Here is a 288,358-nt window from a genome sequence, read left to right as displayed (position 1 = left end):
TGGGAATGGAGTGGAAACGCGCTCCAGGAGTGACTGGTGCAAAGCCACACGGCCCCCATGTGGCAGAACCAAGAGTCTAACCACGTGGTCTGACTCCTATGGCATAGTTCCATCAGCTGCACGGTGGCCCCTCTTAGTTGACAGGGGACGGGAGATCTGGGTGTCAAGCCATCACTTCCTGTTAGCTCCTTTGCAGCACCTTTCTGTTTTCTGCAAATAGCATGTAGAATCCCCATTTAAATAAATAATGGTAAAGGAGTAGATGCATGCCATACTAACGCGGATGTTCTTCATCCACAAGGGAGAGAGTTACCGGCCACAGCACACCGAAACCCTAGTCTCTGAAATCCCTGTGAGGCCCCTGACCAGCAGCGCCCGTGCGTATATGTGAAAATAAAAGAAACTGAACTTGGTTCGCAAAGATGGAGATACGGTTAGGGCCAGAAGCACAGCGCCGGGCTTGCTGCCATGGAAAGGGATTTCAAGGCCGCAGGTGGCCTCTTCAGGGAGAGTGAGTCACAGAAGTGTGGATGGTCTGACCATGTTCTTCTCCGACAACCTCACGCACTGAGAAGCCGCGGGCGTTGTCATCAGGATGTTGACTCTTCCTTCTTCGTGGAGGTAATGACCGGAGGGTCAAATGGTGGCCTGCCTGTCTCCATGCTCCCGGACAGACCGCGGAGATAGACATGAAATGTTGATGCCTAGGGACTTGGGAAAGGAAAGGGGAAAGATGGAGACAAGGGTCTGCCTTCTTCATGCCTTGCCCGCTAAATAATCAAACTGGCTGTGAGAGCCAGATGTCAAAACATTTCCAAGGACAAGAAGACACCGTTCAAGGAGACAAACAGAACCATCTCGTGAGAGCTACCGACCTTTACCCCAACTATCAGCTCACACCCACTCTGCAGGTTCTGAGAAATCTTGCAACTCAGAGCCGTCCGACCAGTTATCCTGGCTAACTGTGACATCCTTGGCAAAAGCTGTACAGATGTCTGCTAAAGAGAAGAAAATGATAAAGGTCACTATGCTCACTTAGAACCGAGTTTTCCAGTTCGGATTCCTGTGTTCTCCTCCTAGTGGAAAATTAAAAAAAAAAATCATTTCAGTCTCCAAAAGATCATTTTTTAAAGAAATTAAGTTGACATGATTTATTTAGAATGCCAGTGTGGTTTGTAAAGTTGGTTTCATTAAGAACAGAGTTCATCTCCCTCCACCACAAGGTCACCCAGACACCCCGAGAGCTAGAAATCAGCTATGAATCCAGCATCAACACGCTTGGTGGGAGCAATTAACACTGAATCAGATCCAAATACATGTTGGGAGCTGATAGGACTTTAATCGTTGCATCCCACTGTGTGAAGAAACATGCCCTTATATTAGCTCTAGGTCAGTGATTGTAGCCCCCACACTTATGAGCCTGGAGTCTTGCGGGCTGAACAAATGAAATCATATTTGTGGCCCCTCTGGTCCCACTATCTTCCCTGATGTTGACCATTCTTCCCCCTGACATGTCTGCTCTCATCAGGAGAACAAAGGAAGCCGGACTATTGACTTGAGGAGGGCTAAGACACCATCTGGTGGCCATTCACTATAAATCTGCCTCAGATGCAAATTCCTTGCACAAAGGAGCGTGAGCTTTTGATTCGGAGGCTGCGGGGAGTCTGTATTACCTGGGAAGGCCTGGGAGTACCCAAACGTCCACATCACGGGCAGGCCTCTTTTCAATATTTCCCCCCAATTTAAAGTTCCCAGGCCCAAGTTTTCTAAGGATATTCTAACCATGCAGCACAGGGGGGAACGTTTCTCTTTGAGGTCTTTCACAGCATGAGGAAAAGTCATTTCAATTGTGACGTTTAACCTTCTAGTTGTGACGGTTCTAGAAAGGACAAAATGCCTGAGAAATCCTGATCTTTTTTTTCTATGAATGTTCTGCAGTAAATAGAAACAAAATAAAAACAGCCTATCAGGTTCCCCTTCTCATTTCAAGCTTCCTTCACTGACTAAAGACCATTTTTACAAGACTAATGCATTACAAACTTAACCTTCCTCACATCCAACCATCCTGCCTTGGGCTCCCTAACCACAAACTGGCCTTTGTCGTCTTTTGTAGATGGCAATGACTGAAGTGACCCCAACTTGACATTTTCTGATTCGTAACCACAGAAGAAGGCTACCCGTGAGCCAAATCCTCAAGCAAAATTCTTCTCCAGGTCCCTTACTCCCACTTAGCTGGGGGGTGGGGAGGGGGTAAGGCCGAGCTTTTCCCTGACCGCTTCTCTCCCTAACTCCACAATAGACCATCCTGACACCAACATGGCAACTTTGGGTCCCAATTTTGAAGTGTTGCTTGCTAAGGTAAAATACTCTCTGAGGTTATCTTCATTTTCAAAGGAGCTCCACATGGGGCACCTGGGTGGCTCAGTCAGTTAAGCATCTGCCTTCTGCTCAGGTCGTGATCTTCAGGTCCTGGGATTGAGCCCCATGTCGGGCTTCCTGCTCAGTGGGGAGGCTGCTTCTCCCTCTCCCTCTGCCCCTCCACCCTGCTCACGCTTGCTCACTCTCTCTCTCTGTCAAATAAATAAATAAAACCTTAAAAAGAAATTAAAAAATAAATAAAAGGAGTGCCACAAAACCTACATGAGCCAAAGAATAGAATTTCTAATAACGGAATTGGACGGGGGCATGTGGGTGGCGGTTGAATTTGTTGTGAAAAGTGGCTATGGACACTAGACCCTGCCTGAAGCCCCTCCACCTAGAGCAAGCCCCTCCTTTCCATACCGGTAAGGCTGACCTTCCAGAAAAGCTCTCGAAGAACTTTATGTCCTAAAAATGAACCCCCTTCTCCCTGTCGCCAGCGCCCCAGTGCCCATGGCTGTCCTCTAGACGAGCCAAGTACCTTTACCTCTTCTTTCTCCTACTGTGGTTGGTAGAGCTGTGCTCGGACTTGCCTGTTCTGAAATAAATAGTTGGGCACTTCTCAGAAACGGGTACTTCACGTTAATTAACAGGAAGAAGATGAAACAGGAACCCAGCTCAGAAGGAGCCATTCACCTCACGGATCAGGAGAAACAAGTTGGGGGAGGGGGCAGGAGGCCTGAGTGTGGGGGAAGGAATGGGGTGCAATTGAGCAGGTAGCAGTTTTCTCAGGCACAAATTCATTTGCTTTTCCTTGTCTGGGACTAGAAAAGGTTGGAAATGAGGGTGACTCTTGTATCAAAGACTTTCCTGGACAATTTTCCCGGGCACTCTCCCAGTCACCAAAGCTTCCCCAATGGCAAAGGCCAAAGGCCAGAACAGTCCGTTCACTTGTTTCAAGAGGCCTGAAGCGCCTGGACATCAGGTAACTGGGGTGAAGAGTAACAGAGTGCCACGAATTATTTTGCTCCTCTTAACGGGCATAACTACTAAGTACCCAAGTACAGACGTCTTCAGGGCCACTTGCTATTCTCCGGATCCGGCTGGAATACAGAGACCCAGCCACAGAGCAGCTCAGAGTTGCAAGGAGGGGAACCGGAAGGGGAAGACCATTCCCGGGGGGCCATTCACAACCCCGCCTAGCCTTCAGCAGCCAATGCCCCCTGAGATCCTGGGGGAAAGAAAGCCCTTCTGATCTCATGACTTCTCAGATTTTAGCAACTCCTGTGAGTGATAGATGTGAGAGTTTGTCAAAAGTACTTAGCCAGTGAAAAGGTTTGACAGAAAAATCATGAGGTGTTAGTGCCAAAGCACCGCCTTAAGAGCAAAGACACAACTGGACGAGAGGTCAAGAGAACCACAGTGTTATGGATTGAATTATGTCCTCCCATACATATAGGTATGTATGTATGTGTGTCTATAGGCTTCCTAATCCCCGTGGTACCTCAGAGTATGACCGTGTTTGGAAACAGGGTCTTTACAGAGGTAATCAAGTTAAAATGAGGCCAGTAGGGTGGGCCCTCATCCTAAATGACTGATGGCCTTCTACCAAGGGGGAAGTTGAACACAGAGATACACACAGGGAAAACACCATGCCAAGAAGAGAGGCCTGGAACAGAGTCTCCCTCACAGCCCTGAGAAGGAATCAACCCTGCTGACACCCTGATCTTGGACTTCCAGCCTCCAGAACTGGGAGACAGTGAACTTCTGTTGTGTAAGCCATGCAATCTGTGGTCCTTTGTTACTGCAGCCCTAGGAAATGAATGCACAAGGTCTACCCCTGTGTACGCTCTGGATGTCTGTGTCTTTGAGTAGGTCCTTCCACTGCTCGGGGTAATTAGAAGTTTGGCTGGACACATTCCAGAATCCCTTCCAGCCCAACACTCTGCTTCCCTGGCCTCTGGGCTTATAAGAGCAAAGGGAACATCTGTCCCATTCAGCACCTAAAAAAGACTGAGACCCTGATTTCCTGCATCACATGCAATCACCGAGTTCCAAAGAGCAGCGGTGCCCAGAGATGGGGGGGAAGGCAGGAAGTGGCTTCTGGGTTCTAAAACATTATCTTAAATACTATATGCGTACTTGGGAATTTGAAGCACATTTGGGAAGTTAATCGGTATATAGGTTCAGGAGTATTTCTCCCTGCCCCATAAGCCTTGATCTTCCTCTGGCCATGCTTCAAGCTCAGAGCACATTATCCTTATATGTTCTTATTAGATGGTAGTAATGAAGAAGCCCACGCCTTTGAACCTACCTCGCTAACCACCTTCTCCATTCCCATCTCTTTCCCACAGCTTCCACCAGCGGTGTGGCTGGGTTTCGCATGCGGGTAGGTATGTGTTGGGTGAGCTCTGAGTGTGTTCAGATCACAGGTACAGGCTTGTTGGATGAGAAGGTGCGGGAGGGGTGGGTGTGGTGAGGGTGGAGACCGAGGCTGGCACATGTGAGCAAGCTGGGGAATATTTTGGTGGGTCTACGGGTTCTCGAAGGTGCCTCCTTCTCCGAATACTTGTCTTTTCTTTTGTAAGATGTGTATTAAGCCAGCAGCAGCTGTGGGAACCAGACCCGAAATTTAATAGGTCAATTAAAAAGCTTGTTTTGACATTTTGATACCAAAGGCAGCGGTGGGACCATTCTAGGAATGAGGTTAATTGTAAGGCACCCCAAGCCCTTCTCCGGAGATGTGTAACCCTGCTCATACTGGAGCAGTGAACTCAGCAAAGACATCCCGGGCCACAGCAAGGAGCATGCCTGGGGCTGACCTAATGGAACTTCTCGCTTGTGGCCAGTGGGTGGGGGAAGGCAGAGGCCTCTAATGTGCCAAGAAAAGGAGGGGGGGAAGGAGAAAGGGGGAAGCGGTGAGGGCAGCTCCTTTGAGGTTCGGTCTGTGCTGAGTGACTAAACTGAGGGTGATGTAATGAATAATCTGCAGACTTCCAACTGCTGTAATTCCGTGTGAGTAATTCTGATAATGACCCTTTACTCAGCAAGGGTGGCATCCAGATAAGCAGATTGCCGGAGCTTTCCTGTCAGCTTCTGTTCACAGAGCCTTCGATTGCCATCTGACATGACGTAACACTGCACTGTGACTGACATGTCCCTGTCGGGCCGGCCTGGGCTGTGGGAGGAATGATAGAAACAAGACCCATCCCGGTGGAGAGGGACCACTCTATGGAGTCCTCGGAGCTTGTCCACTTCCTCTCCTCCCTGAGGGTGGGCGCCAGGGGCCCCCAGCACTGCCCAGGCCAGAAGCAAGGCCAGGTGGACAGAGCTTCCCCTTGAGGGAAGAAGGTTAAAGATTTTCTCTCCTGTCAGGAGCCTTGGGGGAAGGGGAGAATGATGGGCATGACAAAGAGGCTGGGCTGTGGGTTTTCTGTGCATCTGAAAGTCAAAATTCTGGTACCATTACGTGCCCCGTGTGCCATCCGCTGTGAAGCTTCATGTTAGCTTTCCCAACATCCCTTCTCTCCCTTTGGTAAGTATGCTCCCAAGGTCTCTTTGGGGAGCTGCCCCTCCCTACATTCTCAACCCATGTGGTCCAGGGGGATGCTACCCCTCCTTCCAGCCCAGGAAGGGTGCACACAGCCTGAGACTGGCCGGTGAGGGGACCACCCCTCCCAGTGACTGGCGGGTCAGGGACACACCTGAGATTTTTGTCACAGCCATTGGGAAACAGAGGCTCTATTTCTGCGGGAGTTGCTAAACTGATAGGATTATTCTAGGATGGCCAGGGGGCACCTCTGCCGACTTGGGAGGAGAGACTGACCGAGAATAAAGGCAACTAAAGGCAACGTAGAATAAAGCCAAGCAGAACTGAGAGTAGAGGGTGGAGGAGATACCAATTGATGTCTGGGATCCACTCACGCGTTTAGACCCAGCTTTGTTTGAAACTGACTCCATGATTTTCAGATATATGAACCAATAAACTCTCAACCTCTCTCTCTTCTCATTTTGGGTAGGGTTTCCATCATTTGCAGTGGACAGAGTCATGAAGAGTACACAACGCCTGTCACCTCCAAAGGCCTAGATACAGAGTCCACTGTGGGCTGTCTCAGGCACAGCTCCGCTCTCCAGGATGGTGGGGGAATGGGCCACCTCTCCCAGAGGGACCAGGGGATCCGAGCCTGTGCCGACAATCTCCCCACAATGCCCCTACTCATTTCTCTTTCTCTCTTCCTTTTTTATCCTATTACACTTTATCTCTCTTCTTTCCTTTGCTCTGCTCTCTCTCTTGATTTTACCTAGGATTTTTAAAAAAGCCAAAGATTTGGTGTTGCCAGAAAGCAAGTACTCAGAAAATGATGGGGCACAAGGACACGGGAGCAGCTGGAAAAGGCTCTTACAACAATTTGAGCACTAAAATAATGGAGGGCAGTAATGAATTAAAAGCCATTAAAAGAATAGAAGTCTACGAGTCCACACCAATAATAAATATGTAAATGATGAAATGAATAAACACACAAATAAGTAAACAAGTAAGTAGAGGAGAAGGAAAAGCTTTTGCTTACAGCAGGATATCCAGTGCCCGCTAATAAATCACTGGCCGTGGAGATCATTGTTGCAAAGGCTTGAAAATTTTCATGTTGAAAAATCATTTTGAAGCCATCAGAGGAAAGATTTATATAGACAAGAGTGGATCAATGGATTCTCACTTTAGGGGAAATTTTGATAAGGAGCAGGATATTTTCATTGTCCCAAAGTGTCTCCCCACAGATAGCTCATCAGTTGCAAGGGCAAGAAGAGTGGAGACATAAGACCATGTCTAGACCAAAATTAACTTCAGCACTGAGGAACAGGTGGACACCACGTGCCTCCAGATAGGATATCCTGAGAAGAACACACGTTAGTGATACTCCTGCATAACCAGAATCTAACCAGGAGAAACCACTCAACAAACCCCAAATGGTAAACAACTTATTCTCTCTCTCTGTTTGATTTGACTGTGTAAAATTATGTGTAAAAAACACATAAGCTCTACTGTCTTCACCATGTTTAAGGGTACCCTACAGTAGTGGTAACTACATGCACATTGCTGTGTGACAGACCTCTAAAACTTTTTCGTCTTGCAAAACTAAAATTCATTTTTTAAAAAGATTTTATTTATTTATCAGGGAGAGAGAGCACGCGCGCACATGGCAGGCAGAGGGAGAAGCGGGCTCCCCACGGAACAAGGATCCCAACGTGGGACTTGATCTCAGGACCCTGGGATCATGACCTGAGCTGAAACCAGACGTTTAACCAACTGAGCCACCCAGGTGCCCCTGAAATTCTATATCCATTGAACAACTCCCCTTTTCCCACCTCCCCCAGAGTCCTTGGCCACCACCATTCTACTGGTTTTCTAAGAGTTTGACAATTTTGCATACTTCATAGAAGTAGAATAAGGCAGTATTAGTCTTCTTACGACTGACTTATTTCAGCTAGCATAATGTCCTCAAAGTTCATCCATTTGTAGCATATGTCAGAATTTCCTTCCTTTTTAAGGCTGAGTAATATTCCATTGTACGTATATGTAAAACCACATTTTCTTTATCCATTCATCTGGACATTTAGGTAGCTTCAACCTCTTGGTTATTGTGAATAATGCTACTATGAACACTGGTGTGCAAATATTTCTTCAAGATCTTGCCTTCTAGTCTGGGGCACCTGGGTGGCTCCGTTGGTTAAATGTCTGCCTTCAGCTCAGGTCATGATCTCAGAGTCCTGGGATCGAGCCCCATGTTGGACTCTCTGCTCAGCAGGGAGTCTGCTTCTCCCTCTCACTCTGACACTCCCCCTGCTTATGCTCTCTCTCTCTGTCAAATAAATAAATAAAATCTTTAAAAAAAATCTTGCCTTCTATTCTTCTACATACCCAGAAGTGGGAATGCTGGATCATATTTAATTCTATTTTTAATATTTTGAGGAAGGACCATACTGGTTTCCACGGTGGCTGCACCATTTTACATTCCCACCAATAGTGCATGAGAGATCTCTTCTCCACATTTTTGCCAAAATTTGTTATTTTCTATTTTTTGATAGTGGCCATTCTGGTGGTATGAGGTGGTTTTAATTTGTATCTCCCTAATGATTAGTGCTGTTGAGCATTTTTTCATAAGCTTGTTGGCCATTTGTGTATCTTGGAGAAATGTCTATTCAAGCCCTTTGTTTTTTAACTAGATTGTTTATTGTTGTTGTTGTTCACTTATTAGTTCTAAGTTGTTTTGTGTGTGTTTGTAATCTTTAGGGTTTTCAGTCAATGAACTTTTTATTTTTAAAGGAACCTTATTCTTTAGAAATGTTGCTATAGAAGAGAAAAAAAATGTGAAAGTATTTCAGAATAAGGGAGATTAAAGGAACATGACAACTAAATGAAATCCCTGACCCTAAACTGCATTCTATATTGGGGTGAGGGGGATGCTATAAATAACATTATTGGGCCAATTAACAAAATGAAAGAACAGATGGTAGAATAGGTAAAAGAACAGTATCTATGTTTAATTTTTTCAAAAGACTTTATTTATTTGTCAGAGAGAGAGAGAGAGAGACAGGACAAGCAGAGGGAGCAGCAGGCAGAGGGAGAAGCAGGCTCCCTGCTGAGCAAGATGCCCGACACAGGACTCGATCCCAGAACCCTGGGATCACGACCCAAGGCAAAGGCAGACGCTTAACCGACTGAGACACCCAGGTGTCCCTCAGTGTTCAATTTACTGAAGTGGGTAACTTTACTGCAGTTGCACAAGAAAATAGCATGATTCTTAGGAAATATAAGTTGAGGTATTTAGGGGCAAGGGGATTTGATATATGTCACTTAGTCTCAAATGGCTCAGCAAAATAAAAATAAAAAAAATAGAGAGCCAGAGCAAGAACAAGGGGAAGGGGCAAGCAGCACAAGTAATAAAATGGGTAATCCGAATGAAGGGTGTGTCAGGTGTACTACATACCATTCTTATTCCTATAACTTCTCTGTAGGGTTTAAAGATCATAATTTATTTATTTATTCATTGGAGAGAGAGAGAGAGCATGCAGCAGGGGAACCACAGGCAGAAGGAGAAGCAGACTCCACGTGGAGCAGAGAGCCCGATGAGGAACTTGATCCCGAGCGTAAGGTAGATAGATGCTTAACCGACTGAGCCACCCAGGCGCCCCTCTGTAGGTTTTTAATTATTTCCGAATTGATGTTGTTGGTTTTAAGATGCTAATGCCTAATGTGTAAGATTTAAGAGAACAGGCAAAATCAACCTTGGTGAGCACAGCTGTTCTGATCTATGTGAATGGTGGTAGAAATGGAGTATGTCTGGGGAAAAAAGAGGCATGAATAGAGATGCCGGGCTATTTGCACTTGCCTGGGGACAGTGGCTCCCACCAGCTGTGCACTTCAGTAGATGACCCCTCCTGTCCCAATGGGCCCTGCTGTAACTACAAGAGCAGCACATGAGACATCTTTCCACATGGATTGGTAGTTTTATCAAGTGGAATTTAATCCTCCCAAATCAAGAGGATTATTTTGGTTAAGTCATGAAAATTATTAATTAAAATGTTAGTGTCGGATTGCCTTTGTTCTTGTTTACAAGAATTCTCTCAGAGCCTGAGTGTGTTGCACCTCCCTCTCCCGTCTCCCCTGTTGAATCCGTGCTAAATCCAGGGCTGTGATATCACCCTCCATTTCTGCCTGTGCCTGAAGAACCCTCTAAACGTGGGCACGATGTTGAAGGAGAAGAGGTATTTTAAGACCTCCTCTATATTAAGAGAAGACCGATATCTTGGACTGAATATTTTTGGAGCCTCTGGTATACGGAAGGCAGTTGGGGTAAGGTATGGTCATTGCCCTCAAGTAGTTTACGATCTAAAATGAGAAAGCAAACACACAAAAAGCTAGATAATCATAGAGGGTGTATTTTAATAGTTCTCCACATGAGAAATAGAGTCAATCAATAGAAATGGACTCATTAGTGGAAGACTATAAGGACTCCAAATATTCAGGAAAGAAAAGGACCCCGGTAGGTAGAGAGGGTTAAGGAGACTTTATAGAATGAAGAGATAAAGCTGAGGTGGAAGGATGGGTAGGATTTGTGTACACAGAGAGAGAGGTTTCCAAGAGGGAGAATCCCAGGAACCAGGGTGGGGATGAGAAGGCTCAGGTGTGTTCGAAGTACAGGGAATAAACCAGTTTGTCGGAAGTTGAGAACTGGGGAAGGACAATGAGAGGTAAGTGTCCTTGAGTAGACTGGTAATGAATATCCAGAGCTCTGAAGACCAGCAGCTCAGGCTTTGTGGGTGATGGAGAATCAAAGAAAAGGCTTTGAAGCAAAGCCTGGGGTAGCAGAGCCTCTCAGAAACTATTGACTATTAGAGCTCATATATGCTGAGCCCCCGCTCTGATTCTGGGGCTTTATATACTTATCTCTGATCCTCACAAAAGCGTGCAAGGCAGATAAAATCACCTTGGCAAGGACAACTACAATCCCTGGGAAGGGCAAGTACTTTCCCCAGGGCCACACAGCTGCGGTGGCGTGTGTGGGGGGGGTGGTTGGTGCAGAGTCAGGGTCCCACAAAGGCCTGTCAGACTGCAGGCTGGGGCTCTGTCCTCGACACCACTCTTCTCTCTCTATTGTTGTCGTAGGGGCACGGAGACACAATGGCTGAACCAAGGCAGTGACAGTGAACATGGAAGGAAAAGAAAGATGTGGGGAAAACATGAAAGAAAAACTGACAAGTCTGGGTGAACAATGAAGCGTAGAAGTAACTGAAATGGGAGTTAAATAAAGGTTCATTTTGTTCTTCAAGCAAGAACTTCCTGTTACTACTGTCCTGTTTGGAGAACAACAACAAAAAACAAACAAACAAACAAAAAATCACATTATTGCCCCTACACAGAGGACACTATTGTCCTAAAATATTATAGCTTCGTATAAGATATTATAAATATACAGAAACATGTATAACACAGGAAAGACTCCGACAAATGCTAGAAGAGTGAAATATACAAAGTGCAATAGAATTTGTCCCACAGGAGAGAGAAAATCTAAGTGATAAAAGCAAGCATTCATTGAAGGGACTAGATTTGATCTGGACTTTAAGAAATGAATACTGCTTTGAACGGCAGAAGGAAGAAGTGAGGGGAGGAGAGTCCAGATCTGGGTTTCTCAACCTTGGCACTACTGACATTTTGAGCCGGGGTGAGTCTTTGCGGCGGGGGGCTGTCCTCTGTGTTGTAGGATGTGTAACAGCAGCTCTGCCTTCTACCCATCAGATACCCCTCCCCTCTGACAACCAGAATGTCTCTAGACATTGCTAAATTTCCCCTGGAGGGCAAAATCAACCTCGGTGAGAACTACTGTTCTAATCTAAGAGCGTGATGTTAGAAATGGAGTCTGTGTGGGGAATAAAGAAGCATCTGTATCAGCCTGTTTCAAGATGTGTTCCTGGGAACATTAGTGTCTAGTGAGATAAGTAGCAGTCCCTTAAATAGGGTCCATGGTCAAATAGCATTGAGAAATACCACGTGCTTTCCCCCGCAGCTGGAAATTCACAGTATATATTAGAATAGTAAAGCTCTGAGAGATTGTAGGAAAGCTGTTTGACGTTAATTAAATTTAATTCTCGAAGAACTTTTTTTTTCTTTTTTTTGGTCGAGGAACAGATATTAACCTTTTGAAGGGCACTATTGTATTGTGGAACACAGCCACTATATTTGATTGAAAGACAGGGTATAGGAAAGATTTAAAGCTGGAAAAATACAGGGGTGCCTGGGTGGCTCAGTGATTGAGTGTCTGACTCTTGATTTTGGCTCAGGTCATGATCTCAGGGTCATGGGATCGAGCCCTGCATCGGGCTCCATGCTGGGTATGGATTCTCTCTCTCTCTCCCACTCCCTCTGCCTCTCCCTCTAACTCTCTCTCTCTCTCTCAAAAATAAATAAATAAATAAATAAATAAATAAATAAATAAATAAATACAATACAATACAATACAATACAATACAATACGATACAGCTGGAAAAATACAGATAGAGGCTAGAACTAGATTCAGAGGGCTTGGAACTCGGGCTAAGAAGTCTGAATTATATTTAATGAACAATAGGGAGGTAACTAGCAGGTAGTGTAATTAAAATTGTGCCTCAGTTATTCATTTATTCATTCAACATATATTAAGCAACATTAGTCTAGTGGCAGCAAGCCAGACAGATAGATTAGAAGATATAGAAACAGGAACCAAAGTACATTAAGTTATTGCAAAAGTAATAACTTAGACTGATAACGATGGAAGGAAGGGGCACATGCAAAAAGTATTTTAGTGGAGCGCCTGGGTGACTCAGTTGGTTAAGCATCCGACTCTTGGTTTCAGCTCAGGTCATGATCTCAGGGTCGTGGGATCAAGCCTCGGTGGGGATTCTGCCTGAGATTCTCTCCCTCTGCTCCTCCCCCTGCTTGCACCCTCACACACATGCTCTCTCTCTAAAATAAGTAAATCAAATCTTTTTAAAAAAGTATTTGGGGATTGACAGAACATGGTGTCTGATTTGTTGGAGGGTAGAACAAGAAAATGAAGGGGTCAATCATGACTACAAATTTTTAGGTGTGCGTTACTGGAAGCTTTTTAACAGAAAGGATAGTCAGAAAAAGAAGCAGATTTGGGGAGAAATCATCTCATTTTGGACATGCTGAATTTGGGGGGTTAGTAGGACATCCATGGACAGATGGTCAGTAGGTAGCTGGTATTATAAGACAAGTGAGTGAAAATGGAACTGGAAATAAATTTGGGGGAATCATCTTCCTTAAGGCAATAAAAGAAGTGAATGTGAATGTGGCAGCAAAAACGGGAAAGAGTAGGGACAGAAGGAAAGGAGATGGCTAAGAACAGATGTGAAGAGTGTCTACAATGAGAGAGCGGAAAAAGGATGATGATGTCGTGAGGGAGACAGAAAGATCTGTTCAAGGCGTAGAAAAGCCAAGAAAAAATGTCAAAGAGGCCCAAGGGGGAGGGAGTGTCAAGAAGCAACTGAGCATGTCACAAAGAAGTCAAAGAAGATGAAAACTGAAAGGAGGCCACTGGACTTAGGATATAGGTCAAAAGAGGCTATTGAAAAGAGTATCTGTAGAGTGGTGGGGATAGAAACTAAATTGCAAGGAGTGACTTGGTGGTAGGAAGTTGAGGTAATGAATATAACTTACTTTTTTGAAAAGTTTGCTACCATGACTGCTTAGAAGTGGTAGCTGCTGAAGGCAGCAGGATTGTCTGTCTGTCTGTCTGTCTGGGTATGGGGAGTTTTGAGCATGTTTACTGACAAAAAATAAGGAATCAGAGGGCATTCAGAGATTCAAGACAGAGGAGTAAGAATTGATAGGGCAAAGCTTAGGAGGAGTTAATTAAGATGAGATCAAGGTCAGAGATTCTTCAACAATAGAGGAGAGACCTGTCTTCCTGAGTCAGGAGCAAAGGAGGAGGAGACAGATAAGAACATAGAGAAATCTTGAGGTGGAGACCTCAATAAATTCAAACCTTAATAAATTCAGAGATCTAGGTCATCAGCTGACAATGAGAGAAGTAGGAATGGGATTGAACACTTGAGTTATAGAAAATAGTTAGTAGTTATGAAGAATATGAAAGAGTTAAAAAGAGATGGCTAAAAGGTTGTCCAAATTGGAATGAGAACTAAAATTTGCTACGTGAACTTGTAGCTGACCCAATTAATTTAATTTGGTGACCAGCTTCAAAAATGCTCAGAAATAAAGTGAAAAATGGACAGTAGAAACAGATCTACAAGTGGTCCAAACACTGGTATTAATCAGAGAGGAGCATTAAAATAACTGATTGATATAATCAAGAAAATAGATGAAAAGGGACACCTGGGTGGCTCAGTCAGTTAAGCATCTGACTTTGGTTCAGGTCATGATCTCAAGGTCCTGGGATCGAGTCCCGCATTGGGCTCTCTGCTCAGTGGGGAGTCTGCTTCTCTCTCTCCCTCTGCCTCTCCTCCTGCTTGTGCTCTCTCTCTGTCTCTCTCTGTCAAATAAATAAAAGAATCTTTAAAAAAAAAAAAAGATTTTTTCTCTCCCTCTGCCCCTCCCTCCTACTCCCTCTCTCTCTATCTCTCTCTCAAAAAAAAAAAAAAAAAAGATGACAAAATGGAAATTTTTACTAAAGAATTAGAATCTCAAAAAAGTAACTAGGATGTCAACAAAACTTACTGCAGTAATCATTGTGATATGTACATATATAAAATCGTTATGTTACCTTAAACAACTACAATGTTACATATCAATTATATCTCAATTAAAAGAAAGTAAGCAAGTAGAATGATTAAACTGAAATATAATAATTGAAATTAAGAACTTAATGAATTGAAAATCAAATTAGATACACTCAAGGGGGAGAATTAGTGATCCAAAAGAAAGTTCAGAAGAAAATATTAAAAATAAAGAAAAGAGATAAAAAAAAGTTGGGAAAATATAGGGAGGAATGTAAGAAACAGATGGAACACAATGTAAAAAGATTGAGTGATCATATAACTGGAGTCCCAGAAAGGTAGGAAAGAGAGAATGGAATAGAAGTGATGTTCAGAGATAACAGCTGAGAACTTCCCAAAACCAACAAATTACATCCAGCTACAGATCCAAGTTCTACAAACCCTAAGAAGAATAAATTCAAAAGAAAAACAGACCTAAGCACAACATAGTAAAACAGCTAAAAACAAAATACAAAGAAAAATCCTAAAAGTTACACATTATCCTCAAAGAAGCTACGAAGTGAGTGACAGTTAACACTTTATCAGACACAGAAGCAGGAGACAATCCAATAACATCTTTGGTATGCTGGGAAAAAAAATGTCATCCTAGAATTCTATGCCCAGCTAAAGTATCCTTCAAAATTTAAAGGAAACGAAAGACACTAGACACAGAAAATGAGAGAATGTATTGCCAACAGAAATGCACTACAAGAAGTACAGGAGAGACTAGTGTTTGAGACAAAGAAAATGATTCCAGGTGGAAGCATGGTAAGCTGGAAAAGAATGGAGGGCAATGAAAAGGGTAAATATTCTGTTAAAATTAAATGAGTATTAAATGCTTAAAACAATAATAAAGTCTTGTGGGTTTAAAATATAAGTAGAAATATGGGGCACCTGGGTGGCTCAGTTGGTTAAGCATCTGTCTTTGGCTCAGGTCATGATCCTGGGGGTCCTGGGATTGAGCCCCACATCGGGCCCCTTGCTCAGTGGGGAGACTGCTTCTCCCTTTGCCTCTACCCCTCCCCACACTCATGCACTCTCTCTCTCACTCACTCTCTCTCTCAAATAAATAAATTCTTTCAAAAGATATATATATATATATGTATATATATATATATGCCTGACAGCTCAGTTGGTTAGGCCTCTGACTCTTGGTTTCAGCTCAGGTCATGATCTCATGGGTCATGAGATAGAACCCCCAACTCAGGCTCCATGTTCCACAGGAAGTCCGCTTGAAGATTCTCTCCCTCTCCCTCTGCCCCCCATAAAATAAATAAGTAAATATTTTAAAAAATATATAAGTAGAAATTAAAATATTGGGGCACTTGGCTGTCTCAGTTGGTAGAGCATGTGACTCTTGACCTTGGGGTTGTGAGTTTGAGCCCACATTGACCTTGGGGTTGTGAGTTTGAGCCCAAGTATAGAGATTACTTTTAAAAATTAAATGTAAAAAAGAAATAAAAATATCACATAGTAATAGAAGGGACTAGAATGGAGAAATGAAGTTAAAAGAATTGTAAAATCTTCACATGGTATGGGAAGTGGAAAAGTACTACTTTACAATAAACTTTAATAAAATAAACCTATTTTATTCTGATAAATCCAAAACTAGACAAAAAAGAAAAAGAAATAAAGAATAGGAAGAACAAAAAACTTAGCAGGATGGTAGATTTAAATCAAGATATATATGCAATTGCATTAAATATAAATGGATTAAAAGAGATATACCAGTAAAAGGATGGAAAAAGAAATACCACACAAACACTAAAATAGCTGGTGAAGCAGTACTGATAACACACAAAGTAAGATTTAGTATAAGAAGTGTTACTAGAGATAAAGAAAGGATGTTTTATAATGGCAATTGGGTCAACCCACCAGGCAGATATAACAATTCTAAATTTGTATGTCCCTAGTAATATAGGTTTAAAAATATATAACACACAAAAATTGGCATATCCAAAAAAAGAAATAGACTCAATCAGAGTGGAAGAATTTAACACACTTCTCTCAGAAATTGATAGAATTGACAAAGCAAACAGAAAACACACCAGCAAGAATATGGAAGACTTGAAACACACAACTCACTAATTTGACTTAAATGTTTTAAATACTGCACCCAACAACTGTAGAATACTTTTTATGCTCACATAGGTATTTTACTAAAATTACCCTCATGCTGGGCCATAAACGTACTCAACAGCTTCAAAGGATTGCTATCATACAGATTATGTCTACTACTGACATGGAATTAACAAGAAATGAATAACAAAATACAAGCAGAAAATTTCTCAATATTAGTATATTAGACAATGCATTACTAGATAACCTATGGCTCAAAGAGGTAATCTCAATGGAATTGGAAAATATTTTAATCAAATGGTAATGAAAACATTACATAACAAAATACGTGGGATGCAGCTAACATCACTCGTAGAAGAAAACGTATTACCTCAAAATAAATAATTTAGAAGAAAATATTTGAATAGTAAAGAAGAAAGACTAGAAATTAGTGATCCATTATCTTAAAAATTAGGGGGAAAAGTCAAATTAACCCAAAGAAAGTATAAGAAAAGAAGTAATAAAAGAGCAGATATAATGAATTAGGAAGTAAGTATGCAATAGAAAAAAATCAACAAACAATGACTGATCAAGAAAAAAAGAGAGAGGACATATATAACCAGTATCAGGAATCAAAAAGGGATTCACCATAGATTTTGCAGACATTATAAGCTAATAAGAGAATATAATAAACTTTAATTATAGGATTATAAAATGTGGATTAAATAAACATATTCCTTAGAAAAACACACCTGAACAAAACCAACAAAATAAGTTTAATAATCTGAATAGTCCAGGGGCGCCTGGGTGGCACAGCGGTTAAGCGTCTGCCTTCGGCTCAGGGCGTGATCCCGGCGTTCTGGGATCGAGCCCCACATCAGGCTCCTCCGCTATGAGCCTGCTTCTTCCTCTCCCACTCCCCCTGCTTGTGTTTCCTCTCTCGCTGGCTGTCTCTCTCTGTCAAATAAATAAATAAAATCTTAAAAAAAAAATAATCTGAATAGTCCATTTTCTATTTAAAAGACTGCCCCTGTTAAAAACCTTCTCATTTCTGTTCTAGTTGGCTTTGTGACTAAATTCTTCCAAATAATTTAGGGGAAATAACCCCTATCATAATACATAAAATTTTCTGGAGAATTGAAAAAAAGCGAAAACTTCCCAAACCATTTCATGAAGCTAATATGACCTTGATAACAAAATCAGACAAGATGGTAAAAGAAAGTAAAATCATAGGCTGATTTCTCTTATGAACATATGTGTAAAAGTCCTAAACAAAATATTAGCAAATTGAATTCAGGAAACTATATTACAACTAAATTGATTTTATCTCAGAAATTCAAAGTTTGCATAACATTAAAAAATCAATCAATATGAAGCACCATATTAATAGAATAAAAGAGAAATATAGTCATCTCATTAGATATAGGAAAAGATAAAGAATTTGATAAAATCCAATACAGATCAATGATAAAATGGAAGAAAACTTCCTTAATCTGATGAGAGGTATATACAAAAAAACTACAGTAACATTACATTTACTCATGCAACATTGAAATCCCCTGAGATTGGTAATGAGACAAGAACACTCTCCTTACCACTTTTATTTAACATCATATTGGAGGCCTTAGCCAGTGTAATAAGGCAAGAAAAAATAGACCAGGTAGATTGATAGATCAAATAGAATTCATGAATAAACTATTAGAATTAATAAGTAGATTAAGCAAGTCTACCAGAACAAGACCACTACACAAAAATCAATTGTATTTCTAAATATCCACAACAAATAATTAGAAAATTAAATCTAAAACTTGATACCATTTACAATAGCATAAAAAATTAAATAGGAATAATTCTAACAAAAGACTTGAAAGATGTCTACACAGAAACTACAAACATTATTTGGAAACACTACAGAAAATCTAGCTAAATGGATGTATATACTATGTTTGTGATTTGAAGCATGTAATATTATAAAGATATCAATTTACCAAAATTGATCCAGGTTTTCAATGTAAACCTCAAAAATATCCTGGCAGAATTTTTTTTTCTTTTTAATATAGATCTTGACATTTAAATTGTGGTGTTTAAATTATATATGGAAATGCAAAGGGCCAAGAATAGCCAGGACAATCTTGAAGAAGAACAGAGCTGAAAAACTTACATTAGATATCACAAGTTATTATAATGCTAGGTAATTAAGACAGTGTGACATTGGCCCAAGAGGAAAATAGATCAATGGAACAAAAAAAGAGAAAGCAGAAACAAAGACGATACTGTAGTACAGTGGGGAAAAGGACAGTCTTCTTAACAAGAGATTCTGTGTCAATGGAGAGCCATATGGAGAAAATCGCATCTTAATCTCTACCTCACATGATTCAACAAAAACAAAACCACCAACAACAAAAAAAAAAAAACCAAAACAAACAAACAAAAAACACAGCTGGATTATAGATCTAAATATGAAAAGTAAAACAATTATACTTCTAGAAGATAGCACTGAAGAATATTTTTAAGCTATTAAAATGTGCAAAGATTTCTTAAACAGGACATGAAAGTCACCAGCCATAAGAGAAAACATTGAAAATAAAGAACTTCTGTTCATCAAAAGATACCATTTTAAGAGAGTGAAAAGGCAAGCCACAGACTGAAAAAAGAGATATGCAATATACATTTCTAACAAAGGACTCATTCAGAATGAATAAAGAAGTCCTTTAAGTTACTAAGAAAAAAAAACAGGAAAAAAAAAACTACAGAAAAATGGGCAAGGGACTTAGCATGCACATTAGAAGAGAATATCCAAATAGCCCATACGTGTCTGAAAAGGTGCTTAATCTCGTTCTTCATCAGAGAAATGCAAATTAAACCACAATTAGATACCACTTTTACCACCAGGATGGCTAATAGCGAAACAACTAAGTACTGGCGAGGACGTGGAGGAACTAGAACTCTCATCTATTATTCGTGGGTGTGCGAGTTGGGCCAACTTTGGAAAAATGAGAGTACATACCAACGCTGAATATATGAATACATTATGACCCAGTGGTTCCACTCGTCAGCATACATTCAACTGATGTGTATACATGTGTGAGCAAAGAGACATAATTGTTCATAGGAGTACTAGCCATAATAATCAAAAACTGGAAACAACCCAAAGTCCCTCAACATTAGAGTGACAAATACGTTATAGTAAAATCACCTAATGGAATGTTAGAAAGCATTGAAAATTAGTTAAATATTGTTCTCTTTTTAAAAGATTTTATTTATTTATTTATTTATTTATTTATTTATTTATTTATGACAGAGAGAGAGAGAGAGAGAGAGAGTGTGCAGGCACGTGCGCGAGCAGGTGCATGGGGGGTGACGGGGGGGGGGGGGAGGCAGAAGCAGACTCCCCGCTGAGCAGGGAGCTTGCCTCGGGGCTCCATCCCAGGACCCTGGGATCATAACCTGAGCCTAAAGCAGATGTTTAACCAACGGAACCACCCAGGCGCCTCCTTAATTAAATATTGTTCTATGCAACAACGTAGATGATTCTCACAGAAATACTTTTAAAAGGGTCTGACACAAAATAATACGTATGGAGTGGTTTCATTTATATAAAGTTCAAAAACAGGGGCGCCTGGCTGGCTCAGTCGGTTAAGTATCCGACTCTTGATCTCAGCTCAGATCTTGATCTCCGTGTGGTGAGTAGACCCCACGTTAAAAAAAAAAAAAAAAAAAAAAACTTAAAAAAAAAACAACTTAAAAACCCTACTTTAAAACAACAACAACGAAGGCAACCACCTTACACGTATTAGGATGGCCACTACAACAAAAAACCAACAGAAACAAACAGAAAATAGTAAGTGTTGGTGAGGATGTAGAAAAAAATTACAACTCTTTTGTGTGCTGTTGATGGAAATGAAACATGATGCAGCCTCTATGGGAATACAGGTGCCTCAAAAAATTAAAAATAGAATTGCTAGGAGGCAGCAAGACCACTTCTGGGTATACATATGCCCCAAAGAATTTTAAGCAGGGCATCAGAGAGATGGTTGTGCACCCGTGTCCATGGCGGCATTAGTCACAACAGCCAAATGGTGGAAGGAACCCAACTGCCCATCAACAGATGAGTGACTAAACAAAGTGTGTCTACACACACAATGCAGTATTATTCAGCAGTGTAAAGGCAAAGAATTCTGAGGCGTGCTACAGACCTTGAGGACCTTGAGGACATTACGCTAAGTGAGATAAGCCAGTCACGAAAGGACAAATATTGTAGGATTCCACTTCCCTGAGGTACCTAGAGGAGTCAACTTACAGAGACAGGAAGTAGGAGCCTGGAGGGAAGGGAAGAACAGAGGTACAGTTTAATGGGTATGGAGTTTTAATTTTGCAAGATGAAAAGAGTTCTGGAGATGGGGTGTGCAATGACGTGAATGTACTTAACGTTGCTGAACTGTGAAAATGACTAAGGTGGTCCATTTCACGTTATATGTGTTTTAGCATAATTTAAACATTTTTTTAAATAATGAAGGTGAAATGAACATGGTGATTGACATAATGCAGGGTTTTGGTGAGGGTTGAGAGACTGGGAGTCATCAGGGAAGTTTGGGGGGTTCTAGGGATGCTCTGCCCCTTGATCTGGATAGTAAGAACATGAATGTTTTCACTCTTAAAAATTGACCAAATCATATACTTTGACTTGTACACTTTTCTATAGGCTTCAATCAAACCAACAACACTTAAAAAATAAGTTGAAGTAGGGGCGCCTGGGTGGCTCAGTCAGTTTAGCGTCCAACTCTTGATTTCGGCTCAGGTCATGATCTCAGGGTCGTGAGATCAAGGGGACCAAAGGGAAACTTACTTTAAATTTTGATACAGATTATCATTCTGCCCTGCAGTTGATAATCCCAACACCAGAGTGTGAGAGTACCCGTTTCTTCGTACACTTGCCAACACCAGGCTCTGAGATTCTTTTTAAACTTTGCCTATTTGATGAATCCATATATATAATAGTTTTAATTTGTATTTCTTTGAGTACTTGTGATATAGAATTTATTTTTATGTTTACTAGCCACTTGCTTTTTTCTTTTTTTTAATTCTTAGCAATTTACTTTTATGTAAATAATCACCCAAATATGCAAAAGATGTCCATTGTAGTGTAGTTTATAAGAGTGAAATATTAGAAAAAACTGAAATGTGTCTCAAGTCAGAGTTGGCTAATAAATTATGATACATACGATGGAATACCACGTCGTCACCAGAAATGGCTCTATTTATTGCCATATGTTGATGAATTAAAAAAGGTAATTACATAAAAACAATCCTTGATATAAATTTACTTATAGGTACACACACACACACCCCTATCTGGAAAAATGTCCACCAAATTTTAATAGTTGTTATCTCGGGGTCATGGAGTTCAGCTTTCTTTTTACTACTTTTCTTAATGTTTGAGTTTGTTCAGTGAGCAATACATCACTTTCATGACAAGAAAAAACAATGGTATTCTCTTTTTAAAAACAAAATTCTCGGGACAATAATCTGGCCTATTACAATGCGGTAATACTCTCGCATTCCTATGTGGCTTGCCATTTTCCCCACTTGGCCTACTAACCGCCATGAAGACAGTAGATCAGACTGAGAACTGAAAGATGGGAGAAGCTCTGGGCTTTATTAAACTCTCTGCTTCATTTACAGCGAGTGGTACCACCATAGCCACCAGAATGTTGCCTCCCCTACCACCAGCAGCTGACTTCCGTGCCTAGTCCTGTAGCCTCTGGAGCAGGAAATCAATGACTGGGGGTTCCCAAGCCCCCCCCCCCACTTGTTTTTTTCTGTGTTTTGAGTTCAGGGATGTCTGGTGATTTGCATTTCTATAGGCCTTTCACTAGGGATGTAAGAGCTGGGGGCCATTAATTCTTGTGCAAATTCTGGAGGCCCAAGGGGGACCAAGAAAGGACTAGTTGGTTTGGGTTTTAGGGGAGACCTAATGCTCTCTACCCATGACAGAGCGTCCTACCAAAAGAAGTTTGAAATGTTCAGCCCTACCCATAATCTCTCTTCCACCATGTATGTAAATCCTACATACATAGTTACAATTTTCATTTTAATTAGCAGCTAGGTGCTGGTAACAGTTAACGGAAGGAAGCATGAGAAAAAAGGGAACGTTTAGGATCTGCGTCCCACGTGACACTTCCAAGAATCACCCTGTTCTGATCCAGGGTTAACACACCACCGAAATGAGAACTTGAATAATTGCAAGTTTTGACTTTCTCGCAATTGGCTCCTGCCAGTGTAGACATTTTAGTGTACTGGACCTTCTTTTCAAGGGGCCGAGGGTGGTAGATCCCCTACCTTTAATGGTTACGGTTTTGAGAACTGGAGATGCTCAGAACACGGACCCAAAAGTCTCGAAAATGGGCATCGGGACCTGTGTGCACCCAGCTCTCCTCCCTGACCCGCAGGCCGACACCCGTACTTTAGAGAGCGGCCTGACCACGTGCTTCACCCTCGTGCCAACTCCCCGCTCGTGCAGGGCACCTCCAGCTAATCTTCAAGTTTGATTAGAAGCCAAGGGGAGCGGTTATATAACTCTGAAAGTTTAAACTTGGGAACACACACGTATCTAAACAAGAGCACAAGTAAAAGGAGAAAAACCATAGCCCTGGATCCCGTTTCCCTATGTTATTGCCCTGTAAAGCGGTAAAAGATGTTTTAATTGTTACGTGGATGGCCATGTCATCCAACTAATTAAAAAGTACCACCATCTCCCAGGGACCTTCAAATGTTATCCTCTGTGTGCAAATAAAAGGGAAAAGTATTGTAAATGTCCATTGGACTCATCCTCGCATTTCTTTCTTATGATCAGTACTGAGAGCTGCATCTCTCTGCCCAAGACAGTGAAGACGGCTCCCTCCTTCCCTGGAGCCTGCGAATCTTGCTGGTCAGCCGGACTCACCCCCTTCCCACCGCTGCACGGGAGCCTGAGCGCAGGAACAGCCGCAGAGCATCTGGGGACCGCCCGAAATGGGAACAAACTGAGGGGGAAGGACCAAGGTCCGAGCGGCATGGCCCAGCTCCCAGAACCCAGCTTTGGGCTCTGTGCTTCTGTTTTCCGTCACCTCTTTGCTGCCAGAAAGTTCCGTGGAGAGCTGCAGGGCCAGAAGTTTTAAGGAGGCAGTCAGGCAGCTGCAAGGTAGACAGCTTTTCCAGGTGGGTGCGGAGAGAAGGAAAGGAAATGCATGTTTGATGCGGAGAGAAAAGAAGACTGGGCCTCAGGCTAATCCCTGTGAGAACCGTTCTCCTGGGGAGACATGGGCAGGAGTCCAGAAGCCAGGGCCCTGGGTGCTGTCCCATGAGAGAGCTAATTCCCCACCCCATCCTGCCCAGCTCTGTGGGACAGGGTCGTGGGCCGGTCGGGAGACAGCTTGGAACCAGGAGGGGCACCGTCCCTGGAAGCAACCGTCCCCCAACCCCACCCCCACCACCCCCCATACTCCAGAAATGGGCAGCAACTCTCCCCAGTCTGGCTCTTCCGGCTGACGCCAGGCCCTACTGCCCGGGGGTTCTGTCTATGAGACTTCTGAAGGGGAAGACAGGCGGTTTAGCTCAGGGCCAATTAGCGCATTTTGCTTTGACAACAGGAGAAAAATAAGGACAAGGAAGTGAGATTTTCAAAGAGCTGAATGTATTCCATTTAAAGACTGCTCTTATGTTAATGCCAGGTCCAGTCTAATGTTTTGATTTACTTTCTTGAGGTGGCCTCGGACGTGATCATCGTTGCTAAGGCCCTTACTGGCCAGCTTGTCCTTTTTTTTTCTTTTGATTTTACTGGCCCATGAAAATCCAAACTTAAGAGGAGAAGAGCATCCCAGGGCATGTCTTTTGGCCTTTTCTTTGGGGATGAATCCACCTGTATCTTCTTGCAAACTCCGGGCACCTGACATTCATTTCATGAAGTCATTCAACGGACATCAAATAAGCTGCCATGGAGTGTGGGATAAAAACTTGGTCGAAATGGAATGTTTCCTTGTAGGTGATAAAAGATTCTGAACGTTTCCGAAACGAACAACATAAAACAAAAGTATTCAGTGGCTATCCAATTATCCCTGACACACTGACGGTGACACACTCACCGCAGGTTAGCCACTTACATCTTGCCAGCCCGCTACCACCAGGAAACTTCCTCTTTGATCATGAAGCCTAGTTATTTTTTCTTAGCAACACGACTACTTAAAACATCACGAATCTAAATCCTCCTGTCAGTTGGAAGGGACCACAGCTGCTCTCTAGATGGGTCGCCCTGCTTGCTTTACCAGTGAATGTGTGTGGTGGAGACTTCAGAGGCTTTCCGGGCTTGTTTGGGACGGCAGCGTGACCTAGTCCATCCGGACCCATACAGGGACTTACTGGTTTACCCTTCTTTCCCTTGGACGGCTGGGTAGGGCTAACCCACCATCTGGATGAAGAGAACTGTTACTTCTCAAGTGCAATTTGAAGGTTTCTCACCCCAAAGCACTGCTCTCTTTGTCTGTTTCTACCTATAGTGATTTGACATTTTTAAAATTATGTACTGCCTCTTGTTTTAGTCCTTTTTTTTTTTTTTAAAGATTTTATTTACTTATTTGAGATAGAGAGCAAGAGAAGCAAGAGAGAGCATGAGAAGTGCAGGGGTAGAGGGAGAGGGAGAAGCAGACTCTGCTGAGCAGGGAGCCCAGCGACACGGGGCTCGATCTCAGGACCCTGGGATCATGACCTGGGCAGAAGGCAGATGCTTAACCAACTGAGCCCCCCAGATGCCCCCGTTTTAGTCGTCTTTTGAACCAGAAAGCCTCCTAAGGCTTCGTAGTGTCTGCTCTGTGGCCCCCGCGATCACCTCTGCCCCTGTATGAACTTGACCTGCCGCGGCTGTCTCTGCGTGCTGCTCAGTGCCAAGTGTGGGCCGGGCGGCAGGATGATGGGGAGCCCAGGCTTTGATCTAGATGCCTCTGGGGTCGAGCCTTGGCTGTGCAACCTCAGGCCTCTCCAAGCTCCCCTACCCTCCATTGTGATGTGAGATAATTATACTCCCTTCCTCCTAGGACTGCAGTAAAAAAATAAGTGATACACTTTGTGCAAATCACGTAGTACGGTGCCCACCACATAGTCATAATTCAGTGGTGATTATTATTGTTATTATGTGTAGGAGTCTGCTAGAGCTGCTGTCCCAGAGCACCACCAATCGGGTAGCTGAAACAACAGAATCGGACTGTCACGCGGTGCTGGAGGCCAGAAGTCTGGAAGGAAGGTGTCGGCGGGGGTGATTCCTTCCAAAGACTGCAGGGGAGAATCCGTTCTCCAGCAGATTCTAGCAGCTGCTGCTTTGCTCCAGTCTTTGGTGTTCCGGCTACATCACTTCTACCTCTGCCTTGCCATCACATGGCCTTCTCCTTGCGTGTCTCTGCTGTCCCATGTCCGGCTTCTTAGAGGACACCAGTCATATTGGGTTATGGGCCCACCCTACTTAGTAAGACTTCATCTTAATTCAATATATCTGCAAGGACACTTTTTAAAAATTTTTTTTATTTATTTACTTATTTGAGACACAGAGAGAGAGCGGGTAGGCACAAGTGGGGAGGAGGGGCAGAGGGAGAGGGAGAAGCAGGATTCCTGCTGAGCAGGGAGCCCAGTGCAGGGCTCGATCCCAGGACCCTGAGATCATGACCTGAGCCAAAAGCAGACGCTTAACTGACTGAGCCACCCAGGGGCCTCAAAGACACTCTTTTTAAATGAGGTCACATTCCGAGGTATGGGGTGTTAGGATTTCAATGAGTCCTTTTTAAAGGATCCCAATTCAACCTCTGACACGAGGTGGGTATAGGATTTTGCCTATTGTTGCCATCATTACTATTGTCATCATTTTCTAATGCTGGCTCACTTGGCACTGCGCATACGTGGGGCAGAGAGTCACCAAGTGCTGGCTGCCTGGCAGTTTCTTAAAGCAATCTCCGCCCAGCCTTCTGTTGGTGGCTCCCCTCCACTGTCTGGGGCTCCCCTGGACCAGAGCAAGTTCTCCCCTTCTCTCCACCACTTCCACCCCATGAGCACCCCTCCTGCTTCCCGCTCCCCACTGCCTCCAGCAAATTTCCACCTTCTGCCTAGAACATCACATTGGGTGAGTGGGGAGGGCACATGTGAGAGCCAGCAGCAGCCTGAGCTCACACACGTGCGGTGTGCCTGTAAGACAAAGAGACCGGCTCTGTGACCCTGCCCACAAAGTCCTCCTGACATATAGCCACCCTTCATCCCACTAACCTGCACCATGCACGTGGTGCTCCTGGCTACCTGGAGCTGACGGCCAGTGGCCCGGCCCTCCTCAGGCATAACTTGTTTTTGCAATTCCTGGCCTTCCTCAGGGTGGTGTGCCCATCTTCCTCTCCTTCCTACGATTTCCCATTTTAAATGCATGAGGGAAATTTCATCCCAGAGTCCTGGGATCAAGCCTCACATTGTGTTCCCTGCTCAGTGGTGAGTCTGCTTTTCCCTCTGCCCCGCCCCTTCTCGTGTTTTTTTTCTCTCTCTCTCAAATAAATAAATAAAATCTTAAAAAAAAGAAAAGGAATCACTCACTACTGTATTTTTTGGCAAATCTAGATCTTTAGATGTGGGACTGAGTTTGCTGAAAGTGGGAGTGCACCTAGGCATGGCCCTGAGCTTAAAGGCTGGGGTGTGACTGTCAGTGCAAGAGGAAGCAATGACAGACATATTCGGGCCATTGATTTCTGACTTCTGTCAGGGCCTGTGGATCTGGATCTTTCACTACCTGAGATGCAGCCTCTTCCCTCCCTGGAGGGCGGCTTCACCGGCCTGTGACACCAGGGATCACTCTGTTGCAGCCCTATCAGCCCCTCCCAGAGTCCACGGGAAGGAGGGCAGCTCTGGATCTGGAACCACATCTTCCATCTGGAACCCCACCTCAGGGGCTGCCAGTCCCAGGAGATGAATTGCTGAGCCCGGAAGAACCTTTCTGATGACCTTCATGACCCTGGTTTAAAGTGAGGGGGAATGGGAAGGCAAGTTCTTTGCTTCTGTTTTACGGTTGCCAGATTTAGCAAATAAAATCATATAAGACACCCAGTTAAATTAGACTATCGGATAACACCAAATAACTTTTTTGTCACCCTCACCATTTTTAAGTATATGGTTCAGTAGTGTTAAGTATTCACATGACAACAAATAATTTTTTTATGTAAGTATATCCCACTTAGTATTTGGGACATACTTATACTAAAAAATAATTCAGTGTTTATCTGAAATTCAAACTTAACTGGGCGTCCTGTATTTTATCTGACAACTCTATCCCATTTACCTGGGCTTAATTTCATTTGTTTGTATTACTGGTTCCTTGTCTCTATGCAGAGAAAGTATCCCCAGGGATTCGAGGCTGCCCTGCTCCCTGACCTCATAGGTGAGAGGCTGGCAGCCTAGAACACATATGCTGACACCTTATTTTGAGTCATCAAGATCCTGAACAAAGTCATGAGGCAGGAACAATGTATCTTTGGCACTTCCCACTTTTCTGCAGCACCCACTTGTCATCCTGCCCCTCCCTGGGCAGCCCCCTTCCAGGTCACTAACTCATCCTAGTCAAGCACTAACTGATAAGGGTAAGGTGTTAGCTGCCCGTATGATGAAAATATGACCTCCTCTCAGCCACGCTTCCTCCCCACCCCCCACCACAATGGACTTAAATGATCAAGAAAGAAGGGTGGTGACCAGACAGAGTGGCAGCTCTGTGGTTGCTTGTGGGGAGTGAGCCTGCCCAGTCCCTAGGGCTGTGGAGCCCAAGACCCCTTTCCTTGCAGATCTTCTGGGAGGAAGGAGTTATTTGCAAGAAACTCTACAAGGACCCCTCACTTAATGGCAAATTCAAATCACCATTGGTATTCTATCCTCGAGTCTCAGAATGGAGGCAGGAGAAGAAAAGCAAACCCCAAATGAGAAATCTTTAGAGAATGAGTAGCTCTAGTCTAACTTCAGGCAAACCACTTATGGCCCCAAGGCACAGAGACAGACACACTAACGCTTTCTCCTCCTCGCTGTGCCAGGCGTCCTGGTTAGCTTTGGAAATACCTGCCCAACTTGTGTGGTTCCAGCGTACTCAGACAGATACACATCAAGGTGGTGATGGACAGTGTGTGAGGCACAACTAAAACACACACAGCGAGCCACATACACAACCTGCTCTTCCTTTCAGGACTTTTCTCGCAACCAATTATAGTAATAATGAAATAAGCCATGTACACATCTCAGTAGGTTTCTAATAGCAATTCAGTTCAAAACACAAGAAGCGCTGCCACGCCCCGGGCCACGTGACAGAAGCAGAGGTATAAGGACATCTAAGACACGCCTCCTCATGGGGATGCTTACGGGCAAAAGGCGAAGATTGACAACCAGCATCACCAATCACAGCACAGAGTGGTTGGGGCGGTGATAGAGGTGGGCACAGACTGTGTAGGAACACAGAGGACACTGATCACCCAGCTCAGGCATGGGGAGACTGGGGGAGGTAGGCAAAGAGGGCTTCCTGAAGGAGGCAATTCCTGGCAAGGTCGGAAAGAGCAAGCGGCAAGTTAAATAAAAGCATCCCTTCTTTGGCAGAGAGGCTCTAAAGTAATAGCCAACCCAAATCAAGGTTAACATTGGGCAGTGGAGACTTGGCCCGCCCTTGTCTCTGGCTTAGCTCTATTAATTCCACTATTCTGGCCCAAGAGTTTCTTTTGAGTCTCCCTCAAGTGAGCCCTACCAGCCATGAGTAGACAGAGAAGTGGAATCCCCTTTCTTAAGCTTTCTATTTATTCATTTCAGCCAAGCAGTTAATTAATTTTGGGAGAATCCCAGAGTGATTCTAGCACTTCCATCCAAACTTCAGTTAATGAAAAGCTTTACTGAGGTTGTTCTCCAGAGCGTTCAGATTTATTCTTTCTTGTTTTAATACTGAATAGGCTGCCTTTGAGGCTGACGCAGCTTAGGGGGCTGCTCAGTTGTTTGCTGGTTTCCATTTTCTGCAGCTCAGCTGTAACTAAGGATTTTGACCACCAACTGGGCTTTCAACACCACTTCTGCTCAAGAGCCTGGTCATAAAGGCTATTCTTGGCTCAAAGAGGCCTTGTCCCACCCCTGGCTCTGTAGCCATCTCTTACAACAGCCATGTTAACATTCATCCTGTTTGCACACTCAATTCACACATGGAGAACATTACAACCCAACTAAAATATCTGAAATTGAGTTAATGATAAGATTCTTGGAAGAGGTTTATATAATAAACCCTCAAGAGTGAACCCACCAAGTATCAACGTCAGGGAGGAGATGTGAACCCAGGGCCACCTCAGTCCAACGAAGAGCAGATGGAGGGCAATTACTACGTGTGGGCCTTGAGGATCCCTTTTGGATGAGGGGACTCGGCAGGCATTATACTGCCCTGAACCACAATAACTAGATACCTCAACACTTAAGGAGTATGACCAGGAATAGCCTGAAGTGGGCAGAGACGATCTTTAGACTGAGGAGATCTGCTGAGGCCTGTGGCATTACGGTATCAGTAGCCCTCAGAGGTTCAAGTGTGATGGGTTCTGCAGCTGCCTTCTTCGTTAGTCAATCAACATAGGCGTACCCCCCTCTCTTCCCTTCTCTCTCTCTTCTTCTCTTCCCTCTTCCTCCCTCCTCTCTCTTTACTTCCCTCCATCACTTACCATAGTACCTCCTCTCTCCACTCCGACTCCCACTCATTATGGGTCACATTTGACTATGGCACCTGCTGGGCTTAGATATGACTGAAGGCACCTTTACATCTCAATCACATCCTTATCTACTTCACTAAGCCGGCAAGGCCCAGACTCGGAACCATAACACAGGTTAATAAGGTCAATTCAAACCTAGAGGCTCAAAGAGATCTTAGAAAAGAGAGTTTGTGAAGGTCACATGGGCTGGAAGAACTTACCAAATAAAATAGCAATGGTACTTTTCCGTAGAGGAAGCAAACAAAATTCACATCACTAGAAGGACAGGAGCCCCACCAGATGGAAAGGTGAATTATTGGCACTCATTTGTGTGTCTTGCTCTGAAAAACAAATCTTCACACAATCCAATGTCCCTTTCAGCGACCTTCGTGGTTCTTTCCTTCCTGTGACTGTCAAACTTCCCAACCAGGCGGGAGGGACACCACCGTTTCCATTTTCCTACCCCCACTCCTCCTCCTCCTGAAACCCAGTGGAGCAACAGCTGCAGGAGTCACTCACTTTTGGACCCTATGTTCACATCCAGTCCTCATCTCTTTTTCTTTTTTCTCTCCTTGATAGTAACCAATGACCATCAACTTCTTTTTGAAGCTATTTCCTCTCTTGGCTTCTGTGTCAAAACCATTCTCCCGAAACACCTGGGTGGCTCAGTCGGTTAAGCGTCTGCCTTCAGCTCAGGTTATGATCCCGGGGTCCTGGGATCGAGCCCTGCATCGGGCTCCCTGCTCAGCGGGGCGTCTGCTTCTCCCTCTGCCTGCCACTCCCCCTGCTTGTACTCGCTTGGCTCTCTCTCACTCTCTGGCAAATAAATAAATAAAAATCTTAAAAACAAAACAAAACATTCTTTGGTTCTTCCACTACCTCCCCGGCGTGTCGCCTGTACACACACAGACATGCCCTTAGGTAACATGGTCAATTAGACTGACAGAGAAATATTCACTCTCTCATTTCAAATATAGACAAATACTGAACTGTTACAAGCTTAAATACTTATCCAATACATATTAATACGTTGAAGCTTTCAGAAACAAAATGAGGTTTCAAAGCCAAACAGTGAGCAGGAGCTGGAACATAAGTAGCTAACAGAAATAACAGGACTGAATTTAGGCCTTAGCCACTGGAAGCTGAGGTTTCAACTCTTGCGTGGGGAGGAGGGTGCAAGCCATATGTGCAACGTGCAAGGGGGGATTGGAACCGAGCTACCTGAATAAAATGAAGATTCAGCAATGGCTGCCCACAGAAAACAGGCTAGAAAAACTCCACCTGCCAGGGCAGTGGAAAGAAATTTGCTAGCCATCCGGCCTGTGGATAGAAAAGAAATCATTCACAAAATCTAGAACCCAGACCAGTGCAAAATAGGCTGTGGTATGGGGAGCATGAACCAAGGAACATTAAAACACAGTGCTCCTGTATCCATGAATCACATAGGATCCCAGGAGAGGCAAAGATAGACAAGCTTCGAAAAATGTTTCTGTCATTCGGGTATGTCACCTACAAAAACCATATTCTGGAAGATTGCTTCATAATCGATAGTTAGAAATCACACAAGGAAACAAACCACCATGGGGAGCACTAAGAATTATAAATAATAGAAACGAATCTGAAAAGGTCTTTAAAATAAATGTCTAAAATTTTGAAAAAAACATTGAATGTCATAAGGCAAGAGTATAAAAACTACTAGTTTATTTCAAAAAAATCCTTTTATTAAATTATAATTATTTATATACAAACATCAATGAACAGGTGGAACCATGGGCTGGATAAGGTCAAAGAGAGAATTAGTCACTTTGAAGATAAATCTGATGATATCATCAGAATAAAGCACAGAGAGGGAGGAATGAAAAATCTAAAAGAAATTTAGAAACCAGGACCTATAATGAAAAGTTATAACATGTTACAAAAGGAAAGAATAGGAGAGAGATAATATTCAAATAGATGAGAGTATTCTAAAATTGAAGAATGACAGGTAACTCAAGTTGAAAGAATGTCTGTATTATGAGCTGAATACATTTGCTTTTAATTCGTCATTTAGAGAATATTTAAACTTTAAAACAAACATGAACAAAAGTTAGAAAAGCTACCAAAGAGTTAAGACAGAGTATTTTTTAAAAGACAATTAAAATGACAGTTGACATTTTTTATCAGTGATAATAGATTTCACAAAATGTAGAATTTTTTCTTCAAAAAGCACGTGAGGGGTGCCTGGGTGGCTCAGTCCATTAAGCATCTGCCTTCGGCTCAGGTCACGATCCCAGGGTCCTGGGATCGAGCCCCAAGTCAAGCTCCCTGCTCAGCGGGGAGCCTGCTTCTTCCTCTGCTCCTCCCCCCTGCTTGTGCTTTCTGTCTTTAATAAATAAATAAAATCTTTTTTAAAAAAGCAGGTGGAAACTACTTTTTTTAAAAGTCTCTACTTATTTGAAAGAGAGTGAGCAAGAGAAAGAGAGCACACTCTCTCTCTAAAAAAAATGAATAAAGTCTTTTAAAAAAATACTGATGCAGGTGCTACAATTGCATTTCACCAATTAGAAATTCTACTTTTATAATTAGGGATGGGGACCCAGCAACAGCATTTATTTAAAGCGTCTAGTGATTCTAATATTTTTTAAAACCCCAATAAATCAAGCATACAGAAAATAAATAAGGACAGAGAAGACGTGACTAGCACACTATTATCAAGTATAATCTAACAATCGATTGAGCAGACGGCTTGATTGGAAAAAAGAGCAAGATATTTAAACGGGCCCTTCCCCAAAAGAGGGTAATGGTCAATAAACATTAGAAAAGCCCAACCATTTTTTGTCATCAGCTAAATGCAAATTAAAAACACTAGGAGAGGCCACTACACCCCTACCAGAATGGCTAAAAGGGAAAAGATAATATGAAGTGTTAGGGAAGATATGGAGCGACCGAAACTCCAGGCACTGCCAGAGGGAGTGTGAATTGGAGCACCTGCTTTGGGAAACGGCTTGACAGTATCTACTAAGGCTCCTTACATGCGTGCCCTATGACCCAGCACTCCGACTCCTAGGTATACACCCAGTAGAAAAGCATACAGTGCTCACCAAAACTCCTACACGACACTTCTGGTAGTAACACTATTCATTGTAGCCAAAAATTTAGAAAAAAAACCCTAACTCTTCAACAGTAGAGTGGATTTAAAATTGTGGCAAATTCGTACCAGGGAATACCTTATATCAATGATAATAAATCAGCTACAACCACACCCAATATAAATGACACTCACAAATACAGTGTTGAATAAAAGACATCAGACACACAAGAATAAGTTTTGCATGATTCCATTCGTATAAAGCCCAAAGCCCAGCAAAATCAATCAGTAGCATCAGCAGGCAGGACAGTGGTGGGTGGATGAGGACATGAATCACTAAAAACACATGATTTTTCTGGGAAAAATAGATATGGAGGGGAAACTCTCATTCAGGAAATAGAAGCCATATTTTTTTTTCACTCATTAATGAAATATTTATAAAATTGACCAGAAAAGATGTCCCAACAAATTCCACAGAATAAATAAATATGGTTCTCTGACTACAGTGCAATTTAACAATATATGCTCATTGTGGAAGATTTGGAAAACACAAGAAATAAGAACATTAAAATTGAAGTTGCCTATACTCTCATAATCCAGACATTTCCACTCAGTATTTTAGAGCATATGCCTTTTATTTTTACTTATGTATATTTTAATGTGATTGGAATCATTCTGTATAAATTGTTACCTTCCCCCTCCTCTTCAAGATTATTGATGGTTGCTATGGATTATCATAGAGGTTACCCAGAAGGAACAAGGGAGTGAGGTATCATTTTCCGCTTTATAATGAGGAGTAAGGAATTCCTACAGAGGATTAGTCCTTTGAGCAGATTCTGAACTGTGTTTATTGCTGTAAACAGCAATCACAATATTATTGGTCACAATTTATAGTCAGGGTCCTGTGACTGCCCTCGAGTCGCTCACCATCTAGTTAGGATACACAGAGTCATTTTTCAGCCTCCAGCCTTCAACCATCCCTCTCCCCTCTGCGTAACAGCTCCTTGCTCACCCTTTTGGTGAGTCCTCATTCTGTATCATTTGGATGACAGGTAATCCTCCTCTCTCACCTCAATCTCCCACTGCAAAAACCAAAGCACCCAGACCCTCACGCAATTTAAACTTGGCTCAGAAGATCCTCTTTCCTGAAACTTTCATTCTTGAGCAAGTAGCCCGAGGACAGAGAGAGGCCCGGTCGGTGGTTCCTCATCTCATGGAGCCAGACCGGCAAGCGGACCAAGTGCCCACTGCGAGACCGCGGCCGGGCTTCTCAGGGTCCAGCTTTCCAAGGCAGGTGGTTTCTGTCCATTTTAACACCCAGCCTTCGGGGCCCCCATGGATCCTGTGAGGGCCCCTGAATCCTTCTGGTAAAGTCTCTTTTTACTGAAGCTAGCTTGCAAACAAACAGCCAGTCTGAAATATGGCTGTAGGAACATAAAAATGAAGTAAGTCCCAAGGGAGGAGAAGGCGGAGCAGTCAGACTAGGATATTTTGCATTTAGAGTGGAGAGATGTGGGGAGGCCCAAAAGAGTCTGTGGAAACTTGGGGCATAGCAGGCATTGCCAAGCACTATGGTAGCCAGACCAAAGCCACTGGGCAGCCTCTAGACATCTTTGAGGTCTATTATTAATAGTCTAGAAATGGAATTTGATTTTTTTTTTTTAAGATTTTATTTATTTATTTGACAAAGATAGAGACAGCCAGCGAGAGAGGGAACACAAGCAGGGGGAGCGGGAGAGGAAGAAGCAGGCTCACAGCTGAAGAGCCTGATGTGGGGCTCGATCCCACAACGCCAGGATCACGCCCTGAGCCGAAGGCAGACGCTTAACCGCTGTGCCACCCAGGCGCCCCTGGAATTTGATTTTTAATAGTGTTTATATTAGAAAGGAAATTAGAAAGGAAAGAATTATGCCAAGTAAAAGATACATTTTATTAAAACTTTTTTCTACACTGAAAATGACAAAACCTTGAGAAATCGTGACAAACCATGAGAAAGCCCAAAGACCTAACAGTGGGGACATGTATCAAGCCTCAATGTTGTTAATATGTCAGTTTATCCCTAAATAATCTATGAATTTAATGAAATGCCAATCAAATGCCAGGAGGGAGAGAGAGAGAGAGAGGGAATTGGTAAGCTGAATCTAAAATTAATAGGACAGTGGAAAAGACCTAAAATAGCCGGGATAATCTTGAAGGACAACACTGAAAGATTAACCGTAGCAGATCTCGAGATGTATTAAAAAGCTACAGTCATCAAGACACTATGGTATTGGCACCAAGTTATTCAAATAGATCCATGGAACAGACTGGAGAGCCCAGAAACAGGCCTACACATATTCAACTACTTTATAACAAAGGCATTTCTGCAATTCGGTGAGGGAAAGAATAGTCCTTTCAATAAGTAGTCCTGGATCAATTTTATATCTATGTGAGAAAAATGAGCTTTGACCTCCCTTAACACTACACACAAAAATTAATTCAAAATGGATTATAGATCTTACCATGAAAGGTAAAACAAAGTTTTAGAAGAAAACAAAGGAGAATATTCCCATAACTTTAGGAATAGTCAAAGATTTCTTAAGTAGGGTACAAAAAGCACAAACCATTAAAAACAAGGCTGATTCATCGGACCACATTAAAGTTAAGAGCACTGTCTTCACCAAAAAATACCATTAAGAGAGCAAAGAAAGGGGCACACTGCAGACTGACAGATGTTCTCAATATATATAGCTGACACAGTATTAGTGTCCAGAATATGCAGAGACCTCCTATGAATTAAAAAAAGAAAGATAATCCAACTTTTTAAATGAGCGAAAGACTTAACCAGGCATTTTGCAATAGAGGCTATCCAAATGGCCAATAAGCATATAAAAGTTACTTAACATCAATACCGCGTCAGGAGACGCCAATTAAAATCACAACGAAATGCTATTTACACCCACCAGAATGACTAAAACTAGAAGGCCAACAAGGCAAAGAATTGACAAGGATATTGAGCAACCAGGACACTCACACTTCACTGGTGGGACTGTAAATTAGTACAACTCTTTTGGAAAGCTATTTGGCAATGTCGACTACAGCTAAGCTAGGACTACCGTAGGACCCAACAATCCTGCTGCTAGATATATAGTCAAAAGAATCGAGCTTGCCCACCAAGAGACCTGTGCGAGACGGTCCACGGCAGCTTAATTCAAAATAGCCAAAACATCGGAAACAACTCAAATGTCCATCAACAGTGGAATAAACTAGGGAATACTCACGTACTAGAAAGACACACAGCGATAAAGAGTAACTACTGCTCCACACGCATGAAAGAATCTCACAGACATGCGAGATAAGCAAAAAAGGCCAAACATTAAAGAGTACATCTTGTGGGATTCCATTCATGTGAATTTCAAGAACAGGCAAAACTAATGCATGGTGAGAAGGGTCACTGAGGTCACCTTGCCTGCGGCGGCACTTGGCATTAACAGGGAAGGGACATTAGGAAGCATTAGAGAGCTTTGGGGATATTGAAGTTATTTTACATCTTGAACTGGGAGGCCAGATGTGTAAATACTCGCGTGTGTGAGCGTGCGCGCGTGCCCGCACCTGCGCATGCGTGCGCAGAGATGCAAAAATTCCCTGGGTTATACACTTGAGATCTGTGCTCCTGGTTGTGTATGTGTGTGTGTGTGTGCATATGTGTGCATGTGTGTGTTTATATAAAATTAAATATTTCAACAAGAAATTTAAAATTTGAAGTCAGGAGTCTGTTGTACCCCGGTTGACACATAGAAGGAAAGAGAAATTCTACTCTGGATCTGGATGAATGGGAAGAAAAAAATAGAAACATTTGCTGGGAAAAAAAATGTAACGGACTCAGGAATTGCGGAAAGTTTATTTTTAACTTGATTTGTGAAACTTGCCACTGGCAAACTTCCCGCACAAGCACAGCTCCAGAATTTGCAGAGAACTCTTCTAATCTACCCACTGGTAGGCACAACACAGTTCAACAGTGAAACTCCACTTCAGTGGGAGCAAACCGTTTCAGAGGAAAATGAGCCTCTGCAGAGAGAAATTTGTAGGGAAATAGGGAATTGGCTGGACTCCAGTGGATGGGCATTCCACGCAAGTCAGGTGGAAGAGTCCCACTGTCCCTTGCAGTGAAGATGCTCTGGAGGTACAGAAGTAAGGGAAACAAATGGCAAGAAAATAAAAGTCAAGGTGTTGAGTTCTGTGACTCAGCGGGAGAAACTGCTTACTGCTCTCTGCAATATGCATGTCACCTGGGATGCCAGGATATGATCATGGAGTATGAACCCAGCATGGATAACGATCCCAAGAGAGGAAAGAAGAGGAGGATCCAGTCTAGGGCCAAGACAGCGCTGTCCCCTGGTCACCAGTGGCTGAAGTTTTAAAAAGATCCTGGCGGAGTGGGACTGGGAGTTATCATTACAATCATCACCGTCATCATCACCGTCAGTAACTGTGCTGTTTTTACCTACATTTCCCATTTAATCTGCAATAGTCCTACACATATGAAGTAGTACTATTATTATCCTTATTTTACATATCAGGAAAATGAGGCTTAGAAAAGTGAAGTAACTTGCTTAAGGTCAACACAGCTAGTCAAACACCAGAACCATCTCCTAGTTACACCTGACTCATCTGTGGCCACACCCCACTTGCAGGAGCCCGTCCAGCCCATTGGAGGTGTGGACCTTGAGCTGTCACAGGGCCAGGATCCTGGAAGTGGGGCAGAAAGATAACAGGATCTGAGGGTGAGGGCAAGATCGTGTCTAAGGCTTTAAAGGTCTGTAATCGTGGCTATGCAAGTGGCTGGAGAGCGGGAACGCGGCTCAGAACTTCATTGCTGTGCCCCAGGCTTTAACGGCAGAATGAAAGTAAGAGGGGGCTTGGCATTGTAAAGATGAGGTTTGGGGACTGATTGCCTCTGCAGTGGCTAAGCAGAGGGAGGTCTGGACAGAGGGCACCTGGGGGATGTGGGAAGAAGGGGTTAGGGGTGGGGAATGACCCTGCCAGGAGAGGAAACTTTGCAGCCGGGGCTCCCTCAAGTTAGCTGATTACACTTAAAACATCGAACAAGCCTGATGAGATGTGTTAGTGCTTATGATAAAAGGGAGACAGGGCTCAGAATCAAATACTGCGGTTCCAGAAGAAAATGCACTGTTACGTGAGAGAAAGGTTAGAGAGGGAGAGGGAAGACGAGACCTCATTTGTGGCCTCCCCAGCTCTCTGCTGTTATCCTGGGAAACCAGGGACCCCGCCTTGTGACGTTCTGGAGCAGGCCCCAAACCCCCTTTCCAAACTCTGGATGTCGAACGTAGCCTAGGAGAGTGACACAGAGAAGATCAAAATACGGATTTATGGTGGTTATCAAGTCACTCAAAACAGTTTTCCTGGGCATTTGCCAGTCGCCAGCTGTCAATCACTGAGCGCCTAAAGCAGAACTCTGTCTTCCTTGTCTGGAAGGGAAAGATTCTAATACAGAAACAGTTTCATTTTTTAACATGTGTATCTTGTAGCAAAACTCATCCCTAAACTTATGCTGAGGTGTAGGTAAGAAGAAGGCATGACTGTTAACTGATATAATTTTTAAAAATTACGTACAATCTATTCATTACGACAGTTCAGGAACTATCCAGCCGCTCCCATCTGAAGCCCTTCCTGTGGGATTAGAGACAGCCTGGACTGGACTGGACATTCCTGCCTTCGCCTCCCACCCACTCCGCCCCCCCTCTCTATAGCCCACCCCTCCTCAAGGCCCCTTTCCACCCCCGCCTCCCCAGGGGGGCTTCCCCAAGGATGGAAATTCAACGTGACTGCCCCTGGCAGTGAGGCCACAGGTCTGGAAATGAATCACAGGAGACAAGGTTGACCAGAAGCCACCTGATAGGTTTGGTAAAGGGCATGCTCCTCTGTATGATTAAAAAAAAAAAGCAAAACAAAGCAAAACATTAACCACAACTGCTTTAACTGATTGCTTGGGATGCTGTGATTTGCAAGTATAAAAGCAGACACAGGCGCTGGAATCTCATGACGTTTCTGTTCTGAACGGCTATCAGCTGGTCCAGAACTTTCAGAGTCCTCCTAAAATGTACAGATCCCTAAAAATTTATTTGCAGACTTCTAGGGGTCTATTGCTTACGATTTGAAACATGCTGCTGTGGATCACATTGTTTAATCCCATTGGGATTAAGATTATGGTCGAACTCAAGAATGTTTTGGCTGCGGTTAGGTTTACCTAGAAGACAGTGTGACTGGTGGCCCAGCCCCTTGCAGTGCAGGGTCTCCCCATTCCTTGTAACTCTGCTCCACGGGGCTGCATGGCAGGGTCAACTGTCTTCCTGTGGTGGCACACCCAGGACACAGACACGTCCTCTATTCCCTCCCCTTTCTGCAGTTCTCACAGGGCTCAGACTAGAACCAAAGCTTCCATCTAATTCCACAGAAGGAGTAAAAACACACCAAGGCCACACCGTTAAGTGGGCCTATTAGAGGTAAGCTTGTCTCCCCTTCAAGCTTGAGTCTTACTTGTGGTCATGAAAGCGATTTTATCTCCTCCAAAGTATTGCTTTTTTCAACAATTTTACGCTTCCCTAGGGGAAAACCAACCAAAAGAAAAAGCACTTCTTCCAATAATTACACACGCCTTCTATGCCCAGGGTTAGCATTTTCAGCATCCGGCTTTAACTGTCCTCCCAGTAGAAGGATCATGGAACCAGAAGCCTGGCAGGAGACCAGAGAGAACCGGCCTTCACTCCCCGCAGCCAAGAGTGAACACTTGTAGGAATTTACAGTTCCACCGGTCAGTGCATTCCATAGTTGGAGAAGGGAGAAGCAGGTTTGCTCGTCAACACAACGGTAACTCCAGAAAAGCCTTGGTCAGACCCTGTAACCATGGCTGCCCATTCTGTTAGCATCATCAGTGGAAGCATCTTCACTCTGCTGTGGGCCCGTGTGGGCTTGGGCACGAGCGTGGGCATGCACGCGCACACACACTCACACACAGGCTAAGTCAGAGTTCTTAAGATAAGATGCACTCTGTTCGAGATCTTTTTTCAATGACCTAGATGATTGAGGTACTTGAGAGAATTATTACAGTAAAACTAAATAGTGTTTTGGGTACTGTGAGCTAAGTCTTTGATCTTCTGTGATGTAATGAGAGAGACTTTGGTAGGCTTTCCTTAAAAGTTGCCCTAGGCACTTGTGTACTTAATGAGAAACAGCAGGCCAACTCCTTGGGACATCCTGATTCTCCAAAATAAACATCCAAGCTCACCACGATGGTGGGTGTGGGGGTTTGTGTCTTGGGTAACAATCTCGGAGCCAAAGAGGTGAGAATGTGATGAGCAAACCAACTCCCTGGCCGCCCAGCTGGCTCAGTTGGTAGAAGCATGTGACTCTTGATCTCAGGGTTGCAAATTCTCAAGCCCCACATTAGGTGTAGAGATTACTTAAAAATAAAAACCTTAAAAAAAATCTTAAAAAAAAGAAAAGAAAAGAAAAGAAAAGAAAAAAGAAAAGAAAAGAAAAAAGAAAAAAAACCAACTCCTTGGCAGGAAGGGAGCAGTTCCATCGTATAGGTGCCTTCATATCATGTTCCAGAAGCATCTCTGTGCCACAAAGTCAGGAAATGGGAACTGGCTTGAGCTAAAAAGGCAACAGCACAGGGACCACGGGAAGGAAATGACTGTGTGGGAAACGGCCTGGCTGCCCTGCAGTTGTCCCAGAGAAAACCTGTCAAGCGTTAGGTTTCCATCATTATCTTAAATTCTAGTGATGGGAAGTAGAGAAAACTGTCACTGTTTAGAAAGTGCTTATAGGGGCGCCTAGGTGGCTCAGTCGTTGAGTGTCTGCCTTTGGCTCAGGGCCTGATCCCAAGGTCCTGGGATCGATCCCCACATCGGGCTCCTCCCCTGGGAGCCTGCTTCTTCCTCTCCCACTCCCCTTGCTTGTGTTCCCTCTCTCACTGGCTGTCTCTATCTCTGTCAAATAAATAAATAAAATCTTTGAAAAAAAAAAAAAAGGAAGTGCTTATAGGAGTAGAGAATCTGGGCTCAAAAAGAAGAAAATCAATTTTCCTACTGTTTATCTGCCCCAAATTGAATGTAAATTAGGCGACCAAATGGTCTACATGCTAATAAATAACCCTAGGCTGTGTGGTTGTGATTTTTGAACCAGACTCTATATGTAGTAAGCACCATTGGAGACGTTGTTAATTCAAGAGCGACAGATTGTAGAATTAATGCTCCCATGAGAGTTAATATTTTCAGTGTTTATTTTTCTTATCATAAAACTAACACACACAAAAATGGGTAGTAAGAAAACTGAAAATCCCATTACCAGTTCTTTTGCCTTCTCCCATCTCTCTGGCTGACCTGGCTGTGCCCTGCGAAATTGCACCAGAATCTCTGGGATCTGGGGGGGCCCATCGTGCCCATCCCAGGGGCCCAAACCATGGGGTCTGGTGGACCCTGCGGGCTCGAGAGCGCCCTTGTCTCTGTCATCAAAGCTGAGTCAGAGCCCTGCCCAGGCCTGCCCCTCCCCACAGCAGGCTGGGCCCCCAGAGTGTGCAGATGACTGTGGTTCCTCGGGACTGCCCAAAGAAAGACTTCATTGTAGCAGGGGTTTTGATCCCAAATTCAAATTGGGCAACTCCCTTCTCTTGCCTCACTCCCTCGCATTCTTCTGTCTCTCCCTCATTCACATTTTAAATCATGCTAACTTGCGCCTGTGAATGAAGGGGCTGTCATTCTCCAAACAGTCCCTGATGTGCCCCCAGCGGAGAGGTTCCCCGGGGGCCGCATGGCAAAGGGGCTAGGGCTAGTGGGGAAGTCAGGGCAGAATTTAAATCCGAACTTTGCTGTGTAAATGTGGGCAAATCCCTTCACCTCTCTGAGCCATTGTTTACTTACCATTAACCCAGGTCAGCTAACGTTGTGAGCTAGTGTGTGTTCAGAGCTTAGCACCTTGTCCGGCACATAATGGGCTTTAATAAATAGTAGTTACTAAAGCAAAACAGAAAACAACAGATGGTTCCTTCATACCCCAGAAAGTTTAGCTTTCAACGAGGGCGGGATTCCTCAGCTTTGGCCGCACACCGGAATCATCTGGAAAGCACTGACCAGTCCTGATGCCCAGGCCTCACCCCGGGCCTCATTACATGGGAATCTCTGAGGGTGGGACCCAGGTATTGGGCTTTTAAAAAACTGCCCAGGTGATTCCACGGTGTGGGCAAAGTTCTGTGATAAACCAGCAGGGGCAATTGGTCTCTTTGCTGCAGTACGGATACCACCTGGAGAGAGGCCCCCTCACTCCAGGACTCCCCTGGAGGCTAATTACCAAGGTGCGTCATGCAGTCCAGGGGCAAGTTGCCCCAACACCAGGCGGCTGGGAGCCAACCGAAGCACTTGCAGGCCTAATGCGGCCCCAGCCCTTGCTGGAGGCCCTGGGGCCTCTGCATCCCTCCTGACTCTCTGTGGACAAGTGGAAGTGGCTGACTTTCCCTCTGCCCCAGCAAGGAACCAGGCTCTGGTCTGCTCTCTCTGTCAAGGCCCTACCTGCCTGTTTCTAGCAAAGAGCAAGCAGGCCCTGCTCCACCCGCCTTGGGGCACCTCACCCTGCAATGTTTCTATTTTCAGACTGTCCCGCTGCATTCATAAATAAGCCCTGGGAAATACTGAGTAGGTCCCAGCGCTGTTTACCTTTCCGCTCAGGAAACAGACAGGGAGTTCAGCAGACCCAATATCTGCCAGTCCCCAGAGGCTCATTATACTGATGACACATATTGAAAGAAAAACCCAAGCTGCACTCAGGTCACGGGGAGCCCAAGGGTGGGATTTTCCAGAGGCTACCTGTGCCCTGCCCTCTCCTGCTTTTCTGACGGTGAGAATTTTGCTCCAGCCCATGGATCCACAGGGAACTTCAGGATATGGAATTTGGATGGCCCTTCCTCAAGTGTCTGTGACAGAGAACAGGGTGGGGGAACATGAATAAGAAGAAGAGGAAAAGGGAACAGGGCTTAAAACTATAAAGCAGAGCACTTTGGCATTTTGAACGAATCTGTGAAAGGAAAAAGAAATGGGGAACTCGAAGGGGGAGAGAAGGTAGAATGGAGAAGTTAAAGCAAGTGAAGAAAGGATGCTGAAAATCATTTTTTTCCATCGGTGAGTATTAGGATGATGGGTAAGTGTTTTTCTATTGAAAAACTATTTAAGGAATATAGGTTTCTCTACAACAAAATAAACATTTTCAACTTAAAGAAAGGACGGTGACTCCACAGGGGATTACAAATCAGCACAAAGCCTTTGGAAAAGAGCGCGGCTGCCCACTCAGTACAAGTCAGCAATTCCAGTGGTAGGTACACCCCTAGGCGCAGGTGCTCACCAAATACACAGACAAGAATGAGCTGTAGGTACAAGAGTCCACAAGGATGAAACTCACAAGCACAATATTGAAACACAACATTAACACCAAGGCTGCACAAAAAAAGGGCGGTATTATAGCACTTACACAAACACCCCCAAAAAGCCATATATTGTTTAGTGATAATCATGTGTGACCAAAGTATATAAAACCCACAAAATTTAGGATCATGGTGATTACCTCCAGGAGGAAGAAGAGGAGAACCAATCTTTGAGCCTTAGACTCCTGTGATTGACTTGTTCGTGTTCCCCTGAAATTCATACGTTGAAACCTAACCTCTCGTGCAATGGTATTAGGAGGTGGGGTTGTTGGGAGGTGAGTAGGTCATGAGGGGGGAGCCGTCATGATTGAGGTTAGTGCCCTTTTAAAGGAGGCCCGAGAGAGCCCCAGAGCCTCTGCCTCCCTGCGAGGGCACAGTGAGAAGACCGTCTCCTATGTACCGGAGGCGGGCTCTCCCCAGGCACAGTACCCGCCATGCTTTGATCTTGGACTTCCCAGCCTCCAGAACTGGGAAAAATGAACGTTTGCTGTTTGCAGCATCCTGTCTGCGGTATTTTTGCTCTTCCTGTCTGAATGGGCTGTGACAGCACCTACCTCTACCTGCCTCTTGGACATCTCTACTTGGCTACCCCCACACACACCCAGACTCTGCAGGCCTGGAGATGAGCATTAGCTCCCCGCCCATGTTGCTCTTTCTTCTGTGATCTCCTCCCACCTCAAACGGTACCACCACCCACCCAGTGGTTAGAAGCATAGGTGTTATCTTTGTCTACTTCCCCATCCTCTTGCTCCGTATGATATAAACTCTTGAACTTTTTCAATACTTCTTTCTATGTCTTAAGTCTCTTGTGTATTTTCCCCCATCTCCACTGTTCGAGGCTCTCTACATCTTTCCTAGATATCTACAACAGCTTTTTAAGTAGACTCCCAGACTTTAGGTTGGGTGCCCTTGACTTCCCCTGCCACTTGCCACCAGAATGATCTGTCTGGAACAGAAATCGGACCACACGAATCCCCGGCTTAAAATCTGAATGTCTGCTCACCAGCTACAGGATCAAGTCCAAGTCACTTAGCATGCAGACCTGCCAGAATCCGGCCCATTTTGACCTTCTCACCTCATCTTTACTCTTCCTGACTCTGAAATTGTACACTACTATCTCATGGAACCAGTTTTAGCTCACCACACACATACAAGCCCTCTGCTTCTAGTGTCTACTCCTAACCCCAGCTGCTCATCCTTTTAAGACCAACACATCATATCCCGAGAACACAGTTGCTTCTTAGGGCCTGCAGATTGTTGCCCAAGCCAAAATATTGCCCCAATTTTATCAAAATGCTGTTTCTTCCTAAGAGAAATTAGAAATCTCAGTTTCGGGGCACCTGGGTGGCTCCATCAGTTAAGCATCTGCCTTCAGCTCAGGTCATGATCCCAGGGTCCTGGGATGGAGCCCGCCTAAGTCTTCCTGCTCAGCGGGGAGTCTGCTTCTCCCTCTCCCTCTGCCACTCCCCTTCACTCTTTCTCTCTCTCTCTCTCAAATAAATAAATACAATCTTTAAAAAAAAATCTCAGTTTCAATGAGGAATCCATCAGTTTTTATGTGAAATTTCCTAACGTTTCAACATTGCCTCAAGTTTTTTGCAAACATTGTAGAGTCAAACAAGACTCATCTGGATTTTGAATTCAGGCTAAGCACCATTTTGCAAATTTTTGAGGTGTCCTATCCTAAGTTTTCTTAATTGGCTTTTTAATAATTCACCTAATCATCACATATTCTTATTTCTCAGAGAGTAAAGCTCATGGCTCTCCATACCAATTTAAATAGGAGATTGCTCAAAATAGCAGAAACCAGGTTCAGTCCACGTTTTCAGAAGAAAATAGATATATTTTAAAGCTTAATACATTAATATTTAAAAATATACTGAAAATAGTGGTATATGTTAGATATCTTTTATAAAATATTAAATAATATTATCAAGCCATAAAAGTTTTAGTAACTGTACATGAAAGAAGAAATAATGCCTTAGCTCAGGTATTCTTTACCTTCCCCTCAGCCCCAGCATTATGGGAAATTGAGTCATCCGGGTCTCTCTTGTGTCGCTGTAACTCTCTAGGAGCAGCTCCACCACGACACCCACCAAATCGTTCTACACTTATCTAAGTATTTGCCTTTCTCAAAAGGCTATACACTCTTTTTTTTTTTTAAGATTTTTTTTTTTATTTATTTATGTGACAGAGAGACAGCCAGCGAGAGAGGGAACACAGCAGGGGAGAGAGAGAGAAAGAAGCAGGCTCCCAGCCGAGGAGCCCGATGTGGGACTCGATCCCGGAACGCCAGGATCACGCCCTGAGCCGAAGGCAGACGCCTAACAACTACGCTACCCAGGCGCCCCAAGACTATACACTCTTGACAGGGACAAATAAAATACCTACAGTATAAGGTTGTTAGGATACTCCATGACACACTGTAACAAGGTGTCTAGAACAGCTCCTGACATAGAGATTGTACAAGTGCTTGTTTAAAAACTCATTTCTTGTAGCCTAGCATAGTATCTATTTTATAGTCATCGTAACTATTTAAGGAGTGAAAAAAAAATGAATGAAGTCAACTTGAATTAAAAATCTAGTTGCTATGAATAGACATCCGTCCTGGAAACAGCCGCAAACTGTAGTGAAATCCTCTATTCATACATCCCTTGGGGATTCCAAACGTGAATCAAATCTCATTATAACAAACCTGAGGACTGGCTAATTGCTATTGTAAGTAGGCCACCAACTGGGGCTTGGAAATGTTTTATTATATAGAGTTTTTATTGTTGTTCTACTTAGGTGGGCTGGAGGTGAATTTAAGAGCTCTTCTAAAGCATGCATATACTCACAAAATCCATGAAGACTTGAAGAAAATGCACAGGACAGAAAGTCATGTCCTTATTTCTCTGTCAGTAGAACTACAATGTATGCAATGATTTCCAAGATGCTTTGAGGGACTGGAACCTTTGGCTTCTGACCTGGCATGACGCCAAGAAGACAATTTCTGGTTTTAAACAGTGTCCTTCCAAATTATTTGAAACAGTGTCCTCCTGACTCTGTGGCATACCAGGCTATGCCTTGTGCCTGAAGTGAGGTCCTTTAAAACATGATTTTGATGCCAGAAATCCTTTCCCCTAACAAATCAAACTGAATTCAATTAACTAAAAATAATTTAGGAAATTCAAAAAAGCAACATCACACACACCTGAATTTCCCCCTGAATGGAATCCCAGGACATTTTCATAGAATTCTAGAAGAGCCTGAACTGACAAGCTCCTAGCTAACGACTTTGCCACCGGTTCAACATCTAGCTGGCTAGATATGACCTGTTAGTTCAACAAATAACTGAGCACTAACTCTGTGACTCACTGTGCTGGCAGGAGGGGTGACACAGTGACGAAGGCACAGTCCCTACCTACCAGGACTTTTCTGAGAGAGAAATTCACAGGGAAACAGACCGTCACGTCACCCTGCAACCGTGCCCCTCAGGGACACACTGGAGGGTACAAAGGGGGTCCTGTTGTCTGTAGCTAAAAGTAAAAACCTATCAGGGCCTTCGTAAGAGTTTTGTGGCTAATCTCTTCTCAGATTTTCCCAGAGTGTTTCAGAATAAGATGCAAACCTTTCCCTCCAAGAACAAAACAAGACAAAAACACACCTAATCATCTCTCACTGAGATGTCTTCCCAGATTTGAGTTGGGGCCATTTACTGCTTCAAAGCAAATGGCTTTAAAAGCTTGCCATGGTTTTCCCCATTCGGACAAGTGTCTGATCTTGTTTTTATCTTTGCTTAGTTATTTGCTGTCATAATAACTTGTGGCAGTGAGTTCTCCTGGGTTACTATTCACCGTGAAAGGGAAAGAACTCTTTGTTTCATTGGTTTGGATTCATGGCGGACCATTATGCTCTGCTAAGAGAAAAGCTAAGTACACAGAAGCTGGTTCTCAGCCACTAAAAGGGGCCATTCATTGCTCTGCTGGGGATATGGACGGGGACGAGGGTCAGGAGTTCTAGCACCTGGTCTCCATTCTGCTTCCCTGGACAAACCATTTCAATCATTCAATATCTTCATCCATAAAGAGAGAATAAAAATGTCTTTTAAAGGTGTTTGAAGTGTTACCAAATAGGCTGGTGTATTGCAGAGGAGCTCCTTGCTCTCCGACGGTGCACTCCAGCCGCATGGCACACACATCAACATACGGGCACCTGGACAAGCGTCAAAGAGGCAAGGGCCATGTATTCTACACTATATGTATTTGCTGTCTTCTCCTGGGAAAGTCCTTCTCTACCTCCAGCCATTTTATTTGCCCAGTCTCTGGGCAGTCGTTTGAACCAAGGTTTTCAATACTCCATTATCAAATTAATGCATATATTGGGCACCTAAATAAGGCCTTAGACTAAGAACTCTAGGGCAGTGGCTCTCAGGTATGGTCCAGAAACCCATGGTGCTTTCAGATACCTTCTGGGGGCTCCACAAGGCCAAAAATCAAGCATGGATCCTTTTAAAGTGCAAGGTAAAATAATGCATTTTTTATTTTTACATATTTTTATATTTAAATTCAATTTAATTAACATATAGTGTATTATTAGTTTCAGAGGTAGAATTTAGTGATTCATCAGTTGCGTAGAACACCCAGTGCTCATTAGATCAACTGCCCTCCTTATGCCCATCACCCAGTTACCCCCTCTCCCCCCGCCCACAACACTGTTTGTTTCCTGGAGTTAAGAGTCTCTTATGGTTTCCCTCTCTGTTTTCATCTTATTTTTCCTTCCCTTCTCCTATGTTCATCTGTTTTGTTTTTTAAATTCCACATATGAGTGAAATCATATGATAATTGTCTTTCTCTGATTGACTTATTTCGCTTAGCAAAATACCCTCTAGTTCCATCCATGTCATTGTAAATGGCAAGATTCATTCTTTCTGATGGCTGAGTAATATTCCATTGTATATATACACTACATCTTCTTTATCCATTCATCTGCCAGTGGACATCTGGGCTCTTTCCATATTTTGGCTTTCAAAGTGCAAAGCAGCTTAATGCATTTTAATGTGACAAAGTATGAAAAGCTCATTGATACAGTTTCAGATTCCACATTGCAACTAATCTTTAAAAAACTATCACTTGTCAAGTTTTTATGTAGAATAAAAAGAATATCTACAATTATTTGAAAAGGCTATTAAAATATTCTTCTTCTCTTCTCCAATAACATATCAAAGCAAGGCTGGATTGTCTTCAAATCCTTCAACTAAAGTAACATATTGCAAGAGATAGAATGCAAAAGCACATCTAAGAATCTAGCTGTCTTCTATTAAGCCAAACGCTACAGAGGTCTGAAAAATGTACAACAAGCCCACTTTTCTCACTAACTTTCCTTTGTTTTGGAATATATATTGATTTAACATAAACTATGTTATTTGCATTAATATGTATTAGGTATGCTATCGTTATTTTCAATGAGTTAAGTAAATTATTTAAATGTCTGTTTTCATTTTTAATATGGAAAATATCAATAGGTATAACCAACATAAGCTCTTTGTTGTCTTTAATAATTTTTTAAATTAACTTGTTTGTACTTATACATTGTCATATGGGTTTTTGTGTGAACAGAAGTCTTCGTTGCTCTGGGATAAATGTCCAGGAGAGTAACTGCTAGACCATATGGCAGTTGAATGTTTAGTTTTTAAAGAAACTGCCAAACTGTTTTCCAGAGTGGCGGTACCATTTTATGTTCCCACCAGCTAAGTATGAATGATCCAGTATCTTTGATTGTATCTCTACCAGCATGGGCTGTTGTTACTATTTCTTATTTAGGCATCCTGATATGTTTGTAGTGGATGTCTCAACAGAGTTTGGGTGTGCATTCCCTTAGTGGCTAGTGCAGTCAGACATTTTTTTGATGTGATCATTTGCTATGTGTATTTCTTCTTTGATGAAATGTCTCCTCATATCTTTCATCCACATGTTAGATTGTTGAGTTGTAAGAGTTCTTTACATATTCTAGATAATATCTAGAATATCTGTTGGATACGTGGTTTGCAAATATTTTCTCCCATTCTGTAGCTGGTCTTTTTTCCTCTCAACAGGGTCTTTTGCAGGCCAATCTGTATGCCATTTATTTCCCTTTCTTGCCTTATCACACTGGCTGGAACTTCCAGCCGGTTGAGTAAGAGTGGTGTGAGTACACATCTTTGCCTTGTTCCTGATCTTAGGGGAAAGCATTCAGTCTCTTGCCATTAGGTATAATGTGAGCTATAGGTTTTTTGTACGTGCTCTTTATCAAGTTGAGGGAATTCATTTGTGTTTTTATATTCCCAAGAGTTTTTATCATGACTGAGTGTTGAATTTTGTCAAATGCTTTTGCTGCATTGATTGATATGATCATGTGATTTTTCTTCTTTAGCCTAATATGATGGATTACACTGACTGATTTTCAAATATTGAACCAGGTTTGTCTCCTTGGAATAAATCCCACTTGGTCATTGTATAGAATTCTTTTTATATATTGCAAATTCTATTTGATAATATTTTGTAAAGTATTTTTGCATCTATATTCATGAAGGATATCGATGTGAATTTTTTTATACTGTCTTTCTGGTTTTGGTATCTGGGTAATATTCGTTTCATAAAATGAATTAGGAAATGCTCTCTCTTGCTATTTTCTGGAAGAAATTGTATATAATTTCTATTAATTTTTTAAGTGAGTAGAATTCTCCAGGGAGACCATCTGGACCTAGAGATTTCCTTTATGAGTTAGTTAGTTACAAATTCAATTTCCTTAATAGTTATAAGCCTATTCTAATGATCTATTTCATATCAAGTGAGTTATGGTTGTTTGTGTTTTTTGAGGAAGCGGTCAATTTCATCAACTCAAGGGGAGAAGGAAAGCCCATTATAGTTACCCATATTTTGTTCATTATAGGTGGCAGGGATGAGAGTTCTGGCTCCCTACTTGGCCTTCTTGGACACCACCCTGGAGGGAGTTTTGGGGTGCTTCATTACAGCCTCCCGAGGGTAGAAGTCTGGACTCCACAACTGGCCTATGCTAGATGGATTTTGGTAGGGCTATGGTTTTTGGCTGGAGTGGAGTGGTTATTATCTAGAAGTTTCTAGCTAAGGTGCCCCTCTCCTGGTCCATTAGCTAGGGGATGGAGAATTCTGTTGGAGTTTCTCTTATCTGCACACATTGGTGTTTCTGGGTTGCCAGCTTCTTCAACTCCAAGTCGGGGATGATAGGAGGCAAAAGGTCAAGCCAGAGACCCACCACTGCATCATTGTGTGGGTTCCTAGGTCCCTAGCCAGACTACCAACCTCTCTCTATTTTCTTTAGGTATCATGTCTTTCTTGCATTTGCTTTATGTATAATACCTAAGGGTTTTTAGTTGTACTTAGTGAAAGGAATATGGAAAAGTTTGTCTAACTCATATTCCAGAAGCAAAAGTGTCTTCAGTAATTCAAGAGTGTGAAGGGTCTCAAGTTTGAGAACCAGTGGTCTAGAGGATGCAAACTGTGTAAATCATAGATCCTTGCTGTTGTGTTTATCATCTTACTGTGAATGGGACGTGTCAGGAATTTAAAATATTTAGCTCTTTATGTTAAACTATATATTTTTTAATAAAATAAGCTATCACCAGTTACACATGGTAAAAAAAAATTCCTTTCTGGTTTTTCTATTATTGTAGAGGCTTGCTTTTCTGCTCTGCACCCCAGCATACCACACCGCACCACATCACACTATAATGACAGGGATAGCAACGATTTACATTTGCATAGCCCGTGACTGTTTACAAAGTGCTCTCATGTACATTATGACACTTGATCCACACAACAGCCATATGAGGTCAGTCGAACTAGCATTATCACATCAGGGCTGACATCTGGCTGGCACACACCAGCACAGTTGTACTGGCTCTAGAATAACAACCTATTTCCATAAAAGCTGCTTCCTTGAGCCCCCAAGTATCCCCTTGCCACCTGTCCCACCACCTCCTAATGATCCTGCAGTTAAAAGGTTAATGCTAGGCTAAGATGGAATCTTGCCAGGGTCAAATCTGATTGGGTGGTTCCCGAGCCACTCCTGTTTGTCCGATGCTTGGACTGTCACCTTTTAGTCTCCTACTCATGAGACGTGGAAGCTCTGAGAACAAGTGACCTGCTCATGTCTCTAAGCAGGGTTTTCAAGACCCAAAGACCCAGATCCCTCCTGAGCCAAAGAATGGATAGAGAGGTCCAAGTAGTAGGGTCCTGACAGGTAGCCCCTCTGAGCCCACACCTCCCCACACACACACCCTGCTTGTTTCTCCTACCTCTCTGTGCCTTGGCACGTGCTGTTTCCCAAACAACTGAGGGACCCTGTCCCTGGAGCCTTCTCCAGGATCCTCAGCCCCCACCACCCTCCCCTTCTAAACTGCCCTGAGCCCACACATACCAGCTTTTTTTTGGGGGGGGTGGAGGAGGAAAGGCAATTCTATAATGAATCATGCATGTGTATTTTATATTCTCCCCGAAGATCATACAGTCCTTAAGGAGAAGGACGATGTCTTACAATTCCAAGTCATCCAGAGCACAGCGTTAGGCACATAATGGCTCCTCTCGAGCCCGTAAGAAATACTGGCTGACTGGCAGGCTGTCAGAGGCAGAGCACAGACGGTGTGGACAGGAAATGCAGTCACACAACAGTCTGCTGTCCCCTTTCTCTTGTTGCTTTTCCACCCACTTACAGTTTCATACACATGAACACACCCAGGAAACGAGACACGCAGCACTCCAAATGTGTTCTTCTTGTGCCCTGGCGCACGGGAGGACAGGTTTGCACTTGACTGTTATATGACCAGTGTGCGCTCCCTCCCCACAGAGTTTCTTCAGGTTATACATTTAACAGCAACGACGACAAGGAACGACATAAACTCTGATGAATAAATGGGGAATTGGAACGAGGCAGAACTCCTCGGCTCTGACCATCTGGGGATGCCCGGGCCGGCAAGTGCTGGCAGAATAACCAGGCCAGCGGCATAGGGTGGAAGATTCCATCTGGGCTGCCACCTGTCCCTCGGGTGGCCCTCCGGGGACACCACAATCATTTTCAGAAAACACAGCATGAAACCCTGTCAGTCTTATGGCGGCCGACGTGGTGTGGGATGACCCTGATAGAAGGAGAAGGTTCGTGATTTCCCAGGCCTGATAGGCTGAGGTAACAGTGACGGACGGTGGCAGCTGTCAGGTCTGGGAGGGGACAGCCTCTTGACCTGAGGTCGTTGAGTGCCCTGCTTGGGACGCTCAGACAGCGCGCCCAGGCCCCTGCCCTTCCCGAGCCCCTCCGGCTCTGCCCCAGCGGCTGCTCTTGTCAGGAGCTTTGAGGTAAGACTGTTCCCAACATGCTGCAGAGTCAGAAAATTCCTGAGAGCGGCCAGCTATGTACCTCGGCCTGCCGTTTGCTTCTCTCTCTTGAGAAAGACACCGGGAGAAGGTGAAGAGGAAAGTGAGAGATTTAAAAATGACAAGGAAGGAGAAAGGGGGAAGAGAGCCCCCCCCCGCCCCCCGCGGCCTGCCAGCACTACCGTCAGTCAGTGAGCGCAGGGCCAGCCCGGGCCCTGAGGGGGCGCCACGCGGGGACGTGCAGACACTCGCCTGCGGACAGGACGGTTCTGGGGCCCCAGCACCTCCGTGTTTGTTTTTCTAGGACTTCCGCAAGAAAACAAAGCATACAACTTGCTGTCTCTGCTGCCTACAGAGTGGAAACGCTGAGGTGACCCAAGAAAGTACGTGTGGCCAGGCTCAGACAGCAAGCGCGGCTGACAGGCCAGCTTGGCCCACCAGGTGGTGCCCCCCGAGCCCACTGCCGGGTCACCAGCCCATCCCTCGTAAACGAACACACGCAGACACACGCTGCCCTCACCTCTAAACTAACGTGCCCTTCCCAGGTTAGACGCTCAACTAAATTTAGAAACTCACCTCAAATCCCTTTGCCCGGGTAATCTGTGTTTTAACAGGCCTTTTTTTTTCCTTAAATAGGACTTTTGAAGACAAGGCCACACCCCCAGGCAACACTGGGCCCCGGTGCAGCTGTGTTGCCAACAGGCTGGGTGCCGTGCCCCTCGATCCCACCCCACAGGCCTGGGCCTGACCCTACCACGCTCGGGACCCTCACCTTTGCTTTCTTCGCGCGGGCTACAGTTACGAGAATTTCCTTTGACATCACTGTGATTGTGGGAGGCTAAAGTACCTGAAGAAAAACACAACAGGACAAAATCTCTTTACGTTTTTTCCTGTTGTCAACATTCTATCCCCCAAGGGTTGGCGAAGTCGAAGGAGAGCGGTTTTCCCAACGATAATTACCTCTTTCAGAAAACTGCAGGCCTGGGTCTGAATCTGCAATGCCCAGGGAGTTGTTTATCTGATAGGAGCCACACCCACTGTTTAGTTCTCGAAAGCCTGAGCACTGGTGTGGGGGGGGGCCACTCCCGGCCAGCGCCTCGGCGGCTCCCAGCAAGAGGCACGACGGGCCCGAGTGGGCGCCCGCCACTCTACCCACCCAGCTGTGGGCGGCCCAGGTGGAAAACAATACCCTCTTTCACGGGAGGCAGGTGCTTCCATTGCAACACAGACTGAGAAGAATCTAACTGAGCGAGGCTGTTTTGGAAATGGAATGAAATATGTTTCCAAAGGGAAGGGGCCAATCAAGGGCTGTTGATGTGCCCAACCCTCATGCCACTTCAGGGCGCAGAGCCAGCTGGTAAACTCAGGCACAGCTGAACCGGTTGTTAAAATATTGAAATACTTTGGTTCTGAGTGGTAAATAACGGCTCTCCCAAGCCCCAGAGGGTCCCTTGCACCCTGGGCCTACCTTTGCAAGGTGCCTGGCCTTTCTCACAGCCCATCCTCTGAGGACTCATACCAGGCCCCTCCAGGAACTTGCTTTTCTCCCGCTTGTCTGTGTTGTCAGTTCTGTTAATTTTTTTTTAATTGAGGTATAATTGACATATAACATTATATTAGTTTCAGGTGCACAACGTAATGATTGGACATTTGTATACACTGTGAAACAATCCCCACAATAAGTCTAGTTACCAATTGTCACCATACAAAGGACAACAAAAGGTGTGCCTGGGTGGTTCAGTCGGTTAAGCATCCGACTCTTGATTTCGGCTTAGGGCTTGATCTCAGGATCATGAGATCAAGCCCTGCATCTGGCTCCGCACTCAGCACAGAGTCTGCTTCGGATTCTTTCTCTCTCCCTCTGCCCCTACCACCACTCCTTCTCTCACTCCTTCTCTAATAAATACATGTTTAAAAATCTAAAAAAAACAAAGGACAACAAATTTTTTTTTCTTGTGATGAGAACTTTTAGGATCTAATCTCTTGGCAACTTTCAAGTATGCACTACAATATTGACTATAGTCACCATGATGTATATTATACCCCCATGACTTATTTATTTTATAACTGGAAGTTTGTAGCTCTTGACCCCTTCACCTGTTTCTCTCATCCCTCAACCCCCCACCCCGCTCTAGCAACCACCATTCTGTTCTCCATATCTATGAGTTTTTCTTGGTCTTTTTAGATTCTACATATAAGTGAAATCATATGGTGTTTGTCTTTCTCCGTCTGACTTCTCTCACTCAGCATAACGCCCTCCAGCTCCATCCATGTTGTCACAAATGGCAAGGTTTTATTCTCTTTGGTGGCTGAGTGGTATTCCATTTCATATATATACCACAGCTTTATTTTTTTTTTTTAAAGATTTTATTTATTTATGTGACAGAGAGACAGCCAGCGAGAGAGGGAACATAGCAGAGGGAGTGGGAGAGGAAGAAGCAGGCTCCCAACGGAGGAGCCCGATGTGGGACTCGATCCCGGAACGCCAGGATCACGCCCTGAGCCGAAGGCAGACGCTTTAACGACTGCGCTACCCAGGCGCCCCCTATACCACAGCTTTATTGATCCATCAGTGGACACTTAGGTGTTTCCATATCTCGGCTATTGGAAATGATGCTACAATCAACACAAGGGCATATATATCTTTTGGAATTAGTGATTTTGTTTTCTTCAGACGAATACCTAATCTTGGAATTGCTAGAGTGTATTGTAGTTCTATTTTTACTTTTTTGAGGAAGCTCCACACTGTTTTCCACAGTGGCTGCACCAGTTTGCATTCCCACCAACAGTGCACGAGGGTTCCTTTTTCTCCACATCCTCGCCAACACTTGTTATTTCTGATGATATCTCACTGTGGTTTTAATTCACATTTCCCTGACGACGAGTGATGTTGAGCATCTTTTCATGTGTCTATTGGCCATCTGTATGTCTTCTTTGGAAAAATGTCTACTGAGATCCTCTGCCCATTTTTTAATTTTGCACTATTGAATTGCATAAGTTCTTTATGTATTTTGGATATTAGCCTCTTCTTGGACATATGTGCAAATATTTTCTTCCATTCAGTAGGTTGCCTTTTCATTTCATTGATGGTTTTCTTTGCTGTGCAGAAGCTTTTTAGTTTGATGTAGTCCCATTTCTTTATTTTTGCTGTTGTTGCCTTTGCTTTTGGAATCAGATCCAAAAAATCTTTGCCAAGACATCAAAGAACTTATTTCCTATGTTTTCTTCTAGGAGTTTTATGGTCTTAGATCTTACATTCAAGATTCTAATCCATTTTGAGCTCATTTTTTTGCGTGTGGGTATGATGGTCCTCTAGGTTCCTTTGGTTGCGTGTGGCTGTCCAGTTTCCCAACACCACTTACTGAAGAGACTGTTCTTTCCCCATTGTATATTCTTGCCTTCTTTGTCATAAAATAATTGATCATATATGCATGGGTTTATTTCTGGCATCTCTATTCTGTTCCACTGATCTATGTGTCTGTTTTTAAGCCAATATCATACTGTTTATATTATTGTAGCTTTGTAATATAATTTGAAATCAGAGAGCATGATGCTTCAGGGTTTGTTTTTCTTTCTCAAGATTACTTTGGCTCTTCAGGGTCTGTTGTGGTTCTATACAAATTTTAGAATTGTTTGTTCTATTTCTGAGTTAAATGCCATTGGAATTATGATCAGGATTGCACTGAATCTGTGGATTGCTTTGGGGGTACGGACATTTTAACAATATTCATTCTCCCGATCCATGAGCACAGTATGTCTTTCATTTATTTGTGTCATCCTAGACTTCTTTCATCAATGTCTTATAGTTTTCAGCAACCAGGTCTTTCACCTTCTCAATGAAATTTATTCCTAAGTATTTTTCTTTTTGATGTAATTATACATAGGATTGTTTTCCTAATTTCTCTTTCTGAGAATTATAGTTCATTGTTAGTGTATACAAGTGCAACAGATTTTTGTATGTTGACTTTGTATCCTGCAACTTTACTGAGTTTGTTTATTAGTTCTAACAGGTTTTTGGTGGTTTTCACAGTTTTCTGTGTATAAAATTATGCCGTTTGCAAATAGTGGCAATTCTACCTTTTCCTTTCCAGTGTGAATGCCTTAATGTCTTTTTCTTGCCTCAATGCTCTGGTTAGGACTTCCAATCCTGTGTTGAATAAAAATGGTGAGGGTGGACACCCTTGTCTATTCCTAATCTTAGAGGAAACGCTCTCAGCTTTTCACTGTTGAGTACGATGTAAGCTGTGGTCTTGTCATTATGGCCTTTGTTATCTGGAGTTACATTCCCTCTCCAGAGTTTTTATCATAAAGGGATGTTGAATTTTGTCAAATGCTTTTTCTGCATCTATTGAGGTCATCATAAGATTTTTATCCTTTGTTTTGTTAACGTGGTGCAGCACATTGATTTATGGAGAACTATGCCCGTAGGTTCGGTGTGTCCATGGGAGGAGGTGAGGTCAGGATCCTCCTACGCCACCATCTTGGGCAATGTTAAATATTCTTCATCACAACCTTTAGCACTTCCTCTGTAAAACTTCACCACCCCCCATCAGAATTAATTGCCTTTTGAGAAATCAGAAGGCACGTTGCTTACACTTTGGGCCTTTACCACAGTCTTTAATGTTATTTCTGTTATGTGGTCATTTATGTTCAGGTCTCCCCCTTCCCAGGGCCTGTGTACCATTTATCCCGGGTTCCCCGGAGCCTCATACAGACTAAATGCCACCTACATGTTTGTGACATTGGTTTGAATTTGGGTTGGCTTAGAGGTGGGGAAACAGGATGAGAAAGAAGTCCTGTTGAGACAAGGGACGTTTGCCTGTGCACACGTGTGCAGAGGGCCTGAGGGGCCATTTCTGCCATCTCTGCTGATCTGAATGTAGAGAATGAAGATGGGTTTGGGTGGAGGTGGAGACGCCACACAGCAGAACAGCCTGGAAGAGGAGCAGCCAGACTGGAATGGTGACAGGCCTTTCCCAGGGCTTGACTCGCCCACCAGGCTTTGTGGCTCGGCTCAAACTAAGACAGCCTGTTGCAAATGCTAGCTTCTGCTCACTGAGACTCCAAAGGAAAGTAGTTCTATGCAGTTACCCAGGAGGCGCTTGGCCAGAGAGACCCCGAGAAGGCCTCTCCTTCAGCCCTTTGCCCCACAAACGGATAAAGCAACCTAACATTGGCCTCTCTTTCCAAGGCCTTCCAGACTGGCAATGCTGCCTGGGGAACCAGGGACGGCAGAATGGGAACCGGAAACCCAGGAGGGACTGCGGTGCTGCCCCTCTGAGGCTGCTCCTGGCATAGAGTGCCAACAGGGGGTGGCTGTGGGGCGGCAGCAGGGCTAGAGCTCACGGAGGCCGAATCCTCTACAACTTGGGGGACACTCTTTGAGAGAACTAATCCCAGATTACAAAGACAAAATGAGATACGGGGTCTTGGAAGGAGCTCACACAATAAGGGGCCTGAGTCTTGTGCTTCATTAGCTATACAATCAATTCACCTCTGGTGCAACCTTTAAAGAGGCAGGGGGTGGCTAGTCGTTTCCTAGGGCTGCTATAAGCAGACGGGGCGGTTCAAACACCAGAAACACCTTGTGTCACAGGTCCAGAGGCTAGATGTCTGACAGCCAGGTGTGGGCAGGGCCACGCTCCTTCTGAGACCTGTCAGGGAATCCCTCCTTGCTTCCTCCCAGATTCTGCTGGTTCGCAGGCAGCCCTGGGCATTCCTTGGCTCGCAGCTGCCTCACTCCGCTCCCTGCCTGGATCCTTCGGCCCTTCCCCAGTGTGTCACTGTCTTCACATGGCCTTCTAAGGACACCAGTTATTGGGTTAGAGAATCCACAGGCTGGCAAAACACTACGGGCACAGATTTGCCCCTAGAAAACACCGTGTGGATGTACCCACAGCCCAAGGATCCTGCAGGCCAGCTCCCAGTGCTCGCGGAGCTAAGCCACAGGGGCGAATGGTTAAAGCAGCAGGTAACGTGGGCCGGAATGCATCACTGATTATAGTTTTCCTTCCACTAAAAGGTTTGTCCTCTTAATTATGCTTTGCTAGATCTCCAAAGTGAATTGAAGTTTGTTGCAAGGGGTAGGATCAGGCTGAAGAACTCTGGGTGGCAGGAGGAAGGCAGGCTGGGATTAAAAAACAGACAGATCATCACAAGAAGGGTGCTCCGCGTACATTCAGTAACCCTGGGCCTGCCCAGCAGGACCGACCATGGGCTGGCCTGGTTGCTTCAACATTCTCATTAGCCAAATGCCAAAGAGGCCGTGCCATTTTCAGAGTCATGATTCAATTAAATACACTCAACATTCAAATGCTACCCCACGTGGCTCACCCATGCTGATTCAATCACCCTCTCAGAACCCCGCAGCGCCCCAAGGACGTCATTCTGAGTGTGAATTATCCGTGGATATAGAACTGCACTTGGCGGGAGGAGGGGCCCGGCTCTATCTTGCAGACCCTGTGATATAATGCAGAAGTGGCTTTCCTGGTCCCACAAGTCAAGGATAGAAAAGAATGGTCGTGTGAACCTGTAGTGTTTGGAGTCTAGATTAAGCAGCAACATGATAATGGACATTCGATTGCATTTGTATGTGAGGGCAAAGGACAAGTTCATGGATTGACCAGTTGCGGTGTGAACATGTTTGACCGTATGGGGCAAGGAAAGGCGGGATCTGTGCTGACACAGCCCCCACCCACCCACCCACAGGAGAGGGACAGCCACTCCGGTCCTTGGAGAGTGCCACTAAGACCCTGTGGGACTCTTGGACTGGACTTTGGACCACCCTGCTGTGGGCTCAGGGGCGTTCACTGAAAGAACCAAAACTTCCACCCCTTCTGCCCGGTAGGTGCCTGGACCTTGTCCTGCCTTTCGGTGGGTAGTCAAGTTTCTCCTTTCCCTGTGCTTGCACTCTGAAGTTACTCTCAGAAAGCAAGGCAGCCCTTCAGAGCCCGGCGCCAACGGCCAGCGCCTGCTAGTCCCACCGGCATTGCCAGCCCCAGGGAGGACCCACGAAACAGCAGACCAGGGCTGGGGAGGCCCGCACCTGGCGTCCTCAAGGAGCTCGGCAGGTGTGCCCCACAGGAAGCCTCTGTGAGCGTCACCTCGCTTGGGGGCTTTTATTTTTCCTGTTTGGTGATGGCCAAGGCACTGGAAGCTGGAAACATCGGTCCAATGGTTAATTCATGAATCAACCAAGACCAAGTTTATTTTTGCTCTCAGTGTAACCCAGGAACCAGCAGAGTACCCCACGCAGGAGAAACCCTAAATAGGAGGTTTAAGGATAACGAACAAATGAGTAAATACGTGAATGAATGACGAGAGTCATGGCAATGGGAACAGGAAGGACCCAGGTGAACCAAAGCAACGGGGGAAGTTTCCACAGAGGAGTAAGAACTGAGCTGGGTGCTGACACTGAGCCGGGTTGAGCCAAGGAGGGAGAAGGAGAAGCCAGGACTATTTCTGTTGAAGATCTTCTCGGGAGGAAAAGGCCTGTGGCTGAGAGGGACGCTGGGGCTCAGTCAATGAACAGCCATCATCCTGGAGGCTCAAGGTGATGATTTTCCCATGGGACCAAGCTAGAACCTGGCATGGAAGGTCCAGGAATTTGAGCTCACGCAGGTCAGTCCAGCGGGTAGAGGCCGTCCCACCGTGGGTCTGGGCATTGAATGTGAACTCAGGTTCTGCTCGGGCAAAGGGGCCCCGAGGGAGTGTGTTTTATGCTCTGAAGGAGAAGGAAGAGGGAGAGTCAACATCTCCCTCCCCCTCAGGACTCCAGACTCCTTACCACTTGCACCAACAGGTTTTCTACTCGAGCTTCTTGGATTTCCCCTAAGGAAGCTTTTCTTTTTTCTTTTTTTTTTTTTAAGATTTTATTTATTTATTCGACAGAGAAAGAGACAGCCAGCAAGAGAGGGAACACAAGCAGGGGGAGTGGGAGAGGAAGAAGCAGGTTCCCAGCGGAGGAGCCTGATGTGGGGCTCGATCCCATAACGCTGGAATCACGCCCTGAGCAGAAGGCAGACGCTTAACCGCTGTGCCACCCAGGCGCCCCATCCTCTAAGGAAGCTTTTCAACAGCACCACCTACTCCCGTGTCTCATCTTCGTTCCCACACAGACTCATCCCATTCCACACATACTTGTCGAGCACCCACCATGTGCCAAGAATTCTCCCAGTGGCAGCAGAGAGCAAGACAGGCATGGTCCCTGCTATCACGCAGCTTACCTTCTCCAGCAAAAAAGAAGGACAACACATAAGTAAGGAAGAGAAAAAGAAGGTAATGCCTGGTGTAAAGGGCACAATAAGGAACATCAACCAGGGCAACATGATAGAGAGTGACGAGACGAGGGGTAGCAGCTTTAGATATGGTGGCTGGTCAGAGAAGGTAGCTTTGAAGAAGTGACATTTGAGCTGAAAGCGACAGGTAAAATAAACTCATGCCAAAAGTCAATAAAGAAAGAGGAGGGAATACAGTTTTGATATTGTATCAATTAGAAACTGAGGTTAACTGCTATTAACAAGAAATAACCAAAGCGGCTCAAGTTAAGTCACAGGTTTATTTTCCCCACGCAAAATAAGTACAAAGGTAGGCAGCCCCCAGCTAGATCGGTAGTGCCTCAGGGGCCTAGCTCTTTCTATTTTTGTGTTCCACCGCTTCTAGGGCCTGACTTCTAGTTCTGTGGTCACATTGTGGTTCAAGACAGCTGCTGGAGCTCCAGCCATCGCATCTGTATTCCAGGCAGGAAGAAAAGAAAGGGAGAGGGGCAAAGTGGGGGCAGGGTGCTCTACCTAGCTATCTGTCTCCCTCTGAAGGAACTTCCTCAAAAATCCCACCCAGTGAGTTCTCACCTGCAGCTGTTTGACCAGAACTTAGTCTGGGGGCCACAGAACACAAGGAAAGCAGAGAGGCTTTCAGCTGGGGACTGTCAGTGACGTATTGGGTAGCTAACTCTCATCTCTACTCCCAGAGGCCAGAAGATACTTCTGCTCCAGACCCCGAGAGCATGAGCCTCTGTTGACCACACCGATGGTACAGAATTTAAGATGGGGCTACTTTCCCACAGGTGGCACTGGTGATCTAAATTAGAACTCAGAGGCTGGCTGCCCACCCCCCACCCTCACAGATCCCACTCAATTGTCCCTACTTCTTTTTTTTTTTTAGCGTAAATTATTTTCTTAACTTAATTTTATTTAAATTCAATTTAGTTAATATATAGTACATCATTAGTTTCAAATGTAGAGTTCAGTGATTCATCCATTGCATATAACACCCAGTGCTCATTCCATCCTGTGGAACACTAGGGGGTTAAAGAATCACAATTTAAAAAAAAAATTAGATTGTTGAAACTACTGTTGAAACAGCAGTAGAAAACGGGAAGTAAGTCACATTTGTGAGAGTATAATGATGTTCTTAGCCGAAGAATTGTAAAAAAGTCTCAGGGGGAAATATCTACAAATGTAGACATATAAAATTGTAAAGCTTCTGCCGTAAAAATGACAAAACTGAAATATTTAAAACTTACATGACAAAAGACTATAAAGCTAAAAAAATATATGAAAAATTCAAATTTATTAGAAAAACAGCTAGACCCTAACATAAATGGAGGAAATATATGAATGGTTCGAACAATGGAAAATTCAAAGAATGAGCACGTGACATCATGATAGAATCACTGTTTTTCTCGCATCAGGCTCTATGTTAGACCCTTCAGAAACATTGTCTCATATCCTTATACAGGTTCTACAAGGTAAATGTTATCATTGCCCATTTTGTAGATGAGTAAGCTGAGGCCTAGGGATGATGGACAGAGCTTAGGGAGATGGAATTTGAACCCCCAAGTCTGAGAAAATAATTATTGCAGGTAATCATGCATTCACTTATTTAATTAGTATTTTACGTCTACTCTATAGGACTAGGTGCTGTGCTAGATAGAATTGGGGGTATAAAGGTGGACAGAGGCTTTCCTTTTTCTTAGGGACCTGGAAACTAGAGGAGCAGGTGGACAGCCTTCAATCAAAGACTGTGATTAAAGCACATGGGGGTGGGACGCCTGGGTGGCTCAGTTAAGTGTCTGCCTTCATGATCTCAGGGTCCTGGGATCAAGTCCCACGTGGGGCTCCTTGCTCAGCGGGGAGTCTGCTTCTCCTTCTCCCTCTCCCTCTGCCTGCCACTCCCCCTGCTTGTGCTCTCTCTCTCTCTCTGACAAATAAATAAATAAAGTCTTAAAAAAAAAAAAAAGCACACGGAGGAGAACCAAAGAAGCACCTGTTGGATATTCCCGTTCGCATCTGGGCTGATTTTCCACATTAAACATCCAACGGTAGCGCCAGAATCTAGGGCCAGCTTTCGAAAGCAGTTTTTTAAGTCCTGCTTAGCAGGAGCCAAAAAGATAGTGATGCCTTTTGACCTAGTCATTCACTCCTGGGAATCTGTGTTCATAAAATCATTCAAAAGAAGAAAAAAGAACTATGATACCATAGGTTTAGTGTAACATTTACAAAATAACAAAAGGAAGCTTGAGAGGAAGCAAGAGCAGTTTTGAGACATCCTTGGGCAAAACTTGGGCGTGAGTGACGGACTGATAAGCAGGAGCCGGGGTTCAAAGTTGAGCAGGACTGACGGAACCACTCTGAGACTGAACCCCTGGAGACCTTGTCCACCCCTACCCCCCGCCCACCCACCCTCTGACACACCCTTCGCCTCTGCCTCTGAGTCACAGATTGAGTCTGTCCTGGTCCCAGCATGCGTCCCTCTGAGCAGCTCCGCTCAGACGCAGTGTGCACGCAGCGCCAAGTGGCCGCCGTGAGAGGAGCGTGTGTTTCTAGAATACGGTAGATAAACACGATGAAATATCATTTAGCTGCTGAAAAAAAACCCCAGGAAGGCTGTGTGGAAAAATGTTGCACTGTAGAAACAGCCTAGATGACCATGAGAGGAAAGATTTAATGGGCTGTGACAGATCAACACAATGGAACATTACGGCAGCTATTCAAAAAAGGGGGCTTATGAACACCATGTAAGGACATGAAAAAATGTCAGATATTGTGATAAGTCAAAATAGCTGAATACAGGATTATATACGTGAACAGACTATATAAAAGTTTTCCCTAGTTGTCATTTCTACGATGTTGTCTAACTTGTAAAAAAGTGATGTGTACAAATAGAAAGTCATACGCAAAATTTTCGAGTTATGGTGGAATGAGTGATTAAAACTATTATTTCTCGGGACCCCTGGGTGGCTCAGTCAGTTAAGTGCCTGCCTTTGGCTCGGACCATGATCCCAGAGTCCTGGGATCAAGTCCCCCATCGGGCTCCCTGTTTGGTGGGGAGCCTTCTCCCTCTGCCTGCCGCTCCCCCTGCTTGTGCTCTCTCTCTCTCTCTCTCTGACAAATAAATAAATCAAGTCTTTACAAAAAAACACTATTATTTCTCACTAGCATTATCTCAGTGGTTTTTCAGTAAGATGGATACAGCTTTTAAAAGATAATGAATTTTGGGCCCCAGGCTGGCTCAGTTGGTGAAGCATGTGACTCTTGATCTTGGGGTCTGGAGTTCGGGCCCCACATTGGGCATAGAGCTCACTAAAAAAAAAAAAAAAAAAGACAATAAATTTCAAAATGAAGAGAACTCTTCCAAACCAGCAGAGAAGTAAATATTTCTGAAGGGTCTTCAAAAACATGTAGGTTCTGGCGCTAACGGGTGAAGAAGCCAGACTGGGTGTGGGCTCTGGAGTTGTGCACGCTAGCTGTCCCTGTCTTTGTGGCAGATCGCCTGCATAAATGAGCCACCCACACGTTCCTCCATTCCTAGCATGTCCCCCCATCAAGATATGGGAACTATTTCACCTCCTCTTAAATCTGGGCTGGCCCTACGACTTGCCTTTTTTTTTTTTTTTTAAGATTTTATGTATTTATTTGACACGGAGAGAGCTCAAGCAGGGGGAGCGGCAGGCAGAGGGAGAGGGAGAAACAGACTCCCTGCTGAGCAAGGAGCAGGAATTGGGGCTTGATTCCAGGACCCTGGGATCATGACCTGAGCCAAAGGCAGACGTTTCACAGACTGAGCCACCCAGGCGCCCCCCATGACTTTCTTTGGCAACAAAATGTGGTGGAGGTCCCACTGTATGACTTTGGGGCCTGGGCCTTATCCTCACAAAAGCCCCCTCCGACTGCCACTGTCCTGCTAGACAGAGCCTGCGCCGCCGAGAGGTGCGGGGGGAGGGGCAGCTCGGCCAGCTCCTGCTAAGGGGCCAGACATGTCGGCAAAGCCACCTTGTGCCTTCCAGCTGCCGGGGAGCTACCCAGCCAACACTGCGCCCCGCAGACACGAGCCTTGTGCACTGAGCCCTGCCCAGGTCTCGGAAGTGTCAGCAAATACGGGTTTGTGGCGGTTTTCAGTCACTAAGAGTTGGCTGTTTTGTTATGTAGCAGCAACTAACCGAAACAACTCCGATCTCTCCGGGCTTTGCATCCCCGTCCCCGGGGCAGGGCAGGGCCCACGTGATGAGTGGGTTCGGGTGAGAGAAGGGAGAGACGCAAAATAGGCACATTAATAGCTAAAACGTCTTGAGCCCGTGTTAAATCTTTTCTTCATGCTGCCTCTGTTGCTGCGCGCCAGGTCCAGCTGAGGAAATGTCACCAGAGAAGACAACTGATTCCGCCCAGGTCGTCCACAGTGACAGAGCTGGGTTTCACACCCGGGCAGCCCAGCGCCCTGGCACTCGACTCTCTTGTTATACAACCTCTTAGAATAACCTGATGATGAGATTAAGAAGGAGTCTGAGTGCTGGCTCTTGACAAGCCCCTTCCTGAGTAAGTATAGAGAGAACCAGGACAGGATAATTACCGGGGGAGGGCCTGTGGCTGAGGGGGGTTCCTGGCGCAGGGGGGCGGGGGGAGCCTGGGACCTGGTATCAGCGAGCCCTGCTTCCAAGGCAGCTCTGGGCACACGGCCCCCAGAGCAGGCCAGCTCCCCTGCACCGGCGGCCTCCTGGACACCCACAGAGATTTCTGGAACTCAGGGCTTCTCATAGGCTTACTCATGGAGGTGGGATATAGAGGAAGGTAAATAGGGAAACCAGCTTCCCATTGGTTTCAATTCTACATAAACACTATGCTGGGGATGTGGTGAATCTCAGAGGCCTGAGCTATCTGGCCCAGAGGCTGGCAAAGCAAGGTCCGCGGGCCGAACCCGGCCTGCCGTGTGTTTGTATGACTTGCAAGCTAAGGATGTTTTTCAATGAAGGAATTTTTTTTTTAATGAGTGTTTTTCGTTTTTTAATGGCTGAAAAAATTGGTGTTTTTTTCAGTGAATGTTTTTCAATTTTTAAAGGCTAAAAATATCAAAAGAATAATTCTGTTTGGCGGCACGTGAAAATCACACGAAATTCACATTGTAGTGCCCATAAATACAATTTTATTGGAAGACAGCCACACTCATGCCCTCATGCTGCAATGACAGAGCTATAGAGGCTTTATGCCCCACAGACCAAAAAATATTTACAAAGTGGCCTTTTGGGGCGCCTGGGTGCCCAGTGGGTTTAGCATCCGACTCTTGATTTTGGATCAGGTCATGATCTCAGGGTTCTGGGATAGAGCAGGGCTAGAATTCAGCTGTCTGCCCAGGTGAAAGCCAAATAAGTTGTTAAAAACAGAGACGCTGTATCAGGGGGTGAAGAACTGAGTCCCCAGGAGGTTCCTCTGCCCCCTGGCCCTTCCCCCACATCCACCACCAACTCCCTAAGATTCAGCAACTAAAGGGTTGACATCTGGTGCTGCAGACAGAGCTCTCCAAGCTCTCGTGCACTCCATCTGGTTGTTCGGGGCCTGTGCCTTATGGGTCCTTAAGTATTTTAAGTATCATCCCCATAGTGCATAGTCTACCAGTAGGATGCATCTATTCTGTTCTAAAACACATTTTCGATCCCTGGGCTTAAAATCTGTCTTCTGAAATAGTCATAATCTTAAAGCTCTGTTCTTTGGTCAGAACTCAGTCCCCAGGTGAGCAATTAAAACGGAAAAAAAAAAAAAATCTTCCCAAAGATGGGAAGGAAGGCAAGCGTGTGACAGTTCATGGCCTCCGCCCCTTGGGTTTTGTGCCTCTCAAGGCACCGAGGCTAAGAGAAAGAGCTGACAAAGCCCACTGCCCAGAATCCTCTCAGCTTGTTCCTCCAGACGACTCCAAGTTGATGCATCTTTTAGAATACGCTTGGCTCTACCATAAGGATTCCCATAGGCACAGAAGTAGAAGAGAAAAAAGTGGTCTTCACCAACACGGAGCAGGGCCAGCGGCTGCCTGCCAGAGCTGGGCACATTCCCATCCCACCGCCATATTGGACAAAGGCAAACTGGATCCAAGCAGCCACCTCCCCCTCTGCAATCCCAGCCTGCTCAGGGACATCAGCAACCTGGTGACTGCTGCTCTCAGGAACTCAATTCCCGTTGTTTGCATGCAAACGAGCCCCTTGCGTCTGACAGAGGTCTTCGAAACTCCATGTTTTCAAGAACGGAGATGAACCACTACCACTGCTGTTGTAACTCTCTTGGGTAGAAGGGACCCCTCTGGAGCCAAGAGACCTGGGTTCAAATCCAGATTCTGACACTTCAGCCAGGGAATTCACCCAGCTGCGGGATAGGGTCAATGCTTGTCCTCCAGCCATATAAGCCTGTGTCAAGGCTTAAAAGAGATAAAACAGGTAAAAGATCCACAAACACAGAGCCTTTGTGTTCCTGTTTGTCTTTCACGTGCTCTCTCACAGGTTGTCATTTGGCTCCTTGGGAAGCAAGTGAGAGATGGTTAGGCCCTTTACTGGAAACGCAGAAAGGGAAGGAAGGGGCTACTCATCTCCCGCTCCCTTCTAAACGATGCAAACTCAGAGCTCTGGTGACCATCCAGCTGGAGGACAAGGCTGCAGCTAACAGCTCAGAGGAACCAGTATTTTTTTAATCTATTTTTTAATTTGGGAAACATTTAATCATATTCCAAGGAATACAAATTTAAACCTAGAAGAAGATACAATCTTCCTCCTTCGCTCATTCCTTCTCTGAAGCTCCTCCTTTCTTTATGTAGATCCAGGGTTTTCATTTCTATCAATCACCTTCTTTCTAAAGAACTTCTTTTAACATTTCTTAGGAGACAAGTCTAATGGCAACAAATTCCCCCGGTTTTTGTGTGTCCAAGAAAGTCTTTGTTTCTCCTTACTTTTGAAGGCTCATTCCACAGAGTACATAATTCTAGGTTGGTGGTTTATCTCTCTCAACACTTTATTTCTGGATGCTTGAGTGTCCCACTTGGGGATTTGGCTCAGGTCATGATCTCAGGGTCCTAGGATCAAGTCCCTCATTGGGCTCCCTGCTCAGCAGGTAGTCTGCTTCTCACTCTTCCTCTGTGCTCTCTCTCTCTCAAATAAATAAATAAAATCTTTAAAAAAAAACACATACACTTCATTTCATCCTATTCTCTTCTTGCATGGTATCTGGGGAGAAGTCGGATATAACTTAATTTTGTTCTTCTGTAAGTAAGGTGTTTTGTTCTCTGGCTTCTTTCAGGATTTTTATCTTTGATTTTCTGTAATTTGAAAATGATATGCCTAAGAGTAGTTTTTTGGTCATTTTTCCTGCTTGGTGTTCTCTGAGCTTCCTGAATCTGACATTAATTTGGGGAAATTCTCAGTCATTATTGTTTCAAATATTTCTTTTGTTCCTTTCTTTCTTGCTTCTCCTTCTGGAATTCCCATTACACATGTTAACACATTTTACAGTTGTCCCACAGTTGTTGGATATTTTGTTCTTTTTTTTTTTTCCCTAGTTTTTTTTTTTTCTCTTCGCTTTTCAGTTTTGGAAGTTTCTATTATGATATCTTCAAGTTCAGTGGTTCTTTCCTCAGCCATGTCCAGTCTACTAAAAAGCCCATCAAAGTCATCCTTCATTTCTTTTAGAGTGGTTTTTATCTCTAGCATTTCTTTCTGGTTCTTTCTCAGGATTCGCATCTCTCCGTCATATTGCCCATCTGTCTACTTTATTATTACAGCTGTTGGTTTCTTAATTATAGTTGCTTTCAATTCCTGGTCTGAGAGTTCCAACACCCCTGCCATGTCTGAGTCTCCTTCTGATGCTTGCTCTGTCTCTTCCGATTAGGTTTCTACTATATCTTCGAGGTTTTTCCTGATGGCTGGGCATGATGCGCTGGGTGAAAGGAGCTACTTTAACTAGTCCTTTATTGTGCGCAGTGGTGTGGTGAGGAGGCGTGAGGTAGGACAAGTGCTCCACGCTCCTCACACTTCTAGTGAGCTCATGGCTCTGGATTCTGCTTCTCTCTTGGCCTCCCTTAGGCAGCACGGGATGGCTACAGATGGCGGGAGTTTGGCTATTTCCCTTCCCCTAGGTCAGTTAGGCTCTGATAAAACTCTTATCGGGTTAGGATCCGGTTAGCTAGTTTTCCCTGAGGACAGGCCTTGTTAGGAGCAGAGCTTTGGCATATTTCAAAACAGTTCCTTTTCCTCTTCCCCACACCTAGGAGCACAAGGGGATAGATAGATAGGTAGATAGATAGATAGATAGATAGATAGATAGATAGATAGATAGAGATATATAGATATTTTTAATATTCACTGTGAGAAGCTGGCAGAGCTCCAGGAGGTAAAACTCACCACACTAAAGGGCTCACCATAACTGAGCCCCCTTGGGGTTTTTAACTCTCAGAGTTGTCCACACTGAGCCTCCAATTCATCAGTTGTAGCTCAGATTCCCTCCCCCAGCATTCTGAAGACGTTCCCACCCGTGGGGCTCTGCTCTGGTAACTGGTGCCTCTCCGTCTTTCCAATTTAAGGGGCAGTAGTTGGTCCTGTACCCTCACTTCCCTTACGGACCTGAGATGCGCTGTTGCTTTTTAAGTTTATTCAGATTTGTACTTGTTAGGACAGAGGGGCAATTCTAAGCTTCTGACATGCCAACTCGCACTGGAAGTTGAACCTTGCTGAATTTTTTAACTAGCTTTGCTTTGTTGAGAAGAGTGACTGTCAGGCTTCATGCCCTGTGCTAGACCCTGGACGGACCCTCTGTTCTGGTTGGTCAGATGTGGAGACTGAGGTATGGAGAAGTTAAGTGATTGGGTGCCCGCACCCATGACCTAAGTCTCAGGTGGCAGGTTTTTTTTTTTTTTTTAAGATTTTTTTTTTTTTAAAGATTTTATTTATTTATTAGAGACAGCCAGCGAGAGAGGGAACACAAGCAGGGGGAGTGGGAGAGGAAGAAGCAGGCTCATAGCTGAGGAGCCTGATGTGGGGCTCGATCCCACAACGCCAGGATCACACCCTGAGCCGAAGGCAGACGCCCAACCGCTGTGCCACCCAGGCGCCCCTTTTTTTAAAGATTTTTTATTTATTTATTTGACAGAGATAGAGACAGCCAGCGAGAGAGGGAACACAAGCAGGGGGAGTGGGAGAGGAAGAAGCAGGCTCATAGCGGAGGAGCCTGACGTGGGGCTCGATTCCATAACGCCGGGATCGCCCTGAGCCGAAGGCAGACGCTTAACCGCTGTGCCACCCAGGCGCCCCCATCAGGTGGCGGTTTTGAAACAGCATCTTCTCTCTCTGATCGGTGAGTTTGATGCACCTAGAGCGGACTCACGAGGAGTCTGAGCAGAGGTTCCCAGGGGATATTCCTACGAATGCTATCCCTACGAATGCTATTCCTGCCAGATGCTGAATATATATATATATATATTTTTAAAAAGTCCTCAATGGTTCTATAGTACGACCATAGAATTAAAATATGGAAGAACTCCATCATCCCACTGAGTTCCCTCCTGTCCTTTTCCGATTAATACCCCCCCCCCGCCCCGCCAGAGACAATCCCTGCTCTGATTTCTACCACACTGGATTGGTTTCACCTGTTCTTGAACGTCATGTAAGCAGCCTTACACAGCGAGGACTTGCCTACATCCAGCCTTGTTCTCACATCCGTGACCTTCTCCCATGCTGTTGGGCACGTCTGTTACTAGTTCCTTTTTATTTCTAAGTACTATTCCATTATCTGACTGTACCCAATGTGTTTATCCGTTCTCCTATTGGTGGAGACTCTGAGTAGTGTTTTTTGGGGTTTTTTTTTTTAAGGTTTTATTTATTTATTTCACAGAGAGAGAGAGCACAAGCAGGGGGAGAAGAAGATGCAGACTCCCCACTGAGCAGGGAGCCCCTTGCGGGTCTCGATCCCAGGACCCCGGGATCATGACCTGAGCTGAAAGCAGCTGTTTAACCGACTGAGCCACCCGGGCGCCCGAGACGTTGAGCGTTGTGAATAAAGGTACTATGAGCATTTTCATGTACGTCTTTTTGAGGATATACACTTGTTTTTCCTGGTAAATACCTAGAAGCAGCAATTCTAAATCACAGGGTTATAGGCTAAACTTTATTTTAAAAATTGTCAACTTGTTTTCCAAAGCAGTTTTACAACCACTCAGCGTCACAGTTTGGCAGTTTCTTGACTTCAGAAAGACCTTGATCAGAGTTTTGCACCTGCCCCTTTCAGAAGCACGCAGGAGGCCGACTGCCCCTTCCCCGTGTCCTCTGTCAGTAAGGAGCCTCTCCCCACTGTGTGGGAGTCTCAGTCACTCTGCGTTCTCAACGACACTTGGGATCTTTAGTCCCTTAAGTAAAGCCCTCCCAGCAGATGCAAGGAGGGACGAGGATCGTTTCCCCCACCTGCTAGCCTCTTAGGCTTTGGGCTCTTCTAGTGATTTCTGTGGCACCCACCCACTTTTCAGGGGGGTGTCTCACAGCCTCCCATCTTGGTCACCTGCTGGGTCCTTACCTCCAACCTCAGCTCCTCCGAGCCATCGGAAGCCTTGCTCTGATATGGCACTCATTCGTGCAAAGAGCCTCACTTCCCCACAGCCCGAGGAAGATGACCTGAAATCCTTTGCCGATAAATCAATTGGCGCTTTGCAGACCCCGAAAGTCTGGCCTTCGCCTGCCCTTCCAGCCTCATTTTCCTCAGCCTCCTCATGCACTATGCCCCCTCCAGACACGCTGCTTCCTCTGCTGCCCCTGCTGGGCCTGGGGGGAGGGGGGAGTGATAGACCTGAGGTCACTGCTCTTATTTCATGGGATTCGTTGCTGCCAACCCCTGCTACCCACCCTCTCCTCCTCCACTGGGTGTGAACGGTTACAACTTGGTTACACAACTATTGTGAGCTGAACTCAGGGGCCCCGAGTGCTGTTGGGTGCTTTTGGAGGCGGGGTATTTGCGGCCTAACAATTAGTGTCCCTCACCCCTTTGCCCTCACATCTCCTGCTCCTCCCACTTATCTGCCAGATCCATCCTGAGGTAGGAATTAGGAAGTGACACTCCCTGGCTGTGTGTGTGTGTATTTTCAGCTCACGGCCACCATTGTCCATGCTGCCCGCCCTGCCCCTTCCTATAGCTCCGGCTGGCCCAGGCTTCTGTCTGGAAGCTGTGGACGCAGCGAGAGTGGGCAGCCCTGGGGGCTGTGTGAGCAGCTTGCCTTGCTGGAAAGCCACAGGGCGGTGACCTCTGCTGGCTAGCCCTCGCCACCATGGGAATCCACCTTGTGGAAACCCCTGTCTCGGGCTGTCCCCCAGGCCTCTCGGGAAGGGGTCTGGCTCCAGCTGCTCTGATTGGCTTCAAGCCAGATGCAAGGGCTGCTTCTCCCCGCGCAGCAGTCCCTGGGGCCTCCGTTCCAGGCTCCACAGCGGAACTGCTGGGAGACCCCCGCTGCACCGCCCCCCACGCCCCAGCATCATTTGTGGCGCCCTTGCTGGAAGCAGCTCTAGAAGTGCCCCCCACCCCCGACACCCGCAGAGCCCTGGGCCGGGCTTCCAGTGGACCACCCAAGCGGGGTGCACGGAGGAGGAAAAGGAGCCACAGAGAAGTTTAGCGTCTGGGGTGCCGAGACCTATGACCCAGGTCTCAGAGGGTGGCTTTGAAATGTCATCTCTTTCTAACAGGTAGGTTTGATGAACCCAGCCCAGACTCATAAGACACAGTCAGCACAGTGGTTCCCAGAGTGTGGTCCTATAAACACTGTCCATCGCAGAGGCCCAGTGGGGAAAAAAGTGTCCTAAAGTCAAATTTTGAAATCATTGCCCACAAATTTCATTTATGTGAGAGGCTCTGAGAAGCTCTGAGGTCCAGCCGGGGCGGTGGTAACGAAGCGGCACAGACTGGGTGGCCTGAGGCATGTGCTGTCTCCTGCTCCTGGAGGCCGGCAGTCGAGGATCAAAGGGTCAGCGGGGTCCGTTCCTTCTGAGGCCTGAGAGGCGGAATCCATTCCAGGCCTCCCCCCAGCTTGGGGGGCTTGCTGGCAATCCTCAGCATTCCTCGGTGTGAAGAAGCCTCATCCCAATCCCTGACTCTATTGTCACATGGTGCTCTCCCTGTGTCCAAATCTCCCCTTTTCATAAGGATGCCACTCACGTTGACGTAGGGGCCTAAGACTCCACCCAGAATGGCCTCATCTTAACCTAACTAATTATCCCTGCAACACACCTAGGTCCCTATAAAGTCACATTCCGAGGTTCGGAGGGTTAGGACTTCAACATGTGCATTCTGGGGGGCACAAGTCAACCCACAACACCAGGATTTCCCACACACTCCCAGGCTGGGAAAACCAGCCCCCACAGCCCCCTCTGAAACTTCCCTAAACTTGGGTGTCACCAGAGGCTCTGCCACCCCTTTGAAATGCCCACTCTAAGCATCGGGGCAGCCTGAAGAGGAGCTCAGAGGAGAGGAAGCTTCAAGAAGTCAATGAGGGGGCAGCCCAAGGCCCAACCCAAAGGAGAAACAGAATCGCTTGCTTGTTCCTCATCCCGGGCTGGCGCTGGCAGGAGGCACTACACCACAGTACCTGCCCTCCAGGTTGAAGAAGCAAAGATCAATTCTCTCTTGATCCTCAGCAGCCCTTGGGCCTTCATGGTGTCCCACATTCAAAGGCTACCGAAGCTCTGAGACACGTAGAAACGTGTCATTTGCATGGAGCATGAATTTGACACTGTCTGGAGGGGTGACACCTAGAAGTCACTGAGCACTGAGCAGGCCTAGCCAAGCGCTTGGCATGAGTATTTTGGTGGCCTTCCTCCCTCTTGCCCACGCACTCTGGGGAAGTGATCAAGGCTTTCTTGGGGAAGAACGGCCCTGTTGGAGCTCTGTCTTCTGATTATCCCAAAGAGCAGAGGAGAAATAGAAGGCTTCTTATTAAAACCGTACGCCCAGCTGGCCCTCAACAAATCAGCCAAGCTGACGTGAGCGTCTCGTTAACCAGAGGCTCACTCCCATGCCACAGTAGGGAGTCTGTCCCGAGATATTATTGGCACAAAAAGTTACATTGAAGTGGACTAGAAGGGTGGCATTTAGATGAGCCCAGAGAATCAGCTAGGCCAGACAAGGAGGAGGGAACTTCCGGTTTGAGAGACGAAAGTCTGAGAAAGAATATGCTTGAAATTCAAAAGACCATAGCCATCTCAGAGCAAGAGAACATTCTGGAATACTTGAACGAGCAAGTATTTCTTCCAAGCTTAGAATAAGCAGTTGTAGGACAAATTAAAGCAAGTACTACTTTTAGAGTAGGTGGTAAACAAAGAATTCATTAGCTCAGAATGCAATACAAGCTGATATTATAAATACGTTTGAAGAGTGTAAATCATAGACTCAGTCCTGGAAATACATGTAGCTAAGTGAGGGATAGTTGGGATACAAACTGTTCAATGGGAATTGGCTTAAAATTGCACAAGCCAGCTTTGAGCCCAAAGCCCAGTGCAAATGCCTCATATTTGCCAACATGGTTCTAGCTTTAAAAGATCCGTCCCCTTTCCTGAGCTGACTCTTTCATCTTCTTTATGCTGGTAACCACTGTAGCATAATAGAAAGGAAAGAGGGTCACAGGCTTAAGAACCAGAAGGTCAGCTAATTTCTGGTTCTACCTCTCTTAGGGGTAGATTGGGTGAGTTATTAGGTTTTATTTTTTATTTATTGAGGTAATTTCTACACCCAACATGGGGCTCAAACGCACCACCCCAAGATCACGCTCCTCTGACTGAGCCAGTCAGGCACCCCTAGGTGAATTACTGAACTTCGTTCTGTCCAAAAAGGATAATGTCATCAAACTAGATTTTTATGAATTGTCAATGATCAGTGTGATGATTTATGTAAAGTGCTTGGCCCGTGGCAGATGCTCAGTAAAATCAGCTCCTTCCTCCTCGTCGCCTCCTCAGGATTCTAGAGTAGAAATTAGCTTTTCCCGAGGCAGGACGGACAAAGCACAGATGCAGGCTAGATGGAGTGATAGAGAAAGTTCATCTAAACTTACACCTTCGTCCCACTTTCTCGCTTCTCATCTCCCTGATCTTGCTCCCTGCGTGAATGGGACTTTCTGAGGAGCTGGAGGCGAGGAGCCCCTCCTTGCAACTCCCACCCCTCGAGGTGACCTGGACGACGGAGCTGAGGCGACGTTCCACTTGACCAAAGGGCCTGCCCATGCTCACAACGTTTTATTAAGAGAAGGAACTTGTAAATAAACCAGCAATTTGAACAACTTCTCCTTCTACCTCTCCTCATGGGTCATCACGTGCTGCCCTTGTTAAAAACAATCTTCTTTTGTGTTTGTCTATTCTTTGAACACATATTTATGTTCCCCCCCTCAGGAGACCACAGGCCACCAGGAAGACCCGGCGCCCACCCTTGTGGGACTCGAGGCCCGGCGAAAAGGAACAAAAGGTAACATCTCCTATGTGAGAGGCTGTCTGCCCTAAACATTTAAGAGTTTCTGAGGCAGGGAAATAAAATCTTTAAAAAGTGGGGGTGGGGGGACCTGGGTGACTCAGTCCGTTAAGCAGCTGCCTTCAGCTCAGGTCATGATCCCAGGGTTCCAGGATTGAGTCCCACGTCAGGTTCTCTTGCTCAGCGGGGAGCCTGCTTCTCCCTCTCCCTCTGCCTGCTGCTCCCCCTGCTTGTGCTCTCTGTCAAATAAATAGATAAAATCTTTAAAAAGAGGGGCGCCTGGGTGGCACAGCGGTTAAGCGTCTGCCTTCAGCTCAGGGCGTGATCCCGGCGTTCTGGGATCGAGCCCCACATCAGGCTCCTCCGCTGGGAGCCTGCTTCTTCCTCTCCCACTCCCCCTGCTTGTGTTCCCGCTCTCGCTGGCTGTCTCTGTCTCTGTCAAATAAATAAATAAAATCTTTTAAAAAGAAGAAGAAGAAGAAGGAGAAGGAGGAGGAGAAGGAGGAGGAGGAGGAGAAGAAGAAGAATTATTTCTGTGGCAGAGAACAGGCCTAGGGCAAGGGACCTGCCAAGATCTTACTTTACTTATCAGGACACAGTGATGGAGGAAAACAGGAAGTGGAAAAAGAAAGAAATGAGAGTGGGATGGAGAGTCAGGCAGAAAGGGACTGCTTTATCAGGAGGTGAAGAGGTGAGGGAGAGGAGCCTAAGCCCAGGGAGGGAGCTGCCGCTCTGAGGGGCAGGGGCCTCGGTCCTGCCCACAGGCCTGCTGGACCCCACTCCTCAGGCTAACCATCTGGCTGTAGACAACTGGGGTTTAGGCAGGAAAAGCCCAGGACAAATGGGGCCTTCGTGTGGTCCTGGCCGGGAGGAGGGCTGTTTGTCCCCACCCTTGTGTGCAGCCCCCAGAGGAAGCTGTGTGGGGTCCGTCCCTCTCCCCTCCCCCATGGGGGTGGTGGCACTTCTACTTTTCTCTTTCCCTTCCCCAGCAGACACCTGTCCCACAGCGGCCTCCAAGGTGGTGATTTAAATGAAAAAAGGAGGAAAAGAAAGAAAAGAAATACCCCAGAGCTGGCCAACTAACTCCCTTCCCAGGCCCCAGTGCCCCCCTTGAGCAGGCCAGCAGCCGGCCCCCATCCACCCATTTTGGGGCCCTGCCTGGGACTGTCCTGTTTTGAGCAGTGGAAGTCACACATCCCAGGAACCTCTTCGGTCCTGGGTCACCCTAAAGCTTCCTCAGGGCCACACCAGCTTTGGGGGTTTTCTGTGGGCTCCCCTAGGCACCCATGGGGACCCCGCCTCACACCGGATTCACGTCTGGGGACTTGCCCAGCGCTCAGTCCGCACTGCAGCAAGGCCCAGGGGCCTGGGCTCCCTTCCAGAGGGTTCTCCGCCATCCTGGCCGGGTGCCTTCACTGGGGACTGCTCCACAGCTGACCCCCAAGGTACCTCACAGCGTCCTCCCCACCAGCCTGCACAGCTGAGAAGATGAGGAGTGGGAGCCGCAAGTAAGTGGTGGATGTGGATTAAAACCCAGTTCTGGCAAACTCCAGACCCCATTCTCTGAGAAATAAGACATAAATGTGGGGGAGGGGGGTTCGGGGATGGTGGGAAGTCATGAGACAGTTGGAGAGTGAGTCCCTCCTGGGTCAATCCCTCCACTCTTCCACCTGCAGAGGTTTAGAACGGGGTGGGGAGGAGGCGAATACATTCTTAGGAAGCTCTCCAGGAGGTTCTGACACAGCCCCACCCCCACCACCCTGAGGACCACCGGGAAAGGCGAGCTCCTCACACGGAAGGAGGGGACGAAAGCATCTTAAGCTTTTGCAAACGCACGGAGTCTTTGAGGCCCGCAGATCTCTCAGGAGCACTGGTCCAGCTTCCGTAGGACCAGGACTCCCCATTTCATAACCCTCTTCGCTGGGAGGGATCAGGCTGGGAAGGCAGCGTGTCTCCGATGTGGCTGTTGGGGACATTTTCAGAAACACGAGGACTTGCAACTTGAGCTTCCTCTGGGCACAGCTACAAGGGGTCGCCCTCAAACCCTGAGGCCAGTAAGAAATCCCTGTGAGCCTTTCAAGGCCAGAGGAAAAGCTTTAGTACCACCAGGGAGGTAATATTTTTCCCATTCTCCTTGTGAATCTATCAGTGCTTGACTGATGTAGAAATTATTTTATTTTGTTTTATTTTACTTTATTTTATTTTAGTACGTGTTTAATTTGCCACTATGAAAGGCTTCGAGCATTGCTAGGTGGTTCAGAACCTCAGAGCAAAATTTCCCAGGAATTTCTACCTCTCTCTCTCTCTCTTTAAGATTTTATTTATTTATTTGAGCGAGACGAGGAGCAGAGGGAGAGAGACAAGCAGACTCCATGCTGAGCACAGAGCCTGATGTGGGGCTCGATCCCAGGACCCTGAGATCACGACCTGAGCTGAAATCAAGAGTTGGACATTCAGCCAACTGAGCCACCCAGGCGCCCCTTCCAGGAATACCTGTTTTTTAGCTGCAAGATGAACATATCTCTAGTCCTTTTTAGAAGTCCAGGGAAGTATTTCTTTAATATCGTATAATTTCTTTTATTTGTAAAATGGAAAAGTCTCCAGTGCTTTCTCTAATTCTAAGGAAGTGCTCTCTTGGGCTGTTGGGCGGAGAAAAAGAGGCACCTCTTGCTGGCTTGCTATTGTCCTTCGGACTTTCCGCCACGAGCCCTCCCCAGCCACCAGTTCTCATCGGTCTCCTGGGTCAGCTTCGGCCTCCCCGGACCCCAGCCTTTCACTGGCATGTCCCGACCACCAGCGGGGACCCTCCCAGGCAGGTGTGTTCCTTGAGGTCTCCCCATGCCAGCCTCTTGCTTGACATCCGATTTCCCGGGGGGGTCACAGTGCCCCTCACGGGGCTGGCGCTCGACCACAGTGTTGTGTTGTTGTATACTTCACGTTATGCTACTTTCTCTCATCATCATCCTGAGATGGGCACCTCTGCACTTACCAGCTGAGGCTCCGAAAGCTTCTCTGACCCTCCCAGAGTCACGCAACCGGGAGAGTGACACCGCGGGGCCTCCGGCTCTAGGCGGGTGCTCCTTCCCCCTGACTCCTGTTTGCAGATCTCCTCACACACAAAGCCTGCACTGAGCTAAGTGCCAGGGACACAAAGAAGTACAAGACACCAGCGGAGTCCAAGAGGGACATACAAAGGGATTGTGTAATGTGAGCGACAGCGAGCGTGGAGGTGTGTTCTGCTGCGGGGGAAACAGCTCGGAGAGGGCTGGGTCATCCCCGCCTCGACACAGGTCAGGTCGGCTTTGCCAGAGCCAGTGACCCTTGAAACGGGTCCTCAAGCCTGACCGGGGTCTCCAGGCCGCTGGGGGTGTGGGGAGGCAGCCGGCCCGCTCCAGGCCCAGGGCGGTTTGCTGGACACAGGGCTGCTGGGGCGCGGGGGTGCGGTTAATGAAGGAAACGGAAGGGTCCTTCTTGCCCTTCGCCAGCCCCCCCCCCATCCGCCCTCACACAGGTATCTCCCTGGCCTCAGCTGCAGGAAGGGGTTTTGCTAAAGTAGCCCTGGGGGCGTAACTGCGAGGATGAGGCAGGGGAGGATGAGGCAGGGGAGCGGAGGGTTAGGGGAGAATCGGGAAGGGCTGATATGGCAGCTTTTCACCCCGGGAACCCTCTCTCTGCAGGCGCTTAGCTCCAGGCCGAATGCAAGCGCTGCACATCCCAGGGCCCCGAGAGCGCTCCCACCTCTGGCCACAGCGGGAGTCTGCAGGCCCGAGATGTCCCTGGCGCCCCAGCCCTGAACAGCGTGCACCCTTGGTCGTCCCACAGTAAGCGACAGCGGTCTGACAGACGGCAGGGAGGGGAGGGAGTGTGCAGGGGCCTCTCTGGCCGGCTCTGGAAACCTGGTCAACTCCCAGAGCGTGACCGCATCTGTTGGTGCCACGGCACCTCCCCACCCCCTGCGGCTTTGTCATCAGAACGAGAATGACTCTGGCAGAAATGCAGAGGCAAGAACTCTGTGCAGCTTACACTTGGGAAGCCACTGGAGCTGTGACACCGCAGCTTTGACATCGGTGGTGTCAGGCGAATTCCCAAGAGTCCTGGCCTGGGGGGAAATGACAGATGTTTGGAGGTCACTGCTGTGCCTTCTTCCCCTTTGCCCCCACCCCCTTCCACTTTCCCCACCTGCCCCTCCTTAAGAAAGTACAAAATGGGGAATGTTCACCCATAGCCTCTGAGCAAGTGCCCCGCTCTCTGTATGTAGAGCCGTCTGATCCAGAATGTTCCTGCCATGGCAAGTCCCAGGTTCAGAGACTGCAGGTGGTGAGGTTCGGTGCTGTCAACCTTTTCATTTGTTTCAACCCCCCACGCCCCAAGCAGCCTCTGTCTGTGGCCGTCCTGGTTCCCTGAGAAGAGTCACAAGCCTCAATAGCGTGAATAATTGGGTGTCACAGGAGCAGTGATGTATGAGTCTCTTTGACCGGCTTGCTTTCTTGCACTAATATGTCATTCACGGTTCCTAAGCCTGCTGCACTGTGGATGAGCATGAATCAGACAGGAGAGGAAGTTTCCGGGGAGTCCCCCTTCCCCCTAAAATAGAGGCACTGCCACTTCTGTGTTTTCAGGTGCAGGCCATTTCTGTCCGGCCAAGACAGGAAAACCTCAACCATGGGTTGAATTTCACGATGCTACGCCTGCTGAGGTCCCCCAGAGCCCAGGGTCCCGGGCCCTCAGGCACTATGGCCACTTTCTAAGTGCCATGTGAACCTATAAATTAAGAAAAGGAAGAAACTGTATGAGTCACTGCCCTTGGAGGGAGGGGAAGGAAAAGCTCCTCTCCACTCCTTCTTCCCACCTCTGGTTCTCAAGGGCTAAACTGGTCCTCTCTGCAGAGCAGGATTTTCTCGGTGGAACTTGAACTCGGTTCCCCTTTCGGGCTGGCCCTGAGAGCACTCGGGAAACCAGATGTGCTGGTCCTGTTTGCAGCAGAGCTGGGCCAAGGGGATTTACTAGGTGTAGCTGGGATGCGACAAGGGGACTCATCAGCCAGCGGGTGTGCTGCAGCTGGGGGCTCTGGGCCCCCAGGGCCACCAGGCTTCTGCCACCCTCTGTTTCAGAGCCGCCCTCCTCCACCTCCCTCCCCAGGTGTCTGGGCTCTGCCCTGCCCCATGGTTTACGGGGCTGCGTGAGCCCAGCTGTCCAGGGCTCTCCCCAGCTGTCCAGGGCTCTCGAATTCTAAAGAACCCTCTGCCCTTCCTCCCACCTGGACTCTCAGCAAAAGCCCAGAGGGCACAAAGCCAATTTGCACTTACATAGAATGCATTCGTTTCCAGGCTGGGTTCCTCTTCCTGCTGTTCTGTGTCCTCTAGACCTTTGACCACTGTTTGATGAAGGATTTTAACAAAGATCCGCCTTCCTAGAGGCTGCAACCACAGGAGAGGGATTCTGGGAAGAACCAGTCATACAAATCGTGCTTGAACTTCCCGTGTGCTCTCTCTATGGAGAGGAGACATGAGGTGACCTGACCCGACACGTTCACTGTGCAGGTAACACGGTGTTTCTCAGGGAGACTAGAGCTGCCCCCAGTCTGCTGATCCTCAGCCCCCCTTTCTGGAACTGTCCGCACACCCTGTCCTATTTTCTGTCTGGCTGTGAGCGTATTTCCAGAATCACTGCCTGTCTTTCCTCCACCCACTCGTCCACCAGCACACCAGCTCCTTGGACTTCGTTTCTCTCATGCCTGTTACATCCCTCTGTCTGAACAGTGACACACAGTAGGACCTCAAGAAGTAGCCGTTCACTGATTGGGGGCCTCGGAGGCCAGTGCCCTCTCCATGGCTCTGATCTGCCTTTTGGAGCCCCAAGAACCAAGTGCTTGAGAAGAAACCAGTGCAAAGACTCACTCAGGTAAATAATATGGCTCATCCTTTCTAGACCCTTCACTGCTGCGAACTGGGCTAGCTGCCCGCTGGATCAATAAGGAGAACGGCGCGGTGACTCACTCTCTGCCCTCCTGCCCTGTCATCAGAGAGGTGACCTCACCCACCGCAAGGCAGGAAAAACCGCTGGATTACTCACCTGCCAGAGAGCCGAGCCTGGCTGCGAGCGCTCCCTGGATGCGTACGAGGCCGCGCGGGGAAGGCCGAGGTGGCGGCGGGCCAGGCCCCAAGAGCGCCATGGCTCCCCGCGCCGGGTGCGGACAAGCCCGGGGAGACGCCCCGAGCACACGCGGCTTCCAGGGCCCCCCCGTAACGGCGGACGCCCCAGGAGAGGATTGGCTTCGTGGCTGGTAGACTGGGAGGGCGGCTCTTACTCTGCCCTGTAGAAATTTGTCTAGCGTGAGTGTTGGAAGCAAAAACAAAACAAAACTACCGCAAATAAGAAAAGTAAATCAATTCTCCCCAACAATCCCAAATAGCTGTGCGGTGCCCTCCTCCTTCTCTCTTCCTCGTCTACACAGGCTGCAGGCAGACCCAGGAAATCAAAACCCTGGCCTCAACCGTAGCAAAAGAGTTGAATTTAAAGGCAGAGAAGGTCTAGGCTTCAGATGTTTCGGGCCCTGAGCAATGAGGTCAAAGGTTCCAGTGACCAACGGGCCAAATAGCTCACTGGGTTCCATGGACACAGATTGCCCCTCCAACCCCGAGCAACCACCTCCTTTTTTTCTGATCCACTTTCCCAGGCCTTCACTCCCTGGAGACGAAGGCCTGGATTTTGCATCTCAATGACCTGGCCCACTCCTAGAGCAAACAGTGCCTCACAAGTGACAGGGTGGCTCTTTGCAGAACTCCAGCCGCCCCCAGACCCCCCTGGAGAACCTCTGCGGGGATTGGCACCCTACTGAGCCTTCCTGAGGCCCACCTGCAGCCAGGTAGAGTAGGAAGTGAGGGAGAAGTGGGGGAGGGAGAAAAGGACTGGGATCAGCATAGGTGTCACAGCCGGACTTTCAGTAAAACAAAACGAAACTGAGGGGCACCTGGCTGGCTCAGTCAGCAGAGCGTGTGACACTTGATCCCGGGGTCATGAGTTCAAGCCCCACGTTGGGTGTACAACCTCCTTGAACAAAAACAAAACTGAATTTATGATTGTTTTATTGTCAAAAACCAGCTCCCAGTGATTCTGATAGCTCCCTAAGAGGAGAGCCACCGTTATGTGTCCCTGTAACCAAGCTGGGCTGAAACACGTCCCCGAGTTCTGTGTGCATTATGAGACCGAGGAAACTCGGCCTTCCTTCAGGACAGGCCCAAAGGTACTAGAGGGCTGCAAGAGGGAAGTGAGTGTCACCAGTGTTGAAAGGACATTACAGACCAATCTTTGGCACAGTTTCTAAGTATGGGGAGCTTGCTTCTGCCAGGAAGCTGGCTGTAGCCTGGGGTTTTCCTGGTCCGACAGATTTTACCGCCCTTAGAGGGGATCCAGCAGGGCACTGCCTGCTGCTGCTGCTGCTGCTTCTAGAAGCTGGAGGGCAGCGGGGAAGGAGGATGCCAGAGGCTGCACCAGCTTTCAACTTGGCCACCTGGCAAGGGATCTGAGGTCAGGGGACAAAGAAGAGATTCAAAGGCAACAAATAAACCAACAGGAGCCATTGGTGGGTGAGGGGTAGGAAGGCTGTGAGAAGAGGAGAATAAAGACCTCAAGGCAAGGACACCCCCCAGAAACTTTCCCAGAGAGCAGCCGAGCCTGAAAGTCCAGTTTGGGAAATGGGTGGAGAGGAGACAAGAATTTCTCTTCAGCAAAGTGAACGTTGAAGCAAGCAGAAAGATAATTATTTCTCCGTCAGGGAATGAGGCTTCCTCAGTATGGCAGTGTCGGGATGTCCTACGGATTTAAAAGGCTGCTTTGTAGGATTCAGTTTCAGCAGGGAGGAAAGAAACAGCCTTCCATCATGGCCTGTGAGTCCAGGGGTAACGAGAAAGCGCCCTGCCAGCAGCAGGGACCTAGCTGCCCCTGCCTGGGGCCGTGTGGGGAGAGGTGTCAGCCACGTCCCCTCCCTGCTCAGAACAGGGACGACCAGGAAGACTGGATGGCCTTTCCTAGGGTCTAGGTGGGGCAGGGACATGTCCTGCATCTTCTGGGCAAGGCTGAAGTTTGCCCAGTGACCTTTCTGGTTTCCAGAAAACAGCTTTGCTGACGTGGTTTGCCTTACGGGGCTGGGGACCCCTATTCCATAAGGGAGGCATTTCCCTGGCTCTTTCTGTTTCCCCCACTGGCTCCCCAGATGCCTCAGCTCTTCTCTGGACCCGCAGGGACACGTTTAGTGGTGCAAACGTGTAGTCCCCTAAAGTGCAGATTTAGGCCTGCCTCTCTCCTGCTTCCAATTCTTTGATAAATTGTTGTCCCCCAGGATACACGCCATGTGGCCCCCCTGAGCTATCCCCTGCTTCATACCTCCTTGGTCTCCCTCACATTTCCCTTTTTCCTGCAGCCTCCCCTCCCGGCTCCCCAGACTCACCACCTGGCCTCCACGCCTTGAGCCCTGACCGCCTTGAACGTAGTGCTCTGGAAACAGACCCTCACAAGCCCCTGACCACACTGCATTGTTCCGACTCAGGCATTTGCATATGGGGCCCCTGCCCAGACACCCTTCCCCTCCCGCCTTCCTGACAAAATTCTACCGCACCGGTCAACTCTTCCAGGCAGCTAGAGTTAACACCCATACTTCCCTGCCTCCAGCGTCCTAGGTGGGGACTTGTTCTTTCTTTCAAACTAGTCTCTCTGCATTATGATGATTATTTTCATGTCCCCTCCCCTACTGGGCAGTGACCTTCACAATTTCTCTAGGCTAGATCCTAGCACTGGGTCAGGCACACAGGGAAAGGAAAGACAGTAGGGGGAGAAGAAGGTACTATATCAGAAGCTAAGTTTGAGGCCAAAAGCTTTTCTAAGGCAAAAATATCTGAGGTCAGGGCGCCTGGGTGGCTTAGTCGGTCGAGCGTCCGACTCTTGATTTTGGCTCAGGTCGTGGGATCAAGCCCCACACTGAGCTTTGCACTCAGCCGGGAGTCTGCTTCAGATTCTCTCTCTCCACCTGCCCCTTCCCTGGCCCCCGCTCGTGCTTTCTCGCTCTCAAATAAATAAAATCATTTTTTAAAAGATTTTATGTATTTATTTGTCAGAGAGAGAGAGAGGGAGCACAAATAGGGGGAGGGGCAGAGGGAGAAGCAGGCTCGCTCCCTGTCGAGCAAGGAGCTTGATGTGGGACTTAATTCCAGGACCCTGGGATCATGACCTGAGCCAAACGCGAGTGCTTAACCAACTGAGCCACCCAGGCGCCCCTAAATAAAATCTTTAAAAAAAATCTGAGGTCAGAGTGGGCTCTAGAATAAGGCAAGGGAGACCCTTAATCTCCGGTCGTGTGCATGCGGGTCGGCATCTGAGGACGAGGCCTTCTTAAATTTTTTTATTTTAATTTAATTTTTTCGAAGATTTTCTTTTTAAGTCATTTCTACACCCAATGTGGGGCTCAAACTTACCACCCTGAGATCAAGAGTCGCCTGTTCTACTGACTGAGCCAGCCAGGCGCCCCTAATTTTAATTTAATTCTAATTTTTTTTGTTTGAGTAGAATTGACACATGGTCTTTTTAAATTTTGTGCCTCAGTCCCAGCCTTGCCAAGGCTTCATTCATATTCCTTCCAGCCCAAGTTCCCTCACTGCTCTATAAATCTGACAGCTGTCCGCTGGGCAGCGACTGTGTCCGCTTGGTCGTAGGCACGGGGCAGAGGACAACCATGGTGAGAAAAGCACCGGGCCTGCCCTTGGAGAACTTGCAGTCTAGGACAAGAGAAGCCACTGTGCAGGCTGTGAAGGAAGAGGACACATGGCTTTCAAGACGAGCCAACCAATGAAAGATGTGCCTTCCCCAGAAAGCGGAATCTAGAGCCCACGCCAGACAAGACAGCCAAGCCACGCTCCTGGGCTCTGCCTCTCCAGCGCCATGCCGCTTTCTGCTCTGTCCCCACCCCTAGGGACAGCCACTGTTACATAGACTGGATGAGGCAGCCGTGCCTGAGAAACTCTCTGGGCTCCTTAAGCAGACGTGTGTGAAAGTGTTCCCTGTGGTGCCGTGTGTGGTAACAGGACGCGTGAGTAACATCGGTGTCCATCAACAGGGGAAAGGAAAAGAACACAGAAGTCTATGCATCAGTCAGAATTAACAAGCTACATGTACACACAGCAACATGGAGTGGTCATATAAAACAGGGTGCAGAGTGAAGACAGAAAGGGATTCATAGTAATGCTATAAATCACGTCCGTTAAAAATACACATCCCAAACAATGCCACATGCTTTACAAGGATAGACACAGAGACACACACACACACACACACACACATCTAAGAACAGATATCAAGTGCATGAGGGCAGGTGCCCACTGAGGAGAGCGGGACCGAAAGTAGAGATGAGGGGAAATACAATAACCTCCAGCGCGAAAGATTCGCACAGACGGATGATAATTGTGGGCCAAGACCTGAGTATGGTTAGCTTTTTTCTCTGCTCCTGTGGCCCAACACAGAACAAGGTACTACAAAACCAACCAACCAACCAACCAACCAGTAAAACCATTCATTCCATTTTTTTCAGGGGTGATAGGAATTATTCCAACCAAACTCGCACTCGAAGGTGAAGGAACCCAAGGCCCAGAGAGGGCATGTTAGTCGTGCTAGCTGCACAGCTCCCAGGTGGCAAGACAGACGCAGATTGAAGCCCCTGCCCGGTGCTCTGCGTCCGCTCTCCGCCTCCGCTCAAGCCAGCCTCCCCACAGTGTTTGTGTAAAGGGCTGGGCCGTCTTTATCTTAGCGCCCGGGCGCCCAGTCTGAAGTCAGGCACTGGCGTTAGCCCGCCCTTCCTGAGTAGAGTTCAAGGTGAAAACCTCGCTGGGAGCTGGGAGGCTCACGTTCTATTTTACTTTGTTGTTTAGTGGTTTTTCTCTTTCCAGGACAGCTGCCTCAACGCACAGATGAGCTCATCGCCTCACCTGAGCAGGTAAGTGCAGCACCTGGCCAGCGCTTTGATGGCCGCGCCTTGTGCTTGCCGGAAATGACGTCACCGCCGTGCGGAGGGCGGGCGCGTCTGTAAAGGGCTCGTCTTTCCCACCAGCCGCTCTGCGTTCGCTCCGCCCGTGGCGTGTGCAGGCGCCCCTGCACGATGTGGGCACAGGGTGTTGGTGTCGACAGTTTTGCTGGAACACACAGACCCATAAAACTGCTGACGAGAGGACTGAACAAGGTGTAAACGTGGGCGGTTGGTGGAGGGTTATGACAGTAACTTTCCTGAGAGGGGGGCGTGAACAGAAGTCTCAGAGGGCCTCTGGAAGGAGCAGCCTTGGAGATGGGCTTCTATGGCGCATACCCCCAAAACCTGCCTGGCCTAGTTTTTTAATTATTAAAGCATAATATATATCTACACACAGGGAAAACTGCATCTATTGTAAGGATGAATTTTCAGAAATTCCACATACCCATGTAATCAATACCTTGATCGGATTACAGAATAATCCCAGACCGCAGAAGCCCTGCATGTCCCTTTTGGGTCATGGCCCAGTCTCCTGAGGGTTGCCACTGTGCTGACTAATAACAGCATAGATGCGTCGTGCGTTCTCTGTTTTAACCCCGTCAGCTTCAGGGGCGGTGGGTGTCAGCAGATGAGAAGTCATGTGGTGCTTGATTCAAGTCCTTTTCAAGTATTAATTCCCTTGACTCCATTGTTCTCTCGTGAGATAGGCAGGTGACAGGCAATGTTCCCATCTGTGGTGGCTGAGGGACAGCTGACTTGCTTAGTCACTGAGTCCTACAATAAGTCAGCAGAAACCCGACCTCTCAGCCAGAGCCCCTGGCTGGCTCCCAGCTTCCCCGCACCATCTGACCTCAGTGGGCATCATGCCACCAGCTGCAACTCTTTGCCGAGCCACCTGGGCCCTCCTGGGAGGGAACACAGGTTTGAGATGTGATGTAGGTGCCTGCGACAAGCTGCTGGCACTGTCCTCCAAGAGGCCTCTATGGTGACAAACCTCAGAGCCTCAGAGATGCATTTGATTGTCCGAAACAGCCAAACACTGAGGTGTGTGTGGAAAGCGATGGTCTGGTAGGCTCAAGTCACTCTTAGAATTTCTGTTTTAGAAATTCCTTTGAAAATGATAAGCCACAGGTCTCTTATCTCGTGGTTGTGTCAGCTTTATGATGAAAGATAAGCATGTTTGACGACCCACCGTTTTGCACACGTGTGCCCACCAGAGAACAGAGGCCCAGCCAACTGTCACTAAGCATACAGGACATAGCCATAAAACAGACTTCTCTAGTAATCCCACTCACCACTTATTGAGTACCTTCTGTGCACCAGGATATACTTCCCATGTGAATGACAACCCTAAAAGATCATTTTTCCCATGTCTCCCATTTTACAGAGGAGAAACTGAGCCTCAGATGGCAAGTGGCTTGGCCAAGGTAACCCAGCTGGGAATAGCAGAGTTGGGATTTGAATCAGGTCCATCCAGAGCCAAAGCCCACGCTCCCTGTCAGCCTTCACAGGTCGCTAGGAAGGCCCTGACGGGGGCAAGCACAAAGACCAGCAATGGGTAGGCTCTTTGGGCCCCTTCTGAGGAGAGGGTGAGGCCACTGGTGGAAGATGTGAGCAAATGGAGAAGAGAGGTGAACTACAATGCGGCCCCAACGTCGCGCACACTCTCGCAAGAATCATACTATTAAAATCAAGGAATGTGAGCCCTGATGGGAACTTAGAGGGCATGGAGCCCCGCCTTGTCTAGAGGAATGAGGAGACAGACATGTAGAGAGGATACATGACTGGTCTGGGGTCACCCACAGCAGGATGAGGAGGTCTCACGAATTCCAGGCCTCTGCTCTTTCCCCAGCGTCTGGTGGTCTCCTTTTTGCCAGTGTCTGCTAACGCTAGAGCTTGGACGTCTTTCTCCTTTCTGTCCTGCCTTCTTGGCAGTCAAGGTGGCAGATTTTATGTGGGGGAGGACACACCCGCCTGGTGGCCACAGGGCAGCGGGTGACCCCACAGCAGTCAGGAAGGAGTGTGCTGGGCTGTGGAGAGAGGGCCTCTCATTCCTCATGCTTCCGCTGGCCTTTGTGGACTTGAAGAAGACTCCAGACACAGTGTGTCCCCTTGGCCTTTCCCTGAACCAACACCTGCCGGCTGCGATGTGGAGAGCACCTCGCCTCCATGTGATCATTGGGCAAACGTTTTCCCAGAGAAGGGACACCAGGAGTCCCAGGTGGGAGGGAATCCCCTGAAGACTTTGGCCTCAAGGATGAAGTCATGGGCCTTGGGAGCTAATGCATTTTATAGATCCAATAAATTACATACAACCTGGCTATTGAGGTTCTGTCAGGTGTCCTGGAGCCCTGCCTTGCTCACTCTGCTGGAAGAGGAAGCAGAAAGAGAGGCAAACCTGGGTTTAGGGACCTGCCCAAGGTCGCTCAGCCAGATGGGGACAGAGTCCAGGTAAGGACCCAGTGCCCCCAGTCAGCAGGCTGCTGTGGAATGTGCTGGCCTCCCTGCCTGACTCACTTGGGTCTCTAACACCTTCTTGTTGGGCCAGCCCACATCACTGGAGGCCCTGCGTGGTTGCCAGGTGTGGGCTCTGACCTAGAACAGTGATAATGGCGAACACTTGGACTGCCTTAACATATTGAGCTGTTTAACCCTCTTGGCTGCTCTGAAGCGACACTAGGCTATGATTCTCAAGCACAGACATTAAGCGATTGGCCCAAGGTCATGCAGCCATTAAACAGCAGAGCAGGCAGTGACCTAGCTGCCAGTGGAGGGCAGGCACCCCACCACGTCCGTCTCCCTAGCATCCCCAGAAATGAGCAAGGGCCCTTCACAAATCAAAGATGGGGGGTCATGTTCGAAATGCCTGGGGGCTGCTTCTGTCTGCTCTCCGTGCCCAAGGGTGTGGTTTGGGGGCGTCCAGGGCAGAAGCAGGCAGCCCTGTAGTGCGGCTTTGGTCCCCTCAGGGGGAGCTGCCTTCCAACAGGCCTATGCAGGGTGGCCATGAGGTTCCCATTCCTCTCGATGTCAAACACAGACCTAGTGCCTGGGGCACTCGACACTGTCTTTATCTTTGTTTTTGTCCCTTTGTCAGCCTCTAAGACCCTCTTCTCCCAGAAGTTCACTGCACCCTCCGTAGGGCCTTCAGCTGGGAGTCCCTGAGGACCACACCTTTACCTCTCCAACCCAAGCGTGGGCAAGTGCAGAGACCTGCCAGTGAGGGAGGGGCACTGGGCAGTGGTACCCCTAGATGCCTCGAGGGCGCAGGTCCCTGAATCTTCCTCTCCCCCTTTCAATTCCGGCCCACACATGCTGAGCACATATTTCAGTGCCAGCCCTTGCTGGATCTTGGAGGTCTCCACAGATGAAGAAACACCTTCACCCTACCCCCTACATACACACACGCCCCACGGAGGTCACAGCCTCATTCAGGAGTCAAACAAACACGACCAACTGTTTTACAAGACAGGTAGGGATTGCTGTCATAACCCCAAGTGCTCCAAGAAATCAGGGGAGGGGAAGGATCAATTCCCCAAGTGGGGGGTCAGAGGAGACTTGATGGAGGGAAGACATACTCCATCTGGACTTGGAAGAGGTTGGGTTTCTGAGGGGCCACTGAACAACACGGTCCTGGGCACTGTGGTTTTGGAACCCTTCGAGACGCAGAGCTTTCCAGAATCACAAACTTTTCTTTAACTCCCACTGAGAATCTGTCATAAGGTGACTGCCCTTGTCCCCCAGAGCCCCGCCATATGGACAAATTCAAGAGGAATAAACAGATGCTGCCCAGCGGGCCCAACACCCAAGAGACATTCGATGCATTCTTTTTGGCAACGAGGAGGATGACTGTCATGAAGCTTCTCCTCACGACATAGTAAGGTGCAGCTGGCCTCCCAGGAGGTGACCCTTGCAAGGGGAAGGTACTTTTAGGTGCCCCTGGATCCACTCAGCAACTGAGTCTAGGGCAGCCATTTCACAGATTTGAAGTCTTCCAGGTAGAAGGGACGTGGACGGCCTCCAGCCAAGGGAAGTAGACATGTGGCTTTGGCTGGACCCCTCCTATTCCTGGAGATTAATCTCCATTTTGTTTTGGAAAAACACAGAATAAGATTAATCCCACTACCAGATTCGTATTATCCCTTTTCAGTTTAAACAGTCTCGCTGGCTCATCCACAAGCATGGTGCCCAACCCTTGGCTGTCCCAGTCATTCTCTGTCACACTCCAGCTCATCAAGGTTCCTCCTGAAAGGTGTCCCGGAGCTGGGGACAGGGTCCAAATGTGGACCGACCAGCTGGACCTCATGCTGGGCGCTATCATTCTATGAATGTGGCCAAAGATGGGGCTTCGGGTAGCCTTGTGAGACCACTGACTCGCACACTCCCCTATAATCTCTCCCAGAATGAATTCCTCCACCAAAACGTGGGAATGAAAGTTTCACCTCCCACTGGGTCACAGGGACAGTGGGTGTGTGGTGAGTAACTGCTGTGAGCTTCTGGGGAGAAAAGTACTAGCCAGACTGCAGTCCATTATGAGCTGGTTGAGGAAAACAGGGGCTTGGGAAAGGGCTGAGAGCATCAGGCAACTTAGCCAGGTGCTTATCTAGTGACTTCTTTCTATTGTACTGGAGTCAAATCTGAGCTTGGGAGTAGGAGGCCCTGTGGGGGTGGGGAGGCCGTTTTGCTGTCTCTCAGCAGTGGCTAGAAGCCTGCCCTGCAGGCAGCCCACCTCTTCTCTCTCCTCCCTGGGGATGAATCAGCAGGTGGGAAGTACTGATGCCCTGGGAAAGAAGAAAATACAGCTGACCAGCGAAGCTGACGTCTCTCGGCTCAGCCACAGCTGAATGGAGGTACTGTTCTCTCTGCTGGGGCAACTTCCAGTGTTGAACCATCGTTTTAATCCAAATATAGCTCAAATTCCTCTATCGCATCTGCCCAAACTGGCACAGTGGCTGTCCCTGGAAGTGGCCGGACTGTCCAGGTTCTCCCAGCAAATGTCTCAGTCTGTTGGGGAGCCATTAATAGCAAGAAGTGGCGACAGGTAACTTATTCTGGACTGACTGCTTTGGGAAGGAACCAGGGCCCAGTCCTCCTTCCAGGAAGAACTTCCACACTCTAAAACAGGGTGGGGGGCTATTTTCCCACGCCCCTTCTTCTGCTTGCACTCTGAACACGGCACGTGTGCACCAGGCTCCCATCCAGCACTGAGTCAGCACCCTGGAGAGCTGCCCCACCCCCTTCCTGACCAATGAGGTCAGCACAGATGCTGGCCTGCCCGGCCCCAGCGCACAGCGAGAAGCAACGGCAGCCGCTGGGCAAAGTCCCAAGAGCTGAGTTGAAGTGATGCTCATGAAGGCTGTGGAAAGCTCCAGAACCCAAGAAGAACAGGATTCCCAAAGAGCATGTTTGCTGACAAAATCTCACTGTGGGCACTCATATGGGTGGCATTGTTCAGCGTATATTAGCAAATTGCTTCACAGACACTGAATTATAATTTTTCTAAAGGAAGACTGCAAGGCTGGAGTGAAGTGTCACTTCCTATGTTCCTCTGGAGCCATTGTTCCAGAAGCTCTGATATTGCATCACTGAGAGCTCCAAATTCAAAGGAATGGCTAAGGGTATGATTGAAGGTGCTTCTCTGTCTTAAGATCTGAATAGACCAAGCCCTCAGGATCCTATAAGGCTCTCCTCCTAACCAGGCACTGAGATCAGAATAAATTTTCTGCATCACTTGCCCAGGAGAAAAGCACCTGCACTGCCAGACACAGGCTCGGAGAGGGACCCAGCCCAGAGAACAGCTCATCGGCCCCTAAGCAGGACCTAGTCTCTGGCCTCCCTCCAGCCCACTGGTTCTCAACAGCAGGGTAAAAATTGGATCCCTGGAGAGTTAAAATGCAAATTTGGGGGCCCCGCCAGAAAGATTATGACTTGGTTTAAGTCTGGGGGGGGGGGACAGGAATCACCCACCAGCCCCAGGTAGTTCTGTTGCACCCTGGAGCACTCCACACTGTGGGAGGCTGTGTGCCACTGGCCTCTCAGATACCGTCAGGGGTCGGGAGACACCGCAGAGATCACCACCCACAGCAAACATCTGGCCCTCCCTGAATGACCCACTTGCCCAGCTACTCATTGTCCTTAACCACACAGGCGACCTCCCCACAAGCCCTGCCATCTTCCCATTGGTTATCAGAAGGCAAAGGTGTGTGGTTGAATCCAGCCTCCCTCCTGGAAAATTGAAAGTAGAAGGTGAACACATTTCTGTTGGGCTCGTGTGCTATTAGGAAGAACAAACAAAAGGTAGTCTCCAATTCGGAAATGGCTCACATTTACTGGAGTCAGCCTGGGAGATGGTAGCCTCTGTGTCTGACCTCCGGCGTGGCAAGAACTTTTCTTCTGTGGCAGTGGAAAGTGAACATTACTGGTGCCCTCGGGTTGCTGTGCCTTAATTTCTGCTTGCTGCCGCAAGGCTGGGGAGGAATGTTCCTGGCACCCTGGCATGTCATTTTCCTGGAGGAACTCCACTACAAATGAGGTTGCTTGTATAGAAACGTCAATGCCATGGTCCAACCGTGGATGAGTTAGGTAGGTTTTTCATGAGTTGGCCTAGAAACGTACCTATAGTGTGGGACACAGTTGCTCTGGGAAAGTGCATTCTCAACTCATCATCTAATTGGCAAGCCGACTCGGGCAATATCATCGGCTTACGACTCAGCCTTTGAGTGTTTCCAAGGAGGCTGGGGGCAAACTCCACACATGAATGTATCAATAGGGACCTCAAGCAGATCCTCATTGAAAGACCCAGGCACCTTTGTACCACAGGCTGATGGTCAGGTTGTGTCAGGCTCCTGGTGGGCCCTGGGTCAAGGGCCTGTGAATGACTGGCTTGTGAGTACTGCCTGTGGCTGTGACCTCTCCTGCAGTGGGGTCCAACTGTCCTACCTACCAACCAGGAAGCCAAAAGCTTCATTGCAGAGCTGTGGCCTGGAAGACAGAAAAGCCATTTTCTTCCACTATAAGAATGTTACTTTCATCTTCACTGAGGTGATCCAGTGAGCGATAAGGCACTTTACCGGAAGATATTTGCAGATGAAAAACCCCCTAGGGAGAGCCTGCTCTGGGTTATTTTCAACCCTGCCACAGATTCAGTCCAAGCTATGCAAGGTTACTCCATAGATGCTGAGTACAATGAACCCACCAACCCACCGTCCTCCATTTTCGTGTGTGCTCACAGCCCAAATAATTTTGAGAAGTACTTAGTGAGTAGGGTCCCTGGGTGGCTCAGTGGGTAAAGCGTCCAACTGTTGGTTTCGGCTCAGGTCATGATCTCAGGCTTGTGAGATCGAGCCTGGCGTTGGGCTCCACGCTCAACTAGTGGAGCGTGCTTGAGATTCTTTACCCCCCTTCTCCTCCCCTTGCTCTCTCACTCTCTCTCTCTCAAATAAATAAATAAATAAAATCTTTTAAAAAAAAGTACCTAGTGAGTAACTAGATGCAAAGTCCCTTACTCTAACTTGGTTTATATGTTTGATGCTTCTATGTGTTGGAAGATACACACCAAAAAACCAAAACAAAATAACTCTTCACTTTTTCATTGGGAGCAGGACAGGAATGTGAATCAAAAGTATAAGAATAGAGGGGCACCTGGCTGGCTTAGTCTGGTAGAGCATGAGGTTATGAGTTCGAGCCCCACATTGGGCATAGAGCTTACTTTAAAAAAGAAAGTGTAAGGATTGACAATAAAGTTTAAGTTTCAATAGAAAATTCTGCGAAATTGCAAAATATCATCATCGCCAGATGGGAGGAGGTAGGATATTGTCCCCTTAGAGGCAAAAGTTGGTGAATTTGTGCACCTTAGAGGGCTGAATTAATAGTTCCACCAAACTACTCTGGGGTTTCCCACCATAATACATAAAAAAGAATTTTGAATGAACAATTACTAACAACTGTGGCCCCTTCAAACCCGACATGTATCTTCAGGAGGACTGGAACACAGGTTCCTTGTGAAAGCCATAAAATAAAAGGGTAAAAAGAAAACTACTTGAGACCCACTGTGAAAACAGTCATCTTTTTGGTCGATGTCAGTAACCCCTGGTGTAACAGGTTGAAGGTATGGGAAGGGGTCCAGTGGTCCAACCTGCTTATGACAGACAAAACCAGGCTCTCAGTGTTGGCGGGGCAGACAGCAACACACAAGGACATCATCTACTCTTCTTTTTTAAGATTTATTTCAGAGAGGCCGAGGATGGGGGGGGAAGGGGAGGGGTTGAGGGAGAGAGAGAATCTCAAGCAGACTTCCTGCTGAGCGCAGAGCCCCATGAGGGACTTGGGCTCACAACCCGGAGATCACGACCTGAGCCAAAAGCACGAGTTGGGTGCGCCATCCAGGCACCCCTCACCTACTCTGTTGGTGCCTGACCCAGGGATCATCGTCTAAACTACTTCAGATCAAGCACGATAGCAGCTAGGACTAACACTTGACATGGAGCCCGAGGTGTGAGGTGCATCTCCCGAACAATTCCCCTTTCTTCTCATAGAAGCACCAGCACTGCGTTTCAAATAAAACCACTCCTCCCTCCCTCTCTGCTCATTCCTGAGGCCGCCGCAGAAGTGAGCTGCGATTTCCCAATAGTGTCCTGAGCCAAAATGCATGAGGACACATAGGAGCAGATCCAGACTTGCTGGCCCCACAGAGATTACACAAAGCTTGGCCCAAAACATGGAATAATGCACGCATGAACGAGGTGCTGAACATTCCATCGATGGCCTGTGTGTCAGACGCATGCTTGCATTCCCACAGCTCTGACTCAAGGCCCGCTCTCCAGGCCTTCAGTCACACACAGGTTCCGGGCTACCGAGAAGACACACACCAACAGCCTCATCTGGCTCTTGAGCCTTCTGAGGACGAGACTGCCGTCTCTCAAACCTGTTGCACCTCCCACATCTGGGCCTTTCTGTGTATATATTCTTCCACCAGGATCGGTCACACACACACACACACACACACACACACACACACACACCCAGAGTAAATTGAAGATAAAACACAACTCCCATAAACAGGAACTTTATTAAACTAGATGTTACATAAAAGAACATATAAATGGACCTTTAAATACATTCAGTTCATCTTAAACAAATTTATATAGAAACTTATTTACATTTCTCCATTATATACTTAAATTATTTTTCCAAGCTTACTACCGATAAAAGGTAATAGAATGATCACCTGCTCATACAGATGCATACACATAGGGTCCACAGGGCTGAGAACACCGCTTCTCAAGACACTCAGCTTATTAGATTTCAAAGCAACAGCACGTTCTGAAGTGCTTTCTTTTGAGGACTTTTGACGTAAGGCCTCTGCTATGGAGGTGCTGGGGGTTGGTTCGGAGAAGCTCGTCCTGGGGTAGATGGGTCCTTGGTTGTTTATAACTCGGACTTTTGGAGCTGCGGGGACCCTTAGAAACCATCACTGAGGCCATGCCCCCACTTCTGCAGATTGGGGAACAGAGACTTAGGGAGACGGAGTGATTGGCCAAAGTCACATAGCATCAGCGACAGAGCAGGGACTGGGACCCTGGTTGCTAGGATCCCACCTGGAGGTCCTGACCCCATCACTATCCACAGACTTTAAGACTGATTTACTTGGGGCGGGGGAGGAGTGCACACGAATGGGGCGAGGGGCAGAGGAAGAGGGAGAGAGAGAATCCCAAGCAGACTCCGTGCTGAGTGTGGAGCTCAATGCAGGGCTCTATCCCATGACCCTGAGATCACGACCTGAGCCAAAATCACGAGTCGGATGCTTAACCAACTGAGCCACCTAGGCGCCCCACTATCCACCAACTTTTGACCTCTTTCATCCATTTCCACCCACCCACGGGCCCTATGTTTTGAACATTGCTGTCTGAACGGTTAAACATATGATTTCTTAGGCTTTTTGAGATGGTGAAAAACAGTGCAGGATTCCCATAACCATCTTTGTGGGGCCCAGGAAGTATCTCCCCAAGGCCATTTTATAAGAGGTTTTGTGGTCAAGTGCCTTACTTCTTTAACCATAAAGTTTACCGTTTCAATTTAGCTGACTTATGGAAGCTCACACTTCCAATTAATTTGGATGGAAGGCAACATTATACACGAGGAAGATTGTAACATCAACCACATGGATTCGCTGAAATCCAACTACCACTGTTGGATCTAAAATAAGGTTTCAGTAAGTGACAGGCAGGGAGCAACTTCAACGAGAGTTTCAAGAATCCCCCATTTCCTAGTCTCAAAAGGAAGTCATGAAATGGGCAGTGAGTAGAAACAGTACATGTTTTCTCCTTCCTTTTGAATAAAGCCTGACTTTTACTTTTTCAAAATTTTCCTGATGATACAAATTCTTCTGAAAGCAGGGGTTTGGGTTTTTTTTTTTTTTTTTTTGTCTGTTTTTAAAAACTTGATTTGGTTTTTCAGGATTTAAAAACCACTGTACCAAAGGAGACATGTCAACATTAAGAAGTATCACCAGTGACATAGATTACAGACTCTCCAGGTTCCAAGTCGAGTTAGCATGAGAAGGGCTGGCTGCAGGCAGAAAGAGGGAGGGAGGGAGAAGACTGGGAGACAGAAGGGTTTATTCTTCCCTGTAACTAGAGCGAACCCAAGTCATAGCAGCCTTCACTCAGTTTCACAACAGATACACAAATGGGAAAACACAGAAGGGGAAGATGTGCTCAGCTGAAGAGCCCAATGCCTTTCCACGAAGACACGGCACTTCTAAGTTCGGGAAGATGCGGCACTCTGCGAGGGGCTGCTCACGGTGCCTGCCCTGAACATACAGGAGCGTCCAATTTACAACCACCAGTCTCACCTTCCCTCCTGCCCACACACAAACCCTCACCCAAAGTCACACACAGAGAGATGAGCGAGGCAGAGAGCCTTCGAGGAGACGGTGCCAATCACAGAACACCCAGGGCTCGTGGAGAAGTCCAGTTGCCAGCAATGGACAGTGTGTGGGCAGGTGGAACCCTGAGGCCAGGGAACACAGGAAAATAAAAATGTCTTCATGTGAAGGGTTTTGTCTTTTTTTCCTAGGAGTCATTTCATTCTGCGAAAGGAACTAAAACACTTAATTTTTATAATATTAAAAAATAAGTTTGATACATAAAAACTGGCCAAAATTCTTTAACTCCGTGGGTAAGACTGTCATCTTACACATCTGCGTTGTCGTGGGGTCTCGGCTTTGGGAGGGGGTTCGTCCAGGGTGTGTGAGGGGGTGCCAGCCGTGACAGCAGCGAGTGGCCGTCCAGACTTGGCACTTTCCAGTAGGAGCGCGTGTGGCAGCGGCAGTCCGCAAGCGTCCGGACTGCACTGCCCGCGGATCACCTGACGTGGAACAGACATTCGGCGTCGGGCCTTCACAGGGGTCAGTCCTCACGTCCGACTTCACTTCCGTAAGGGACCGAGGATTTTCCCTAGCGTGGACCGATCCGAGTTTTTCAGTCTGAGGGAGGCCGTCTCCCCAGCCCCTCGGCCCTTCACGGCGGCCTCTGGGTTGGCACTGGGAGCCCCAGCAGCCTCTGGACACTTTTTGGGGGTGCGGGCGCTACTGGCCCGCCGCAGGGTGCTGCTGTCCTTGGGGGCGGCATCCTCAGGGCCACCCTTCAGCCTCAGCTGACGCTGGGACACAGTCCGAGTGATGCCGGGGGCTTTGGCCACAGGAGAGGAATCTGTTCTCACGGACCGAGACGAGGAGGCAACTGTGTTTCGGGCAAAGCTCGGCACGGGCGGCGGGACACGGGGGACGCTGGGGGGCGGCGGGGACTTGGGCTCCTCTTTGGGACTCTCGGGGCCCTGGGAGTTGGAGCAGCAGATCTTGTTTTCATCGGGCTTCTGTCTGGGGACGTTCCTGAGGGGCTTGGCGCTGGGCTTCTTGAGAGAGCCCCTCTGCTGCAGGGGGGGCTCCTTCCCCGATCTGGCGCTGCTGGAGCCCACGCTTGCTCTGGCCAGCCTCTGCTCGTCAGCCACCGTGGCCCCCGCCCCCGTCGAGGACCGCCTGGGCGACACGTCCGAGGTCCCCCGCACGGAGCTCCGGTGCGACCAGGGCGCGTCTGTGCCGCTGGGGGTGTCCCGAGGGGGCCGCTTCCAGCCCCCCACACCGCGGCTTGACCTGGAGATGGGCACGACTTTGCGCATGCTCTCATTCTCGGAGGCGGTCAAAGTCCGCACCTGCTTGGGCGCCGCCCCCTGGGCCCCCTGGCTCCTCCGCACACTGGCGGGCTTGGAGGCCCCCTGCGACGCCTCTTTGAGGGAACTTCTCTTCGGTGCTGTCACATCCTTCCCTTTGGCGGGTCTGTCCCTGGGAAAGCTGTCCTTGCAGGAGGGCTGGCTCTTCCCAGAGACTAGAGCAGAAGTCTCCCCAAGGGGGCTGGCAGTGGGGTGAGAGGAGACCTGGCTGCCTGTCTCCCCAGCCCCAGAGGACAGGGAGCCATCCCCCCCGCCCCCCTCCCCCGGCTCGGAGCAGTCCAGGGTCAGCGAGCAGTCGGTGGCGTCGGAGACGTATAACAGAGGCCCGGGGTCTTTGCTCTCAGGGTCACTGCTGCCCACAGATACTAGAGCCTTGCCACTAGGTTTCTCAGGGGCAGCCCCGTCCCCCTCCAGGGCTGGGCTGGGCCCGTCTGCGGCATCTGTGCCCACAGGCATCAGGGCACCACGGCTGGTACCGAGGGACTGCACGTTCCTATCCCCCCCAGACACCGGCTCCGCGGGGCTGAGGTCATTCAGGGTCAACCGCGGCACCTCCTCTGGGCCCTTGGATCCCTGGAGGTCGAACTGAGCCAGCCCTGTCACCAACTCGTGCTCCTTAATCCCCAGAGCTAATGGCGAGAGCGGAGGGGACCGGGCCGGGCCCAGGCCCAGCGGCTCACTATTCCTCTTTCGGAGGATGCCCACCCCACTGCGCCGAACTCGGAGCAAGGGGGACGCAGCATCCTCAGGCCTGGGGGCCGGGGGCTGCTGGCTCGGCCAAGATGAGGGTGGCTCAGGGGCCCCCTCCTGGCCCTCTGAGGCCTCGGAGGCCTGAGGTCTATGTGCTCCGCTGGGGTCCTGGGCTCTCGGGTCCCCAGGCTCCATCCAGGCCAGCGTGGGCCGGGCCTGCCGGGGGCTGCTCCGGGGCAAGCTGTTGAATTTGCTGGGCTCCTCGGGGCCACCAGTGGAACTCTCCAGGAAGGTCAGCAGCTCCCGGTCAGCAAAAGCGCCCAGGGAAAGACGGGAGCGGCGGGTGTTAGGAGGTCGGTAGGAGGGGCTCACGGGCCTGGCCTGCAGGAAGGTGGGCAGGTCCTCCGTGCCCTTCTTGGTCAGCTGCTCCACGTCGTTCTCACTGCTGCTCCGGCAGAATCCCCCAAGCTCCCCTGCTGCCCAGGAGCGACGCTTCTGCTCCAGCTCCTTCAGCCGCTGCAGCCGCCTCAGCTCCTGCACCGCCCGGTCGTGGTTGTCCTGAGGGAGGGGTGCAGAGAAGCCCCAAGATGCATTACACCCGTGGGACCTGCTCCCATTCCACAGCCCGCTAAGACCCCAAGATACAGGTATGGAGGACAGCCTGGGTCCTAAGCTTCACCAGGAGAGACACTGCGTGTTTGTAAGCCGGTGGGCGTGGAGACGGCTAGTTCTCCCAAAGCTGCCTGCAGAAGGCCCCAGCAGTCTAAGGTTATCACTGGATCCCGGGGCCCAGCTTCCAGCTTTCTGGTCAAGGCACTGCGCCCTAAGTGTGGCCTGTGATCCCACACATGCCTGCCACCTCAACTCCGAGGGAACGCAGCTTGGCTTCTAAGCAGTGCAAGACAGAACTGACTTCCGGGGAAAGTCAGTCAATGGCAGGGGAAAAAAGGGGGGGAGCCCGAGATCGTAGCTCCCTGTTGCACCTGTGTTGAATACATTTGCACACGCGCACGCACGTGCTGCACATTCTACGTGACGATTTGGATGCATTAATATGTACCCAAGGTATTAAGAGATGCCAGTCCAATCTCTGTTCTCTGAACGCTCCCTGTACGGAAACACCAGAGAGGCCACGGTGGCTCTGCCCCTCATACCTCACTCCCTCCCCACAACCAGCCAAGAGGATTTGCTTTACAAATCCTTCCACCACCCTTCCCGCTCCAAGTACCCAGCCCTCCCCCAACAAAACCAAACCAGAACAAATGCACACACTAAAGCACATTTACCACCTGGCTGTGCACTTAAAATACAAACATACTTGTGGGGCGCCTGAGTGGCTCAGTCAGTTAAGCGTCTGCTCAGGTCGTGATCTCAGGGTCCTGGGTGGAGCCCCACATCAGGCTCCCTGCTCAGCTCAGCAGTAGTCAGCTTCTCCCTCTGCCTCTGCCCCTCCCCCCACTTGTGTGCATGCTCTCTCTCAAATAAAAAAATCTTTTACAAATATATAAACATAAATGTGTCACCATTTATGGTGGATCTCACAACCCAAATCTGTTACCGATAGCACTTTTTATTTGGAAATCAATTTCCTCAAATGGTGGATTTCCCTTCCAAGTTTCTGTGAGGCTCTCTGGCTCTGGCTGGGGACATGTGGCCCCTCCTGCAGCTCTGGCCTGGCCTCTCCAGTGTCCCAGGTCCCCCAGAGCCCCTCCTCCAAGGCTACCTGGGGTGGGGGGTGGGGCCAGCTCCTGGGGCGCTCAGGACAGCTGGGCCGGCTGGGCCGAGAGCATCACACAGATGGCCTCTCGGGCCTGCGAAATCCTGACAGGGAGTGAGAGCCTCAGAAAGAGCCAATTTGGCCTCTACCACCCACTACCACCTCCCACTGCTGAGCTCACTGCTTGGACAAGGGAGAGGAAATGTGGCCACAGACTTACTTAGCCTCCTTCTCTTAGCTGGAGAGAGAAGAGGGGTTGAGAACTCAAGTCACTCTGGCCTACTCAGGGCCAGAGGGAAACTTGTTGAGTCCCTCAAAGATTCAGCTATGGGCAAACCTGCAGGGAGAGGGATAACTCCCACTATTTAGTTCCTCATTACCACCTGAAGTGAAGGGATGTTGTTTTGTTTTTAATTGACAGATGAAAGTTGTTTCTGCAAAGCCAAGCAACCCAGAGTTCTCTGGCTCCTACACTGAACTCAAGAGATTACTGGAACTGGAGGTTGAAGGGGCCGAAATGCTGCTGTATCACTCAGACAGCAGCAGACTTCTAACTACTTGAGAATTTCGAAGCCGGCTCTGGTGGAGGATAACATGGTCTGCATGGTGCCAACCACCTGGCAATGACCATGGTGCTTGGAACAGGTGAGAGAAGGCCTTCCCATTGTCCCACCGCAACAAAGGGTTCCCTGAAAGAGGAAATTCTTTCCTGGGGAGGGGGCTGGTGAGGAAGACATTCAGGACCTTCAGAGAGATTTGCTAGTATCCTGGCTGCCATCATAAATAAAGCTAACACAATGCATTCAGGGCAGCAAAGCAAGTGTTGGTACGAGCAGCACAGCGGAGGCCGCCAGAGCTAGACTTCCGGTGATGGGGAGGCAGAAACTCGGCCCGGGGAATCCCAACCGAGAGCCCGGCGGTGCTGCCTGCGCCAGACTTTCCTGACACCGTGGAAATGCTGAACCATCTTTCTGCCAAGGGCAGAGGGCCAGGTCTGGAAGAGGAAAAATAAAAATCCACACCGCTCAGAAAACACGGAGATGCCATGAGCCATACCTGAACAGCTTTGTTGAATTTGACACAAAAGTCTCTGAATATCTGAAGGCACTCGTCCAGTTTCATGGTTTCTTTGTCTTCGCAGAAAAAATCTATGAGGGTGTGGGCCTCGTCCTGGAGCTCTTGTTTCCAGCGCTCCAGTTCCGTCAGCTTTTCCACGGCAAACTGCGGGAAAACACACAAGCACACGCTGGAGGAGACAGGCAGCCAAGGAGGCGCCCCGCGCGCCGTCTGTGCTCCCGGGTTCAACTTCAGGTCTCGGAAAAGGGAAGGCTGACAGCAAGTCCAACATACTCAGAGCCAAAAGAAAAATATTTCAACCCAAACAAAGCCCTGGGGAAAGCAAGATGAACTTCTGTGTGAGGCCTGGAGGCCACCAAAGAGACTAGAGAGCTTTAATCTACAGAAGGCCACGGACAAAATGGTCAGCTTTAATGTCCCTGAAAAACGACACAGGTGTAAAGCTGGTTTTATTAAGGGAAACTCATCCTACATCTGTTCTTCCTTCTCTTAAAAGCGAGTCTTACACTGGCCAAGGGTCCAATTCAGGATGTCAGGAGTCCCTCGTACTGACGAGCCATCTCTTGAGAGGGAGTTTAAACCTCATCTCAAAATGATCTGTCTCAGGGTCAGTGTCACCCCCACAGGACGGAAGCCCCCGTGCATGGACAAATGCCCCAGCCAAGGCTTCTTAACCAGGGTGCTTACCCAAGTCAGCCTGGAAGCACCGTCTACAGTCCAGGCTTGGACATCACCCATGCAATTCATCATGGCTGAGGTGTAACGACCACTAATGCTGTGTTACAACTCCCAGAAGATTCTGAGGAGTCCCCATGGTTCCTAACTACTGTCCTCTACAAACCTTCTTCTTCATGTCTTTACTTTTCTCGTAATCCTTCCAGGACAAAGTCTCTGGTGCCTCTATAGATTCAGGCATCGGTTAAGTGCCTGCCTTCGGCTCAGGGCATGATCTCGGGGTCCTGGGATTGAGCCCCGTATCACGCTCCCTGCTCAGAGGGGAGTCTGCTTCTCCCTCTCCCTCTGCTCCTTCCCTGCTCATGCTCTCTCTCCTCTCAAATAAATTCTTAAAAAAAAAAACAGAGAGAGTCAGGTACCACAACAAAGTAGAAAAAATGAAAGACGACTGCTTTCCTCTGGTGAGCTCCCCAACCCAGGCTGGGATCTACGAGGCACACAAGCACCCTGCCCTGACAGCAGTGTGTGGCATTTCCTGCTGAGCTGAAAAGAGGTAGCAGCAGCTTAGAGAAGCCACAGCCCCGTGAGGACTGAGCATTTGGGATCACACTCAGGTCTCACGTTACTTTCTGTTGCACTGGGGAGTAAGGCTTACGTGAAGAAGGAATGTATGAAGTACATTACTTTGTAAATCACACATATCATGTTTTTAAAAAGGCTTATATTTGAGAAACTTCCTTGGAGCGGAGGGACAGGCCTTGGAAAGGTGACGTTAGGGCCTGCCCACCCTCGAGGAGTGGAACTGCTGCTAAGACGTACTTGGGGAGCGAAGAGCGATTCTGAGGAGACTCATCACCTCCCACCCACACCACACTCTCTCCCCCTTGAAGGTCCTTTTCTTACACCAAACACATTCAGGAGGTAGCAAGAAACCAAAACCATTTAGGAAACCGAATACCAGAGAAAGTAACCATCTGAGTCAGTAGCCCAAGGCAGCGTGTGCGTTCACGTTCTCTTATTCTTCACGGGGAGAAGGGTATTAATGAAAGGATAAATCTTTGCCTGTCATTCTTCCACAGGGAAAAAGATGGATTCCAGCCAAAAATAACTCAACTGCGGAAAAAGAGCACTCCTGACAAGAACCTACATGGGAGCTTAGCTCCACCTCCCGTGTCTCATCACCAGATCCCGTGGGGATGGAGAGAGAACCAGGAAGGAAAAACTTACAAGCCCCGCAGTCATCCTCAGACTCGGGAAAGTAAAACATTCTGAATATGAGTGTGGAAAATCACCAGGCTCACAGGCTTTCTGCCCAGAGTTAGTTTCTGCACAGTTAGGACCCCAAATGACAAAGTCCAAAGCTACACTGGCCAAGTGTAATGGACGAGAGATGGGCAGCCATGCTAGCAAATTCAACTTCTCACATCTAACTTGCCTGCTCCAGACCCAAGTTCCAAACCAATTTATTCGTTATTTCTTGCCCAGAGGGTCAGAATCCTGAAACAGATTTCCAAAGCCGTGTTCTTGTCTTTTTTCTCCTCAAAAAACGTCACTGCTTCCCCATGGCTAAGAGCACAGTCCCAAGTTTTCAGAGTGGCATTCAGAGTCCTTTGTGGCCTGACCCTACCCTCCCTCACAGAATTACACCCCCTCCCCTATATAAGAAGAAATTGAATATAAAAAAGAAAAATAAATAGCTGTGTGCGGACATTTTATTTACACAGATAAAAATGACCAGGAGAAAGCAGCATCCAGAGGTAAAACACGGTTGCCTGGAAAGCGCAGTCCAGGGGTGCGGCTGGGACAGAGCTGTTTTTCATCCTGAGCCTTTCTGTACGGCTGTGTAGCATGAAGTATTAATGTTTAATTTAAGAGCCAGGGAAGGAGACATCCAGAATTCTCATCTCACTGTGGGACGGGCCTTCTCCCTCAGTTTCTGGCTTTCCCTCATCTGTCTGCATGTGCTTACTGCAGAGTACTTTGTGCCCTACTGCCAGGTGACTGTGTGGTGGTGTCTGCTTTGCTGTTTCACTTCGAGAAAAATCTGTGCATGTTAAAGAGAGTATCTGTTTGGTTATAGTTGAAAGAAAATACAGAACACGTGTTTAAGAATAAGAATAAACTCCCACCAGAGCCAAACAAAACGTTTGCCGATGGAGCTGAAACGTGTAATATGTGCTTACGAGTCGACAAGTAAAAGCTTAGGTTGGTACAACCTTCGGGGCACACCGTTCCTGGCATCACGGGCAGCCCCGCCACGCACACCCCACCTCGCAAGGCTTGAAGCACCGAGACTTAAGGTAGCCGGCCACTTCCCCTGACAACTGAAAGTGTGAAAAGCTGCCACAGTTTTTTTTTTCAAATAAGGAAGATAAAAGAAGTATGTCAGACTCTGTGATTAGTGAGTCACAATGAGCTGTCACAAACATGTCCACTCTGCTGTTTTCTTGTTGATGTTATTCAGAGCAGCTCCTGACACACCCTGTGGGGCCGATGTATTTGGGGTGTTGATAGGCACAGCTCTCGTGTGTGCTCCCGCTCCCATTATAAAACCTGCCAAAACGCAGGTTGTTTCTTCAATAAAAACAAGCGAAGGAACAACAGCCCGAGTTCTCAGTGTCTACGATTTCTGGGGAACTACGTCCTGTCGCCCGAAAGTGTGCTTAGGAGGCCGGAACGCCTACACCGTGGTGAGAAGCACAACCTGAGCTCAGGCACCTGCTGCCAAGTGTTAGCTCCCTAGGCCAATACCGGTTCGCTGCAGCCTGGTGTGATGTCGTCGGCCGCGCGGTGACACGGAGGCCAGCCCTCCACAACCAGCTCACGTTCGGACCACACTCGACAGCCCCCGCTAGAAAACCAACCCCGTAAAGAAAGGGCACTGAAATCCACAGTTCCTTTTACTACTGACCCAGAGGAAAAAACATGAATGGGAAATAGCTGCCTCCCCAAAGCCGTGCGGACTGAACCAGCCCCGGCAGGTGCTGCTGAAGCCGAGATGAGAGAGACGGATGCCCATCACCCACAAACCTGAAGGAAATCTTCCATCTGCAGACCAAGTTCACCATCCCGCTGGATGTTCTCCCTCAGAGATCTCGTCCTGGTAACGAGCGAGTGCAGCTCTGCCTCCGTGTTATCCAGGGATAATCTACGAGAGGAAAGGGGACAGTGGGCAGGTGGCACGGGGAAGCCATGTCTCCTGCGGGGACATCAAACAAGACCAACTGCTGGTCAGACCTGGAAATGGAGGGCAGAGCTACTGTGATGGCATTTACCACATTGAGGGTTTCTGCCCGTTTTTTACAGAGTCCGTTTCTTCCTAGAGACACACTGGTTCAGAGAGAGAAGGCTGTACCCTTGTCCTTGTTGGGGAGCCTTGTAAAGCTGTCCATAAAGGGTCTGAACACCTCTGGGCAGGAAGCATTGCAAAATAAAAGCCAGCAGGACTCAGATACTCCCCCTCTCCTCTGGCACGAATACAAAAGCTCTAACTCACGCAAAGCCAGGCGGTGTAGACATTCAGGGCAATGAGGAGATACTAAGCAGACCTCGTGTTGCCACGGCCCCCAGAGTAGGCCCTCGGTCTTGTAGAGAGAACTAACACACAGCTAACAATTCTGCGAAGAACTGGAGGGACTGATGGCAAGGCTTTTGTTACATAAGTCAAATCAAGATTAGGAGAGCAAGAGTGATACTTCTGTCACTAGGTAAACTGAATAGGTGAAGCCTAAAATCCAAGGGGAATTCACTTAGCGAACTCCTAAGCTAGAATGCTTTCATGCTTCCATTGTGAATTCTGACATTTCTTCACGCAGTGACGTTTGCCACCTCCACTGGTCACTGGCACCCTCCTGTGATGTTTGTACTTCACCAGGACACTTCACCTTCCATTTCATATAAACAAACTTTACCGAACAGGTTTTTTTTCTAAGACAGTATCTCGCTAAACTTCCCCAGATACCTCTGACCAGAAATGTCAGCTCAAAAACTAACGGTTATTTCTCTCCATAGATATCTCTTAGTAACACCTCTCTACTGGTATAGATACTTCTTAGTAACATTTCTATACTAGTCAGAGGAAAAAATATTCCCACACGAATTTTAGAAATTCAAAACCAGGGGTGCCTGGGTGGCTCAGATGGTTAAGCGTCTGTCTTCGGCTCAGGTCATGATCCTGGGGTCCTGGGATTGAGCCCCACATCTGGCTCCTTGCTCAACAGGGAGCCTGCTTCTCTCTCTCTCTCTCTCTCTCTGGCAAATAAATAAATAAAATCTTAAAAAAAAGAAAGAAATTCTAAACCAGAACAGTTTATATCTTGTAAGATGCTCGTTCTTTGGGGGGAATAACCTGAAAATCTGTAAATGGCAACTATGAACTGTTCACAACTTTGGCCTCATAAATTCACTTTGGGACAGACATGTGATCTGTGGTTAGATGTTCAAAGTCAATAATACTGAGACACTGGCCAATGACAGGGCTTGGCTTGAAAAGCTATGGTTCGTGTATTTATGCATGGGGTTCACAGCTATCCTTATCGGGTATCATCACTTAGACAGCAAGTGTAGGACTTGACGTGGTTCGCTGGAGCCAGCTCGCAAGAGGCCCCTGTGGGTGTGGGCACCCCCCCCCCCACAACTTGCCACTCAGTGAGGCCACATTGGTGGCTTGAAATCTGCCACGATAGCAGTATTTACACCATGGAAATCAGCAAATGCTACAAATCAGGACTTCTTTCCGGGAAAGCTGGTTACCGAACATATACCACTGGATACATGGATACATACTGTAAATTTAAAAACATGGAACTCAAAATAGCTCGCGCACACAGATTATAGCCGCATTAAAACGCACATGTATACTGTGATCAGAAGCAAATTAAGTGATGTAAACACAGCTTTATGTTTGGTAGATACTTTCTCTGTAAGGCTGAGTGACTAATTTAAAACAAAATCCTTTCACAACCCTTGGTCCGGTTCCAACTTCTTCTAATGCAATAGAAAATAAATGTACCATGTTAGATTCTACAAGGAAATGGCCCTGGAAATTTGACTGATATATACCAACTCTCAAGGTAAAAGGCTGTGTTGTTTGAGCTCTATCTTTTGGGTGTGGAGGGATTTCAAGTTCTTAATCTGTATTGTTTTTACACTGATGATATTCATTAGAAAAGACTGCAACAGTGTTTTTTAGATTAAAAATAAAGATTAATTTTTCAAAACTCCCAAATTCCAAAGGTGCACACACACCTCTATGAGCAAATAAAAGGTTTGAAAATTCAACAAGACAAAACTTCTTAAAGTTATAAAATATTATAAAGTTATAAAATATTCAATAGTTTTCATTAAAAAGTAGTTTAGGGGCACCTGGGTGGCTCAGTCTGTGAAGCGTCTGCCTCCGGCTCAGGTCATGATCCCAGGGTCCTGGGATGGAGTCCCACATTGGGCTCCCCACTCAGCGGGGAGTCTGCTTCTCCCTCTGCCCCCTCCCCTGCTCATGGTCTTTCAAATAAATAGATCTAAAGAGTAGCCTAAAAAAAACCAAAACCCTGAATTCTCAGAATTCACTTTCAGTCTTTTTTGCTTACTTAGCAGCCTCTTGAACATGATGCAATTTTTCAGAAAAGTTTAGAAGAACGGCATCTTTCTTTTGGGCTTCCTAGAACAAAAACAGAATTTTCTCTCACTATATGTATAAAACTGGAAGGAAACAATTATCTCAAGGCTGAAAGGAACCTTAAAGTTCTTGGTTTTAGGCTTGATACATTCGAAGTGATTCGCTGAAACATGAACTCTGATATTCTCAGTAAGATTTACCAGAACTGCTCTACTCTCAAGATGTATTTAACTTCTCAGAGCGACCGATCCTGACGTGAAATACAATTCATGGGCACACACACTCAATGGAAGTGGGTGGTGGCTTAGCAGGGCCCATTGTTCCCGAGAGAATCCAATAAATCCTGCTTAAATACCACCCATACCTATGAGTACGCCTTTAAATGACCGAGATGCCTGTAGCTGTTACACCAGTTTGCAAACTGAGTTTAATCAGAAGCTGCAGAAGCCATGGAAGCGTTTGGATTCTTCCCCTGTTCAGGGGCTACAAGGAGGGTGGATAGGAAGGGAGCAATTACCAACTCTGGAAATGCACACCCCCCTCTCTGGGTAGGGACTGAGTTACACAGAGCACCCGGCTACTTGGCTCCAAAGGGACTGCCAGAAGACCAGCTGTAAGGCACACGGGATAAGAACACAATTTCTGGTTTCAATGCCCTGAAAATGAACGTTCAAATGAGCCCTGAGTTCAGCAGGTCCTTTGTCTTCTGAAGAACGCAGTAATAATTGTGTTACTCACGGAGAGCTTGCTATGGGCCAAACACTGAAGGAAGCACTTTATGCAATGATCCCCTCCAGCCCTCTTGGTAACCTGTTTTGAACTATCCCTAGCCCCGTGATTAGAGGCAGAAACTGAAGGTCTTAATGTTTAAGTAACTTGTCTGCGGAAGTACAGGTGATAAAGGACGTGTCAGAACCCCAGTTGTCCTGTTCTGAAGCTCACACTGGAAACCAGCCCGGCTCCCTCCCCAGCTCAGAGCTGCATCTGTGTGACCGCTGTCAAAACAACAAAGGTGATCCAACGAAGGAAAAACAAAGCAGTATAATTCGTCATTTGAGATAATTGAACGACGACAATGGTCGTTGGCTGTTCTTTTCCTTTGTAACTGGTTGTTTTGGTAACCCAAAGCCCCAGTCAGAAACGGAGTGACAGGATGCAGACCCCAAGCCCTGTGCTTGTGGCAAGGCACCCCGACACAGAGTTCACAAAAGGAAACAAATGGAATGCCCTGGCCCTCTCTCTACACATCACCAGTCACAAATCTAGTCAACCCAACGCTGGGAAGGTCTCGGCACCCAGGCCTCTGCTTCCCACCCCTGTGGCCATGACTCTGACTCTGAGCTCTTGCCAAACAGAGCCAACTTCTGTCAAGAGCTGCCCCATTTCTAGTTCTCTCTCCTCTCCAGCCCATCCTCCATATTGCCTTATTTTCCTAAAAACAAAGCCAACCCGGTCAGGCCATTATGCTTTGCAAAAACTTCCGTAGGCTCCCCATTGCTAAAGCATGAATCCAAATTCCTCAGTGTTTAGTTCCTTCCTAATCGGGCTTCCCCAACCCTGACCCCTGCCTCCCCCAAACCCTCCACTTCCCTCCTATCCTACAACCCTAGGCGCAGCTCAGCTCAGCTCAGCTCGGGAATCTGCACAGTGCTTCTGCAAACAGAGCCTTCTCGGAGTCCACCACGTCCTTTCCTATCTCTGTGTGATGCTACCTAATACTGGGGAAAAACCTCCCCACCTCCAGGGAGGATTCACACTCATCCTCTCTGAGTTCACCACTTCCACATACCTGTGCAACAAAGTGCAGAAGATTCATCCCAGGTTTGTTTGCTTTTGTGTCTGCCAATTTGAGCAAAGAAGACAGTTTAAATCCTACTGCATTGCCAGCATACCCTCCCTAAAGAAAACAAATCAAAAGAAAAAATATATACATATACCTCTGGACGGACAAATCAACGTAGAAACACAGTATTTTAATTTTTTTGAATTTTACTTACTGCATTCATGATATTCCCTGCCTGCAGCACCAAGTGTAATATTGAATGTAGCTCCTCACACAACATCAGCTCTGCCAAAAAAGAATACACCACGGTATCTTCAGCTTAAATGCACACACCAGCCACCACATCCAAGTTCAAGGGGGCCCGAAGCGAGCTCTGACCCTAAACCGCGTATCAAGACTGGAAAACACAAACCGAGCGGCGCGTTCTGTGGTGTATCTAATGAGCCATTTGCGACTGGCAATCCGTGTCCTGGTGTTTAACTGGGAACCAAATACGTACGATGCTTCAGTGTCACAAAACACTTCAATAAGGAAAAGTTTCCAGGAGTGGAAAATGCAAAGGCCTTATGAAAAGCAGCACTGTGTTCCGGTAACTGTGTTATAGGAACAAACTTTTTCTCAGCAATTCTTTATTTTTTTTCCCTTTACATCCACTAGTTTTTGAGATTATATTTATAGAATATGAAAACTAACAGAGAGCAACATTTTGCTCAGTCCACGAGCTATGAGGAGATAAAAAATAAACAGGCTGGGATGACATGTAAATAATTTGCAAAGCACTAACCCTTAGGGGCCAGGCACCCAGAGACTCTGTCCCATTTTATTCAAAACTACACATTTCATTTGGATTGGCTTAAAGGTTACAAAGCAGCTTATCATTGTAATATACCTTTAAACTAGTTCTTTAAACAAGAAGCTTCTGTACACATCTATGCAAATTAACAACGTTAAAAACTGTTCATGTATTTCAAAAGCTAAGAGCAAAGTTTGATGATGATTCAACTGACAGTATGTATAGATCACAAGAAGCTACCTATGATTTTTTAAGTTCCTATTCTCCAGTAAGTGTGGTATTACTCTCAAAAAGTTACATTTGGATCCCTGCCTGCGTTATGTTATCTAAGGCGGCCAGTATTTGAAGGTTAACCAGATAAGAAACGTTTCCACCGTGCCCACGAATTTGCACGGCTCAACACGCGATGCGAACAGGCGGCACGGCCCTTCCAAAGTTGTTCCAATAGCCCTGGTGTGTGTAGGAAGAAATTTTAGAAGGCCTCCTTATTGAAAGAAGAAGAATTGCCCTTAATTCTTAGTCTCCTCTCTAAACTGAAGAAAACACGATGGGTTGCAGAGCAAAACTTTATCTCAACACAGGCCAGAGCAACTACACAGGAAAATCAAATAGGAATCAACAGCTCTATAATAACTAGAAATCCACCAAACCACCCAGAGGAAATCCGGCTGGTGCTGAAAACCCTGGAGAATGTGAGGGTCAGGGAGCGCCAGAGACTCTGCTTTGGAGACCAGGAGTGCCCGCACATGTGCTAGGCCTGCTGGCTCAGCGCCGTAAATGCCTGAGGGTGAAACCCCATCACGATGCAGGGAGACAGGAGAGCAGCTCCCAAGAGTCTACCCAAGCTGGGCAAGCAAGTCATTCAAAGAAATGGAAATGACAGACTTGCCCCTCTCAAATGTAAACAGTCCACCAGGAGATAGAGACTTGAGGGGAAGCAGGTGGGAGAAGACAGCAGAACCATCAGGAACCCGCAGAAGGGTCACACGACAGATGCTCAGGAGTCCAGAGGAAAGGAGTGATGCTTCTGGAAAAGCAGGTCCTGGGCACCGGAGTCCAGAGGGTGGGAGGAAGGATGCAGCTGGCCTAAGGACTCAGGCTTCGAGCACACACGCGCGTGCACACACACACACGCATGTTCACAGACACACGCACGCACGTTCACAGACACTACACACACTGCATGTACACGGAAAGCTGAACAAGAGTGAGCTGCAACCAGCAAGATTAACTCTGTAGCTTGGGGTAACAGAAATCTTCTTTTATGGGAGGATAATATGCTAATTAATTAATTGGTCAATTAATCAATTGATTAATTATGAGGAAAGTAAATGGAAATAAGCCTTAATTGTCATCCCAGGTAATATCTCATTTCCCTTTTTAGGGTGTATCAGAATTAGGACTTTGCATTTCTCGTTTTAACTGAATAATTTGTTTTAAAAGAAACTCCCACCAAACTGGCACAGCCATTATGGAAAATAGTATGGTGGTTCCTCAAAAAATTAAAAATAGAATTACCATATGACCCAGTCATTCCACTACTAGGTATTTATCCCAAAAATATGAAAACACTAACTCAAAGGGATACATGCACCCCTATGTTTATTGGGGCATTATTCACAATAGCCAAAATATGGAAGCAACCCAAGTGCCCATCGATGGATGGATGGATGGATGGATGGATGGATGGATGAAGAAGATGTGGTGTATACATGCAATGGAATACGACTCAGCCATAAAAAAGAATGAGATCTTGCCATTTGCAGCAATATGGATGAACCCAGAGGGTATAATGCTAAGTGAAATAAGCCCGTCAGAGAAAGACAAATTCTATATGATTTCACTCACGTGTGGAATTTAAGAAACAAAAACAAAGAAAAAAAGAGACAGACAAAAAAACAGACTTAACTCTAGAGAACAAACTGGTGGGGGGGCTACAGGTGACGGGATGAAGGGCGCATTTACCGCGATGGGCACCGAGTGCTGCGTGGAACTGCTGAGTCGCTGTATTGTACATCTGAGACTAAGATAATACTGTGTATTAACTACACTGGTATTAAAAATTAAATTAATTTTAAAAATGAAGAGAAGAATGCTTACTAAAAAGAATAAAAACTAAAATCAAGTACTAGCACAAAATTAATAAAAACAAATCACATGAAGCATCACGTATCCACTTACCTTTTGTAGCAGTTCTGAGAATTGTAATGTCTGTGTACAGAGAAGAACAAGAAGGTAAAAATTCCTTCTTTAGCACCATGGCTTCAATCCGAAGTGAATAGCTGAAAAATCGAAAGTAAAACTGTAGCATTTGATGTCACGGATTTTAAAACCTTCCTCTGTAAAGAACAGTGATGTCATCTTACTTTGGCACTTGAATCAAGCAATGCAGAAAGGAGTCTGCCAGGGACAGCTTGGACACATCTCCACTGAATGTTCTCAATTTCTTTATCTAAGAGACAAACAGAAAAGAGGATAGAGGAAAAAAGAAACTGTGATTAAAATGTAGCATTATTTTAAATTTCCTCTTAGAATCCCTGTAAGAAAGTAAGATTTCAGTGCTAAACTCAAATTAATAAAAATGTAGACCCCATAAAAGAGAGAGAAGGAAATCATCACATCTGTTTTTTGAAAGAAGAAAAACCAAACAAATGAGGAGAAGAGCTGCGTATGCGTGTGGGTATAAACAACCTCAATCAAACCGGAGGATCGGAGCCACAGGAATCTTCAGGGAGGTTCCTGAAGGGTCAGTTCTAAAGATTAAATTTTCTGTAAGTTAGAATCTGGAAGGGAGATCACTGGGACAAGCAAGAGGACACTGGGTTGTCATTGTAACACAGTCTTCTAGGTCCCTAATGAAAAAAATCTTAACATTTTGGGCATCTTGGATATAAAATACTCAGACTGGGGGAGGGTTAACAGACATTTCTGTGGCCAAATCCCCCTCCACACAGAACAGCCTCACAGCAAGGGGCTCCTGTGTCCTGAGGCAGGACTCACAGGCTCTCCAGTGGGAAGAGAAAAAGGAAAATGGCTTAAGCAGCTGAGGGGTCAATGTCAAGACCTCTCCCTATGAAAAAGATCAGGTAATAAAACAGGATATACGTCAGATCGCATTTCGAGAACTTTTAGAAGCGTCCACTACGACCCCCACCCTCCATGCATACACCACAGGTGTGGGGAAAAGACTAGAAGGCCCCACCTACAAAAGGTAATAGGATTACTATTTTCTTCTGCTGTTCATTTTTATTTCCTTAAATGTTTACAATGAACATGGATTGCTCTTGTAAAAAATTAAACTCACTAAAAGTTATTCTTTCAACCGTAGCAAAGAAAAACGGGAAAGTTCTGACACAGAAATCCAACAGCAGGGGTGGGGGAATGGGATAGGCTGGTGATGGGTAGTAAGGAGGGCACGTATTGCATGGTGCACTGGGTGTTATACGCAACTAATGAATCATCGAGCCTTACTTCGGAAACCGGGGATGTACTGTATGGTGACTAACATAATATAATAAAAAAATCATTAAAAAAAAAAGAAAAAAAAAAAGAAATCCAACAGCTAGCAGGTGGGTTTGGAAGCAAAGAGAAAGTTCTCAAACTTCATGAGAGCCAATCAGTGCCTCCCTCATGCCGAGACCAGGACTGGCCCAATGGCAGAAACTTTTCTACACCCACCGTCATGGAGCATCTTCCAACAAGAACACGTTACGGTGCATCAGCCTACCTCTGCAGCTAACTGCTGCCAACGAGCACCTTCCGTCTTTCAGTACTCTTTACAAAGCTTACTCTCTTCCGTCCCCGGGATTATGGCAGGTGCCCGTAAGAACGACATGACTTTTCAGTGTCTTGAAAAATAGAAAATGCTACTTCAAAAACCCAGAGGAGGGAACATTTGCAAAGATCCAGAAACAAGTATCTCTATTAACTACCTGAAGATACAAAACGTCACAGCACAGCTACACATCCCAGACTTAAGGCTGATGCTTAAGGCTACATTTTTTTTTTTAATGGGCAGAAAATAGCCATTTATAGAATTGCATTACTTCCCCTACCTTTAGGGCCCCACACCGAACGTACCATTTTTAGTCATACTCAATTTAAGGGCAGATGGAATTTCTGCTTTAGCTAAACCCGAATCAGCGCCTAGCTGCTGAATGGAGAAAACCACAGGATGGGTCCTGATCCCTCCTGAACTGGAGTGTAGCAACTCACTATATATGGAAAGGGCAGAGTGAGGCTGTACCTTTTATAAGACCATCTATGCAGCATGTGCAAAGCTTCTGAAAATAACAGCACAACTTTCTGTCGAAAGCGTAAGGATAGGTCGTGCTAAATAAACTTGGTAGGTATTTCTATTAAACGTGCTCGACTGTAACGGAAAATGATTAATCTCCTTCACTTACATAAAGAACTAAAAATGTTTATGGATTTCAGGAGAACGGTGATGGAAAGATAGTATTTAATTTAAATGCCATGTCTACAGTTCTTAATTCCATTTCAAAACGAGACTTATGTTCATTAAGAGGGATTACTGTACCTTCACAGTGGTAGGGAGGTAAAAAAGGGAGGTGAGCAAACCCTGTAATTATTGTGCATTCTCATCATCATCAAAAAGCATTTATCACACATTGTTAGGCATAATTTTGTTGGCTGAGCCAAGTGACTCTCATTATGACCTGGTTGTGCCTGGTTTCTGTCCTAATAGCAAACAGCATGCTCCTTAAGCCTTGCACATTCCAAAGGGCAGACCTCCTTCATCCCATCTAATTCCACTCACATGGCCTCGAAGTAGCAAGATTTCCCACCAACAGACTCACCCAAAGGAAGACCCTGGGGCTTCCTCCCTGTCATCCCCCACCCCCAAGGGGCAGAGTTGGCATAGAAGGTTGGGATGACGTGATAAAAATGTCAGAGGAGGCAACCAACCTGCTGCCAGAAAGAACAGAATTTCTACCACCTTCCAGCCCTCTAACCCTGACAGGGACGCAGGGATGGGGCACCAGTCCCGAGAGAGGGAAGGGCTCGCTGGGAGCATCTGGGCTCCCTTCCACCATCCACCTGGCTCCTACTCCAGCCTCTCCCTTGTCCCCTCTCTGGCCACAGGAATACTTTTCAGGACAAAGAACCCCCTCCCAGTGCTTTTATTTCTGGGTCTGCCTTCTTCCTCTGCAAGTTTTAACCACGAGTTTAAAGCAAGATGAACAAACACGCCAGATAAAAGATTTGTGGGGAAGGGCAGAGAAATCCTGGAAACAAATTAACCTTCTGCTGGCTTGTCAGCTGAGAACGCATGACCGAAAAGGGCCGTTTCCGCTCCTACTTTTCAACATGCTGATAAGATTACCGTATCACTCCAGTGACACACCGGAGCTCGGCTCTGGAGCAGGGGCGATGAAAAGGCTGGGAGGCGGCGCGGTGCGAGGCGGGGTTTTGAGAACCTTTGCCCTTCCTTCCTCAAAGGGATGCAATGGAGTGCAGCAGAAGGAACTGTTCTGGGCTCAGACGAGTCACGTGCAATCCACCTTCCTCTCTGGCCTACCAACTGCGCGACACACCAGTGGAGTTCGAGCGAAGCTGCGTGAGCCTCAGTTTCCCATCTGTACCCTGAGGAGTATCTGACAACGTGGCTGGGAGGAGTCGACGCAAAAGGCACACAAAATCACCAGAGCTATGACTGAGTGGCTTTCTACGTGCCAGGCACTGGGCTACACACTTGAACACGTGATCTCGCTCGACTGGATTCTGCCCTGCCCAGTGCCTGAGCACGGGGACACACACAGTAAATGTGGAGTCCCTCCTTGTGCTAAAAATGAGCACAGAACATTACCCCACAGGCTTTAGCAACACGCAGTTACGCAGATACATGGGCATTTATTAACATCCCTCTGCCACATTCCTAAACCTCTCTCACGTGGCCCTGGCTCTGCCTTGGCCTCACCCCCATCCTCCACCCTCTACCCAAGACTCCAGCGCCCGGCCTCGGTCTGGGTGGTGCCAGGGGCCACGCAGCACTCGGGGCGAGGCCAGTGGGTCCCGGCAGCAGGCATCCATCCTGAGGTGGCATCGGCCCTCACCGAGATGCCCTCTGCCAGCACAGATCCCCGCGGTGGTTTAGGGAGGGGCGCCAAGAAGCCCTGGGGGACTGTCAGGGTGTTCCTACGGAAGGAAGCTCCCAGTTGAGTGTGGAGGGTGTGGTGAACTGAAGCCAAGAGTCGGTAATGTAAACAAGAAGTGTGACCAAGCTTGTCGGATATTCAGGCTGCGGATGACCCCGCAGCAGAGGGTGACAGCAGCAGCCGCGGCCCGGTTCAGGGGCTGGGACACCGTGCAGGATTCCAGCGCACTGTCTTATCCCAGCAGGACACTGTCTCCGGGCTGAGCTAACTGTCGGGGGGGGGGGGGGGGGGGCGGTGAGCGAAGGCCTCAGGGCAGCGCTCGGGTGGGTTTTAGTCCTCTTGCCCTTAACCTCCCCCCTTTGGGTTATACCCCCTCACAACTCTGCAACCTGGGAGGTATGACAGCTAAGTGGCTTCTTTGAAACATCGCCAATTCTTCCGTAGCCTTTGCGTCCTCTAACCACCTCTGAATTTAAAATCAGAAATGAAGACATGAGGAAAACCGGTACTTCATCTCCCACCTCTTCCCCACAGTACGAAGCTGGCAGCCTCCCTCACGCCTAACCTCCCTCTAGTTAGAGATTTAGGGCTTCCAGAGCACGTTCACACGCACTCTCCAGCGTGATCCTCACGTAAGTAAGCGATGAGGCCCGTTAGGAGTGGGCAGCAGAGCCAGTCCTGAGGAGGAGGCATGAAAAAAGCCCAAACAAGGGTAAGACTTCAAGAACGACGCAATCTTTTTAAAATCCAAATTAATTAAATCCTATCCATCCTAATTGAAGATTTTTGAAACTCTCATCCTCTACGTTAAAAAAAGACTAAGGACTGTTCATATATATATATATAAGATCCAGGGTAAATTATGATTTAACGTACCTTTCCCTCAAGACTTTAAGACCCTTTGCCGTCATTAATAAATGCTGGTAATTAATCTTGGCTTAGGTAAATTACACTTAATTTGCAAACAGAACACCTGACATAGAGAGGTGCAGATTATCAAATACACCTAAGATACTCAGTTACCTAGTAAGACCCTCGAGTGGTATTGCCAGTTTATCACTGATTGACATAAAAGAAAAAGTACAGGTATATATTCCTCTTGTTATTTATGGAATTGAAGTCAAATTCCATAAATTTAGTGTGGGAAGAGGAGCTGGATGGGGAAGAGAGGAACCAACAGTATGGATAAAAGGGTAACTTACTTTTTACTTTCTAAGATTCTACATTATTCAAATGTTTGCAAGCACATATATTCGTGTAATTTCTTACTGAATTTTTTCAGGGTCCCCTTTTTCAGAAATAAAAGGCAATATTACAATTTTATAAGACTTTATAAAGTCTTATTGTCCAGGTTTTTATTCCCTATCAAGCTCCCAACCATTCAATGGTTCAGTTAATTCAGTTCAAAAAAAAAAAAAAATCAGTAACTTTATATTGCAGTACCTACATTGCTATCACAGCAATTTTCACCTTTAAATACAGAGACAACATTTCTTAACAGTTTATCTCTCTCTCCAAAATTTTACAGCATCTTTAATCAAAAGTGGTTTCCTTTTGTGTGTGTAAAAAGTATACATATTTATAAAATAACCTGGGTACAGCCTCAACAAAAACTGTCATTGGTGATGAAAAGGAAACCAAATTTACTGAGGTCCCGTGTGCCAAGTACCACGCTCAATGCGTAACTAGGTTTCAGCACCCTGGCAATCCAGGGAGGCAGCCACCGGCACCCTCACTGTACAGGTGTGGACACTACGTTCACTGCAGTTAGGAAATTTGCCGAAGCAAGAGGACAGCTCCAAGTCAAACCTAGGTTCCCTAACTCCATAATGCATGCTCTCTCTACTAGGTCACTTTTTACTTGTATGTGAGAAGACTCTGGCTCTGGGTAGCAGAGTGCCCTCCCCATGTGAGTTCTGACACTGTGAAAAATATTGAGCTTTGATCATCACTGCGAACATCTAAAACTCATGTGCCAAATTCCTTACCTCCTCTGACTCCGGCAAAAGCTTAAGAAATTCTCGCAAGGTCTCTGATCCATAATGCTCATTCTTTCCTTGATGAATATCTTCTACAATGGACTGAGGAGACCTTGAAAAGACAATCAAGATTCCACTTCACGTTTGCTGGCGTGCCAAAGACACACAAGTCAGCAGACACTAAAACAAACCACCTCTACCCTTTTTCCATCCCGCCTTCTTCCCAGTCTGAGGGACGGATGCGCTTTGTCAATGATCACAGGAGCCCCACTGCCAGGGAAAGCGGGGATCCCGACACACCACCCGGAAGCCCCTTCACCCAGAAGCCCATCCTTGGGAATCCCAGAAAAGCTGAAAATGGCAGCAACCATGGGCGTCTTCTCCGGGAGGAGAAAAGCAATCCCCTTTGGTCGCATGAACTCTGGCGAGCCTCTCTGTTCCATGTTAGAATACTGCCATTTAACCACTGTCTTCTTTTTTTTTAAGATTTTATTTATTTATTTGACAGAGAGAGACAGCCAGTGAGAGAGGGAACACAAGCAGGGAGAGTGGGAGAGGAAGAAGCAGGCTCCTAGCAGAGGAGCCTGACATGGGGCTTGATCCCAGAACGCTGGGATCATGGCCTGAGCCGAAGGCAGACGCTTAACCGCTGTGCCACCCAGGCGCCCCTAACCACTGTCTTCTGACCAGTTCAACCTCCACTGAGGGGCAAAAGTATAAATGAATTGATACATTCCCTGGCATGACAGGCTTGAACAGACACCTCAGGGAACTTTGCCCATAATCCAAGCCATTAGGTTATGCTTTCATGCAGGAAAACAGCAGAGAGTGACAGGCACTTGCACACTCATCACGCCGTGTGTCCAAGGAGGATAGGCAGGTATGAGGAATGACTTTCGCTCATATTAGAAGCTGACTTTTCAGCTCAGCCACACCCGCAGACTGATGCTGACAGCGTGGGTATGCCTAAAGTTGCAAATGTGTGCAAAAACCTTACTTCTTAAATTGCTTAAGAAATATTCCAATGTTCATGCTCCGTTTTGCATCCAAGACAGTAATCTGGAAAAAAACAGACACATGTAAGACCATTACATATTAGAAGACTTGGAGGAAAGAAGAGAATTAAAACCTATCAAAATACAACACTAAGAATAACTTCCAATATGTAAATCTGGTTATTAATCGGTATACCTAATGCAGTTTTGCAAATATTAAAATATTATCATCTCCCCAAACTTCCTGCAATGATCTATTTCCTTAACTATAATAACTATACATTATCTACTTTAATCTTATAGAACTTTTTTTTTTTTTGAGAGAGAGAACGTGAGTGTGCACACCTGGGAGGGGGGACAGAGAGAGAGAGGGAGAGAATCCCAAACAACCTCCATGTTCAGTGTAGAGCCCGATGCAGGGCTCCATCTCAGGACCCTGAGATCATGACCGGAGCTGAAACCAAGAGTCAGACACTTAACCGACTGAGCCGCCCAGGTGCCCCGAATCATATGTAACTTTTAATGAACAATGTGTATTAAAATTTTTTTTAATTTAGCTAGTTCCTCTTAGAATAATATAGCCTTCATTTAAAAGCCCAAATTTGAAAAAAAGGTGTGTTAGCTTAGCCACATCATATGAGATTTGAACTAAGAAAGTAAAACGTAACTCAAGATATTGCAGAATCCCAAACCCCGCTTTAGAAATGTAGAAGGACCAGTACTGTTATTTTCAGAAGCGTAATAAAATTAATTTTTTTCCAAAAGAGAAATTTCTGTTCATTGAAAAAGAATATATATGTCCTTCAGGGGGAGGTAAGAAGTCTCTGATGTTTTATTTACTCGGAATTTAAAAAGGAAAAACTGGGGCGTCTGGGTGGCTCAGTTGTTAAACGTCTGCCTTCGGCTCAGGGCATGATCCCGGCGTTCTGGGATCGAGCCCCACATCAGGTTCCTCCGCTGGGAGCCTGCTTCTTCCTCTCCCACTCCCCCTGCTTGTGTTCCCTCTCTTGTTGGCTGTCTCTATCTATCTCTGTCCAATAAATAAATAAAATCTTTAAAAAAAATAAATAAAAATAAAAAGGAAAACTGTGTGCCATACTGCACCAAGTCAGAGATGCACGTTACCATCTCTGCCATCAGACGCAGCGTCTTCGATGTAATGACACACGGTGCCGTTCTCCCGGACTGTCAAAACCCAGATTTGGGTTGCAAAAGGTTTTAGCTCTCCAAAATTAATAATGGGGCAGGGTGTTATCAGACTAGAAATCAGAACCTTTTTTGGGCAGGAGGTGGGGAGGACGTTGTTATTAAATACAGAAGCCACTTCTTTCCCTGGAAGGGAATATTCAAGACGCATGGAGGAAAGATCACCTTCAAACTGCCGCAGGTTTTTTTTCATCCGTGTTTTGGTAAAGGGAGACTAGCTAAAACAGGAATGTTGTTATGATTCTCTTCCTTTACAAATGTATGTGATTCATTTGTGAACAAAAGCGAATCAGGTTTCAGATTAAATTCCTGTTCTCTAGGCCTGCCTGTAAGTTTATAAGCAGCAACGAGAACTGTTAACCAAATTTAATGGCATTTCCTGGCTATAAGGTTAAATTTTTACAAGAGGATGGCTGCCTTCTTTTGAAGACTAATCTTAAACAATCACATTATTTACTATCCTAGGGGTTTGTATCATGTTCGCGCAATCACCTACCCGCCATAAAATAAACTCCCAAGCGGAAAGGGTAGGCTCCTTATTGGAATCCTACCCAGGGACTGTAGTTCCAGTTCAGTGTGAAGGGAGGGGAGAAGATGGGGAGAGAATAAAACCTGTCAAACCTAACACCCTTTAACAAGGAAAGCCCATACGAAACAGAGGAATCTACAGTTAGTATGACAGAAAACAAGTGTATACTGTAATTCATCAATTAAAAAGCCACAAGAACGAACATGTGCATTGATATAGACATACACATACCCGAAGAACTTCCTCAGCGCTCACCTCTACCCACAACGAGGAAAACTTTTCTATTTCTCTCATTAAATCACCTCTTGCTCTGTTTAACCCTGGGTGGCAGCACCCTCCCCTGCCCCAGCCCCAGCCCTAACCCCCGACCCTCCCTCCGACCCGACCCTCTGTGCCCCTGACCCAGAATCACAGCTACTGCTGCCGGAAAAGAGATGGACAAATCCCTCGTACTATTCCTATTTGACAGGTAAGGCAACCGAGCCTCCGACAGGTCATGTTATCCCTTCCCCCAAAGCAACTCGAGAACTGACATGCTAGCCTGGGTCTCTCTGGTTCCTTCTCACTCTGGTTTCTCTGAGCTTTAATGGCGCTACGATACAGGAATACGGAGAAGTGGCAGTGCTCCCCCACCAGCCTTGGGCTGGTGTCCACTCCAGGAACGGGGCAGACCTAGAGAAAGCCATCCACACGGCCCGGCCAAGTCCCCCGGCGCCTCCAGGGCTGTCTGTGTGGGATGATGGATAGAAATCACGTCCTCACAGTGAAGACAGCCTCCGGCGGCCGTCATGCTTGACCCAGGGGAGCAGCCACAGCCTGGGGCAGCGGGGGCCTCCACCGCTTGAAGCAGAGCTTCAGCAACTGGCCACCAATTTAAGAGAGGGGCGCCTGGGTGGCTCAGTCGATTAAGCAGCTGCCTTCGGCTCAGGTCACGAGACCAGGGTTCTGGGATCGAGGGAGCCCGCTTCTGCCTCTGCCTTCTGCCCCCCACTGCCTGTGCTCTCTGACAAATAAATAAATAATCTTTTTTTAAAAAACTTAAGAGAATTCAGCAATACTCCTAAGGAAAAACCTGGGCTGGCCACCCCTGAGCACCTTACAGGGCAAACAAAGCCCAGAGCCTCATCCAGAGGAAACGAGACAGCTGAGAGCGTTCCAGGGACAGGGCCACTCTCTCCTGACATCCTCAGATCCGCCTAGCGCACCCGCCAGCTCCTCCTCACAGGCTGCCACACTCGACCCTTCCAAAGCAGTGTTATAAAACTGTTGGTTAAAGTCTTTTAAAGCGGGTTACCATTTCACGTGTAACTCAGCTTATCTCACTCCCCAAATGCCCACCATCTCAGAGGTCTCTGAAACCCTGTGTGTGGGACTGGGTGGTGTTCTGGAATCATCCTGAGCAGTGGGCCCTGCATGTGCTGCGACAGACGACCTCAGGGACGAGGATGAACCTCCCTGCCCACCAGTTCTAATGGACAACAGTCTACTTTTCTGGGCACCTCAGGACAGGGAGGCAGGACCCCCGGTGAAATCGGGCCTGTCGGAGCAGGGACAGCCTGAGTACTAGAGAGCCCTCGGGCTTTCCCATCAAGGGCCCACTGCAGAGTTCCGCCAGGCCCGGAGGAGGGAACCAGATACAAGGTCCAATGCTCAACGCAGGCCGTCCTGAGGACTTCCCACGAGGATGTGAGGTGGCCCTGCTAGAGCAGCCGTGTCCCCCCAGACTGCCGGGCTGGCCAGGGTCGTTCTGCCTCCCTGTGAGGCACTGAGACCGCAGCACTCAGGAAAGGCTGAGACGGGCTCCACCCCAACTCTTTAAGCGCTCCTCGCTTCTCCTGCAATTCCTCTCCGTTCATCTACCAGCAACGCCTACACAGTCTGCCTCCCTATTCTTTCAAGCAAGAAACAGCTTCTGTATCTTAGTTGTGGTAAAACACACGTAACATTCACCAACTTGACCATTTTTATTTTAAGTCTCTCTACACCCAACGTAGGGCTCGAACTCACGACCCCGAGATCAAGAGTCGCATACACTACCGACTGAGCCAGCCAGGAGCCTGCTCCTGAACCATTTTTAAATGGTCAGTGTCAGGAAGGGCATTCACATGGTGGTACAACCATCACCACCACACATCCACAGCACTCTTGCCGTCTTGCAAAACTGCAACTCTGTACCCATTACGTCGTAACTCCCCATTCCCTCCTTCCTTCAGCCCCTGCCAACCACCCTTCTGCTTCCTGTCTCTATGAATTTGACTATTCTAGGGAACTTCACACCAGTGCAATCATAGTGTTTGTCCTGAGACTGGTTTTTTTCACTTAGCATGATGTCCTCAAGGTAGAAGAAGAAATGTTTAAACCACCTTTGCTTCCATGTGTCAAAGAGGGCTTCCTTGACTACTTAAGTACCACTAACTAGTGGTTATTTCAATGCTACGTTACATTCGGAAAAGCAAAATTAAAAAAAACACAAAACTTCGCATAACCTCCTATATAGACATAGCTTTTGGTTTTTGATTTTTTTTTTTCATTTTATTTTTCTTTTTGGTTGGCTGCCAATTGGGACATTTTCCAACCTGGGTTTGGAGGGAAAAAAAGAAAAACCTAGTTGAAGCTTTTGTTTTTCTTTCAAATATATTTCAAATACTCATCTAGCTCTGTAGTTCTGGATTGAGCATGTCCCAGAATTCTAGAACATACTGAGAACATAACGAAAGTTGAGGAAGAAAACCGATAACTTCAATTAGCGTGGGAGAATAAGATACTACTTCTCAGAAATTTAGAGAAAGCAATCTTCCTTCCATCCTTCCTTCCTTTCTCTTTTCCTAGTAATTATAGTTATTTCTTACATGGTATTATTAATTAATGTTAACTGTAAAGATTACTACAGACATCATATTGAATGATCTCATGTGTTCCAACATTTGTGTTTTCTTTTTCCTTTATTTCACTTTTACTGAGGTATAATTAACAAATAAAACTGTGAGGTATTTAAGGTGTGCATCAGGCTTATTTGCTATACACAAACATGGTGGAAGGATCCCCCCTTACCTCCTGGTTATCTTTGTTTCCTCCTTTTCAGTGAGAGCATTTACGTTCTACTCTCTTGGCAAATTTCAATTATCCAACGCAGTGTTACCAACTGTAGTCTCCATGTTTTGTCTTACATCCTCAGGCCTCAGTCATCCTGTGTCTTGTCAATCCTAATTCTGATCACACTCATCTATCATACTGATAAATACTCCCTTTGCCCCCTTGGTTCAGTTGTCAGCTCGGTTACCTTTAATTTCCTTTGGAGGATACCAACTCGCTAAGACTGTCCCTTCCTTTCAGAGCATTTTAGATTCTAGAGGGAGACATGCACAGACCCAGCTAATCCGTGGGCACGATGCTCTGACGGGGCTGGGGAGCAGTGGTGACAGACAGACAGGGAACTTCTCAGGGATGAGGTCAGTGAACTCCACAAAGAAGGTGGAGTTTGAGCTGACTCTTTTTATTATTATCCCCAGTAATATATTTTTGTTATTTCTAATTACTTTATTACAGTTTAATTATTATTGTACCATTTGTAGCCTCAAGTTAATTTTTAGGTAACAAAGACACAAGGATGGTAGTATTTCATAACCTTTCCTCCCTTCCCCCTTACTAAATGTTCTAATTTACTCTTTTGAGTGTTGTTCTTCCTCAATTCAGCCATTCCTGAGCTCTTCCTTATCTTCCAGCAACTTCTTTGTCTGGAATATAATGAAACTTATTTGTAATGCTTTATAAGCCCTTTAAAGTAGGCACTAACCACATAATGGCAGGCCATTTCTGCAGGAGGTTATTATATTTCAAGGGGACATTATCTGATCCCTGACATGTTTGAACCTCCAGAATTATGGCCCGTGTAGTGGCGGATTGGGATGCCATGTTTCCAGGCTCAGGATGGGTCCCTCTGCCAAACATGCTGTTTAGGGTATTCTCCACTCCACGCAGACAGGTGGTAAGCACTAGTACTTTCAACCCTGGATTCCATTTACTCCTTCTGAGTAAACTGGAAGACTTATTACCGGACCTTGTGAAACTATTACTCTGCTGAATTGCAATTTCCTTAGAAGAAAGTCTAATGAGGGAAGAAAATAGCATGTACCATATTCTTTTACTGAAGGAAAAAAAATTTGTATATACATATATATAAAATACTTCTAGCCATGATGGAGATAGCATGAAAAATGAAAATAATTCTGGATAACCCTCTGTTATGTGACAATATTGCCTAATACACACTTAAATCCACCCACCTGAACTACTTATCCTACCTGAGTACTAAAGAGTTGAAAAGTTAGATTATCTTATGACACACAGTCATGGTGACTTAATTTTTCTTTCTAGCAGCTTCTCTCAGATTAGGAGCTACAAGTGTTAAAAATATTCACACACCCATATTCATTGCAGCATATTCACAATAGCCAAAAGGTGGAGGCAGCCCAAATATCCATTGATGGATGACTAGATCAACAAAATGTGGTATATTTATATACAATGGAATAGCATTCAGCCTTAAAGTTCTGACACACACTACAGGGTGAACCTTAACGACATTATGCAAACTGAAACGCTCCAGTCACAAGAAGACAAATACTATGTGATTCCACTTACATAAGGCACGTAGAGTGGTTAAATTCTAGAGCTGAAAAGTAGAAGGGTGGTTGGCAGGGGCTGAAGGAAGGAGGGAATGGGGAGTTATGACATAATGGGTACAGAGTTGCAATTTTGCAAGATGGCAAGAGTTCAGTGGATGCGTGGTGGTGATAGCTGTACAACGTGACCATTCTTCATGACACTGACCGGTACATTTATAAATGGTTAAGATGCTAAATGTAATGTGTATTTTATCACAACTGAAAATAATAATTATTTGGTTTCAGGTATTTTTTAAGTGAAAGAAAAAAAAAAGTAAAGCTGTATCTAGGGTGAGGGGATAGAGAGAGATGAGGCGAAGACTCTTTTTATTCCTGAAATTCAGATGTGGCCTAGAAATGGACATTCCTGCCTCAGCTGTAGCTGGGGCAAGATGCCACACTCCCTGCTACTTCCCTCCCTCTCTGAGTGCTTCTTACCCGCTCTTGAATCAGCAGACATAAAGCTTCAAGTTCCTGTAGCCCCTGGAACTATCATTTGCCAAAATAAATGTCTCCAATCTATAAGGGAGGCCACGCATTCTAACCTGGTAGCTGCCTCCCCGGCCGCATGGTGAGCTAGACCCCCTTCTGGTTGTTACGGGTGGTTTCCTGAGAGGTGCACTCCACTTCCCACTGTAGCCCTCCCCTCTTTCCTTCAAATTCTTGAAATTCAATGAGGAGAACTAGGAAACAATGGTGAGAAATGCCCTACTGTACAGCAAGGAGTCTCCGCTGGAAGCTGGGGCAAAGGCCAGGGTACTAAGGAAGTGACTTCTTGCTCCTTCCAATATTGAAAGGATCCGCTAAGAAATGAACGGGCTCTGCAGAAAGGGAAGAACAGGGCAAGTCCGAGTCCAGCAAGGGAGGGCACGAGGGGCTGTCCTGAAGACTTCCTCTCAGATTTATTTCACAGTTCACACTTAATTCTAATCCCAGAATTCTCCACATTTTATAGTTCTCAGACTCTTGGCTATTTCAACAGGGGACCATACCACCAATTTCAAGGACCCCTAAGTGAATCTGTGGAGGGAAGAAGTTAACCTGTTCCTGAGCCAGACAGAGAAAAGAGGTCAATACTGTTGGCTTGAGAATTCAATTACGTAGAGAGGTGCTACTTCCTCCCGGAGCCCTGCCCGCTCTCTTACCTGAGTCACTCCATCTTTGACCTATATTCTCTGCTCCTGTAGAACAGATTTTTTAAATGACACATTTGTTACCCGCCCCCCCCCCAGTTTTTCTTCTTGGTGGGCAACATTCTTTTCTTTCAATATCTACTTTCCTAAGTACTTCTGTCAGCAAGCAGAGGTTTCTCAATTTACTTTGTTTCTAAACAGAGTACTTTCAAATGCAATTTTTTGACTCAGTTTCTATAATATATGGTAATTGGTGGCTCTGAAGCCATGCTTTGGTGAACTTATAACCTGCCAGCTTTACTTTGTTCTCAGCTTAAGACATTTATTGCTAACTGGCAATATGCTTCCTAGAAAATCCATCTAAAACTAGCTTTACGCTTTGAACTCTGGAAATCTCTATTCTACAATGGCCACAGTTTAATCCAGAGCTCTGAGGAATGAAGGCTCTCTCTTAACACTTAGGAAAGGAAAGCTAGAGGGGAAAAATAGGGATAAAATCTTCAGGATGTGTATTAGTTAAGGATGTCTTTAACAAAGGGCAATTTTGTCTCAGAAAGTTCCAGTTAACCTCAGTTAGCTGAGCTCAGGAACTTAGGTTTTTGTTTCGACAGAGACAAATAATGTGGACTTCGGCAGAACTGCTCCACCAGGGGAAACCACAGCAGATGTGCTGGAGACAGGGCAGTGCTGAGAGGCCAAAGAACGATGGCCCCACATAGCATGTTCTCAGCGTGAGGTCATAATCCACTGGGATGTCTGGGAGGATGTGGCATGCATGTTTCTTACACTTTTCTGCTAGTCAGCTCAAGCTCATCATATAAGGCCCTTTCTATCATTTCCAGAGCACACTCACTCGCATTATCTTATTTCTCAGTGATTTAGCAAGTTTTGAAATGTACACACCCTTCCAAACACAAAGCAATGCAGTGTGTGGAGGATAACCCTCCCGCATCTGTTCTTACCTCTTCCCTAGCATCCCTGAAGGATGAATTTAAGGTTCCTCCTCTCCTAGAAAGGGAAGGCTTGGTAGTAGTATCTTCTTGCTGCCCAAAGAGTTCCTCGATGGTCTTTGCATCAATTTGGTAGTGATGTTGCTGCCTGGCGGCCAAAGTCCAGATGTTGGTTTTGCCACGAACTTGCTCCTCCGGAATGGTCTTCCAAAAAAAGCTTCTCATCCGCTTTTTCTTACCAAGGTGGCTGTAGCCATTCAAGTGAGAAGCCGGGGGTAGTCCTGGAGGGGGAGGTGGGAGCGGAGGCCCCCCGGGGAGCGGAGGGGGAGGAGGAGGAGGAGGGGAGGGAGGAAACCCCTCCCCTGAATATGGACATTGTGGGGGTGGAGAAGAAGGAGGAGGAGGAGGAGGAGGAGGAGGAGGAGGGGGCGGTGGTGCTGTTTGCCCGATCATGAATCCAGCTGCTGTGGTGATAGTCCCATTTTCTTTATCGCTGACCAAGGAGACACAATTCATAACATGCATAGTACTGTTGCCTTCTAAGGAGATAATTTCTTGGCCTTGGGGAAGCAGACACAAACATCAACCTTGTGTCATACTTTTTCACTCGCTGGTCGGCTGCCAGAGAAAAAGGCAACTGTGTTGTGGGTCATCTTCCAAACCTACAAAGATAAAACAACTTTAAATCGGTAAAGGAAAGCATCTGAACACTCACTCTTTCCTTCAGAACCTAACATCAGTCCTCCTGGAGGGGCTGGGTCTTACAATCGATAAGAGGCAACGCATCCAAAAGGGCATAAAAAGGGGCTCACACTTGTATAACTGTGAACTAAACAAATCTTACTGCCTGGAAATGCTGCCAAGGAAGCAGCAACAAACCCTGGAAACCTTCCATTAATCAATAAAACACATATTTATTGAGAACCTGCTATAGGTTCAGCAAGTATTGCTCACTTTATGAATAAACTACTTGTTCACTAACTGGCTCATGAACTGGCTCATTTTCTTTGGGCAATGGATACCCAACCCCTAGGGAAATCACCCAAATGGCTGAAGCATTAGGTATTAGTGTACGACCCTGCCTTTCTCTTGTATGGACATGTCCCCTACCAATCACTTGGTCAAAGGGCATCCTCTGCCTTGCACAGAAGAGGCAGGACATTCGGAAATGATACAAGAGTGACCAAACTCAATCCCCCTGAATCAGGGCCACCATGTTCCTGCTCCATTTGGTAATGTGCCTACCCTGCAAATACAGAAAAGAACACTACATGTGAAGATTAAAGGCTGTAGCTCTAAATCAAACTTTACTGCTTACACTTTAGACAACTTACTTCACCTCACCAGACTTCCGTTTTGTCCTCTGTAAAAGTAGGAGGTTGGGATCCATTCCATCACCTCTCTCACAGCTGCCAATGCTATCATTTTAGATTCTAGTGAAGCCCCTCTTCAGAAACAATCAGAACTTCATGCCTACCTCTTCAGCTTCTCCTGTGACACTATTAGCAGAGAAGACACATGCACCCAAGTATATGCTCGCATCATACCCCCCACTTGTCTATCCCTTATCCACACAGTCACTGAGTTATATTGGTGGCTTTTGTTTTTACTGGCCTTTAAATATCTGTTTTTGGTACTAAGTTGTTATGGACCTGATGTGAAACAGAGGTCAAAACAACTACATTTCTTCAGATGTAAGGAAAGGTTAACCGAGGATATGGAAGAAGGGACCCCATGCAGTCTATGAAGTGAGCACCCCATCTATGTGGGGACGTAAAAAGGGGACTGTTTCCTCCAGGTCATAAAGGGTCACATGGAAAGGCTTTTTTAGGCTGGACTTCTGAGCATAATTACCCTTTTACAGCATCACTGTCAAAGCTCACACTTACAGACACACATTGGTCGAACAATACTGAATTACGCAGGAGTAAACTGATAGCACTAATGCAAATATTTCGAAATGCTTTACACAGAACCATGTATAAAAGACAGGACTGCCTTGGAAGTAAGAGTGGAGACTAGAAATAGACCGTTTTTTTCCTCAGATCTCAGTTCTGCTACTTCTTAGATGTGCAAACTGAGGTGAGGTAGCTTGTTAAACCTATGTCTCAGCATCCTTATCTATAATATAAAGATATCTTGTTTCATTGGTTTGCGTAAGAATGAACGAGCTAATACATGTACCAAGATGCCTGGTACACAGTTCCTTATTATTAACAGTAACCAGTGTCGTACGTACATATGATTTCTCTTTACTTTCACAGGTATTACATTTTCTTTAAAGTATGTATTGGGTTTATGGACAAAATGCTAAGTTACTCTGGGCTGCTAGAAAAATGCCTTTAATAGTCCCATTCTTTGCTTTCTAAGTTACTAGGTTTGTCCTTTTTCAATACTCTGTGATTACATATTATATTATCTCTAAATTTTAAGATGAGGGGCGCCTGGATGGCTCAGTCAGTTAGCATCCGAGTCTTGAATTCAGCTCAGGTTGTTATCTCAGGGTTGTGAGATGGAGCCCCACATCCAGCTCTGCACTGGGTGTGGGGGAGCCTGCTTAAGATTTTCTCTCTGCCCCTCCCACCCTTAAAATAAATAAATAAATAATAAATTACAAGCATCAGTGTTTTTACGAAACATCTGAATATTTAACTTTTGAAAACTATATACGGGTAGAAGATAGCATTGCCAGCTACTAACTGGATTTTTCTTTTTTTTACCATTTTAGCCATTTGTAATTGTGTATTAGTGACATTAAGTACAGTTGCAGTGCTGTGTAGCCATCATCACCGCATAATTTTTTAGAAAGTAAAACTGAAATTATTTATCCAAGCCAACTTACAGCTCACTTGAGACGCAACTGGCTTTTAAAAGGAGTTTTCATAATTACCATTAGGGGCATAACTAGGCTGTTTTCATAGTTGGCACCCCTTAAGCAATGACTCATTGTCAATTACAGTTTATAGTTACATTTGAACTCTTCTTTTTTCAAGACTGCACAGGTAATCTTGGCAGTTTATCCTTACATAGTTTAAAATACTTCTGTACATAAAATATCTTCTGTATTGAAGAATTGCTAATCCTCCAGTTCACCTCCAACTGCAGATATGCTGACTTGTTTACAGATTATTCCTGTTAAGAATGGCGATAACCTTAAAAGTCTCCATTCTAGAAAGCAGTAACTCACTCAGTGCTGGGTAAGTATATCCACAGACGTGCCATTGAACCTCACGCAGCAAATAGATACTAATAAGGGTGAGAAAGACTATCCATACACTCAGGTTGTACACCAGCACTAGTTTCTAACACTAAAGCTCCAAACGATACAAGTCTTTCTGAGTATTGTGCATTTGCACAGAAGTACAAGATAAAGGCTTGTCAATGTAAAAAGTGACACATGTTAGTTAGGCACTGGCGTAATTCTAACCACTGCCCCATCTAGAGAAAGAATGTTATTTCTCAAAGTTGAAAGAACAAAATAAAATTTACAACACTGTTACTAGTATGTTGTCTGGCTAATTTTTTCCCAGGGTAACAAATAAGGATCCTAGGCCCACAACAGCTTCTAATGAATAAATTCTCCAGCAATGATTAGCTAAGATGCTAATGCTTTTACTACTGGCTTCAATAGGGCTTTGATAGGGCTTTCCCTTTGGGCAGGATTTCCAATGTCAAAGAGACACAGGAAAAAGAGTGCAGACAGACATTCTAACCCTTTCCACAGTCTCGTAACATATTAAAGCAGAGGATACATAAAAAACATTTGATTTACTAGGGTACGGTCCACAGTAAAGACGCAAACATACTCTCCCAAGTCCGCCAGCGCACAGGTAATGCCGCAGCCCTGGAAACACTGCCGTTTCTCACAGCTGCCAACTGCCAGCAGCGACAACGGAATTAGCCTTGGCTCTGTCTGGAAAATGTCAAGGGTCCCATCAATCTCCCCCGGGCAGACAGAGACAGGTTTGTAATTTAACATCTCACCTACAGGTTGGGGACCTCAGCAGCAGGGAGGACAGCTGCTAAGGCTGACAAATGTTCAGCCCTGAGTAAAATGCAGAGCTGTCACTTTGAGGCTCTGAAGATGAGAACCATTCAGGCCCGAGTGCGAATCCTTACCCATCAGGGGTGTGTCTGAGTGATGGACCCTCTAGAGAGACTGTAGCTCAACAGAACATCTTTTAACTATGGGAATTTTTAATAGGACGATGCTGGGCCCATGCCTTTAGCCTTTAGCTGCTCAGCAAGCAAAAGTCTTAGAATGCGAATGTTCATAAGGGTCTTCAAAGAAGCCCTCTGGCCCAGCAGCCAGCACTGCCTTGCTCTTGGTGTCAGAAACATGAAGGGAGCAGGTGGGAGGGAAGAAGAGAGAAAGTGTATGTTTCTGTTCGCAGTGTATTTAGGAGGAAAACGTGTCCCTGAAAGTCAGTTCAGAGCTCAGGGTTTTCCTGAAAGAGGGTTAGTGGGGCCCGGTTGCTCAGCTGGTCACTCACCCTTTAGGTCAACAATAACCAAAAGTAAACGCCAAGGAAAACCCGCCAGAAAACCTTTCCCCTTCATTTCTGACTTGTGTCACAGATGAGGTGGGAGCAGGAAGGGCTGGCCCACACCCTTCGGATGACAAACGGGTGCAGAATATGCCGGGTTTGGAGAGCAGACAGAGGAGCACACAGCCCTTTTATCTGCGGGAGAAAAAAAGATGGGGGGGGGAGAGTACAGGCGATTCTAAAATATGGAATTTTTGCCTTCCACTAATTCACTGGGGAAAGGCTCCTCCCCGACCGCCTATCTTTCAAAACCTTTCTTGACTATTACACACAGAATGTCAACCACACAGTCGAACCAGAGCTGGCACTATCCAATGCTTCACCTTGGCACTGCAGGCCGTTTCCAGTCACCGTGTTTAATCGGCAGCACAACATAAACACTTCACAGATGCCCCCGAGCGCAACACCCAGAGAGGAGAAAAGAGCGCTTGTTTCTGAATGTGCATTTTCAGTTTCTCTCAAGGTCCCAAAACCAAGAAAAAAAAAGCAAACGAGCGCCGAAGGATGCTCTAGAGAGAGGGAAGGAAGCGCTGGCTACTCATTCCAGGAAGACAACTGTGGGTCAGTAGAGGGGGTCACAGACGGCCGAACACTAGGGGCAATTTCTGTGCAAACAGATGTTTGAAAACTGACTACCAGGTCCTCAAGAAATTCTGCGCGGGCTCACCGGGGGCACGATTTCTTCCAAGACGTCTGGACACGGCCGTTTTCCTAAGTCTGTGCACTGCCCGGCGATCCACCGCGTCCTTCCGTCCCCAGCCCCGGGTCCTGCGTCCCGCCCCAGCCACTCACCAAAAAGGCCCGAGCTCCGCCGCACAGAAGGGTCAGGGGGCGCCGCGTCCGCCCGAGTGCCCAGGAGCGACGCGAGTGCGAGGTCCTGCGGCCCCGCGCGAGCCTCCAGCCGCGTCCTTATCTGCGCCGCGGCAGGAGCGGCGACCCGGGAGCGGGCGCCGGTGCACCGCCCAGATAGACGCCCACACGGCCGCGCAGGCTCGGCGGCGGTCGCCGCGGCGGGACGAGGACGCGCTTCGGAGAGAGGCTGCTGCGGGCCGTGCGGGAACCAGCGGGGCTGGAAGGGCCGACGCCGGGGAAGGACTGGACCCTCCGCCTCCCAGGAGCGCCAAGCGTCCGCCCGTCTTCGAGCACAACCGACTGGAGCACCGCCGCAAACGCTCGCCCCTCCGGGGGCCCCCTGGGCGGGCCGGTCTGGGCGTGCCTGGGGGGGCGGGGGTCGCCTGGCCCCGCCCCCTCGCCCGGACGACCCGGGCTTAGGGTCGGCCCCCGCCCCAGCGGTACCCGCCCCTCCGCCCAGCAGCCGCACAGAGCTCCAGAAGCCGGGTGGGTTGGGGAGGCTAAAGAGGGAAGGTGTCTCAGTGCTGGGAAGCGAACGAGAGATCTCCTGGTTCGCGGACCCGGGCTCTGCCCGGTCCTCGAACCTTCGCGGCGACACCTCCCTCACGTCCGGGGTCTGGGTCTCGGGCGCGGGGGAGAAAGCCTCACGGCCGCACTGCGGATTAACCGATGGGAGCCGGGAAGAGCCGGCAAAAAAAAAAAAAAAAAAAAAATGTAGAAGGGAGACTCCTGGTGTTTGGTCGGAGGATAAAACCCGAGAGCCCGCAGTCCCCGAGCTACGGGCACCACGGCGGCTGGAGCTAATCCACCAGCCCACCCGCTTCCTCCCCAAACTTCTACAAGCTGACGGCGAACTTCTAATCGCAACTTCTTACGGCCAGGACGAGTGCGCAGGAGCCGCCCTGTCCTCGGTCCGCATCACCCCGAAGCGGTCCTCCCCAACCCCGCACCCACTTTCTGGGGCCCCAAGTCTGGCTCCCCGCTGGCCAGTGGCGCGCTCTTGAGCCGGGAGGGGGTCAAGTGGGGGCGCGGTTTATCCAAAAACCTTAGCAGCTAAAGCTAAGTTAGCTGACCCTGGTCCAACTCGGAGGCGGCCCGTGACCTAGCTCGTTCTCCGGACGCGGGACCAGACCCGCGTGTCTTGGCCTCAGGAGACCGATCGCTGTCCTCTGTAGCCTCGGTAGTGCAGGCACCAAAGTCACTCGAGTGGGTGTGGAGGGAGCGCGCAAACCTCCCCAGCCCTTCCCACTGAGGCTCGAAGGCAGCCGAGACTTGGCGCCTCAGCCCAGGGTCCAGGCTGATCCCCGCCCTTGGCCCTCTGGAGCCGGGGAGTGTCCGGCTCCCGGTGCCCCCGAGCGGCGGTCGCCCCTGCCTCGGGCACCCGGCTTCCACTCACCCGCGGCCCGCGCTCCTCGCTCCGCAGCGGGGACTCCCAGCGCCAACGCCTCTTCCCTGGTCTCTGCAGCCCCGGCTGCTCAGGACCGCGAGGGGGCAGGGCGACGCGGGGCGGGGCTCAGCCGCCGCCTCAGGTAACAATGCTGCAGAGGAGCCTGCTCCCAGCGCCCGCCGCAAAGGGCAGCACGCCCTTTCCTGCTCGGCCCCTTCCCTCCTCCCACCCTCCGAGCGCCAACGTCGGCGCCGCGGCGCTCACCTTCACCTTCCCGGGGCCCCGGGGGCCTGGAAGTCGCTGCACGGCACGCTGCTCCCCGCACCCGGAGGCGCCGAGGGAAGGAGGGGTGGCGGGAAACAGAGAAGTACGAGTGTGAAGAAGAGCCAGGTGTCCTCGTGTAACCAGCAAGGGGAGGCGCCAAGCTGCTTCGGAACCTGCGAGCGCTTTCCACAAAGCAGCCTCTGCCGCAACCTCCCCGCCACCCTTCCCTGCGCACACGCACACTCATGCACGCACACCCGCCGCGCGCGCGCACACGCGCACACACACAGGCGCGCGCGCCAGGCCACCCTCTGCCCCACGCTTGTTTCCCCCTGAAGCACTGGGCAGCATTTGGGTGCACTGTTCCAGCCCTTAAAGCCGAATCCCAGCTGAGCGGGAGCTACCCGAAGGTCACCTCTTCTCTGGGTCCTGCCAACCTGTCCGTTTGTTACTTTTTTTTTTTTAACTTCTCAATGATGATGGTACGGATCTTTCAGTTATATTTAAGCAAAGCAAAAAGTCCACTGCAAGTCAGATCTCATGAGCGGACGCTGTCTGGGAAAGACTCCTACAGGAAGAAACGGGGTGGGGGGGCAATTTAACTGCATCTTTTTTTCAAAGTCACTTGTGAAGCCAGGCAGCGAAATACATAGTCAAAGAAAACCTTTCCTGGGCAAACCAGCCGGTCAGAAATCAGCTGCAGGGGTGGAGAGGCGCCCTGGGTGGGGATGAGGTCATCCTTACCTTTGACTTGGTTAACAGATAACAGACCACAGTTTTCCAGCCTCTGCTGCCTGATGACTTCTGTCTCTCCACCCTGGTCTTCAACCCCTGAGCTCCCACAATTCATTCTTCATGTGGATGGAAAAAGTGAAGCTATTACGGCAAAAACAAAAACAAAGCAAAACAAAAACAAACAACAAAATCCATGCCAGCCAACAGCCCGTTTATTAGCCGCTGACCAGGCTTATACTACATATAAGTAGATCCAGCCAAGACCAGAGAAAAGCTCAAGGAGTGGGAAATGTAATAAAAGAGAAAGACAGATCCATGCTCAGGGAGTTAATATTAATCCCAAAGGAATATGGACTGCACAGGCCAAAGTTGAATGAAGAATTTCAAAACTGAGGAGCGGAATGGTATCCTCCCCTTTTCTTTTATGGAGGCCTGGCCAGAGGAAGGGTCTACACCCACAGCACACTTCCAGCTCTTCAACGCCCCCTCCCAACCTGGGCTTCCCCCCCACTGTACTAAGTCTTCACTTTCTAATCAGCCACTTCTTTGAAGAGTCAAATCCAATGACCCATTGTCAACCTCAAGTCTTTTTGATCTCCCTGCAGCATCCTGGCCTACAGGCCTTCTCTCTGCCCCTCTGGCCTCTTCTGCGGACTCCTTTATCCTTTGAGGACAGTAACTGCATTCTTCCAACTCTCTCTCCCATTATCCCATGGATTCTGTCTTCTGACTTGAACCTGGAAGGGTCCAGATTTTATAGGGCCCTAACTCTTGAGGGAGCTTTTTAAAGAAAATCAATAACTTATAAACATAACACCAGGTGTATGAAAGTGTCCAGGAGAGTGAGGGGCAGGAAAACTTGAGCTCCAAGGCAAATCCACTTCTGACTTCATCTCTAGGTCAGCGACTCTCAAATCCATGTTGTCTCTCTAATATCTTAAGCCCAAACTCAATGTCCAAGGGTCAACTCATCTTTCTCTTAAAACTAGCACTCTTCCTGGCCGTACCTCTTACTTAAGAGCTGATTTTTAAAATTTGAAATCCTGGGGTGCCTGGGTAGCGCAGTTGTTAAGCGTCTGCCTTCGGCTCAGGGCGTGATCCCGGCAAACTGGGATTGAGCCCCACATCAGGCTCCTCCGCTGGGAGCCTGCTTCTTCCTCTCCCACTCCCCCTGCTTGTGTTCCCTCTCTCACTGGCTCTCTCTCTGTCAAATAAATAAAATCTTAAAAAAAATAAAAAATAAAAATAAAAAAATATAAATAAATAAAATTTGACATCCTGGCTTTCCTCTGGTTCTTTTTCTCTTCTGCATTCCTTATATCTAAGTATTTGCCGAATTTGTTGTTCTTTCCACAAATCATGTCTCTTATATCTGTACTTTATATCCACATCCACTCATCCCAATTAGAGGACGGGGGACCTGATATTTATTTGCTGTTGGCCATGTGTCAGGCATCACATTTGATTCTCACACCGACCCTAGAAACCCACCATATTGTATTTTCTAGTTTAGAGAAAAATTGTGCTCCTGTGTCCACTGCCTTTGGTATCCTTTCTCCTTCTCCTCTCTTCTCCCTGACTCTGCTGCCAGGCCAGTGTTTTTGAAAGTCTAATTTCACCACATTACCTACCTGTCCAAAAGCATCCCTAGGTTCACATTCGTGCCTACTGGAAGAAAGTGGCGATCTTCCATCTGACGCTGGCTGCATTATACCCTCCCCGCCCGCAGTCTGAACTGTTCTGTTGCACCCAGGCAGCATTGTGTGCTGGTCCTGAACGTGTCAGCCTTCATCTTTTGCTCTTATTATATATGTTGTGCATATTACGTGGCCAAAAAGTAGTTGAGTAGCACAGAGCTACTCAAATAGAGTCAATGTCTCCCTGGATGGGGATCTAGGGGACACTTCATTCTTCATCCATTAACACGCTGTTAACCACGCCCTCGGCTCGCCTGCGCTTGTGCTTGGGAGTGAAGGGGGGCTGCTTGTCTCTATCCCAGAAATGCCAGCAGCTCTGTCTGGGGAGGAAGGCCAGCAAGACTCCTGAAGCCAAGTGTGCCTAAAATCAGCCCGGCCCCTGGAATCTGTGGCTTGGAGGAAGCTCGCTGCTGTGACCTGGGGTGATCAGTGCGCACCTTCCCCAGCAAGCCGAACCTCTCTGGGGCGCGTTCCTGGCTTCGTGCGGCCCCAGCCACGGGCCCCAGGTGCCAGATCCAAAGCCTGCCAGAGAATTCTGTCTGCAGCTTGTCTTCCCTCTCCCCAGACTGTCCTTTCCAGATCGCTCCTTTTCCTTTGCCTGGTTCATTTTCTCTCTTCTGGCTTCCCTTCCTCAGCCCTGAGAAGCTTGTGGTTTCCTCTACATCAAGCATTTTGTATTGGAATCTGTCCTTAGGACCTACTAAACAAAACCTTCAAACCAAAATAAATCAAATTGCAGAATCCATCCAAAAAAATACCTTATGGTTCTAAAACAGGCTTATTTGCTTAAGGAAAAAGTCTAATACATGAGCTGACTTCATGGGCCCTCTAAGGAACCCCAGTGGACACACAGAAATAAGTCCCCTCTGGCATAGAACTGAGGCATCAAACTGATTTTTAAACCACTTTCTCTCCGTGTTGCAGACTGAGACTTCCTTAATCTTTGTTCTTCTTAAAACATATGTGATGAGATCAGTTGTTCAGTATTTAGATTATAGGCTGGGTCTTTGCTCTTAAAATTGGAAACGGCAAAAGAAACTAACTCTACCAACTCTATAGTTAAACAGACTTGGCAGAGAAAAGCAAAGACTCACCACTCCTTCTAATAACAGCCATTTCTAAGAGAAATCGCTAGACCTCCTTTTTCCCTTCAAAGGTTGAAAAGCGTAAAATAAATAAAATCAATGGAGTTGTTGTCACTATGAATGCAAATTTGCGTCAAGTATCTTACTGGATTGCTGATGTTTTCTCAACAACTTTGAACTGAGAAAATGATGTTTTCTTTTTGCAGGCGAAGAAATGGAAATAGTAAGTTGCTTTTAAGTATAGTAAATAGTAAGTAGGCTCTGACCATGAAGAGGGAGAAACTTTTTTTCCTGGGTGCTAAGTAGCGATTTCTGAGAATTTTAAATAGAAAATGCTTTCACAGTTAGGGCCATTGGGTAGCTCCATTGTCTAAGTATCTGACCCTCGATCTCAGCTCAGGCCCTGATCTTGGGGCTGTGAGTTCAAGCCCTGTGTTGGGCTCCACGCTGGGTGTGGAGACTACTTAAAAGAAAGAAAGAAAGAAAGAAAGAAAGAAAGAAAGAAAGAAAGAAAGAGCTTTCACATGGGATGCATGTGATGTCGATATCCGTGGTAGCATCAACAGGCATTTCCCCGGCCAGAAGTAAATACAGGTACTTTGTCAACGGCAGTGACGGATTTGTTTGAGGGTAAAAGAGATTACCAACATATAAGAATGAGGTAATTAGACAGCCGATGACCTCTCTGTCCTGCCGTGTTTCCTTAGAGCCCAGTGTTCGCTGGCTCCCTTTTAAGGTGTGGGCATGCATATGCGTTGCATGTGTGTTTTGGAGGCAGGGATGGAAGTGGAGACGGAGGTGAGAGAAATACTGTATACATCACGGAGGTTCTCACCCAGAAAATCCTCAACTAGGCTTTTCTTTTTTTTTTCTATTTTCTCTTTTAGTTTACAATTGATACAGTGCTTAGAGAACTGATCAGTATTAATGATCAAGGTAGGGTCTGGCTGTTATAACATTCAAATTTTGAGGCGAGAAATACCTTTAAAATATACCATGAAAATGTATCACTTCTTTCCACCACCCATCATCAAAAACAAGTATGTGAGTCTCCCTAAGAGAAATTAAGTTAAAGAGGATGTCAGATGACAATTTCTTTTGCTACTGGCTTTAACTGTTTCAAATTGTTTACCCTTTGAAGACGTTACCGGAGCAAACGGTAATTTGAAACCATAACACTCACAGTACAGGCAGTGAGCAAACAGCAAACAGAAACCCAGTGAATCAACAATATTGGTATGTGGTGGTGTGTGGTGGTGGTGGTGGTGGTGGTGGTGGTGGTGGTGGTGGTGGTGTGTGTGTGTGTGTGTGTGTGTGTGTGTATTTCCCTGGGGAAATAATATATGCATGTCTTGTACAAGACTCTGTAGGCATATAAAGGTGGGCAAAAGGACATGTTGGTGACTTAGCAATTTGCAAAGCCCCCTTTACTCTTGGAAATTGAGTTTGTACTTAGTTCAGGGACCAGTTATGAACAAATACTTTTGCACTAAGCTTCTATTTTTAATAAGAAGGCAAAATACTTTCCACATAATAGCAAATCATCAAACCAGCCCATAACAATTAGCATCTTAGTATTTCTCAAGCCAGATATACAGAAATAATTCAAATGGAGCATTTTTGGAGAAAGAGGGTAAGCCTTTGGTGGAAACACCATTTTTCAAGTTTTGAGGAGGCCTTGGCCACAAAGAGGATCCCTGCCAATACCCTCAGCGTCACGATTAGCTCACAGTTTGCACCCCTTTGATGAGGGAACAGAAGGCAAGTCTGCCCACGGGTCCTGTCCCCGTGCTTTAATAAACCACCAATTTTGCACCAAAGATGTCTCAAGAATTCTTTCTTGGTCGTCGGCTCTGGACTCCACCCCCACTGAACCTCACCTATATTTCACAACCTCATCACCTTTGTGGGCCTGACCAGCCTAACTCTGAACAGGGCTGCACTGGGGTTAAACCCTGGACTTCTCTTTTCATCGTCACTTCTCACTGCCGGCCCCCTCCTGAAGAAAGAGGCTACTGTATTGAGTCTAACTCAGAGAGGTGATACCCAATATTCAGCCACTTGTAGTTTAAAATAAATGCAAGATATTACCCTCACATTTCTAAGTACCTTTTCCCTGGTATTTTTGTACATATGATCAACTTTTGTGTGTTAAATTGTATATTAAACCACAAAATGGAGTAGAACACCTACACAAGGTATTTTGCTATAGGTGATGATTTCTCAGGACCAGGCTCCAGAAAAGAGCAAATTACTTTTCATTTTGCTTGAAATGTTGCTGATTTCTTTTTTTTTTTAAGATTTTATTTATTTATTTGACAGAGACAGTGAGAGAGGGAACACAAGCAAGGGGAGTGGGAGAGGGAGAAGCAGGCTTCCCGCGGAGCAGGGAGCCCAAAGCGGGGCTCGATCCTAGGACCCTGGGATCACGCCCTGAGCCAAAGGCAGACACTGAACCCAGGCGCCCTGAAATGTTGCTGATTTCTGAAGTAAAACCCTGGGCTCTCTCCCCACGGCATCCCTTTGTTGAAGGCACAGGTATGTGGATTTCTGAGTTTCTGAGTTTTGAATTGTGTCGTGCTTCCGGTGGGGTGATTGACAGGCAATGTCTCTCCGGGTGTCCATTTTACACAAGGGGAGATGCGATGTAGGGCAAGCACACAACTGAACACAGGACTGTAATTTACACTGTACAATGGAATTCTCTTTATGCTGGAAATTGTCCCCCCACCCCCATCCCCATAAGGGACAATTTCTCTTCCCAGGGAAATTGAATATCATCTCACTGTGGATTCTTATTTACCCCAAGTTTGGGGTCACAAAGACACATAACATTTGTAATTTTAAAAGGAGTATAAATAGGGGCGCCTGGGTGGCTTAGTCGTTAAGTGTCTGCCTTCAGCTCAGGTCATGATCCCAGGGTCCTGGGATCAAGCCCCACGTTGGGCTCCCTGCTCAACGTGAAGCCTGTTTCTCCCTCTCCCACTCCCCCTGCTTGTGCTCCCTCTCTTGCTGTGCCTGTCTCTGTCAAATAAATAAAATCTTTAAAAAAAAAAAAGGAGTATAAATAAGGGAAAGCAGAGAAAATGCTAGATGTTCACACATCTTTATTCTTCCTCCTCACCCCCCACCCTTTATAAAGATTTGGACGTATTTTCTAGCTTTGAATTCTTTCCTTTATAAGCATGCCCTCTTCACAGTCGGTCTCAATAAGGAGAGTAGTTTCCAAGGGCGCCTACTTGCCTGCTGGGCATAATCAGGTTAAACCTTGTTCTACAGGAGGGGAGGGCAGAGGAAGGAATTCTACCCCAGCAGCTCCACTGGACGGGGGCTCATAATAAAGGGGACCCCTTGTGATCTTCATGCTCCTGGTACAGAGTCTGCAGAAGTCACTTGACGGCTCAAAGACCTTTGTCCTGTATGACAGGCTGGGTAGTCACCATGAAGAAATCAGAGGGGCTAATTCAGAAGCCTGGAGCAGGGATGGGGGATGGGGGCAGAAGGGGATAAGGGGGAGCAATGAAGATTAGGACTCACTCCCAAATTTATATTGGCATCCAGATTTTTAATACATTTTTAAAAATTAATTTTTAAAGTCATCTCTGTACCCAGGTGGGGCTCGAACTCATGACTCCAAGATCAAGAGTTGCACGTTCCACTGACAGAGCCAGCCAGATGCTATGGCATCCCGGTTTTTAACAAAAGTCGCATGTTCTACTTTAGCCCAAAGCTCTGGAAATTACCAACAAAGACATTTTTTTTGCATGTGTCTTCCCTTCCCCGTCAAAATAAGCTGATTTCTTCTTCTTCATCAGGCTGCCATAATCGAAACTGCAATAAAGGACTTTACCAGAATCGTATTCAAATTCCCAGAAAGCTACGTTTGCAGATTCAATCCCCCTACCCTGTGACCATGAAACACTCCTGCACACCAGTCCTTGTGATGCCTACTTATTACCCACCCATTCGAGTGCTAGGTAGCTAGTTATTTGAGCTAGTGCTCAAAATGGGAGCACACAGGTTGACTTTCTGATGGTCATACCATAAGGTCATATATTAAATTGCTAAATCTTCCGACCAACAATTCTCCCCTGATAACCTGGAAGATACAGATAAATTCTGCCTCTTTGTCCAAATACGCTCTAGGGCTAGAGTGTATCGAGCTTTCTTTTAAATGACTGGTAGGGAAAAGAAGGGGTAAGATTCAAAACCAAAGCTTACATAGAAATAATATTGTACTAATACATAGGATTTGACTTATGAGAGGTTTTTTTTTTTTAAAAGATTTAATTAATTAATTTATTTGAGAGAGAGCAAGAGGGCACAAGCAGGGGGAGTGGCAGAGGGAGAGGGAGAAGCAGGCTCCCCGCTTAGCAGGGACCCTGATGCTCTATCCCAGGGTCCTGGGATCGTGACCTGAGCCGAAGGCAGACACCTAACCGACTGAGCCACCCCAGGCACCCCTATGTGAGGTTTAGATTAGACCATTTCCAATGACCAAGGGGCGATGACAGGGTGGTAAACTGCACCCTTCTGCACCCAACACACATACATGCACAAGGCATTCCAGTTTGGAGCTGAAGGCTGGCTGAGTGCTTGCACACTCAATCGCAAATAGCGTGTTTGGCATAGGGGTCCCTGCCCTCCCTGCACCATTCAATCCCAGGAACTGCATGGACTTTCTCTCCATTGAGTCAGAAAAGTTGGAGGTCAGGGCTGTTGTATTAATCTTCATATCTCATAGCAGGTACTGTCAGGACTCTGACAATGGTTGCTAGTCATGGTGTCTGCCAACTAAACCTGGTCCTCATCTCCAGCGAATGGCACCCAACGGGCCCCATCCTTCAAAGCTAGAGACTCCGGCAATGAGCATAATCACTATTGACAATACTGATTGCCTTTCGTGTGCAAGGCACAGGGAGAGCTACACAAGCGTTCAGAGCAGTTCTGCCCTCAAGAGGCTTCTAGAATCCAGAAGGGAATCCCCCAGAGGAGACTCAAGCTCTTTGAAGCAGAACGTAAGGGCACACGAAGACAACAGCCAGATGTCATACCGTTTTATAGTGAACTGAGGACAGAGAGGTGCACGCGGCCCAGTCAAGTGAAACACTTCAGAAGACATGGCTGCCGGTCGACAGGAAGCCATTCAGACAGACGCCTGACTGAAAAACCCTCGGCTCTGACATGGTTTGGGAAGAAGACTGATTGGGATTGAGCTCGCGCTTCTGAAATTTGATACGGGAGACCGAGAATCAGAGCCTGTAGCTTGGATCCTCTCCGGTCTCAGGACAGCACCAAAGCGATGCGGATTCCTGGCCTCAAAGGACAAGAGACTCGGGTGCCTGGGAAGCCGGCTCCCTGGCTCGGTCACTGCTTGGGCAGAGCGCTTCCCTAGGCTAGGTGTGCAAGCTTCCAAAGGGGCTACCGCCAGGAAAAGACATAGGAAATAAGGAAAAGGCAGCATACTAGAAATTTAATTAATCATGACGCTTTTCTTAATTAATTGGGTGATCTCAGTCCACTACGAGCGAACAGAAATTCACATAAAAATGAGCTAAAAGGACTCAATAGAAAGAGCTCTTCCTAGAATAAGTCAAGGTCAGTGTTGAGGTCACTGGCAAGGAAGTCTGGAGTGGCTTGAACTGAAGCTACTTGTGTCTTGGGGAAAAAAGACTTGTTTTCATTGCTCCAGTCATGAGCACAAATAGTGACTCCAAAAGCTTGAAAAGCCAAAGACAGCACAACGACCTCTTGCTATGTCATTGTGTGTGTGTGTGTGTGGTTTTTTTTTTAAAGGACAAAGAGGCAAGTTAAGACCAGAGGCTGCTGTGAAACTTTTATACTTTCCATTCTCTTGGGAGTTTAGGCAAGGTCTCTCTCTCTAAATACACACACACACACACACACACATACACACGCATATGTGTATATATGTATATATGTATATATGTATATGTATATATGTATAATTAGACTTGTAGCTCTTCATTTGCAATTTCTAACTAATTTCTCTTAGTTTATGGCTGGCTTAATTGAAGGAAAATACTAACTGAACTTTACAAAGAAAATATAGGGAGTCTTTTTAGATAAAGTTTAGAGAATATATATTCTGTTCTTATATTCTCTAAACTTTATCTAAAAAGATTCTCTCTCTCTCTCTCTCTCTCTCTCTCTCTCTCTATATATATATATATATATATATATATATATATATTTTTTTTTTTTTTTTTTTAAAGACCACCCCATAGGAAATCGAAATGATGAATCAGAGGTCTGGCCTTGTCAATGGTTGGCCAACACCAGTGAAGAAGAAATTGTTAGATCCACTTCAGGGACCATCTGGACCTCTTGAGGTGCTAGTGGAATCAGGTAAGGAAAAGTCAACATGGGTAAGCAGACTGGTCATTCAGCAAATACTCATGACCGTTTAAACTCACAGATTTTTTTTTTTTTTTAACTCACTTGATTGTACCAGTGATTAAACAGTAACCATTGCCATGGTAAAAACTCAATTCTCAAAACATCATCTGGGCTTCTTGCTGCTTTATTGATATAAACTAGTTTGAAAATTTTAATCCACAACATTTTCCTTGTTCTGACCTAAGGTAGGGGCGAGGGAACAGGAAACAGAGAATTTGAGAACAATGTAAACATCCATTACTTATTTGGGAGAATTCTTTAAAGATTTAAGCTATGTTATTAAGAAGTGTGCATTAGGGAAAATTTGGCCAGCTCATAAAATATCTTTTCAGATTGAAAATAAGTTATTAAAAATTACCAATGTACAATTTATTTTAAGCAGTCTAAGTGGTTATGATAAATGAGCTATAAGCAGCTAAGTTTTAAGAAATCCAGACTAGTAGTATGGAATAGCAGAGTACATGCTTATTTATGAGAAGACGGAAAAAAATTGAGGCAGAAGAAACTATCGGTTTCAAGTTTAAAAAAAAGTGTTTTATTTGGGAGCTTAACTTCTCTTAGAGTTTCAAGTAGCTATTTAGAAAGTTGAGGAGAAAAAGGAGAGAAAAACATCAGTTTAGTGAAATGCATATTCTCCTACATGATTTCTTATCCTAAACTAGCTCTGCTTCTTCAGTTGCCCTGTTTCTGTAATTCTTACTAACAGAAAATTGTTCAACCTTATACTTTCTTGCCTTTCTGTTTTCCAAGTACAAACCAGTTTCTTTCACAAGCTAGACAAGGGATTCTGTTATTTGCAGGAGTAAAGCCAGTGGTGTCATTGGCTCTACCAAAAAAAAAAGCCCCTGATTGCCACCCTGGTGCAAGAGGGAAAACCCTTCTGGACAAAATATCCTAATAAATTTTTTTTATTATGAAAAATTAAAAAAGGGAAGAGTTAAAAGACCAGTACAAGGAAACCCCACACACCCACCTATTTCAGTTGCTAACAGATTGCCATATTTAAGACATCTCTCTCCTTCCTTTTCTCTCTCTCCAGCTTTCTTTCCATATTATGTATCTATGAATGTATATATTTTTGTCGAACCATTTAAAAGTGAATTGCAGGCATCGTGCCACTTCACCTTTAAATACTTCAGGCATGCAACTCCTGTAAGGCCATTTGCCTTTTTGGAGAAACCAAGCCAATTATCTCGTGGAATGACCCGGATTTTGGATTTGTCCAATTGATTTCTCATGGTGTCATTTTAACTTATATTTAACCCCCTGTATTTTCTATACACTGGAAATAAAGGCAAAAGGCTTGAGTAGATTCAGGATAAACAGGAGTATTCCCCAGGAGGACCTCATGAGTATTGTGTAATTTATACTGCCTTGTACCTGGAGGCACATGATTATCAGCTTATTAGTGGCCCCAACTTTGATCACTTGACTTGGACGGTAAGCACAATCTTGTATTTTTTTTAAAGATTTTATTTTATTTTTATTTATCTTTTTAAGATTTTATTTATTTATTTGAGAGTGAGAGAGGGAGGTGTGAGAGCACAAGCAGGGGGAGCAGCAGAAGCAGAGGGAGAAGCAGACTCCCTGCTGAGCAGGGAGCCTGATGTGGGGCTCGATCCCAGGATCCTGAGATCATGACCCAAGCTGAAGGCAGACGCTTAACCAACTGAGCCACCCAGGCCCTCCATAAAGATTTTATTTTTAAGTAATCTCTACTACATCCAAAGTGGGGCTCGAACTTAGGACCCCAAGTGCAAGCATTGTATGCTCTACCAACTGAGCCAGCCAGGCACTCCAGCGCAAATCTTCTATTAATGGTACTTTTTTCCCTTTTCATTTTTTTTTTTTAAAGATTTTATTTATTTATTCGACAGAGAGAGACAGCCAGCGAGAGAGGGAACACAAGCAGGGGGAGTGGGAGAGGAAGAAGCAGGCTCATAGCGGAGGAGCCTGATGTGGGACTCGATCCCATAACGCCGGGATCACGCCCTGAGCCGAAGGCAGACACTTAACCGCTGTGCCACCCAGGCGCCCCTTTTTTCCCTTTTCAAATTGAGTAATATGTAAGGTCATAGTTTGGTATTATGACATAATCTGTTTTTTTTTTTTTTTCAGTCTCTAATGATTTTAGCAACCTTTGGTGATCCCTGTGTCAATCAATATTTCAGCGGGGCTGCAAAATGGTGATTTTTCTAATTTTGCCAATCTTTCTATATTTTTTAACTGGCCATTCTTCTATAAATATCTTAGTATCTGAAGTAACACCCTGACGTTGATTTAGAATAAATTATAAGTGTACTGCCTTTGTTAACTCACTCAAAAGAAGTGCCAGTGAGGGACGCCTGGGTGGCGCAGTCGTTAAGCGTCTGCCTTCGGCTCAGGGCATGATCCCGGCGTTATGGGATCGAGCCCCACATCGGGCTCCTCTGCTAGGAGCCTGCTTCTTCCTCTCCCACTCCCCCTGCTTGTGTTCCCTCTCTCGCGGTCTGTCTGTCAAATAAATAAATAAATCTTAAAAAACAAAAAAAGAAGTGGCAGTGCAACCACCAAATGCTTTTCTGCATTTGAATTTTGTATCAAAAAAATGGAACGAATTTTTATGACATGGCTCCTCTCAAGAGCTATGCATGGAGGGACTCCTGTGTGGCTCAGTCGGTTAACCGTCTGCCATCGGCTCAGGTCATGATCTTGGGGTTCTGGGATCGAGTCCCGCATCAGGTTTCTTGCTCAGTGGGGAGCCTGCTTCTCTCTGCCCGCTGCTCCCCCTGTTGTGCTCTCTGACAAATAAATAAATAAAATCTTAAAAAAAAAAGATTATGCATGGAGTTGGGGATACAGGGTGAATAAGAAAGCATGCACTGTGTCTTCCTCAAGGGCTTAGAGTCTAGCCATTTTAAGTATACATTCCTCAAAGGAAAGTATTGTAATTATCTGCCTTAAACTTTAGGTAGTTTTTCATAAAGAGCTCCTAATATAGAATTAGAAATCATTTAGGGGGAGACAAAAGTCAAGTCACATTATAGAAATAATCTGAGCATGTTGTTATTCTAAAAATTTCATGATCTTAAAACTTTTCAGCAAGGCCAACAGGGTTAAAGTTGCCAGTCCTCTCCTTACCCCACGAAACCTTCCACTTGTTGAAAAAAAATTTTTTGTTTTACAGTGAGAGCTTGCATTTTCTTTAGAACTTCTGTAATTAAAGCTACAAAATATAGTGAAGACGAATATGGTTTACATTTTTCTTGCTCATGTGCTCCTGTGCCAGCATTGTATACGTTCCATCCCTATGGGAAAAACACATACACCTTTGCTTTACAGAAGCAAAGTGATATGTAAGTCTAAGTCAGAGAAAGTTACTTCTAAGATCGAAAAATGGTATCTTGTCCCTTTTCATCACCCTTATGAATCAACGATTCATGATAAACCACAGTTGCACATTCTTTGATAGAGAATGCTTGTGGCAAAGCCTAGATTGGGCCCAAACAAAAAAGTTTTGTGTTTTATGGAAGTTCCATTTGTAAAAATGTCATTGAAATTCCCAGCTCTGATAAGATATTAATCCAATTAACTGCACAGAAATAGAGTCCCGGTTCTCAAACTGGGTCTAATACCCCTTCCTCGTATCGATAGTCTCCTCTTCTGTATCCGAGTTCCCACCAGACTAACAAACGGTTCTCAATTTATATAAACTATTAAGAGTTCACTTTTATTTCACAACACAAAGCCGAGCTTCATAGTTTTCTGTACATTAGGACAACCACTTGGCAATTTATTATAAAGGCCCATTTATGCCAGGAAACCTGTTGAGCAGGAAACCTTCAAGTGGGAACACAGAATTTAATGAAAGTCCTCAAAAGAGAAAAGTTGTTTGCATCGCCATTCTATTTTCATAGGTCTTGCTATTTTGTAACAATAGTAAAGGACCCGTGGCCCTTGGAAAAGCTTTTCTTTTTTTTTTTTTTAAGATTTTATTTATTTGAGAGACAGGGTGAGGGGGAGAGAGCGAGCGAGCACCGGAGCAGGGGCAGAGGGAGAGGGAGAAGAAAGGGAGCCCGACGATGCAGGACTCCCCTCAGGACCCTGGGATCATGACCTGAGCAGAAGGCAGATGCTTAACCAACTGAGCCACCCGGGAGCCCCTCTTTCTTCCCTTCCTTCCTTCCTTTAAAAAAGATTTTATTTATTCATTTGAAGGAGAGCGAGCACACGCTCAGGGTGGGGGCGGAGGCAGGAAGGAGGCTTGATGATCAAGACCTGAGCGGAAATCAAGAGTTGGATGCTTAACCAACCGAGTCACCCAGGTGGCACCCCCCCTTTTTTGTAATTTAGTTAGTTAACATACAGTGCAATATTGGTTTCTGAAGTAGAATTCAATGTCTTGGAAAATACAAAATATAACTGGCCTTTGGACCAGAAAGTAGCTTATTCACAACTGGATAACTGTCTGAGCCAATATAAAAGTTTGCAATTTTACAGGGGGAATCAGATATCTTAAATCCCTAAATTTGGTTAGAGTTGAGTGATGAAGGATTTTACAGGGTCTCAAGTCTCTCAGGCAACTGAAAGTGTCAAGAAAAGAGCTACCTGGCAAAAGATATTTTGAAATATTATTACAAAATACAGGCATTCTTGGTATTTCACAAAAATTAGTACAAATGATATACAAATGTTACACTGAACTATTAATTTAGATAATTTGCTTTTATTTTTCACATCCAGTGAAGGAAAAAGGAGACTGGGCACATTTTGAGGTAGATACATTATTCTTCAAATGAACAGTTCCATGATTAATAGACACTTATCTTCAGCCTTTCCAATATGCTAATTTTACTTTTTCCAGCACTTTCCAGGTTCACATTTATTTGTCAGAATACTTTAAGATCAGTGTATTGAGATATATTGTATATATTTGAAATATACCTACTATAAATCTGTTTAGGGGTGAATGGGTTATTTTTTCAAATGAGAAGACATTTAATACACATTGTACTTTAGAAGAAATGACACTTTTGACACATTAATTGTACAGTTGAAACGGCAGGACTTAAAGGGGGATTCATACATCGTATATGTTGCAAATAACTTATCTGGCATTACATTTGGTAACAGAGGTTGGCTACACCAGTTTAATATATTTTTGGACCCTCATGTCTTTACCTGTAAAGAGGGACCTTAAACAGATCATCTCTAAGGAAGCTTCTAGTTGCATACTCTTTTGGGATAAACTTGGTAACACCATCAGTGCAGTGTATTTTGAATATGGAAAAGATGGTTCTTAAAGTCTGGGAGATTTCAGCTAAATTGCTTCTGCAAGCCCTGGTCCTTCCTGGGCCCTAAGATTTGGAAGCTTTGGGGTTATTAATTAAACGAGGAGCCCATTAGATTGGGGTGGCTTTAAAGACGTTAGCCTACATAAACAAACCAATGTAAGTCTGAAATGCCTCAAGGTTAAATCAAAACCTAAGGACAACCAATCACAAACAGCCAACAAGTCCTTCCCAAATAGGCAACCATTGAAGCTATAGCTGATCAAGCGATTTCCTCACTTTGCTTCCAGTTCTCTCAAAGTCTCTCCCCAGCTCCTGTTGGTGGAGGGTCCTAATCATTTTTAATTTGGCATTGCCTGATTTGAATCCACTTTTGTTCAAATAAAGTCTTGTTTTTCTTTTTAGTAGGCTCCACACCCAACGTGGGGCTTGAACTCACGACCCCGAGATCAGGAGTCACCGGCTCTCCCGACTGAGCCAGCCGGGCACCCTGGCAAAGTCTTTCTTGAAAGCCACCAGCACTACTTAAGCAAGTCTTAAAAAGTGTATATCTACTTTGAGGGCTCGTTTTCATTTCTAAGAATCTAACCTAAGGAAATAACTAGGTAAGAGCACAGAGATGAAGGTGTGCCTGTTAAAGGATATTCAAACTAGACCTTATAATATAAATAATTGGTAACTAAAATCTAACTTCCGGGGAGTTAGGTGGTTCCATGCAGTACTTACTGACTTGGAAAGTTATTTTATCTTCAATTTTTTGAAATCATCTCCTATTTTTTTTCTACAATGAATATAAATTACTTTCCTAACAAAGCAAATATACCACTGGCTAACACGTTAACTCTTTCTTTTGCACATGTACCCACTACTCAGAATCACTGATATTTTTAGTTTATTCTAAAAAATTATCAGTCCCTGGAACTGTTTAATTCCTTAGCTACTAAAACTGTTACTGATAACGTGGTTAAGAGTGGACCTGTTCTGCTCCCCAAGGAGACTCCAACTGAGGAAGGAGAATAACTTACTGAGCAAAAGCAGTTCTAAATCACAGAAGCACCATTTTTTGGTTATTTTTCTTAAAGTCAGGAAAAGACAAATCATATGTCTTCAGAATTTCCAGAGAGTTGCTTCTTAAATTATGAAGAGCCAGAGAAACAAGGTAGTGCAGCAAATACTTTTAATAAGAATACAAAATTCACACCAGAGGCACATTCTGGGGAATGTACAGGAACTATCACAAGTAGTAACTCTGCTGGAAGAATAAAATAAGGCTCTGTCAGAGTACAAATATACAGGAAGGAATGATTTAAAATACGTTTATGATTTACAATCACATTACATTGTACATAGTAAGCACAGAAAACAGGCATATTAATTAAAAAGCCAGCTAAAAGGCATTTGAACATATATAGCAAATCTTACAGTCCACACAGTTCATGTATAACAGTAATTTTTAAAGGACTTCATTTCAACACAAAAGAAATGAAGACATATTAATTTATGCCTATGACAAAAATCAAGAGAACTTCTATTTAAAGGCTTACATGACTGACAGAACCACACAGCGGACAGGTCAACCACGCAGCACGAAACCAACAGTGCTGAGCAACTGAAACAGTACTGGCCTTTCCAACCCCTTTCTTCCTGTTCCCACCACACTGTCCCAGATTACCTTTCCATTACTCAACTGAAAACAAATTCCTCCGTCTTCTCATTCCATGAAAGGAATGAAGAAAAACCAAACAGCAAATGCAAAAGTTGATTTTACCATAAGCCTGAAATGCGGTTTAAGGAATACAAAGAAACCCAACACTGATACACAGTGTTCCTTGCCAAGGAAGGAACAGACACACCAAACATTATCTGAAAGGGGTTTCTTTATGGATTATGTACATTGGTTGAATGAGAATTACTGTATCTGAGAAGGCACATATCAGTGATTTAAGGCTTAGCCGGTATTGTTACATATGGAAGTCAATGAAAGCTGTCTAGGAATTCACTTCTGTCAAAATGGAATTTACCGAAAAACTCGCTTTCTAAGCACAGATTTCTACTCTAGAAACCATCACGAGTTTCTATTCCCAAGTATACCTGCCAAAAAAAATTCTCTTAAGCAGGTTTCATTATGAATCAAAAGACATTGCTAACATAACTGCCCAATGACTTTGGGTGATGCAAACTCTTAAACTCAAAAGCCTCACAGAAATGACAGTGTGATTCCTGCGTCTTAAAAAAAAAAAAAGTTTTAACAAAATTACAATAGCACAGAACCATTTTTAAAAAGGTATTTGCCACAACTCCACAAGCCAATCAGTCATTCATTAGAGCTGCCACCTCTGTGTGTGGATGCTGCAGGAATACCATATAATTTTACTCTGCAAAATAGTTTTTTTCTTTAAGACAATACATGAAAATGAATCTCTTAAAGACGTTTAATATATTCATATATAAAATATCTGATGTTGATACAAATCATGTAAACCTCCCTTTGGAAAAGTTACAACTGGCCCTCATTTCCAGGACCAAAAACCTTGAATTTTTATCTGGTCAGTGCAAATCTATATTAGATGTTTTCAAACTACAGAAATAGCCATCAACCCTCACAATACAAAAAAGGATTTCTCAAAAAGGAAAATTACTGTGTTCAGATTATAGAAATTATGTTTACATTAAAATCACCCACCTTCCCATCAAATTTAACAGTTCAGTTGTTAAAGTATGAAAAAGGGAAAAATTAAAGCTGTTTGTGCAAGAATCACTACAATGGTTGTGGTCACCACTTCCCTAATCTTAACAACTCTGCTTAATTCTTATTAGGTTTGTTTAGAAATATAACAACATGACTTTTCTTTCTTTTTCCGGGCGTGACTTTACTGTTCTTCGAGCCAAGATGGGGCATCCACTCCAGGGGTTTTCAATTTGATATGGAACTGTTTAAGTGTCTGTTCAAGCTGCTTCTGATTCCCCGCAAAGTAAGCGGCAATCGCATTGTGGAAAAGGACCAGCTGATTGTGCAGCACTTTCACCTGTGAACAGGGCAGTCACAAGACCAAGTGTTAACACCAGTGGCAAGGAAATATACGGTGACTTATCACATGTCCTCATTAAATAATGTATCTCTTGGGGCGCCTGGGTGGCTCAGTCTGGTAAGCGGCTGCCTTCAGCTCGGGCCATGATCTCAGCGTCCTGGGATCAAGCCCCACACCGGCTTCCTGCTCAGCGGGGAGCTTGTTCTCTCTCTCCCTCTGCCTGCTGCCCTGCCTACTTGTGCTCTCTCTCTGTCAAGTAAATTAATAAAATCTTAAAAAAAAAGTATCTCTCATCAGGAAAAGCTGTTTTAATAATGACCAAGTATTTCATACACACACACACCAACTGTACGTCACTTTGCAGGGTCACTGAGCCTTTGACGACTTTTTCATTTCTTTAAAGGGAATAGGTCAGTTTAAGAAGCTGTATATTCTGTTAACCATATTCAAACACTACTGAGGGCATTAATTAAAAATATTACTAAATCCCCCCTCAAACTAAATATATTCAACATCACATACTGAGGAAGGAAAACTATATATAAATCTTTACTATACAGTATATGCTATATACCAAATACGGATATCATTAAGGCTAAATTTTATTTATTTTTTGTTTGTTTTTTGTTTTTTTAAAGATCTTATTTATTTATTTGACAGGGAGAGAGACAGCCAGCAGAGGGAACACAAGCAGGGGGAGTGGGAGAGGAAAAAGCAGTCTCCCAGTGAGGCAGGGAGCCCAATGTAGGGCTCGATCCCACGACCCTGGGATCAGGTCCTGAGCTGAAGGCAGATGCTTAATGACTGAGCCACCCAGGCGCCCCAAGGCTAAACTTTATGTAAAACAGAGTAGGTCAGATATTTTGAAATACTGCGGTTTTCTGCAAAGAATCAAGCCTAGTGGCAGCAAGTGTTGCTCAGAAAGTCAATTTACTTAAAGTTCAAATGACTTATTTTCAAGTACTTAGTACTTCTAATGATAACAAGAGTATGTTTTAACCAAGTAACACTACTTCTGTAAATCTTAAGAAATCAGCAAAGCATTATAAAGATTTACGAATAAAACTGTTTCCTGAGCTCTCATTTATAACTGCAGAAGTTCAATGATAAAGTATAAAATATACTGGCTTATCCATCTAATACAGTACTTATTAAAATTGAGCATTAATAATTTTTAGTTACGTAAAAACATCTGATATATAATGCTGAGGGAAAAACAGGACATGGCATTTTATATGGTATGACATTTACGTTCATTTTATTTTGACACGCGAACACACACAGAGAGTCTCCAAAGGAAACAACACAAATGTTTATACTGGGTATTTTTTATTTGTAAAGTCTTTAAAATTTAAAATATAATAAAAATAACACACACCCCAGATTATAAAGTAAAACCTCCCGATCCATACTTTTCGGAGCTATCCCCTCCCCTGCCGCCTGAAAATCACAATTATTAACGTTTTATTGTGTTTCCTTTGAGAATTTTTCTAGGTGTATACATAATATTTAAAAACACAAAGCAATTGCACTACGCACTTTCAGTAATGCTGTTTCCTCAAAATATCTTAGATATTTTTTATTCCAGTCATTTATTCATTCAACTAGTATTAATTAAATACCTCCTATGTGCCACACACTGTTCTTAGGAGAATAGAAACAAACCCCTTCCCTCCTGAGCTTCTGTCCTTGGGGGGTGGCAACAGTAGGCACTGACATCCCAGGAAATGAATATCCCAAGCCTTGAGAAGAGGTCAGGCTCACTCTCAGACCTTTAGGGCATCTGGCATTGCTGATTTACCTCAAAGTTGTTTAAAGCAAAAGAAAATTTTTCTCTTCTTCTGATAAAGAGAAAAAAAAATCTAGCAGGGATATAGTTTAACACGACCACATAGCATGAAACAATGAAAACTAAAAAATGTCTGTGTGAACTAAAAGGGGTATATCTTGAATTTACCTTGTCAGACATTTAAGGCCTACAAGCTTTCTAATGAAAACCTTTGGTAGCAGGTGCAAGAACCACGGAACATTTACTACCACGTATCGGGCTCTGTACAAGGGGATGTAAGAATATAAGGCACACGGCAGCAGAAAATTAGTATGATAAATGGGTAGCAAAAGTACATTGGGTTAACTTTAAAAAAAGGGGGGGCACTTGTGGGGGGAGAATAGGATTTTTTCAAGAAAGGTTGTAGGAGAACATTGGGACAGGAGAACTCTAACTCCCCTGTGCTCTGCTTCTGAGATATGGGGGCTATTTCACAGGATGATGAGCTTCAACCTAAGAGCAATTATTAAGGAAACAGGATAATCACAGGGAAAGCAGGTTTCTAAAAAGCAATTTAGGAAGTGAGCAAAGTATTTGATTATACTGGACTGCTACGATAATGGCCCCAAAGAATCACTCTTCTCAGTATTATCTACACCCCTGGGGAGTCTTCTGTAATGAGCTTGGCCATGTAATATTAGAAAAGGAGGCCTGATAAGCAACAGCTTGCCCTCTTGGACTACTGCCGCCACCCTTTGAAGACACGCAGTCTAGCCTTCCTCCGAGAAGCCCACAGGGAGAGAGAGCCTTCATCCCAGCTATGCCCAGGGCTCAGCGGGCCTTCCAGCTGAAAGTGAAACCAGAAGAACCCATCTACCCAACCCACACGATTGCGGTAAATAATAAATCATTACTGTTCTAGGCCACCAAGTTTAGGGTACTTTGTTATGCAACAAAAGGTAAGTGGTACGTCTAGGAAAAAGGTTAAGAATGCACTTTCCTAGCAATGAATAAGGGTTTTAGAAAGCACAGTGAAAAGGAGGAAAATCAAAAGGGGGCTTGGAAAGAGGAAAGGCTAAGCTGGGTGATAAGCAAAGGAACTGAAGAAAATACTTGGGGAGGTGAGGAGTCAGGGGTGGTTGTGAGATGAGAGAATGGAGAGAGAAAGCAGGGAGGGAACAGAGGTTCAAACCAGAGAGGCATATATGTTACGAACTAGTCCCAAGATCTAACCGCGGTTTTGGAGTAAATGTAATATAGTATCTTTGAAGACCTACTTCCAACGTTCCAGGAAGACCCGACGATTGCTCTAGGCATGGTTTGATGCTAGTCCCAGCCTCCCCAAATTTGTGTTTGTTACTCACTTAGGTCATCAGTAAAACAGCCCCATGATTAGTACTGTTCCTTTACAGCAACTGCCAGAAAAAGCTTCGGAGTCAGGAGGCATGCATGCCAATCTTAACTGTACCTCTTCCCAGTTCTCTTTGCGACATCAGGTCCAGGTTGCTTCTAACTTCACGGGCCAAGGTCTTTATCCGTTTACCAGGGACGCCATTACCAAACTGCATATGTGGTGTCATTGTAAGGGTTAAGTGAAATGAGATACTACCTAGCACGCTTTCTGACACAGGGTAAGTACTCACTCAATTTCAGTGGAATCTAAGTACCAACTGGACAGTCAAACCACATGGACTTTTCTTGGTAAAATAAAATTTCATTTATTTAGAAACTGATTTGAAACTTGTAAGAAGACTGTGATAATGTGACTTAGAATAACAAATACATAACTGGTCTTCGTCCTTATTTCCGGCACAAAGCACCTAAAACCCTTGTTATTTCCTAAGTGATAAGCGTGAGGGGGAGCACCTTTGTTGTAATATTTAGTATCTCATCCTGTTCCTGAAATAGCCCCAGGGCTATAATGGTGCAAGGAACTACTTTTGTTCATAAAAAGCCCTTTTCAACCACACCTGACTTTATGTTAGTGAGATTTTGGGGAAGCTCCTAGAAAACCAGTGGTAAGAGCTGGTTGTCAGGGGAACTAAACTGTGATTAGAGGGTGGGAATTTCAGCTCCGCCTGCCAACTTCTGGGGAGGAGACAGTGGCTACAGGTTGAATAATTCACCAATTATAATTTCATCAATGATGCCTATGTAATGAAGCCTCCATAAAAATCTCTGAAGTGCAAGATCTGGAGAGTTTCTGGGTTGGTGAATGTATCCACAGGCTAGGAAAGTGGTGCACCCCCAAATCCATGGGGACAGAGGCTCTTGTGCGCAGGACCTTTACAGACCTTGACCCCTATGCACTTCTTCAACTGGCTATTCATTTGTAGCCTTCAGTAGCCCCTGTAATAAGTGGGTAACCTGGTAAGTAAACGGTTTCTTGAGCTCTGTGAGACACTCTAGCATACAATCCCAGTTGAGGAGGGGGTTGTGGAAACCTTCCATGTATGGTCAGAAGCACAGGTGGCAACCTGACTTGCTATTGGTGTCAGAAGGTGGAGAGGGTGGGGGCAGCGTCAGAACTGAATTGAACTGTAGAGTACCTAGCTGGTGTCCGAGATCGAGAATCAGTTGGTGTGGGGAAAAAACCCACACATCTGGTGTCAGGAGTGTTCGAAAAGTGCTATGAATGTAAAAGAAGAACGACAGAGTTTTCTCCTTTCCAAAGGCAGAAACTGATGTGAAGTTTACCTTAGCACAATGAAAAAAAAAAGGTGTGTGGTAAGCAAATAAATTTTGTTGCAAAGATGCAGGGGCAGAGTTGGCTTATCAACACTGACTGCCTTGACATGGGGGGCCTTCAATCCAAGGGCAGAAAACCACCTGGGATGCTGCAGAAAGAATTCCTCAGCTCGACAGATCACCTCAGAAGAACCTTTTTTTTTTTTTTTTTAAAGATTTTATTTTTAAGTACTCTCTACACACCCAACGTGAAGCTCCAACTTAAAACCCTGAGATCAAGAGTCAGTCACCTGCTCCAACTGGGCCAGCCAGGCACCCCAACTAAGAACTTTTTTTTTTTTTTTAAGATTTTATTTATTTATTCGACAGAGAGAGAGACAGCCAGCGAGAGAGGGAACACAAGCAGGGGGAGTGGGAGAGGGAGAAGCAGGCTCATAGCGGAAGACCCTGATGTGGGGCTCGATCCCATAACGCCGGGATCACGCCCTGAGCCGAAGGCAGACGCCCAACCGCTGTGGCACCCAGGCGCCCCCCAACTAAGAACTTTTAAGGGTCGATTTATCAGCCCACGATTCTCTGCTTCTAAAATAAACACATTTTTCAAGCACCACAGAGGCACTTCTTCCAAATTATTCATCGGTCAGCACCACTCAAATTAATAGTATTACATACAAAATTTGTTTAAAACATTAATAGAGACTTCTACTAATTCTACTAATTTATATTGACATTTCTCTATGTCCAGACAGAAAAGTTTTACATTGCAGTCACTTTTAAAACAAGCTTTAAAATGATACACTGACACTCTGTGTAAGTATCTACTAGGAAAAGCTCAGATTATTCTAATTAAGGTTATAACCAGGGTTCACCTTACATGAGTGGAGTTTGATTTCAGGACCAAATCTCTTTCTCTTTTCTCTCTTTTTTTTTTTTAAGTTTTATTTATCTAAGTAACCTCTACAGCCAATGTGGGGCTCAAACTCACAACCCTGAGATCAAGAGTCCTATGCTCTTCTGAGCCAGCCAGGTGCCCCTCAAAATCTTCTTCTTGTAAGACACTGGTGACTTAAAATTATAACTATTGAAAAATAAGTAAAATAAAACACTGCAGGTTCGCTCTCATTTGATTCCTATTTACATAAAAATGTTTTCTGAAACTGAGCTCTTCTCAGCCACCTGTGCCTGCGTGACTGAGTTTCAGAGCTTCTGGAGACCAGGCTGTCAGGGATTGGTCAAAGGAGGGTCCAAGAGCAGTATGTTTTGACAAAAGGTGGAAAAGTTCCCAGATGACCTTAGAAATGATGAGGGAGCGGAAGGCTAGTTGAAGACAAAGCATAAGCCGAAACCCTGCAAGCTCTCCCCACCCCACCCCTCCACTCCAGGATGGGACAGGTGTGACATTCTTCCAGGAAATCTCCCAACTATCTTAACGTTAATACCATGCTAGAGCTAAAGGCAACCTTGACAATGGCAAGGCCTCTGGTATCTTGTAGGTTGGTCCTCTTTAGCATATGAAAGTTCTTTTGAAAGCTCCCTTTCCCTAACTTCCCCCAAATCCAGTATATGTATGTAATCACCACTTCTCAAGACTCCCCGTGCAGCACCTCTTTCTGCCCGTGTGTTCTGTCCCTGTGCTTTAATAAAACCACCATTTTGCACCAAAGCTGTCTCATGAATTCTTTCTTGGTCGTTGGCTCCAGACTCCACCCCACCGAACCTCACCTATATTTCAAAACCACATCAGATAGGAAACAACTTTTCAAAGATAAAATCCCACAAGGGAAAAGAAATTAAATTCATTAAAATTTAGAGTTTCTATTCATCCAAAGAGTGAAAAGACAAGTTACAAACTGAGGCAACGTATCTGCACTACATGTACTGACAAAGGATATGTATTTAGAAAATGTGAAGAACTCTGACAAAACAAAAGCAATCCATTAAAAAGAGCAAATAACATGGATGGGTATTTCATAGAGGAGAAAACAGGAATGGCCAACTAAATTTGAAAAGATATGCTGTCTCATTAGAAAACAGGAAAGTGCAAATTAAAACTAACTTGATGAAAGCTGGCTTCAACTACCTCCATTGTAACCTCAAAATCTCTAATTGATGAAGTTCTTCCTAGCTTATCTCTTAACTCAGGCAAAATACCTTGCGGGCAAAGCATCCCGTGATAGGAACCGAAACTATCCCCTCAAGCAAGAAGGACTTCGGTAAGCCAGCAAGACCGCACGTGATTGACCCCAAGACAACTACTGACTTGACCTTTACTGTCCACCTGCACGTACCCATCCACCTCTGTCCTACATTTTCCTTATATAAACCCAGAAGTAGTTTCAGTACTTTGGAGACAGGCTTTGAGATGTTGTCTCCTGGTGTTGGCCACACTGAAATGAATTCTTTTCTCCTTTCGCCACCACTTGTCTCTGTTGGGGGTGGGTGGCCGAACCTGTCTGTTTGGGACCCCTGGAGCCAGCTGCTTGTGCATCCCTGTGCCCTGGCTACCCTGGGATGCCATTTTACATCCTCGACACTGAGAAAACGTAGAACAATTAAAACTCTTGTGCACTGTTGATTGTTGTGTAAATTTGTTACAATTACGCTTGAAAACAATTTGGCATTACTCCATAAAATGAAGGATGCACATACCCTACTGGACAGCAATCTGACTCCTAAGAATACACTCTAGAGAAACTCGCACTGTTTTATGAGACAGGTACAATTATGATCATAACAGCACTGTTTTTACCACTAAGAAACAAGGAAACAACCCACAACTTGTATTTACAGGAGAATGGATAAATAAACTGCAGTCTCTTCATGCAATGGGGATACTATATAGGAGTGAGAATAAATAAACTAGAGCCGCATGCCCCAACATGGAGGAACCACAGGAACATCAGAGCGGAACAGCACGCTGCAGGAAAACTTACATGAAGCTCAAAAACATGCCTAACCGAACGATACATTCACATGTGGCAAAACTATAAAGAAAACCAATAGGAACAATAAACAAAATTCAGAATAGGGGTTCTGCAGGGAGAAGGGGGAGGATGAGGTAAGGCAAAGCACAGAGAAGGCTTCAAAAATACTGATGGTTTTGTTTCTTAACCTGGGTGGTGGAAACGTGACTGCTATTTTTTGTTGTTGTTACTTTTCATATTTTGCCTCTATGTTTAACATTCTTCTTTTTTTTAAGATTTATTTATTTGTCAGAGACAGAGCGTGAATAACCAGGGGGAACAGTTTGCTGAGCAGGCAGGGGGAGAAGCAGACTCCCCACTGAGCAAGGAGTCCAGTGCGGACTCATCCCAGGACTCTGGGATCATGACCTGAGCCAAAGGCAGATGCCTAATGACTAAGCCACTCAGGCACCCCAAATGTTAAACACCTTTTTGAATATACTTAACATTTTTACATTATTAGAAAAGGGAAAGGTTATGAGAAATAAAGTCTGTCTATATCGTAACTTCATTGAGGATCCGCACTATTCACAGTGTTCTAATGAACTACAGTCATCCCCACTTTGCATTCAGAGAAAAAAAAAAACCCCCCCTAAAAATGTTTCTTTCTTTCTTTCTTTCTTTCTTTCTTTCTTTCTTTCTTTCTTTCTTTCTTTCTTTCTTTCTTTCACTCATTCATTCATTCATTCATTCATTCATTCATTCATCCAATAAATATTAGCAAGGGTCTGCTGGTGTCAGGCACTAGTCTAGAGGCTGCAATGCAAGCAGTCAACAAAAAGACAACTCTGCTCTCAAGAAGCTTATATTCTAGTGAGAGAAGAAAGAGAAACAAGGTAAGTAAAATATACAGTATGTTAGATGATGGCATGTGTTATGCAGAAAAATTAAGCAGCAATGGGGAATATGAGATTCATTTATAGGAGAGGGTGTGGCAATGTAAATAGGAAAGTTAGACTTGGTCTGAGGTGACATGTGAATAAAGACCCAAAGGAAGTGAGGGAATGAGCTTTAAGATACTTTAAGTTTTCTAATAAGGCTGGAAGAACAACATTCGGGAAGGAGGAAATAGCAAGCAGAAGGATCCCAAGGTGGGTGCTGTGCTTGGTGTGTTTGAGAAACAACAAGGAGGCCAGTGTGGCTGGGGCGGAGTCGCAGGGGTCTAGTAGGAGATGTGGTCAGACAGGTAATGGGGGGCTAGAGGACATAGGAGCTCAGGTGTCATCACAGAGCCTGTGGCTACATTTCTGAGTGAAATGAGAAAGCACGGGAAGATCCTGAGCAGAAAAATGACAACATCTGATTTACTTTAATAAACTCACAAGGGTAGAAGTGGGGAGAGCAGTTAGAATACCAGAGCATTAACCCAGTGAGACAGTGGCCTGGACGAGGTGGTACGAGAAGAGGCGGCCTCTCAACAGACTGCAAAGGTGCAGCCACAGACCGAGCTGTGGGGCGTGAGAGAGCAAGAGCAAAGAGGCCAAGACTTTTGCCCTGAGCGACTGACAGCATGAAGTTACCATATGCTGACATGTCAAAGGCTGTGAGAGGGCCGAGTACAGAGGAGGGAAAGCGGGCCATCAAGACCTCAGTCTGGGACAGGTGTGGCATGGCTTCCAGGCAGACACATGGAAATGCTGAGCAAGGAACTCCGTTTGAGACTGGGCACAGTTCAGGACAGCAGTATAGTGAAGAAGAGAGGAAGATAATTTTCATGGTTCCTTTCTATTAAAATTTTTTGAGAACTTACTTTCTAAATATATATATATATATTTGGAAATATATATATATATATTTGGAAACTCAAATGGCTCTCAAAAAGCCTTTCAGTAGAAAAACATTATTATTTCTATTTATTTTTAAGGACAAAAACTAGCTTCCCTTTTAGAGATTTATGAAATTCAACTGAAAAGTTTATGTACAAGTTTATGAACCAGTCCATTAATTAAATACTCTTCCCTATTTAGAGGGTTTTTTGTTTGTTTGTTTTGTTTTTTTAAGGCTTTTGCACTAGTAACCTACCTGGGTCACAAAGTAATTTTCCACTTTGCCCTACTAAGCATGATTTAGCCTTTCTGTTGTTTTGTTTTTGAATTTTGGATGATCCTTGGTTCCTGCAGCTACAGAGCAACTAAGGGGTTTCTGCATTTTTAGTGTGAAATTCTAATTTTCAAAAACAGGTTCTAGCCAATTTATTGCTCTTTGGGTCATAAGAATTTTTGACTTGAATTTCAATCCTCAATGTTTTAGAATTAAAGGAGATGACGAGGGTGGAGCATGGGGTCTGGTTCATGTATTATACCTGGAGAGAGCTGTTACAACAGTCTGGAAGTTACAGTCAGAAAGAAAGTGGGAAGAGCATCACACAATTTTTAGCTAACCCTACAAATGTCAACACAAATGTCACATATGTCAACGGAAGAATCAGTTTCCGTACCTCCTTGAGGCTGCTGACAAACCCAACACAGAGATACACCTCTTCCTGTAGCTGAGGAAGGTTGGCAGCCCACTAAACAAAGCCTCAAGCCTGGCGCATTACCTGTATGCAAAATGTGCCCCAACCCCACTGCAACTGAATCCATGCGAAATCAAGGAAAGAGGGTGTTTTTTAAGATGGAATTCTGGTTTTCACAACAAAACGACACAATACCCGTTTTCACAAAAACACTCCCTAGTAATTGTGAGAAGGTTGATGTGTAAGCCTTTAAAAATATATATACACACTTCAGAGCAGTTCCCTGGTATCAAGAGAGCCTCTGGGATTCACAGCTTTTCAATTATATTTACGGAAATAAAGTATACAATCTCATTGTTACTTTAATCTCAGCAGCCTCTTTAAGCCAAAACAGATAACTTACCTCACCTCATTTTTCTATTAGCATTGATTATGTAAGCGTTGTCTGACTACAAGTTTTAGTTTTGGTAGTATGTATTAAAAATCAGATGCAAATTTAAATAGGAATGGTAAACTGACAATCTTTTAACCAATCAACCCATTACTAAATCAAAAGTAAATGGAAATAAAAATAAATAAGTCAATTATCAATATGAGTATACTTTCTATATTAAATGAATTAAAAATGTTTGCTTTTCTATCTACTTTTGCTTAATTTTCTTTAAATTTTTGATGAACTAATTTGTACTACAATATGTATTCATATAATGTCAGTGGGGTTCTGACTGATGACAGAAAGAGTCCCCAGGATGTTTAAGAAAATTAAGTAATATTAGAAAAAGTTGCAAATACAATTTTATTTTTTATTTTTTTGGAATACAATTTTAAAGATAACTAATTTTTGCAATCTTAGTAATGACTGTGTTGTTGTCACTATACATAAATAGTTTGAATGAGACTTAAAAGTGTTATTTTAAGTCACTTGGCTTATTTATCAGGTTCACTTTACTAGGCTACTTGGCTTTGTGAAGGTCAGTCTAGGAAAGATTCCGGGTTCTCCAACAGAATTGGCTTAGGAAGAGAGATGAAGAAAGTAAGGTGGGGGAAAGGTCAGATTATACTTTCAGGAGAAGGTACAAAAAGCCAAAAATGTCTGAGGACATATTTTAGGGTCATTACACTTTCTCAACTTACGTTTGCTTATATTTATGTTATCAGATCATGAGAAGTGATGAGCACAGAGAATAAAAAAAAAACAGCCAAGTATTTTTGGTAGGTTATATTTTGATATGGTGGGTGATACTTTTATGAAGAGCACTTTTTTTTTAGGTTTTTATTTATTTATTTGAGAGAGAGAGAGTTCAAGCAAGATCAGGGGGAGGGGCAGAGGGAGATGGACAAGCAGATTCCCCACTGAGCAGGGAGCTCGACTAGGGTCTTGATCCCAGGACCCAGGGATCATGATCTGAGCCAAAGGCAGAGGCTTAACCAACTGAGCCCCCCAGGTGCCCTATGAAGCATGTGACAGAGAATATGTTCCCCTTACATCTACTCTGAACAGGCTTCTGTTCTCTCCATGTTATAGTTAATAAACACTCAGAAAGTTCTAAGTAACTTGCCTAAGGTTAGACAGTTAGGAAGCAGATGGGCTGGGATGTGGAATGTCTTCTCCCAAGACAGGCCCATGTTCTCTCTCACCTATTCCAACCTGACTCTCTATTCATAAGGCAATACACATTTTGGAAAGCTTTTAAACAAAGTAGGAAACAAACAAAAAAAGGTACGGCAGAGCACTTAAAGGCAGGGCAGAAATGTACGGAAGATATGCTTTAACCTCTTCCTAACCTTGTCACTGGCTCTAAAGTTACATTTAAATATCCTCAGGACAAGGATCTAACACAATGGCTGGAGCAGATGAAAGAAAGTTAATTCTTTCTAAAATTATGAAGAATAATGCGATATTAAGCTTTGATACCCTCCTTCCATACTTACAGAGCAGGAAAAAAATCTATATTGAGCTATTTATGTATGTATGTCCTAACTTAGAAACGATTTAAAGTGGTTATAAGGATAAGTGAAATACAACAGAAAAGCAGAGATTTTAAAAAGGAGCAAAAAAAGATAGAGGTAACAATTCCAGGCAGAACAGGATGATGACAAATTTGACAAATTTTCAAAACCTAACATCAGAAACAATTACAGTAATTTAAGAAATACACTAAATCACTGTGAACTCAATTACAAAGAACTTTCATGAAGATGTGCCAAACAATGAGCAACCCAACTCCGACAGAAGCAAAACCACTACAGCCACATCTGGTGAATGACCTACAATGTGCCATACAATATTTTAATTGTTAAAGGGCAAAACAAACTTCAACACTGACTACTAAGGCAGAGACAAGCTGAGGTGTTAAATAGAAACCGGGTAAGAGAAATTTAAGAGCAGGACTGAGAGCTGATGCCAAGTGGATTACACTGAAAACTTTCTCCTGCCTACACAGCATATATCAGTAGAAGATAAATACCATTTACAGTTTACTGACTGAAAAATTTAAAGTATTACTTCACAGCATCAAAACCATAAAAAGGCACCGTATTTCTACCAAATGGACTTTTCTTCCAAATCAAATTTAGGTTAATTACATACATTTTTTTTTTTTTTTAAAGACTTATTTATTTTGGGGGGCAGGGGCAAAGGGAGAGAATTTCAAGCAGACTCCCTACTGAGCATGAAGCCTGACTCGGGGCTCAATCCCAGGACCCCAAGGATCACGACCTGAGCCAAATCAAGAGTCGGACGCTCGACCTACTGAGCCACTCAGGCACCTCAGATTAATTACACATGTTCTTATCAGAGGCACTGAAGTAATTAAAAGAGGCAACCTCTAGTTCAAATGAAAGTTACTAGTTTTTTTTTTTTTTAAGATTTTATGGATTTATTTGGGAGAAAGAGCACGCGCGTGTGCACAAGTCAGGGGGAGGGGCAGTGGGAAAGCTGAGCAGAGATCCTGACATGGGGCTCAATCCCAGGACCCCCAGGATCATGACCCGGGCTGAAGGCAGATGCTTAACCAACTGAGCCACCCAGGCGCCCTTGAGAGTTACTAGTCTTAATATATTTATAATTGTTAAGTTTCTTCAAAGCAATTATTGGTTCTCCCGATAATTCTATAAAATAAGGGTTTATATTAAGTGAACAATACTGGGGTAATAGCTTGGCTTAAACATGTGAGGAAAAGCTGAAACAAAATCATCCTATTAAAGATTTTATTTTATTTTATTTTTTTTTTTTTAAAAGATTTTATTTATTTATTCGACAGAGATAGAGACAGCCAGCGAGAGAGGGAACACAAGCAGGGGAGTGGGAGAGGAAGAAGCAGGCTCCCAGCAGAGGAGCCTGATGTGGGGCTTGATCCCATAACGCCGGGATCACGCCCTGAGCCGAAGGCAGACACTTAACAACTGAGCCACCCAGGCGCCCCCTAAAGATTTTATTTTTAAATAATCTGTACACCCAACATGGGGCTGAACTTACAAGCCCAAGATCAACAGTCACATGCTCCACCAACTGAGCCAGCCAGGCTTCCCTAAAATCATTCTTTAGTAAGTCTCAACCACTAACGTATAAAGAATTAACTCCCTTCTTTACCGCCAATTATTTAAAAATGTATAATTACAAGCTTTCTCTGCCTATCACTGATCTTTTTTTAGCATATAAGAAACCTGAAAAATAACAAACAGAAAAGTGTGTCTGTCTTGGCCTTTTATTAGGTTTGCGAAGTGTAACTGTATTACTTTGCAATAGCTCTGGAAATGCCTGTCATGTGAAAGCAACTACCAGCTGAGAAAAAATCACTATCAAAAACATGGGTGTGGGCATTGGGAAGGGAGTAAGAGAAGGAAAGACAAATACGAACTACAAGTGGAGGTGGAAGAACAGATTTTATTTTTCTGACTCATCGGGATAGGTTTCAACAAATCATGGACAAGCAGGTTAAAAAAAGCATCTTAGGAGGGGAAAAAGGGCAGTCCTATTTTGAAAAGCAGATAACTGATGAAACACAAACTCCAGTAAGGATAGGTCTCAGAACAGTGCTAAGGTCTTATCATTCTTTATCCAATGGTACGTTAAAATTTTCAATGCACAGGTTTTCTCCCCCTTTTAGGAAAAAATATCTATTGCCCTTTTGTTCTACGATTTATAGTGTTAGCTCCCTCCCCTTCCTCCCTTCCTTCCAATAGCTCCAGGTTTCGATATGACCAATATGGCTTCTGTTTTCCAAGGTTATCTACCATCTTCTCCCTCTGCTATTTTAAGAACCCTACTTGGAGCAGCATTACAGCATCATAGTCATTTAAAAGCAGGGCTGTAGAGTCAAACAGATCTAGATTTGAATCCTGGTCTGGTTTTGAGATTGGGCAAATTATTCAACCTCTGTGAACGTCAGTATCATCTTCTGTACACTGGTATATGATCATCTGGATCACAGATTAGATAGATATACATATAGATATAGAAAATACTTATGAAGACTCCTCCATATACAGGCCATTCAAAGATCAGTGTCCACCAGCTCGCTGGCTGGAGGATGCGAACGCTCTACAGACGTGCCCATGGAGCTTTCATGTAGGCAAACAGGCTAAGAGACACTCATTCATGGCACAGGATGGTATGTGCTTTCCTGGAGAAAGCCATGGATAGCAGGGTAACTAATAGGGGAAGAAAGAAACTTTCAAGTTGCTAGAGGAAATACTAACTACCACAAATCATTCAAGATAGCATTTGATCATTCAAGATAGCATTTGAGCTCCTAGATAAAAATTAGTTTAGGTACAGGGGTGTCTGGGTGGCACAGTGGGTTAAGTGTCCGACTCTTGGTTTCAGCTTAGGTTGGAATCTCAGAGTCTTGAGATCAAGCCCCAAGTCGGGCTCTGCGTTCAGCACGGAGTACGTTTAAGGCTCTTTCCCCCTCTTGCTCCACCCCTCCCCCCATGCTCTTTCTCAAATAAATAAAATCTTAGAAAAAATAAAATAAAAAATTAATTTAGGTACAGAAGAGTAGTTAAGAAACTGAATATCTCCTTTCATCTATTAGGTGACCCTGTTCTCACTGGCCTTTGGACACTGGGCAACAAAAACCTACAGTTAAACCAATGGCCTGTTCACTCATCTTTACATTCATAAAATAGTTTTCTTTTCTTTTTTTTTAAATATTTTATTTATTTATTTGACAGAGAGAGACAGCCAGCGAGAGAGGGAACACAAGCAGGGGGAGTGGGAGAGGAAGAAGCAGGCTCCCAGCAGAGGAGCCCGATGTGGGGCTCGATCCCAGAACGCTGGGATCACGCCCTGAGCCGAAGGCAGACGCTTAACGACTGCGCCACCCAGGCGCCCCCATAAAATAGTTTTCTGTCATAAGTATGGTTCTGTATCATACCTTGGAAAACTTTTTTTTAAAGATTAAGAATCCAGTCTCTTACATAACTTATAAAAATTCTGATTCTATGTATCTAAGAACTGTTTATAAACTTGATGGAAAAGCTTCATCAAAATTTGTTATGATAGAACCATTATTTTTCTTAAAAAAATCCATATGCAGTTATACTACACTCTACTTAAGAACAGAACATTTAACAACAATTTACAGATAACTTAAACCTACGTTCCAGGGTTTCTTTCCTTTTTTTAAAGATTTATTTGTTTGCGCATGCGAGAGAGCACCCACTCGCGCATTGCACTTGTACACACAGGTGCAGTGGGGAGGGGCAGAGGGAGAGGGAGAGAGAACCTCAAGCAGCCTCCCTGCTGAGGGCACAGTCTGAGGAAGGGCAGGTCCCAAAACCCTAGCCCATGATCTGAGCTGAAACCAAGGGTTGGAAGCTCAACCAACTGAGACACCCTAGGTACCCATATGTTCTGGGGTTTTTTTGTTTTTGTTTTTAAATATTTCGTTATTTATTTGACAGAGCATGAGAGAAAGAGGGAAAGAGCACACAAGCAGGGGGAGTGGCAGGCAGAGGGAGAAGCAGACTCCCCACTGAGCAGGGAGTCTGATGCGGGCGTGATCCCACTGGGATCATGACCTGAGCCGAAGACAGATGCTTAACTGACTAAGCCACCCAGGCACCCCTGTTCTAGGGTTTTTTCAAGAATTTTTTTTCCTGATCTTTTCCACCAATGCTCATATTACTCATTTTCCTGTGTGGTTCTGTTCAAGTCATGCCACCTAGCCTAGCAAGTAGCTCTAAGAACCCACATTAATGTTCTTCATCACATTCTGTATTTTTTTTCTCATGCTTAACTCAGCTTTTACTAAATATCATCCATTAGACTGTATATTGCTGTCAGCAAGAAGTCTGTCATAATGCCTTTATACAATATTTCTTTAGAATTAAGGCACTATACTAGCCCAAAATAAGCACCTTAAAACATTTACTGAATAATTTTTGAAAAGTGCACATTTTGAAAATTTAAAGGACGAAATACAAATAGAAAGCCAGAATGTTATGAGGTAGAAGAGAAATAAAGAAAAAAACCTAGGGGTGCCTGGGTGGCTCAGTTGGTTAGGTGGCCAATTCTTGATTTCTGCTCAGGTCATGATCTCAGGGTTGTGAGACTGAGCCCCAAGTCGGGCTCCCTAACTGGGAGTGGAGCCTGTTTATGAGTTTCTCCCTCTCCCTTCAATTGGCTTTTGCATTTTCTATTCCTTCCATTTAAAATCTGGTTCCTCCACACACCTTTAGTCAGCTCCTCCTTTACATCCTCTTGGAGCTCAGCCCCAACGTCATTTTCTCTAGCCTTCCACAGTACCCCACACCAAGCCAAGTGCCCTTTGTATACTCACATGACTCCTCAATTTCCCCTTTGCAACACTTGTCAGTTTGTATTTATGTAATTATTTGGTTAATGTCTATTTCTCTTACTTGACCATAAGCTCTATAATGGCAAGATCATTGTATTTTTACTATTTAACCCTGGCACATAAAAAACAACCAATGAATATTTGATGAATAAAGGAATAAAATGTGAAAGATGCTAATTATAGGGGTGCCTGGGTGGCTCAGTCGTTAAGCGTCTGCCTTCGGCTCAGGTCATGATCCCAGCGTTCTGGGATCGAGCCCCCCATCGGGCTCCCTGCTCAGTAGGAAGCCTGCTTCTCCCACTCCCCCTGCTTGTGTTCCCTCTCTTGCTGCCTGTCAAATAAATAAATAAAATCTTAAGGAAAAAAAAAGACGCGAATTATATACCAATTTGCTCTTAGTCTTTTATATGTATTTTTGTTTTACCTTTTAAATATCTCTCAACACCTTCAGTTCATTCCATTTTCATTACCACCATCCTAAACAACTCTCATCATCTCTTGTCTAAAAACTACTGTATCTATATTCACTTTTAGGTTCTAACTAAGATCTATGCGCCATATTTTAGACTTATCATTTGCCAAGAATTTTTTCAATGGGTCCCTACTGATACTAAAATAAACTTTTCCTTGGGGTGCCTGGGTGGCTCAGTCGTTGAGCATCTGTCTTTAGCTCAGGCCATGATCCCAGGGTTCTGGGATCGAGCCCCGCACGGGGCTCCCTGCTCTAATGGGAACCTGCTTCTTCCTCTCCCACTCCCCCTGCTGGTGTTCCCTCTCTCGCTGGTTGACTCTCTGTCAAATAAATAAATAAAATCTTTAAAAAAAAGTAAAAATAAAATAAACTTTTCCTTAATGTAGTCTATAAGGCTTGTGTGGTCTGGCCTTTGCTTGCCTCCCAGTCATCTCTGTATGCTCTAGTTGCACTGGTTCTAGTCATATTTATTCTTTGAGCACACCACACCCTTTTCCGTCACAGGGCAGTTACACATGCTGTTTCTTCTACTTGGAATACTCTTTCCTTCTCACTTTACCTAGTTAACACTCAACATCGCTTTCTAATGGAACCTGCCCTAGCCACTCTTAATAAAACAAAAGCACTGGTCACAGCCAAGATTTTATATATATGTTTTGGTGTGATCTGATCACTGTTGTTACTTTTATTAGGCTACAAGCTCTTTGAGGGTAGAATTTGTTTTTGCTTTTGCTCACTGGGTATCACCAATATCCAAAAACACTTTCTGGCACATGCAGATATCTGATAAAAGTTTGTTAAATGAGTGAAGAGAAAAAAATTACGATCTGAAATTATATGATGAAATATGCTCAGGAATTAAGTCTGGAAGTACAGGTGCATGAGTAAGGGAAAGTTTCACAAAATCCAAATGTAGGTAATCCATTTGGCATAGTGTTGAGGTTGTTTATTATACATACTTCCACATTTCAGTCCATAAATGTTAATTTTTTATTTAGAACAAGTAGGATTCTTTTACCTGTGGAACTTAATTTCACTTGACCTATGAGCAAATACCAAGAGAACTGTTTGTACCTCCTGTTATAGAAATAAAGATGATAGTAAGCCACTGGTATGAGTATTTTAAAAGTATCAAGAGTAAGAAGTTAGGGTCTTTTTTTTTTGACAATGGAGAAAAGGATTTCAAGAATGTATGTGCTTGTACATATTAAGTAATGATTAACATGTTTCTTAAAATTTGGCAAGAAATATCCATTATTAAAATTCAGAGGTTTACTTTTTTTCCTCTCAAAGAGAAGCTTTAGCAAACAACGAATACCTTTGCCTTCCAAGTTTTTCCAAACATTTATAGCCTATTTTTACAAAAATGTATTAGGTTTCAAGTATTTCCTATTACAGTATATATTTGCATAGTCACTGAATCATCACAACTACATATACAGCTGGCTCATATTACATGAGTATATTTACTTTGTTCTAGGTGTTTTATTCTCTGTGTATTCCCTCTTTCTCCTGCTTCCCATTTTAGTTCATGGATTGTTCTCTGACAAATTAAATTCATTATATGATACATATGAAATAAGTTTGTAATATATTAGAAAAAATACTGTATTAGTAACATATTAGAAAAGAAGTCCTAATATACAGGAATATTATTATATTATGATTATATATGAAACACAGTGTTGAGTGAAAACAACAGTCTTTTCATCATCCTGATTCAGAACGACTATGATTTTTTTTTTAAAAGGTATTTAAATTAAGTATACTAATCAAACGTGTGTCCAGGACAGATTCCAACTAAATTAATCAAGTATGTGTCCAGGATACATTCCCAAGTCTGGCTCATCTTTTCCTGTCCCCACTGTCATCCTCAAGTCACTGAAATATAACAAAAGAAAAAAACCCCTTCATTTAATGGTTATAGTTGATTGACATTACCTTAAAATAAGAGTATATTTCATCTTTCTTAAAATAAGAATATAATAAAATTAATAAGATTCTTACTTTTTATCTATACCCTAAGCTGCTTTGTTGAATCTTCAGATACATTCAGGCTTTTCCCCTCTAATGCGTTAGTAGCCCTGAAAAGAGATTTACCACTCCCAAGCTAAATTATAGTTATCTTAAAGGAAATATTAATCTTAAATTACTTTTTTTTATTTTATGTGATTCTAAGCCATATAAAAGTTGTTTTAAAAAAATAAACATGAATTGCTCACAGTGATGTGCATATTTTTCCCCTAATTTTTTGCTTCCTCTTTCCATGCAACAGTATACACTGCAGACAGTAGCAGCACTTCTGAGAGAGCAGGCTTCACCCTCACTAAAGTAAAGAATGAAGTAATCAGGAGTTGCCCTTCTATCTGTCATGGCTGACTTTCATTTTCTTCCATCTCTTTCTCTTCCCTGCAGTGTGCCTCTAGTTCTGCGAAGAAATGCAAACACACATTTGCTAAAATAACTACTATATATTTAACATGATTGCTAGGCATCATGAGGGCTCTAAAAGGAAGCATGGTACCTTTCTCACAAAGTCAACAAACAACAGATGTGTCTGTTTTCTTCTCTTCACTAAAGTAGTCCATACTTTGTTTTGAACCATGAAAGGAACAATAAAAGGTAAAAAACCTGCCTTAAGTCACAAAATAGCTCATGTTACATTACTCAAAGATATGGAAAAGGAGAAATAGTGATGAAAAGAGAAACATTAGAAGAGCCTGATTAACTCTGTCCTTACTGCCATGCAACTCAATTGTTGTTCAGTAAAACAAGGAAGAGAATATCAGAGATTAATAAGAGCTGTTTAGGTTAAGGGTAAACACAATATATCTTAGGTGTGGGTGGATGGAAAGTATGGATTTTACATAATAGAAGAATTTAAGTTTCTCCATTAAGAGTAAATGACAAGAGATCCGTGTACTATCACTCAACATGAATGCCTATACAGACGCAGGAATGTGTGTATTTTACACACCTATTTCCTCTGTTTTCCCAGAAAGAAGGAAGGTTAGACTAAGGACATATAACACTTTGATTTTCTAAAATATACCTAAGACTCGACCTTTCAATCCCTCTCAAAAAAAGTCTCTTTAAAAAGTTCTAAGAATGAAACAAACAAAACATTCTCACAATGTTGGCTACGAAAATTTATTACAACAGTTGCAGGAATGGTTCTTAGTCCTTTACTCAGTGATTATTTGCTTTTACTTTATGCACGATTTTAGTTGTTTGGTTATCTGGCCTCTCATTTTAGAAGAGAAGTGTTGCTATGGGAAGACACTCCAAAAGCCATGAAATGAGAACCCAAAGAAAGTCTCCTTCCCTCCAAAGCTGCAAAAACGGCTTTAAAAAAAAGCAGCAGCCTTCAGGACATTATCAAATTACAAACTAGCATACTCAATGATGTCTCAAATAACTTCTGTTTTTAAAAATTCAACATACAATATTTAAGAAATAGGAAGAGTATACTATATTTTGCTAAAATACAAGTGCTAAGTAGACTATCTGACAACTATGTAAAAAAGAGATATTAAGGTACAAATTCAGTTGTACTTTAACAAAAGAAGGAAAAAAAAACAAGATTTAAGGCATTTCACGCTGCCAAGAAAGCAAACAGGGATGACAGACAGTTTCTAGGCCTAACGGCTTGCTTTTTCCTCCCTTTGTTAGAGCTATTAAAAATAAAAGGGTAAAAGTTGCTCAATAATAAAAAAAGGTTTTTTCATGAATCGAAGTCTTTACCCAAATTACAGCTACTGATTGCTTAAAATAACAGAGATCAGTATTATCTCTTTAGAGTTTTGAAGAGTTAAATAAGATAAAAAGAACAGAGTTTCTTTATAGGTTTTATTTTAGACACCACTGATTACAGAGTTCAAATTGAAACTTAGGTTAATGACAACTGTGGAAACTGAAAACAAAGACTATCTCTAGACTCTCTAAGAACATAAATTCTGGCAAATTTTTAAAAATTTTATAGTAAGAAAGGTGACAACGGTGTTATTCTCAAAAGGCATTGACTTTCAAGCCTTTATCTCTGAAGACTTGACCCTGCGCATCCAAACTCCAAACTCACATGGTTATCTTCCTACCAACTACTTCCATGTGAATATTTTGTCATCGTCTCAAACCAAACACTTGGTTAAATGCAACAAATACCCATCCCTCATCCCTCACAACCTTCCAGCCAAACTAGCTTTCCTTGTTGATTTCCAACCCCTGCCAAGCAGCCTTGAAATCTTCTTTCCTTTCTGCTGCTACTGCAACAACCCCAGGTCAGGCTCTTCATCATTTCACTTGGCTATAAAAAATTCCACTGGTTTGCGTGCTTCTACTTTCTTTCTGCCTTTAAACTACAGTGCCCGAAAAATATTTTTAAGTCATTTTTTTTTCCTGTTACTCCTAACTTTACAAATTCTTTTTTTTTTTTCTGAAGATTTTATTTGTTTGACAGAGAGCACACAAGCAGACAGAACAGCAGGCAGAGGGAGAGGAAGAAGCAGGCTCCCCCTGAGCAGAGAACCCGACATGGGGCTAAATCCCAGGACCCTGGGATCATGACCTGAGCCAAAAGCAGATACTTAACCGACTGAGCCACCCAGGTGCCCCCTAACTTTACAAATTCTCTAATTCCAACTAGATGAAGTTGGATGTGAGAGCCATCTGACAGATACTGAAACTTTACAGAGATAACCTGGCTGATCCCTCATTGCTCAGCATGCATCCTTTTTGGGGCCACAGTTCAATCTTTATGTGATCAAGGCTCAATACAATATGGCTTCCAATTACCTTTCTGAATCTCTCTTCCTTTAAAGCATGTCAAAGTTATGTCCCATTATGGCAGTCTACTTCTCTCCTAAATAGGAATATTCCTCTATTCGTACACGTGGGCCACTGCCCTTGTCAAGAAGGTTCTCCTCCCACTTCTTTTACGCTTAGCCTCCTGATCTTTAAAGGCTAGACTGAAGCCCTGTCTCTTCCATGGATCTTAAAGATTTCCCTGAATGGTCAATTCATTAACCTTACTTAATACTGCGAAAGTATTGCTTACCTAATAACAAATTATATACATTTAGTATTTCAAATTAATACGTTGAAATAAATACAGTTCATGTCTCCTGCCACATCTTTTCTAATGTCAATTTCTGCTCATATCAGCAAAAAAGACACAAAATAGGCAGGATACAGGTTAAGTTTAAAAGCTACCAGGGGAAGGTGTGAAGGTGATAACTTCTAGAAAACAAACCTATCTCATGCTTTTTGACTCCCTAAGATCATGAACTTTATTTTCCTTCTCCTTCATTCCTTCACCTAGCAAAGGGCCTGGCACACAGTAGGAATCCTTTAAATACTGGTGAATAGTGCTTTGCACTTTACAGAGGACAGTGTGTTTTTTTTACTCACTTAACACAAGGCAAGATTTACCCTCAATTTCCAGAGGAAAATACAGAGGCTTGGAGGCTCGTCCAAGATCATGAAGTTAGCAGGTGGCAGGAGTGGGTCTGGAACCCAGGTTTTCACATTCTTACTCTGGAATGTTTTACAAAGGATACAGTCCACCTTGCCTAGTCATTAGCCTATGCTGCTCAACTCTAGAGCAGAGCAGAGCACAGCACAGCAAAAAACAAGAGGCAAAACAAGGGCAGAGGAGAAAGTACACACTTTCTTTTCTACCTGCCACCTCTGTACCTCCTTTCTCACATTAGCATGACAGCTGTTTTCCAGATATAACACAGGGCTACTTTAGGCAGTAATGACACTAGATGTAGACAGGCCCCAAATCATTTCTTCAGTCTCTTTTTTCCACAGCTCAAATACTGATTTTGATGTTCCCAGAATCTAGAACTTCTCCTGGACACATGAAAGGGAAGAGCCTCGGTATGTCATACAACTCTTCCTCGTAAGTGAGGAACAACTTTATGGTGGACAGATCAGGGAGACACAGGTTCAAAAGATCGGAAGTGAAGGGCACATATGATCACAGAAGATGACGTAAAATGAATTCACTCATCTGTGAAATATGGATGAGAGTATCTGATTGATAAGAATGTAAGCCTCAAAAGGACAGAAATTTTGTCTTTTTTGTTCACTGACATATTCCCAGTATATAAAGTATTCAATAGTATTTACTGAAAGGATTAAAATATGAAGATTGTTATGAGGATTAGGTAAGAGAATATGTGTAAAATGCATAGCAACTGACAAGTAAGAAGTACCTTCCCTGATTCATGTCTACATCTGGGTATCTCCTACGTTTCAAAAGTAGTTCTAGTAAGACAAGTAGCAATCACATGGCCATTGTTTATCCTTGTGTAATTTCCCTATTTTTATTTACTCTGGCAAGGACTATATAAGCATAGTTGCTTTGGGGTACTGATTCTTTCAACATTACTTTATCTTTTTCTGGGGGGGGGAGGGGCAGAGGGAGAGTGAGAGAGAGAATCTGAAGCAGACTCCACACCCAGTGTGGAACACAACCCGGAGCTTGATCTCACCACCATGAGATCATGCATGACCTGAGCTGAAATCAAGAGCCAGACGCTTAACTGACTAGCTACCCAGGCGCCCCACTTTCTTTCCTTTTTCATAAAGGCAACACAACCATCTAAAATATAGAAATATATATAGAAAGCAAAAATTACCCATCATCTCACTATCCAGAGAACAGTACACAATGCCATTAGATTCCAAAAGAACACAATCACCATTTTATAGATTTCCTAAAATGAATTTCTCTATTTGCAGAGGTCCTGAACCCCCAAATTAGGTGAATTCCTTTCTTTCCCTTCAAAGTAGCTTTGGATAGAGCCTCTCAAATGCTAGCTAGCATATCTCACTTAACATTATCCTGTATAGTGCCGATCTATTATAGGGGAATATAACAAAAATATTTTTATATTTAAAATATACATCTACATCTAAGTATTGATATATTCCTATTAAAATGCTAAGCCATGTAACTGATCTCTCTCTACATATATATCTATAGGGAGATACATCTACATAGATATATATGAATGCACTAAAAGGAACGTTATCTTACATGCTCAGCTAATGAATGCTAAAAGGCTGCCCGCATTCTTAGTGGAATGATAGGGGGCAATTTGTCTGATAACTCTGCTGATGTTTCTTTTACTGCCATTGTAATGGCTTTTGGTGAATACTTTTTACCCACTGTAGCTAAAAAAAGTGAGTATTAGTGCAGGACTTGGTAGATGCCGAGGAAATGTATTACTCTGCAGCTTTTTATGGTAGCCAGAAGAGTTTCTAAAAAATGTTAAGGAAAACAAGAGGATATCAACAGACAGTAACAAGTGAAGAATAATTTTAAGAGGGTACCTAAAGAAAGATGTGAAGACCTATTATAACTTCAGAGGATACGAAAAGCACAAGAAGACCACCAATATGTAGTAAGAAAGACGCCCATCTCCACAAGACTGAACCACTCCAACTACTCTGTGCTGTGCCCACTATTAGCTCTCCTGTTTCCAGAACTGTAACCCCCCTCACAAAACTGAGAACGCATGTCATGTTAAAAACATTAAACACAGGGACACCTGGGTGACTCAGTTCGTTGGGCGTATGACTCTTGATTTTAGCTCAGGTCAGGATCTCAGGGTTTTGAGACTGAGCCCTGGTTCCGGCTCCACGCTCAGTGGGGGGTGTGCTTAAGATTCTCTCTCTCCTGGGGCGCCTGGGTAGCGCAGTCGTTAGGGCGTCTGCCTTCGGCTCAGGGCGTGATCCCGGCGTGCCGGGATCGAGTCCCACATCGGGCTCCTCCGCTGTGAGCCTGCTTCTTCCTTTCCCACTCCCCCTGCTGTGTTCCCTCTCTTACTGGCTGTCTCTCTGTCACATAAATAAATAAAATCTTTAAAAAAAAAAAAAAAAAAAAAAAAAAAGATTCTCTCTCTCCTTCTCTCCTTCCCTACTGGGCTCTAGTGTGTGTGCTCTCTCTCTCAAATAAATAATCTTTTAAAAAATGTTAAACACAGGAACCTGTCCTTTACTTAAATCAGAACTCAGGAGGAGCCTGTTATTCTATGAATTCATCTCCAAGTGAAGCCTACAGCTTTCCCTGTTCTTGTCGTTGGATGGGTTCATGTTATACAAAAATAATGTGGAAAATTGATTTCTTGGCTTGATCCTTCTAGGTTATGCTAACTACAGCTCTAAGCTGGACCTTTTAGTCATTCCTCATTTACCAGTTACTAGGGAGAATGTTCTTTCCTACCTGAAATCTGTACCCATCATTAATAAAAAGGTCTCAAAATATTCAAAGCAGAATTTATCATTATGTAACTTTTTATTTTATTATTTATTTTTTAATTTTCAGATTTTACTTTTTTAAAGTAATCTCTACACCCAGTATAAGCTCGAACTCACAACCCTGAGACCAAGAGCCTGACACGTCACTGACTGAACCATCCAGATGCCCCAATTACATAACTTTTTAAAGCATTTGATACTAACTCCAATCTGAAGGTCAAGAGTTGAACATCAAATATTTTTTGCCAACTGTCACATGTGAAAGACTGGGACAGCAGGGTTGATGACGACTTTTATGACAGAAAAGATAAATATATTTTTTGTTCTTCTAAAAACTCAAATACTGATTATAGACGAAATTCCATTATGGAACTGTAATGAAAGAGAGCTAACAGAAACAAAAACTTTCCATTTAACACTCTTTGGGGTGACATCATTTTAAAGTCCATAAAAATTTATCTCAGAAGGTAAAGATTAAATTTACCTTATTTTCTTCTAGAAATTTCAACTTGATTGAAACATCATTACGCATTTTATCGTATTTTTCCTTATGTGCTTGAAACAGATGCTGTGATTGCTCAATCTTTGGCAGAGTGTTGGCATCACGTGGTCCAAGATTCAGTTCTTCCAAATCAGTGCGATACGCATCATATTCAATCCTGGAAAAGACAGAGTAAGTGAGGAATTTTACAAAAACAGAGTGAAATAAGTTTAGGAGGTGAGCTGGAAATATGTGACAATCTCATATTATACATTAATAGGTAATTCTCATACATACATTACACCTTATACTTTTAAAACAATGTATTTCTTTAATACAAAGAGCTATTACTATAAGCATGGGGGGGGGGAGCTGCTTATTAATCTCATTAACTATTCTTCCCAAAGTACAGTATTAACTGACAAGTAGAATTTCCAAAATTTAAAAACCAGTTTAAAAAAACAGATCTCAAAACCTAATGCTAACAAGATCAAGTGATCTATTTCACATGGGAATTGGTTAATACCAATAAAGCAAAGCATATGAAGATAGCAGACTTTAGGATGACATACTTTAACTGGTAAAAGGAAGTTACACTGAGGGTCAGCAGTCCTAAAAGTATAGTCTAGACAGCAAGGCAAAACAGAAATCACATATGTAACTTAAAATTTTCCAGTAGTCACATTAAAATAATAAAAATTATTTTTTTATTAAATAAATAAATTAAATAAATAAATAAATAAATAAATAAAAATTATTTTATTAAAAAGATTTTATTTATTTATTTGATAAAAAGAGAGACAGAGAGAGAAAGTATAAGCAGGGGGAGTGGGAGGGAGAGGGAGAAACAGACTCCCCACTGAGCAGAAAGCCTAACGTGTGGCGAGATCTCAGGGCCCTGGGATCATGACCTGAGCTGAAGGCAGATGCTTAACTGACTGAGCCACCCAGGTACCCCTAATTTCACCTTTTAAACAATATATTTTATTTTACCCAATATATCTACAATCTTATCATTGCAGCATGTAATCAAGGTAAAAAGATTGTTAATGAACTATTTTACTTATTGGGGGAGTAGTAATGAGTCTCTGAAATCCATTGTATATATTACACATCTATCACATCTCAGTTTAGGCTAACCATATTTCAAGGGCTCAACAGACACGTGTGGCTAGTGGCACCACAGGGGACAGACCAACTCTGGATGGATTTCCATAACATTAGTATTTAGAACGCGACAATGGCATCTATTACAGAGCACTTAACACTTTGTGCTCCTTTGAGATGCCTACTCCCTAATATTCTCCTACTACTAAAACAGTTAACCCCCCCCACCACTCCATGATCACACTGCACCTCATAATGCCTCTATCACAGCACCTATGTAAGTACACTACTATCTTGCTTATTAAACACTGACTTATCCAGCAGTCTCTACTATTCAGTACTCAGTTAAGATCAATGTGACCTCTGATTTAGTCAAAACCAGCATCACAAAGCTTATGCCCTAGAACTAAATTCTTTATCCAATATCTAGAGTACAATCTACATCTCTTATTCTGGCAATTAAGAATATTTTAAAGACTTATTTTTTTAGAGAGAGAGAGTGTACGCACATGAGGTGGGTGGGGAAGAAGCAGAGGGAGAGAAATGCAAGCAAACTCATGGCTGAGTATGGAGCCCAGTGCAGGGCTCGATCTCACGACCCCAAGGATCATGACCTGAGCTGAAACCAAGAGCTGGACACTCAAATGACTAAGCCACCTAGGCATCCTTAAAGAATATTTTATTTTATTTTAAAAAGATTATTCATTTACTTATCTGAGAGAGAGAGAGAGAGACAGAGAAAGCACAAGCAGGGGGAGAGGCAGAGGAAGAGGAGAAGCAGACTCCGTGCTGAGCAGGGAGCCCGATACAGGGCTTGATCCCAGGACATGGAGATCATGACCTGAGCCGAAGGCAGACACTTCACGGACTGAGCTGCTGAAGCGCCCCCTTTAAGAATATTTTAAACAACATAAACTATATTCCAATGTGACTTGAGAATTTATTTTTATCTACTGAATTTAACAAACTTGATCTTTCAGGGCCAAAAGAGAACTATTCATTCACTGATACACTGATTCATTTAACAAATATTAACTGAGCCCCTTCTATGTTCCAGACACTGTGCTAGAAACCAGAACTATAAAGATGAACAGATAAAGTTTATCTTCAAGAAACTTGCAGTCTAGAGGGAGAGAAGCTCTTGAACAACTACAACAAAATGAGATAATGGTAACTACCATGAAGGAGGGAGAATAAGGTACAGGGAAATCAAGAGGAAGAATTGCCTAATTGGGTATCTCGGAAGAGAATTAAAACACTAAAATTAAAATTTCAAGGAGTAAAATCTTCTGAGGTGGACTGTGGTAGGGAAATAGAGTAATCCAGGAAGAGAAAAGCATGAACAAAAGCACAGAGTTGTAAGATACCATGATACATTTGGGAAGTAATTCAGTATGTCATAACCTGAAGTTGACAGTGGAAGGAATTAAAGTCAGACAGGTAGCCTGACATTAAGCAGGGCCTACAGGCCACACTAAAGGGATCAGATTTAATCTGGTAGGTCAAGTGATGTGATGGGGAGCCATTTAAGAACACTGATCTAGAAAGTGACATGTCCTACTTGTTCAGAATAGAAAGGGGGCTCTAGTAGTAAGAAATGGAGGATGGACTGGAGTAGATTAAGAAACAGAAACAAGGAAACCAATTAGAAGACCATGGGCAAAGAGAAATGAGTCCCCTGAATCAAGACAACGGCAGTGGGGCTAAGAAGGGGAGATAGATATTAAAGATTCAGGAAACAAGACTGACATGGTAATGATAACCAGTAAGTCAAATTCCATGGGTTCTCTAGCCAAACTGAATGACCACTCTGATCTTCACTGGCTCTAATGTCTTGAGCTAATAATTTTATCTCTTTCTGCTTCAGTTTTTCATCTATAAATGAGAATAAGAATCTCCACAAAAGATAGAGTATTTAGGATACCTGGTAATAACTAGTATCTTTAGAGTGCTTATTATAATGGCCAAATTAGAAGAGGGATAGCCAGATGTAAATATACTAAAAACAATAAAAAATGAAAGAAAATAAATAAGTAGAACAAAAATAAATAAGTGATATATGGTGATTTAATGTGAAAACAAATATCCTTCATCAGCTTGGAACACATTTCCAAACAACAAGATTAATATAAACATAATCAAAATTATAATACTGACCTTATATCCCTTAATTTTTATATCCAGAGTTTGTAGATGGTATCAAAGTAAAACTTTCCGTAAGAGCTTCTCTAACAGTGCTCATTACCACCAGGGAGAGAAGCACACTAAATTTTCAAAATGCAACTCTTCAAGGTTGCCAGTCTGAACTGAATCCATACCAATAAAGTTAGTGACAGTTGGTTACTTTATGGCTTATGTAAAACTTCTAGAGAACAGGTGTCCACATTTGAAAAGTCTTGACCACAATTGACTCCCTTGTTGGTGCTGCTGTGGAGAAGTGTTGAATGGGCCGTTACAAGATTTTCTATACATGGAGCACCAGAGGGCTAGGAAATACTTGTACACAATGCATAATAGGGAGCATTAAAAGGCCACCCGGACATTTGCCTAAATTGCCACTTTTTGTGCTGATCAAATAGCTGACCCATGCCCTAAAAGTCAGTAAATTTTGGTTCTGACGGAGAATAAAATTCAGCTACTGAGAAATTTTTAATCTAGGATTCTTTCTAACTGTTATCCCTCTGCAGGCAATGTTTTAGTATTACAACTAGTGAGTTCCTCAGTTACTTCGATAAATAGAATAGAAAAGTCAAACCCCAAGCTAAGCTTAATGAATAAAATCACACTGAAATTTCAATAAAAAAAGAATAAATTATGGGGTGAGGTCATTATTGTTGTTAGTTTTTAAACTACACACAGAGGTTGTTAAAGATTTTCTGATGACCAGCTACCAAGTACATATAACCTGATTTATAACTCTGTTCAAAAGTTTCAAATAAACCCATATATTAGATTGAGATTTTTAAAAAACATTTTATTTATTTACTTGAGAGAGAGAGTGCGTGCTTGAGCAGGGGAAGGGGCAAAAGAGGGAGAGAGAGAATCTCAAGCAGACTCCCCACTGAGACGGAGCCTGATACGGGGCTCAATCTCATGACCCCGAGATCACGACCTGAGCCCAAATCAAGAGTCAGACACTCAACCGACTGAGCCCCTAGACTGAGATCTTTTATCACATTGTACTTTAAGTCAGATATCTCAATACAAGATGTGAAAATTATTACTATTAAAGATTTTATTTTTAAGTAATCTCTACACTCAATGCGGGGCTCAAACTCACAACCCTGAGATCCCAAGTCACATGCTCCATTAACTGAGCCAGGCATGTGCATCATAATTTTTTAAACAGATATGAAAATTTGAGAGAAATCCAGTTGAAGTTTGAGACTGAAATATCAAAAGTAAAAGGAGAGCCAATGGGCTCTCATTTTGGCTTTGAAACTGGCTCCAAACGAGCAAACCTTTTAACCTCCACAGGCTTATTTTTCTCCTCTACAAATTAAAAAATGACCCATGTACTGTTCAATGACTTACCTAATGAATTTCTCTTTCTTTACTATGGGCTAATATTTGAAAAAAAAATTTTTTTTAAGTAAGCTATATGCCCAACATGGGGCTTGAACTCACAACCCCAAGATCAAGAGTCACATCCTCTACCTAGTGAGCCAGCCAGTCAGTTACCCCATAATATGGGTTAATATTTTTAAAAGCACCTTAGAAATAATGGACAAAAAGATATTATATGCTAAAATAAAACATGTTTTACAATATACTAAACAAAAATATATTTGAGGTACTAGAAATATTTTCAGGGTAGGTAGACAATTACAAAGTACAGAAGCAGAAACTAGATTCATGTAATTCTTGACTAGGAGGTGGTAGGGGGTAATATGGGAACAAAAGAATTTTCATCTTCAAAACCCACAAATATTAAAACAATTGGAAGATCAGAAAATAAGAATGCTTAAAAGAGTTAAAGAGATAAAAGGAAAAGAGTATTCATTATGTACAAATTAGGACATCATGAATAAGGAACAGATTTGGAAAAGAACCAAATAAAATTTATAAAAATAAAAAATATACAGAATATTCTTTTGAAAAATAAAGACAATGTCCATGAAAAGATTTAAATAGAGGAGGGAGAACCAATTACTAAGAGTGTTCCTGAAGGGATTCCTACTGAAGGGTATCTTACTGAGAAATTCCTTCAGTGTTATTGAGGGATATCCTACTGATGAATTCCTTCTGTTTATGTTTTTCACCTCCTAATTTTAATACTGTGTTAGTAAATAATTGAAACAATGGAGAACAGTAAAAAACCAAGTCTAAATCCTAAATAGGGCACATAGCCCCATCTCCACCCTTCTCCTAACAAACAACCCACAGCTATTTATCTTGACCTTCATTTCCAAGTCATTAAGAACCACATGTTAAATGCTAAACCTAAAATTACAAACACAGAACAACACAGAAGCATCTCTTCTTGTGAAAAGATTAAAAGTTAACTTTCCAAGGGCTTTTACTTATGTGAAGCATAAGGAAATATATACTTAAGAAGAAGCACTCAAAAACTAGATAAGAGTTTAGAGTTTTCATAGGCATTTTCTCCTATCATTAAACTAGGGTAAGGGGCCAAAACATAAAGTTATACTTCTAAAAGGTACAGTTTGTAGTTATCCTCAACTATGCTATAAAAAGTATAACAGGAAATAAGGATTTCAAGTGTTCAGAGGAAAAAAAACACTCAAAGTAAATCAGAATAGAATGAATGGGAGAAAAATTGGGCCTGGAATCAAAAGCTGAAAATGCTATTGCTATTCTGCTAAAATATACTTAGCTTACCTAACAGGATGATTATGAGATAGAGAAATTAATGATGACTGTACGTGTGTGTGTGTGTATAAAACGTATGAAAACACTGCATTATGAACAGTTATGAAAATATGTAAAAGGTAAAATACGAGAGTTTAGAGCTGATTATAACCTAGATAAGTGGAAGGCTAGGATGTTGGTATCCACAACATAAAAATCATGGAAGCAGAAATGAACTTGTATATTGAAGAGAAAGTGACACTGTAAGTCTGGCTATTGTACTGCTTCTACTGGGAAGCAGCAGCAATAAGAATGAAGAGAGGCCGAAGGCCAGATTATAGAGGGCATCTACTAACTACCTAGTAGAACACAAGGTCCTATCTTTTTCTAAGGAAGCGGAACTAGGAGATCCTCTATCTCCCTATTCTCTAACAGGCAGGGTTGAGCACATGACCAAGGCTCAGACACTCTCTAGGCAATGAAGCAAAATATTCAGGGGCCTGTTAGAAATGACTTATGGTAGCTGTGGCAACATCAAGTACCAGAGGTACTCAGCATCAGGATCCTAATTAGATTTGTCTGAGGCATTATCTTGATTTTGATTCCTGCTTGTTTCCAGAATCTGTTCTCCTGCCTTTCTCTTAGTTCTATGGGCTATCCTATAATCTTCTACTGCATTCTTTTTCTGTCCATATTAGCCAGAGTTGATTTCTAGCATATGCAATCTAAACTCTTAACTGAATTATGTACCATCTGTAAACAGACAGTATAATGAAAATTTATACCTACCTGGCACTTTCATATTGTTTCACAGTCATTAATGTATCCTCAATTGTTTTATTCACCAAAGTGTTCACACTGGCAATGAAAAAATTAATGGCTCCAAGAAGAGTCTCTCCATTTTTAGCCAGTAGCTTCTGGGTATCTGCGTTGTAGCCAAATTCTTCCTAAAACAAAAACATCACCTTAACATAGCCACTTATTAGTGAATGTGACAAAAAAATCTCAAATGCATCACTAATGGGAAAATATTTGATTTAGAAAATATTTGATTTAAAATATTTAGCTATAGAAGTTTCTTCTTTTAATGTTTAAATAAACAAATCTAAATCACAGCTAGCTATAAAATTACCAAAAAAGTGCAGTAAACCGAAATTGTCATCAGCTCAGATGTATAGCTAGAATTAAATAATTTTAAAAAGTTAAACTACTTTGTACTAGAAAGAATATTTTCATTTCCATGTTTTGTTTTTCTTATACTATAAGCACAGCTGTTAAGAGAAAAATATAGCAGATTATTAATCAGAGAAACCATAACTTTCACAACCAAATTAGGTTAACAATTGACTAAAACTTTCAGACATAAGACAGACTGCAATTTTTGTGTTTTGACATAATCCTCTCAGTGTATAAATATTAACAATGCACATTTCTTTGTAAACTCAGTGACTAGTTGACTCCCAAACTCAGGTCTACATAGGTGCACAGCTGGGGAAGGATCACTCAACACTCACTTCGAGTTCATTTGCTCTGAATAAACTGAGTCTTGGATTGAAAACATTACATGTGACTCCTTCAAAAATGGCAAGTACTAACTCTAAACTTTCAGTAGTGAAAGACTGGAAAGCTTTAACAGATTACCAGGACACATCGGAACAAGAAAAAATTTGATCATAGCTTATTGTCATTCAATTTGAGAATTCTGAAGTTTATTATGAAACACTTAACTTCAGCTGAAAAAAATGTAATATGAAATTAAATAAAATCTTAGAAAATGCAAGTTTAATGCTAGTGCTATAGATTTAATTAAATTTCTAGGTGATAAAATATCTAATAATTAATAAATAGCAGGAAATTAATTTTATGGTGCTAAAAGCATTTTCCTTTGAGACATCCATGTAACTCTTTTTTTTTTTTTCTTAAGATTTATGTATTTGAGGGGCGCCTGGGTGGTTCAGTCAGTTGAGTGTCTGCCTTCAGCCTGGGTAATGATCCGGAGTCCTGGGATCCAGCCCCGCATCAGGCACCCTGCTCAGCAGAGAGTCTGCTTCTCCCTCTCCCTCTGCCCCTTCCCCCTACTCATGCTCTCTCTTGCACGATCTCTCTCAAATAAATAAATAAAATCTTTTAAAAAGTAGAGAAGATTTATGTATTTGGGAGAGAGCACATGGGTGCACAACTCAGGTGAGGGGCAGAGGGAGAAGGGGAGAAAGAATCTCAAGCTGCCTGCCTGCTGAGAACGGAGCCTGACCTGGGGATCCACCCCAAGACCCTGAGAGATCATGACCTGAGCCGAAATGAAGAGTCTGACACTCAACCAACTGAGCCACCCAGGTACCCTAACATTGTTTACTTCTAAAAATTCTCAATATCCGCAAATTCACATTATTAACACTGAAAATGCCACAAGTCCTAATTAGCCAAAGGGAGAGCTATACAACCTAGAAGGCTACTCTTTTACTAAAAAAAAAAAAAAACAAACACAAAAAACCCACAGCATAGTAAGATGAAATAGCAGATTGAAAAGTTGTATAGCAGAATTTGAAATAGTATATTTACAATGAAGAAACAGGCCTAAATTCAAAGCAGACAGGAAGAGCAAACTGCCACTGTTCTGTTTCACGAATATAAATCCCAACTGTAATTCTATGAAGGAATTATAAAACTTAAGATTTTAATATATAATTTGAACTTAACTGGCTAGAATAATAACGATTTTTTTATAGTAAGGTACAGGAGACATAGTAAGTAAAAGATATAAAATAATCGGGACACCAGAAAGAAAGAATATACGTATGTATATGCATTATAAGAAATACATAATTAAATATGCTTTTTTGGCACTGAAAATAAAACATGATTCATAAACTTCATTTAGTTGATAAGTTGTTTTAGTATTTTTGGTTGGACAGGGACATTTTACACATTATAAACTGCCTTAGCAATTACAAATAAACTAAATATAAAGTAACCAAAGGATATATACATGAAGAACAGGGCTGTGGTTCTACTCTGCCACTGAACAGGGAAAGCCTATAATTCCTTAATCTCAGTATCTGCTTGCTTTATACAGAGAGAGAACAAAGTTTCAAAACATTAGAATTTTTTTTCTCTTTAGCAGCTCCTATATCATTTACACACACTCATCAGATATAAATGACCACTATTTCCCCTTCTACATTAGGGCCAAATAACAGAACATCTGACTGGATCTAAAACATCCAGTTTTAGTACTATAAATTATTACCTAATTAATAACAAGTCGGTTAAATTAAACAATACAGAGCAATAAAAAATTAGACTCACAGGTAACTCATTGATAACTGACAATAATATGGGTTATGTGAACTTTTCTAATCTTGATGTAGATGTTACCTTCTAAATTGAGAAAAAACAATTTAATGAGGTGAGGTGCCATGCTTTAACAGAACTGGGAGTGAGACTCATGTGATAAAATGGTAAAAATCTGGGAATTCAAACAGTTTGGGAGTTCATATCTTGATTCTGCTACTGACTAGATTTATCTGTTTTATTAAACTCTTTGTCAATTTCTTAGTAATAATATGAAGATAATTCTCTTACAAGTTTGATAGGGAAGTATAATGAGATAACTTGCTTAAAGTTTCTGACAGGTGACAGGCATTCAAAAAAGTTTCAGGAGATTTGCTTTTTCTATTGCTGGATACTGGTTGTTTCTCTAGAAAATGAAAGAACTGACTAATCTTCAAATTCTTCTTCAACTTCTAAATGCCGCAATCCCAAAACAGCTATCATAACTACCATATTTTATTCAGTGCCACTATCTGCCATACTTGTGCTAAGTGCTGTCAATGTGTCTCAGTTAATATATCATAAGGCAGGAGGAAGTGGACACCAGCTCTTCATCACTGCACTATGAACTTTTTCTCGAAAAGAATCAATAAGCAAAGAGAGTTACTTTGCTGGCTTGTGTGACTGATCCTGTTGACCAAGGGAAAGGAAACTGGACTGCTAAGGAAGAGTACGCCTAGAATACAGGCAACCTCTCAGGGCATCTCCTAGTATTTCTACCATGCCCTGTGATTAATGTCAATGGAAAACGTCAGCAACCCATTTCAGTCAGGACTACTAATGGCCGGGACGCTTTAGGAATGAAGGTTTGGGTCACCCCACCGGGCAACGAACTGATAGGCTGAGGTGCTAGCCGACAGTCAGTGCAATATGGAATGGGTAGCAGAAGAAGCTAAGACCTTGTGACCATCTGTAGAAATGAAGACTATCATTGTTATGAATATTTCCTCCTTATTTTGTTATCAATATGTGTGTGTATGTATAAAGCAAGTAACTTTGTTTTCTTCCCTCTCTTATCCCCTTAGCCTACAACATAAGATATATTACTAACTTTACATCGTAGTATTTAGCTTACAGGATACCAAGGGAAAAAGTGAATGTCACTCAAGGACTTTGCATCCTCTTTGGGGAAAACGCTAGTCTGTCTTTGACAGATAGCACGAATAGTTATGTCATGTTAGGTGAAAGTAAGACTTTGCTATTGCCTTTATTTGGAGATTAAGTATGGTTTAAGGATATGTGTTTAAGTGCTGCTAAACTGACAAAGGGTAGACTGTGATGGTTAATTTTATGTGTCAACTTGATTAGACCAAAGTGACCAGTTGTTTGGTCATATACCCAGTCTAGATATTGCTATGAAGATACAGATTTTATAGATGTGATTAACATTTGCAATGATAAACATTATAGATATGATTTAAAGTTGACTTTAAAAAGATTATCCTCCAGAATGTGTGGGTGGACTTCATGTACCAGTTGAAGACCTTCAGAGCAAAGACCGAGGTTTCCTGGAGAAGAATTCGGCCTTAAGACAGTAACATTAGAAATCTGGCCTCGGTTTCTAGACTATTGACCTACCCTTCGTATTTCAGACTTGCCAAGCCCCACAACTGTGGGAGTCAATGCCTTAAAATAAATATGTGTGTGTGTGTGTGTATTAGGTGTGTGTGTGTGTGTGTGTGTGTGTGTGTGTGTGTATTAGGTACCTATCTCCTACCGGTTTTGTTTCTCTGGAAAATCCTGATACAAAAACATCCATGCTGTAAATACTGACTCCAAATTTCAAACAGTCTCCAATAGGTTCTAGTTTGACCTTATTTTTATATTTATAAACACTGATTAGAATGTTCAATACAATAAATTTTCTATTTCTTACATTATTTCCTTCAAATCACTTCTGCATACACATTTGCCTTTAGCATTCGTTCACTAACAAATTATATCAAGTATATTTTGGTGTATAAGTCATCATAAAATAATATAGTATGTCTTTTTAGCAAAATAGGATAGTCCAAATTCTTGTTGAAAAATGTTGCACGGGGCGCCTGGGTGGCTCAGTTGATTAAGCATCTGATTCTTGATTTTGGCTCAGGTCATGATCTCAGGGTCGTGGCACTGAGCCCTGAGTTAGGCTCTGCGCTAAGCATGGAGTCTGCCTGTCCCTCTCCCTCTGCCCTTCCCCACACTTGTGTGTGCACACGTGTGTGCTCTGTCTCTCTCTAAAACAAATGAATAAGTAGAATCTTTAAAAAAAATGTTGCATGATGGACTTGTGCCTATTGAATGACTAACTAGATAAAAATACCTGTGATGATTAGTTTTACATGCCAACTTGGCTAGGCCATGATGTCCAGATTTTGGTCAAACATTACTCTGGATATTTCAGTGCAGGTGTTTTTTGAATGAGATTAATATTTAAATTGGTGGAGTGTGAGTAAAGCAGACTGCCCTCCATAATGGCAGTGGGCCTCATCCAATCAACTGAAGAACTTAACAGAAAAAAGACTGAATTCCCTGTAGCAAAAAGGAATTCTGCTAACAGACTGCCTTTTCGCTCAAACTGCAACTCTCCTTGAGTCTCTAGTCTGCCAGCCTACCCCACAGGTTGTACATGTACCAAGACTCCAAAATCCTGTGAACCAATCTCTTAAAATACATCTCTCTGTGTATCTACATATCTTGTTGGTTGTTTGTCTACAGAACTTGACTAATACAGTACCATATTTCCTTTCTGTCCTTAAAAATTCATGGACTCTTGAATTTAAGAAAATTCACCTAGGATATCATCATCAAAAGATTCAGACTGGGATTTCACTTGTATTAACTATTTTGCCACCACTGCTGAGTCAATACTGCTGACTCTCTGCAGTCATCTTCTGATTTTGTCTAATAACTGTGAAACTGGTACTGTCTTCTCTTCGCCATTATATGGGTAAAAAATGAAAAATTCTAAATTTTCAACTACATTGCATAAACATTAAAAAAAAAGACTACAAGGAGTATTTACCTATTATTTTTTTAGGTGATGCCATCATTATTTTGTTTTCTTATCATCTTAGTAATTTTTAACATGGTTGGAAATAACAGATGTGTAATGATGAAATAACTCCTAAGATGATGAAATAGCAAAATGTTTTAAGATTATTAAAATCCCATACTGTGTCTTTGATTTCCAATGGACCCATATGGCAGTTGCAAGATAAAAAGTTGTATTCTGGGGGTGCCTGGGTGGCTCAGTTGGTTAAGCGTCTGCCTTCAGCTCAGGTCATGATCCTGGGGTTCTGGAATCAAACCCTGCGTCCTGCTCCCTGCTCAGTGGAGAGCCTGCTTCTCCCTCTGCCCCCCCCCATCATGTTCTCTCTCACTCTCTCAAATTAATAAAATATCTTTTAAAAAAAGTTGTACTCTGTTAAAAAAAGTAAGTAAATTTTCTCATTGGAATAAAACTCATGAACTATCAATCCTTACAAAGGGTTAGAGATGTTCAAATAAGAAACTCAAAAACTAAAACTGGGTCTAACAGACTTGAATACAGACGATTAACCTCTCAGTTCTGTTCAAAAAAAAAAAAGGATTTGACATCTAGAAAAGATAACGAAAGTACCTCCTAGCTAAGACTGAACATTAAATGAGCTAATACATATATAAACCACTTAGAACAGTATCTGGCATATTGTAAATCCCCAATCTGTATTAACTATTATAATTTAACAGGGTCTACTGAGTGCAACATCACTGATAACACTGCTGCAACATTTCCCCAGACTCTATACCCTAGCTAACTCTTTCCATACTGTGGGGATTTTTCTCTCTAAAGATTCCACCTAAAGAGAAAGCAAGAGATCATGGAGAAACATAGACAAGTCTGGTGTAGCTCCTCCCTGAGCACACACCCAGGCAAGGCCCACCCAGAGCTGCCCCCTCCTGGCCTCACTGTCTGTACATGTCCTTGGCTATGAAAACAAAGCAAATCCATGTGTATGTTTGCATATATAAAACATAAATAAATTATATATATAAAGTATATATAATTTTCAGCTCTACCTTTTTAAAAAAATATTTATTTATTTATTTGAGAGAGAGAGAGAGAGAGAGCACGCGCGAGCAAGTATGCGTGTGCACACAGGCACATGCATGAGCAGGGGGGAGGGTTAAGCAGTCTCGTGGCTGTGCGCTCGGAGCCCGATACCAGCTCTGTCCCACGACCCTGAGATCATGACCTGAGCCAAAAGCAAGAGTTGGATGCTCAACCTACTGAGCTACCCAGGTGCCCCACAGCTCTACGTTTTATTTGTTTTGTGATCTTATAAATATTACCCAACCTCTCTTGGCTTTAGTTTTCCTCATTCATAAAATAAGGATAACATTTCTTACAGGATTGTTAGATAAATTACATGATATAATGGCTATAAAGCATCCAGCCCATTACACTGAAATTGTGGACACTCAATAACTACAGTTGTTAGGATTAATCAGCTTCCCAAATATTAGTTCTTTTTGTATATCTAGTGACTCAGTTAGAATTGAATCTAAGTATGCTTCACTATTATGAGATATACTGCCATCTCTAGCCAAACTTTCTTTTTCCAAGATTCTAGATATTATCAAATAATTTAATGCTCTAAATTATCTAACTCTTCAAGTTAAAAAGTCTATATGCAAGGGATTTCACCTTTTGGCTCCAGGTGAGGAAAAAAAGAAAAAAAAAAGACATCAAAGAAGTCACTTTTGACACCGTAAGAAATTCTTAGGAATGCTTTGCTGAATACTTTATAGAGATACAGGCAGAAAAATAATTTTATAATTATTCTAAAATTCTTAATTTTTAAAACTCACAATTTATATTAATGATTTCAGTCCAAGATCACGAATCCAGTGAAGCAAGTTACTATTTGTTCAAGACACCTGGAGAATAGCTAAGAGATTTTCAACAGGTACCTGAATTTGCTTTTCCCCAAGCTCACATACACACAGCTATGATTTTTTCTAGACTCAGGCAGGCTGAGTACTTTCCTTTTCCTTTCTCCTAACCAAGTTCCCTTCTCCTGAAACCTCCAGCTGACATCTCCAGTCATTTGGGCCTCCTTAAAAATTACATGAAATGTCTTAAAAGAACAACAATTCCGAATTTATTAAGTGTTAAATAAATCAGAAATGTAACAAATTACATCTTAGAATACTATTGCCATTCTCCTCCTCCACACTCTCCAACAGTTATTTAAAATAATCTTACATGGAGTTCTAGTGACTTCAAACTCAGGTCAGCAAATGCATCTCCAAGCTGCCTTTGGGTATGCACCATCTGGAAAAGCTGGGTTGACAATGTCTGAGCCAGTCTTAAAATATTTTCATATTTTTTCTTGTTATCTCTTAATATATCAATCTGAGCTTCAAGTTCAAGGTCCACAGTTCTTGATCCACGGCCTAGCTTCTCAGAGATAATTTGTCGAGTGCACTAAAAGTGGAAAGATGCACTTTGTTTAGAAAGGAAAAAAAGAACAAAAGAGAAAGGAATAATATAGCGATCCAAAGTACAAATGCTACAGCATTTGGCATTTACCATTTTTGGCATATACCCTTAAAAAAATGAAAACTGTCAGCCAACTTAGAAGTTCATCAAGGTTCAAAATAAACTTACCAGACATATCTAATAACTATAACTAATCAGAGGAAGTTTTCAGACTTAGAGAACTAATTTATATACTACTAGATGAGCTTCCTCACATAACCGTATTTCAGGCTTAGCATACTTGTGTAGATTATTTACAACAACTGAGAGACTTGGCATTGATGTACGAACGTGAACGGGCTGTTAGTATAGGAATAATAAGCATACCAAAATTCTATTTTCCTATTGTTTTCAAATACTTTTTTTCCTTCTATCTTCCTCTTAAATAGCTGTGTGTGTGTGTGTGTGTGTGTGTGCGCACGCGTGCACGCATGCACACAGGAGGAATGAAGGGAAGAGAGGACAAAGAGTTAAGATGAGGGGTGGCAAAGGTGGGAGAGAGGAAGGGGAAGGAAAGAAGAGAGAGAGAGAGGGAGGGAAGGAGGAAAGAAGAGAAAGAAGTAGAGATGAGAGATTCCTGAATTTTTACTTCTGTCCAGAAAGAACAGTATTAAATTATGTTATTCTGTCCTGCCCCAGAAATAATGATACAGGAAATTTCTGTTAACAATAAAAAAATTATAAGCAACTTCACTACTCAATAATGAATTTTGAGAGTAACCTATATATAAGGCATTAATATACTCTTCATCATTTAAAGTTAAAACATTCTAAAAAAGTAATAAATAAATATGGCAATTTTTTAAAATTTGCAAATTTGCTCTTTTAACTTTTCTTTCACAGTTTTGGTTACAGAATTGCCATCTATTTCAAAAATTAAAATAATGAATGAAATAAAAGGTGAATTTCCTCTTCCTTCCCTTAATCCCACTAAATAACAAAAAACTACTATTAACAGTTTGATGGATAGTCTAGACTCTTCCTTAAACCTCTATACTCATGTATATAATATTTTTCAAGTAAAAATGAGACTGTGCTATGCTATACACAGTATCCTATCTTTCCTATGACCAAATATCTTGAGATTTTTCCTTGTCAATAAATAGAAATGCATAGTTATCCTTCTAATATTAGTATATTATATACTACTCATGTTTTTCTATTTATTTATTTATTTAAAGATTTTATTTATTTATTTGACAGAGATAGAGACAGCCAGCGAGAGAGGGAACACAAGCAGGGGGAGTGGGAGAGGAAGAAGCAGGCTCATAGCGGAGGAGCCTGATGTGGGGCTCGATCCCATAACGCCGGGATCATGCCCTGAGCCGAAGGCAGACGCTTAACCGCTGTGCCACTCAGGTGCCCCATGCTTTTCTATTTAAAACCGAAATGAATTCCCTGACATATTCTCTATTCTCATCAATTAAGGATCTTTGTGAATAAACATTTAAAAATAAAGTTCCTTCTTTAAAAGGTAGAGAAATTAACTACATAGAAAATGATAGGAAAGGTGAGAGGCTAAACTCACAGAAGAGAGATAAAATTATTTCTATGGAAAACATATGAACACATACACCCTTAGGAGATGAAAATCACATCAAGAGAAAAGTTTAACTGAAGACTTTATCATTTTAACGAGCGAAACATTAGCAAGAAATAATACCTGAAATGGTAATAAGATAAAGGAAATGTACCACTTTTTATCCACACCAGGATTTTCCCTATGCAATATTATCAGAGATTTATTCCATTTGAAAGCCAAAACATATGGTATCTTTCATAGCAACCCAGATAAAATAGTCTGTTGAAAGTCAAGAAGCTAGAATTCACTGAAGAAGCTTGGCAGACCAGGCAAAATGAAAGAAACGCTTACTGTTGTCTAAGTGGCCATTTTTTCCCAGAAATAATGGTTACAAGCAGACAGTGGGGTCAAAGGTTTAATGAGGAAATGTAGTAAGGAGCAGTAAGGCAGTAAGGAGCAGTAAGGCAATATTGATTATGAAGCATGTTAAAATCTTGACACTGGAAACAAGTTTTGAAACGGATCTTTCCCACCTTGTATTTCGATATAATGTACACTCTTAAGGACAATCCGAGTAATCTGGAAGTGAGAGGATTCCAGAAAGCGTACTTTGCTGAAAATGCAGACGACTTACAATGAGCTGACAGTCCTGTTCAGTATTGCATACTTATAAATTAAGAAGCCATTCTGAAGATAAGACAAATGGAGCAAGGTGAAAGGGACAGGAAGAATTAAAGTAAATTACTGCTCTACGTAGATCTGCTACTTGGGGGAGGGTGCATATAATAAAGTGACAAACACTGTACAAAAAAATAACTATGAATCACCATTGTACAGGTCATGAATTTATAAGATAGTCGCTGTACACTCTCAGTATTTAAATAGCACCAAGAACTTTTTCTGTGAATACCAAAAAGTGAATAAAAACTCTTAAGTGCAAGGAAAAGAATTTCATGGCAAAAGCTGATAGATACTAAAGAGTTATTAAGGGTGAAGAATAGGAAAGAAGGGAGCATAAAAGAAAATACCAAAAACTGAACAAGCGGAATAGGTCAACCAGTAAATGAATAAGGCAATACGATAAGAAAAAGAGGAATGGAAGTTTAAAAGATATTGGCTTACAGGCAACAAAGATTAATTAGATAAGGTGTGAATACTGACAGCAAATACTTAAACATCCAAAGAAAGTACTTAATGTTTGGGAAATAGGCCGAATAGCTCTGAATGCTGAAACTAAGATTATTCTTAAATAAAATAATAATAATAAGATGGACTTCTAAAAGTACACTATTCTTTTTTCTTTTTTTATAAGTTTTTTTTTTAATTTTTTTTATTTTTAAATAATCTCTACACCCAACGTGGGGCTCAAACTTACAACCCAGAGATCAAGAGTTACATGTTCCACTGACTGAGACAGCCAGGTGCCCCTACTCTATTTTAAAAAAAAAAATTTTTTTTAATGTATTTTATTTTTGGGGGTGAGAATTCCTGCGGATGAGAATAAATAAGAAAATAAATAAATTTTGGATTCAAAATTTATGAATAAAATCAGGTAGATTAAAATAATATTTAACTACGGGGCGCCTGGGTAGCACAGTCGTTAAGCGTCAGCCTTCGGCTCAGGGCGTGATCCCGGCGTTCCAGGATCGAGTCCCACATCGGGCTCCTCTGCTATGAGCCTGCTTCTTCCTCTCCCACTCCCCTGCTGTGTTCCCTCTCTCGCTGGCTGTCTCTCTGTCATATAAATAAATAAAATCTTAAAAAAAAAAAAAAATAAAATAAAATAATATTTAACAATACTTACTGATATATCAGAGCCTAAACTTAAAATAGTTCCCATTATATATTTGGTTTAAATCACCAGCCTGTTCTTAGAGCCCAAATTAACAACCAATAAAAAAGTACTAAATAGTCTCTGTGAGGAAAAGCCTTTAAGTGATTGATGTATTACAAATAGCTCAAGCCACAAATCCGCTTAGTACTTTTGAATCTTAACAGGGACAAGACAGTGGAATTTAAAGAACAGTTAAGTAGATGAAAACCCTAGCTACTCAAGTCAGAGCACTGGCTAACACTCTCTATATTTGTGAACTGTTTGTGGGTGTAGTGGTTTGTAAGTCAGGAATTGTCTCTCTCTATATATATATATTTTAAAGATTTTATTTATTTATTTGACAGAGAGAGAGACAGCCAGCGAGAGAGGGAACACAAGCAAGCGGAGTGGGAAAGGGAGAAGCAGGCTTCCTAGCGGAGCAGGGAGCCCAATGCGGGGTTTGATCCCGGGACTCCGGGATCACGCCCTGAGCCGAAGGCAGATGCTTAACGACAGAGCCACCCAGGCGCCCCAGGAACTGTCTATATTTTTATACAGAGCACATGTCTCTTCTCAAGAGTAATACAGAAGTAAATTTATTTTTTCAGTTAATACTTCTAAAACATGACCTGAAATCATCTATAAAAGTACAGGTTTTATTAAGATGATAAAAGTACCCTGAAACATGCTTATGAATCTTCCCCAGAATTATTCAGTGTTTGCTAGAGAAGAGAAACAGACAGAGATTAAAGGCAGAAAACCATGCAGGAACTGAAGCCCAATAAATAGATCAAAGTTGTAGCTAGAATCAAGTTGCTCAACAGTAAAATGGGTAACAAGCACAGACCTCAATCAACCAAATCAAAATCTATACTTGAAGGATTATCCAAATGACAATGAATGTCCTATATAGCCCATAATTTGGAATGAAAAGGTAAAAGAGCCATAAGAACAGAGTAAAGGAGACCCAATAAAGTCATTTCACTCTGAGCTTAGTTTCGGTTGAGAAGCATATGCCAGCCCAGACACACGGGCTATAAACTCCATTAAAATCATCTAAGTTAGAACATTCTTTTTCTCTTCTGTTTATTTATTTAAGGTTTTTATTTATTTATTTGACAGAGAGAGAGCGAGAGAGCACAGCAGGCCGAGCAGCAGACAGAGGGAGAGGGAGAAGCAGCTTCCCCGCTGAGCAGGGAGCCGGATGTGGGGCTTGATCCCAGGACCCCAGGATCATGACCTGAGCCAAAAGCAGAGGCTTAACAACTGAGTCACCCAGGCGCCCCTGTTTATTTTTTTAAAGTATAAATACACTTAAAATTTTTTTTAAAGATTTGAGAGAGAGAAAGAGGGAGAGAGAGTGCATGCAAGAGGGAGAGGAGAGAGAGAATCCTCAAGCAGACTTCACACTGAGTGCAGAGCCCAACGGAAGGCCCAATCCCAGGACTCCAAGATCATGACTTGAGCCAAAATCAAGAGCAGGCTACTGAGCCACCCAGGCATGCCTAATTTTTTTTAAAGTAAGCTCTAGGTCCAACACAGGGCTTGAACTCACAACCCCAAGATCAAGAGTCGTGAGCTCTGACTGAGCAAGCCAGGTGCCCCACTCTTCTGATTTAGGATGCAATTTCCCAGTTAAGCTCTGATGAAAAAAATTTTCAGTTAAAAATAAACATTCTGAGGAGAACGATATCTCCTTCATATAGTATTATGCCACGTGTGCAACATTTTTTAAAGGCTGATCAATTTCATTAACCCAAACTTATAAAAAGGCTGAATGTGGTATGTTAATATAAGAGATAAATATAGAATCTTAATAATGATTCAACTTAGAATTATTGTAAAAGAAAAAGATGAAAAATGGGGAACAGATAATAAGCATATAGGAAAAAAGGGAATGAAGGAAACATGAACTAAAGAACACAAGAGAAGGCTCAAATGAACAAAATCTTAAATTTTGTAATTGGTAATTACTAGGACATGGTTCAGAAATAAGGCCTGTTATTTTTTTTAGGGTGGTAGTTATTTTTATTAATTCTTTTAAAAAATATTTAATTACTTTATTTAAGAGAGAGTGAGAGAGACAGAAAGAAAACGAGTGGCAGTAAGGGCAGAGGGAAAGGGAGAAGCAGACTCCCCACTGAGCAGGGAACCTGACACGGGGCTCGATCCCACAACCCTGACCTGAGCTGAAGGCAGACACTTAACCAACTGAGCCATTCAGGCGTCCCTATTTATTATTATTTTTTTAAAGTAATCTTTACAGCCAACGTGGGGCTTGAACTCGTGACCCCAAGATCAAGAGTTGCATGCTCTACCAACTGATCCCAACAGGCACTGCTAAGGCCTGTATTCTTTAGGTTTCAATGTGTGATCACAGAATGTTACTAGTTAGAGGCAATTTCATAAATAATGTACAAAGGAATGGTTGAATAAATAAATTTAATAAATAAACAAATGGAGCTCAGTTTGGTATGAAAGACAAATAAGTGAAAGGGAGCAAAAAGAGGAATTCCAAGCAGTGGGCAGATACAGTCTCATGAACAAAGTTACAGACATGTGAGAAAGCACAGTTTGTTTAGGAAATCTCTGGATAATTTGGTATGGATCACTGGATCCACTGGTGGGAGAGAGGAGCAACAGGGGATAATGTTGGCAAGGTAGATGGGTCAGATCCACACCATTTGAAAGACAATGGGGATCAACTGAACAATTTCAAGCAAGAGTGAACCGTATCAGGCAGCATAGAATATGCAGTCTAAGAGAGTTTTGTCAAGAAGCTATTTCAGTATGTGAGAGTAACAAAGACTATGGCTGTGAAAGCTGCAATGGAGAAAAAGGGATAAAGTCAAACAACAGTATGGAGGCAAAGTCCATTTAATGATAATAAATACGTGGCATCAATGAGAAGATGAAGTAGAAATTTGGCTATCTGGGTGAATTGTTGTGATATGAGGGAATACAAAAGGCAAAAACAATACATGGAAAGAGAGAATCTGCATCCTTGATAACAAAGGAGCAATAATTAAATACAATGTCCTGAATGAGAACAGTTTACGCTGGCACCAATGTTTGACGACTCCCACTGGCATTTCTCAGGGCTACACTGGCATGAGGTAAAGAATTTTTGGAAAGATTCATGAACATGTCTCGGGGCACTTTTATCATCTTAAGAAAACCTGTACTTTTGTAGATTATTTCAGATATTTTAAAAGTATTAACTGAAAGAATAAATTCACTTCTCTATTACTCCTGAGAAGACACATAAGAGACATGTACTCTGTATAAAAATATAGACAATTACTGACTTACAAACCACTACACCCACAAATAATTCACAAATACAGAGAGTGTTATGGACAGTGTTCTAACTTGAGTAGCTAGGGTTTTCATCCACTTAACTGTTCTTTAAACTATTTTTTAAAAAAGATTATTTATTTGAGAGAGAGAGAAAGAGCGAGCATGAGCGTGAGCAGGGGGAGAGACAAAGGGAGAAGGAGAGAATCTCAAGCAGACTGCACATTGAGCACACTGCCTGACGTGGGGCTCGATCTCACCACCCCCAGATCATGACCTGAGTTGAAATCAAGAGTCGGCCACTTAACTGAGCCACCCAAGTGCCCCTAAGTGTTCTTTTTTTTTTTTTTTTTTAAGATTTTATTTATTTATTTGACAGAGAGAGAGACAGCCAGCGAGAGAGGGAACACAAGCAGGGGGAGTGGGAGAGGAAGAAGCAGGCTCATAGTGGAGGAGCCTGATGTGGGGCTCGATCCCATAACGCCGGGATCACGCCCTGACCCGAAGGCAGACGCTTAACTGCTGTGCCACCCAGGCGCCCCCCCAACTGTTCTTTAAATTCTACTGTTTTGTCTCTATTAGGATTCAAAGGTACTAAGTGGATTTGTGGCTTGAACTATTTGTAATACATCAAATATACTACAGATTAAATAATTTGCTTATTTGTTTTACAGAGGCCATACAAAAAAATAGCCACCAATTACTCTGAGGCAATGCAAGTAACAACATCAATAAATTCTGAAGTTCAACTCATCTGCTATGTGGTGCTGTCTGTACATTTAATGCTTAATTATTACAATAAGATCAGAGCATTCCAACTCTGAAAAATGACATCTCTTTGACATTCAGTTGCAACAAAGTATCAAAAAGAGGAGGTAGGGATAGACATGTCTATAGCAGTTCTACAGGCAAACATATTCAAAGGCAATATATTTCTTCTTTCAACTATGTGCTATCAATTAATAAGCATTTCTGCACCTTTTTTACTCCTTTGCTACTGACTTTTTAAACTACATTTATGCAGAGATCAATAAAACAAATTACTTCATTTTCTAATTGTATTTTTATAGTTAGATGGCATTATTCTCTACTATATATTCATATAATTGCAAATAATAATGTGAACAACATATAAATGAAAATTCTTAGAGCCGGTTAGGGTGGAAACATTAAAAAAATACAAACCTTGTAGGTGTTTAGACTCCATTTTCTAACAAGCTCTAACTTTTCCATTGCAGGATTTTTTATTTCATCTGCTAGAATAACTGGTCCACTTTTGGTCTGTGTTCTCTGGCCACCTGCACCATCATAACAGAAGACAAAACACAAACAGAAGACAAAAATAAAGACAAGTAGGGAAAAAAAATCAAACCATTGATGCTATTCAAATTAAACTACTTATGCATTTAAAAATAAAAAGGTTTCCACACAGGTAAGGACCAGAACTTTCAGGAATCGATGAGGACAATTTCTAAACACTTAAAAAAGATTTCTGCCAATTAAACACAAACACTTTGTGCTTTGTCTATTGTCTTAAAAAAATGCTGCAACCAGCCTTCTTTTCTAAATAAGCTCTTTACTTCTAGAAAACAAAATTTCCACAATTAATCTTATAACCTAATGACCCTAAAAAACAGTCAGGAAAAATCTGGAAAGGTTATGTACTCTTTACTGTGCTCTCCCTTCAACATACGATGTAGAACAGAGCAACAAAACAGAGGTTACTGTAATTTTGGAGGATTTGAAAATATAATTCAAATTTCAAATAGTCATTAAAAATATCTTACCACCAGTATGAAAGGCTAGGCTAAAACAAGACCTACATTGTACCTCCTTTTTTTTTTTTTTGAAGAGACCACCCACCCTCCTGCAAAGAGCCATAATTAATAAAGGCAGTATAAAGCCCTGACAATGTATTGCTCCAATCATTAAGAAATTATGACATAAAAGCAACTCTACACCTATAGAGTTTCTACAGTAAAATATTTTTCAAAGAAAAAAGTTAAACACTCATGATATTAATGACTTAGAATAAAAACTTTATAATAATTTAAAAAGAACAATGAAATAAGGAGAAGAGAAAAAGTTCTGAAACGTGGTTTTTAAAGTCAGAGCAAAAATTTCTTTTCTCACTTATTTCTATAGTCAGACCAGCCCTTGCCACAAATTTACCACAATCTAAGGTCAAGAATGGAACAGAAAATCAAATACATTTAAAATTTACAAAATTCTCATAGAAACAAAATACAGAATGTTAACATTTTATATGGTAAAAGAAATATGTAGTTCAACTTTTTCCTGTTTTTGTAGTCCAGCAATATTGAAGTATAGAGTGAATTCAATGCAAAAAAATGCATTTTCCCCAAGTGTTTTTCACTGGGCATAACTGACAAATTACATATCATATTGTTGCAATCTGCAAGCTATCTGTAAGCTGTGGTTGAAAATAGGAAGATACAACATTTTCCACTTGACCCATTCCAAATAATGAACAACCCAATTGTTGAAGGCTCCTTTTTTGTTTAACTGAGAACAGAGAGCAGAGCTGCAAAGCTGAGAGGATCAAATAAGTGAACCTACATTTTCCAGAGTTAAGAAAGCATGATTTAAAATGAATCCAATTTTACAATGTTTTTCAATCTTAAAGTGAATTAAATTTCAGGTTTAAGATATATAGTTAATATCGCTGAAAAGCCAGAAAAATAGGTATGCCTAGAAAGATTATTTCCGTTATTGTTAAAAAGAAGCAGCCACCAAAAAAAGCCAGAATTACACACACTTAACAACATAAAGCAAGGGATTATGAAACTGAGTGAATTAGTTTAGTTTCAGAAGTAGCAAGAAGGGCTTTATCCAATCAGTGCAGTGAATACCTGCAGGAACAATTAAATCACTTCCTTGTTGAGCCAGTCGACTAGCTGCAACCCTGCTAGGAGACATAACAGATGGCAATGGTGGTGCTGGGGGACCTGGAAAGGGCAGACATTTAACTGTGAAAATCCTTTTCCTCCTCTACATACTGCACATTTTGAGTATCGGTTTACTGACATTGCCCTTAAAATATTCAAAAACTAGGAGTAAAAACTGGTATGAGTATATTTGCTTTCTTGAAGGAATGGACTAAAAATAAATGGATGCGAGCAGGCAGAGTTCTTGTATAAACTTTTCATGGAACTGTCGAAAGCAAACAAAACACGTATAAGAAACTAGGCAAGATCACGTCTAAACAGGACTTTACCTGGACTCTGCTATTTCCAAATCAATTAACAGAATGTGATTAAAGTTCCACAAGCTGAACAATTTAACGCTTAAGTAAATATTTTATAACCTGCTACTCCTACATTCAAAGGAAAGCTCTTTAAGTAGATAAACAAAGGTATGTAGTAAAGTATCAAAATTATAATTAGAATTCACAAAACGTGAACGAGTCACAGCATTCACAGGAATTGTAGTTCAAAATTTCACAACATAAACTCAATAGCACAGAGTGTAGATCACTGCTATTCATAGTATGGATGAGAGGAACCCGTATCAGGAATTTCACCTGAGAGCTCATTAGAAGTGCAAAAACTCAGGCCCTGTCCTAGACCTACTGAACTAGAATCTGCATTTTCACAAGATCCTTAGGTGATTTGTATGTATTCTGAAGTTTGAGAAGTGCTGACATAGAGTGTTATTCTAATTAAGCATAAGAATGGAGCTTTTAAAACATAGCCAGGACGCTCCACGAGATCTGCTGGTCATCAGTAGGTATCTGTAGGTTGTGTTTTTTCCCCCCATTTTACCTTTTTTATTCAATTGTTTTTATTTATTAAACAAAAAAATCTGTATATATTTCAGGTGTACAGTGTGATGTTTTGATATATGTATATATTGTGAAATGATTACCACAAACTCATCACTTCTTTTGGTTACTTTCCCATGGTTACTTGAGATCTATTCTATTAGCAAATTTCAAGTATACAATACGGTATTATTAATTATGGTCACCATGCTGTACATTAGGCATTTGTGGTTTTTTAAAAGCCACTCAGATTATTCTCAAACTCAACTGTTAAGTTTGAGAATCATAGGAAAAAAACAAATTTTGAACGAAACACAACTGAATTTTAAATTCTTAACTCTGCATTTGAACCAGAGTTATCAGGAATGTCCTAGCAAATTAATTAACATCTCTGAGCCTTAGTAATCTACAAAGTGAGAAAACTGACTATCCAACATTGTTCTAATGTCTGGCACTAAACCAAAGAAAACCATATAACTTCAATTGCTTTCTTTATTTTAAATTCTGAAGTCTGTACATCTTTAAGGGAATGATAATAAAAAGCTGAAAAACTTAAGATCCTTCCACATTCAGCTAAGAATATTTTCAAGTCTGTAAGATACTTTTATTTCAACTACATTATCTCCCAGTTCCCTAGAAATCATATAATGAATCAAATTTATAATTAAAATGTTCTAAAAGGACAGAAATCAAGATCAAATTTCTTAGAGTTAGTAATAATTGGTTATATCCCAGATACACTCAGTTCTGATAGAAAAACAGTCACCAGTTTTAATATTATGAAAACCTTAATTTGAACTAGATCTAACATTAAAATCCAAACATACGATAGACCTAAATAGACTGGCACTACCTTTCAAAGTGAGAGATATTTATCTCTTTAAATCTGTTGAACTATAAAATTTAAAACAAGAAGGGATGACAGAAATCGACTAAGTCTGACATTAAACCATAGGAGAAATAAAACCGAGAGGGGTTAAAACAGCTTATCAGAGGCTCAGATGCTCTGAATTCACACCCTAAAACTCCATTATTAAATTCAATACAGAAAACACCAATCCGTAAGTTACTTACTGAGTTGGAAGGCATTTTAATAGGTTATCCAATCCAATCACCATTTTAAACAAAGACTATCTCTACTATCCAAGACACAAGGGTTTCTGTTATAGAAGCAAGTGTTAAAAAAAAAAACGACTACTGTAATTCCACTTCTCGATGATGCCAGGAACAGAGCTCTGTTGTTCTAGCTATTACTGTTTATTAATCCTGCGTAAGAAACAATCCCATGACACAGAGGGAGATGTTGTAAAATATATATAATAAATGATACAGAACCTTCCAAACTAAAATAGCAAAAGACATGTTGCCCTGGTAACTGGGTACTTCAGCCTTCTCCTTTCACAGGTAATTATCACTTCTCTTTATCTTCAACCCTTTAAACCACTACTTTAGACTAAATTAGTTACTACAATCATTCCAATTCTAATATCCAGTAAAAAATAATTCTTAAAAATCTAAAATCTTGCTTATTGACTAAATTTGAGGAATTAGCTCCATTTCACCTCAATAACAGGAATCTAGTAGTATGCATATATGCAGGTAATGATCAACACCTCACTAAAACAAAACTCAAGTATCAAGTATACTTCACTCTAATGAGCTTTGATTTATTCATGATTTCCACTATTATTAATTTTGCAATGTATTTGTTAGGTAGATTTCACTATTTGCTGTTGGTAGGCTAAACTTTAGTATAAGTTCTCCTAAATTTGCTCTAGAGATGGAAAAGTAAATGGTTAATACTTTTCTTGAAGCAACTGTTCAAGTAATAAAGTCATTAAGTTATTATTCAGTCATTTTTCCAGAGAGCTAAAACTGCCCCAACAACTTTAACATTTCTTTCACAAGACCGATTTCATAAATTTTAATCATGTTGTTTTTTCTCATGTTCATTCCAATTTACCTGTAAATGCTTTAAAACAAAGACACTTAAAACAACTACAACTTCCTGAAAAAAAAATAAAACTACATCTTTCTAATAAATGCTTAACTAATCTGCATATGGCAGAATGATTCTTTTTAATACACTGATCAACAATGTAGCTTACGTTTAAAGAATTATATAAAGCCAATTCAGAGACATAAATTACTGCCATTATCATGAAACATATTTTTTACTCCACTTTGAAGGACTAGGATATACCAATAAGCAAGTGAACCTTAACAGCATTTCCATGCTTATGCACAACAGTTTATAATGGTCAGTTGATTTCAATCATTGTATACTACTATTCTACTTAAGCGGAAAAAGATTAAACCAAATGTCAGTTAAATAATTTCATTGAGAATACTTAAAACATCTAAATAGTAAAAGCATTTCTTAATTCTCTATTGACATTTACACTTGGAAACTGGTGACGTCCAAAAATGGTGTCACATTATGCAAGCCTTTTATCCTTCTTTAAGCACTCACCATTTTAGGCACTCAGTCAACCCTTTCAAAGTCAAAGGTATCCCCTAGATAAGATATGCTAGAATGCTACATAGTAACTGAGATACTGACACATATGCTACCTTTCTATGGTTTTATTTTTCCGAACCTAAGGATGAAAAGGGCAAAAAATGATGTCACTAGATAGCCCATTCATTTTATAGCCTAGAGCAGAGGTTGTTATTCTGGATTATTTTAAATGCTTATCTGCAGGACCCATTTAGGAAAGAATATATTTCAAAATATAAGTTGTTTTTGAATCAAGTATTGGCTATTAGTATAATAAAAATACAGAATATTAGTATCTCTAAGAGGGCTAAGGATTGCAAACTCACAAAGGTTTTCTTTCATTTTATTAAATTATAATGAAGTGTTAAAATTAATATACTTCATTGAACATCAAATATAACTATTTTAACTACAGCTAAAGAAAGAAAACAATTCATTTTTTATATCCAAATGTTTACATGGTTTTACTTTCACTCACATGAACATGAAAAAACACTTGAAAAAGGTTATTATATGCAAGAGCATTAAAAGGACACTTTTTCTTTATATTAAAAATAGACCTATATATGAAATGTGTGCAGAAAAGAGTTAACATAGCAGGTCTGTTTATCCTTAAAGAGACCAGCTTAACACAATTGGCTCTTGGTTGACATCTGGAAACTTAAATTTGGGAAGATTCCCTCCATTCCTAGGATGGTAACACTGGTTCACTACGCCTAAACCGTTTATACAAACAATGTGGTTTATACTATATTTTCCTCCTGGGAGTCTGGAATGTTGATACATGCTAGGCAGAGGGTGCCTATACAAGCAATCTCCAATAAAGACTCTGGGCACCGAGGCTCTAATGAGCCTCCCTGGTTCATAATAGTTCATACATGTTGTCATAGTCTGCTGGGGGAATTAAGCATAATTAATGACTGCTGCCTAATGTCCTGTGGGAGAAGACCCTTGCAAGTTATGCCTAGTTTTGCCAGACTGCCTCAGGCATCCTTTGCCCTTGCTAATTGTGTTTGGTATACTTTCCCTGTAATAATCATTGTCATGAGTATGACTATACACTGAGCCTGTGAGTACTCTCAGCAAATTACTGAATCTGAGGGTGGTCTTTGGAGACCTTTCAGACGGAATGTACAATAGGAAAAATAAAAGTTATTTTTCTAATTGTTTTGAAATAGGAAATACGTATTTATATAAAACACTGATTTATAGTTGTAAATTTTGTAGTTAAAAGCTAAAATAATTTAAATCTGTATTTTTGATATAATTTTTCAGTTTTTACTTTAGTATTTTAAAACCAATTCTTTAATAATCAGTGAAATTATGCATATTGATCTATTTATATAAAGAAGACTACTAAAACAATTCCTAAATTATTTAAATTGAAGAGAAAAAATTATGCTTATAAAATCAGTGTTGTTTTTTTTTTTTTAAAGATTTTTTTTTTTTTTTTTGAGATTTTATTTATTTGACGGAGAGAGAGAGACAGCCAGCGAGAGAGGGAACACAGGCAGGGGCAGTGGGAGAGGAAGTAGCAGGCTCCCAGTAGAGGAGCCTGATGCGGAACTCGATCCCAGAACGCTGGGAACACGCCCTGAGCCGAAGGCAGACGCTTAACGACTGAGCCACCCAGGTGTCCCTAAAAATCAGTGTTTTATCACAGAATCAAAAGACTTTATTATGCTTTATTGATAAAGGTAGCTTCTGATGGATTTCTCCCATCTTCCACCCCAGCCATCTTTAAAAATATGTGGGCTCTTACCTTGAAATGCTCCTGCTTCAATAACCCCCTCTTTGGTACTGTCAAAGCCATGAGATGTAATTTGGGTTTCTGAGAGGCCAAGTCCAGCTGGCAATGAACGCTTCAAATCCTTGGCAACATTTGAATAAAAGAGAAAATCTTCATAAAATATCTCACACCACATGGCAGTTCAGCATAATGGTGTCCTTTTACCCACAACTTAAAACTATCTTTTTTCTCTACTATGTAGAGAATGCTGTTACGGCATTTTATAATGTATAAACAGCAGCAAACTCAGCAAGATTTGCTATTAAGAGGTATGGTGTATGTCAAATACAAAATACTTCTGTTATTCTAGAAGTAAGCATCAGGCAGATAATAAACTTCAATTTTCAAATTCCTAAGCTACTGATACATCAGAAAAATCATTTTAAAGAACAGAATTAAGATGACCAAAAAGTCTGTTTATTATGTAAAAACTGATGTCTAATACAATCATGATGAGCCTGTAATGGTCAGGATAAACGAAGCATTTACTTGCAATATTAATTTTCCTTTGATTTCAAGTTAGCTAGGTAAGCAAGGCTTCCTGGATTTCAATCAGGGAGAGGTAAAGGAAATTTTCTGCTATTTAAATTTATGTTAAACGCTGATATTGGTCAACCTCAACTGCAAATTAGCTTCTAATTGGAACTTAGCTGTAATAAATATAATATTCCATATTCCGTCTTATAGTTAAAAAAAAAAAAAGAAAGCTAAGAAACACAGATTTCCAAAAGTCCTTTCTTTCCTCTGGCTTGGATATGAGGAATTACCCAATTTTCATAATCAGAGCCTATGAATGGATTCCACTGGTTTCCAACAATAATGATGAACGATGCACTAAAACAAAATTATGTCTTTGGAATCCTTTCTTATTATGGTACCACATCACACATAATGTACAGTTATAATCTGAAAACTCAGGACTAACATTTAAAATTTTCTAATTGGCAAAGTCTAAATTTTAAAAAAGATTTTATTTATTTATTTATTTATTTATTTATTTATTTGAGAGAGAAAAAAAGAGGGGACGGGCAGAGGGAGAGAGAGAATCTTAAGCAGACTCTGCATGGAGCCTGACACAGGGCTTGATTTCATGAGATCACAACCTGAGCTGAAAACAAGAGTCGGACACTTAACTGACTGAACCACCGAGGCTCCCCAGCAAAGTCTAAATTTAACAGATATATAACTGGCAAGTGTTGAGAAGGGTTTTTCTTGAGAAGCTCATTAATTTTGCCTAGGCAATTGTTTGATTGATATGGTGGACCCTGAATTAGTAACTAATGAAGTCAATTCTTATCAAACAGCATTTGACTAATCAAATTTATCATTTATCAAACAGTATTTTGACATGGATAATTTTATGTTCTTTCCTTGTTGTACCTTCAACCCCCCCCCCCCAGCTAGTTTCAGATACTCTTGACTTTCCTCTTACATCATCTGTTATGTTCTACTGTCTCCTTTGCTGATTCCTCCTCATCTCCCCAGCCTCCAAGTTCTGTGCCCCAGGGTTCAGTTAGAGGACTTTTTCTCCTATAGCCACTTCTTGGGTGATCTAATTGATTCTTCCGGCTTTAAAAATCATCTATTTCCAAATTTAGGTGTCTTACCTGGGCCTCCCTCTTTAACTCCAATATATCTGATCACGTACTTGTTATTTTGACTTGGATATTAAATACGCATCTCAAACAATGTGTCCAAAACTGATTGATTCCACAGTAAATCCCCAACTCCCCACAGACAAAATAATACTACCTATATTTTCACTCCTTTCAGTTAACAGCATCTCTACTACCAAAATCTTTGCCGAAATCTTAGGAATTATCTTTGATTCTCTCTTATGTCCACATCCAAACCATCAGCAGATTCTATCTGATCTACTCTCAAAATATATCCAGGATCAAACCAATTCTGACCACTTCCACTACTACCACTCTGGTCTAAACTAGCACCATATTTCAACTGGATTACTCCAAGAGCCTTTTAATTGGTCTCCCTGCTTCTATCCAAGACACAAACCTCTAAATCCATACATCCCAAAATTATCCCGCATGCAAAAACTCTCCAATAGGCTCCCATCTCACTCGAAGAAAACCCAGACTGTTAAATGTTCTCAAGGCATTACATGATTTGACTTCATCTCCTACCAGCCTCAGCCCTACAGCTACACAGTTACTTCAAAAACAATAAACCTATCTTTCAGAGCCTGTGCTTCCTGTTTTTTTCCCCCCGGAATGCTTTCTTACCAGATATTTACATGGCTTGCTCCTTTAGTCCAAGAGGCTTTCCCCCAACAACGTATAAAATAGCAACTCTTAGGGGAACCTGGGTGGCTCAGTCGGTTAAGCGTCCAACTCTTGGTTTTGGCTCAGGTCGTGATATCAGGGTCATGGGATTGAGCCCTGCTTTGGGTTTCATACTCAGCAGAGAGTCTGCTTAAAATTCTCTCCCTCTGCCTCTTCTCCCCCCACTCTCTCTCTAAAATAAATACATCTTTAAAAAAATAAAATAAAATAGCAACTCTCACAACCTCACACTCCTTATTCTGCTTACTGTTGTATTCTTCTCACAGCAGGTATCACTCAGTATTTGTGTTTATTTTTCTCTCTTCTCTCCATATACTGTAAGCTTCATGAAAGCAGGGATGTTGCCTATTTTGTTTACTGCTATATGTTTAGCACCTGAAATAGTGCCTGAGATACAGATGTTCACTAAATATCTGTCAAATGAATAAATGAATCTGTTGAAAGGACTTGTGATTCAACACCTTATAGATTAAGAAGCTGCTATAGCAATAGGTTTATTTCTAACTTTAATGAGTATCTGCTGGCTTCTGCTGTATGCTAGACTTTCTAGGCAAAGAAAAAGGTAAGGTACAGTCCTTGCCTCACCGGAGAGACAAGATATACAGATATTAATGTAAAAGTTGAACTTGTTGCCAAAGTAAAGACAAGGTATAGGAGGTATAGGTATGGGTATAGCAGGTATAGATATAGGAGGAATTCAGAATAGGGACTAAATTTATGAGAACCAAACAGGAAAAGAGAAAGTACTGCTTGAGCTCTGGAACATAAAGGATTTATTTATTCATTGTCCCAACATTTAATGAACACCAACGACAGCCACTGCTCTAGCTACAGATAGAGCAGTGTAGGAAACAGTCTCTGCCCAAATTAGACTCACACGGGGGGAGGAAGGTAAAGGAGCCTGAGAGTAAACAAATAAATCTACGTCAGTAATAAGTGCTGTAAGTAACAAGTAGTAAATAAGTTTTTTTTTTGTTTGTTTGTTTTTAAGGCAGGGTAAGAGAGATACAGAGTGACAGGCAAGGAGTGCTACTCTGGCTGGGCAGATTCCCGGAAGCAGTGTGAGGGAGTGAGCCATGTGAGCTTTAAGACACAATTCCTTTATCAGATGTACAACCTGCAAATACTTTTTCCCATTCTGTGAACTGCCTTTTAACTTTCTTCATGGTGTTCTTTGAAGCATAAAGGTTTTAAATTTTGATTAAGTCCAATTTATCTATTTTTTCTTTTGTTGCTTATGCTTTTGGTGTTGTATCTAAGAAATTGAAGTGCTTAATCCAAAGTCATGAAGATTCATACCTGTTTTTTGTTCTAAAAATTTTATAGTTGTAGCTCTTATATTTAAATCTCTGATTCATTTTGAGTTAATTTTTTTTAAGATTTTATTTTTAAGCTATCTCTATACCTAAGGTGGGGTTCAAACTCACAACCCTGAGATCAAGAGTTGCATGCTCCACTGACCGAGCCAGCCAGGCGCCCGTTAATTTTTGAGTATGGTGTGAGGTCTGCATCCAACTTCATTATTTGCATATGGATATCCAGTTGTCCCAGAACCATCTTAAAGACTATCCTTTCCTCACTGAAAACTCCTGCCACCCTTGGTGAAACTCAACTGACCACAGATACAAGGGTCTATTTCTGTACTCTCAATTCTGCTCCACTGGCCTATGTCTTCCTTATGTGAGTACCATACTGTTTGATTACTGCAGCTTTGTAGTAAGTTTTCAAATAAGTGAGCCCTAAAACTGTTCATCTTTTTCAAGACTTTTTTGGCTATTCTGGATCTCTTGATTTTATAAATGACCAGTTTGTTGATTTCTATAAAAAAACAGGATTTGATAGAGATTATGTTGAATATGATCAATTTGGGGAGCACTGCCACTTTAATGAGTTAAGTCTTCTGATCCATAAACACGAGATCTCTCTCCACTTACTTAGATCTTTGACTTTTTCAAACAATGTTCTACAGCTTTCAGTGTAAAAGTCTTGCACATATTCCTGAGTACTGAAATTTCTTTAATTTTGTTTTTGCATTATTTATTCCTTAAAAATAAAGTGGGTTTTGAAATAATGCTTCTTGTATCTCACAACTTTGCTGAACTTATCAGTTCTAATAATTTGTGTGTGAGTGTGTGTGTGTGTATTCCTTAGGAGTTTCTATATACAAGACCACATTGTTTGCAAATAGAAATAGTTTTATCTCTTCCTTTCCAATCTTGATACCTTTTATTTGTATTGTTATTCTTTATATCTTACATATTTTGTGTCAACATTCTTTTATATCTAATATTTAATAAAAACATTAAAAAACAGTGGTAAAACCTATGCATACTCAGCATCCTGAGCTTTTCATTAGCAAAACCAAAAGAAACTGCTATATAAACCAATGGAGGTGACAGGTCTACCCCAAAATAGAAAACCAATTAACATTAGACATCACTTTGAATTGGCCTTAAAAAAGGTACCTATTCCAATATGTTATCCAAGTAAAGCTATAACAATTTTTTTTTAATTTTAAAAGTCTTCTTGCTAATCATTATGGGGACAAACAAAAAAAAAATAAACATAAAACAACAGCACAATAATACAATAATATATACAAGTAAGCCGCAAAGATTTATTCTTGCTTTCTTCATCCTAGTTAGAATTCCCCACGGAATTACCTTTTGAATCTTTTCTGGCATATTTTAAAGATGTTTATCAATAGCAAAGACTCTTAAATCACTTTTTAAAGATTATCATAGTCTCACCAAGAACCAACTGTTACTAGAAACATGAAAGACCTGGAAAGATAATTCAGACAGACCTCACTGGAATACCAGCTTTCCTGGTTAGTGGCTATGTGATCCTGGACAAGTACTTAAAAACTTTCTTAGTCCCTGTTTGATCAGCTGTAAAAAGAGGCTAAACATTACCTCAGAGTTCTATGAAATCTATGAAAATCAGGTGAGACAATTAATATAGGCAAAGCACCCCATACATATTTTTAGGCACTCAGTTAATGTTAGGCATCCCTCTCCCTTACTACAATCATCATTATAACTAAGTAAGGCTATTGCTAATAATTACAGTGAAAAACACTTCTTGAACACTTACTATGTGCTAGGAATTGTTCTAATAAGTACTTTAACGTATAGGCAGTCCTCACTTTGCATTACAATTTAGGACTGTAAAAATGATCAAGCAAGCTGAAACCATACAAAGTTATTCCACAACCTTTAAAAATTCTTGTCACAATGTCAAAGCTCTTTCCTTATTTATGTTAATCCGTGAGGATTCACTAAGTTCTTTCGGATCAAATCTAGAGTCTCTCCAACAGTGGCAGTGTCAATCAACATCCCTATAGCCAGCTATTTCTTCTAAAACTCCATTTAGGTTTGATTTGAATTTCACTCTTTCCAGTGTTATCATTTTTCATTTATTTGCTGTACTTCCATCTTTATTCACCCATTCCCTTTTGATTATCCACTTTTGGAAAATGTCACATGAGTTTATGACCAGGACACAAGAAGGTCTACCACATAAGTTCTGCTGTCTGTATAAACTGAATAATAGGTATGCAGTGAACAATCACCAAGAGACTGTGAAAGAAGTGACATGGTTAGTCGATAATCATGATTCATCTCAGTTATTCACATAGTGATTTATGGACTCCAGTGCCAGCAGTGAAGTTTGTCCTTTATTCAATTACAGTTAATATACCATGGAGACTTGAATCTGAGATGTGTTGTTGGGAGACTGGCATCATTGACAATAATTCTTAGTGGTACTATCACTACTGTTCTACAAATGAAAAAACTGGGACACAAAAATGTGTCATTTAGTTACTAACTAACTAGCAATACAGTTAGGACTAGGCTTTAAGAAACAATGTTAACCGTGATGTACAGTAAATGTAAACAGCTACAAGCAATTTATTAGAGACTTAGAATTTATTTTAGTTCCCATGTTTTCTAAAAGATATAAAGAAATGTCTTTTAAAAATCATTATTTCAGAATCGGCTGAAGTTTAAACACTAATACAAATACATTCTCAACTTGTAATTTCCTAATAGTACAAAAGAAATTAACTTTTTCATTCCTTTTCACTTATTTCCTAATGTCACTTAAAACCTCTTGTCACAGGACAAAATCTTTTTCATCTGAATTTAGAATTAAAAAGAAAAATCATTACACTCAGCTTTATTTAATTCCTATTTTTATTATTTTTTAAAAAGATTTTATTTATTTATTCGACAGAGAGAGACAGCCAGCGAGAGAGGGAACACAAGCAGGGGGAGTGGGAGAGGAAGAAGCAGGCTCTTAGCAGAGGAGCCTGATGTGGGGCTTGATCCCAGAACGCTGGGATCAACGGCCTGAGCTGAAGTCAGACGCTTAACGACTGTGCCACCCAGGCGCCCCTTAATTCCTATTTTTAAACCATATCTATGAGTCTGTTCATTTCACAGAATAAATGGTCTTTACTGTTCTAATTTATTTTTTTAATATACTAAGTCAGTGCTTTCTAGTTTTAAATATTAATGATCCTTTTATTCATATTTACATTAAAACCAGACGATCTTTCTCTCTGAAAGACAAATATATCACTTACAAAATAAATACTGTCAAACTACCAAGACATTTTTTAAACTTTGCAAGTTTGGTCATTAAGGTCAACCTATTTTTGGAATGGTTTTCTTGAATGTTGCTTTGCTCAAAGTCTTGATAACTTTTTAGCTCTCCCTAAAAAAATAAGTATCAAAGACATCCCTCAAAATCTAAGGAATAAAAAAGCACAAGCAGGGCGCCTGGTGGCTCAGTTGGTTAAGCGTCTGCCATTCGCTCAGGTCATGATCCCAGGGTCCTGGGATTAAGTCCCAAATCGGGCTCCTTGCTCAACTGGGAGCCTGCTTCCCCCTCTCCCTCTGCCTACTGTTCTGCCTACTTGTGCTCTCTCTGTCAAATAAATAAATAAAATCTTAAAAAAAAAAAAAAAAAAAGCACATGCAAACAAAATAAAAATAGCATACAGGTCCAGAGCAGTTGTGTTTGCTGTGTTCTTGGAACTTCTCTGAAAAGAATATTACTCATTTGAATCATCTGTCCTGTCACAAAATATTGTGTAAATTCCCAGAAAAGAGATATAATAGTAGTAGTTGGTAAGGGGTTACACAGTACACATGATGGATATCTCTGATTATCTAAGTTTTAAAGAAGTTACAGGGATGCCTTCCATCTTCTCATGTATGGCCTCTGGAAAAAACCAGTTTTCGCAGGATATTACATCTCATTCAGACCCCTCCCAATGATCTCCTAGGGGTCTTTTACTCAACAAACAAAAGTTCTTCCAGAAAAAACACCTTTATGTAAAACAGCCGTGAAATCTGACAAGCACTAAGGCCTTTCTATGCCTAAACTGTCACTAACAGAAGGAACCTAACCAAAAGTGGTACAAATGGGTCCATTCAGATTCTGACCAGAATTATCATTTTGATAGTTGTCTAGGAGCTGAGTGTAACACAAAGTGATATGGGGTTATGTGAGAGGAAAGCAGGACTTGTGAGGTAACGCTCTGTATTTTATGAGCTTGTAGACTGTTTTTGTTTTTTTGTAAAATATTCTCTAAGTAATATAATTTAGCCTCATAACTCACAAAAACCTAAAATGTGCCTTTACACAATCCTTAATTTCTTTTTTAAAGTGTCTCAGTTATAAGGCTGTGCCCAGCTTAGTAACTTTTTAAGTATCTGCTACTGCATTTACCCCTATGGTTTCCAGAATGTATTTCAGCAACAATGAGCCCTCTATAACCAACAACATAAAATCCCTAATTTGCATTTTTATGTCATTGACATTCAATTGAAAGTTTAGGACTTAGCAAAGTCATGCTTAACAATTACACAATAAAATGGAATAAACCTAAAGTTAACTTTTCTTAAAGCATTAGGTTAATACTCAGCATTTAATATTTTAAAAAATTTTCAAACAATTAAGCTAAAACAATAAATATAATGCTTTTGGTAAGAAAGTTTCATATGCATTTTAAGTCCTTTTGAGAAGATACAAAATAATATTTGTAGTAACACCTTCCATAAAGCTGTGAAGGGGTGCTAATTTTCAACCAAAATGCCTTCACTTTGCACATTTTCATGGAGGTAAGAACAGGAATGAGGCTAAAAACATAACTTTAGAATTTATAATTTCACATGGTAATCTACTTTTGAACTAGTTAGCGCAAACCAGCAAGTAAAGAACACAAAATGTTTAGCCAATTTGCTTTAAAATACATGTCCTTAACAAGATGCATAACACTACAACAGATAAGCAGAACGAGAGATTTATTAATTAATGCTCCCCTTTTTATAGGGTGAGAGGAGAAATTTTAAATAAAGGAGTGATTCTCAGAGTGTGTCCTGTACCCAGCAACAATCTGTAAGGATTCTCCAAGTACTCTATAAATCACACGAACTCTCATGTCCCTTAGTTCCCTTACACATCCTCTCCCTGTCTCCCTCTTATCTACATCTTTTAAAATGGTCTGCTGTTCTTTACTAGTTCTAGGTTCTCTACAAGAGAAAAGTCTTAAGTCTCACTTCCCCGCTTCCCTTGGAGATCTAACTGATCCATCTCCTGTGTCCCTAAGTCTTGTCACCCCTGAAATTCATTCTTCAAACTGCAGGCAGAGAAAACTTTCTTTTTTATTTTTTTTTAAAGATTTTATTTATTTGACATAGAGAGAGAGACAGCACAAGGAGGTGGAGCAGCAGAGGGAAAGGGAGAAGCAGATTCCCTGCTGAGCAGGGAGCCAGATGTGGGGCTCAATATGGGGCTTCATCCCAGGACCCCGGGATCATGACCTGAGCTGAGGACAGATGCTTAACCAATTGAGCCACCCAAGCGCCCCACAGAGAGAACTTTCTAAAATGTGAGTCTGATTGTGACGCTTCCATTTTTACATCATTTAGTCGTGTCCCCCCCACCCCCCCTGCCTTTTAGGTAATACTGTAAACTCGACATGATTTTGAAGTTTTGCAGGCTCTGGTCCCTACTTATCTGTCTAGCCTCATTTCTCACATATCTGCCCCCACATTCTCCACTCCAACAATAGCAAATTTTCAGTTCTATAGTCCTGCACCTTTTTCAGCTCCTTGTAGTTGCCTCTGATGGGAACATCCCTCAACCCTCTTCATTTGGCCAGCTCATCCTTGAGATTCAGCTTGCTTAGCAATTCCTCAGGTAATCTTTCCATACCCTTCCTACCAGTTCTCAGACCACGCTATACTTGGCCTAGTATATTACTTTTCAGTTGGTATTAAAACTAATTTGTAAATTAATTAATTTCTATATTCTCTCTTCTTGCATACTGTAAAAGCTAAGACCAGGTTGCTTATCTATCTTGTCCCCTTTACTTTTCATTCCTAGCATCTAGCAGATATAATACTAATATTTCATTTACTAGGAATTTTCTCAATTTAAACATTCCTCAAAATGGATAAAACCTTCCAAAACATTTACATAATTTTTAAAGAAACAAACTGAAGAGTTTGTTAAATGTTCTACGAATTTTGGTAACTTTAAATCCCCTTTGTTGGGCACCCGGGTGGCTCAGTGGGTTAAGCATCTGCCCAGGTCTGGGATCAAGCCCTATGTTTGGCTCTGTGCTCAACAGGGAGTCTGCTCCTCCCCTGTCCCCCGTTCCTCCCCCCCCCATGATCTCTCTAAATAAATGAATAAAAATCTAAAAAAAAAAAACCAAAACACCCTCTTTGCTGTTTCAACAGTTAGCTGCCCATAAGGAATACCTGCCAGAAGCAAAGCTATTATTCAAACAGATCTCCACATCCCCAATCCTACTGTGAACTATCGCAACATTCTAACCTCCTCGTAGTGGCCTCTCTACCTCTCCACAATTACAAGACAAAGATGATTATTCTCCAACATTCTACTTATCAAGCGAATAAATGGCAGGGTCAGCATTTTCTCAGCTCTCCACTGCTACTTCTAGACTACCAGTACTCAAACTTTAGTTTGGGTAAGAGCCACCTGAGAACCTACTGAAGTTCAGACTCTTTTCAGCCATCCACTGTGCTCTCATTACATTGGAGTGTGAAGCCGAGGAGCCAGAATGTCAAACAAATAAGCCAGGTGGTGCTGATGCAGCTAATCCTTCGTCTACATTTTAAGGAACTCTGTTGTAGAGAACTGTTTTTGCATACTTGTACAATGCTGACTCCCATCCCACATTTCCCTGTGGGCCACATTACCTCACTGCCTTCTTCCCCACCTTAACATGGCCATCTATCTTCTTTCCAGTCAATACCATATATTTATTGAGGGCTTTGGCACATCCATTCTGCTCTAGCCCCAACTCTTACCATTTTTCTGGGTGTTCCCCAACCTTCTGCATGCCCTTGGACATACTTTCAGAGAATGAAATGATTCTATGTTCAGTTTGCAATTCTTTCCAAACTGATATATAAGGTCCAAGCTGAGTTTTCATAGCTCATCAAAAACATAACCTATAATGGCATGGTATGTAGTCTCTTGCCTTTTTTTTTTTTTTTTAATACAAACTGTGAAATACCTAAAATGAAATAAAATCTATTGCATGAGCTTGCCTACCCTATGTTGATACAGAATGATGGGTGGTAGTAATTAACAATCTGTAAAGGTGTAAGATTTTTTTTTCTCCTTAGTATACTTGTAGGAAGCCCAAAGTTGCAGTTTGATACAGGTTTGGTAATCTGTAGTTGGACAATGGGCCAAAAAAGTTGTGAGGGCAGATAAAAGATACACTAGACTAATGAAGTACAATCCAACCTATACTTTTGTCTCAAATTTCATTAACCTCTTCATCTCTAATTCCTTTCATATTTCATGCCCCATTCTACTTAAGCCGCCCGACTTCCCATGGCCATGGGATCTTGTCACCCCTCAGGAAGCAAAACTTCTGGAATTTTAAAGTCTAATAACTCACTTTTTGGTCACAACCTCCTGTATCTGTTATTCCACTTGATCAAGTTAGCAAATCTCCCGACTCATCTATTTTCTCCATTTTATCAACCCCCCCCCACACACACAATCTCAATCTCCTCTCTCCCTCCTCCCCTCTCATTCAGTCAACAAACATTTAACAAGAACTTACAGAATCACTATCTTTTGATAGTTTTCTGCCTAAACTCTTGGCCTCACCCCTACCCATGTCCCCTTAGTTTAGATTCTAAATAGTACTAAAACTTGGTAAGAATGAAATCATGTACCAATCTCCATCAAGGGAATGCTGAATTCATTCAAAGACTTATCACTGTGGAAACATTTGTATGTATCTACATTTAAACAATTGCTACTAGAAATCAAAAAACTTATTCATGATAGAGCTTGCTTATAAATAAAGGCAGAATCTACCATCTATTTTACAGGCACAATATCTTATAATTAAGATAGATAAGGCTTCAGCCCCTCATTAAAAATGATATTTATTCACACTTTTCAACAGAAATACCAATCCAGAGTTAATTTAAAAGATGTATATATAATAAACACATATATTTAAAAACTTAATTTGTGATAATAGTACTAAGAATATATTCTTTATTTGAAAAGTAAATATTAAAATGAATCTAGATTTGCATGGGTTAAACAATCCTTGAAAAACATTTGCCATACCTCTGAAAGGGTCCACGATATATATTTGGTAAAAACTGGCTTTTGGAAAAAGTCCCCATCAAATCAATATTGCCACTGATGGAGATACTAAATTTTTCAGATGTGAGTAATGCAGAAATGTGATATTAAATAATATATAGTATGGAGACAAACTGTCATCACATGCTATTCGAACTCTAGGATAGAATGGTTGGAAGTAGAAAACATGTTAAATTTGTCAAGTCCTTTTTTTTTGATTATTATATTCATAAATATATTTTTCCTTTTTTTCTTTTTAAATTTTTATTATGTTATATTAGTCACCATACAGTACATAATTAGTTTTTGATGTAGTGTTCCATGATTCATTGTTTGCGTATAACACCCAGTGCTCCGTGCAATACATGCCCTCCTTAATACCCATCACCGGCCTATCCCAACCCCCGACCCCCTTCCCCTCTGAAACCCTCAGTTTGTTTCACAGAGAGAGGCTGCAAGAGAGGGAACACAAGCAGGGGGAGTGGGAGAGGGAGAAGCAGGCTTCTCGCCGAGCAGGGAGCCCGATGTGGGGCTTGATCCCAGAACACTGGGATCATGACCCAAGCTGAAGGCAGACGTTTAACAACTAAGCCACCCAGGCGCCCCAAATTTTTTAAGTCCTTATACTGGAATTCATTCCTTTACTGAGCAACTACCATGAAATAATAAACTGCTGTGCACACACTGTCTCTGCCCTAAAGCTGATTTTAATCTCTTGGGAAAAGCAGATAAGTAAATGGGCAGTTATGACACTGAGGTGAGGGGAGGAAATAGGTCCAAAACAAGTGTTCTGACCATTTCTATTCTTATGTTCCTTCCCAAATCTTCTCCAGACTGCTAGAGTTTATTATCCAGACTGGTAAGTACAGGGGAATGGAGAAACTACTTAGTTCAATAAAAGCCTTAGAACAGTGACAACAAAGACCATGTATACAAAATAATAACAACAACAACAACAACAACGACAACAACGACAATGATGCATCCTGGGTAACTGAAGACACAAGACGGATGTATCAAATCTAAGAGTACAGTACATCTTCCTATTGTTCCACAGAAGTCTAGAAATGTGTTTCTAATCCTAACTTTAACATGTTTTTATTCACTCATTAATTCACCAAACATTTAATGAAAGCCTTGATTATCTCTTTTGTGGCAGCACTGCAAATAAGGTAATGAATGAATGGAAACATTTTTGCCCTCACTTTACTTATCATCAAGTCACATAAGCCTTTGGTACAGCCAGTTATAAGGGTAATTCCATCACAACCTCAAGGGTCCTTTTCCTCAACTGTAAAATAAAGTAGTGAGAGGTGAAAAAACTAAATTACGGATTTTAGTTTTGGGCCTACCACAGAAAAAATTTCATTTTAACTATATCTACTAAGATAATTTCACTAAATCTGCCAAGTAGAACTTAATTAACAAGTAGTTTCAACTTTGTGGAGCTGATATTTGCTTCTTCTCTTTAATTCATGTCACGAATTACATGTTTTTAATCTAATATTCTGACCAGAGCCTTAACAGAATAAATTAAAAATAATATATGGTTTATAAGTCAAAGAATAATTTGTATTCTCCTAAGATTAAACTTTACTGATCTTAAAAAAACAAGAATTTTTATTTATAAAAAAATACTTCTGCTGTAAAAAACTATGATAATACTATTATTCTATCCTCTATCTATATAGTTGTTGCCCTTTACCTTAAGAAAAAGAGTAACAAGCCTCAAAATATTAACATATGTTAAGCTGCTGCCGGGGGATTTCTAAGACAAGCTCTTTCATTACAATCTCAATTAGAATGTGAATGTTGAGTTAGCATCCAACCAGGGCCTCCTGTAGGACAGACTAAGAGGGGAAGCCAAATGAAGAATGAAACATCTGCAATGAGACACAAAAACCAGGGCAGAAAACACTTACGATTTCACTGCCTGTGCCACAGTGACACCAACTGGCCAGTCAAGATATGACAACTTAATAAACTACCAACTTAATTTTATACAAGACTTCATATTTTTTAAAGTGCATTATACAGTATGCTTTAAATAAAAGCCAATATATGATTTTAAACAAAAATAGGTATAAAAGAAAGATGTATTTAAGAACAATACCTCAGAAAACTCTGGTTATGATCCAGTTTTACATGAGACATCTTTACTAGTCTATAAAATACAGTCTAATGCTAAGTAATACACATTCACACTTATTTTTCCATATGAACTTTTATCAATATTAAAATATGAACATGGACCTGAGGTTAAATGCAATTTTCCTTTTATTGCTCAGAAAAATAAAGGACAGAAAGTATGACAAAACTGAGGTAAATAATATGCCTACAAGATCTTGAGAATAATTTATTCAAAATGGTTGAAAGATGCTTTTGAAATATTGTTTTCACTCATGGTGAAAGGGATCACACAGCCTTTAATTTTAATTAAAGGATTTTATTTTTTTAAGATTTTATTTATTTATTTGACAGAAAGAGAGGCAGCGAGAGAGGGAACACAAGCAGGGGGAGTGGGAGAGGAAGCAGCAGGCTCCCAGTGGAGAAGGGAGCCCAGTGCGGGGCTTGATCCCAGAACGCTGGGATCATGATCTGAGCTGAAGGCAGACACGTAACAACTGAGCCACCCAGGCGCCCCTAATTAAAGGATTTTAAATATCTAAGAGACTCTTGTGATGAACAGATTTCTAAAAAGAGCAGGTACAAACAGAAACAAGTTTTATAATGTTGAATTTCTTCAGGGAGGTGAAGTGGGGTGTACTACTTGAAGCAGATTACTGCTTCTTAAGGAACCTTGCCCACAGGTAAAGTTCTCATCCAATAAAAGGAGACCTTCAGGAGAACATCTTTTTCCCCTCTCTCACCGCCCAAAAGTGAAATAACACTTCAGGGAAATGTTCAAAAAGAGAATTTGATGTTAACCAATGAGTAAAATTACAAAGCAGCAAGTTAGCTGGCTTTGACCATATAAGCAAGGAGCTTATACAGATATATTATGGTTTAATTCACTTCGCTCTAATAAGACTCGATTCTAAAATTACAATTTGAAAAGATAAAAACTTTTTTCAGTGCTACTCAAAGGCAAATAAAGGTTCTTTTTTTTAAGTTAAATCCTTTTTTGTTGTTGTTTTTAAGATTTTGAGAGAGAGAGAACACATGAGAGAACACAAATGGGTAAGGGAGAGGGACAAGTAAACTCCTTGCTCAGCCTAAAGCCTGAGGCAGGGCTCTATTCCACGAACCTGAGATCATGACCTAAGCTGAAATAGAGAGTTGGACACTTAACCGACTGCACCCCCCCGACACCCTCCCACTTTTAAAAAAGACTTTTATTTATTTATTTATTTATTTATTTATTTATTTGAGAGAGCGAGCATGTGTGCAGGCGAGTAGGGGAAGGGACAGAGGGAAAGGGAGAGCAATCTCAAGAAGACTCTGCACTCAGTGCAGAGCCCTATGGCAAGGCTGATCTCAGGACCCAGAGATCACAACCTGAGCTGAAACCAAGAATTGGACGCTTACTGACTGAGCCACCCAGGCCTCCCAAAGGCAAATAAAGGTTCTCAAGAGTCATGAAGAAGTTTAAGTATAAGGCAACCCAGAAAAAAAACAGAGCTAGAGGAATTAACTACTAGGTATTAGAGTTAAACATAATATTTGTTCTGGACTTAATTACTGTAGAAATTAAGTAACAGTGTGGTATTATTACAAGGATAATATAAGGATAAAAGACCAAGAAATAAAACAGAGTCCAGAAATAGAACAACACATGTATGGTTACCTGATTAATAGCAAAAGCTTCCAGTGCAGAAAGGACAGCCTTTCAATAAGCAGTGAATAGCAATTAGATATTCATATGAGGAAAAAAAAAAAACAAAAAAAAACCTTGACCCCTACATCACACAAAAACTAATTCAAGATAAATCACAGAGTAAGTGTGCAAAGCAAAACAAAAACCGTTTAGAAGAAAACATGATATGGGGATAGGTAAAAATTTCTCAAAAGGGTCACAAAAGTCACTAAAAGAAAACACTGATAAATTGTACTTCAGTAAAAATTACCAACTTTTGTTCATCAAAAGATACCATTAACAGAGTGCAAAAGTAAGTTACAGACAGAAAGAAAATATCTGAAATATATATATCGGAACAAATGACTTAGAATATAAAAACTCCTACAAATTATTAGAAAAAGGCAAGCACCCAACAGAAAACTGGGCAAAAAACTTGAAAAAGGTCTTCGTAAAAGATAATATTCAAATGGTCAATGAGAATATGAAAATATGCTCAACGTCATTAGTCATTAGAGAAATGCATATGAAAACCACAGTGAGAAACCATCATGCCTCCATCAGAATGGCTAAAATTAAAAGGTGTGAGAATACTAAGATTTGGTAAGGACGTTTAACAACTAGAACTCTCACTCATTGCTGGTAGGAATGAGTTTTCCACTCTGGAAAACTAGTTAGCAACACCTACCAAAGCTGAACATCACGTATCTGGCAATCCCGTTCTAGAGAACATACCCACTAGAAATGGGTGACCAGGTATACCAAAAGACCTGTACCAGAATGGTCACAACAGCTGTATTCATAACAGCCACAGTCTAGAAACAACCTAGGTATCCATCAACTGAAGAATGGATACACAAATTGTGGTATATTAACACAATGGAAAACTACATTACAATGAAAAAGAATGAAATACTGCCATAAGCAAGAGTATGAATAAATGTCACAGAAATGATGTTGAGTGAAGCCAGTCAAAAAAGAGTACATGCTGTATGATTCCATTTATTTGTAGTCAGGAACAGTCAAAAGCAATCTATGATATAAAGTCAGAGTAGCAGTGATTACCCTGGGAGAGAGGGAAGTATAGTGCCTAGAAGAGGGCAAGAGAGCCAGTTAAAGTCCTGGAAATGTTCTACATCTTGATGTAGGTGGTGGTTCCACTTAAGCTTTACACTTAACATCTGTGCTTTTTTTTTTTTTAATCTATGATCTTGAGGGTTTTTTAAAAGATTTATTTATTTGAGAGAGGGAGAGAATCGCCCATGTACACACGTGCGTGGGGGAGGGGCAGAGGGACAGAGAGAGAAGCAGACTCCCGGCTGAGCATGGAGCCTGATGGGGTGCAATCTCACAACCCTGAGATCATGACCCGAGCCGAAATCAAGAGTCAGACACTTAATGGACTGAGCCACCCACGTGCCCCATGAACATTTGTGCTTTTTACTGTGTATACACTATAGCTCAAAACAAAACAAAACGAAAACAACTACAAGAAAAAGAACAGGCTTAGGTGGCAGGTGAATCTCTAAAACAATGCAACATTTTGTATGTACTGCATTTTTCTTGGACAAAAGTCAGCAGACTGCCTATTAGAATATCAACTCCCTAATGGCAGGTGTTTTTGTCATTTTTATTCACTATTATATCTCTGTGCATGGTACACAGCAGATACTCAATAAATATTTGAAGAATAAGGGGCGTCTAGGTGGCTCACTCGGTTCAGTGTCTGCCTCCAGCACAGGTCTTGATTCCAGAGTCCTAGGATCACTCCCTGCTCAGCGGGGAGCCCGCTTCTCCCTCTCCCTTTGCCCCTCCCCACCCCTGTTCATGCTCTCTCTAATAAATAAAATCTTAAAAAAATATATTTGCAGAATAAGTTTGCAAAACGAGCTGTTACCAAAAGTAAAACCAAGCAATCATTAACTAACATCCTGGTATAATGAGTTATTTGACTTAACAGAGGTTTATAAAGTAATTGCTAGAGTCTAATGATGGTAACTTGAATTAGCTTATTATGCAGGTGTGTCTTAGGACTTTCAAACATAAGAAAGACTAAACCTGAAGTGAAAATTTCTTTTGTGTGTTTAGAATTTAAGGTCTCTTCCTTCTGTGAGTCAGTCTATACTAGGCCACGGGCTTAGAAACCAAGTTAAAACACTTGCAATTAAAATAAACCTCAAGTCTGAAGACACATTCATTGCTTCCAAAAAATTGCTAAGGCTAAAATAAGTGAAATTCAGTGGAATTTAGTAAAATCAATTAAAACAATCTGTCTAAAACTAGTTTCTCCTCAACCCTAGGGGTCATTTGGCAATGTCTGGAGACATTTTTGTTTGTCACAACTGGAGGGTGCTACTGCTATCTCGTAGGAACAGGCCAGGGATGCTGCTAACCATCCCACATGCAGAGGTGAGCCCTCTACAACAAGGAATGTGTCCAGCCCAGAATGCTGAGAGTGCTGACATTAAGAAATCCTGATCTAAAATATCACCCTATGTTAAAACAAAGGATTTTAAAAAATAAAGGATTTTATTCTTAAGCGTATGAACTAGAGAGTCCTATTTAAACTGTAAAATAATTCAAGTCTCTTTCAACTATTACTTTTTCAAAAGTATGAACACTATATTTTTAAAGTTAAAGTTGTACAGGGGCACCTGGGTGGCTCAATCGGTTAAGCATCCCACTCTTGGTATCAGCTCAGGTCTTGGTCACGAGTTCAAGCCCAACGTTGGAAAAAAAAAAAAAAGTAAAGTTGTACACATGTATCACATGTCATAAAAAGGGATATTTAATGTAAATATCTCCAGAGATAATAACCATCACTATCATTTCTAGGACTATCCTAGGTACATTACTTACTTTATCTCATTTAATATCAATATCCCCATGACAGTAAGATTCTCATTTACAGTGATTAGAAACAAAAATTAGAAGAGATTAAGTAAATACTTGCTTAAGATTACACTGCTAGAAATGGCATAGTGGAAATTTGCACCCAGATTATCTCCAAACCCGTGGTATTTCCATTAAAATGGGTTAAATTTCAATTTCAAATGAGAGTCAAATCAAAATTAAAAGCTCCCCAAGTTTCACTTTCCACGGAGTCAATATGCCACTTTAGAAAGTGAATAGCAAAGTCAGGAGAAGCCTACTTAGGAATTACGTACGAAGGACACATAGAAAAGAAACCAGTGACAATTTCTGAAAGGATAATCTATAGTTAATATTTTTTCTTATCACAAATAAAATTAAATAGTTTTATAAAGTTATACGCCAAAGTCATCAGATATACTCTTGTTCTGGTCATACAACAGAACTACTGTGATAACATCAAAACCTAAATGCTTACTGGCTGGGAGCTTAATCTTGACAACTCAGTAACATGACCCTCCTAGACATCCCTACATGGTAACATCAGATTCCTAACACTTCAGCCAATCTAAGAAAAATATTCTTATATTAAACTCTGTTACTTTCATCTCAACATTTAAGGGCTTATCATGATTCTCTGTATTATGAGAAAGAAAAGTATTCTTACCCTATTAAAGCCATGTTCACGAGAGTCATCAACTTCTCCATTACTAGTCACTGGAATTTCTGCTGCTGAATTTTTGGGAGATTCCTGAGCCATGCTAGACTCCTATAAAAAAAAAAAAAAAAGGAAGAAAAGAAACAGTTGTAAATAACACCAAATCATAAAAGGCAAATACTCAAAAGACTATTCATATTTATAGCACTTAAAAGCCACTATTATAGCATTTAAAAAAATAATTACAACCTACCTAACACATAATAAACATGACACTAATCTAATAAAAAATTCATCCGGCATTTAAAACTGCAGTCAAATTAAGTTTAAAAAAACGTTACTTGTAGATCCCGGCAGGCAATATCCTTGCCTCACAAATAGTATAATAATTGACTACCAGTTACAACTGAAAAAAAAAAAAAATCACAGAAAGCCAAGTTTGATTATTAATCCCACTACAGAAGCTCTACTTTTCCTGTTGTACATAATGGGGCTTCTAGGTCAGCTCTTGTCTAAAGAGTTTCCCTGATATAACAAAAATTTTCATTTTTATTTTTTTAAAGATTTATTTATTTATTTGAGAGAGACAGAGAGAATGAGAGGGAGAAGGAGACTCCCCACTGAGCAAAGAGCCCAACATGGGGCTTGATCCCAGGACCCGAGCCAAAGGCAGACACTTAATCCACTGAGACACCCAGGCGTCCCGTAGCAAAAATCTTTAAATCTCTATACTAGTTTTACACTCTGGCTTTACCGTTCTAAAAGTCAAATAATGTTTGGGACACCTGAGTGGCTCAGCTGGTAAAGTGTCTGCCTTCGGCTCAGGTCATGATCTCAGGGTCCCGGAACTGAGCCCCACACTGGGCTCCCTGCTTACAGGGAGTCTGCTTCTCCCACTCCCTCTGCTCCTTCCCCTGCTCGTGCTCTCTCTCTCTTTCAAATAAATAAATAAAATCTTTAAAAGTCAATTAAATAATGTTTAAAAAACATATTCCTTAATTTTATAACCATGTTTTCTATAAAATATAAACCTCTTTCAGAAAGTTAACGTGGTTACTCAGTAACAGAAAGTCCAATTTTGGTTGGTAAAAACTTTCCTTGCTCCAATCGTATTTGATCGTAAAAAGCATGTGCAGCTACGAGTTAAAATGAAAAATTTATGCCTGAAAAGGATCTTAAAAATTATCTATTTTTCCTCATTTTAAAAATTAAAAAAACTTCAGAGTAAATAACTTAACTAACCATTTATTCCACTTTTCACAGAGAACAAGTACTCCCTCTCCTCTCAGCCCCTGTCCCTTTTAAACCAGTAATGGCTTTAAAAGTGTTATACACACATACACACACATACACACTTTCAACAACAGTGCCCACTAAAATAAAGACTCCTTAGGAACAAAGTCAATATCTAACGATATGTGTTCTAATGTTCAATCCTGAATCCAGCTGCTATCCCTGACTGTACTGCACAGAATTACCACAACCAAACAACTAAAATGTGTGTGTGTGTGTGTGTGTGTGTGTGTGTGTGTGTGTGTGTGTATGCTTAATCTACAGACCTGAATCTACTGTCGAGAGCATTAAGAGGTTCTTCGATTTTCTCCGGAAGAATTTTTTTTTAAAGATTAAAATAACTAAGATATTGCTGTCATACCTAGCTCACTCATTACTCATTTTGTTTTTGAGGCGTTAAGGACCGTTTCAAGGCCAGGTACCTTTAAAAAAAAATCACACTATACTTTTATAATTTAGGGAATTACAATAGGGTAAGTCATACTACTAAAACCAAGTATTAATGCAAATAGGTTTGTGGCCTAGTCTCTATTTCGATGAAACAAAAAAGGTCTTATTAATATACTAAATGATACCTAACAGTATTTTTCATATATTTTGTATCCTTAAGTATGTGAGACAGAAGATACTGTCAAGTATATGGAGGTAGGACTTACACTAATCTATTAAAAACACTACAGACCAGTAATTCTCAAAACTTTTTGGCCTCAGGACCCCTTCACATTCCTAAAAATCATCAAGTACCCCAAAAAGCCTTTATTTATGTGGTTTATATCTATCAATGTTTACTATATTATAAAGTAATTGTGTAAATTTAAAAAGTATTTGTTGATCCATTTTAAAGTAATAAATATACATCCACCGTATGTTAATGTAAAATCTTTTTATGAAAATAATTATATTTAAAACAACAAAAACTTGGTGAGGGCAGCAGCACTATTTCACGTTTTTGCAAATTTCTGTAATGTCTGCCTTTGTAAGAAGACAGCTGGACTCTCATATCTATTCCCACATTCAATCTGTTGCAATATGTTGTTTTGGTACAAGTATACGAAGAAAATATGGCTTACGTGGCTACCGCCTCTTCAAATAATTGTGGACATACTTTTTTGATACTATATCAAAACTTGACAAGTGGTCATTTCTTAAAAGCTAACTAAAATGTGGAATATAAACTATAATGATACATTTCTTTCATAATCTATAGCATTAAAATCCATCAGTCTACCCTGTACTTTGAATACATCTTTGTATTTGGTAACATCATGCATTGGTCATTTAGAAAACATTAGTTTGGTGACTTACACATATCATCCAAACATTGACGCAGTTCCCTATATAATAAAAAGTCTTATTTTTATATCTGATCTTATCAAAACAGTCTTTAAGTACTCGGAAGCCATCAAGCTCAGGTTGGTGCGTATAAATTTTCCAAAATTCTAATTTTTGCTTGAAAACTTGAATTTGACCACTGGCAAGAAATGATGTCAGTTATTTTACTTGAAGTAACAGGTTTTCCAAAAGTGTCTCTCAAATACCCAAGTCTGAATACAGCCACAGTTTGCCTGCCATTTTTAATAAAAAAAAAATGGTGGTACATTAAAAAAAAACAAAAACCGGTTAGTTCAGCTAACAACTGAATCACACATGTGATTTTCCTCAAGACAACAAAACTGACCTTTGTCGTGTAGCAGGATATCTTTATACATATTCCCATTTTATCCCACAGAATATTAAAAAGACAATAAAATTTAAAATTTTGGGGCACCTGGCTGGCTCAGCTGGAAGAACACAGGACTCTTAATCTCGAGGTCATGAGTTTGAACTCCACTTGGGGTGTAGATTAAATAAATAAACTTAAAAAAAAATAAAACAGAATTTAAAACTTTTACTGTGGGGCGCCTGGGTGGCTCAGTTAAGCATCTACCTCCGGCCCAGGTCATGCTGGGATCAAGCCCCCCACTGGGCTCTCCATTCAGCGGGGGGCCTGCTTCTCCCTCTACCTCTGCCTACCGCTCTGCCTACTTGTGGGCTCTCTGTCAAATAAATAAATAAATCTTTAAAAAAACCATTAAATAATAAAACTTTTATTGCTTTATTAAAGACATTCTTAAATGAAGTTGCTATTTTTTAAAAAATGCAAGTACATAATGGTAGAGAATAGGACTACTACTGCAGCTTGGGAGAACCACCTTGATTCCTACTAGGTCATCAGCAGTTTTACCTATTCTTTTAAAAAAGGTTTTATTTATTTGAGAGAGTGAGAGAGAGCATGAACAGGGGGAGGGGCAGAGGGAGAAGGAGAAGCAGACTCCCCGCTGCACAAGGAGCCTGACACAGGGCTCAATCCCAGGACCCTGAGATCATGACCTGAGCCGAAGGCAGACTTATTTTTTTAAAAGATTTTATTTATTTATTTGCCTGGGGGTGGGAGGGGCACAAGGCAGGGAGAGCAGCAGGCAGAGGGAGAAGCAGGCTCCCCAATGAGCAAGGAGCCTGATACGGAACTTGATCCCAGGACCCTGGGCTCACAACCTGAGCCAAAAGCAGATGCTTCACCGACTAAGCCACCAGGCGTCCCTGAAGGCAGACTCTTAACTGACCGGGCCGCCAGATGCCCTTATTTACCTATTTTTGTGTATCATCAGTGCAAATGACACAGTAACGAAAAACACAAACAATGCAAATGTCTTACCAGTATTATTGAAAACAGTTTTACCTTGTAGACTCCCTGAAATATTCCTGGGGTCCTCCAAAACCTCCAGGCCACACTTTGAAAAAGTATAGACAAATTTAACCAACATTTAGTGAAAGCTTGTTATGTGCAAGTCACTCTTAATAAACAGAATTTTGCATGCAGACAACCTACTGAGAGTCCTCCAGTAAAGTACTTCAGTAGAGGCCAGTAAGACTGGACAGAGTGGCAATGCTATTGTTACATTACAGACCTTGGCGAACCCCAGAGGGAGCAATGAAGCTGAGACAGCTCTTTAAAGTAGTCCAAATTAAGGCAAGGAGGCCAGGCCTTTGTACCCCGACATCTGTACCCCTGATCATTAGATGTAGGCTATCCCCTGGGTAGGGCTATAACCCTACCTATGGATAAGGCAACTGTCTTTGGCAGAGGCAATTCCTGGGAAGACTCAGCTATGAGCCCTCAGCAGGTAATACTCCTGGAATGAGGGCTTTAGCCCCAAAGGGAGTAACTGAGCCACAGCATCTACTATATCCTCCTTATTACTAACATAGTTTTATTCATTCATTCATTCATTCATGGCAGGGAGAGTGCGCATGCAGTGGAGGAGCAGAGAGAGGGACAAGCAGACTCCAGAGCCTGACACGGGGTTCGATCTCAGGTCTGAGATCATGACCTGAGCAAAAATGAAGAGTCGGATGCTCAACTGACTGAGCCACCCAGGCTCCCTAAAGTAGTATCTATTTCAAAAGAACCTGAAATGTCTTGTTAAGAGGATATCTGACTACTTAATGCATACATTTACAGAAATTCACTGATCTTTACTAAGAAAAACTATCTCTTTCATAGTCCCCAATTAAGGAGTGGCCACTAACTGAACCAAAGAAGACACAGGGCTGGCTGATCCACAGTTCGCAAGCTAAGAGAAGATCGGGTTAGAAAGTATCGCTCAACAGAGGAAAGAGAAATCTTCTGAGCTAATCAGACTCGTTTTAAAGTGTAAATGAGGGATGCTGAGAGAATTAGCCAACTGGGGTACTGGAAGACAAATGAGGGCAGAAGAAGAGCAAAGAGCAGAATTATGTCAGTGACAGGTCACTACTTAAAAATTAACAAACTCTAGTTGGCAAGTGTTAATCAAACTTGTCAAAGTTTATTGACAGTGTTATCTGTGGCTAGTTCCTTTCTGAATTCTGACCTTATGAAAATCTTCTGTTCTTAGATTCTTCTTTAAAAATTGTGATAAAAAAATGCTTAACATAAAATTTACCATCTTAACCATTTCTAAGTGTACGGTTCAGTAGTATTAAGTATATTCACACTGTTGTATAATCAATCTCCAGAACTTCTTCATCTTACAAAACTGAAACTCCACACACATTAAACAACAACTCTCCATGTCCCCCCACCCTTAAGCCCTTGGCAAGCATCATCCTCCTTTCTGTTTCTATGAATCTGACTTTTCTGGACACCTCATTAATCAAATTGTATTGTATTTGACTTTGTGACTGGCTTATTTCATTTAGCATAATGTTCTCAAGAGTAATCCATGCTGTAACATGTAGCAGAATTTTCCTTTTTAAGGCTAAATAATATCCCATTGTAGGTATACACCACATTTTATTTATCCATTCATCCAACAATGGACACTTGGATTGCTTCTACCTATTGTGAATAATGCTTCTATAAACACAGGTATACAGATAGCTCTTCAAGATTCTGTTTTTCATTCTTCTGGAAATATACCCAGAAAGGGGATTGCTAGATCACATGGTAACTCTATTTTTAAATTTTGGAAGAAACAGCATACTATTTTCCATAATGGTTGCACCATTTTATATTCCCACCAACAGTGCACAAAGGTTCCAATTCCTTCATACACCCACCAACAATATTTACTGTTTTTTTGGTAGTAACTATTGGAACAGGTAAGAAGTAATATCTCATTGTGGTTTTGACTTACATTTCTCTGATGATTAGTGATATTGAGGACTTTTTTATGTCTGTTGGCCATTTGTATATTATCTTTGGAGAAATGTCTATTGAAGTCCTATGCTCATTTTCTAAATTGGGTTGTGTTTTTATTATTGAATTATAGGAGTTCTTTCTATATTCTGGATATTAACCACGTTGGAAATATGGTTTGCCAATATCTTCTCCCATTCCACAGGCTGCCTTTCTACTCTGTTGATTGCGTCCTTTGATGCACAGAAGTTTTCAGTTTTGATGTAGTTCAATTTGTCTATTTTTACTTTTGTTTCCAGTGCTTTTGGTATCATATGCAGGAATTCTCTGCCAAATCCAATGTCATGACAGTTTTCCCGTTTTTTTCTTCTAAGAGTTTTATAGTTTTAGGTCTTATATTTAGATCTCTGATCCATTTTGAGCTGATTTTGTATATAAGGGTTCAACTTCATTCTTTTGCATGTGAATAATCCAGTTTTCCCAGCACCATCTGTTGAAGAGATTTTCCTTTTTCCATTGAATGTTCTTGGTATCTTGTATTCTTCTGAGATTCCTATTTTCCTCACTGCTACTGCATCCTTACAATACACCCAGATTACTTCTGAGTGTTGGAATTAGGTGTCTGCCTCTTGCAAATTAAGAGACACTAGTTATTTGGTCTCTAATTCAACCTGGAAGACTAAGATCTAGCTATCTAAATAATCATCACTCTTTCAAACTGTAAGGTAAGTTCTTACTTTCTTCCTCCTAAAAACAGCTGGTGATTCAACGGGTATTTACTATCTTCTAGACAATGTACATGGGATAAAACAAAAATAGAAATCAGGTCTTAGGCTTACATAAACCTAAAGTGTATTGCAGACAAAAAAAAAAATAATTATAATACAGTGGGGTGAACACCAGAGGGAAGTACTTAACAATGTGGTGAGGACTAAGAGGGAAAACTTAATCAGCAATGGTGTTTAATCTTGAATCTGAATCTTGTAGGATAACAGATTGGGATACAGTAAAGGAAAGATTCTAAATAGAAGGAATAATAGGAGCATAGTGGAAAAAGAGTCTGGTATATTCTAGAAATTGCAAGTAAAGCAACTTGGCTAGAATGGTGATTCCTCATTCATATAGTCATTGGTTCAACTAATTTATTGAGCACTTTGATGTGCCAGGCACAATTTCAGACACACAAGACAGAGTGGTTAACAAAACAGACAAGACTCCCTATCCTCATTGAGCTAACATTCCAGTTGGGGGAAAAAACAAATAAGTATGCATGTCATACAGTCATAAGTGCTAACAGGCATGTATAAGTGCACATGTGTTCAGGCATGTGCTGTTTTAAACAGAGTGGTCAGGGAAAATCTCAGAAGAGGTTTTAATATTTTTGTAATATCTGAATAAAGTAAGGGAGTAAGTCATAAAAATATTTGGGAGTACAGCATTCTAGGCAGAGGAAATAGTAAATACAAAGACGAGAAGGTGAGAAGAAGCTCAGCTTTTCAAGGGAAGACAAGAAGGCCATGTGGCTTGACAGGAGAGCAAGGAAAGAAGAGAGGAAATGTCAAGAAACAGCCAGGGGCAAGAACATGTGTGGCTTTAAAGACCATCATAAGAACTCTGGATTTTATTTTCAGTGAAGTAAGAAGCCACTTGAGGGTTCTGAACATAAGAATGAAATGACGTGACTTATGTTTTAGAAGGATCACTCTTTTCCAGCTGTGTTGAATTACACTAAGTGAACAAATGCATCAGCAAGAGAACAATTAGGAGGCTAACAGAATAATCTAAGCAAGAGATGATGGTGACCTAGAAAGTCAATGCAGCTTTATTAGTATCTGTTTTAGTCAGAGCTGCATTACCGGACCTAAGAGGGACATTTCATAATGATAAAAGGATCAATTCATCAGGAATATGTAACAATCATAAATGTGTATGTTGGTCCCAATAATAGAGTTTCAAAATAAATGAAACAAACACTGACAGAATTAAAGGGAGAAACACACAAGGCCATAATCACAGTTAGAGATTTTACCACCTATCTCATAGCAATTGAAAGAACAACTAGACAAAGAAAATCTGCATAGACACAGAAGATCTGAATACTATCAGTCACCTTGACTAAAATTTAATGAACAGTAAACTCAATAATGGCAGGATACACATTATTTTCACATGAACATGACATGTTCAGTAAAACAGATCATATCTGGGAGCATAAAATAAGCTTCAATAAATTTTAAAATACTAAAACCATATAAAATATCTACTCTGACCACAGTAGGAATTAAATTACAATCAATTGCAATAAGATATCCATGACCTCATCACCAAAATTTGGAAATTAAATAACACATCTAAATAATTAATGGCACAAAGAAGAAATCATGAGAGAAAGAAAATATGTTGAACTGAATGATAACAAGAACAATAATGTTTGTGGGATGCACCTAAGAGAGCAATTAATTGCTTTAAATGCTTACATGTGAATAGAAGATCTAAAGCCAATGATCTAAGGATGCACCTTAAGAAAACAAAAAAAGAGCAAAGTAAACTCAAAGTAAGCACTAGGAAGGAAATAATAATAAACACCAAAAATTAAGGAAATAGGATAAAAACTGGCCTGTATACTTCAACAAGCTTAAGCTCATGAGAAACAAAGAGAGGAAATGTTGCGTGGAAGAGAAGACTTCAAAGACAGCTAAGTACAATGTACAATATGAATTGGTTCACAAACAAGGAGAAAGACAGCTACAGAGGACATTATTGGAACAACTGTGGGTTAAACAATAGCACTGTATCAATTTTCTAATTATATTTTCTAATTTTGACAAACATACTGAGGTTATATAAGAGAAAGTCCTTGTTCTTAGGAAAAAAGGGACATGATGTTTGTGAATCACTCTCAAATGGATCCAAAAGGAAGTTGTATATACAGAGAGAGAAAATGTTCAAGTAAATGGGACAAAACAATAGTTGGTGAATCTGGGTAAAGAGTTTAAGTTTTCAGTATGAAATCTCATCAAAATTAAAAGTTTTTAAAAATAAAAATAACAAGGAGGCTAGAAAATTAGCAACAGCCTATCATGATGCGCTTCATAATGCCAAAGCGTGGACTTCATCCTGAAAGGGATAAGGAGAAAGCAGCAGGAAAGCCTGATCAATTTAGAGAACAGTCTCATGGGAGGTTAGACTGAAGGGAAAGAAGGAAAGACTCCACATAGAAAAACTAAGACACTATTTTACAGTTCAAGTAAGAAATAATAATGATCTTTAATTAAATTAAGTTTGTGGGAATAGAAAAAGGTGGATTCAAGAGTCACTTAAAAGGCAGAAGAGAAGTGCCTGGGTGGCTCAGTCAGTTGAGCGTCTGACTCTTGATTTCAGCTCAGGTCATGATCTCAAGGTCGTGAAATCGAGCCCCAAGCTGAGGTCCATACTCAGCATGGAGTCTGCTTGAGATTCTCTCTCCCTCTCCCTCTCCCTCTGGCCCTCATGCTCATGCTCACTCTCTCAAATAAATAAATAAAATCTTGAAAAAAAAAAGAGGCAGAAAAGACTTACAGAGTGATTGGATTGTGGAAAATAAAAAAGGAAGAAACATCTAGGATGACCTATGCCTCTTCTTGCCTCATACCTAGTTTGTAGTTTGGACAATTAGAAAGACAAACTTGTCACTCACCAAAGTGGGAAAAGTAGATGTTTATTTGGCTTTGGGAAGGTCAGAAAATGAGTTGTGTTGTAGACATTCTGAATTTGAGAATGTGGGGTATCCAAGTCCACCAGTACATCAGGAATTTCAAAATGCAGGTCCAGAGCCCGAGACTGAACACCTAAATCTGGGAATTATCAATACAACAGGGATGTTGATGGCATGAACTGGTAAGGGGGACAAGAGAAACTGAAGAGAAGCATCCAGTGGAACATTAAAGGGCAGAGAACACTGTAAAAGAGATGGGGGGAGGGACAAATAGTTCATGATGCAGACACAGCAGAGAAAATTTTAACAGTAAACCTATATGTTGTTTTAGTTTATAACAAATGTTCTGAAAATGAAAAGTACATAAACTAATACAACTTTATGCCATAAAGCAGGTAACAGGAATATTCATTTGCCTAAAGATATACAAATATTCTAGCTTTTATCTGTTCACTCTCTTACTCACAAAGAATGACCTGCTTTTAGAAATATCATTTATTAAACATTAATTATAAACATGAAAATTAATAGCCAATACGAAAACTGGCAGAATAGGGCTCAAAACCAAAAACTCCACATCATCTCGCTGAATAAAAGCCATTCACAGTACTTCATTCATGCTTTAAACTGAAACTGAATTTGAATTTAAATTTAAACACTCAAAATAATTATACAAAAGGCTCTGGGGAATAATTATGCCCTTTAGAAATAAAATTAGAATCTCTTCTAAGATTCATTTAAGATTTGCTATGGTCTGAATGTTTGTATCCCCCATTACCCAAATTCACATGTTAAAATCCTGACACCCAATGTGAAGGTATCAGGAGGTGGCTCCTTTAGGAGGTGCTTAGGTCACGAGAGTAGAGCCCTCATGAACGCGGCTAGTGTTCTTAAAGACCCAACAGAGCTCCCTAGAAGAGGGCCTTCACCAGAACCTGACTTTGCCAGCACTGGATCTTAAACTTCCAACCTTCAGAACTATGAGAACTAAGTTTCTGCTGTTTATAAGCCCCCCTGGCTGTGTTTTGCTATAGCAGCCAGAATGGACTAAGATAAGGTCCTTCACAGTAGGGTCCAATCAACTTTTCACACTTTACTTCTCTTAACTTTAAAACCTTCTAAAGATCCTCTACTACTAAATCTACTTGCCATTTTTTTAAAGATTTTATTTATTTATGAGATAGAGTGAGAGAGAGGGAGAGAAAGCGGGGGGAGAGAGAGAGCATGCGGGCATGCACACGAGTGGCAGGAGGGGCAGAGGGAGAGGGAGAAGCAGGGAGCCCAATGTAGGGCTCGATCCCAGGACCCTGGGATCATGACCTGAGCCCAAGGCAGACGCTTAACCGACTGAGCCACTCGGACACCCCACCACTCTGTTCTTCTTAACAAGGCCTACCCTTAGAAGAAACCAGAACCCAACCTGCTTGGATATGACCAGCCCCTAACTGACCTCAGGAAGGGAAGTAACCAAATCCAGCACACTCTAGTATCTTGTCCCACCTAAGCAAGGGAGAGAAAAACTGAGAAACACTTGATGAAGTTCACAGTCTGGAGGCACAGGCTCACTAAAAGATTGAGACCTAATCATAGGACTATACAATGTGTCCCTTCTCCCATACTCTACAGCCATATTGCTAAAGGTCTATTTACAGCAATTCCTTTTACATCCTATCTGAGTATCAAGAAAAAACTGTAAGGCCTACCCAAGGCAAAAAACACAATTTGAACACAGCAAGCATCACAACCAAATATGGTAAGGATGTTGGAATTATCAGATTTAAACAACTATGATTAATATGCTAAGGGCTATAATGGAAAAAGCAGACAGCACACATGAACAGATGGGCAATGTAAGCAGAGATACAGAAATCATAGTAAAGAACCAAAAAGAATGCTGGAGATCAAAATCACTATAACAGAAATGGGCTTATTAAACTAAATAATGATCTTGGAGTAGGCAAATATTTCTTAGGACCACAAAAAGCATAAAATAATAAAAGAGAAACACTGATAACCTGGGCTTCATCGAAATTAAAAACTGGTCTTCAAAATGTACCATTAAAAAAAAATAAAAAGGCATGGGGCGCCTGGGTGGCTCAGTCGTTAAGCGTCTGCCTTCAGCTCAGAGCGTGATCCCGGAGTCCTGGGATCGAGCCCCACATCAGGCTGCTATACTGGGAGCAGTCTTCCTCTCCCACTCCCCCTGCTTGTGTTCCCTCTCTCACTGGGTGTCTCTGTCAAGTAAATAAATAAAATCTTAAAAAAAAAAAATAAAAATAAAAAGGCAAGCCACAGACTGGAAGAGAATAAATATATGTATCTGACAAATGACTGGTATTCAAAATATGTAAATATGTATATAATAATATAATAATATATGAGGCTTACAATTTAGTAATAAGAAGACAACTCAAAATACGGCTAAAATTCTAACAGGCACTTTACACAAAAGAAAATATATGAAAGGTGAGTTAAGTACATGAAAAGATGTGCAACATCACTAATCATCTAGGAAATGAAATTTAAACCCAAATTAAGATACAACTATATACCCACTATACGGGGCTGAAGTTTTAAAAGACTGACAAGTGTTAGTGAAAAGTAGCTGGAATTTGCATAATGTAAATGCTGGAGGGAATGTAAAAAAGTACTTCACTTGGAGAAATGTTTAGCAAATTCTTATAAAAGTAAATATACACCTGACCATATGACTCAGCCATTCTACACCTAATGATTCACCACAAAAATTAAAACAAATGTCCAGAAGAGACTTTAATAAGCATATTCGCAGCGGCTTTATTCATAAGAGCCCCAAACTAGAAAAAAGTGTCCACCAACAGGTAAATGGATAAACACACTGCGGCATGCGTACATAATGTAATATTCCGGAGCAACAGAAAGGAATGAATCCCTTATGTACACAGTAAGTGTTACTTAATCCCAAAACATTCTGCTGAGCCAAAAAAAGCCTGACACAAAAAGAAGACAAACGAAATGATTCCACTTATGTAGAACTGTAGCACATACAAAATCTGCTGTGGCCCATCAGTTGTTGCCTTGAGAGGGGGGAGGGGAGGACTGACTGCAAAGGGACACAGAAACTTTAGGATGATGGAAACATTCTCTATCTTGATTATGATTATGGTTTCCCAAGTTTATACCCTCGTCAAACTCACTGGACTGTATATTTAAATGGATACATTTTATTGTACGAAAATTTTATCTCAAACTGTTTTCTTTTTTAAAGAAAGCGTAAAATTCATTCTATCATCTCTAATGGTAGGGGATCCACTTCTCCTGTTAGCCCCAAATCCACCCAGAGAGCCCAATCTGGTGGGGGGAGGCTTATGGCCTGATCATAGTACCCACCTTTAAGGAAGGACTGACTTGCAGCTCTAGAACCTAGCAGCAAATGAAGTTTTTTGTTTTCCAAAATACGTCTCCATGACAAAAATATGTTAGACCAATACCCTCTCACTATAAAAATCACTACACAGTCCTAAGTGTCATTTACAGATATATATTCCCTGTTTAAGCCAGTCTGAAAATCATAAGCACCTGTACTCTGACAGAGTATCTAAAAAATGGCAGAGCATTGAAAAAAAAAAAAAATCCCTGTTTCTCAGATCCAGTGACCCTTCTCCTAGATCTCTTAAGTCAGCAATCGAGGCAATAACTAGTTTGCCAAATCAGACTTTAGCCAAGTATTGGGTGTGTGTGTATCTGTGTGTGTATATATATAATTTTTCTGGCTGCCCAGCCACAGCCTACATCCAGTATTGGGAAAAGCCTCCACACTGTAAGGCCAGGGAAAGACAGAGCCTATGTCTTACTATACAAAAGCTCAAAATACCAGATAATCAAGCAACTATCTGGAGCCCGATTACTTGGGTTCCACATACTATCTATGTAACCTTAGGTAAGTTTCTTGAAGTTCTCTTTCCTCATTTGTAAAATGATAATAGTACCTACTCCGTAGCATTGTTATGAGAATAAAATGAAATATATATAAAGTACTTAGAAAAGTGCCTGACTTATAGGAAGTACTATGTAAGCTGTTATTATTATTTGTTTTCCAAGCCCTGGGGGCACTGCCATAGGACCTAGGTTCTGTCAAATAAAAGGCACTTGCCCCAGACCTGGAATCAGAAACCAGTGATAAGAAGAAAGAGGGATGACAGGAACTCCCTCTGGAGCAGCTATAACTTGTGGCAAGATCAAATTCTGGGTCATTAGTGGCCACAGCGCTAGTGGTAACATCCCGGCACCACAGCTCGGGGACTGGCAGTACAAGCTGCTACATCTGGTGCTAGGCAATGGCAGCACTGGGACCCTCACTGAAACAATTCTGAATCATGATTTTGGGTAGAGTCCTAGGTATGAAGCCTGGATTCTGGTTTTCCAATCTTTCTGATGATTCTGTAAGCTACCTCATATCCTCTTAGTGTCTTTTCCTGGTAAGCAAGCTGGAGTTGGTTGCATTGCTTGCAACATAAGACCCTGACATCAGAGCTGCAAGAACTGAATAAATGGAAAATGGTCTTATGAATGTTTCTGAGTATCAAGTGAAAACTACGGTAAGGTTTAGAAACTTTTCAGAAAGTTAGAATGCTATGAAACTTGTTTGATAGCTTCATGGTTCCCTAATCTAATACAATAACTGAAAACCTGATCTTTATCGACTGCTTTCTACATGCCAGGCACTGTGCGAAGCACATCACATTAATTACTTCATTTAATCCTCACAGGTGCCCTGTGAAGTAGATGAGATTTTCCCAATTTTACAGATGAGGAAACCGAGGACTAGGAAGGGTAAGGAATTTAAATAATTTAAATAATGTATCCTCTTGCAAACGGGGCCCTACAAGAATTTTAAGAGCTAACACTAACTGAGTACTTCCATGTGCCACGCACTATCCTGTGTTTTTCATAAATTAACTGATTTAGTTCTAATTGTTCTATGTGCATTATCTCACTCAACCCCACAACTTTCTAACGTATGTGCCATTATTATTCCTGTTTTACAGGTAAGAAAACAGAAAGATTAAGAAATTTGCTTAATGACATATATCTTGCAAGTGATGAACTGGGATTCAAATCTGACAGTCTGGCTTCAGAGACCCCATTTTAACCTCTACATTATACTACCTTTCCAAAGGTGACTGGAATACATCACTGGGCCATGCCAACCAATAGATATGCATTCAGATATCTACATGAGTCAAACCTACTGCTTTCTTAAATGTTGACAACTCGTACTGCTGTTTCTTCTATTTCCATATCATTATGCAGAGTTAAAGAGTAGCATTGTCTTTATCTGACCCTCATTTCCAACAACTGAGAATGAAACATCAGCCTCCAATTACATCATTAGTACTGTCTTTTGCTAACATCAGAGTCCTAGGGACAGCTGTATCCTGGAACTTCCTACTCCCCACTGTGGGCAAATACAGAATTAAGCCAGGACATGTGTGAATCAGGAGCTTCAGAATACTAAGTCTGTTACTGCAAAAGGCATCAACTGCCAGCAAATACGTATGTGTTATCAATGATCCTAATAACTCAATTGGGTTCTCAACCAGGGCTGATTTTGCACACCCCCTCCCCCAAACATTTATCAATGTCTGGAGACATTTCTGGTTCTTATGGTAGGGATGGAGTGTTACTGGAATCCTGAATGGACAGGACACGGATGTTACCAGACATCCTACAATGCACAGGATAATCCCCCCCAATAAAAAAATCATCTAGCCAAATATGTCACAGTGCCAAGGCTGAAAGACTCTGTAAATAGCCTGATGCTATAAACCGCTTCTTACACTAGTGGGTCCCATAAGTCTTAATACTTACTCACTTTAATGTCATAGAGATAACCCATTCCAAAGCATGAGACCAACTGCATTAGGTGGGGGATGCACTCCTTTGGTGAAGCACTTAACACTGTCCATCAGTCCAGCAAACTTTTCAACACTACAAGAGCGATCACATGGCTCATAAAACTGCTTACAGTCTGACCTCTATCTATTCCTTTAGCTGCTTCTCATACCATTCTCTCCTTCAACTCGGCCAATTAGGCAACCAAGTATCTCCTAACTTCATCTTCACTTTCAGGATGCACAGTAACTCTTCTCCCTGGCTATTCAACTCCTAGTCTACAGCCTTTCCTGTAGCTACCGAGGCCCTAGGCTAAAAGAAAAAAAGCTCCTGTAATTTTTTTCTGGCACAACTGATGTTTTTCAAATTCTAATTCAAAATATATCTTGACATTAACATTTAAAAAGGTTTTACATATGACAGTCAGCATTTATAAGTGAATACCCCACGGAAAATAAAAGATACATTAACAAAAATTCACCCAGACTAAAACTCTATCTTAATAATGAAAGAGAAGGCATACTGGAAATATATTTCTTGCTGTTATCAATTTAATTACATTATTAATGGTAAAACCTAATTTCTACAATGCTTAAGAAACAAGGTAGAAACTTTCCAGAAAAGATGTAAAAGAACTTGTCATAGCCTTGGACTTCTGCAACTACACAAGGCACTATATCTCCTAAAACATACACATTTAACATTGTTCTTTACTCCAATTTACCACGGAGCAAGCAAAAATAAAATGATATAATAATAAGCTTGAAGTTTTTCCAATTCTTTCTTAAATGTGCCATTAAAAAAAAAGGTATTTGAAAATTTATTAAAAAGTACTGTGAAATATTTCCAGTGCTCAGTTCACTGGCTGCATATATTCAGTAGGTATAATGTTCTGTCACGTAGCTATATTTTCTGCTAATTTAAAGGACTAAGTTGTTAATTACAGTCAATCTGAGACGAAAGAACAATGAAGGAAGTGAACAGCGTGAAAGAAGAAGAGAAAGTAGCCACAAATATTTAACTCTAATTGTTCTAGTTATGGCTTCAAACAATGAAGGTCGCAGTGTTTAGTGGAGTAATTATGCATGTCAACAGAGACCATACTTTGTTCCAATACCAAAAAGCACAAATGCCTTCTGTGTCAGATGAAATTATTTACATTTTTGTTTGCCTACAAAAAAAGAAAGCAATTATATTAAACTCATAATTCAAATAGTCTTTGAAACTTCCTCTGCATTAGTAAAAATATGATCTTCTTTAAAAACTAGTTAATGTATTTATTATAAAGTGTTAGCTCAGCATGGTTCAGAAGTATTAGGTGAATAAACCTCCTGCATGAAGTCTCTGGAGAACTCACCAGCATTATCAGGAAACATGGATTTAAGGACTAGCCTTGCCCCTTTTCATAAGTTTATAAAAGTCACTTTATTTTCCTAAGTTTCAATTTCTTCCTTATAAAATGAGATTATTAATCTCACCTATGTATCGTAAGAATCAAATAGGAAATTGCTTGGAAAACTGAAAACGCCATATTACATAAAGATATCATAATTATAGCACACTGCTTTCAGCTCAGCTCCAACAGGACAAATACTAGAATAGGTCCACCAACACTAATACTGACTTTTTCACTATGGGTATCCTCACTACACTTTTCTAAAACAGACAAGACAGAGTTGAAACTGAATCCAAATGTTGTTTGTAGCTCTGTTCTTTTTTATTTTATTTTATTTATTCTACCTTGGCAATTTCATGATTTTAAAAGAAAAATGACAGGGCGCCTGGGTGGCTCAGTCAGTTAAGGGTCTGCCTTCAGCTCAGGTTATGATCTCAGGGTCCTGGGATTGAGCCCCGCATCAGGCTCCCTGCTCAGCGGACAGTCTGTTTCTCCCTCTTCCTCTGCTGCTCCCCCACTTGTGCGCTCTCTCTCTCTCTCTGTGTCAAACAAATAAATAAAATCTCAAAAAAAAAAAAAAAAAAAAAAGGAAGATGACTCTCAAACCTATTATAAAGGAATGGCTAAAGCAAATGTGGTAAAATTCAGAAAATTATTGAATCTGGATGATGAGTATATGTAAAATCATTTATTATTTAACCTTTGTTTCATATGTTGCAAATCTCCCTTAAAAATGTTTTAATATATTGGTATCAACTCCTAATTTGTCTTATATTTTCAACCAGGTGCTACCTGACCAATGCATTTCAAATCTTCCTCCAACTTTCTCATCCTCTGTCATTCTCTTTTCTGTATCAAGCCAATCTCAGCTGCCAGCTACCACCTGAACCACATTTCCTCCCACTCTTTCCTCACTGACACTCAGTTTCAGCCACAGAGCCCTCACCACTGTTCCTCAAACACACCAATCTTATTTTTGCCCTTGTTTCCTCTTTCTGGAAAGTTCATACTCCCAGATTTTCATGTGACTCTCTCCCTCACTGCATTCAAGTTTTTGCTAAAACATCATCTAAGAAGGACCTTCTCTGACCAAGCAAGGCAAATCAGCAGTTTCCATCACTCTTCAGCCCCTTAACCTGCTTTATAGCAGTAAAGACTACATTATAAGATTATTTATGTATATATATTTTTAAAGATTTTACTTATTTGAGACAGAGATAGAGTGTGTGTGTGCACAAGAGTGGGGGGGAGGCAGAGGGAGAGGGAGAAGGAGGCTCCCCAATGAGCAGGTAGCCCCGACTCAGAGCTAGATCCCAGGACCCCGGGATCATGACCTGAGCTGAACGCAAATGCTTAACCAACGGAGCCACCCAGGTGCCTCTATTTATGTATATGTTTAACATCTGTCTCCCTCCTCAATATGTTTACAACATAAAAGTAAACTCCTTTTGACACTCAAAATCCTTCCATGACCTGGACTGTCTTCTTTCCACCAACTATGCGTCTTCAGATACCCTATTAAATCAAACTTAATTATTCACATTTTCCCATATATGTCACTCAGTTTCCTTTCTCTATGCCTTTGCTCAAGCAGCGACCATCATCACTCATATACTCAAATTCTACTCACACTCTTAAGACTCAGTTTAAAATGCCACCTGCAGTGATGATCCTGGCTGATATTCCTCTGAACTGCCACAGTTCTTTATTTGTATCACTCCAAAGACATTATTACTCTACATTTTATTTATTTTAAAATTTCCTCTATTAATCAACATGTATCGTGATTGCAGGATCTACATTCCCCTTGTAGCATCATAAAAGAAAAATGCAAATATTTGTATATATCTTTTGGATATTAGAAATTGGTATATGTGTTAGTGTTACTGTATTGAAGGGCAGACAGAAAAGAATTCAGGCGATAACCCTAGAACATGCTAATACCTAACACATTAACTTTTCTTTCTTTCCTTTTTTGTTAAAAATATACCTTATATGCTTTTTCCCCAATATCCTTGCTTCTATCTTTAAATAATTTTTTCCCTATTTAGTTTCTTAAATTTACTCATATTTTGCACTTTTATTTGGGTTTAAATCACAGCTCTTTTCCTCATTAGCTACCTTAGCCCTTTCAGGTCTTTGTTGCCTAATCTATAAAATGAGGGAGAATACCTCAAATGCAATCAGGGTTAGTACAGTATTAAATGAGATAATACATATAGAAAATTCAGTACAGTGTCTGGCACCTAACAGACTCTCTGTGAATGGTGCCTATTAAACCATTACTTCTTCTCCAGATACATAATCAGCAGTTTAAACACATTTCAAGGTATAAAGTTTAAATATTAAAAACACAAAGAACAAAATCCACCTTCATCTGCTGTAATCAAGACTGGACTAGAGTACAAAGCAAGCCAAGCTCGTGTTTTCTTCTTATTTAATTTAAAAAGAAAAAAACTGATGTCATTAAAAAACACACACATAAAAGAAGAAAGCATTTTTATGGTCACTGACGAGATGGATATTTTAACAGACAGATCATTTGGTTGAGAGCTAGAAAATTACCCTAGATTCTACAATTAACTAGCTGAATGATTGTGAGCAAGGCAATTCACCTTACAGAACCTAAATGAACTTTAAGTCTCTTCTTGTTCAGGGTTGACAGTGTGAGTTTTTGCTGTTGTTTTTTTGTTTGTTTTTAAGGACTTTATTTATTTATTTGAGAGAGAGCGGGGAGGAGAGGGGGAGGAAGAAACAATCTGAAGCAGGCTCCACACTAAGAGCTCAGCCCAATGCAGGGCTCCATCTCAGGGCAGCAAGATCATGACCTGAGCCAAAGCCAAGAGTCAGACTAAGCTTAACTAACTGAGCCACCCAGGTCCCCCTTGCTGTTGTTTTGTTTTGCTTTGCTTTTAAAGAAATCAAAACTATCATCATTGTCCTCAATATTCTATTTCTAAGAAACCAATATCTATATATCCTTTATAATAGTAGAGTGAGAATTAATTCATTCATCAAACTGACCACCAGTGATGCACCAAGCTTGAAGATTAGTCTGAATTACTGAAAAGTCTGATACACAGAACATATAAGAAGTTAACGGCCATAATACATTTAGAGATATACTCAAAGAAAAATTCTTGTAAGGGAATCTGACCCCCTCAAAATCTTTTCATCTGGATTTTGAAAAAGAGCAGATTCAAGTTAGAATACTAATAAATGGGGAATTTTATTTATTTTTAAATTTAAATTCAATTAATTAATATAAATGTATTACTGGTGTCAGAGGTAGAGGTCAGTGATTCATTAGTCTTATATAATACCCAGTGTAAACGGGGAATGTTAAAGATTAATTTATTTATTTGAGAGAGAGCGAGTGTGCAGAGGGAAGGGGCAGAGGGAGAGGGACAGAGTCCTAAAAGGACTCCACACTGAGCATGGAGCTTGATGCAGGGCTCAATCTCACAACCCCAAGATCACAATCTGAGAAGAAACCAAGAGTCGGATGCCTAACCAACTGTGCCATCCAGGCACACCATAAACAGGGAATTTTAAAGTAAAAAATACCCCTAAATCCTTCTTTGGTTAACTGTAAACTCACATAGTACTTTTAAATTTGGACATAAATTCAGACTGTACTCACACACCTGATCTTTTTTTTTTTTTTTTTAATCACAATATTTCCTTGAACACTGCACATTGGGTATGGCTAAAAATGCAGGGAATGCATAACATGGATTTTAATGTTAATATATATACAAATTTTCACAACGATTACTTGGCAGTGGTTTCCTTCAGATCGTCATTCAGGTCTGTCTATTACAATAGCAAGAAATTTCTAGTTTACATCTATGTGAGTGACATTCACACAGCTGAAACTCACTAGTGGTAAACCACGAACACAGTACTTTCACTTATTATGAATCTTATCATTGGCTGGGCTGCCAATCCTTCCTGTAGTTCACAAGCAACAAACTTCCTCTGATCATCTCTCAACAGTACAGACTCAGAGATCTGATCATAAAAAATTAAATCCATGAGTTAAGGTAAATACAATATACATAAATCCCTAGTTTCTCTGAACTAAATGTAATTAAAACATTGTTTTGACCAACAGTAAATAACCAACTATTTTCAATCACAAAGAATCCTGAATCTTCCACAGGTAATACATATTTTGCCACCCAGAACTCATCCTTGACTTTTGGACTAAAATTAAATTATCTAGCTCTAAATCCCACATTAAAGCTTTCACACAGACTCACAGTATCTTGGCTTAGTTGAAGAAATACTACGCCTGGCATTGTGCATACACACAGATGGCAACCTGGTTCAGAAACACTGCATCTGGAGCCAGAAGACCCCACATGGTGTCCCAGCCTTGCCAATTCCTCTAAGTCAGTTACTATCTCTGAAAGATAAGTATGTTCAACAAATAAAGGGGGAAAGTAACAGTTGTTCTAGTACCTAACTGAATGATACCAAATTGTTCTAAGGTTCAAAATGGGACAATATGAAAGTGTTACTCTAAATCGTTAAGCAATATAAACATGAGAGGTTTTAGTAGTATTAGGTATTCAAAAACATCTGATAACTTGAATTTAATATAAAATTAACTTTTTTCATATCTTTCTCTTTAATCTAATGAACTAGTGGGGTCATTGAACCATCAAAGAAGTGGTTAGAATCATTTGTAGAACTTCCGGGGGCACCTGGGTGGCGCAGTCGTTAAGCGTCTGCCTTCGGCTCAGGGCGTGATCCCAGCGTTCTGGGATCGAGCCCCACATCAGGCTTCTCCACTAGGAGCCTGCTTCTCCCTCTCCCACTCCCCCTGCTTGTGTTCCCTCTCTCGCTGGCTGTCTCTCTCTGTCAAATAAATAAATAAAATCTCTAAAAAAAAAAAATCATTTGTAGAACTTCCAAAAAGAAAAAAAAAAAAAGAAAAAAAGAAAACCCCGCATGGCCTGGTGCCTATCACTGCAGCTTCAGATTCAGTGAGTCAAAAGCAAAGTCGAGAACTCAGGTTTTTTTTTTTTTAGAACTCTGTACTTGGATTCTGATGCATACCTAACTAAAGACAGTATACGGGAGTAGACAAGTTCAAATATGAACCTATTACTATATTATTTCAACAGAAACCTCATTTCATGTTTAAATTAAAAGCTATACTTTGACCCCAACTTTTACATTCATCTTTATGTGACAAGTATATTCTAGAATTTCAGATGCCCAAAAGTAAATAGTAACTTACTTCCCATTATTGAAGAAATTTCTCTCTTCCCACTCCTTTCCCATGTCTATGTGTGTAAAAGAGTTTATTCAGAATGGCACATGTTTAGATCAAATGAGTCAATTTGGACAGTCTAAAACTTTGATTGAGATGGACTGATTTCAAAAAAACCATAGAAATACCACCCAATCACCTCAGACTTAGACTCGACTTCTTCTGTGCCTGGTTTAGAAGCACCAAGAGCTGTGGTATCATTGCTGCTGTCAGACATACCTAAAAGTAAAATGTGTTAAGCACACATTAAATAATTTAGTTAAAAAAGCTGTATAATCTCACCAATATTCTTAACAAATATTCTGTAACATAACTGATTTGCAGTCAGAATGTGCTTTGCAAAATGCTCTATAATCACATGAATATCTATGATTATGACAGGTAAACAATTCTAAAAAGCAAAAATTCAAAAAAAGTATGCAGAATTTAAAAATACAGACCTCAATGATTAAGAAATAATTTCACATAATTATTTTAGATATGAAACAAAATTTAAAAGATCAGAGGGTCCAACCTGATTTGACAGATGAAAAAACTCGTATCCAAAGATATCTGAAGCCAAAACATTAGTTATTCATGGCCTACATAAACCCAAGGTTTTAGAACAGAACTCAGACCTCTTCTACTTCCCTGGCTACTGCTCTTTGGAATTGATCACAGATATGACTGTTCATTCTCTAAGTGAAACACTATACCCAGATTTCATTAAATAGAAGTTTAATTAAAAAAAAACTTTAATAGGCTATTTCTGCTTCTAACTTATTCAACAACACTTAGAGAATGCCAACTATATACAAAGAACTCTGCTAGGCACTAAGGAGAAATAAGAGCAAAATCTAATTCATCTTCTATAAGTACTCTGAATCTAATCAAGGAGACAGATAAATAATTACAAGGCACCATGTCAGGTACTGCAATACAAAGAAACACATTTTTACTTTTGAAATACACTGGAGGGAACAATTTTACAATTTCAGTTTGTAAACCGAACCCAATACCACATTAGGAAAGCACAAATGAACAGGTGGGATTTATCCCAGGAATACAAGACTAGTTCAATTAGGAAATCTATTAATATATACTGCATTCATAAATCTAAAAATATAGTTTTCTTCACAGATGTTGAGAGATCATTTGACAAAATTCAACATCCATTCAAAATGCAACACTCAAGGAGAAATGAATTAAGGGAGACTTTCTCAACATAATTTCTCATCATGACCTTGGGTAACTGAAACTAGAGGAAGTGAAAACTCAGCTAAGGGGGGACTACTGCATATATTAGGGATATTACTGTGTTTCAACTGTGGTTGATAAGCAAATGATCCTCCTTCTGACATGTTCTCAGGTCAACAGGAACTTAAACTATGTCACAACATCTATGTCACTCACCTCAACTTCATCTCATCACATGGGCATTTTATCATCTCACATCACCACAGGAAGCAGGTGAGTACAGTATAGTATAATAAGGTATTATGAGAGAGAAAGAGACCACATTCACTTAACTCTTATCACAGTATATTGTTACAATTGTTCTACTTTATTACTGTTGTTGTTAATCTCTCCTTTTTTAAAAACAGATTGTTATCTATCAGAGAGAGAGAGAGAGAGAGAGAGAGCGCACACACAAGCAGGGGGAGCTGTAGGCAGAGGGAGAAGCAGGTTCACTGCTGAGCAGGGAGCCCGATGCAGGGATCGATCCCAGGACCTGGGGATCATGACCTGAGTGGAAGGCAGATGCTTAACCGACTGAGCCACCCAGGCATCCCTGTTATTAATCTCTTAACATGCCTAATTTATAAATTAAATGTTATCACAGATATGTATGTGTAGGAAAAAGACAGTTATATACAGGGTTTGGTACAATCCACAGTTTCAGGCATCCACTGGCGGTTTTGGGATATATCCATCACAGATAAGGGGAGACTACTGTAAAGAACTCTTAAAGAAAAAACACAAAAACCAGATTGAGAGCAGGAAAAAGACATGAACAGAAAATTCACACACACAAAAAAGATATTAAAATGGCCCTCAAAAATATAAAAATGTTCAAATTCACTCATAATTAGAGAAGTGCAAGTTAAAACAAAACCAAGATACCATTTCTCTCACCTATTAGACTGGCAAAAAAATTTTAAATATAACAAAAACATTCTGTTAGTGAGGAAATAAGGAAAAACAGGCACTCTCATACATTGCTGACGGGAATACATATTGGTACAACCATTCTGGAGGGAGTTTTGGTGATGCCTAAGAATATGACATACGGATTTACTGTTGGACCCAGCAATCTCAATTCTAGGAATCTATCCTGGGAATACACCTCCAACAATATAAAAATACATGGACATTGCAGTATTCTTCATAAATGTAAAACATTAGAAACAGACTAAAAGTCTGTACATAGGAAAATGACTGAATAAACTATGGTACATCCAAAGATTGGAGTACTATACAACTAAAAAAAATGAGGAAGATCTCTTATGATATGGAGTGATTTCCAGGACATACTGTTAAGTGAAAAAAGCAAAATCCAAAAATACTTACAGGTATACTACCTTCATGTAAGAACAAAGGAGATATATGAAAATACATGTTTCTGCTCATTAGAACAAAAGAAATATAAGAAAGATAGACCAAACACTAGGGACATAGGTTTCCTACAGGGTAAGGAAGGAAAGAATTAAGTAGGAAATGGGAATAAGGTATCAGGGATAGGAGGGAGAGACGCTTCTCTGAATACATATTTTTAAATAATTCTCACACTTAGAACCATAATAATTTCACATACCCATCATTAAAAATATAATTAAAACCAACTAGGATTTGAATGGAACTCAAAATGGTATAAAAATGCCAACAAATGAACCTAACTGTATTATACATGAATAACTCTGGGAAGGGAAGATGTAAGGGGTAAAGGGTAAAGGGGAAGAGAGGGAGGGAGGGAGGAAAGGAAAAAAGAGTATCTTGACCAGACACCATTAGGCTAAAGACAAAAACAACTGTATATAAATGCTATTAATCTAGTTAGTAAAAATGTTTCTCACAGGAGTACGGGTTAATAATTCTGAAATTATGTGTACAATAGAATTGAACAAATCGGGGGGGACTGGGTGGCTTAGTCAGTTAAGCATCCGACTCTTGATTTGGGCTCAGGTCATGATCTTGGGGTTGTGAGACTGAGCTCTGCATCAGGCTCTGTGCTGGGTGGGGAGCCTGCTTGGGATTCAGGAGTCTCTCTCTCTCTCTCTCCCCCTCTCAAAAAAAAAAAAAAAAAAAGAAAAAAAAAGAATGGAACAAATCAGTAAACAGAACATAGATGCCAAGAACCAGGTTTCTCACTGTTGGGAAAAAAAAGTTATAAACAAAGAAAGGAGAAATGCTAAAATGAACCCTGTGGTGTTGGACTGGAATCAGAGCTATCAGTATAAACTCATAGTTTTTAACATGCATATATATGTGTGTGTTAGCATGCTATAGATTAAAGCTATAGGTTTCCAAGCTTTAATCACTGAGAGGGCCTAGAAAGACTGATACCCAGCAATAATGATTATACTTGGTGCTCAGATCTTGGTCTCTAAATACCATTCTCCAATAAAGAAACAATTCTTCAGAAGTGGTTGATTCTAAGGCTGGGGCAGGGAAAACACAAGATGAGCCTGGAACATTTTCTGGTGTCAGAAAGTCAAGGAAAAGTTAAAAAAAGATGAGGGCCTGTTGAAAGAACACATGAGCCAACCTGAAGGAGTCCCTAATGGCTAATGCCAGAAAAAACTGAGCAACAAAATAAATAATGAGAGTACTGGATTTAGACCCAGAGATTAAAACAAATGAGTCCATACTGATATAAATAAACAGCCAAATAAATAAGTAAATGGGAGTAAAGAGACAATACTTCCATACTACAGAATCTCAATCAATAAAGAGAAGAGAGGGAAACAGAATCACCACCTGGCAAATATCACAGTAATAAATGTTGCAGACAAGATCCACTGATAGATGCTAAAATTAAAGGGCAGAAATTTGAGGAGAAACAAGATTCACATAATTTCCAAGTATCTCTCACAAGGTACATACTAACTGGAAAGGGAAAGATAATAAAATGAAGGAAACCACAGTTCATAGTAAAGAAACTCAACAGATCTAATGAACCAAGTAATCACCAGTAGTAAGACATAACATTATAATCCCCTTGAAACACGGCACTGAGAAGGACACAACATCGTTTTTATGATACTCTTGCCAAAAATGCTAAGCTCAGTCCTATCTTGAGAAAATACTGGACTAACAAAAACTGAGGGATTTTCCACAAAATAACTGATCAATATTCTTTAAAAGTGTCATGTTTCCTAGATAGGATCCTGGAACAGAAAAACAAAAAACCAACCCAGATGAAAATTTGGTGAAATTCTAGTAAGGTCTATAGTTTAGTTAATAATATTATACCAGTATTAGTTTTCTGTTCTTGATAATTATCGTCATGTAAGATGCTAGCATTCAGGGAAGTGAGGTGAAGAATATAAGGAAACTATACTATTTTTGCAAGTCTAAAATGAGACAGAAATTAAAGTTTTTTAAAAACAGAAAGAAATTCTGAACAAAGGCAGTGGAACTACCCTCAGATAAAAGGAGGAAATCTCTTCCACTGAGGGAAGAATGAAAGGAGGAAGGAACCCCTGCAGAGGGCAAAGAGTGGAACAGAAAACAGAACAAAGTTAAGGCAATTCGCTTTTGTTGTCTTACACTTTCTTAGGAAATAAGAGTTATCCTCTGCTCCCCCGTTTTCAACAGCAGCACGAATTAGGAAAATATATCATTATTATCCAGCTCAAGAAAAGACCAAATAACCCTAGGCATATAGGGAAACAAGAAATCGAATTTCTGAGAATTAGAGGTAAGTACTAAATCTGTGTTTTATTCATATTCTTTAAATGCTCTAACCTTCACATTTATTTTTTAGAAGTCTGTACACAACTTTGATAACTAACATACATGGGAACAAAAAGATTTAAAAAGTTAATGACTTGCAACTTGTACTATTTATGTGTACTGTTTAAGTTATACGTAAGTTTTTTGATCTTACATAAATTCAGTTATCTTTAAAAACTGTTTTCAAAATAGGGGCACCTAGATGGCTCAGTCGGTTGCCTTTGGCTCAGGTCATGATCCCAGCGTTCCACTCAGTGGGCAGCCTGCTTCTCCTTCTCCCTCTGCCCCCTCCCCCCTGCTTGTGCGCATGCATGCTCTCTCTCTCAAATGAATAAATACAATTTAAACAAACACTGTTTTCAAAATAGAATGATAAATTACTATTACAAAACTACCATTAATGCCCAGGCTTCATAGGCCAGTTTGTACTGCAGGCCAAAAATGCTTCACGTCATCTCTGGGGCTATAATTCTATAAATCAGCCAGAGGTATTCATTAACTAATGAGTGTAAGAACAAATGACCTATAAAGTGAATATTAATTAGCATTTGTAAAAAGTGCATAAATAATATCACTTGAAGTTTATAATTCATCCAACTGCTTGGGACTGTTTTTGATTTTATTTATTAAAATTACATTTTAATTTCCATAAACTGAATAAACTACAACTATGCAGAGGGAAATTATATGAGAACTTTAACCAGAATTTAATGAGGGAGAAATCTATGCCCTACAATACTTAAATGCATTTAGATTCTTCCTAGGACCCAAGAAAGAGAAGCCAGGAAGTACTAGATTTGCCAGGATACTGGATGAGGAAACAAAAGATTCCATGGATACCAGAAAAGAAAAACTGCATTTACAGTCTCCATGATACCAATGAGTTAAAGACTGGAAGTCTAACACTAAAAGATCTATGCATGGGATAAGTGTTGTGGAAAAGCAACCATGAGTTTTTTAAATTAAGGTACTCACATAGCACACAGAGTCTGAAATGGCATGACTGAGGCACAGGAAGGGAGATATAAATAGAGCAGACATAAACAGGATAAACACGGCACATCATACTAGAATGAGAATTTACATTCTTTTTATTAAAATAAGTACTGTATTATGGGATCTAAAGCAAAATTCACTTGAATTAAACAATATACATAAGTCTTCTAAGGAATTTCTTGATTTTTGTAATAAAATATGAGTCTCCAAAGAAACATCTGAAAAAAAAAATCTGAAGAGGGATACATCTTTCTAGCAAAAAAGTTGGAGAAATACTATAGTTATAACATATGGACCAAGGAGTTCTGACTGGTGAGTCAAAGACAATGCTAAGGAAATAAATACAGAAAACTGAAAACAAAAAGTAGCAAAATGGGCTTGCTTTAGTCTAAACTTGCTTAGCTTCTTTAGACTACTACATGGCTATTCAGAGATTGGTTATCAGGCTAAAAATTAAAGAAAAGTGACTCTATTTCTTTCATTCTTGATGGAATCTATTAGGATATACCTATCTTTTCTTGCTCATGGATAAACAGAAAGAGAATGGTAAGACTTGTTTTAATTTCATAATTTAATATGAATTTTCAATTTGAACTTATTTACAAAAAAATAGTTAAAATACACAGCGACTACATTAAATAACTATGTCTTTAAAGTTGAAAAATAATATCCAAAATACAGAAGCTTTCTGCTTCAAAATAATTTAAAATAGTTTTCTCTTTTATGACAGTAGTTTTCTTAACATAAAGAAAAAAAAATCCTTTACCCCACTGTCCAACGCCAATGATACTGAACTAAAAATGGTTTCCACCACACTATATGTTCAAAACACAATTACATTCCCTTTCCTAAGCAAAACCACCAAATAAATGGAAGATAATGAAGAATCATTTACATTATGCTGCTGCCTGTATGTCAACAATTACCTTGTATCTGTAAAAGCTATTTTGCTAGATATCTCTAAGTCCTTTTGGATAGTGAGAAGTTAAGATTAAGTTGCTCATTAGGATAAACACATCAGTCTAGATAATTCAAAAATAGAAAGCTTTGACAAAACACAGTTAATTCTCAATTATATGTAATAATGGGAAACAATTTAAAAATCTATATTCAGGGATACCTGGCTGGCTCAGTTGGAAGAGCATGCAACTCTTGATCTTGGTATCATGACTTCAAGCCCTATGCTGGGTGTAGAGATTACTAATAAAAATAAACAAACTTTAAAAAATAAAAAATAAAAATCAATATTCAACTATTCCCATCCCTACCACCATTACTAACTTTTAACCAAGTAATAAAATTCACTGGAGAAGTCTTATTTTCCCCATTCAGATTGTTACAGAGAAACTAATGAGAAGTAAAATGATAAGACTCTCAAAACTAAATTACTCCCTGAAAAGAAAACCAGTTGTAAATAAACTCTAAATTATTCAACGTACTGTGGCCTCATTCTTCATAAAATGACTGGTTGAGTTCGGGAACATTGCAGTGAGGCCAACCAAGAACCAAAAGAATTGGAGTACTTTAATTGTTACTAAATTCTCAAAACTATATAAATATAGTTTTATATTCAATATTCACAGGTAATTGTTTTCAGTGGAAAAAAGTTCAGAGTAAATAATCTAAGAATACAGCTTAAACACAGATACAGATAGTTAAAGAAGTATTTATAGATATGTGTATTTACATGAGTTGGTGTATATTTTTTAGAAGCAACCACAGCAAGAATGAGCACACGCAGTTCCCAGATATTGATTTCTAATACCATTCTCCAATAAAGGGAACCAGCACTCCTTGGAGAAATGGCTGATTCTAGGACTGGGGCAGGAAATATACAAGATGAGCCTGGAACAACTTGTAGTGCCAGAAAGTAAAGATGTGCTTAAAAACAAAAACAAAAACAAAAACAAAACACACCAAAAAAACCCCCAAAACCCAAAAAACACAACCAAACAACCACCAACAAACCATACAAAACAACAAAATCCTCACAATGATGGGGATATGTCAAAGGAATATAAAAACCAACTGAAAGAGCTCCCAATGGCCAAAGCTGAAGCAATCTGAGCAACAAAACGAAGTTGTACTGGATTATAAGGCACATATAAAATAAATACCCACGAGTCAATATTCGTATAAATAAATGATTAAGTTAATAAAAGAGGACAAGGAGATGAATTTCCCTTGCAGAGAATTCAAAAAATTCACACATATACTCCACTATTAAGGAGATGGAACATAAATCCCTACTTCTTTAGTACATACTTCATCTAATAGTGACTTTCTTCTAAAAAGTACAATACGCAAAGGTGGGGGGAGGAGTAACTTTACAGAGGACAAACCTGATAAACCCTATTCAAGCCAGGTGACCAAGGTTAACAAGAGTGGTAAAGCACATTGATAGTATTTATTCTTTATATGATGAGGATGTTGCTTTACCTCTGTGGGTCTTCTTCACCAAAACACATTATCCAGTCTAATTCTAAGAATAGCATCAGACAAATCCCAATTAAGGGACAGTCTACAAAATACCTAACTAGTAATTCTCAAAACTATCAACTTATAATCATAATCAAGGAGTCTGAGAACCAGTGAAAACCAAGCAGGCACATGACAACTAAATGTATTGTGGTATCCTGGCATAGAAAAAGGACATTAGGAGAAAACTGATGCAATCTGAACACAAGTTAGTACATATAAATACCAGTTCATCAATTGTGACAAATGTACCATACTAACACAGTATGTTAATAACAGGAGAAACTGGGCATGGGGTATACAGGAATCTCTACACTATCTGCAATAATTCCATAAATCTAAAACTGTTCTAAAATAAGAGTTTATTATAATATAATCTAAGAATATTGTACTAAATTTTATAATAATTAGTTTTCAATATTCATATCAGGTACTGAGCTAGGTAGGTCATAGGTATTTAAGAATGAGCCAAAAAAGAAAAAAAGATTTGGTCCCTATCTTCATGGAGTTTGGAGGCAATGGAAGAGAAAGACAATCATAAAATCACACACAAAATGTAAATTGTGACTGTGGTAAATGTGTGATCTGGGAGGTTAGAGTACCTAATCTCAGAGGTTAGAGTATTCCCTAAGGAAACAAAACTTCTGTTGAAGTGTGAAAGATAGCTAGGGGCTAACAAGAGAAGTGAAACATTAAAGAGTGATCCAGACAGGAAGAAAAGCATGTGCAAAGGCTCTGTAATGGCAAAGAGCTAGATAAGTACAAAGGACAAAAAGGTGGCCAGAATGGTTGAAGTGGAGAATTAGGCAGAACACGGTAAAAGATGAGGCTGGAGGGTGAGGATGAGTTAAGAATTGTTAAGGGGTTTTATTTTTATCCTCGAAGCAAGGGGAAGCCATAGACTGGGAAGGTAGAGAGAAGAGTGACAATCAGATGTGTGTTTCAAAATAAAACACGATGCCTTCGGGATGGTTAATGGATTAGAGAGGGGCCAAAATAGAAATGGGCAGACAAGAATGGAGGCTATTGTAGAAATTTCAAGCAAGAGGATGGTAACAGACTAAAGTGGTGGTGGTGGAAATGGGAAGAAGTAAACAGATTCAAGAGATATTCAGAAAGTAAGATTAATAAAACTTGTTGACAGACTGGATGTAACCAGGAAAGGAAGTTATTAAGAACCACTCCTAGTTTTCTGGATTTTACAACTAGAAAGATAATGGAGTCACTCACTGAAACAAGGAACAAAGAAAGAGGATGAACGTTTGGGGATTTTTTTTGTTTTTTTTTGGGGGGGGTGGGAGTGAAGGGGAAATCAATTTAGTTTTAGACATGTTGTATTTGAGATACCTTTAATATACCCAAGAGAGGGCACCAACTAGAAAGCAAAATATACAGGTCTAGAGCTCAGAGGAGATAGAAAACACACCCTTAGAAAAGCTGTCTTCTTTAGCCTAGAAAAGCAGCTAACTATAATCCCCAAATATGCAAGGAAAACATTAGACTTTGACCATCTGGATTTAGTTAAAACAAAAAACTGGGAGAGAATATGCAATAATATTTCATCAGCTAAAACAAAAACTGCTAGGCACCATGGGGAATACAAAGATTTTTTAAATCTTGGTTCAATAGCACAGCAATTATGTCACTAATCATGTAGTATTTTAAAGTTTTAGCAGGGCTGGCCAACGTTGTTGGGAATGTTTTATACCTGCGTTACCCAGTAAAGGAGCAACTAAGCCACATGTGGCTGCTGAGCACCTGAAATGTGACTGGTGTAACTGAGGAACTGAATTTTTATTCCTATTTTATTTTAACCAATTTAAATAGCCACATGTGGCTAGTGCTACAGTATTAGAGCTGGTTTAGAGCTTCCTCATCTATTTCGTCTAATTCCCAGCAACTACCCTGCAAATTAACTAACAGTGGGTGTGGGCGACAGAGGGATTAGAGCAGTAGAAACTTTCATTCCATCTGCTTATGACATTATTTGAATTTTAATTTGAAGAATATATATTACTTGTATAATTAAAATATTTTAAAAAGTCATTAATATGCCATATAGAAAAATTGGTAAATACAGAAAGAACAAATAGTAAACCTACCTTTAAAAAATAATCTATAATTAATATTTAGTCATATATGAAGAGGATCTGTATTTTTAGCCCTTTTATTAGAAGCACCTATAGCACCAATGGGCCAAGTTACTGAGTTGTATCACGTTACTCTTCTATCCCACCCCCATCTCAAAACACCTTGGAAATCTTTTTAAAAAGACAGGCACCATCTCTAGAACTCAACCTCAAAACTGCCAAAAATAAACACTTAATAGTCCACTTGCCTAGCTCCCTTTACCACCATCACCATCCCCCTTTGCCGCCAATGTCACACACTTAAACTGGAACCCAATCTCTTCCCTACAATGTCATGAAATCATTCAGTCACTATCGTGAAAAGATAAAGCTTTGGAGCAAGCAATTTTGGTTATGAGTCTGTGGTTCTCCTTTACAGCTTGGGTGACTTTGGACTAATTACTTCTGTTGGTTTCTATACCTGTTTCTTCATTTGTTAATAGAAAATAAGAATACCTAATATATAGCATCTATAAAACATAATACCTAGCCAGAGTAGCACTTTAAATAAATGACAACTATTATGGACTTCTTTGTACCTAGCACTGCCCTAGATGCCCTGAAGGTAGCATTTAAACAAAACAAATAGGGTCCTGGCCATCCTGGAGGTTACATGCCACTAACTTAAACCCGAGGGACTCTTTTCACCTGGGATTTGAATTTCTGATCCACCCCTTATTACTTGTGTGACCTTATACAAAGCACTTTATCTAAAACCTCAATTTCTTCATTTCTAACATGGTAATATTATTTGCTCCACTTACTTAATATGGCTGGAGTAAAACTAAGAGTAAAATGGAATATGAAAAAAACTGAAGTATGAAAGTGCTTTGTAAATTATTATACGCTAAATAAACAGAGGGTATTAAACAAAGAGTAACATATTCCTCTTCTCCAAGGCACAGTTTTCCAACCAGTGTGCCAAGAATGAATTATAGATGTGCTGAAATATGGACCCCCTCCCTCAGCCTTCAGGGAGCCAGGGAGAGCCAGTATAGTCTGCCATACAAGTAAATCATTTCTGCCACGATGCAGAAAAGTCTGGAAACCTTGTTCTAAAATACTATCTCATGCTAGCAGAAACTGGAGTTGGCCAACTGACTCCTCTGGATATTTAGGCCTCATTAGCAACTCCACTGTTCTTATGATCCTGCTTCAAAAACTGCATCACAGTTCCCTAAAAGGCCAAGAAAATCAAGCCTGAATATCAAGGAGCTATTAGTCCAATGCTATCACAGATATACAAAAAGAAAACAAAATAAAAACTCTTAGATGAGAATATGGCAAAGATATTGCCATATTTTTACAAAAGATTTGAGCTATTTCCTGCAACAGCTGCCATAACCACCCTAAGACAAAGGTTTACAAATCATGGAGAAGAATAAGAGACAGAAGGAAAAAGAAAGAGCAAAGGAATAAAGGAAAGAGAAAAAAAAAATACATACTTTCGTAGACAATAGCTGAGAATCTGCAAGAGCTATTCAGTGGCTTCCATGGCTGCCTAAAGCTAGTAGACCAAAGATAACAAGATTATTTTCAGATTCTTTTGTCTTATAGTCTTTTTCATACACCCTAGAAATAATGCTGGTGCATATCTGACTTTCAGACTGTCATGGTCCTTAAGTCGTCATCTTTTATATTATGTGGAACAGCTCTTTCCAGTCTGTACATATATTGTTAGTTTTTTCATCCATAGCCATATTATATTAAATTCCCTGTTGAGGGGCACCCGGTGGCTCAGTCAGTTAAGCATCTGACTCTTGGTTTCTACTCAGGTCATGATCTCTGGGTCGCGAGATGGAGCCCTGAGTCAGACTCCACGCTCAGTGTGGAATCTCCTTGGGAGTCTGTCTCCCTCTCCCTCTGCTCCTCCCTCTCGTTCTCTCTTTTTCTAAAAATAAACAAATGAATCTTAAAAAAAAAAAAAATTCCCTGTTGAATTTATTCCTTCCTTCATCCGGAGTTTATTCCTTACTCCATCCCAAACTTATCATTCTTGGATGTATTTATACTTCCAGACTCTTACAAAGCCAAGTTTATTACTTAAAACCTTTTTCTCACTTTCCACTCCTCCTGTCATAATACACCCACACACTCTACATACACACAGATTTATATCCATCCCCATGGGAAAACTCTTATCAAATAAACACTCCACAGGCTTTCACCAAGTTCATTTCTTTTCATCATACTTTAAGGTATGACATTCAAAAAGGTGTTCTCCTACTGAAGATTAATAAGGGAAAAGATCTTCTTTTCTTAACAGCTGATAGGAAGTAAGGTGAGATACCCCCAAGTCATGCCAAAAATGATGTAAAGGAAATATGGTAGAAGCAGTCTAGGGTAGTAGTTAAGAGCTCAGTCTGGAGTCAAACAACCTACATTCAATCCTGACTCCAACAGTGTGCTTCTGAACAGATTACTTTGGCTTCAGTTAATCACTTAGTTTTAGTTTCTTCATCTATAAAAATGGAGATTTTAGCCGTCTTATAAAGTTGCTGTGAGGATTAGATGAGATAGTCACCTAAAACATTTAGCATAATGCCTGGCACACAGTAAGCAAACAAATGTTAATTGTTGGTATGGTGTCAGATATAACCTATCTGCTTTGTCATTAGCTTAGAAAGAAACTAATTCAGCATAATCTACTCTAAAAGTTATGTTTTCTGCTCCCCCCAGTGATGCTAGACTGCAGGAAAATAATTTTGTGAGCAGAAGAATCTGGTTACTCTACACAAACTATGATAAGCTGTAGAGGTCTCTTCAAGTTCTAACATTCTATGAAACAAGTGTCAAACATTTAGAACTTCAACCCTCAACCAGTAAACACTTCCCAACCAAATCAGTAAGTACACACTCTAAACTCACATTAAGTTTGGAGGGATACTAACTTATTCACATGAAAGAAGAATCATTAAAATACCTAATATAGAGAAGGAAAGGGGATGACAAGATAAGCAGCAACATATCAAAAATTAAAGAACTACACTCCTGAAACATCTTATTTGCCATTCCTAGCAAAGCGAAGGTCTCAAGGGAAAAACAAGAAAATGAAAGCAAAGGACAATCAAAATTTACATTTTTTATTCTGAACTGTACCTAGCAGGTTGGTGGTATTTAACATGTATTAAATAATAATATAAACACATTAATTTATAAATCCATCAGATCTCCACAGCATTGGCCACAAACAGCTATCCCTAAAAAGAAACCTCAAAACCACAAATCAGGAACTAAATAAGTAGGCAGTCTTGTTTCCTTCTCTAGGTCTAGGGAAGAATTTAGAAACACTGACATTCTGAAGTAGTTAAGAGATTTCAGTATAAAGCTAGAATCTCTGCATTCTACTCTCCCAATACAAGCTATTTACAGTTTGTAAAAATAAAAGCTCCACAAAAAAAGTTGTCATTAACTTGAACAAGGCACTCAAGAATGGTTTTTAATCTATCTGGAGGACTTATATCTCCTTTGAGAATGTGATTTTTTTAAGTGGACATTCTCCCACAACTCCCACCTCCCCACCCCCATGCACTCAAACAAAATTCTGCACATAATTTCAGGGATGGGGATGAGAAGACCCCTGAAAATTATGGATTCCTAGACTATGGACCCCAAGGCATAACGCAGGATTAAGGCAAACTAATCTGAAAAGGAATGAAAGTAACTGAGGCAGAGATTTTCATTCAAAAAGTAAGATTCGAGGTATCTTCTGTTTTCTCAGATAAGGAGTGTTAGACCTGGTTAGAAGAGGGTGTTGGTCATGTTGAGCAAGGAAAACGAAAAAGATAACCGAATTAGAGAAATTACGTACTTTAATCTAGGAGAAAACAAAGGGAGGAGACAGAAATCCTAAAAGGGGATGGCTTAAGGATTTGTAGGAAGTGTAAACTATAAACTTTTTGAGATCAAAGGGTTCAAGATGGAGATAAAAACAAAACAAAGGAAGCAATAAAATAAAAGGGAAAAGCGTCTAGAAACTGTTCATAAAAAAAAAAAACACCCCAAACTCTTTCCTTTTCCTAGACACGTAAACAGTAACTTGGAAAAAAGGAACGGACGAGAAGACGACAGCACGACTTCCTTCCCAAACTCCAGCATTCCTTGGCCGTCCTCACAGGCACAGTCAGACTTGGGACATTTCTTAGGCAAGGCTCCTCCCCGCACCACTGCCCCATGAACGTCTCGGAGGGACGATCACTATCTCCGTTCCTCTCACTGCGGGAGAGAGGAAGTAGGGGATGCAGAGAGCCGAGGAGAAAAAGCCTGGACATCAAACCTAAAGGCGGCCCACCCCGAGACTTAGTGGAGAAAAAAACCTGGATCCTGCCACCCCTTTTCCCACCCAATGCATGCAAGGATGAGAGAGTGCAGCCTTGCAAGGGCCAGTCCCCCGCTTTTCACCGGCTGTATCGGGGACACAGGCGGTCGGGGCAGAAACCAAAGGCTGAATACTTGGGCAGATACGGCACAGACCAGGGACAGAAGTGTCTAGTGCAAGTCTGGAATGGCAAGCTCCAAAGGCAACGTGTCCGCCCCAGCCAACTACCTCAGACGAGCCTGCCTCCCCCCTCCTCCCCCCCGCCCCGCTGTCCTGCGGGCCGGCTCCGCCCTCACCTGTCTGCAGGGAACTCGGCAGCTCTCACGTCGAGGATTATCCCTGCCGCTGCTCCCTGGAATCGCCTCAAACCTGGCACGAAGTGAACGGAAACGCGACCTGGGCCTTTTCCTTCTTCCCCTCCCCCCACGCACCTCGGATCCTCGGGGGCGGGGAGCAACTGCAGCTGTCACAGCCTCACACTGACCAACCGCCGAGGACACTCAGACCGGCAGCCTCTCAAACCGGCCTGCAGCACCAACACTGAGAGCAGCGGAGCCGGAAGTGAGGAGACCGGAAGTAGCGCTGTCCTTGGCCCTGGACGGCCTCTCTCTCCCTCAATCTGGCCCGGCCCAGCCACATCTCGATGGTGCCAGCGCACCTCCCCTGAGGCCTCCTCCGCCCCTCTCCTGGAGGCTGGCCCCGCCCCTCCCGCTGCGGCCCTAGCAACCACATCCGGGGCTCCGCAGGTGCTGTTGCCCGGGTAATTTTCTGCCTGTGGCCGGATCACAGAGGGGTGTGCGCCTGGGTCCCGATGCATCCGCCAGAGCCCGGAGATTGCAGAAGGGCCCGCGGGCCTGGTCTTGAGTGGTCGGAGGTCTCCTGGAGCCCTCAGCATCCCTTCTTTCTCACTCATACACCCCAGCTTCACGCGTTAGGCGTCCCCACAGCAGACGGTGAGCCGGTGGCGGGAGGGTGGAGGTGGACGTAGCTCGCCGCCACGCATATCACAGGAGAGCCAAAGCTTTCTCGGCTGCCGGAGAGCACGTAGAAGGTTGTTTCAGTCCCGCGGGGAGTGGGAGGGTGGAGGGAATGCGGGGTTAAGGGAACAGACGGGATGCGGGCGCCTCGCCCTCGCTTCACCGGTGCCTGGAGCGCCCCACTCCGGCCACGTCACTCACGCCTACCCCCTTCAGGAAGACCAGACCCCCAAGCCTGGCATCCCTGAGTTCTTGGGACTTGCTGTCTTTGTAATCACTGTGCGCTGCTCGCTCGCCGACGGTGGACCCCTTATACTTTTTTTTCCTGCTCCGTTTCTTTATCCAGATGACTGAGTTCAGCTTTATTTGCTCGCCCCATTTCTTCTTAGGTAGCTCACTGACCTGTTGACAGAAACTGCTGAACAATTCTTTCTCTCTGAGCCCTTTGTAGTTTACTAGGTTGAGACCCCAACCTGTTCTGTGGCTACTCTCCCTACCCCTGGCACTGAATGGAGGGAATGTGTGGCTGCGCAGTGGTGCTAGGCATATCTGAAGCTCATTTGCATACAGTACGTACGGTTGATCCATCCACATACATCTCGCATCAAGGTTCTGAACTGTTTTTCCTTTGAAAGCCTTGCATGCTCATTTTTACCGCCTTTTCACTTGTAGAAATTCGAAGGGTAACAGTGCATTCCGTGGGATTTACTCTTCTTTAGAGTGTACTTCTCACCTGCCTTTGTCATATTCGTTGATGAGACATTTTTAATGGCTAAGTGCGGAAGACAGACCTTTGCCTTTACAGATTCTAGGGAGTTTCAGCGTAGTGAATCATAGATCCCTGTGCAAATATCTTCCCCATATCCGTGAATAGTAAATACCCCTGAGGACACAAATGTTTCAAAAGTAAATAACATTATTTATGGCTGAGATCTCCAGGACACTTCCTCTGTTAAAAATAGTACTGAAGTCTCAAAACATGAATCTGTGTATAAAGGACCCTCATCTTAAGTGGCTCTATCCTTAACAAAAAGAGAAGAGCAAATGCATATGCCAGTTCGTTCAAACTGTAACTTCAGTTCCATAGCCTACTGTGGAATTTTCTGTTCAAAGCCATCTTGTTAGTCTTCTCAATTATAAGAAAAGGATCCCAGTCTAGAATAATTACTGCTCTTATTGTATAGGAACAGAATGGAACTTAGTAGCAAAGTGCCAGTATTCTTAGTTTCGGAGGGGTAATTAGGAAGAGGAGCATGGCAGTGCTCAGTGGTGCTTGAATGATCCGTACTTAACCGTTTGAGTTGGCTGGCACCTTAAGGATTCCTGCCAGGTGTCTCTTGAGTTTGGGGATGCTTAGCTTCATTAGAGTTAGTCTAACTATTAAATTGTTAGACTCAGAGGTGTTTCTTAAATTGGAAAGGTGGACACTTGCTTTAATTATTTGTTCTTAGCTGGATAGTTTCCTCGGCAGCTGCTGCTGTTTTTGATAGAGATTCAGATGAATTTGGAACTGCTTGGAACTCATGCTCATTTCTGTTTGGTGAAGGTGCCGTTAATCATGTTAGGTACTCCAGTCCGGTGTGATTCTGGTACTGCATGGGATTAGTCCTCATACATAGTGCAAGGCCCCACACAGGATTAGTCTTCCCATGATTTCTGCAGCCCTGAGGGAAATTAGAATGTAGTTTGGCTCGAAGAAAACACTGGAAGCTACTTCAGCTGGTGATGGAAGACAGTGAAATTCTATGTAATTTATTTTGGAAAAAGGAAGCAGTAGCTGGTATTTTTTTGATTTGGGGGAAATTTTTGATGCTGACACAAATACCTTATTTTAAATCTAACCCTGCTTAGATGGAGACCGACCTTCCTTCCTCCTTCCTTCCTTCCCTCCTTCCTTCCTTCCTTCCCCTTTCTTTCTTTCTTTCTTTCTTTCTTTCTTTCTTTCTTTCTTTCTCTCTCTCTCTTTCTCTTTTTTTCTTTGCCCTAGAGTTTGGGGAATTCTGCCTGCTCATTCTCTTTAGGAAGAATAGAAGATTACTTCTTTTCTCTAAATTGGCATCTATGTTTGGAGAGGTAAGAAAAAAAAGGTAATAGTTGTCTGCTGTGTATGTTTATGACATGGGGATTATCTATTAATTTACCTTTCTACTGTTATTGGCTATTATTGAGCTTTTGAAAAATCTGGTGCCTTTTATTCACTTGGCTTGTGGGAACTCTGACAGCCTATATTTCATTTATTGACCACAAAGGAAGGGGGGGCAACAGGTTAAAGAATATTATTCCTTTCTGAATAAATTAAATGTGCACGCAACCTTTTTTCTTCACTTTAGATGTTGAATACGGTATGCTGCGTATAAATTTTATTTCCTCAAGAGAAAGAAAAAGGTGCTACCTTCAAATCTTTTCTAGGGGATTCTGGTAATGTCACAATAATTTTATCACTCTCCATCATCAGCTCCCTTTTCACGGAGACATATTTAGTTAATGATTACACAGTGTAATTCTCTGGAAACAAACATTTGTTAGAGGATACTGATAAATGGAACATTTAAAGAAGCCCGTGAAGAGTAGTCTGAGTGGAACATAAGAGTAGAAATTGTTTTAACTACAAAGAGAAAAAAACTGAAGTTTTTCATAATTCCACTATCTAGAATTAACATTCAACATTTTGTCGATGTCTTTTTTTCTATGCATATATATTTTTTCTACATTTATTTAAGAAATTGTTATTTAGAACCTACTGTTTGCTGGTCACTAAGCACTGTGGGAATAGCCATGATCCTCTGCCCTCATGTAACTTTCAGTATATGTTGGTTTTGTTGGCATACAGTTTCGCATTTTGCTTTTTTCACTTAAAATATTATGGAATTTTCTTCATATCATTAAATATTCTCCTTCAGTGGCTCAGCAGTATTTTCGCATACATATTTCTTAATTTATTTACTTAGTCCTTTTTACACATTTGGGTTCTTTCCTGTTTTGTCTGTAATTATAAAACAACACAATGTGAAGAATATTATTGTATGGTAAAATTCTAAGATAACTTCCAGTGATTCTCACTTTCCATAATTCCCTCTCATATGAACATGGTAGGACATCGTTCTCATCATGTTATATTACATGCACAAGGGATTTTGCAAATGTAGTCAGTTGACTTTAAATTAATCAAAAGGGAGATAATCTGGATGGGCCTACACTGATACGGGAACCTTTTAAGAGCAGGGAGTTTTCTCCTGCTGGTTGCAGCAGAGAAGGCAGAGAGATGCGAAGCGTAAGAGAGATTTGACAGGAGGAAGGTTCTCTGTTGCTGAAATGAAAAGGGCCACAGTCAAGGACCTGAACCAGGAGCTGAGAGCAGTCTCTGCTGACGGCCAGCAAAAAACTCAGGGACCTCAGTCCCACAACCACAAGAAGTTGAATTCTCCTAATAAACTGCATGAACTTGCAAGCAGATTCTTCCCCAGAGCCTCCAGATAAGAGTCCCATTTGATTAACAGCTCGATTTCTGCCTTGTGAGATCCTAAGCAGAGGATCTGGTTGAGATCACCCGGACTTCTGGCCTGCAGAACTGTGAGATAATAAATGGGTATTGTTTTAAGCTACTAAATGCAGCAATAGATCATGAATACATGTGTAAGCTAGTTATTTTTATATTTATAATTATTCTTTGGGGTTAAAATCCTAGGTATGGACTTGCTGGGTAAAAGTTATGCACAGTTTTAAGGTTTTTGTATCATATTACTAATTTGTCCTTCATAAGCTTTGTACCAATTTATATACCTCCTTACAAACTATGTTATGACATTCTGGCAAATACTAGATACTGCCATTCCGATAGGCAAAAACAAAAAAAAAACATACAAGTATCTCGTGTTTTGAAAGAAGATTTACATTTCTCTTGTTACTAGTAGAATTAACTATTGTTTTCTTGGAGTTCACTTGGTAAGTCTTTTTTAGTGACTTGCCGATTCTTATTCTTTAGTTAGCTTTACCATTGACATAGAGAAAATAGTATCTTACATGTAGTACAGTATTTTTCTGTGGTAATATTTTCAAGGAGTAGAATGATTAATGATCTTAACTGACAGATGGATACTTCTGAGAAATACTAGCTCCTGCCATTACCCTCTGCAAGAAATATTCCAGACATTATACTGTGGGAGAATGGAAAATGTTAGCTTCATTGATTAAGCAGTATCGGTGCCTTGTTCTTTCCTAGGGAAAAAGTCTGGCTTGTCTGGTTTGGCGTTAGGCATGTGGTTGTTTCAGGAATAAAGATGTATTTTATATTACCATGGAAAATTGTAGGTTTCACTACTGTTTTAGAAGGAAATATATACTTTAACTCTCAGAAAACAACTAATATCTTTCTAAATAAACATATCATTCTTTTCTCTTTTTTTTAAGATTTTATTTATTTGACAGAGAGAGATACAGCGAGAGAGGGAACACAAGCAGGCGGAGTGGGAGAGGGAGAAGCAGGCTCTCCGCTGAGCAGGGAGCCTGATGTGGGGCTTGATCCCAGGACCCTGGGATCAGGACCCAAGCCCCCGGGATCGGGACCCGAGCCGAAGGCAGACGCTTAATGACTGAGCCACCCAGGCGCCCCAACATATCATTATTTTCAATTTGATCAAGATAATCACTTATCTCTGTGTATATTATATTGCTTTATTTGGGAGGGAATATGGGAGGAAATCAAGTGACTTTTTCTGTAATCCTTGTTATTTGAGATAATAGGGTTTATTTCTGATAAATGATTAAGGCAGAAGTAAAAAAAAGAAGAAAGGAACAAAAGAAGAAGGGAAAGAACAGAAGACAGAAGGAAGAGAGATGTTGGGAGAGTCCCTTTTTCTCTTAGCAAGTAGTTTTGCATGGTTTTCTCTTAAAAAATTGGTTCTTGCAATCTCAATTTCTGAAGGTTGGTATCTTCCTTTTTTTTTTTTAAGATTTTATTTTTTTTATTTGAGAGAGAGAGAGAGTACAAGCAGGGGGAGCAGCAGAAGGAGAAGGAGAAGCAGGCTGTCCACTGAGCATAGAGCCTAGTGCCGGGCTCCATCCCAGGACCCTGGGGTCATGACCTGAGCCAAAGGCAGGCATTTTACTGACTGAGCCACCCAGATACCCCGGTATCTTCCTAATAAGAGCAAGATATTTAAAAATGTTTATTTTGAAGTAATTGTAGATTTATAGGAAATTACAGAAAAATGTGTAGAGAGGTCCATATATGAGCAAGTTTTTTGTTTGTTTGTTTTTTAGTTGAATGGTCAAATCGTATTAGGTCAGCCGACTTAATAGTGGGATATGGTTGCTATTTGTATTCACAGAATTCATAGAGGCCTATTCTTCTGTTCTTCTGTAGAGGCTCAATATTGTTTTTGTTTTGTTTTGTTTTTTGGGCTATTTTGGTAAGTTTTTTTTGTTTTTTGTTTTGTTTTTTGTTAGGTTCAGGTAGGCATAGAGTGTATAAACTATTATCAGAGGAGGCCACACCAATGTGATTCAAAGAAACTGTAACATGGTGAAAAGAATGGTAAACTTTACATTAGAAAGCCTAGATTCTGGACTGCACTCAAATGCATTATAACTATATGAGCTTAAAATTCAGTTTTATCTTCCTCCTGAGTTGTTTGGAATACGGGGAAGTAAAGGTGTCTGGAAACTAAAGCCCTGGGCTATCATAATTATTATTAAGACTTTTTTCTAGTAACAACAACAAAAAACTCCTTTACTGGTTGTAATTTCTAGGATAAAAATTACTTCTTGTAGACAACAAAGGCAGAGGAATGTTGACAAGAAGTCTTGTCCAAAAATTTTGTGCGACAAATGCATACGACATCTTGAAACCTGGGAGGACATCGTGCCCAAACTATTTCATACAGTAGTGACACCTGCTTGTCAAATTAGCTTGTTACTTTGGCCTGCAGTAGGCCCCAGGCCTGTAGATTCTGGTAGGGTAGGTGCCACCTGGGAAGGTAGGGGCCAGCCCATCTAGGTCTGTGTGACTGTTCTCACAGTACTGTTTGATATGAGAGGGTCTTTGCTTTCAATATATATTTCAGTGGGATTCTTGCTTCTGTTTTCAAGTAGGATTTTGAAAAATCTTTGAATTGTAAAGATTGACACAGCCAAAGGGGCATTAGAGAGAAGATAATGATGATGAGATCATCACCAAACATTCATTGAACACTCTGTAAGGTGCTAAATGCTGTGCTGAGTGCCTTACACTCGCTTGTTGAGTCTCCTTGAATGTGCGATAACCCTATGAGGCAGGGGCTGTAGTTACACCTATTTTACAAATAAGGAAGCTGAAGATTCAAATGGTTATGTAAACTACCCAGGATCACATAAGTTTAAATGGCAGAATCACTTGTCAACTCAGGTGTGTCTGGCACCAAAGCCCATATCCTTACGCTATAATAAGCCCTTTATTTTACAGATAAGGAAGTGGAGGTCCTGAGACGTTAAAACCCCTGGTCACTTTTCTTCTTACTCTAGTCTAAGTCTTTTTCTGCATTACATCCTCTTAACTATTTGCTTATTCCTATACATTTTGTCCATTATTTCTGGCCTCTGTACCTCTGGCTAATGTGTCAAGTTGATACAGAGTTACTAGTTTTGCAAGCATTTAGATAAAATAATATTTAGATTTATAACATTTGTAATGGAATCGCTTGATCTGATTTTTAGTGAAGCCTTTTCTACCAGACTGTCTCCCATGTGCTATTAAAAGTTGAACCTTGTGACTACTGTCTGACTGTGTTTTTCTTTTAGAGAAGTCAGAGGGGGCAGTTGTGACTTCATGTGAAAAATAGCCACCAAAGATCTATCCAGCATCATTTTTAGTTCTTTAATTTTGGTAAGCGCCCATTTTTAAAACAGATTAAATTTGCCTGAATTATTTCAGAAGTATATATTACAAAGCATTCAAAAGCAAGTGAGAATTCAAATGCACAGAGCAGAGCTAGAGGGCTTTTTACAGAGGCCCTTTAGGAGGTAAGCATTTCTCCTGGAAGCTTTGGTTATTACATTTGCAGAAACATGTTCCCATTCTTTTCATTATTATTAAAAGCATAACTAATTACATAAGTATTCTTTTTGATGTTCAATTGACACATCATTGCTAAAATAGCTTTCTTTTTTCTTTTCTTTTCTTCTTCTTTTTTTCCTGTTTTCAAGAGGCAGAAGATATACCATCAAATCCTAGAAGGATTCTACCACTTTCTTCTCCACCCTGAAGAGACTTGGAAATTAATGGGTAACATTTTGCATGAAAATTACTGAATGCTTTTCCTTCTTATCTCAGAGGCCCTCTGTGGAGAATTAATAGGAGGTTGAATGCGCGCATGGATAAAATGGATCATCTTAAAGGATTGAAGTTCCAAAAATATATCAGCAGGACTGGACAGGTTTGACATAATGAGATTTCTATTTTAGCTTGACTTCTGGAACACTGAATAAACTATAAACTGAGCCACACAGGTCCTGGGACGGAAGTTTCTCTTCTAAAATATTCTAGCAGCTTGTAACGTTTTTCTTGTTCAGAAACCTTTGAAAATATATTTACTATCAATTTTTAGAAATTTAAAGAAACAGCCAGCAGAAAGACAAGCAATCTCCACATAAGCAGTGGCGGAGATGGCAGAAGCTTCCGAGGATGCCTCAGCTCTGCCCGTAACCGTGAAGAAAAAGAAAAGTTTATCCATTGAAGAAAAGATCGACATCATAAATGCAGTAGAAAGTGGCAAGAAAAAGGCAGAAATTGCAGCTGAATATGGAATAAAGAAAAATTCGCTGTCTTCTATTATGAAGAATAAAGACAAGGTTCTAGAAGCCTTTGAATCTCTGAGATTTGATCCAAAGAGAAAAAGACTGAGAACTGCTTTTTACACCGATCTGGAAGAGGCATTAATGAGGTGGTATCGAATTGCTCAGTGTCTAAATGTACCAGTTAATGGTCCAATGTTGCGTCTAAAAGCTAATGATTTTGCCCAGAAACTGGGACATAATGATTTTAAGTGCAGTAATGGTTGGCTGGATCGCTTTAAATCCAGGTATGGTTTAGTATTCAGAGCTCAACCTGTAGAAGCTACGGGTGTATCAGTAGACCCTTCAACTGTCTGGCACCAAAATGTACTTCCTTATTATTTAAATGATTATCATCCTAAAAATGTTTTTAATATAAAAGAGACGGGGCTGCTTTATCGAATGTTACCTACAAATACATTTGCATTTAAAGGAGAAACATGCTCAATTGGAAAGTTATGCAAAGACAGAATAACTCTGGTGGTTGGGACGAATATGGATGGCTCAGAGAAACTTCCTTTGCTTATCATTGGAAAAAACAGAAATCCACATTGTTTCAAAGGTATAAAATCATTGCCTGTGTGTTATGAAGCTAACAGAATGGCATGGATGACCTCAGATGTATTTGAACAATGGATGCGGAAGCTTGATGAGAAATTTCAAGCCCAGCAACGAAGAGTGGTGATTTTTGTTGATTCTTTTCCTTCACATCCAGAGGTAAAGGACCTGAAGTCCATTGAGTTAGCGTTCTTTCCATCATGTTTATCTTCCAAATTTATAGCTATGAAACAAGGTGTTATTAAAAGCCTTAAAATCAAATATCGACATTGCCTTATCAAGAAATTTTTAAGCTCTGTTGAAGGCAGCAAAGAATTTACATTTTCCCTACTAGATGCAGTTGATACTTTGCACCTTTGTTGGAGGGCTGTAACCCCAGAGACTATCATTAAGAGCTATGAAGAGGCAGGATTCAAATCTCAAAAGGGAGAAAGTGACAAGACAAACGCAGAGACAGACACTGGTCTTGATTTGGTTGCCTATGCTCAGGCAGCTGGCGTGGAATTTCCTGAAGGTTTATCTATAGAAGAGTATGCTTCCCTCGATGATGATTTGGAGACCTGTGAAGCTGCACCAGAAGGTGATTCAGTATGCACCGAAGAACGTAAATCAGATGATACTGGATTTTATGCTTCCGACGAAGAGGATGATGGTGGATCTCTAGGAACTGAACTCCCTTTACCATCAAAAAATGAGGCAATAACTGCTTTAGATACTCTTAAAAATTTTCTTAGAAGTCAAGATATGAATGATGAGCTTCATAATTCTTTAGCAGACCTTGAAATTTTTATTAACTCATCATCTAAATAATTATTTGTAGTACAACATCTGAAGTGTAATAGCTTTTCCTGATGTGTTTTACTATATAAGGTATATAAAGGGAAAATACCACTTAAACATAAAAAAAAACAAAACAAAAAACAACAAAACCCACTTTGGTTTAATTGCATATGTCTTTGACCTGAATAGCAGAGTTCCCTAGGTAGATTAAATAATGAGTAAGTAAATGAAAGATATGAATTTCAATTTAGCAAGGTTTTGGGGAGTAGAAAATGTATTTCAGAGGCCTTGTACTTGAAATATATGGTATAGATGTCAGAAATAAAACTCTCCAGCTATTTGATTCATACAGGTTGAATTGGTGATTGCTATTTTCTTTTTTTTAAGCGCAGATCACGTTCTAGAATATTTTATTTTATCTACCTCGTCTCAGAAATAAAATATCTATTACTTAGATATTTATTTTTATAAAGGCATATATTCTAGCCTCATATCAAGTATTAATTTTAAATTACTTAATTTTTCTTGTGACTAGCTTATCTTGTTGAGAAGAAATTATGGAAAAGTGCTGAAAATAAAATCTCACCCAATTATACACCAAAGTGATTAAAAATATGTGTCACTATTTCCCAGTTGTTTCTGTAGAAGGTCAAATGAAAGACTATGACCTCATCAGATGCTTTTTGTCATCCATAACCAGAAGATGATATGGATTCTTCCTAATATTTGTATGCATATATGTGTGTTTAATAGAAAAATCTATTACTGAAACATTTGTGAACTCTTATAATATTTATATTTTAATAAGATTACTCTTGAAAAGTATATATGAAGATATATATGCAGCTACTAGAAAAGAAAATGTTTTATGTGGTTCTTAGATAGTTTTCTAATTTTAACAGCTGAAACTTTTAATCTATCATATTATTTTCTTAGTTTTACTGAATTTTATTTTCAGGAAAAACTGAGTATCTTTTCAGCATATTTTGATATATTTAATCTTTTTTTTTTCTTTCAAATTCAATGGTTAACATATTGAATTAAATTTCTGTTTGAGGAAGTTTTGTCTACAGAATATTTTAAAATATTGTATGAAATGATTTACTCTCCATCCATAAAATAGTCTTTAAAAGTAGAAAAATATAACGTGTCAGACTTTTCTTTTGTCAGATTTTCAATGCCATACTTATTTAACATATTACATATAATTTAGGGTACCCTTTGAAAAGTATTTTGAAAAAGTGCAAAATGTTATACAGATTATTTTTATTATGAATTATTGTTAGTCTGCCAACAAAAGACACATTTGGAAGGAAATACTTACAGAAGGTATTCTGATTTTCCATTGTTGATTTATTCTACTTTTGAGATTTAGCAATACCAAGCCTTAAAAATATATTCAAATTAAGAAAATTTCTTGTAGAACAAAATATAGATTACTTAAATTAATTGAAAGCATTTTAATTAATGATTTGATTTAAAAGTTTAGCATGGTTGGAATTGTGGACCTAAATCATGGATCAGAATCTCTCTGAAGAGCCCGAGCTGCAACTAGAGCACCTGGCATACATTGAGCCTTCAATAATTCTTTTCTCTTTGTTTCTCTACTTCATACCATATTGATACCCAATATTTTTATGTAATCATTCCAGATATTCTATGACATAGGAATTATTGCTTCTACTTTTATAGATGAGGAAATTGAAACCTGAAAAAATAATTTGGTTAAAATCTCAGGCCCCAAACCAAAATGCAGTAGTTTCCTCTCATTTAGTCCTGTGTTCCTTTAACTATATACCACAATGCTTCTCTTCTATACTCCATACAAGAAAATGCTGGGTTTTTTTCCCCTTGAGTTTAGAGGCCCGAGAGTGAAATATTTCAGAGAATTTGCTGAATCTATATTGATAGCTCTGTTCCCAAGATCCCTCCTGAGAACACTGTTACTAATACAACTACTCAGGCTTTCTGGCTTGGTAATTCTGTACCACTCTAACACAGCGCTTCCCGTGGAGTTCTAGAGAAAATATTTGAAACAACTTCAATATGCCCAAAGTGCTGAAAGTACCTACCGGTTTTTCTCCTATATGACGTGATTCATTTTTTATTTCTGAGGCATAATAAATCTAAAGGGGATAAAATTAGACAAGGCTCCTATAGAGCCTTTTCTATAAGAAAAAGATGCCTGCAGATTTAAATTTAAAGATAAACTTTTAAGTTGTTAATGTTGTATACTCTTCTGTGTAGTGTACAAGCTATATAAATTTAAACAATTTCAGAACAAAATTTTTTAAATGCACTTTTCCTAGACCAGACAATCACGGCATACCTCGCTCCTGGTTTATCTTCTCCACACGCAGTTACTACAAAGCTGGGACTAAATATCACTTGTCTTTTCAGAAAAGAACTTCACTTAACAATTCACCTGCTTTTCAGTGAAACGTGGTATTATTTTCATTGTTCTAGCTTTATAAATTTCTACTGTTGCAACAATGTTTTCTCCTCTGTCTACTTCATGAAACAACAAATCTTATATTGAGTTTGGGACATTGATTCACTTTACTAATGAAAGGTTTTGTTCAGGATAAAGTAGGACAATGAGTAAACCAAGACCTGAGGGTGTTATGTTGCCTGCCTGACTTCTCATTTGGACCTAATGTCAAATGTAAAACCTCCCATTAACAGTATACAGAGCAGAATAATTGGAAGGGGGAGAAGAATAGGGGAGGGAGAGTTGAAGGAGAGCTTCCCAAGCGAACACCTCGGACGTCAAGAGAAGCCCTGTTCAATCATTGGCTCAGTAGGGACTCAGCAGAGACTGGCAGAGAGAGATTTGTCCCTTAGGGGAGGTAGCACCCCATATCTGCCAACAGGTTCAGAGTCCAGTGGTGGGCTGGATCTTTGGGGGTACCTAGAGCTACCTAGCTAAGTACAGTGTGACATAAGGTAGCCAAGAAGATACACCAGTTGCTGAGAAGAATTCCTACCACCAGAGGAGAGAAAGGCCTAGGTTGGGGGACCATAGTTTGCACACAGTAAGTTCTCAGAAAAAAAATTCATCCAATAGAATAAATTAAATCTAGCTCTAGTTCTATGCTACCTTGCAAAAAAACATTTCATTTCTCTAAACCTCAGTTTGTACTACCCATAAAATGAGACTGACACTTCATTTGAATTTATTTTGAGGATGAAAGAAAATTTTGCATGCAAATGCATTTAGCAAACTCGAAAGTGTTCCCTGACTATAAAGAATGACTAGAAGGGCACCTCCGTCCTGCTCTTCCAGCTATCCCCAGGTATTAGCCTTATGGTCACTAAACATCAATGACAATTTTCTCATTGGCACTCTTCCATGAAATAAAATAGGGAAGTCAACATTTTTAGGAATATGCAATTTATCTGTAGAACTAAAACATTTCACTTTGAATGAAGGAATAAGGTACTTAGAAACCTCCATTTTTCCTTGTGCAAAGCTTCAGCAAAGTATTGCAGATAGTCACCTGCTCACCATATGCTCACATGACCTCTTTCTGCCATCGCAGGGAGTGGGGGAGGGGCGGATATCTCTGGCATCTCTTCTTATAAGAGCACTGATTCCATCATGAGGAGCCCATCTTCATGATCTCATCTAACCTTAATCACCTCCCCCAAACCCCATCTCCAAGCAGCATTACACTTAAGGCTTCCACATATGAATTTGGAGGGTGACAAACATTCAATCCATAACAACTACCTACTACCAATAAAGATATTCACATATGGGGCGCCTGGGTGGGTCAGTCAGTTAAGCATCTGACTCTTGATTTTGGCTCAGGTCATGATCTCAGCATCATGAGATCCAGCCCCACATCGAGCTCTGCGAGCAGTGTGGATTCTGCTTAAGATTCTCTCCCTCTGCCCCTCTCCCTGCTCACGCTCTCATGTATGCGTGCGCTCTCTCTCTCTCAAAAAAAAAAAGTATTCACATATTAATCAGTTTGTGACTTGCTGTATCAGTTTCCAACTTGCTATAAACTAAAAGGGTATGTATATTTCAGAACTTGTTAATCAGCTATAGCTATTAGCAAGGTGCTCCAAGTTCATAAAACTTTAAGAAGACATGACATTTTTCATGGCCTTGAATAAATGGAAAGACTCAATATTGAAATATATGTTCATTTGTTCCAAGTTAATCCTGATAAAAATCCTAACGCAGGTTTGTTGAAAAGTTTGCAAAACAATTCAAAGTTTTGTCTGTAAGAATAAATACGCATCAGTATCTCAGAAAATTTTGAAAAATAAAAATCGGGAGTATTTGACATATACTACAATTTTAAACAATATGGTGTGGGCAAGAGAGTTAATAGGTCAATCAAAAGAATAATACGTGATGTCTAGAAAAAGAAAAAGAATATGCATATGATAAAAACGGTTTCAATAGTGGTGAAATAGATGGTTATTCAGTAACTGATATTAGGGCAAATGGCTAACAATATAGGATTTAAAAAAGTCAGACATCAAAATGAATCTTAGGATTAAACTCTACGGTCGAAGAGGACGACCTTCCCCGATAGAGGAGGACCGTTCTTCGGTCAAGGGTACACGAGTAGCTGCGCTCCCCTGCTAGGACCTCCAAACAAGCTCTCAAGGATTAAACTCTAAAAGAAATGAAGGAAGGCAAGAAAGAAAAAAGTGAAGAAAGGAAAGGGGGGAGGAAAGGAAGAAAGAATGAAAAAGAAGAACAGAAACTTGAAAATACTAGGAAAAATAGAGGTAAATGTAGATTTTAAATAGTATTTTAGTATTAGAAACATACTAAAAGAAAAATCTTTTAAAAGGTATGACCCTCAAGAATAGCTGAGTATAAAAATACTAATAAAGTATGGAAATATTGTTAACATCAGTAGGAATCAAATGCAAGCAAAAAAAAAAAAAGGGATATCTTTTGGGGGAGGGGCCATCACATTAGACAAGATTATAAAGAATGATAATACCAAATGTAGGCAAAAGCATAGAGAAATGGGTGCACTGCTGTGGGAAATATAAATTGGTACATTTAGTTATTATAATTATAGTCAGTGTATATGAAATACCAATTACCAGACTTCGAAGTGTTTTGCCTGTGTTAGTTAATATTCAGAATAACTCCAACTACTATCATCCCCATTTTACTGCTAAGAAAATTAAGTATAGCCACAGCTAATAAATAACAGAACTAGGATTCAAACCCCAAAAATCTGACTTAAAAATATGTCATACATGATACAAATTTATCCTAACAAAATAAAAATATTCAGGATGTTTGTTGCCGTGTATACAGGCCCATCATCCCTTATCCAAAATGCTGGGGACATATATGTTTCAGAGTTAAGAATTTATCAGATTTGAAAAAGATAATATATACAGATATTTCATATTATGTAACACCCCCGGGAGATACTAGGGCAGCACCCCGCAATCAAACATTAAAATTTTGCAGTGAAACATATTCCTATGAAGTCAGATATGTGAAGGTTATAAATAGCTTAATAGCTTCATAGTTTTTATTGCCAACTAAATTCATATCAGGTCAATTTTTATCAAATGGATTACAAAAAGGCTTTCAGAACAACTCTTCTTGTTTCAGAATGCTGATAAAAGATGTGGTCCTATAGTAGCTTAAAACGAAAACAAGACCGAAAACTATTTGAGGGGCGCCTGGGTGGCTCAGTCCATCAAACGACCAACTCTTGATATCAGCTCAGGTCATGATCTCAGGCTCGTGAGATAGAGCCCTGCATAGGGCTTGGCACTCAGTGGGGAGTCTGCTCGAGATTCTCTGTCTTCCTCTCCCTTTGCCCCTCCCCACCCCCATCTCTCTCAAATAAACAAATCAATCTTTAAAAAAAAAGACTGAAAACTATGTGTTTTTTAGTAGAAAATTGGTTAAATATACGTGTAATATTGAGTGCAATGTCGAGGTCCAAACTTTTTAACTTCTTTTACTTGCACATACATGCAAATTTGCTTGCCTGAACTGGATAGTTTTCTACATTTGACTTGCAAATTCTGGAACTAAGATCTATTCCACTGATGGTCCTTGTTGAACATCTTACCATCCACGCCAGGCTAGAAATTTTTTTGCCAAGTGAAACAGGATCTATAGCATAGAACTGAATTGGTGAAAAACTAGATTTGCTGGTTTAGTGTACTATAGATTGCATATTCACCTCCGTGCATGAGCCCAATTTAAGTTCAAAGAAGTCAGCTTCCTTGTTCAGAGTACTCTTAGCCAATATGGCAGGGGAAAAAATTGAAAGGATAGGGCCCCACTTCACTCCACCTTTACTTATTTTTTCTTAGTCATCAAATCCAACAAAATCATGTTTTGTTGTTTTTTTTTAAGGTGGGGCTGTTGTATAATCTCTTTATATATATCTACCCAACAGTGCCTATTAAAACAAACAGGCTATTGATAAATATTTGCTCAGTTGGACAACTGCATGCAAAGTTGCTGATAGTCTTGTTTCCTGTATTTGTAATAGACTGGGTTTTTGTTTTGTTTTGTTTTCCCCTAACTTCCTCTTTGTATGCCCCTGAACTCTCTTTGTTAATGCAAAGTCACTGCCTGTATTTTGGCTGCTACCACATAGGTAACTCTGCATAGAGATAAGAACCACTTTCCTGTCACTACCTGCGGGGTGGAGGAACCATTCCTCCCAGAAGATCCAGAATGGTATCTCTTGACTCTTGCAAAGGTAACTGCCTGGTTCGTACTCTCAAAATGTGAATATTTAAGAGAATTTCATATTGTTCATGTAATGAACAGTTAATTACCAAATTAAATTAAACCAACAAATTAGTTACCAAAAAAGGAAACAAAACAAAACAAATAATGACAAGACTCAGACTTACGCATTGCACCTACATTAATTTCTTAAATTGTTGTCAAGTCAGCCAACAATAAACTCGGGAAAAAAACCTCATGTATGCTATCACAAGAGAGTAATCATTAATTTGATATACTCTAATCTTAAATTTTTAATTAAAAAGTATAGTAAAGTATATATAGTACAAATATCTATCTACCAATTTACATAAATACTATTATCATGTTTACTTCAGATTACCCTGTATATGATTTATTTTCTTAATTTATTCCCAAGTATTTTATAGTTTAATTGCTACCACAAACAGAGTATTTTCCTTTTAATTTTCTGATTACTACTAGAAAAAGTGAATGATTTTGACTGGTTTACATATAGTTATATTACCAAAATTTCTTATTAATTAAAATCTGTTTTCTAGTCAGATCATTTCATTATCATTTATAAATAGAGAGTACTTAATTTCTTTCTTTCTTTATACTAATTAGTTTATTTTTCTTTTTCCTTCCTGAAGGCCATGAAATATTCCTTTGTATTTTCTTCTACTAGCTTACAAGTTTTGTTTTCATATTTAAATTTATTTTGTGTGTGGTAGAGGCAAGGATCTAATCTTTTTTTCCCTAAAGGGAAGCCCCCCCCCCCACACACACATATTGACTAGTTTACCTTTTTGTAATACCTTTCCTATTCGTAACAATTTCCTGCACGTGTACCAAGAGGTAATTCTGGGGAAAAGTTTAAATCTTATGATGTCTGGATAAATTCTAAGAAGAAATTAGAAATTAAACCAAAAGACAGTTAAATTTCCCTGGAAAGATTAAGTTTGTTGTTTTTTTGCTACTGAATGGATATGGGGACTTGTGAGCTAGTAAAAGTTTTGGAGTTTTTTTTTGAAAGACAGTGTGGGCATGAATGCTCATGGGAACGGTGGGGCGGGGGGGAGCGGCACAGCAGAGGGAGAGGGAGAGGGAGAGAGTACCAAGCAGGCCCGACGTCCGGTGAGGAACCCTACGGGGGACTTGATCTCATGACCCTGAGATCATGACCTGAGCTGAAATCAAGAGTCGGTCGCTCAACCCACTGAGCCACCCAGGCTCAGCGTATTTTTTATTTATTTTTATAAAGATTTTATTTATTTTAGAGAGACAGAAAGAGGGCACAAGTGGGGTGAGGAGCAGAGGGAGAGGGACAAGCAGACTCTGAACTGAGTGTAGAGCCCAACATGGCGCTCGATCCCATGACCCTGAGATCGTGACCCAAGCCAAAATCAAGTTGGATACTCAACTGACTGAGCCACAGTTGCCCCCACCAAGCTTATTTTTTTAAAAAAGATTTATTTTTGCATTCCTGAACTGTAGTGTGTACAGTTTAAGTCTACAAAAGGCTAACATAACAACCTTTCACGTCATCTACTTCTACTTAGGCGGCAGAACTTCATTTTGAGACTTTTTCTTCCAAATCTGATCTTTGTCTGTCACACTCATTTATTCTATTAGAGAAATACAAAATCCCAGGAAATCCAGGTTAATTTTACCTAATTTATTTACTCCAGGAATTTTCCAAATAGAACTGATTCAATCCTAGTGACTTTAAAGATTGTAGTGAGGGAAAAATGACTATTTATCCCACAAGAACCTATCACACTCCTTAGACTAGGCACTGAGGATTTAATGGTGAGATTGAAAAAAAGTGCCTTATGGAATCGGTGGTCTCATGGGGGAGGCGGACACTGCTAAATAGTGACACAAACACATATAACATTGCAAATGCAATAAATACTCTGAAGCAGGAGTACCTGCTTCTCTAAAATCATATAACATGGGAATTTGACATAGTCTTAGGGTCAGGGAAGAAGTGTCAGGAGCTGAGACCAGAAATTTGAATGATAAGTGGGAGTTTACTAGGCAAAGGAGATGAAGAGAAGACCGTTCTGGGCAAAGGCTCTGAAAGGGAAAGAGCCTGAATGGGTTAAGGAATTGAAAGAAAGAATCTAGAGTGAAGAAAATTGTAGAGACCAGGCCTTGCAGGGACTGGCCTGGGTCAGGGCTGGGTAAGCATTCACCCTCCTATTTGTAGGAAACACGTAGAAGGAAAAGAAGTCTTCCCATCTTGGTCTTCTAAAGCCTAGGCCAAAGCAAGGTAATGGGACTTGGAACATACTCAAATGTTAGCAAGAAAATGGAATTTGACGGAAGTGGAGTCTCTTCTCAAGAGAAAAAGTAGTTCTCGTCACAGTGTGGAGGAGAGACAAAGGCCTGAGAGCAGAGACATCAATGTGGCCCAACAATAATGAGGAAGGTGACAGGCAAGGTTACTGAGAGGGACGTCATTTGAAGGTCAAGAACTATGGGAGGTGAGTTGGCTATGCAGATGGTGCAGAACCCACTGGAGTGAGCACCAGCATGGGCAGTGCCCATTGCCTGGGCCTCCGGCTCATGTCAGCCGTCCTCCCTCCTCACACCTGCTCAGGGAAGTCTTCTTCTGACAGCAACAGCCAGGACTTTGCTTGGCGACCACCTTGCAGAAATGATGCCAGTCTCAGCCCCTCTAGAGATGGTGAAATAGTGACACCATTTCCTTTATGCTAATAATATAAATTACAACCTAGGAGGAAAGACTAAACATATGGAACAAATAGGTGAGGTTTTTCTATAAGACATACATCTTTACAAAAACAATAAAATGCATTTCAACAATCTCCTATAACATGCTTGATTCCCTTTCGGCTACTTCTCTATAAATACGGACGACAATGATGTGTAATAAGGCAGCACAGGAAGAATAATAGCCAGGGTTCTCCCAATTCTCTGTTTTGAGGTGTGATTTTTCATGGGATGGCGTGAGTTGGGTTGGGCCAAGGCTCTCAAATGGCTTCACTGGGAATTAACATCTTACTTAGAATAACACATCTTCAATGTTATTAAAAAAGAAATAAATAATCCACCTAAAAGCTATCTATTTTGAGGACTTGAAAACACCCAAGGAGAAAAAAGATATGACAAAAGGCAAAATAAATGTTTATTTTAAAAAATGATGCTCTAATAAATGATTCCCCCCTCTGTTTCCCCCCTTATCTAGTGTAGGAAGAAGATATGCTGTACTGTTTCGAACAGGGTACGGGAGTCAAGACGGAAGAGTAAAGGCGCGCCTGCGTGGCTCAGATGGTTAAGCGTCTGCCTTCGGCTGAGGTCCTGAGCCCAGGGTGCTGGAATCAAGTCCCCCATCGGGCTCCCTGCTCAGTGCGGAGCCTGCTTCTCCTTCTGTCTGCTGCTCCCCCTGCTTGTTTTCTCTCTCTCTCTCTCTCTGTGTCAAATAAATAGAATCTTAAAAAAAAAAAAAAAAAAGAAGAGTAAAAAGTATGTTTTAGGACAGATAAAGCACAGCAGGCAAGGTTCTTTCCTCTAATTTTTTATTTTGGGTATTTTCTTGATATTTTAATCCTATTCTTCAGCTATCCTTAGCATAAAAAATAGAAAAAATACTTTTAGAACTATTTGCTGTCCTCTCCAAATTCTGTTGTCGCTGGAGCGACCATACTGTCAGCAGGAGTATCGCTCCTGCTTTACGATGAGTGCATTAACCGGAGTAGGAGTCCTTAAAATCACTTCTGCTGAGAGCATACTTTTCTCACACTGCTCCACCTCCAACATATGCAATTAACAAGAAACTAGACTTCTTAAAGACTAACTTTATTTCACACAATGCCCCTGGTTGAAGGATGGTTCTTTTGATTTTTATTTTCTGGAAGAATTTTTCCTACAAGTTCAGGCAAAAACAATTTTTTTAACTTTCAAAATAATGTGTGTGATAGACGCACTGTGCTGAGCAGTTTGAGACCTTTGAGTCTAGGAAAGGCACTGCTCCTAATTAACTGCCCAGAGAATGGTTTCACTGTGCGGGAATCTGTTAAGTACTTCCAGTGAGCTTCGTGGGACCTAGGGGCGATGACACTACATTTTTAATCAGGCAAGCTAAAATGCTAACACTTTTTGAAGACTTAGCATTCCCACTCCTACAGGGCTCCAGATGCTCAAAGCTCTCCCGAGCAATTCCAGAAATCTTTGTCAAGCTGGATAGGCGCATGGGATCGGTACATACCTCAGCCTTTGAATAAATATCACCTGTGGACTTTTCGTTTTCATTTTGAGACTGTGAAAGGTAGAGGTTTTTAAAATTTGCTTTGAAATAGATGAGAAATGCATTGAGACTTGAGAGGTACTTGGGATAAAGGTAATTTGGAAGTGTTTTCATCCTTCCTGTTAAGCTCAGAGTAGCAGATAGGAAAACACCCGTGTTTGGGGGGGGGGTTAATTTATTTTTTAAAAGATTTTATTTATTTATTTATTTGTCAGAGAGAGAGCGAGCGAACACAAGCAGGAAGAGTGGCAGGCAGGAGGAGAAGCACACTCCCTGCAGAGCAGGAAGCCAGACTCAGGGCTTGATCCCAGGACCCTGAGATCATGACCTGAGCCGAAGGCAGACGCTTAACCGACTGAGCCACCCAGGTGTCCCCACCCATGTTTTTAGATCTTGTCTGATTAATAGCCCCCTTTGAGAATCCAAGTAAAACTGGATTTTCTCCAGAAAAAAGGACATGTATATAAAATTTGCCTAAAATGCCAGAAGATTCACTATTAAGAAAACCCTTGCTTCATCTTCCCACCATTTATAGTCATTATCATTAAAAGCTATACAAAACTGTTTAAAAGGAAAAAAACCCAGTTTCTGAGGAGACTGAGCTCATATGCCACATCTGACTCTTCTTTTTTAAACATTTCAATGTTTCCAATAAATACCTAACGAAATTTTAATAGAATTCTTTTTCTAAACTTGCATTCGAGTTAAGCAATTTGCTCTTCTTTCACACATTATTTTTAGGTGTCGTCTTTGAATGTTATTTTTAATTGCTGGCTGGTGTATTTTTTAACAAAGAATTAACTCCCTTTGCCAAATCCGATTAATAAATAGAATGGTCTAAGGACCTGTGGTCTCTGGAAGCTGAACACGGAGTCCAGAATGAATATCGGGCTGAATATCTACAACCAGGACTTGCTCATTGTGACACTCTCTGACAGTATCATCTCTGGAGCCTCAGAGACACAAGGTTTAATTACTGAGGGTTACAGACTCCAAGCCGACATCCCAGGAATGACATGTGTTCTATTTCTGGAGCAAAGA

General features: G+C 42.2%; 3 protein-coding genes across 24 annotated transcripts; 1 reads left to right on the top strand and 2 right to left on the bottom strand.

The window, feature by feature from the left end:
- Positions 1 to 96,112: 96,112 nt before the first annotated feature.
- Positions 96,113 to 136,083, bottom strand: FHDC1 (FH2 domain containing 1). Of its 3 annotated transcripts, none has more exons than XM_045798793.2 (12): positions 136,012 to 136,083; positions 129,229 to 129,878; positions 120,737 to 120,798; positions 119,749 to 119,851; positions 114,008 to 114,093; positions 113,823 to 113,923; positions 111,063 to 111,133; positions 110,855 to 110,962; positions 109,037 to 109,107; positions 106,482 to 106,599; positions 102,756 to 102,920; positions 96,113 to 100,540 (listed from the first exon to the last, which is right to left on the bottom strand). In XM_045798793.2, the coding sequence occupies exons 2-12, from the start codon at positions 129,739 to 129,741 to the stop codon at positions 98,492 to 98,494; spliced, it is 3,447 nt and encodes a 1,148-aa protein (XP_045654749.2). In that variant the 5' UTR covers positions 129,742 to 129,878; positions 136,012 to 136,083; the 3' UTR covers positions 96,113 to 98,491. The 3 variants fall into 3 exon arrangements, with proteins under 3 accessions (XP_045654749.2, XP_045654748.2, XP_045654750.2); XM_045798792.2 differs by lacking the exon at positions 136,012 to 136,083 and adding an exon at positions 134,556 to 135,297; XM_045798794.2 differs by lacking the exon at positions 136,012 to 136,083 and adding an exon at positions 125,521 to 126,203 and having other exon boundaries at positions 129,229 to 129,354.
- A 16,550-nt stretch (positions 136,084 to 152,633) lies between these two features.
- On the bottom strand, positions 152,634 to 266,780 carry ARFIP1 (ARF interacting protein 1). Of its 15 annotated transcripts, XM_045798805.2 has the most exons (11): positions 266,511 to 266,599; positions 263,342 to 263,403; positions 251,498 to 251,577; positions 229,167 to 229,268; positions 209,840 to 209,948; positions 204,667 to 204,762; positions 202,979 to 203,091; positions 194,886 to 195,107; positions 187,112 to 187,269; positions 180,407 to 180,581; positions 152,634 to 154,499 (listed from the first exon to the last, which is right to left on the bottom strand). In XM_045798805.2, exons 3-11 carry the CDS (start codon positions 251,573 to 251,575, stop codon positions 154,344 to 154,346), a joined length of 1,209 nt encoding a protein of 402 aa, XP_045654761.1. In that variant the 5' UTR covers positions 251,576 to 251,577; positions 263,342 to 263,403; positions 266,511 to 266,599; the 3' UTR covers positions 152,634 to 154,343. The 15 variants fall into 15 exon arrangements, with proteins under 15 accessions (XP_045654761.1, XP_087722647.1, XP_045654763.1 ...); XM_087866521.1 differs by lacking the exons at positions 251,498 to 251,577; positions 263,342 to 263,403; positions 266,511 to 266,599 and adding exons at positions 238,787 to 238,943; positions 266,646 to 266,741; XM_045798807.2 differs by lacking the exons at positions 263,342 to 263,403; positions 266,511 to 266,599 and adding an exon at positions 266,646 to 266,740.
- Positions 266,781 to 266,831: 51 nt separating this feature from the next.
- Positions 266,832 to 277,306, top strand: TIGD4 (tigger transposable element derived 4). Of its 6 annotated transcripts, none has more exons than XM_045798797.2 (3): positions 266,832 to 266,974; positions 273,966 to 274,050; positions 274,371 to 277,306. In XM_045798797.2, exon 3 carries the CDS (start codon positions 274,830 to 274,832, stop codon positions 276,363 to 276,365), a length of 1,536 nt encoding a protein of 511 aa, XP_045654753.1. In that variant the 5' UTR covers positions 266,832 to 266,974; positions 273,966 to 274,050; positions 274,371 to 274,829; the 3' UTR covers positions 276,366 to 277,306. The 6 variants fall into 6 exon arrangements, with proteins under 6 accessions (XP_045654753.1, XP_045654752.1, XP_087722643.1 ...); XM_045798796.2 differs by having other exon boundaries at positions 266,832 to 267,167; XM_087866517.1 differs by lacking the exon at positions 273,966 to 274,050 and having other exon boundaries at positions 266,832 to 267,167; positions 274,498 to 277,306.
- The last annotated feature ends 11,052 nt before the right edge of the window (positions 277,307 to 288,358 follow it).

The sequence above is a fragment of the Ursus americanus genome, chromosome 13, assembly GCF_024610735.1.
Source record: "Ursus americanus isolate L20-20 chromosome 13, mUrsAme1.1.p, whole genome shotgun sequence".
Classification (NCBI taxonomy): domain Eukaryota; kingdom Metazoa; phylum Chordata; class Mammalia; order Carnivora; family Ursidae; genus Ursus; species Ursus americanus.
The sequence above is the reverse complement of the archived record's forward strand: the minus strand, read 5'-3'. Positions and strand labels throughout refer to the sequence as shown.

Coding starts and splice junctions, on each gene's coding strand:
- FHDC1 (XM_045798793.2), bottom strand. CDS start 129,741: ATGCATGTTATGAATTGTGTCTCCTTGGTCAGCGATAAAGAAAATGGG. Junction 111,134..113,822: donor TCTCAGAACTGCTACAAAAG/GTAAGTGGATAC, acceptor CTTTTTTGGCAG/AGCTGATGTTGTGTGAGGAG. Junction 110,963..111,062: donor CAGGGAATATCATGAATGCA/GTAAGTAAAATT, acceptor TGTTTTCTTTAG/GGAGGGTATGCTGGCAATGC.
- ARFIP1 (XM_045798807.2), bottom strand. CDS start 251,575: ATGTCTGACAGCAGCAATGATACCACAGCTCTTGGTGCTTCTAAACCA. Junction 209,949..229,166: donor GTGAACATGGCTTTAATAGG/GTAAGAATACTT, acceptor AATGTTGCCAAG/GATTTGAAGCGTTCATTGCC. Junction 204,763..209,839: donor TGAAGCAGGAGCATTTCAAG/GTAAGAGCCCAC, acceptor TGCCCTTTCCAG/GTCCCCCAGCACCACCATTG.
- TIGD4 (XM_045798797.2), top strand. CDS start 274,830: ATGGCAGAAGCTTCCGAGGATGCCTCAGCTCTGCCCGTAACCGTGAAG.